General features: G+C 38.7%; 4 protein-coding genes across 9 annotated transcripts; 2 read left to right on the forward strand and 2 right to left on the reverse strand.

Annotated features, from left to right (window-relative positions):
• Window positions 1-54,381: 54,381 nt before the first annotated feature.
• On the reverse strand, window positions 54,382-63,181 carry FAM217B (family with sequence similarity 217 member B). Of its 4 annotated transcripts, none has more exons than XM_054081128.1 (5): window positions 63,049-63,181; window positions 61,787-61,990; window positions 60,568-60,676; window positions 60,392-60,477; window positions 54,382-60,012 (listed from the first exon to the last, which is right to left on the reverse strand). In XM_054081128.1, exons 2-5 carry the CDS (start codon window positions 61,879-61,881, stop codon window positions 58,830-58,832), a joined length of 1,473 nt encoding a protein of 490 aa, XP_053937103.1. In that variant the 5' UTR covers window positions 61,882-61,990; window positions 63,049-63,181; the 3' UTR covers window positions 54,382-58,829. The 4 variants fall into 4 exon arrangements, with proteins under 4 accessions (XP_053937103.1, XP_053937104.1, XP_053937106.1 ...); XM_054081129.1 differs by having other exon boundaries at window positions 63,045-63,114; XM_054081131.1 differs by lacking the exon at window positions 63,049-63,181 and adding an exon at window positions 62,927-63,014 and having other exon boundaries at window positions 61,792-61,990.
• Window positions 63,182-63,643: 462 nt separating this feature from the next.
• On the forward strand, window positions 63,644-70,021 carry PPP1R3D (protein phosphatase 1 regulatory subunit 3D). The gene is made up of 2 exons (XM_054081132.1): window positions 63,644-68,269; window positions 69,874-70,021. The coding sequence occupies exon 1, from the start codon at window positions 63,943-63,945 to the stop codon at window positions 64,864-64,866; it is 924 nt and encodes a 307-aa protein (XP_053937107.1). The 5' UTR covers window positions 63,644-63,942; the 3' UTR covers window positions 64,867-68,269; window positions 69,874-70,021.
• A 925-nt stretch (window positions 70,022-70,946) lies between these two features.
• Window positions 70,947-100,877, forward strand: SYCP2 (synaptonemal complex protein 2). Its single transcript, XM_054081133.1, has 45 exons — window positions 70,947-71,507; window positions 72,200-72,340; window positions 72,575-72,703; window positions 73,627-73,731; window positions 74,313-74,337; window positions 75,277-75,362; window positions 76,170-76,258; window positions 76,785-76,819; window positions 77,420-77,562; window positions 77,643-77,695; window positions 78,215-78,260; window positions 78,485-78,580; window positions 79,062-79,122; window positions 79,670-79,818; window positions 80,670-80,744; window positions 81,156-81,311; window positions 81,907-82,006; window positions 83,138-83,256; window positions 84,001-84,096; window positions 84,228-84,300; window positions 84,404-84,461; window positions 85,175-85,311; window positions 85,654-85,751; window positions 86,226-86,344; window positions 87,126-87,156; window positions 87,755-87,819; window positions 87,915-87,972; window positions 88,650-88,705; window positions 89,231-89,279; window positions 89,398-89,572; window positions 89,936-90,003; window positions 91,641-91,820; window positions 92,750-92,936; window positions 93,374-93,627; window positions 93,745-93,915; window positions 94,325-94,415; window positions 94,972-95,133; window positions 95,464-95,591; window positions 96,189-96,283; window positions 96,372-96,471; window positions 97,236-97,294; window positions 97,642-97,720; window positions 98,174-98,230; window positions 98,570-98,673; window positions 99,429-100,877. The coding sequence occupies exons 1-44, from the start codon at window positions 71,484-71,486 to the stop codon at window positions 98,639-98,641; spliced, it is 4,350 nt and encodes a 1,449-aa protein (XP_053937108.1). The 5' UTR covers window positions 70,947-71,483; the 3' UTR covers window positions 98,642-98,673; window positions 99,429-100,877.
• A 223-nt stretch (window positions 100,878-101,100) lies between these two features.
• Window positions 101,101-210,022, reverse strand: PHACTR3 (phosphatase and actin regulator 3). Of its 3 annotated transcripts, none has more exons than XM_054081124.1 (13): window positions 209,755-210,022; window positions 151,644-151,805; window positions 149,135-149,212; window positions 144,806-144,988; window positions 139,882-140,085; window positions 135,786-136,050; window positions 134,593-134,840; window positions 129,540-129,693; window positions 109,357-109,412; window positions 105,145-105,206; window positions 104,143-104,283; window positions 103,485-103,561; window positions 101,101-101,640 (listed from the first exon to the last, which is right to left on the reverse strand). In XM_054081124.1, the coding sequence occupies exons 1-13, from the start codon at window positions 209,861-209,863 to the stop codon at window positions 101,625-101,627; spliced, it is 1,755 nt and encodes a 584-aa protein (XP_053937099.1). In that variant the 5' UTR covers window positions 209,864-210,022; the 3' UTR covers window positions 101,101-101,624. The 3 variants fall into 3 exon arrangements, with proteins under 3 accessions (XP_053937099.1, XP_053937101.1, XP_053937100.1); XM_054081126.1 differs by lacking the exon at window positions 209,755-210,022 and adding an exon at window positions 177,725-177,889 and having other exon boundaries at window positions 101,106-101,640; XM_054081125.1 differs by having other exon boundaries at window positions 101,108-101,640; window positions 135,786-136,047; window positions 209,755-210,017.
• Window positions 210,023-258,184: the final 48,162 nt, after the last annotated feature.

Consider the following 258,184-nt stretch of genomic DNA (forward strand, 5'->3'; position numbering starts at 1 on the left):
TTCCTACTCTATTATACAGAGGGAAAATTAACCTGTTGCATCAGCATCAAAGATACAATGCTAACTCTAATACTGGTGGATGTGTGGGATGCATACAGAATCCAACAAACAGGAAGAATTAAAAACAAAAAAGGAAAAAAAATTCACAGATTTAATTTATTGTGTAAAAGCAGGACATGCTTCTACTGATTATTATACTGCAATATTTATATTCATATTGAGATATATATTTAACATATTTGAGACATTTTTTCCCAGCTGTTTTTTATTCTGTTTTAAACAGCCCCTCCTCAGCTGCTTCCAAATGTTTGTCTTGAGCTCACGGCATAATACTGTTCAGTCAGCAAGTATCTCCTGTTTATTGCCAGAGGAATGAGCATTTTTAAATGTAGACAGCACTTTCATCTTGCATATTCTTTGTTGTCACTTTGTAAAACTAGAATACCTGTGGTTTCAATTTGCACCAGATACGTTGCTTCATTGAACTGAACAATGTAATATGTGTAATAATTTCAGATGTATTCTGCTTTTTCCCAATTTCCCCCAAAATTATCTTTCTCATGCTAATGGTTGCGTCTCCGTTAGCCTTTCTGTTCAGAGCAGCAGTGCAGTTTGTAAGAGACTTCTTCCACTGTCCCTACTTTCCACCTGTTGGCTCAGTTGCAGAGTGGTATTGGTAAATCCAAACTAGATTGTGTCCTGAGAAGAATAAACCAGAAGCTCTGCTGCTGAGGTAGACCGCATGCAGCCCAGCAGTCAGTGAGGATGCTAAATCCGAAGCAGCACTTGCTCCTTTAGGCAGCTTCAGTCTAAGTGCATGGTGGGAGGGATCCAAAAGATCGGGCTAAATTCAGTCCAAAGTAAAACCCCAAACTATACAGAGTTTCAACAAATGAGCCTTAACATTGACTGTTTCATTCTGCTGATGCTTTTGTTTTGCATGCAATTATTTGTTGTGTAGAGAGAAACCTTGTAAGCAAATAATTTTTAGTGCTAGAGGAGAAGGGATAGAGAGTTACTACAGGAAACACAGATAAACAGTTTGATCTGCACTGAAAAAATACGTCATCTTGCCTTGTATGTAACTCACTGTTAAAGACGGGTTGATCTCTGATTCTAGGCGGACAAGGGGGAGCGAGCGACTTTTTCTTTTCAGTTGAGATGCAAATGTTAGTCACGTGTGTTGTAATGTATAAAGCTATGTAATGATATAAAATTGGACCATAAAATTTGCTATATTTTTTCTTTCCTCATGTATTTCCTTTAACCTGAGTTATGCAGTTTACTGTAGAGCATACATTTTCTTGGGAAAAATGACACAAAGTAGATCAGCAGGCTTATGTTTAAGACTCCTTGTTAAATAGCAAATATTTGTGACTGATGTTCTGCCTCTGAAATAAGTGCTTTATTTTCTCAAACTAAAGAATAGTACATTTTGCTGTCAAAGTGCATTGTGCACAAGAGGCTTCTGTTTGCTAAAAAAAGCAAAAAATAAGGCAGATTCTTACATATCTAGAATTAATTTCAGTAACCAGAAATCTGATCTATATTTTCCCCAAAAGCAGGAATACTTGTTCATTTGCCACACAGTAATGCTATATGCACAAACATCCAGTAAAACACACTATCTTTCATTTGAATTACTTTTCTACCTCTTCTTGTTAAATAGTCTTACAGGTGTGCACACATTTAATTAATATTTGGCTGCTACAAGGCAATGAGAAAATATTTCAATTATGATCTACTTTGAATAAGGTATACTCAAAACTTTTATGATTTGAATTTATATTGGCTTTATAGACTATGTTTTTAAATGCTTAATCTTCTATGAGGATACATATGTTTCCATTTTTTTTTAAGAGTGGTTCTGGTGTTTGAATTTCCTTGATCTTTTTTTAAACATTTTGTATTGATCTAACAAGTATTTAAGTGATTTACAGTAATTAGAGGAACAAATGCACAGCCATGATGTAAGAAATGTTGCATAAACATCCAGTATATTACAACAGACTGGCAATTTCGTACTGTTATTATCAGCATAATATTTTCTTCACATAAATGAACGTATGCAACTTTTATTATATAATGTATTTTAAGACATTTTATTACGTAATATTTTCCTTGGTATTAGGCTTTGGACTTGGACTTAAGATAGCTTTAAAAACTTCTCGTTCAAATATTTGCTCTTATCTCTAATATTGGAATGGACGTTCAAACTCAATCAAACTAGTATTTTTAGGGATCTTTTTTTTATATTATGGTAACATTAATCCAAGATTATAGCCTTGCTGTGCTAAAGTCGAGTTATAGTAAGAAACACAACAGCATCACACGATTTAAATAGTCACAAGGAATGGAGGGCAGCTGCCTGCATTCATGGGTAGAAGGTCAGTAACTGCTGAGCCCAGAGCAAATTTAAGCTCTCCTGAGTCTAAGACCAGAGCTTTCTTAAATATTTCATGCTGCTGCTAGGTTGTTTTTTTTTCTAATTTCTACTTTGTCACTCCTAACTAAAGATGAAAGCATAGAAGTCACAACATTGCTATCCTTTCTGCCCAGCTGTAATCAAAAGTACTGGATATGTCACAAGGAAACAGAGTTTCACAGGGCGTTGCCAGCTTGGGGTTGTGAACAAGAGTAGTTCAGACAACACCGATGATTTCTGAGATGCAGCTCAACATTTTCTTACTCGTGTGAACAGGGCAATAGCTCCAAACCTGCAGGGGTTTCCCTATTGTGCCTACAGAAAAAGGAATGGTAGCAAGACAGAAAATGAAACAATTACAGTATTGAGCCCAAGTAACATCTTTAATATTATACTTGAATGTTGATATGCTATCCTTAATTGGGGTCTGGGATTTGTTTTAATATCACAAGATCACTGAAAATTCTTGGGATGTACAGGAAGATTATTTCAGAAGAAGGTGAGATGAGATTTTACTGCAGTTATATTAAACTGATTGGACACTTCAGAGTGGATACGCTCAATCCAGTATAGGAATGTTTTTTCTCGGTTTGACATATTTCATTAGAGAAACCAATCAACCAGAAGTCATTTTTTCCACTGGAAAAAGGAAGAAAAGACAATTGCCATACACATATAGTCATACATATGATAGTGTCTAATCTCTCCAAAACAGAGGATATTAGTTTATCACTTGAATAAATATTTTAAAGAACATTTGCAAATTGCTATTCCTGGGAAGTTATTGCAAATAAAACACTAGGTATCAGTTTGTATAATTAAGTGGAGGGTTTGTATCTCTAGAACATTCTCTAAAACAGTTCAGGAAACAGAGACTTACACTCAGATCTATCAGATTTGATCTTAATCCTCAGATCTTAGTATTAGGATTCACTGATCATACTGTGTGACCGGGCCGTTAAGAATATAGTGCGTACTTGGGGGTGCTTTAAAATAGTTGTACCGAAGTACAGACTGTATCAGCTATCTTACTCTTTCCCAGAAATTTTTCTTTCATTCTTTTCAGCCACAAAAGACCACAGATTACTGAGCAAGCTGACACTCTATCAGATGCAATCCATTTTGCTGTAGCTGTTTGCTTGTCAGATTTATTTGTAGCAGTATCTCATACCAGACAACTCCTACAACTGCGGTTTCTTACAGGGACGTTTCAAGAGAGCATGATGAATCTTCATGGCAATTTATATGGATCCACATGCTGGGTATTTGCACAGTATTAGAGGCATAGTAGTTCTTCATGGGAGTACCTTTTAAGAGCAAAACTTGTGTAGAGTTTTACTGAAGGATTAGGGTTTTTTTCTGTCTATTGGCTATTTGTAATACGGCTTCTTATCATAAAGGTAGGAAATCCCGAATTTATTCTCAAATAGACTGGAATTATTTCAGGTTTCTACATTTGAAACATGATTTATTAGTAAAGGAGATATCATATGTTAAAATTGGTACAAATATCAGTTTTCAGCAGAACATACTCAGAATCTCCAGTGTTGAACACTGTTGAAAATCTCAGCCAAAGTATTTGCTGCTGAAACACTTGCAGGCTGCATTTGAGGAATAGCCTACTTAGAAATTGTTTCCAGTGGAATGTCCAGTGTTTCATCTTTCACCAGAGCTAATGAAGAATGCTTTATATACCTTTGTTCATCTTAAGAATTTTATCTTTACTACTGTTTTTTAGATGTGAATAGAGTTGAGTACATGAAGTACATTAGATTTTGGTTCTCACTCGAATTGTTATCTCAGAAATTATAGGCTTTGCCTTTCCAAGTCTACACTGTACCCGCACTCACTGAGAGCTCGGCTTCACTGCAGGGAAGCTGTGCCTCTGCCGTGTACGTCTGTACGCTGTTTAGACTGCTGACCACATTCATGATCGTAGTTAGCATGAAAAGTGAAGCAAACACTTCAACGCTTGTGTTCTTTTGATTCCTAGTTCCAAAATCACCTGAAACTATGAAGTGTGCAATTTTTCCATACCATGCAAAGCGTTTCTGTCTCGCAATCCTCTCAATCAGCTGAAATACCAGAAGGATGGTACTTGATGGCAACTTTGATAAGAGTAATTACCCTGCTAAGTGACACCATGCTGACTGAACTGTACTGCTTTTGTAGCTACACCACAATATTCTGCAAAGCGTAGGTATGTTCATAGTCCTACTGGAATCAGATGAGACTTTGTGAGTTCCTGCACAAGACAGTGGTTTTAACTGCATACAGCAATTTATAACAAAACATCATTAGTTCAGCAATGAGAGGCTACTTTCAGTTGAAACATACAGCACCTGTCCTGACCTCTGCCTCCCTGTTCCTGGATCACTGGGACTGAGCGACACAAGCTGTGCCCAAATCTATAAGGGTCAGTCAATTCTGACGAGAGTTGTCCAGCTAATTTATCAATGGTTCTTTGCCAAATTATGACAATACAGAAAATTTTGTCCTATTTTTTCTCCTACCAAATACCATCTTCACCTAAATCCTGAGTACAAAGAGTGCTGGAAATTATTCACATCTATTATATGCAATGCCTTCTAAGTAAGTAGTCTCTAGACAGGGACTTGCAATGTCATTTTTACTCTGCCCAGCAATTCTACAAAGAGGTATGATGCAAGAAGGAAACTAGATTAATCAAAACAATTTCCAAGTAAAATGGGAGTAGGAAATAATTATGAATAATATTAGTAGCAACATATACTGTTAGCATGAACTAGGAGGACCTGCACTTTGTGGTTTATGTACTTTGCATTTTGTCCTGGATATAAATGGGGCAAACTGAGTAACCTGTTGTGCCATCATGGTTTTCTTATTGGACCTGGACTCAACTTATAAAACTTCCCTATTGCTTTTCGTTTGTAAAAAAAAATAAAAAGCGGTGCTATTCTTCATGGACTTGAGTATGCACTTTGTTGAATTCCATGGAAACCACATTGAGAACAGCTGAAATGCTGGGGCTCATACTTGATAACTTGTGCCTGCAGACTAGAATGGTGTCCGATCAAAGCAGTCAGGGGTTTGCCCATGACGGGTTCTCAGAGAGTTATTGTCTGAAACTTTACATTTACAGGCTACCTTACCACATTTTAATGAAGGCTGTGTTTTTAACACTTTCAAAATTCTGAGACATTAAGGAGAGGGAAAAAATTACATGGTCATTACAGTCCATTGGTTTTCACTCTGATGTCATTCTTTATAAGACTGTGAAAAATTTTGTTCTTCAAGTAGCAGTCTGTGGGTGGTATAAAAATAATGCAGTTTAAGCACTTCAGTGGATTGCTGAGGTACCCAAAGGTACGTGCATCCAGGGCTGAGAATGCAGGAGCAATTCTGACCTTTCTACCTGGAATTGAGTATTTCTTCAATAATGGATTTTCCCCCTACTGTTCAGTTTGGGTTTTTTATAATAAAGGGAATTCTTTGGTCACAATGGCAAGCATTAGTTGCTATAGAAATTAATAACTGTTTACAGGTGTGATATTGAATTGTGCTTGCTTCCTAGGACTATCAAGTTGGTTGTATTTATCTGTTATGGACAAAATGGCTTACAGCATTGAGGGGAATAGGGGATATATAGGTTAGAGGGGACAGAATGCCTTGAAGCTATTAATCTGCCTTTGTCTTTAAAAGTAACATATTTTCAGCTGCAGTGTCTTACACAATTAATTATGAAACTCCAGGTACAAGCTCTCCTAAAATGCAAGCATCGCATTCATTGATCTGTGTATACGAAGGAAAGAGCACAAAGCTTTCTAATGTATATGTTTGTGTGTGTTCCCTGTTCCACCCAGAAGCAGAGTATGTGGGCACCGTTGTTCATGGCACACAGGACTGTGGTTTGTACAGGACCGTGTGCCTCTCTACACTTCTGAGAGGATACATTGTTCAGAAAGAACTTGTATTATTTCAAAATTTGTTAAAATGGAAACATATCTTCTCCTTGGTATTCAAAACATATTGAATAACATGTCAGGGTTACATTTTAGAACTTGACAATCTGTTTCAGAGGCTTCGGGAGTCCACATTTGAATCTGCAGTGCAGTTGCTTTCCAGTATGAACACAAGATAAGGGGCACAGATGAATCACCTGTTACTTCTATCTGCCAAAAACCACAGATTGCTTTCCTATACCTGCCTACTCCATGATGTATTTCTGTACAAATTTGAACTTTTCATACAATTTTTCTGAGTTGTTTGGGCAGAAAAACCTATTGCTTGGTTGGCAGTGCCATCACTTTTAAAACACTACGGATGTTTAATGTGCTAGATGTGTGCTAAAAATTTAAAAACCAATCAAATCTAATTCTAGCATATTGATTTTACAAGCAAAAGTTTAATGTGACAAAATTTTGAATTAATCTCTTTACTCCACGGGATGTATTTTTTTTTAAATAGTATGAAGCTGAGGATCTGGTCCTGCAGAGCAGTTAATCAGGTATTGAATTATTGTACACCGAGTTGTAACAAAGAGCTGTATCAGTCTATAAATGTCCCATTAAATTGTATTTAGGGAAAAAGTAAGCACGTGTGAGCAAGAAAAAGTGTGTACTCCAAGGATTTCAATACTCTTAACAGGTTTATATGCTTGACTTGGCTGTACAAGGTCACCTCATCACTGAATTGCTTTCTAAATATAAGCCTACATTGGTACATTTTATTGAAAGAAAGTTGTTGAAATAACTGTACCTGTTCAGACAGCTCGGCAGAGTGGAGACAGTCGAGCTGATCAATTCATGCCCACAATACATCTCTTCTACTTGGGAAACGAACTCAGTTTTATCAAGGTAACTAACGGACAAGCCGCAAGGTCAGATGTTGCTTTCCAGACAAGCAGGCAAAAGCAAGATCTCACAAGATCTGCTCTGGTTGTTTGCTATGTCACTTTTATTCACACAAGCCGAGAGGCAGAGGTCTGGTTTTGATTTTTCCTCTTTCTGAGAAATTATCTTGGCCTGGGGACTTCCCCCACCATTTCGATTGTTCACTATTTTCTAACTGTCATGTTTCCTTAGCCTTATTTATTAATCTGCCTGTTCCTTCCATGAAGGACTTCAGAGAACAAGCTGGGTGTAAGAGCAAGGCACTCTATGAGAATATTTCCATATTACCTGAATTAGAGCTCACTCTAACTCAGTGCTGTACCCAACTGTACCCAACAGCCTACCTTGTACCCAACCCAGCCTACCTTCCAACTTTGGAAAAATGGGCAGCTCACAGAATCTAAACTTAAGTTTGGGATTCATCAGGTTTAAGAACTGAAATTTTAAATTTGTTTGTTTTCCATCTTGTTCTGTCAGCCACTAAACAACACCACCAGAGTGGGAAGTTTAAGCTCCTGATGTTCCTCAGTGTCTCAGTTCGGTGTGCTCAGTCAGTATTGCTCCCAGAATGTAACACTTGCATGTGTGGGAGTGGACATGTATAAAAATAAAATGTAATCTCTAAAGCAGTAGAAAAAATGTAACTACAGTCTTGGTATTTAATTTCATCTTTCTAAGTTAGTTTTTTCTTATAAAAATTTAACTTAAGGTAATTATATGAAGCAATTCCTGTTCCAAAGAGCAAAATGCCATAATTTGTTACATAGTCAAATATAATCTTTTCCTTTTTTTCTTAGTTTAAGTACACCAACAAAGTTATCTGAGTTTGACAGGAAAAAAGGTGAGGGGATTTTGATCTTTAGGAGAAACTTAACATTAAAAATACTGTAACATGACAGTCGATGCATAGTTTAATTTGCTTTTCCCTCTCCAGTCAGGACTTTTCCATTAGCAAATTACCAGTAATGCACAGAAATGCAACAGTGCCATCTCTAGGACAGACTCAACATCCCCTTCATTGTAGAATACGTCGAGGAACTTCAGTAAAAGATGATGGAGGATACATGTGAATTCACCCTTAGACTTTTACAGAAAAGTAAGATGAATGCAAAAAAAAGGCTCATGTGATTTTTTTCCCCACTTGTTCTGAAGTCTGATGAAAGTGCTCAAAGTTTCATCTGCACTTAGCTTCCCCGACCTCTTAGTCTTCGTGAGCCCTTTGCGTTCCCTAGGTGTTTTCAATCAGTAAGAACAGATCTGCCGTTTTCAGAGCAAATCCTTCCAAGTGTTTCAGAATGCAGCCATGGATAACAGTGAGAGGGAAGCCCAGGCTTATTTTTCACATTCAGATACAGCTAAAACACTACAAATATTGTTGGACTGACATAATTATACATCTTTTCCATCCCAACTCTGTTTTTTCATGGTTTCATGAGATTTTCCACACCAGCATTTTTGCTTGTTTGGTTAGAAAAGCAAAATATCTGCGTCACGCCAAAGTATTTGATCAATGCTGTTTGACATATTTCAGTTCATTTTTTTGGTAGTATATTTTTAGTTTTTCTTGCTGTTTGGTAAACTGTCTCATCAAAAATAAATCTAATTTTTAAAAATAAAATTCAGGGTTATGCTATGATAATTTTTTATTAAGTATATGTTTTCAAAGAACTATAATTTGGAAATCGATATATGAAAAATATTCATTACAGAAAATAAAAACCCTAACTCTACACTCCTTTATCATTCAGTGGATGGAAATATCTGCACTAATTCTCTGTTAGATTCAAATTTTTTGTTTGATTCAGTGTTCACATAATCCTAGAACTTCTGACACAGATTTATGAAAAAATCTGATGATAATTATCTATGTAAGCCCTCAAGTATGCTGTTGAAATGCCCCGTAGTATGCTTCATTTAGAAATGGTGTGGATTTCTGATTCTGGGCAGCCACTCTCTTTAAATTCAATTGCCATGGTACTAAAGAGCACATTTGCTGTGGAAGCTACAAGAGTGTAGGACGCTTACAGGCTCACCTGCATTGCACATTAAAAAGGCTCACTTGCCTGAAAATACAAATGCTATATACAGGCCAAAAAAGATAAGAATTAGTATCTAGGAGACGTTTCCCACAGAGAAGGCAGATGATGCAATTAACCTCTCTTTTAATGTATTCAGGAAGAAAAAAACTTTGAGTAAATTTTATTTGAGAAAGGCAACTTCTTACTTTCTTCTGTGTTTGAAGAAGTTGCTCCTGGCGTCTTTACAGATAGAATATTGTACCAAATCATCAGCTCTTCTGGAATGTCTCTTTTTTTTACCTGCTCTAATCTACATACGAGAATAATATGTGTTCATTACTGTACATCATATTGTTTTTATTTCAAGCAAGGGCATGAGAGGAAGATTAGTGAAAAGAATGTTGTCTCAGTGACTGTATAGAAAGGTTTGGTAGTGAGTCAGTAGAATAAGAGTCAAGAGGTGGGACCAAACATCTATTTCGTGCGTTCTCTTAAGGTGCAAAATATTTTAACAAACAGTAATCTCTAAGTGTCATATAAGGCATCTTGCTGTAGTATTAATATATACTAAAAGATGCTTCTGGATCACGACCATTTTCCTTCAAGTCTTGCCAAAGCAACATTTGCTGTTTCTCCTGTTTATAGAAAAATTTGCTAATTTGTTTGAAGAATAAATATTTCAAAAAATTAAATACATTTCCTATATAATATGTGGTGGTTTTAAGCCTTTCTACAAAACTTGGAAAATTTGAGAGCCAAAAGCCTTCCTGTTTAAAATTGGTTACTACCATAGTCTGTCTGCCTTCATTTTAAGCACTTTTTTTTTTTTTTAAAAACAAAAGATCTTGATCATCTCAGCTCTCCAGTCCATCCTACTTGGTTAAACAGGACACTCTACAAGCATATGGAATGTTCTTGTAGCCTTTCTTTACTTGCAATTAAGAAAAATATTTGTTTCTGCTTCATTTAACTTTCTCCTGCCCTAAGAAAACTACTGTTTTCTCCTCAAAAGCTTCCATTTCTCCTCCTTGCTTTTATCAGCATTCTCTTCAGTGAACAGACATTTTATTTTCCACCATCCAGTGGACCACAGAAGACTACTTTAGGCTATGTTTATTATCTTTTATGTAGAGCAGTGAAGGTTATTGGATCAGAGAGTTAATTCATCTCTATGACACCACCCATGTTCCATCCCTATCTCACCACCAAGAGATGCCCCATATTGACTCATCTCTTGTTTAAAAACAAAATAAATGAAATAAAAGGCAGAAAAATACAGTATTTAATATTTTCTCTTCTCTTCTCTCTGATTATAAGGGGAGGGAAGAGCTTTTGCTGCCCTCTTCCCTTTCTGAGCAACACCAGCAGAATCTGGGTTCTCATCTTTTCTTCACTTTTCCCCTCTGCCCTTTAATTCAGTATTATTTTTCTAAACAGAGTCATGATTTCTGGTATACAGACTTATGACTACAACTATGTGTGATAGCTCGAGACTATCCAGATACATTGTGTTTTATGCCTTTAGCCAAGCCTTAATACAGATCCTGTAGTTTATCGTGGACGTAGAGAACTTGGAGGACTTAAGGCCATTAGAAAAGGACAATGCTGATTTCCTCAGTCTGAAGGATTGCGTTAATATTTTCTGCCAGTAACAGATTAAAATGTTGATAACACAGAAGTGTAGCATGAGCTCAATAAAACAGAATTATTCTGTACTGCCTTAATATATTAGAATCCCTGCTAACTACCAGTTTAATGTTACTCAGGCTATGTGCTGATGAGACTTCTTCACAAAATGGATGGGTTAATTGTTCTTTCTAATTGTTTTATTTCCAAACTGGAATTCGTTCCAGATCTTACCACTCTTTTATGACATTTTCTATGTTCCCAGACATGTGAAGCTGACCAACATGTGTCTTTGGTAGTCTCACTGTTGTTCTCTCTCTATAATCTAGTATCTTTCTAAGATGACAGTTCTGTTTCTACTGTGACACTTTGTCCATGTATTAAAAATGTTTTTGCACAACATCTGTCCCTTTATTTTTCCTTCATCTTCTACTCCAAACTGTCTAAGCGCTCATTTGTCCCTTGGTTACCTATTGTATTTTCATATGCATCACAATGATTAGTGAGGCATACAGGGGATAAACAGTCAAGTTGTATCTGAAGAAAACATTTCTATGTGTTATTGACAGCAAAATGTTGTTTGGACAGCTCTCCAAATACTTACATGCGTGCTTAATTGCCATGCGAATTTTGTTTTTAATGTCAGTTGACACCAGTGAAGCTGTTCGGGATAATGAAGTCACATGAGATTACAGGTTAGGAGATAATGAAATAATAGGTTCCATGGCTATGCAGAGGGATTCAGGCAACGAGGTCTGCACAGTCTGCCCCTTCTCCTTGCCTGGAGCCTTACTAAAGTGTCAAGATTTCCCATCTCTCAAACCGTGTGAAACCATAGTATTGGACCACCTTGACTGGACATAAATATCTTTGCAAGTATTTGGGGGACAGATTGGTGGATGTTTTCCCTGGAACAGCTGCAATGGCTGGACTAACGAACAATCACTTTTAGATAATTTTGACATCCATATAACCTTAAATCCTCAGGAAAAACAGGCAGTGATGGTGATGTGTCTGTATGGCATCTGTGGGCTGATCTTTTAAATGTGTATTTTCATTATCTTCCTCTTTTATGACGGCTTTGAGGAATTAGTTTGAAGGATGGTGTACCCATTCAAGGAATTAAATAGTGCCATGTGATGCTTAACTAAAAGTTAATTGTAAATGTGAAGTAAAACACAGAGGAAATTTGGTGAACTGTGTTCAAATCTCAACAAAGTGAGGCATCTGTGTGATATTTTCAGTCCAATAGTTGCGTAGTCTATGTAGGGCTTATTACATTTTTATATCCCCTCACTCTCCTCTACACATCAATTCCCGCTCTTTTAAGTCCTTAAATTTTTTTTCAATATCAGGATGTTTTGCTGACATGATGCTGATACTTTTAGGTGAAATTCTTATATTCTATTAGTAATTAGAAATTGTAAAAGAAATACATGTAAATCATTGCTAAGAAGGCTATAACGATGCATCCTGCTGGCATGGATGATTGCAAAACTGAACTCTTGTTTCTCCTTGTCTTGCATAAAACACATCCTTTGTTTCCACTATAATATTTTATATTGACATGTATCTACAAGCTAACAGTGGTTTCCAAGTACTAAACAATTTAATCTACGCTGCACGGTGAAATTCCCTTCCGAGAGTCATCCCAATTCTGTGAAAAAAACACTATCCTATTCCATTTTACCCAACCCTTCGTCCATCAGTACAAAACTAATACAGAGTGAGTGTAAAACTGTTATGCATCCTAATAACATTGATTTAGATGTGATTTCTAATAAAGAAAAAAACCACATTAGAACAATGAACAAGACGGTATTTGGCTTTCTGAGCATGCTGTAATCATCCTCGTTAAATCATATGCAGTGCACATACAATGCAGTGCTCAGTTTTACATAGAATGCTCTGCTTGTAAGTCAATATGTTGAACACTGGGTCATAAAACTCCCCAAAAGGCAACAAGCACATCTAAATCATCTCCCTGTTCTTAGTCTGGCTAATATAATTTACAACACTTTGTACAATCTGTGCGGATTAGGAAGAGGAATCTTCATAATTATATAGGCTTGCTGTTATTTAAATATTTACCAACATTAAACACCAAAGGGGCCGTGCAAATGATCCAGGGATTCATATTGTTCTAAGTTAATATCCGTTGTACAATATTATGCAAATTATGTAAACTTTATTTTGTTGCTTCTGCTCTGAGCAGTGTATCCCAAGGCAGCTATTCACTAAGTTGAAACAGATAAAGTTTTAATAATAAATAGTGATGATGAATAAGTCAGAAAGTTTGTGCAATGCTAATGTACTTGTTGGCCCCAGGGTAGTTTATTAGATAAACAAGTAATATTTTAAAAGTTGCTTGCACATAAGTGGCTTTTGTTTTCCAGGAAATGTGTGTATGATAAATGATTTTGAAACATTAAGAGGTATTCACTTTCAATTTGCCACAACTTTCCTGAGTCTTGAAATTTAAACAGCAAAATCCTGCATTTATTTTCTTTTATCAAAATGGCAATCGCACGAGAAATTAAGCTTGGCTATAGGATGAGGGATAAACTCATTCTGTTCTTTAATGCTGAATTCTTAAACTGAGAAATAGAGTTGCAACTCTTTTCATTAGTATTCAGGGCATTTTCAGGACTTAGGATCAGAGGATCTTAGAGAGAGTAAAAATTAGACCAAATAGTCCGAGGAATAGAGGACTCCCAGTATGCCCATGTTCTGCTTTTGGCCACTTGACAGTATGGGCCCATGGTAGATCAGCTGAAAGGCATTTGTATGATTGGGAAAGAAGCCCTACTAAATTAAAAAGGAATGAAGCATGAACAAGCTTATTTCGCCAGCATATTGTAGTGAAAAAACAGCCAAATGTATTAACAACTCTTTCTACTCTGTGCAGCGTATTCCTGACCCATATAGGGCTCTCTTTTTTCTAAAGTACATTTTGAGCATCTGCATTTCTAGTTCTGTTGAAAATCCCCAAGATAATACATCAGATGTTAATAAACACAAATCACCATCGTTTGGATCTTCACTGATTTTTTTTAATGTAAATAACAAAACAATTTTATATCCTTGTACAGAAAGAACAGATGGTGCACTGGTGAGAAGAGTCTCTCATTACATTTTCTTGCGTTTTGCAGCAGCGGTCTATGGTCTGTCTCGTTACTGCTGGACTGCTGTGAATCAGCCGTGGAAACATTTATGACATGGGACACGGCTGCAAGAGTTTTATGGAAAAAGTCTGTGTTTCTTTCTGCATTTGCTGTCTTACTTGACAGCATCAGTCACAAATTCCCTTAGTTTCTGGCTGACTGGATTCTGAATTGCTACAAAGTTATCAGGAATGTAAAGTCTACAAAATGAGTCAGAAAAAAAATGGATAGGAATTAGATTTAATGGTTGGAATTTGGCACTACAGGAAAGATTTCCATTTCTGTCTCTGCCACTTTCTTACTAGAGAATTCATTTGAGTGCTAGTGGGTTCAAAGAGTTGTGGGGTACTTTTTAAGAAATACGTAATAAAAATCACATTTTAATTGTGAAGAAAATTCTTTTAGCCACATAGACGAGAAGTAACATAGAGAAAGCGGCCTTTTGGCAGTGCATCAGCACATCTGTACTCAAATCTATTTTAGAATGAGGTATAAAAATGTTCAAAAAATAAGGGAGAAACATGGATCAAGTTTTTAAAACTCAAAAACGGTTAGAACTTTGTGGAAGTTAAGTATAGTTTTTGGAATAGTGAAAAGGACAGAGAAAACTCTAACTATCTAATTCCCCACGTTATTTTGATCTTTGAGATATTTGGCTCATGCATGTACAGAATGCAACATGCAGCCTGCTCTTCAGCTCCAGGAAGCCTCTTTCCTCTTTCACTCACATCCCTATTCTGCACTGAAGTGAAGTTCCTGGTGTCCAGATTCTTGTGGTAGAGAGAAAGTGACATTTGACTAAAAATTTAGGCATAAGATTTCTATTGAAGTAGTTTGGGGTTTTTCTAAAAACAGTTGAGGAACTTCATGTGAGGCCTTCTTTCTTATCACCTCAATGCTCATCAAGTGTCTTTTTTCTGTTTGAATTTTCCACATTAGTGGTTGTTGCTATGATACATCAAGCCTGCTGGTAGCAGCACACAACACGAATCATTTCATGGGCAGGAGATCCCATGACAAAGACTTATCAGAGCGGGAAATTAGAAAGATGCTGTTCCTGGAAGACATTAGCGTAAGAAAGCTCCTAAATATAATTTTAAAAAATTTACTTGTAGAAGAAAATAGAAACTTTTTCTTTAAAAAAGTCCGGCAAAAATACATCCAACTTGTTGTACTTTTAATATCAGTTGTGGAAACCACCCTTCACCACACTTGCACAGTAGATGAGCATCAAGAATGTCTTTCGAAAATGTTACATACCCGAACTCATTTTAGTTCAGACATCCTGGAAGTAAAGTATCTTCTCTGATGAAAATTGAAACTAATTATGATCTTCCCCTTACATTCTTTCAACATCATTCTTTGTTTGTAAAGGCGAATCACTTTCATTCATTCATCATCTACACCCTCCTAACTGCATTAAAATAGTCACAGTCCTTTATTTCCAGAGTGAAAGGTTCGTTGGTTTGCAAATTTGTGCAGAACTGCTGAGCATGCTAACTTCTGTTTTATATTTGAGAAAAATATGTTCTTTGGGAGATAAGGAACCAGATCCTCACCAGATTTGTGCCAAAATAACTGTTTGGCATGGGTGGAAAACAAATGGAGGGGATAAAATGCCTTGACTGATACAGTGAGAACAAGAGTAGTTTTAATGACATTAAAATGGGATTGAAATGGTTAAGCAAACTGAATAATGACTTTTAAGGTTACTTAATAGGTGGCCATTAATAACACCTTAATGGCTATAGACTAAACTAAATCTTCACCTCAGAATCATAATGTTTTCTAAAAATGCTTGCAGATATTATAATATGGACTCAATACTTGATTTCTAGCTTATGACCTTGATCATCTTCTTGTTAAATCACTGGTAACACTGTGTACGTTGAAGTCATCCAGCATCACAGTTCTAGGAAGCACGTTGGTTGGTTATATCTAGCAAGGAGTTGACGTATTTCTAAATTAAACCATGGTTTAGGAAGGTTGTAATTTTACCATCTTATAATACGATTATGTAAAGCAAATGCATGTCCATGCTTACATAGGCTAATATGTCCAAGCCCAGTGTGTTTATAGACACAAGATAAACATTACAAAGAACTACAAAGAGAGTTCTTTTCCAGAGCACTCCTGTAACAGCCAATTAATCCCACTTTCTTCCTGCTGACAACAAAGCTTTTCTTTTTCCTTTTTTATTTTTTTTTTTTAATATATACTGTTCTGGTCTCTCTGCGACCTCAGTGGTAGGAGGCTATTTAGACAAATTATCTCAGTGCCAGTTTGCACGAAGCTGCTGAACTCCACCAAGAAGAAAGGTAATTTACAATCTTCCTCAGAGGATTTACTCAGCATTCTAGTGAAAGCAGATAAGATTTGGGATTAGAATTCACGTTGTTTTCACTAGTGAGATGCGCTCTTGTAATAGCTGATAAAATGTCAGTTATGCTGTATTAAGTGTAGTATATAAATTGAATCAATCCCATACATAATTGCTCCCTTCTTTCAAATGAAAAGAAACATGTACAACCCTCAACACCCTGATGCGTGCCTTAAGGCTCTGTTTTAACAGCTTGCATGTAATTTGCATTTTGCAAGCATCAGCTATGACAATTTTTGCATTTGGCAATACCATAAGACAAATACGCTGCAAAAAGAAGATTCAAGATAAATTAGCACATCTTACCAATGACGCAGCAATAAAACCTGCATTATGTCACTAACCTACATACAGCACAAAATTGTAAAGGAATCTTTTTCAGCTACTCTCAAGATAGATTCTCAGCTTACTGGCCAAATTCTTGTTTCCTAGCGTTTCTACATATAATGCAAAGAAGCAGTATCAGACTCTGTAACTGAATGACTACCAGATTTCAATGCACAAAACAAGCATAGACCTATTTTATGATCTTTATAGTTTTAATTATTACAACTGCCTTCATAGAGTCCAGAAGATACTTAATCCATGTATCGCCCCATTCTTGTTGTCCTGCCCAGAACAGGCAGTGGGTAACAAAGTAGTGTTCAGAACTCAGCTTTTTACTCAGCCTGGTAACCCATCTCTCTGGTCTTGCTCTTAAACCGTGACTTTTATCTGAGCTAGGGGCTTAACTTTTGCATTTGTGAAAAAAAAAGAAAAACACCCAAAACAACACTCAGAGAAAGCGTGCAGCTCCATAATAGTAATTTATTTGGTGGCTAAAGAACTACTGAAGCTTTCACTGACATTTTTCTCTTACTTAATGTAAACATCAAATATAGATAAATGGGTCCTTGCAAGGAGTTCTTGTGTGTTATCCATGCAATATTTTCTGCAGCTAAACTTAATTGTGTCCACTAGCTTTTACAATGCTGGTGTTTATCAGTGGCAGCAGCATCTCATGGCCCATTTTATTCATCCAGACTGAGTAGTAACTTTGGGATTCAGTTCTGCATTCAAAGTTAATAAAGACATCTCCACTGGTTTCAGCATATACTGGATAAAATATTGGTTGCATAGCACTTAAGAATGTTTCATTACAGTTTCTTATCTTCAAATTATTCTATTTCTTAAAAAGACCTGGGTTTTTTCTCCCCTTGGGAAGTACTGTGATTTATTCCTCTTCCAGTATTCATTTTTCTGCTATCATGTTTCGCATGAAAACAACAGTCCTGGTACTCGTAAAGTGCTCTTGCAGTAGCTCTAGAAAAGCCCAGAAGGGCCTGATGGATAAATCCACTACCAATAGATCATCCATGAGTAGGTTAAAATGAAAATTAGTTCATTACAAAATTATAATCTTATGGTGAAGCAACATCCTTTTCTGCACAACAAACTTACAGCATATGTCTAATGTGGAAAATGCAGCCCACAGACAATCGCTTGCAGAAATCTGTGTTGCATATTAAACAACCAGAACTGCCTCCTTCTGGGCTATGTGTAAATAAATGATCACAGTATTAGGCTTCAAACAATCTGACTTTAGAGAAGAGAAAATAAAGGCAGTGTGATGCTGACACACAAACCTTACAAAAGGCTTTTGGCTCAACTCAGATGCAGCCTTTTTACTACTGAACCAAAATAACTCAAAAAAATCGCTAGTGAAGCGCTGTTCCCTGGTGGTGACAGCAAGAGTCTTGGGGTTCTGTGAACAAGGGAATTTTCTTTGGTTCAGCTGCCAAAATGAAGAGAAAAATAAATTCTGCTTGGATTGACCCTAAATCAAACTTTTTATTCAACACAGAATATTGAAAAAATTAATTTTTATGTTTCTTCAACACTACTTGGGTCCAAATTTTCAGTGCTTTAGTGTCTGATTCCAGAGCCAACAATGTGGCAAGACACTGGCAAGTGGGCAAAAGGGGAGATAAGCATCATGTCAATAGGATGGAGCAGCACTGCAGGTTAATATATTATTGTTATTTTCTGTAGTTTATTATTATTTTTATCTTTTGAAAATGAGGATGCTTTGTATTTGGAAATTATAGCAGTTTATCTATAACAGCTTACTAATGCTGCTGTATTGATCCTGGGCCTCAACTGATACTGTGCTTTAACTCACCAGCCACTGCCCTGTTGTAGTTGCCAAAAGTGCTGCTCTTTGTATACTCAGAGCTATGCACACTTTAATATCACCTGGAGATGTCAATGTTAGTTGGTGTGGAAGAGAGGACTGCAATCAAGATATCGATTGATTTACTGTATAATTTTGAAACCAATTCTGAATAAACCTTACTGAGTTCATTATCTTAGGTACAAACTATGACAAGAGTATCAAATATGTTTAGATGTGATTGATTTCCAAAAAGCCCTCTGTAATCATACCAGGTAACCCATTAAATGGCAAAGTGTTTTCTAAGGGTGTCTAAATAGCAGGTAGGATGGCATTAGCAGGATATCTCCACTTACCGAAATAGCTTCGTGATACAAAATTTGCTCCCAGACACTTTCTTTTAACCAGATTATCAGAAATTTTGTGGCCTTTTGTGTAGATTGTGAAAATGACAATAACTGTAATCACCTCTGTCAGAGGATTACAGGTCCACAAGACCATATTCTCATTTTTATGATACTGAAACAAAGCAGCATTCAAGACAGAAAGTCCAGAAGAGGGAGGTTAAAGTGGCACTGGTTTGAGGCCAGCAAGGGAGTGCTTTGATTGATCACATACACGTTGCAGCTTCTACCCGCAAGGCTCTTATGTCCCCAGTAGAGAGAAAACCTCTTTATCCTTCAAAGTCTTACCCTTCTGAAAAAGTGAGTCTGTAGGGAAAACTCTATCTTCTTGTTTGAGGAACTCTGAATCTAGCTGAAAGGCAAAACTTGTATGTCCTTCCTTTTTAATGCCAGGTTTAAGAGAATACTAAATGGAAAAGGCAAATCTCCGAGCCAGCAAATAGTGAAAACTGGATTATCAAGATGGCTTGGTTTGATGCAAGTAATAAAAATGACAGTTGAGAATGCCTTGCTGTTCGTTGCCTTGCAGTGTTTGCCTAATAATATTTGTATATTTTTAGAATTGTGAATTAATAACAAACCTATTATGTAATTTTACAGTGTGGATCTTCCTTTCTATCTCCCTTCCTCCCTCACTCCTTACTGACTCTCTTACAGTCCTGGTATCTTCCAAGACACTCCTCCTCCCTCTGCATCAAAAAAGGATCCCCAATACTGTTTCCAAACTTCACAGGGCACACCCTATTGCATACGTAGACAATTCATATCAGTTTACATACATCATCTTCATGTTCTTATGAACTTGATAAATGCACATTTACTGCTTGCTGGGAAACACTACCACAGTGATTTTCACCTTTTTTAAGAGCATCTCAAAAACCTATTAAACCAGAATGCTCTCTCGCTGCTACCAAAAGGCTCTTTTCCTGCTGTGACATTCATTCTCACACCTTTCTGCTCAGTGCGTCCTATGGGGTTTGTCGCTGCTTCACCTGCAGTGATATGCAGGCGTTGCCCCTTCAGTGTTGCTGTGCTGGGAAGCAAGCATGAAGGTGAGAAGTTTCATGTGTAGTACTGCGTATTTGTGGGGTTGATACAAAGAAAGTGACAAAATCTTGCCAATATTTGTCTATTTTGGCAGAGAGGGAAGGCTTCTCGAGCTGTAAGAGCTGAATAGATCAAAAGATTGGCAATTGTTTCAGTACAGATATGTCAATAAGAGGACACTATAAAATTCCTTTTAGGGTCATCTGCAATCTGGTGGTTTGCATAGGAGATAAGATTCTGGAGGGCTCATCTGTGGTCTTAAAGGGGAATCTTCATTTGTCCAAGGAGTAAGCGACACTGATCACTTACGTAAATATTGCATATTGTTGTCTTTAATTAACCCTGAATAATACTTAAAAATTATCTCCTAAACTAAACACTGCTAATTCCCAACATGATATTCTTCCTCACTTCCTCACTCACGTTCGCCTTCCTCTTTTGCAGAGAGAAACAAGTAAATAAAGAAAAATACAGCACTTCGTTGAGACTAATAATTATACTTCTTTGGCTTATTCCAGATCCTTACACAAAGGAAAAGACTTCTTAGAAGTGATATATAAGCCAAACCCTTTTTCTTCTTTTACGAGGCTTCATTTAAGCTAAACTAGAACTAAATGTAACGTAGAAAAACAAATTAATATAATATGCATTCGAGAACAGAAATAGAAGCTGAAAATTTAGGCCGGAGTCTGAGTTTGTAAACCACCAACCATCTTTTTTTTGCACAGTAGCATGTGTGATAATGCTGTAGTTCTTGAAAAGGTTCCTACCTTTCCTACACAGCTCAAATTGTTCAACAACATCTCATCAAAATGTTTGCCCCATCTGTGAATCTCTTCCAGTTTCCTTGAAACCCAAATATTAATTTTCCCTTCCCAGACTGCAACATCCACAGCAGGAACTGAGCATCAGTGATTCCAAATCTCTACGTTTTCTACTAAGCTGGTATAAATTTTTGTATGGTGGCCTTTCCATGTCATAAATATTAAATGTTAATGTGTAAGCTCCATATGGAAGACTCTTCATTCTCAAATTCTCAGCTCTGTTTCCTCACATAACAGCAATAGCTGAGATCATTAAATTAGAAGACTTTTATTTAGGAACACTGAGAATGTAACCTAGAGTAGGCAACATATGCAAAAAAATGAAGGAGTAATGTTTTATTGACCAATTTTTCTTTATTGCAGCTTATCTATAAAAAAAGAGAGAAGATAAAATCATTACAGTAGTAAAACAACTGCTATACCAAGTACACTGCTGAAACAAAATTTACTTTACTTTTCTTGCTTGCTTAAAGTATAATAAGGAAAACATGCATGTAAAACATTTCCTACTAACTTCTGCAGTATTTCTTACTGTAGTATCGTGCTTTCCATTTCTTATGGTCTTATTTGACACTAATTATTCCCCTTAGAATGCTCTATTATGCTCAGTTTTCTTTGCATGTATATGTGCTTGCACGTGTGAAAGAGATGTACAGTCTGTTGTTCACTGTAGATTTTACTCAAATTCAGCAGCACCAATTTATAATCACTCACATTTACAGAATGCCTTTCATTCTGGGTGATCCAAATGTGCTTTTCAGACTTTTATATAAAGAAATGTAGAACGCAGCCAGCCTCATGTGGATTGTGGTACTATTTGATAGCACCCTGCAGCATTACACGTGTGGTTTCAAACTGAAAATGACTATCCAGTAGCAATGTTCTTGGATATTTGTAGGATGGATATAGGGCCTCATAATTTCCAAGATAATGCCTTTCTAGTAGAAGTACTAATAAGTCTTTAGTGGTGATGGCACTGAAGGTGTGACTTCACAGCAAAGACTGAACTCCTTCAACTCACTGCCAAGAAAAGCAGAAAACTCATTCTAGCAGAGAACTGCTAGAATGGCTTGGGTTTGTTGTCAGTCTGCCGGGAAGAGTACTTGCAGCAAAGTCTCCTTTTTAGCATCTCCTTCAGGAATTGGATGGTCACATTCCTGTCTGAAAATCACCAGAATATCTTCCTACAGCACACTGGTCTTTTCCTCATGACACCCCAGCAGACAGATTGATTTTGCTCATCTTTGGTTATAAAATCTTCTGTAAATGCATAGTGAGTGCTGAGACACAGCTACAATGGAACCACACGGTACAAATTTTTTGAGTTAAAGTCCAGTTCACTACTTATGATCTGGATATCCCACTCCAAAAAACTGCTAGTGCAGAACTCCACTGTCAGGGTGGCTGGGGAGTGGAAGGAACACACTCTATGGCCTTATGAAGAAGCAATATTTATGGTATTTATTTTCCTTTGGAAAGGAAGATGAGCAAACTGTCACTTTGATGTAGATTTATTGTTTATCTTTGTAAAAATTGAGTTCTGCTGAAGTTATTATTTGAAATGCCTGATTTTCTAACAGCCATATCTAGCTGACAGATTTTGTAAACTCTCCCTAAGACATGAGGAGGATTCACATGAGTATTCACATGAGGAGGCAGAGCTATGGAAATTAATTGAGATATTAAGAAGAGTAGTGGCAAAAAAGGACTTTTCTCAGCTCAAAAAGGCTGAGAACTGATCATATTCTGAACATCAACAGCATTTTTTGTTGTTTTGGGAAGGAGCTCAGGAGATATTAAAAGCAATTTCATTTCCTCACTCTTTTATGAAACTACCGTGTCTAGAACTCTAGAGGACTTCTTTCAAAATATTTGAACATTTCTTATACACAAGCATGTAAATAATTCTTTTGAAGACAATGGGGCTAAATACAGGCATGTGTTAGATGTGGTAACTGCTTAGTTGTGGAATCTAGCCCTACCTGTCTTTTTTATTTTCATTTAGTTCTCATCTATTATCAGTTATATTTAGAAGCAGAATTGATGCATTCCTATTGTTTTAAGTCATTCTCTTTACTGTCACAGAAATAAAAGCAAATAGAAAGCAACCTCTGCTGACTTTCCAGTGGATAGATTACAAGTGGTTCACACTGTTTGTTCTAAATATTTTCTGTAATTCCCTGGACCAGCTGTTAGTTTTAACATACATCACAATTCCATTAAGCATGACACGTAACTGTTACAAACCACAGTGCACCCATCAAGCTGATGTTTACCTGAAGGCCTTTGAATAGATTTTGTCAAGATCAAAAGTAATTACTTTGTAAAGTTCATTTCCCACTCCGCATCTCTTTTCTGCTGAATAAATATTGCAAGAGGATGAAATATGGACGGGTCGTTTACATCCATCACTTTTAAATATTAGTGATAGGCTTATACAGCTCATTGTTGTGTAAAAATCATTTGGATATATTATTCCAAGCTGAATAACAGAGTATTTCAGATAAAGAACTAAATGAAGGCTCTCTTTGTCATCTTTTATTGAATAAGGCAAAGGGAAGGGACTGTCTATTAATTTTACAGCTAGTATATCTTCCCTCTAAATAGCCATACCTTGTAAATATTTTTGTTAACAAATATTATTAAAGCGCATATCTGATTCAAACATCTATTATGCCATATTAAAGTAAATATACTAAATTACCTACAAGGATACGTAATAATGCATCATTTATTCAAGTAAGACACAGTTTAAAATTGCATCTACTTTCCATTTAAAGACGACCTGGGAATGTAGCTTTCCTCCAATTTTTTTTTGGATGATTTCATTCTAGAAAGCACATAAAGGCATCAATGAGCAGTTGCCAGCATGGTTTTCTCCACACCGTGCTGTGGAAAAGCAGAGAGAGAGAGAAACGAGAAAGTTTAATGCCAGCCATATTTATCCATTATTTTGGAGTTTAATATCATTCCTGGAAAAGTGTCTCAAGAGGAGTCTGTACTTCCAATCACAGAACTGTCAGAAATTATATGTTAGAAAAACTTTCTCACCAAACACCAAACAAAATATGGCTTTATTGTGCTTTGTTTTGTTTCCTCTAGCTACTCTCATTCCAATAAACTTGGAGTTACTTTATTTCCTTCCATGGAGCGGTATTTATGTGTATTTGTAAAAGAAGTCAGGCAGTGGTGGCACGATTTGACACGATTGGCTTCTAGGAATTGCCATAAGTATCATGATACTACAGTGAAGTCTTATAAAGGGACTTGATAAATACCAATACAGTTTCCATCCTCAGAATGTGTTAATAATTCACACAACTGCATATCCAGCATTTATGTTCTAAATCATTTACTAACATTAACCAGAGAAGTCAGGGATGGGGCGTTCAAGGCCAGGTTGGACAAGCAACCTGATCCAGAGGGACGTGTCCCTGCCCATGGCAGGAGGGTTGGAACTGGGTGATCCTTAAGGTCCCTTCCAAACCAAACCATTCTATGATTCTATGGCTAAGTCACCACTAGAGCTAGGAAAACCTTGGCCTTTGTGTGCCACTCTCAACATACCAGCTACAGTTAGCAGATAGGTCCGTATTAAGTGGAAAAATTATTACTCTCAAATAATGTATTTTGGATAGGGAAGCTCAAGATTTACACACAAATCTATGTGTGTTTTGCTGTAGCTCTTCCCGAAAGCAGGGAAAAGAATAACATTCTGGAAAAAGATGTCACATGAAGTGACCTGAGGGTCATTGGAGTCCATTCTGCTGATTCAAAGGAAAATAACCTGTATCACGGCTACTTCAATTTCTAGAGCTAAAGCAGTAATGAACACAGTGACATGGTTTAAAGGTTCGCATCTATATCTGCTTTTTTTTTTAATGCAGGTTTCCAACATGATGTTGAAATTTTATTTTCAATTTAATTGAGATTCAGAAGAACATATCACAGCAAAACTGATTCTGAAGTGTTTGTAGTAGGTTGTCCTTTTTTTTTCTTTCCCCTCAATTTTGACAATAATGTCTAAATTAAAAATAAAAATGCCATTGGGTGAGGACCAGGAGGATATTTTATGCATGAACTTGCTTCATAAACAGTTTCAGAGAGATTTTCAAAAACCCCAAACGGTGGAGGAGGGTTTTGCGATGTTCTGTCTTATAACAAAAGGTTCATCCATAACATTTGTTAATCTAGGTTGGTGTGACAAATTCAAAGTGTTTGAAACTCTCTCAGGACAGTTCTTTAAAGTGTGTTTTGCTCTCTTTTTCATTAAAGAACTAGGCTCATGTTTGAAGATGAATCCTCAGCTGGAAAGTTGCTTTTAGTTTTAAATGGAGAATTGACAGATTTTTTTCAATCAGGTTTTGGCTGCAATCCATCCTTGTCTATCAACCTTTCCAGAACTCCAGTTTCCTCCTCTCTTATCCTTTTCTTTTTGAAGACAAGGGTTTTAAATTGAATAAATAACATGTGACATTCTGCAAAAGGTAGACTAATGTAAATTTTACAGCAAAGGGAGAGAATTTTTAAATCGGAGAGTGAACAGTGCTGAGGAGCGGTCTGTTACAGCTGTCTGTGCTTTCAGAGCCTAAATATCCTTGGAGGAGTTAGGACTCTTGCCATGATTGATATCCGTATCCAGAAATACAGTTTTGTCTGCATAAATATTATTTAGCAATTTTGGGAATGCTTTCAACAAGGCCAGGGATTGACTGGAACATTGAATTTACCCATTCCCATTAAGTGCTCTGCTTGGAGAAAGTAAACACCACATGCACACTTTTTAATGAGTTGGGCAGGAGCCAAAAGAAATTGTAGTCTTCAGCGGACCTCCAGCTCAAAGTAGGTTGGAAGTGGTAGGTTGCGGTAAGACTTTCCAAGAAACTAGATTCTGGGTAACAACAAATTCCAAATGCATAGGAATTCAGATCAAACTCTAAATTAAAGGTCTTAGTCTGTCATTTGTTACGACTAACCGTGTGGACACAACAGCTATTAAACTGCTTAGAGAATTTGAGCCCTTCTTCAGTGAATTCTTTATCCTTCATTGTTTTTCTGTGTCATATAGAGTAAGCACTTTTACAGAAACTAAGAGCGACACAAAGCTAAAACTGCTAACTCTGTAGATTTCTCTCCTTTATTATTAAACAATTCTGAAGCTTCTCGGATAGTGCAGTTTTGGCTGAACCTCATTCAGACAGTTCTTTGCTACAGTTGCCTCACTGCCTGTATATTCATCTATTACCTGTTTTGTTTTCTGCTGACATACTCATCTGTCCAGCCTGAAGTAAAATGGTTTATCTTTAGTCATTACATGAATTCTTATGGCAATAACATTCAGAGGAGCCTTTTACTGGGGAGTAAACTGTGGATTAAAATGTCACAGAATTTTATTAGACAGTCTAAACTTAATTGCAGATAAGTTGATGCACTCATAAAAGATGATGCAATGTTTCTATTAACTCCAACATATGGTAACTATTCATGGGAGGACAGCAAACAGAGTTATCACTAAATGTTACTTTACAATGATCAAATTAAGTAGCTGATTTATTTTTTTTAAATAGAAACATCTAATGTATTCATTACCAGTGAGATTTTACCTAGGACTAGAAGTATTGAGAGAAGACATTGTTTGTATAAAACTGTGATAGCGTTTTGATTATTCCTGCCGAGTCACTGGGTTATTTAGAATATTTTCCCATGATCTGTGATGGACATGGGTAAAGAGCTCTCTTTCCCTAAAGAGCTGCAAGACTTACTTAACACAAAGATCTTTCAGCCTCAGTAATAAGCTACAGTGGATACAAATAGAGGTAGCTACTTTAGCATTTCTTCTCTTAGTCAATATTCAGTACTATTATACTGATGATCCTTGAAAACTGGATATTCTATTTAGCATGAAATGGCCTCTGCTTGTTAGAATGGTAAGTTGGACTGAGTGCCATGTCTTTGCTTCTGCTCTCCACAGTGAATGATACTTGTAGGTAGAAAATATTGCAGATCATAGTTTATGAATTTGTCTTTACTGTCCCTTAGAAATTTTAGTGATAAGCCTTAACAATTAAATGACCTGTATTATTTACATTGCAAACTTTATTCCAACTTGTTCTCATGCTGAAGAGTTCTGTGCTATCCTACTTTGCCTTGATGTACAATTTAAATGTGCCATGGTGACAGGTTAACTTTAAAGCTGTTCCAAGTTAATCACATGCTGCTAGAGACCATTGCACACAGACAAGTCCTATGTTAGCAGTTCTAGCAAAGCATAGACAATTATATTTTGTGTTTGCCTCAGCTAAGATATCGACTCAATAAAGAGTGAGAACTAAAGCCAGCTCCAAATGCTGCAATCAGTAGATGGTTAAGCAATTTGGGGGGGGGAGGGGGTTCATTGCTGAATATCAAGATTGTTTCTTAAGAAATTTAAAGCCAATAAAGACTTCTCTAAGTTATAGTTGTTCTACAGAAAGTGTAGTATGTAAGGAAGGACTGGAAAGGATCCAGGGAGCTTGTTTTCACATCAGAGATCCTTTATAGGATATAAAATCATACTGAAAGGGCAATGTGCCCTGGAGGATCAAACACCATGGTGTGAGTTCATCTCTGACTCTGTGATTAGTTTGACACTGCATAATATTTACATAGCCACCTCTTTAGGAGTTCTGATTAAAGCTCTCAAATTATATCATAAATGTATTCAGCAGAGACAAATATCCCCAGCCTGAACAGATTTTGACCATGACACTCTTCCAGTTTTCTCTTTGCTTACCCAAGTAGCTAAAGGACATTTTTTAAAGGTTTAATGGATCACACCAGCAATGTCACTATGGAAACATAATCTTTTAGAGACTGCTACTTTAACTGAGAATCATCTTCCCTCACCAAGGCAGAATTTACAAGTCTTGGCTGGAAATTCTCTATGCAGCGTTAATAAGAAGAGCAGCACAAGCTCCAGAAATTGGACACCAGTGGAAAAGAGTACTGAAGAACGTTGTTACTAGCTGACTTCCCAAGTCAGTTTAAAAAACCCTCAAAAAGTAGGGGGGTTTGTTACAAAACAAGTTCAAAGGCAAAAAAAATTTACAAGTTAATGAATGGTGTTGGAAGAACTTTAGTATACTGGGGAAGCGTTTTTATCTTGCCTTATTCTTACCCTATTCCTCGACTGCCTGTTATTGTTCACTGTAAGAACACAGAGCTACCTGGGCTCTGGACAGGCAGAGTTTGCACTGAAGAATCCTTTGCAATTGCAGTTCTCAGACTGGGGAGCAGTTGTTTCTAGAGCTTTGAGGTACTTTCAGCAATGTTTACCATCCTTTCTTTGACTCATCCATTTTGCCCATCTCTTCGTTGTGAATCGGATATTTTCTAGCTAGAGTTTAAACGTAGCCGTATATCCCAGTTGTGCATATGGGTGTGATGATCAAAGTGCAATGTAATGTATTTGAATGCTTCAGGTAAGTGAATGTTTAGGAGGAGAAGATGAGTTAGAGCCTTGAGATCCCAGTGGTTTATGTAGCTCCACCAACAGACCATGTTCTGTCTCAACTACCTCACCTATAAAATGAAGCATCTTTCTTGTTGAGTTTTTAGAGAGCTATGCAGTTTTTATGTCCTATTGCTCTTTTCTTCACTTCTGTTATCTTGTTTTCTTGTATTTTAAAAGCAGAAACATTAGACCCATGCTACTCAAATGCCTACAGCTTTTGAAGGGTCCTTCACTTGCTAGTGATAATAAAAAGTGAATAGTGGATATTGCAATCAAGACTGTTTTATCTTGACAAGGTTGCTGTGATAGGTGAGTTAATAGAAAATAAGTAGAGCAGATGTAGTAGTAAATTACCATCCTGACAGGTTTGACATACCTCCACCCATGTACTGAAGATGAGTTGAGAGATGTGTGTATGATTAACGTTGCTTAAATGGATGATATCTGAACTAGCATATTCTGCTGTAAGCACTTGGAAGTTTCTATATTTTGTGGTAATACTTAGCAATTAAATTGCACTTCACATCTTCAAATTACTCAGAACATGAGAGACTATGTTCCATTAAAAAACAGTGATAGATTGTCCATACACAGGAGACAAAGAAACTACGCAATGGTGATGAGATGCTAGAAAGTCACTGCTGTCCAATATTTTTATAATAAGGTATTTTTGATAGCGAGGATTGTTACACAAGGGCTGTCTGGCTGAGAACTTGAATGTGCTGTAGGAAGAGCTGCTTATTCTTTTGAGGTCTAGTTTCTGCAAACACTTAGGTATGTGCCTAGCTTAACTTTAAGCAGAAGACTACTCCCATTTGATTTCCACAAATATGAACACGAATCAGGGAGAGAAAGAAAAATGGTTTTATTCTTTCCTTGATACGTGCACTGAATGTGACACCTGTAAGCAGCCAATGTGCCCTAACAGAGATGTATAGTATGTTAATATTGTTTCCTTTCACATTAAATTTCTTTGTTGTCTTTTTTGTGCAAAGTGTGTATTTTTTAACCACTTCTTTGTACAGTCTCATTCAGTGTCTGGATTAATGAAAACAGTACTGTCAGGCTTTGTAGCAGCGATGTCTTGGTGAGGAGAAACTATATTTTGATAAATTTAAATGGAAACAAATGGCAAACTGATAGACCAGGGAGGAGACAGTGAGATGAAGAGGTAAAAACAGAAGGGAATTCAGACACATTATCTACCCTCAGACTATCTTTGTCTTATTTAGTGGTGTGTACCTAGCTGAACAATAACGAACAATGTGATGCTATTTGCTTAAAATGGGGCTATATTGTGCAATGCCCTGCAGTGCACCCACACAAACAGAGGGAATCTGGCTGACTGTGCAGTATCAACGTGAGGCAGGCTGGACACAAAGTGCTGTCAAAGGTACAAAGTCAGCTGACAGGCACAATAGATAATTTCTCCTTTTTCAGTTTCTTTTACAGTGGGTATTGTTTGTAAGCATAACAGAAATCATTTTTGAAAGAAGTGCAGTTTTAATCATTTCTGTTTCTGTTGAAATATTTCCTAGTGGCAAGCATCATTTCAAAGAATATCATGTGATATTAACCCTGAACAGATGAATCAATAGACAAATCTTGGGTGATTCTAAATATTTGCTAAGAATCCACAACTCAGTGCACACAGTAACGCTGCAGGAGCTTAGCACTTCATTGTGTTTGAGATCAACCGCTTTTAATCCAGACCTATTTCTGACACAGTTTTAATAGAATCAGTTACTCTGACAGATGAATGCGTTGCATTCTTTTTTCTTTACCATTGTTTCCTATTTTTTCTTCAAAGAAATTTTTTTCTTTTGGATTTACAGAAGAGGAACTGAAGTCCTTTGATCTTTACAATGTAGGTACTATTTATACCAGAGACGGTGAAACTGCTTTTGTCTAATTATTTTTGACGTCTTGCAAAAATTTGCAAAATTCTTCACAGGGATTAAAAAGATCCACAGAGCTCAATCTCTCTATGACAAAGAAACAGTGTTCTCAAAAGGCAGAACAATTGTTTGTTTGTTTTCTCTTAGAGAGATCCTAGACGCTTATCTTCCAACATGGCACATTTCATCTGAGATAGCAAATGAATGTATCCCATTTTTAGAACAGCAATAACTTTCCATAAATAGAACTCTTCCTTACAACATCTAAACAAAACAGTGCTAAAAATGAAGTGCATTTGGAGAACATTGATTCCACCCTTTTATGTTTTACTTCAGCTCAGTAGAAATTGTTCTTTGCAGAAGCTCTCACTTTAGGTTGCAGTATCTTTGAGCTTCTGTTATGTTACTTACTAGAACAAGAACAATGTTTGTGAGAACAGCATTGATGCATTCCTCTCCATTGGCTTACAGAACTTCATTTATTTATGCAAAATTAGTTCCATGTGAGTAATTACACTTCCACTTTGAAAGAATAGCCAGGGCTACCGACTCTTCTATGACTGAGACTCAGAATTCTGTTTCTGTTTTTTTTTAATCCCAGTCCCATAAATCAAATGAGTGGGGTGTTTATCAGCTTTCACAGGAAAAAAAATAAATCTGATTTTCACAGTTTTGGAGTCTTGAGAATATGGTCCATATGGTCAAAAAATATGAAGAAGAAGTTAATTTTTTAAAGCTCATTATTTTTTCTTCCTCATGGAAGGACGAGGGAGGAGGTTTGGAGAGCAGAGGGGAGATCTCAGATATGTAGTCTCAGTCAGGAAACACTCCCAAAGCCAGGTAATGTTACCTGCTGATGCTATCTCAGTTAAGAGAAGTTCAATATATTGATTTGGAGACTTCCGAATACTTTCCCAGTGAAAATGCATAATTTCTTCTTTCAGCTAGTCTTATTTCTCCACTGAATCTTCTGAGAGTTTGTGTGCGCTTATAAAAGTGTTTCCCACTTTTCGCCAAAGTTGTACTTTTCAAACTACTGTACAAAATTTGGGGAAATTGAGTCGTAAGTGGCTTTGCAATGCAGAGTAGATATTTTGCTACTGTCCTTAAAATTTCTGTGCTTTGTACATGGAATTGAGAGAAATACTCCAAAATTAAGATACCTAAGTTGTTTAGTAATACAGACATACAGACTTTATTTCCTTAGTAAATCTTTTCAGTTTCTTGGAGAAGTTGTATTTCTTGGGCATGACATGAGTCATACAGTGTGAGCGCCGCGGTAAATTCTAGGTGATCTATTAAGAATGTCACACCATGTTCTTCATTTCATGTCCTTTCCAAGGTGAACAGAAGTGTCATCAGCAAGTGGTTTGTGAAGGTGTCTGTGAGCATTGGCAGGTAAATAATTTTTTTAAACCAAAGTTAACAGTCCATGTAATCATGTGCATCAATCTGACTTCTGTAGAGGCAGCTGTTCTGCTTAGTCTGCTCTGGTAAGAAGTCCAAAATGTGCAAGACAAATGAGAGCACAAGGCTGGCAAAGGAGCAGAGTGAGAGCATCCAGTGAAGCAGGAAGGAGCTATTATAAACCCTAAAAGTGTGAGAGGCAGAGGGGCTACGCCAGATCCCTGCAAAAGGAATGAAAGATATTGGGGCCCATGGATCTGTATGTGGCTGTTTATATAATTCTGTGACTGTTGGAAGAGCTACAGTGCTCCTTTCAGAGAGGAAAAAATAGCAAAATATCCAAGATGCCAATACTGTGTACGAGCAATCTATCTATCATGCAAATACCTTTCAACCATCTGATGTCTGCATCAGCTGGTTAATCTGGATCTGCATAGGTGATTGCTTAATGGCAGTTGTGCAACTAGAGCCAAATCCTGCAGAGCAATCTCATCTATTTTGAAGGGTTCCTTTAGGCCCTGACTAACTTTGTTCATGTAAGTCATTAAAGGGGAATATTCCTCAGCATTATGGGTCAATTCTGCTGCTTTGAAAAGTCTGGTGCAAACTACACATCAGACCCTGAGATTCCTGTGAAGGTGAGACATACGAGTAGCATACATCCAGGCAAGACCTGTCCATGAAAAGGTAGATAAATAAATCCCATGTCACATCGTTCTAAGAAAGACCAGCTTGAAGAAACATGCATCACTGTTATAAGAGGTTCCTTCAGCAACCGGCAGAGTGCTCAATGTTGTATTCTGTGATCAAATAGGTTCTAATGGCAGCCTATGGTGACGGATAGGTTTATTGGGTCTTGCACTGCCTTTTTATAATCAATTGTATTAAAAAATATATAATTTCATGTCTTCTCCTGAACGTCAATACAATACACTAAAGACAATTCGTATTTAATTAAGGCCCTTCTGTTCCACTTGTAAGCCACCTTTCAGCAGTGTAGTCCTCCTGTTATGAAGTCTAGTATTCAAGGAGACCACTAGCCCCTCATGTCCTTTTGGTGGATTTAGATATCTCCCACACCTTCCACTAACATTATAAGTGAGGACTTGAAACTCTTTGTGTTGCTTTGTGAATTCATTCCTCTGTATTTCAAATGACGTTTTACTGCATTGCCTCCAGCAGAACCGCAGCACTTCCATCTCCTCTTGCAGCCAATCGAGCTACACTTTGTGTGGTTTTCACAAGTGACTGATGGCCCAGTGCTGTCACTCTAAGGATGTATTACTCACTCAGGGTATTTACATCTTGAGCTGGACTGACAAGAAGATGAAAAGGAGGCTTGGTTGCTTGGCCAGCTTTTGTTTTATAATTTAAAAGAGCTTTCATATTCATGCATTGCATCCATGTTCCAGAGTGTCTCTATTTCATTCAGGATCTGAAAAAATTTATATCTCCCAGATCTCACATTGTCTTTAAAATACTGTGTAATAATCACAATCAGGACACTGATAAAGAACAACTGAAAAGCTATTTCTTACTAAGCATTTGTAGTTCAAAATTATGTAATTCAATAGTAGAATAAACTAGGCTTATGGAAAATATAAGACAAATTAGTTTTGCCACTTTGATTGTGAGCCGTCAGGGTCAACTATATCACTAGATTTCAAATGTTAGTAACATTTTCCACAGTTGTTTCTACTTTCTGCTTGGAAGACAGATACCTAAAACCAGTCTAGATTCATGCTCTGTGAAGTCCCAGTGACTCTAGCTAGCATTTGCAGAATCTGCCGCTTCTAAACTGTCAAGAGCCCAGAGATCAGTACACCCATTTTGAAAGGCATTAGTTTCATTTTAAGAATCAGTGAGGAAAAACTTCTACTGAGTCATTACTTGTACTGCAGTCGTACTCCAAGGTTCTGCTAGTGCTGACTCCAATACGCCAGATGAGCTGTGAGTACATAGGAAAACGGGATCCATGAAAAGAAAAGGCTGAGGTAAATAAAACAACTAAACTTTTCACTTTGTGGTATGTTATATCAGCAACTCGCACATTTTTGTACACATGCCCCCAAAGTCTCCCTGGCATAGACTGTACAATTGCGGAGAGCAGCAGACGGCACCCAGCAGGTGTCTGCATGAAATGCTGCTCCTGAAGAGAGTTCCAAAAGCAATTGCACTGCCTTTACCTTTGATCTTTCCCCCAACAGAAAGCATGTTGTGGTTTTGGTTTGTTTTATTTTTTTCCCCCCTCTCTTACAATCTCATCCTCAGCCACAAATGCATTTTACAGAATTTCTGCCCTTCGTGTTTTTCAGCTACCGCAGGGTATTTGAACTCTGACTGGCAAGGTTAAATAGTCTATTTCATTGTCGATACACCAATTATTTACAGGAATCTTTCATTCTTTGAGTCACATTGCGTGGCTCTGACTACTAATGCAAGACCACAAATGCCTCCTGAACTTCCTGTTCCCGAGTAGCACAGCTAACATTAATTTAAGCCCTAAGAAATTAGGTAGCCACTTGGAATTTAGAAATTTTATCTAATAAATTGCTACAGATGCTGTGCCAAGTCATTGGCTGACCAATACTCATATGAAGTTCTTACTAACAAAAATAAACATACATTCTTGTGTACTGAAAATCTCCAAGTACTTACGTAAAAACATATGTCTCGTGGTACGCTTCAGGTGAGCCATCTGTCCTGCTACCTTGTTAGCAAATACAAAGATGCAATATCTGCTGCAAGACGTTTACCATCTGAAGTGAATAAAGAAATTATGGTGGTAATGCAGAAGGAAATCTTGTCCGCATAGAAGGAAAATCAGGTTGCCAGTACTGGAGAATAATGACATTTCTGCTGCATCGTAGATCTCTTCCCACAGCCAGAGAGAACTGCCTGCCCATGTTTCTATAATGAACTGGGAGAGAATAACAGGGATCAAGACTAGTATTTAGATTTATATTTATAATGAGGCGGTATGGGGGTTCTCAAAGTCTTGCTCTTGATGATGGTATTATTTTACTTTGTTTCTGTGTATTCTTATTCGTCATAGAAATGAAGACTCCATTCTTTGATTGAAACAACTAGATTTTAAGAGGTACTGTCTTGGCCAATTTTCAGCAGCTGCTGTAATTGTCAGAGGCATCTGGATAGCATCTTTCTAATAGGAAGGGAAAATGTAGTCCATACAGGGATAAATGAAGAAATAAGCGGTCCATCAGAAGGTTTTCTAATAAGAACTGAACCATGGTATGAAAAATGTGACAGCACCCAGGATGGAAAGGAAGGTAACATGTTCCAGATGACAGAGCATGCAAATAAGTCTCTCACGCTTTTAGGAACCACAGTCATTCTCATTTTTTAATCCAAAAAGCATGGTCACATCATTTCCTTCCATGGGAAAGAGCTGATTTGATAACACGAGCTTGTGCTACTGCTCAGGGTTACCAATTCACATAAGCATTTCCTTCCCCTCTTGTTCAGCCCTCATACCTTGCCCTTTCCCTATCAGCAGGGAGTGCAGGTCGCTTTACAAGTCCCTTCACCTTTCCTGAAGACTGCCCGGTAAGCTGTGGTCTGCGGCTCCTCTTTCACCCAATTAGTGCCTCTCTGCAGCACCTTCTGTCAGTCATCGTCGTGCCAGTGGTGTTGCTCCCAGCAATGCCAGTTCAACAAAGAAGAGACAAACAGTCTAATGGTTGCCAGCAGCTGAAGTGAGGCTGAGGCAGAACTGTTTCAAGTATTTTAGACATTTCTGCAATATTGACATACAAGAGAAGAAATCACTGTACATGTATAACAATGGCACAACGACATGTGAGTTCAGCTCTTTAGTACCAGCAGTAGTTCATTGCTATTTGCAGCAGCAGGGATGTTCACTAATTGAATGGAAAGCTTCAGGATTTGCCCATGTATCCTCTCCTATTTGGAAGCCAGAGTCGATCAAGCGTACTTCCATTGCCCTTTCACAACTCCTCCCGCTCAGCAGGAACAGAGCTATGTACGAGGAGTCACACCACCAGTCTGTCCCACAGGGGCTGCAGGCCCCGATCTCTGCCACCATGTCCTTAAAAAAAAAGAAGAGCAACATCTGTTTTACAATTACAAGACAGAAAAATGATCATTCTTGGAAGCAAAGAAAAGTAAATGAGTCTCTGAACAAACCCACCTGCAAACACTAGTAAGTGCTTCACACAAGTTCTTGTTCCAAGCAGCCTCTGGGCTGTGTGATGTGTCGTGAAAGAGATGTTACCCCTCCATTCCTGCCTTTCTGCAGCTCTACTGCACTATTTAAGTTGTCAATTGACAGCTGCAGCACAAACTTCTGAATTCATTTTCTCAGAAGTGTCTTATGAGAAAAAAGTGTCTCCTACCTTACCAAGACTGACTTTGACTCACTAACCTGATATTTAAGGGCTGACACATTCATTTCTTCCTACATTGTTTAGAATTTCCTCATCAGAGGCTCCTTAACTAGAACAAAAATTTTGAAGATAGAGTGGTGGTGTCATACATTACTTGCTGTTTAGCATTTCATCTTCAGGCATGCAAATTTCCTGCAGATCTGGGTATGCACAATAAAAACACAGAAAATAATTGAGTTGCTGCTCACAAAAACTCATTCAAATAAAAGAAAATTCCTGTTGCCACTTTCGTGTCCTATCAACAATTTCGGATTCCTAGCATTTATTTAACCTGTGTTACTGTACTAGCAGGATGAAGTCCACTATCAATGAAAAAAAAAATTGTTGCACTAAAAGACATCAAAAAGACATCTTTTTTCTGGGATACTATATTTCCTTTAAGCCCTTTGTGCTGGTCTTGCAGATTGCAGGTAACCAGCAGTTTGTGTACTTATTATCTCATCCATTCTCCTCTTCAGATTCAGTGGCAACATATCTGAAAAGTATTGTCATCCTCATCTCTCCTTCAGTCTTCTCGTTTCAGCAAACCAGCCCAGGTGTTCTGTTCATGTCTACTGCCTTTTTTGTACTTCCCCTCTATGTTCTCTTCATTTTATCAACAGCTTTCCCAAAGTGTGAATTTCAGATCCAGAGGTAATGTACTTCAGCCAAAGCATTAATGCTGGCTGCAAATAAATAATTGCTACCTGTATTTTTAAAAAATTCTATATATTTTATATTGTTCTCTACGAACATGGTCCAATTGACTGCCACATAATTTATGGTCCACTAACTCCCACTCTTCTGGATTATGATGCCCGTTAGATACTTTACTGACTATAATACTTATCAATTATTTGATTGGATTTCATTTTATCTTTATCTTTTATCTGATTGGTCAATCACTGATGGAAAATCTCAGCCTCGATCTGCAAAGCTGTATGATATTTAATATCTCACATCATCAAGTTTCCTAAGGGGAGGAAATGGGTACTGTAATGCTGCACCTGACATCAAAGACTTTGAATTAGCCTTCCAGACCTCTTAATGATTTCCTATTAGGATAATACTTAAAACAAAGAAAAGTTTAAATATTAAATGCTAATAGAAAGTGCCGCTTATTTGGTGGAATGTGGCTCGTTGACCTGGTTAATTTTATATCAACATCAATATATGTGGGATTTTTAGGCATCATTACATACCGTGTTCCTGTTGATGCTTCTCCACTTATTGCTGTGGTAATACATTTGACACAATGGACATATATAATGCTGACATTTCTATGACATACATACACAATAAAAGGTTTTTCAATTTCATTATTTTGACAGGCATATTCCATTAATACATCCACAACAAGCATTTCTATTACTTCAGAGTCTAAGAGAAGAGGATTATTAAAAATTACAGACAATACCCTTATACGTACACTTGATCTCTCCAAATTCACTTTACAATTACTGTCAACATCAATAACGTCAAACAATATAATCAGATTTCTATAAAACATCAGAACTTGGGTATTCACCAAAGAGGAATTCTTTCCCCACCTAACAACGCAATTGGTTATTTTTTCAGTCACATAAAGATGCTCCCAAATGCCTTTGGAGAAGACAAATGCTGTATGATATCTAGGTTGTAACTGCTTCTTCTCATCCCATTCTCTGTGCTGTAACTTTGGTCCACCTTTCCATTTCAAAAAACATGTCATAAATAATGAGACGAATAGGTCTTCCAGTGCCACGGGAGCTTTTCTTTAGGAGAGAAGAGAGCTCAGAAAATCCATGTCCCTTCTTGTTCAGCTGTTGCAGGCTGAGTGTGAGTAGCCAGGAGCACAAGGCTATCAGCCAGTGGGGAAATTAATGAAGAGTTTATTGAGAGCTCATTGTTTTGCATTAATGGTTTACTCCTCCATATAAGACACAAAATCATTTATATGGGCAAATAATATAGCAGGTATTTTTTTCTAGGTTTAGTAGGAATTTCAAAGAATGCTTATTGTACTGTTATTATGCTTTGTATTTACAGTGCATGAAAAACATTCTCATCATTGACAAACATGCTGCATGTCCAGCTGCTCTAATGGCATTCATAAACACGGTTAAAGCTAGTAGAATTCAGCTCTTACTAATTTTGATACATGGAGCAATTGAATTCTTTTGAAAATCTAAATTATCACTAAGACATTCTGGGAAAAAAAATTATTGCTCTTAAATCATGCTATACCTACCAGTTTAATCTGGTTTCATGATACTAACTTTTCGATGCCAGTATCAGCTCTCATTCTGACCAGCCCTACATGCAACATTTATAAAACTGGCTTCCATCACATTCTCATACCAGGCCTATCAGTTAACCTATCAAACAAAATACAATTTAGATTTTCCCTGAGGTTCATGGAAAGTCAAGCTAGATGTGAGCAAGTGGAGTTTGGTACTGATCTTTGATATGGTTTTCCGACAATTCTAAGAGTTGTCAGGCAAAGACTACTAAGATACAGAGGTGTTTGTAGCTTAAATCGAAAGTTGTTCAAACCGGGAAGTGACACTGCTAAATGTTGTCTCTACAGGTTTCCAACAGTGTGTTGGTAAGTAATGATTTTTTAACAGCATCCACTTTATATTGAACAAAGGACTCATCCTTTTAGATTCTACATTTATTGCAAGTATCTCTGACAGGGTAGACATGTAACAGAGAATGACTCTAACGTTTGAGCAATAATACAACATCAAGAGCATATATGTTTAATAAGTTTAACATGAATGATAACCCCTAATCCCAGCACAGTCAGGACTTCAATCAGTTACTCTGATTCCTCTTAATTCACAGTTTGTAAACCATAAAATATATACATCAGATAGATGCATATAGATACAGATTGAAAGGGTGACTGCACACGTTGACAGGACACTAATTAAATTGATCCAGTTAGTGATTACCTATTCCGAACTGTTAGTTTTGCAAGTGATAGGATAGGCTGCCTTCTTTTTTCTAGTTAAAGAGGCATAGGTATTGTCTATCTCCTTAAGATGGTGACTGCCACCTACTGTACACTCACTGCTGGAGAACTGCTGGGAATTTATAACATAACACGAGTACACCCGAACAAGGAGAATGCTCTGCAGTAATAGAAGATGCTTCTTCATCAGAGCCAATGTCTTAGTTCTAATCTAGAATATGTAAGTCATGTCATAGAATAGATAGGAAACAGACTGAAAATTGTATGCAAGTATATGGAAATTCTGTAAGTAATGGTTATTCCATCGTCTGTCCTACATGGACATGCAGGTTTTTAATAAATAAGGGTGAAGTTGACAGTGTACATGTTTAGAAAGGTAAAACATGGTTATATTTCCGATAATTGTGCCAGTGAACCAAAGCAGGACAAAGACATTATAAGGCACCTGTCAAAAATTCCTTACCAGTTATACTTCATGGGTAATTCTCAGAAAATGTGCTTTGTGGGGGTACAACGAGCCCTTGAGTGACTGTGTGAAGACAAATACTTGGAGAATACTGTTAGGAGAAGATGGATTTAATAATATATTTAAGATTCTGTAGTATGCCAGACAGAGCTATCATTTTGCATTCTTAGAAATGGCACTGTTGTCTCAGGAAAAATACTGAGAGATTTAATTGACAAACTGTTACCAAAGAGGTGGTACAAATGCACAGTTTTGCATGCAGTTCATTTTTCACAGCAAAATGGCATCTCCATGCCAAAGGAGATAGGTATGAATTCTCTGATGGGTGGGACAGGACAAAGTGATTCTGACCAAAAGGCAGAAATACTGAAGTTTGGCTAAAATAAAAATTAATTCCAGAAAGGAACTCTAGTCAGTCCTTTGTCCTTTGAATTTCATTCCAGTGGGAGATTAGGAACTGAAAATGTACTTCAAATGACTACACAAAAAACTTTGTAACTGTTCTACAAGAGGAATTTGCCCATAAGCAAAAAAAATATAGGTTTGCATACTTTGTTTAGAGCCTGAGCCAATGATATTAGAATTAATAATATTATTTTTCTTGTTTCGGAGAGCTTTAGTTCAGATAGTTGGCATTAAAAAAAGAAAAAACCATGAAATTAAGAAGTAAAACCAGTTCAAGGTCAAAGGATTTTACAAGTGATGAGCTAACACAATAAAGCTATGTATGTTTAATACATATTGATCAGCATCTTATGAACAAAGGATTTAGGGTGGATCCATACTTTATTGCAAACCTTTCTTTCAATCTAATAGATTTTTGTGTTTATTGGCCAGATTTGTAATTTAAGGGAAGGATTTATAAGAGGAGCCTAAAGGATGTAAGCACTCAGCTGTTCATGAAGTTCAGCGGCATTTGAGTGTCTGACTCCCTCGGGCTCTATTATGAATTCTAACCGTAACTTATTGACAATAGTCTTTGGTTGCCCTTTACAATAACAGAGTATTTGTTTTGTAGCCATAACAATAACCTAGTGTGCCTTCCAGGGACTGTTTTGTGGTTAAATTCAGGATAATTGACACAGTTTACCTCAGTGGAAAATTCAGCTTTATGTACGTGAGAATGCTGACTTTACTACAGATTTACAATCACAAGTTACTGCCTGCAAGATGTCGTCTGCTCCAGCTTCTCACAGCCTAAACCCTTCCCTCTAGTTCACTCCCTGACTACTTATATCCGAGCAGACCTTCAGCCCAGAAATGTTTCCTCAGCATCTAACATGGGTGTGATCCAAGGCCTCACAGACTTTATTTCTAACTCCCTTTCCCCAGAGACTGATCTGATTCCAGAAAACACCTTAGTCCGTTATCTCACCACTGCTGCCCAGCAATAAAAGTCTGAAGTATGAGTTAGGTCATAAAACCAAGAGCTAGGGAAGGGTCTGCTTTGTCTTGTGGTCTTTATAGGTAGATTCTGCAAGAGTAAATTCTAATTGAGGTCTGTAGAAAGGAGCAAACAGGGCTTAGAGAAATGTTCTGCTGTCCTGATAGCTGGCCTGGCCAAAGGCAGGGACAAGTGCCTGTTTCGCAGTTCTTCATGTTAGAGAAAGGATATTAAACTTTACAGCTGTCATGGCATAACATTCCTTGACTATGAAAATGTCTGCTAAAAAGTGCGAAGAGACAGAGAGGAAATTGAAAGTCTTTGCAATAGGGACAAAATAAGGATGGTGGTAGCTATTATGGGAATATTTAATAAGGTCTCTGAGTTGCTCTAGCAGCTCAACATATCCTTTTGACACAATGCCTATAAACTGTGATTACTGCTTGACTGAGGGTGTGAGGAGGGAAATTCTAAGACAAAGTTAATTTACATCTTAAAAGAGTTTCCTCTTCAAAAACACACCATGGTAGCAAAGTTTCAGTATTGTAATGATTAATGTCACCACACTGTACTGACTCTACTGCCTCATAATTAAATAGAAGATACTCAGTTCTACAGCACTTGAATATGATAATGGTTTATGTATTAACTCATTCACCTTGCAATTTTTAGACCTATTTTTCATTTTTAGAGGCACATAATGCTGGAATGTATACAATAGCACAGACTCTGAGAGCAGTCTCTGCCTATTCATGGGGGAAGGAGAGACACTGTTGCTATTGGCTTTACATGAGCTTTCCTGATAAACCGAAATCAAAACTTGGCAGTACATTTCTTGAGCACTTTCTAAGTATTCTGATCTAAGTAAGCAACTAAGCCCTTAATTCCCAGAATATGGTTCTAAGAATTTTCCATGACCAAGGTGACAGCTGAAAAGGAAAACTGGCAACTATGCTGTTCCTTTCATTGTGACTTGCTAGGATTTATTGTAGGGATTGCCATCATCTGGTAAAACAGAGAAAACACTTAACCTCCTGATAAAACATACCTTCCGCTCTGCCCCAGTAATCCGGAAAGTGCAAAGCCCTTAGTCTGCTTGCTGAGTGCTAGACAAAATTCCTAACAATGACGTTTCTCTGCCACGTTAAAACCACCTACATCAAAAAATCTTGGGATTTTAAACCAGTGGGTGCATGTGGGTTTGTGGGTTTTGCCTCTTTCTGTCAATGTCTCACTCTGTGATATTTGCCAAGAATTTTACATGAACTATTCAAATGCCTGAAGTTAACCACTGAAGTTCAACAAGATACTGCAATAAATCTCACTTTTCAATAGGTGTTGAATTCCCACACTCTCCATTCAAGCCAAGCACATGATTGTTTCACCCTCATCATGGTTTTGTTAACAAATATGCAGCATCTTCAGAGCAGGGTGTCAGTTTTTGCTCCTCATTTCTGATATAATTATCTTCTCTACATGAAAGAATAGACTATAGATAACACTATCTTTAGCTTAAGAAAATGCATAACCTGATGAATATTTATTTAAAATTAAAAATATCATGCATGCCTTGCTTTCATTTGGCTAATAAACCTGAATATTGCAAAAATCCTGAAGACAGTGTTTATTCAGCACATCAGCACAGCATCAGTTAGGGAGAAGTTCTTGGTTTTGTTAAGGATACTTGGACGCTTCTTATACTGTCCTGTCAAAACACTTCATAGTGTTTGGAAATATTTCTTTGAGACAGGAAGGACTGTTCCCATCTCACAGCTGGAGATAGGTAGTGCACAGATTTATGGCTTTTAATATCCATTAATTCCAGTAGAGGTAGATAATGAATACTTCGTTAAAACCTCGCTGCAAATAACTTATCCAGAGTCACAGAGGAATCTCATGAAGCATGATTTTCAGAGTTGCAGATAAGCAATCAACCTGTAGGGACACTTAGCTTCCCGAGTTTCCATTCACGCTGAGTGTACTTTATTTTGAGTACTGTGACCAGGTGTATACAGCAGTATTAGCTTAGGTTTTCAGCTCAGACTCAAGCCAAAACTTCCCCATTATCCACCACACCAAGAAATGTATGGGGCCCCCTCTTCACTTGCTTTATTTGATCACACTGTCTTTACTAGAGTCATTCTTGATTTTCCCTAACGTAACAGAAAGACGGATTGGGCACTGGAGTGAGAAATTCTTTCCACTGTAGATGGAAATAGGAATTCACTTGTCACTGCTGCTTTCAAATGAATTTCTAAATGAAAATACTTTATACTGTCAGTACCATAACATGGAGATGACAGGTTCTGTTGGTTTTCCATCAGTTATGGCCTGTGTCAGCAGCATTTCAGGAGCCAAAATACACTGTAGTTTCTACACTAAAAGCCATTTCTTTATGTGGACTTTTTGCTAGAAACAAATGTGAGTGCTAGTGCTAGTGTTGGTGTTTTGTAATACATTTGTTATTCCTTTTTTCATATAAAAATTCATAACATGTTCTTTGGAAGATGGTTTGGTACAGTTTCCGCAATCATCATCTATTCTTTTCTATATCTCTTCTAAACTTAGTACAAACACCATCTACCTATTTAATTGAATTGTTCTAAGCAGCATTCTTCGCAACATGACAAGCTTAACTGGACTACATTTTTGTTGTTTTATGATAGTCCTGGCCACAGCTGATGTTTCTTAGGCTAAATATTTGAAAACAAAAACATGGATATATTTAGATGTAAAATTCCTGTCTCTGGATATGTAGAAGGTATTTTGGACAGGAGGCAAACATTACAGGATAAAAAATATCTTTTCACAGATATCCTGCAAACCATGTTGGAAAAAAATTCAAAAGCACAAATAGTATTTCTGTGTCTAACTCTTAGCGCTTTTATTTTGGAAGCATCTTAGAGTCATTATTAGGGACTGAAATGTCTTGTTTCAGGCTCTGCCAAGGAATGAAAGACAGCACCTGCCCACACAATGTTTAGTCTGAGATTCATTGAGATCTGATGGATATCAGGAAGAATGGCCCAGTGGTGGTCTACAGTTCTGAAAGAAAAAGGTAAGTTTAATATTTTTTACTCTTATTTCTTTCTAATCATAGACATTTTGCCTCTATCAATTCCTTGGAATTAATTCAGAACTTAGGAATGTAATGCTTGCCTTCCTAGCTGTTTACAAATCTCCCTAACTGAACTATTGTGTCTCTGAGCTGATTTGCTAAGACTCTACCAACCCAGACCATGGCCTTTCAGAAGGGGAGACTTCACCTACGATATTCTGTGGCACTTTGCAAATGTGTAGAAAAAAATATGTGAATGCAGAGTCTATCAAGATCACTTTCAGCAACTGCATAATCAGGATTTGACCCAAAATCCAAGCAGGGTTGCTTGTTAATTGCATTTCTCTATGGTTTCTCTTCTCGGTAATAACCTTAGTGTGACACATAGCAGATTTTGAGTTAGCAGATGTCATACTAATCCCAAATACACTTACATTGTCAAGTACTAAGCTCTGATGCCAACAGGTGTCTCCAGGAGCTGTGATTTAGGCATTTAAAAACAATGAAGGAAGGGAGGGAGGGAAAGTGATCCCCACTAATTTCTGTTTCATCTTTGAACTATCAATTGCCACAGTGCGCAGAGCACCTTTTCTGTTTATGGGGTTTATAGGTTTGAATGCTCAAAAGAATATATTGGAATATGTGAACTGCTGATGTGGAAAGTTACGTATTGAAGGCCAGTTGCAAGCATAAATCCTCTATTTGTGCTTCAAGTGTTCATTTGCTGGTGTAAATGAATCCTCCCGTATGGCCTATACTTTTGGAAATTGTTTGAATAAAATCCTTTATGAAAGCAAATAGAATGAAATGAGCTACACAGAGTAAAATAGAGATAAAAAACCCACACCAATATCCCTCTTATCAGTCATTGTTGCTGTCTCTTCATCAAAAGCAACAGTGAAAAAATAGGACGATTTCTATATAATGAACATCTCCTAATGCCAGAAAATATTATAAATATCTGCTTAAGGTATTAGCCTCCTCGGATTCTTTTTTTCTCAGTAATGTTGTATAGCTATTAAGTGCTTTCCCTGAATGATGCTGATGAAGAAAGAGCTATTTCTTAAGAAAAAAACCTCCTCTCTACTGACCATATCAAAATACACATTTTTTATATGTAGATTTGTTTTGAAATAGGGTATTAGTATGACTTCTTTAGTTTTACCTTGGTACTGCAAGGTCGATAATAGCCTGCTTATGCCATCTTCTGGATAATTACAGAACTGCCTTTACGTGGGAAAAGCTTCCAGGAAACATTAATAATTAGCAGTGCCTTGAAATAATGTGCTAATTGAATCCCTGAAGTAATTCTCTTTACTATTGTATAGAATTTAGAACAAACCAAAACCTACTGAATTATTAATAACGTATCATATTCAGCTATTATGAATAATCAGTAGACTGTACAAAAAGATCTTCACAAGTGTGGTCGCAACAATATTGATATATTTAGTGAAGTTATGTTTATAAGAAAAAATATTTTTTATACTGATATTTTAAAAATGATAGCCCCATTTTCTCAAAATATAGGGTTTTCATCTCTTGAAGGTAAGTAGAAAGAAAGAACAGATATTAGTCATGTTACTGGAGCTAACTGTGCTGTGTGACACTGTTACTATTCTGATGCAAGTGGTAGAAGAAACTGCAAACGGAAGCTTCTGGAAATTTTAACTTTGGTCTTCTGTTTATTCACTTAATCACTCTTGCCAAATCTCACATTGGGTAATTGCATCTGTCTAGAGGACAGGGGAAAAGGCTGAAGGGCCTCCTCCACTGTCTTCTGTAGCCTCAATTTGCTTTATTTTCTACACTATAGAATGGTTATTTTGCAAATTGAGGTTTACTGCAGCATCCTCAACAGAAGAGAGAAGAAAATAGTCAGAGCAGAAAAATATAGAGATTTATCCTTCAGAGTAAAATAAGATTTGTGAATTTGAGTTTCAGTTTGCAGTTCATAGGGTAACTGGAAATAGCAGAGTCCTACCACAATTTTTAAGCAAAACAATGTGAGCATCTGAAATATTAAATATTCCATTTTTTCAAGTGCTTTGAGTTTCTTGAGAAATGTGCCAGTCCCTAAGACCTGCTTTTAGGCTAGAGCTAAGTAATTGCAGCAGACATTGCCAATTGTGTTGTTCTAACCGTCAAGAAAGTGTCTTGGTCAGATCCAGCGTGCCCTGTTCCACTAACAGGGATAGCACAGGAGGGTAGAGGTTTCCCTTTTAAAGACTTCTCATCACTCTTGGAAAGTGTGAAATAATGGGAGAGTGGAGAGCAGAAATGGTGCAGCATCTGCTTGCCTGTGCTTTGCATAGGACTTCCCTCACTTTTCCCCAATAGCCAGCTTTCCCATCCAAATACATTTACAGGCTAACACAGAAAGCCGCATTGGGATGGCTTAATTCTCTCCTTATTCTCTGTCTTCAGCATCAGCACTTGTTAAGAAAGAAAAAGCCCATTTTCCATTTCTCTCAAGGTGATAGTGGCATTTGAACTGCGCTGAGAACCTTTGCCACTACCACAAACACCACAATGCCGGTTCCCTGCTTGCTCTCAGAAAACCTGGAGAAAAGTCCCCAGCTTGGCCTATTTTTTTTTTTTAAACACTAATCCAACACTCAGTTACTAAGTATTTAATTATTAGGACTGTGAAATACAACAACACCTAAGGCATTAATAGAAGGCATTAATTATAGCCCACTCAGCATGGGGTTTACCCTTTGCTTATAAAATCCGTTGTCATTTATTTGTCCTTTAAATGACTTCTTGCAATACCTTAATCAGGACAAATGGATCCTTCAGAAGGGAGAAATGACCCCAGACTGGCACAGAAAGATTTGATTAAAAGTTATGCTCCTTCTGTGGCAGCCTGAAGATCCCGGGGGATCTGCCATTGCTCAGCAGAGTGGAGGAAACAGCAGACGGGGGAAATGCTTTCTGTCTGAGAAGAAAAGGTTTTGTTGCTAACACGCTGACATCCGCTCTCTGTAGGACCGTCCTATGATCTGTCTCTCTTGTTTCCTTCAAAACTCTGCGTCAGAAGTTTTGTTCCAGTGCCATTAATTTCCCCTTTACTGATTGTGTGCCATTTGCTTTTAAGTAACATTTTTATAAATGAGGCAAAACAAAGACAGAGATGAAGATTGTGCGGAGATAAACATTTGTGCTGCTGGGCCCCCCACTGCCCCCGGCACAGCAGGGACCAGGAGTAATGGGGATTCACAGGCATCGTGATTAGACCTCTCACTGAGAACAGGTAATTGAAACACTACAGCCCATCACCAGCATTTACAAAACAGCAAGCCATGAAGGTACTTAGTTTAAAGCAGACCTTGAACAAACCAGAGACTTCACGCTCTCCCTCTGCCATTATGTATGAGCAAAGCCTAAGCTAGGGCCATGGGTACCATATACCCGTGTTGGTGCAGATGGCGCTCCTCTGGCACCAGCCCTGGTGCTGCCCCTTGAGCAACGGCTATTTCTGTGCAGTTCTGCGGGCTATACATGAGCTGTCTGCCTGGTTTGGGAGCGGGAAGAGGCACTAGGCACAAGCGGAGAAACCTTGGGAAGAATTAAGTCAAGTTGCCTTGACTACAGGTCTTGCCCCTCAGCCTATGTTTGCTGCAAAGCACTGACGGAGAAGGGGTGTGTGTCAGACAGGGATCTTGCACCAACCTTCATGTGAACGTTTGAAACCTCCCTCGGTGACTGGGAGTCTGTTGGTTCACTGTCACCCTCAGTGGAGACAGGGTAACAGCAAAGCCTGAATGGGAGATCACAGTAGCGTACAGGGTGTTGTATGGCGCTAGTAAACATGCTGCATCCAGACCTCTTTGTCACCTGATGTAGATCTCAGCCTCCCATGGTTAACAGCCATTTACTGCCTGGTGTCCCGCAACAGTGCCTTTCAGAGTGTAATTGATGAAAATAAGTGAAGTAGGTAAGAACTGCTCTGATCTATGCCTCATTCTCACTACTTAGTAATCTAAATAAACCTTTTTGATTGTAGTAATTTAGTAGTAGAGATATACCTCATTGGCCTGGGCTTCCCTTCTGCTGAACTCCAAGTTACTTGTGTCTCAAGCAGATGTTTCTTATTTTTAAGACAATGGGAGATTAATAAATTAATTTAGGTTTCCTTCAGCCCCATTTGAGAAGAAATGCAAACTCAAAACTTATGTACAGAAGGAGAAAGAGGTAATTGTCATGTGGAGCTCAGACACAGACCTGCAATGCTAGACTTTCATGATCCTCTGTTGAGTTTTGCTCTTGTCCAGACACCCCAGTAGAAGTATTACAGATTGCCTGTCTGCATTTTTGCAGCAAGTATCGTAAGAGCTCTCAGCATTTTGAGTGGTTATTTAGGTGCTTGTAGCACGCTTTGTCATTCCTACATAAACTACTCATCCCTATTAAAAGGTACATAGTGACCTTTAAAATAATAGAACAATCATTCAAATGAGCTGAACACCTCGTTATGCACTTACATGGTATATAGAGTTATCATAGTTAGATAAAAAGATCGACGAACAAAGTGACTTAACAGGAGTCCAAGCATTGCCTCACCAAATTAGTGATTGCAAGTGCTTAGAAAAAGGAGGAATATATTTTGTCCAGGTAATTGCATAAATGACAGGACTTAACAGAAACTATGAACATGATGATACATCAATTATTATAGTGCCAAAGGGGGATTCTGAAAAATCTAGATCCATTCTGTTAGTCTGGGTTTTACTATGGGACCTGATTTATGATTTCTGGGCATCAGTCCCTTATCTGTAAAACAAAGGGTTTAATTATTTATTACCTTCATCACTGTTTGTCCCATGATTGTAAGCACTGAAGATTTTGTACTGTTTTGATATGACCATATCAGAGTGCATATTCCTTAGGTCTGATAAAAAGGAATGGTGTAAAAAGCTGCTGCAGAGCAGCACACGGAGCACAATGGCTAAGTGCCGCTCCTCAGTTCGCTGCAAGCACTCTGTGTCGCTGCGGTCAACCCAGGAGTTCTTTCAGCCTTAATTTCTGCTCTTAAAGTGTAATGTTTACTTCACAATGATGCTGGCAAGTTGTCTTGACTTAGTGTGTATAAGTCTTCTAAATCCTTGAAGACAATGAAATAAAGAATGGGTGCATTGCATGCAACAGTAAGAAACTGCAGTGAACATTCTTGGATGCTGAACAGTTCCCTTTTTTCCATGCAAGAGAGAGAATTTTTTCTGGCAGTAGCAACTAGGGGGCTGATCACATCCAATGGTTTAGTGTTTGGGAGCATGGTGTGCCTTAGAACCAATGCAAGTTTACATGACCAATAAACACACAGAATACTTTCATTATTAATTTTAATCTCTCATAATATTCAGAAGAAACACCAAACCCAGCACAATTCTAATCTTACTAATATGGTTACAGTTCGCAGTAAAAAGTCATCCTGGTTATTAGCAGGGCTGCTAAATCACTGGCCTGATTTGAAGTCTTCCATCTGGAATTAAAAGTTAAGGACAGCTTATCAGCATAGTGTTTTATTCTGTAAACTGATCCTGCTGCTGGCATTTAAGAAAACTTAGCTGCTTGCCACTGAGCCAAATGCTTTTATCACACCTAACTGAAGTTTCCAACCTGGAATTATTAGTTAATAACATCTCAGCAAAAGCATAATTTATTGTTTAAGTAAACTGAAACAGAAGAACAGCCCCTTAGATACCAGATTTATTGCTTGTCTTAGGCAAATGATTTTTTTTTTGTAGTAGTAGAACAGAAGTAAAATCCATGACTAATTCCATCCCTTATTGCCTGTATAACTTACATAGGGGCAGAATACTATCTTCTGAGTTATTCTTTCCTTATTCATGTACTGTAACACCAACAGGCATCACGCTGTAACTGAGCATAGGCCAATTGCACACCTTCAGATAGATAAAACCCACAAAATTTGAAAGTAACATATCCATAGTATCCATATAGGGAAATTTGATACCATCCTTTCTTTATCACATCATCTGTTTTATCAATGGTGCTTGAGGAAACACATTAATTTCTTCATCATGGCCACCTGTAGCTAATTTAAAGAAGTTAGTTATTTAAATGAAAAGAATAACCATAACTTGTCCTCTGTCAACAAATTCTTAGCATTTAAAGCAGTATTTACAGTAGTGTAATAATACTAACAGCCACCAGATGCCAGCATAAGCAAATAAGTGCCTGTTTTATGCTAAAAGGCAAATAAGGTGCAGATCTCTCAGGTCATTATGTGTTACAGTCACACAAAGAATAGAAAAGCACTTTCTCTTAGATGTTGCAATGTCATATAGAAACAAAAGATCTGATGATCAAGTCAGATCCACATGGAACTGTACTGAAGTTAATCTTGGATTTAAAGAGACTGCTGATTACTGGAGAAAGGACTATATTGCTGGTCTAACTGGTAACTGTCTTCTCTGTTCAAAACTGTCTTACTTCCATATGGAATTTTAACAGGAATTCCTAGCCTAGCTGACATCCTAGCAGCTTTCCAGTTTTGCAAGCCTTTTTTCCTTTTCATTCAAAGCAGCTTGACAAAGGAGGAATTCAACATTCATTCCTTACCTGACCCAGTATTCTGTCCATTGTCTGTATGATTTAATCAAGGTATCTTTACTTGGAACATCTCATAGCTTGCATACAGGCTGCCCTGGAAGAGAGGCATATTATTTCAGGTTTGACCAGCATAAAGTCACCTACTAACATTTTTTTCAGCTACAAATATATCCAACTATCTTTCTCTCTGTTACATCAATTTCTCTTGGCTGTCTTCTCCAGTTACATTGCAGCTTTTTCTCTTCAGGGGCTGTTTCTTTTTATGAGTACATACTCCACAATGGCCATGGACTCACCAAGTGCAGGCATTCTTCATAATCTCCAGTAATCAAATGTTTCTTCCTTTAAATTGATTAGATTCCTTTTCATTAACAGCCCCAAATATGACGTCAGAACTTCATAATCTCTACTTATACAGGTAATCATAGCTCCTAATTACAGTCTTAAAGATTGTGGAAACGGGTTCTTACATACATAAAAAGACGTTTCTACATTTTCTTCATCTGCTGTGAGACAGATTGTTCTTAGAGTCTCTTGGTGATCCCTACACACTTATGAACATAGCACATGGCAGTCGCCTACTGATGTAGACCAGAATTTCTCTCAGGCATTCCTTACAATACATGTAGACATCTGTAGGAGAATACAGCACAAAAATCAACAGAACAAACTGAAAAGTCTTCAACCCCCCAAAGGTACATCATAAGTCATAAAAATACTCATAAATCCTGCTCATGCTTTTACAATATGTTAAGTAGAAAATGGTCACGAGCAAATTTTTGATAGATATAAGAATGGTGGCTCCATTTCACTTCTACCCAAAACCAAATAAAATCCTGTGCATAGCAATTCAGATAGTGTGGTAAGAATTTTGGAAGAAATTACATGTCCAAATATTTAGAACAATAACTAACAAAAAGAAGTGCCAGTCTCAATCTAATAGGTGTCAGAAAAAAAAACAAGTTGTAAGCAGTGTTTTAAAAGTAAAAGTAGAATTTCCAGCCAGTGACACATTTTCTAAGACAACTACACTGTCTTATTCTTTCCACTGTTATTAGTTGCATTCTTGGGATTACCAGACTCTGTGGTATAAAAAAGGGCATTAACACAAGGAAAGAGGCAGTTACCTCGGCAATCACTTCGTTTCCAGCCTCCATGGACACAGGTGGTAGAGCAGCATGATCTGTTACATCCAGCTGAGCCTGCATACAGGGAGAGGAATGGTACTAATAAGAAGCTGAATTAGGCTGTGAAGGATCACACTTTTTTGCAGACTATTCCCTTTTTCACTTTCATTTACTTCCTCGTTGCAAACACCAGTACGTGCAGTGTAACAAGAGATGATGTGCCTCCTCATCTGTTGGATTCATCAGTAGGATGAGGCACCTGGGAAGGTCCTGCTGATACTGAACAGTGATAGGAGTGATAATAGTCTGTCACCAGAGTAGTATTATCCAGTCCATGCAGAACACCACTTCCCAGATACGCTTAGCAGCAAGAAGCTTTATTTTGCTCAATAACAAAACCACAGGGAATGTAATAAAAGAGATGACTGGCATCAGATTCAGCCATACAACACTGGTAGCGTAATGGGAATATATGCTTCGGCATTTCCTTGAGACAAAGACGCTCTGCTCTCTTCATTATAGTTGATTAAAGTCTGTTCACCCTCTTGAGGTAGAACAATGGCTTTGCTTTTAGATCCCAGCACATAAAACTGGCAAAGCAGAATACTGCAAACTGTTGAAACAAGAAAGGGAACGGTGAAACGGGCATTGTGAATAGAACTGTACAAATCAATACAGTGGGCTGGTGAGGTACCCAGCCCAGTTCCAAAGAAGCTAATTCAGAAACCTCCAGCAATGTCGCTGTGCAGACGTAACGCTTGGCTGGGAGTGGTTTGCCCACTTTAGAGAACCAAGCTGTTATCTCCACAGAGCACCGCATTGAGCAGGTATCTAGATCACTCACAGGTAGCCAGAGGAATGGTGGTCAGACAGGCTATTACTTTTTACTTCTGATAATAGATCAGCCGTTCATCTCTTCAGCAGTAACAAACTTGAGCTGTTACAGAAGAAGCAGCTCTGTAACAAGCCCTTAGTGAGTAGTGTAACCCTATGGAAGAAATTCATTACTTCCACTTAGCCAGTATATCTTTTTATATATATATATATATATATATATATATAGTTTTACTTTTTCCTAGGTTATATACTTTTATTTATTGTTGTTCATACAATAGCATTCCATGCATCTGTTATCTTCCCTTTTTCACTTCTGTATATACACTGTCATCACCTTTTCACATCCCAATTATGAGCGCAGATGGGGTTTTGTGACTCATTCCTTCAAACATCTCTAGCAGCATTTAAATAACGAAACAGAGCTCTTCCTGCATAAACTTGGATAAAGGTCAGGCCTTACCCCATAATCTTTTTTTGAAGAAACAAAATATTTATGAAATTGCCACAGTTATAAGCTTGCCAAGCAATGGGGGGGTCCCAAGTAATGCCTTGGAGCTATTCTGTAAAGCTGTTGTATAACCCGGGGAAAACCTCTGTGATGTTAGAACAGCAATCAAGGCTTTAACTTTGCTCTTGCGCATAGGATTTATTAGCTTTGTTCCAGGTTCAGCTCAGCTGGACCTCCCAAACCAACTGTTTTCTCCTTTGTGTATGTATAGCCACTTCTAATTATGTTGGAAGCTTTAATTGTGTATTTTACGGCTCCCACTCTCCTCCATGTTCACCAGTTGCACAACACTAGAAGGAACAAAAGAGTTCGGGCCCACCAACCCCACAGAACTGCTTGTGGGAATTCCACTGAATTACTGCAAGGAATCATTAACCCAGCAGAGGCACCACTAGCCACCAGTCCACTCTACCAGGCGTGAACGCCCTGGATTCCCCAGCAAGAGGAGCAGAGGACCTGACTCCTGGACACCCTCTCCCAGGAGAGCAGAGCCCGGTCCCTGGGAACAGAGGAGCCACTGCTTCTCAGTGGCACCAGGTGAGGACAAATGATGCCCTTCTCGTGGAGCCCTCATCCCTGCAGGGAAGATGTATAGCGCCCGTGCCCCTGCACGTACCTGTAGGAGAAGCACCAGCATGGCGAGTAGCTCCACGAGCTGCCGAGTAGAACACAGCCAGCGCATCCCAGGGCTGGCTGCGGCGAGAGCTCCTGCACCCTGGGTGGCTGCACTTGAGTTTGTTGTTCCTTGGAAGGGTATACAAGAGCTTATTTCAGCTGAAGTTCTTTTCACTAAGTAGTTTCAGGTGCAGTTTCAGACTACACAAATAGTAAAACAAAGGCTTTTTAGCAATAGAAAAGGTCTTTTTTTTCCTTTTGAGTCCCTATTCCTTCACTTTCCTCTTGATTAGTCTGAGGTGAACATACGAACATGCACGAAGTTAAACATACTTATCCATGTACGTTATCAACACGAGAACATGGTTCTCTACAGGAACCTACCCGCATGTTTGCTGTTCTTTGGATCATGTTGTAGGTGTCCTGGAGATTCTAACAGAGAATGGGAAACTCATTGATTAAGTGCATTTTTTTTAAAAAGGTATGCATACGGTGAAGTTAAGTTTTTCTTGTTATTTTCACCTATTGTGATGCTTTAACACAGCCATTACTGAAGTGACTGCCAAGTAGAATAGACAGAACCATAAAGCTTCAACTACGTAGCTTGACCACCAGCTGCAATATAGCTGAGATAGAACTGAGAAGTTCTATCATACACTGATGCCAAGACAGTTTCTAAAAGAAAAAAAATCAGAGGTGCCATCTTGTGGATGATGAAAAAAAATACAACTAAGTAACAAATGAGCAGTATCTCACTTTTAATATAGTAAATATACAGTAACTTTGAATTACAAGATCACTTTCCAATGAAATTACTAGCAAAAATATCCACAACAGTTCAAATAAATAAGAACATATGATTACTAACAACAAAAGCTGGGCTGCAAATTCTCAACCGAGTTCCAGTCTTTCCAGATAGAGTAGTCTATTTAATTATTTTTCAGAAGAAAACCCACTTATGCCCATGGAAGCAACAAAGGCTCAATACCTTAAAAATAAGGCAGAAACAAGTACAATATAGGCAATGTCATACTGTAGAGATTTCAACTACAATATCAGCTCCAAAAAAGGTGTCATATCTGACTGAAATAACTGTCAAAATATCTCAAACTTCTAACAAGGTCCTTTAAATAGCAAATACAAGATAAAAGTTACCTCAAACAACAATAAATGGAGTACAGAAAGGACAGAAGCAATAATGGGATTATGGCATAATTAAGCAGTCTGGAGTCAAACAAGACAGTTCAGTCCAGTGAAATAAATATAAGCACCCCCTGCAGCATTACCCTCCTCTGCCATCATCTGTGCAAAGGGGAGCAGCAAAAAGAGGGCACTGGCAGCACACAGGTGACAGCCTGGGAGCCACCATCGCAGCATCCTGGGACAGGCGTCAGCGGGAGAAGAGAGCTCCCTGCTGCTGGCAACCCGTGTACTCTGAACTCAACTTTCTTAGAAAGAACACTGCTGAGCCTTTTTGCCTCTCTGAGCAGCATTACCCTGATGACCCTGAATATGTACCAGCAAACACCATCTCTCATTTGGAAAGAAAAATACAGTCCAGCCTTAAAAAGTGGCCACCCCATGATTTAGGATACTGGACTAGCAGGAGGGATTGACTGGAATCTCTCTTGCACGGCTCCTCCGCTAGAGGTAGGTGAGCCCCTTCTCCAAGAACGGTACGCATTGCTCACACAACGATACCCACTCTTAGGAGCACAAATCCTGATTAACTGCAGGAGCTTGGGATCTGTCCTGCTAACAGCCTGAGGAGCTGCAGGCAAGTTGCACAAACTCTGGAACTGCTGTCTATCACTGAGAGCTGCCACCAGGTGGGGGGCGTGCAGGGGTGTAAAACTTAAACCGATCGCAGTATTTCACTGCAGAGATGCAAGTAATGGGGAAAAAAGCAACATGTCACGAGCAAAACAATATTGTTTTAAAACTCTTCATGTTACACATTAAAAAACACCGTAACAGCATTACTAGTTCATACTAGTATAACTGAAGTAGAATCTGGCTATTCATTTAAAATGCAACCTGAGTGGATTTGTTTTGTAGGTAGTACTGCAGAACATTAAAACTTTAAATTATCTAGGAAAAAAAAAATGATCTCTCTATTTAAATATCTCGTATCACAGTAAACTTGTTCTTCAAGAACCATTGCCAGCGCTAGGCCTAGGCATACATAGTGAAAAAATAAATATTGCTAAACATAGTGAAAAAATATCAATAGCCACACAAACACTGTGCTGTGGATTTTTTCATTCGAAACTGAATAAATTTAATGAAATACACTTTTCTGCTATATTCAGAAATGCTTCTGAAGACAATATCCGTCAATACAAAATGAAGGAAACACAAACCATAGTCCTCTTCACAAAAGAGGCTCTTTTTATCTGTAGGCCCAGAACAGGTTCAAGTTAAAACGGAAGGAAAAGTGCTGCAGGATAAAATCTAACCCTTGCAGGTCTGCACATGCTGAGAAATGGTCGTTGAGGCAAACACAGAAGACTCTTGATAAGTTTCAGATCAATGAACAAAAATTAAGACTTGTGTGATTATCGTGCAAGACAATCTTGGCCAGATCACAGCCAGAGCTTAATGATGAACAAGTATTCAGACTTATTTTAAGCAGTATCACCACCTCTTCCTGCTTAGCTTCTTAGTCTCCAACATCAGGTTCACTTCCATTAGATCACAAGCACTACATTAAAACGAGATTTTCCAAGGTCTGAGAGGAAAAACATTTCTCAATGCCAATCACTCTTGCTCTGGTCAAAGCTGACTGAAACACTATTTATTTATTCTTTAAGAAGTAACCATGCAAAATGTGCCTATATCTACATGCCCTCCTTGGAACCTAGGAAAGCATCAATATAGAGCAATATTTCAGAGGAAAATTTAGCATACACTAATATTCAGTGCTATAATAACATGCCAAATTAATTACTGCACCTAACAGAATTTGTTTAAAAAAAAAATGCTATTCTGCTTATTGACTTGATCCTGCTCACGTTGGGTTTTGGTGCTTTTGATAGTGCACTACAACAGTGTACTAAAATCATGCACTAAAGCAGTGCTTATTGGCAAAAGCAGTTCTACTAACTTTCGCTGCTGTTAAAGTGGATCAGGAAAACTCGACTAGCGAATGCCTGTAGAATTTGGCCAGAGCTTGAAGTTCTAGCACTGGATGCAAAACTCTTCACCCAAAAAGAAGCTGAAATATATGATGAGTCTGCAACAAAACAAAAGGATGAAACTGCAACAATATAATGTGCTGGTCGTCTGCAGTTGCTGGTGTTGAATGCCATCCTCTAAGTTTCACCACACCTCTGACACAACCAATTTATTTGACCTTTGAGCATGTCAGATTAAGTTCCACTTTAATTGCATAGAGCTGAATGTACATGCAACTACAATTCATTTTAACTGTAACCTCATAAATACTGAATATGGAAATATAATACTTTACATTACATTTGTTCTCTTTATCAATTTAAAACTTCACATTTGGTCTCCAGTAGACTAGGAAAAAAACACTAAAAATATTTCTTAGACTATTCCTGAGCAATGATTTTATGTACTGTAAAATACTCTAGTTTATTACTACATTTATTAATATTCTCACATATTCAAACTACATGTAAATCCATGCTTTGAAATTTTACAAAGCAGAAGATCTGGTAGGCACAATGAAAGAATAGAAACAGCTGAGCATCTTAAAACCAAGACGAGACCAGCAAGAGAAGTGCAATTGAGCTATATACATAATTTACTCTTTAGTATTTGCTACTTTTTCATTTTCTGTCACAATGTGAAGGACTCGCTTGTCTATCAGAGCTCAGCTCACTTCTCACTAACAGTTTCCTGCGACTGGTGGCTGAGGATTAAGTTAATGGTACTCAGTTATGTTGTTTTAAAAGGAAAGTACTAAACATTCACTAGAATTTCATCTTAACAAGACGGTATTCCCAGCTGCTGTCAGTGATGTGAAATAGTAAAAGCTAAACAGACACTGTATACTCACTGAACTCTCCTTCATATTCTCTTGTATCTCACAGACACAAGAGAAAACAGAGGGGCTGAGGGCAGGACCTGATCCTGGTTGTACTATTTCTCTATAGGGTATTTCCCCATCTTACTTTGCTAAACCTTGAAACAAGCAGCCAAGCTAACCGAAGTAGACTGGACAACGGGATAAATAATAGTCATCTCGGGTGACTGAAAAATAGATATCTTCTTTAACAAAATATATCTTTCCTCCAACTTACAACAGCCTTTAAATTAATCCCTAAGAGTCTGTTGGTATGTTTTGAGGGGCTACCAGTTCTGAAAATTAGGCTACAGAGTCTCTAGTAACAACATAAATTTGCATTATTCATAAATACCCATGTGCAATTTGAAATTTGGTCATTTCCTCTACACGGCAAAATGCATCAAGGCTTACAAAACGAACATTAGGGAAAGCTGTCTGTAAACACAGTGAAGATTTCTGGGTATAAAAATACACATTCTATTTTCTTAATCTGTCACTATTGCAGCTTCCCACTCCCTGCTAATTTTTTGCCTGAAAAAGAACCCTTTCTGCATTAAAATATTTCAGAACATTATCTCCATTCTTCTTAAAAAAAATCCCAACTAATTCATATAAAAAAAATCCAATTCATCATCTTCTATGAAGAATCAGTTTGACTTTGCATAGATAAGCATGCTCCATTACTTTACAAAAACAGTCGAGCCCTATCCCATCAGAAAACACCACTATCAAACCTGTCTCACAAAATAGCATATCCGTTCAGGACAACCAGCATGGATTCTCTCCTCTCAAATACACCAAGGTAAGCATAAGAAACACCACAAACTTCAACGGACCTCAGATGGTGCAAAGAGGACATTAGATATTTCTCTACACTTTCATACTCTGCTGTTGTTATCTTCATTGAACAACTGTAAATAATTTCGAGGAAAGACCAATGGAAGACGCTTGCCTTCAGGGATAAGATTTCCTGCTGGCTTTGCTGGCTTAAGATCAAATGTATTGAAATGAACAGTGCTGACTTAGAACCATGCATCAAGAACATATTTTCTCAGGATCTTCCTATGAAGAAAACATTACCCTTCTGCATTGGCCAAACACTTTCTAGCAGTCAAGAAGCATCAACAGTTATTAAAGAATTTTTCTTCACTTAAATTTGCGTGTTGTTTGCTTTGTGCCATTTGTTATTTTCCTGTCCCCTGTTGGAATTTTAGAAGGAACATAATTGTTGGCATTGCAATTTTTCTTTGGATTTGTACATGCATACGCTTTTAAGCCTTTGACAGGAGCAGCTGAGCCATGAAATGCTGGAGTTTGCTTAGGGGGTCTGATATTACCAACACTTGGAATTTTAGAACTGTTCTCAGAGGGCGGTGTAATGAGAAGCTGTTGCTTTGCAGTAGGCTTTTTTTTCATTTCACTCCTGACTTCACCAGATTGTCTCTGAGAAGACAGCGCACAGCTCATTCTCTCAGAAAATTTCAAGTGACCCAGATGAGAATGTAACTGGCGACTTTCTTCACAGTACAAATCTCCCCTGTGACCTGAATAGCTTCTGGGCAGCTTTGTAACGCTTTCTTGGGGAACTATCTGCTTGTTAGGCAAAGGGCTGAGCAATGCTTTAGCTTTGCCAGGGCTTTTTAGGGTACGGATGGAGCCAGGAGCAGTCTGTGGCCTGGCTTTGGCCGCTTTTCCTTTCTCGTTCTGTACAGTCTGCATTTGCAGCCATTCCAGCTGCAAAAGGCGATCAATATATTTCTCAAGAAATCCTGTAGGCTTTGGTCGAAATTCAGCTTTGCCCTCCACATTGACAAAGAAAGCCAGTTGCTTTAAGTCCCATGAGTTGAAAGGGGGTGGGAGGAAGTCTGGGTAGTAATATTCTGATTCCTTAAAACCCATATCATGTTCCAAACAAACCGGATCAATTTCTTCAGCTCTGAGAATGAGTTCTGGTGGCGTGCAGGGAGATGGGGGAATGGGAATCCTTTCCGAATCAGAGAGATCACTGGCACTATCATCCTCAGCATCTTCTTTAATAATTTGTACTGATTCAAAATCAAGGAACATTTCATTTACAGATGCTTCTTGCCATTTAGAAGAGCACGGACTGGCTTCAGCAATATGTTCTTCATGATTCTTTTCCAACTGTTCTTTTTTACTGCAATAAAAATGTTGCATTGGGACATCTTTAACCCTACAGAAACTACTTTGTGTGCTGCCCTTTATGCTAGGAGGGCTCCTTTGCAGAAAAGATTCATTCTGCCTTCTTTCTGGGAGACTCCTCTTTGGTCCTTGTGCTCTGTGCAGTGATGTGCAAACACTTGTGATCCTAAAGAAAAAGAAAGATCATATCTTGTTAGAATGATTAATGCATTTGGAACAATAGTTTACAAAGGTCTTGCTACCTCCTTTGAGGACAAGGATCTACATAAATGAAGCTAAACTTAGTATGGAAACTTAGAAACAAGATAAAATTATTTTTTTTCTGGCAGAGATGATACTATCTATTACTGATTTTTTTGTTTTATTTGTCAGAAAACTCACTAAGTTTCCATATTGATGACTTAAGCTTTTTTGTCCTCACAAATGCTGAATTCTGGGACCTGTTAAGTCAAAGGCAAAACAGAGAAGCCATGATTTTGTTGCAAGCATTTTATATATCAGTTTGAAACATCTACCAGAAGCAGACAATCTTAACACAACGTTACTTTTTTGATTGAGTATTGTCATCAGGCTGGTTTCTTCCCTTCTTAAAAATACTTGGTTGGTTACCATCTTGAGTGTCACAGGAAGTCTGAAAAGACACGAGAGTATGTGATGTTATTAGGAAGCTGACGTAAACTATATGCCTTTTTTCTGTAAACAACAACAAAAATGAATTTACCCTTTCAATGTGACTTGACACATTTTTGCCTAATCTTCCAGGAGATTTCGCATGAGAAATTGGTTTATTTAGTCCTTTGGTGCTTGGATGGCTTTTTCCATTGCTGTAACTAGCAAGGATTAAACAGAATATCACATATAAATATCCACATATATACAATAACCAGAATGATGAATTGCATACCTTGAATACAAAAAAGAGATAAAGTTGATTGCGACTATTCTTAGATTTAAAAGTTCATCAGAATTATGCCATGGTCACTTTTTCTTATACTACTAATGCAAATGTGAATACATACATAATAGATCTTGTCCCTTATATAGAATCCCCTATCAGAAGATTCCAAAGTTACTTTGGGGTTAATTGTAAATCTTAGAGACAACATATGTAACTATTAACTTCTGTGGTACCTGATACATGGTCCTACTGCAATTTAACAAAACTAATTATAAACTACAATATTAAGGCCACTGGAAGCTAAATCTTGCTTGCCTTTCTCATTTGCATACTCCCAATAAAATTTAAAAGGTTATTGCCATGAACTTGAGGAGTGAAAGTGAGCAAGGAGCATACAGTCTACTCTGATATTAACACAAACTAATTCACAACAAAGGCACAAACAAAATTAATCATTTCATGATTGTGGAAATATCAGTAGACGAAAAACTCATACACAAGTAAAAGGAATGGCATTACTAATATGGACGGCACGCACAACTAAAAGATATATTTCCTCAATTAAATCAGATATGTTTCTGTGAAAGCACACAGAATTTTTAAATCAGTGTATCCTGTAAGAAGTATAAAACAGTGTTTGTTCAAACAACAAGAAATATTACTGATTTTAAAAAGAAAAGCTTTAAAACATCATTTTAGAACAGAAATAAGCAAACTGTGCCCTCTTGATCTAATCTAGTTTGACTGCAGTTCAGTTAATTTGTCAGGCTGTATGTATTGTTCACTATAAGCACATTTTGTCTTAAAAAACATGATTTCACCAGTTGAAGAGCTTGAAAAAAAGAAAGAAAATCAGTCTTATGCCTCCAGCACTGATGCAGTCACGTCTGCCCCTTTTTTGACCAGCACAATCATACAATCATTTCTGCTTCTGTGGATCAGAGGAGAGGATGAGAATCTGAGCAGTACAGCCACACATTTATTAACTCATCTACAGTACGCAGAGATTATTGTAACCAGAGAGAGAAAATAAGTTCCTTACTTTACCATTCCTTTGTGGTTTTCATTGATCCGGCTTTCCTTTTTCTGTGTCTCCTTATGCAGTAATAAGGGATATTCTTGAATGCCTGGTCCCATTATTACTCTCTCCAAGGGGTACGGGCACCTTTGTTTTCACATGATCTTCAAAGGCGTCCACTCTTTGAGTCTGTAAGACGCAGAGTATCAAATGCAAACATCACCGGTCCTAGAGACACAGTAAACAAACACCATGTGATTATTCTTAAAGTGGTAAGAAAAACCTAACCAGCTACCGGCTCAGCAGGTTAGAAGACCTTCATGTATTGACCAGAGCCCAGTAACAGTCAAACGGTGGTGGGCGTTTCTGCTCCTAATTTAACACAAACAGATGATCAACCACCCATGTTCTTCACATGCTGTGTTGTCCTTTTTGTGCCAGAAAACGCGCTTGTCCTATACTCATATATGCAAATTTTCTATTAAACGCTTACATTTTGTTCTTCTTCCAAACCAAATCTCTCAGCACTCTGAAGTTCCTGCTAAAAATACTCCATCTGCAGCACTCTTTTATTTTCCAGAAACTGCATCCCCGTATCAGGATGCTGATACGATTTGCAAAGGACAGACGACAGGCACCAAAATCGCTCTCTTCACCTACCCGTAGGTTTGCTGCAGCACTATTTATACATTCACATCCCTACCCATATTTATCCAGTCCCATTCCTTAAACACCCCCTCTTCTCCATCCCTGAGGGTCACTGGAGAGGATGTTTGCCCACTCCTGGTGCCTCTCAGTTCCCAGCAGACCTTCTGGCGCTAGAACCGTGCACCCTGCACCCCAGATCCTGCATCCTGGATCCTGCACCCCGCATCCCACATCCCAGGCCCTGCATCCCGCATACCAGATCCGCATCCCAGATCCCGCATTCCAGATTCCGCATCCCGGATCCTGCATCCCGCATCCCACATCCCAGATCCCAGATCCCACATCCCACATCCCAGATCCTGCATCCCGCATCCCAGATCCCGCATCCCGGATCCCACATCCCAGATCTCACATCCCAGATCCTGCATCCCGCATCCCGGATCCCGCACTCCGCATCCCGCCGGGGCCGCCCCCCCCGTGCCAGGTGGCTGCAGGCTGTGCCCTCCCGGGACGCACCAGCCCTTCCCGCTGGGAACTACCCCCCGCGCTGCGATGCGCGAGGACCGCGAATGGACGCGCCGCCCCCGCGCAGGTTCCTCCCTCCCGCTCTGCCTCCCAGCCCCCCGCCCGGTACCTGCCTTCGCCTCGGCCGCTCCGGGGAACGCAGAGGGAGCCCGGGGCGATGCGGGGTGCGCAGGCGCTCGGGGCGGGCGGAGCAGCCCCCGCGCAGCCGCGCTCGGTTGGCCCGGTGCGGGGCGGAGGGCGGGCCGGGCGCCCGATGTGGGCTGTGCGTTCGCCGGACGCGGCTGCCCCGAGCCCCAGCCGCAGCCCCGAGCTTGCCACCCCGCCCGACAGCTCCAGTCCCGGCAGCAGCCCCGGCTCCGTCCCCTCCAGCCTCGGCAGCAGCCCCGGCTCCGTCCCCTCCAGCCTCGGCAGCAGCTCCGTGCAGCCCGACAGCCTCCAAGCCTTGCCCGAGTCGCCCAGCATCCAGTGCGACAGCCTGGAGTGTCCCTGCTGCGGCGGGAGCTCGGAGTCGCCCAGCGTCTGCGAGGACAGCCTGCAGCCTCCGCTCGCCCCGTGTAGGAGCCGGGGAGGCTTCGGGGAACGCCGCTGCAACCCGCTGGCGTCCAGCGAGCTCTGCGACAGCCTGGAGTCCCGTGGGGTCCAGCACGACAGCCTCCAGTCGGTCTCCAGCCTGCGCGAGAGCTTGAGGTCCTCCAGCATCACGGGGGACAGCCTGGAGTCCCTGGCCAGCCTGAGCAGCGGCTCCGCCAGCCGGCACAGCGGCCTCGAGTTCGCCACCAGCTGAGTGCCTTTACCTTCCCCATGCAAAGCGATAGCCTCTGGTTCGCTTCCAGCTACTGCGAGAGCTTCCAGGTTTCTGCCCCTCGTTCAGCGGGCTACGTTGTTCCGGTTGATTTTTGATGCACTCAGCGCAATAACCTCAACTCCTCTCCGTGGCTGCCGTTCCACAGTTACATATTTCAGAGAGGTATTATTTCCCGCCGTGTTAACGCTGGTTTAGGTTAAGGATGGAGATCCGTGGTCCTCGGAGGAATCCCAGCTATCTCTCTGATCTCTATCAGAACATGCTGCGTGCTGAAGAAGCCCCGCGACGAGGGCAGCGGCAGCCCCCAGCAGTCCATACGAGAAGCAGCACGACCCTCTGGAGCAGTGCCCCAGCCAAGGGGGGGGCTCAGGCAAATAAGCTTCAGAGCAGCAGTTCCTCCAGCTGTGATCCAGCGTTACGGCCTATCATACGCCGCAGAGCCAGGTCATTGCCTACATCCCCTGAAAGAAGGAAGCGGGCAGCGGTGCAGTGTCAAGTTCCTGGATGCCAGAGTCGTATGAACAGGGTGAGATTTGCTGATGCTTTGGGCTTGGAGCTCACTGAAGTGAAAGTCTTCCAGACTGGGGAGGATCCATCTATCCCCTTGCATGTCCTTTCCAGGCTTTCCATAAACTCAGACCTCTGGTACAGCAGCTCAGACTTGGAGTTTACCATGCAGTGCTTGATCCCTGACTTCCAGCAGCCTGCGGACTGTATGGATTTCTCTTCGCGGCTTCAGGAGCAGCAGGTGTGTCTTGAACGAGTGACCAGTTCAGATCTGGGGCTCAGTGGCACCATCCAGGTTCGCAATGTGGCTTTTGAGAAGCGGGTATCTGTGCGATACACCTTCAACCAGTGGAAAAGCCTCCATGAAGTGTGTGCTCATTGGCACAGTAGCATCCCTGAGAAAAATGGGCAGGATCAGATCGATGTTTTCACTTTCTTTCTCCCTGTGCCTCCTTTTCTGCTTCATCTGTCCTCAGTGGTCCAATTTGCAGCAAGGTATCAAGTCAACGGCCAGGAGTATTGGGATAACAACAGAGGTAAAAACTACAGTCTCACCTGCCGGACTCATCCCATTAAGATGCCTAGAGAATGTGAGGAGAGCTGGATCCACTTCATCTGAACAAAAGAAGTGGATGCAGAGCAGCTTGTCAGTAATTTCCGTGGCACTCCAGGCCTTGGCCCAGCTCCCTGGCTCCTATGGCAACAGGTTCCTTTCTCAAACCTGCCAAACCTGGCAGTGTGTTCCAGGGCAGGGAAGCAGCCAATGACCTGTACAAACTGTTCTAAACTTCTCAGAAAGTAAAAAAGGGCCAAAATGTGCATTGAGTTACATTGATTAAAAGCCCGGGTTGTTTCTTGTAATGTATGAATTGGTGCAGAATGTTTCCAGGGGATGCTGTTGGGCTACCAGAGGACAAAACAAGACACTTCATGTTGCTAGTAATATTCTAGGTTGCACAGAAGATTTCTAATGGATCTATTTTACCATTTTATAATGTCTGTTTTCTTAATGGGCAATGGGACTTTTATGGTTTTGTTTCTAATTTTGTTTTTATTATCTCACTGAGTCTGGGCACTGTTCCATTTATGCATAATTTGGATGGCAGACACTGTAGGGGACTACTTGGATTTCTATAAATATGTTATTAAGACCGCAACCATTTTAAATATTTCCATTAATATTTGGTTGAAAATTAAATGTTAGTATGAGCAAAGCATACATGAAAATGTCCCATCAGCCCCTCTGTTTCCCTTAAAAAAAAAAAAGGTGCCTTTTGTTATCTCTGGTGTTTGCTATAGGCAGCAGGAATAATTGTTATCGAAGTTTGTGTAAGAGAATTCTACTTGTGAAGCGCTCATCTTCGCAAGTGATGCGCAAGCAGGCTTTTTCTCTAGGTAGTGGTATAGGAATTGTCCTTTCCTTGGGCACCTCTTTCTACTAAGGGAAACAAGCAGTTTTGCATTTGTGTTGCAATTACAGTTGAAGATGTCAAAGCACTATAGGAATAATAATGGTCTTGCACTGTTACTTGTTAGTGTGGTTTAACGTTGGTAACAGCCATAAATCTATTAAGTAATAGCTTGTCCATGATTTTCTTCTTACATATTCATAACTGCATGTAATGTTCAGCATGCGATGTTCAGCATAGACTTTCAAAACTGGCTGATTGAATGTATTAGAAGAGCTGCTTCTTAGGTCTATACTATGAAAATTAGGACGCTTAATTCAGGTATCTTATTTTGGATTGCTGCTTAATTCACCAAAATCACAAGTTGTTTTTAAAATCACTGTTGTAAGCAACTCACGACCAATTATATATTAGTCCAAAAGTCTCCTGGGTAATTCTGGAAGTACAGAAACCCCAAGGAAATTCACCTGTCTGGCAACTTACTGTTACTACTTTGTTGTGATACCTGTACAACAAAGCTAGACTTTCAAGTGAAGAAGCTGCCTGGTTCCACTAGTCTTGGGCTTTCAAAAGAACCGAAGTCATGAATGATGACTTTATGAGCTGCCAAGAACCTCTTGCAGAGTACTGAGAAAACGCAATCCTATTTGAAACCGTTGAGAACTGACTGTGTTGTCTGCTTTAACTTTGTATTTGAGCACTATGAGGTTGAATATTTAAGTTGAAATTTGTTTTGAAGGAGTAGGAGGTTGAGGTGCAATTGCCAACTAGAGAGAGGAAGGTGCTGCCTGCTTTCAATCCACCTGCATTATTGTCTGTATCTGGGTTAGAGAAGTGACCATTCCCAATCTGGCAACAGCTCGTCTCCTATAAGAATCAGTGCAGGGAGTTGGAAGTCTAGTCTTCCTCAAATGGCGTGAATAGAGCTCTGTAAGAAGGGGCACCATCTAATGGTAAGGTTTTTTGCCTCCTATGGCGGGCTTCATATGGCTAAATAACATATGACAATAATATATCTGATCTAGTCAGCCTGTACTCTTCAGAGCCAATGAATGGTATGACAAACCACGTCTCCTCTGCTGAGTGCAGAGAGATCATTGCAGGGCTGGTTTTGCCATACTGAAATTCCCAGCATTGGTGCAGATTGTGCCAAATTATGCCAGAGTCTATAGATGTTGAGTTAGATGAGCTGAAACCCACCTTCAGTGACTGCAGCAGAATCTTTCTTGACGTGAATTGCAATATGAAACTTGCTCACTTAAGGAGTTCATTAGAGCTTATCCAGTATTGTTGAAGGCCATAGAAGCAGCATTTTATTTTATTTTATTTAGCAGTGCTGAATAAAAGGTGGTTTTCAAGAACTGTTTCCCTCTCCTTTTCCCCCTTTCAAATTACTGTGTTTCTTCCATCAGCAAACCCACTAGATCGCCTCTTACCACAACATTAAAAATCCCTCTTATGAGACTAGCATTTGACACCAGTTTACTGTGGATGTTGCTGGAGCCCAGTGCAATCCTTGGCTTACTGGCAGAAGGATGTTGTTGCCATCCCCTAGGAGGAGCTCTTTCATGTGCTAGCAAAGGTCAGATCTGAGTGTTACTGCAGGCAGGGACAGATGATTTAAAGCTCAGGCTGTCAGTTAAAGGTTAATGTCATATGTACCACAGTGTCAGTGAGAAATCAATGTCTCAGCAATATGAGTGTGGCTTGTATTGTCTTCTTTCCACAACCTCTCAGGGTGTTTGCATGTGCAAAGCCTTGAACGCTGAAGTATTATTCCAAGTTTGCCTTTTCTCTCTTTGCTTGTCTTGCACTGCTGGAGAACTGATAGTAGCTGCTACTAAATTAGTTGTCTGGCCCGGCTGACTGCGAGCAGAGCAGCCCTACCTTGTAACAGAATGATCTCTGCATTAGGCTGTTCAACATTCGCAGAGTACTGGCACCTGTCACATGGAAGATGAAATATGCACTTACGTTTTCCTGTCACATTCACTAGTGAACATCTAAAGGATTAAGCCATTAAGTAGTGGTAAAATGAACCCGTCGGGAAAGTAAACTTCTAACCACCTTTAAAAATTCTCAGGACAACTTGACTTGCATGGCATTCAAATTAAGCACTTCCTTTATAATGAGGATTTTGTAAAAGTGTATTCTTCATAAGTGTTATTGCCGTATAATGCACTTTTAAAAACCTTTATTTATTGGTCATACAATAAATTAATGTCCAATAGTCCACTATTTCAAGTTTGTTTCAACGTGTTTTTTTAAAGAAACATATGGAAGTCATGTAAATTCGTGTAAAAAAAGGGGTGTCTTTCCTGATTTGATGTCTTGTCCAGAGCAAAGTACATTACACAGTATATCAATGAAGCATTGATATGAAGCACATATGCTAGACAAAAGATCATTTTGTTTTAGTGCAGAGCTGTATCATTGCAAAGCTCTTAATTCATTTTTAATACAATAATAAAACTATGGCTATTATATTACAAAAGATTGTAATAAATGCTTTTCACAATTGTATGTTGTTTTTATACTCCTGTTAACAGTTAGAACTCACGAGGCAGCATCATACTGAGTTGTCACAGAACAACGTACACGGGGAACTTACAGGTACTTTGTTATTTTTACATTTTGTTTCAAATGTATAGTTTCTTCATGTCTATCATAGAAGTAAAAAAAATTCCAACTTGTAGTAGTAGCAATCTGCTAATAGTCAGTGGTAACCACAGGACTTAATTTAGGGTCTCAGTAGTGCTCAATACAATGTTATATGTACTTTACAGCATTGCGTGGTAAACACACAGACCAGCAAGTCTAAGTGATTTGTCATTTTCAACATGAGTCTAATGTTAGTACTGGCTTCTTTCCTATTTTGACTTTCACTTTATGATCTCAGATCTGCAACTATTTCAGCTGACACTTGATATTAAAACTGTTGGCATCGATGCTGTTGACCCTTCTCAGCTCTGCATATAAGAGTTGCTATTCCAAACATTGATTCTATTGACCAATGCAATGTTTTCCAGTACCTGTTATGAAGGTATTTCTGCTGCTGTAGTGAAGAAAGGGTCCCTGTACATAGTGCCACCCTACCCTAAAGACAGTTTTTCTTTCTTTGAATACTTTTTTAGTGTAGTTGCCATATCTGTGGTGCACATTAACTTCACTGATTGTTCAACTATTTAATGCATAACTTGATGAAGATTCTGCTTTGTGTTGACCTCCCTTCTGCTAAGCCAAACAAAACATACGGTAGAGAATGAGAAGTGAACACACAGTAGTCTTCCAGTCACATCTTCTTACGATCTCAGATCTGCAACTATTTCAGCTGACACTTGATATCAAAACTGTTGGCATTAACACTGCTGAGCCTTCTCAGCACTCTACACAAGGTAGCCGCCCAGTCACGTCGGCATAGCTTGTGCAAGAGGGAAAGGATATGATCCTCCCACGCTCTAGCTGGCTTTTCTTCTGCTACAGAACCCACAAGAAGGTTTTCTTTGCAGGATTTGAATATCTGTGGATGGTGTAAACCTGTGTATGTGCTAATGTGACTGGTGAGGGAAAGCATCAAATGCCAATATTACCTTTTCTTACTTCTGCTTCATATGATGAAAGTAGAATTCAGTCTTATGGATGTTCCAGGTTCCTCATGCAGTTCTATCCCTAGTAGGTTTCTGAGTAAAGTTGTGCTTTCTACAGATCTGCTTCAGATCATCCACTGTCTCTAACAAAGTACCCCACTGGCGGATGGGACAGGGGCTAATAATGCTGCAGTGAATCCCTGTGGCCAAACACACCTGCTGCACAGATTCCACTCCTACGGGATCGACTGCTGTGGGGAGACGCTCCAGTCAGAACCAGGGGTTTGGTTTTAGCAGAAGGGCGGTCAGCAGAAAGCAGAATTTTCATCAAATTATGCATTCAGGGCTGGAATAATCAGGGAAGTTATTTGCACAACAGCTATAGCAACTACACTAAAAAAAAAAAAAAAAAAAAAGAAGAAAAATTAGAGGAAATTAAAACTGCCTTTAGGGTGGGGTGGCACCATGTACAGGGACCCTTTCTTAAGAGAACCACCCGTCATCTTCTTGAATCACAGTGACACCTGGTGGTATTCCAAATACTTGCTGTACAGCTTTTTTTGCCTTTTATAGCATTGTTTTCTTCATTTTAGAAAGCCAGTGGTGTTATTTTATTTCCACTCGCCGCAGGTGTGTCTGCTGTGAAAGGCGATTCTTCTGGATGCTCCACTACTGCTGCTCACTCGAGGCACGAACGGAGCTGCTGATGCTCCACTGGAATACGAGATCCACGCTCTGTTTTATCACCTGTTTTTGCGATAACAGTGACAGATACATCAGTGTCGCACCTGCGGGAACTGTTGGGTTTAATTTAAACACAGCTGCTGCTCCCCCCAACTCCCGAAGGGGCTCTGGCACCGCCCTCTCCCCGCCCAACCCCGACACCGCCTCGGCAAAGCCGCGCCCCCTCCTGACTGGGCGAGACCCTCCCGGGTGGCGGCAAAGCCCTCCTGCCTCCCCGCAAGGCCGACGGCAATTGGTCCGCGTGCCGCGCTCGCCGTCGGTGATTGGCTGATGCGTAGAGGCGCGGGCAGTGATTGGCTGATGTGTAGAGGTGCGGGCAGTGATTGGGTGGCACGTAGGAGGCGGGCGGTGATTGGCCGGCGCGTACGGTACGCGCAGTGATTGGCCAGCAGGAAGTGGCGGTCTTTCCCTCGTGCGGCAGTGAGGTGAGGCCGCCATGTTGGGAAGGGCCGCTCTTCCTCCCCGCCGCTGAGGTGGCGGGGTGTTCTCCTGTGAGGAACAAGGCTCTCGAGGGAGATGCCTGCGACTAGGGCTGTTTCGAGGGCGGAGGGCTCGCTCCCTCATCGAGAAGGAGGCACTTGGAAGAGGGTTCTGTGCTCTGACTAGGGAGGAGACAGGGCTGTGAGGCGTCAGCAAAGGCTGCAGCGTAGGCCATTGCTTTCTTGTATTGGAAAAAGAGTAATAAAACCCCCACCCTGCCCTTGGTGTCTCAATTGCTGAGGAGTACAGAAGTGACTGTGCTGTGTGCTCAGTTCTGCAAAAATCATTCCCTGTTTTTAATCATTATTTCCCTTTGTTTTACCTAATTCTATGTAATTTCTGGGAAGGGGAAGACCAGTGCTGTGCATGGTGGATTGGCCGATGTAGATCAGTTTGTACAAAGTGTGGAAATGTTTATTTTAAAAAAAAAAAAATTCTCAAATTTTTTTGTTTGCTTTTGAGGATTAAGACAATGTTTTCAGAAAACTGATTTCAATATCTTACTTCTTGGTGGTAACTGTCATCTTCTGAGACCATTGCTGTATGTGTAATTAAGAAGGCTTTTTTCCTGTGTGCATTTACCACGTTTCTTAGATGATTTAATTTACTATTTTATAATTGAGGCCCTTCTGGAGTTCTGTAGACTTACCTAAATAATCTGGTGTTGATGGCATAATTGTCTATTTTCATGCACTTTTCTTTCTGAGAAATGCTGAGAGTTCACTGCAGCACCTTCTGTGCCTCCAATGCTGAAGCTGATGGTTCCTTTTGCTTTTTTAATTTCAGCAATTCTCTATCCATCTAAGGATGTTTCCTTATTTCCTCAGTTAGTTCAATTTCTTAAATATTAATTCTTAAATACTGTTTATACTAGTGAGAGATTTGGGAATTTGTAATTATATTGACTGATTACTGATGCCTTTGCAAAACCTATTTGAAGTCTATGTCAGTGAATTGTGTTTTGGTCAAGTGATGATTGTTCCCTTCTTATGCAGCTGAGTAGATGAATTGCAAAAATGGCAGCCAGGAAGGAGATGCAGGTATGTGCTGGTGGACCAAGGTATTAGAATTGAATGTTTTAATTACTAGCTTAAAGAACTCCTTCTGGTATTTAATTACAAATAAAGTTTGCAGTGTGTCAAAGAATTCGGTGGAAAGAAATGTTCCTTTGACATAGGTTAGTGCTAAGTAGCTGGATAGAAAGCAAGAGTAAGTGGAAATTATTACCGATGAAAATAAATCATACACATTTGACACACATTAATCAGTTGGGATGGTACTTAAGGAGAAAATGTTGAAATCTGGTTATAATTGACTTAGAAAGAATAGAGTGGCAAAATAGCTGAGGAAGGCAGTAGTCTTCAAGGATATCAATATATCTTTTAAAGTCAGCGATAGATAACATAGAAATGCAAAATATTAAATGTACTAATGGAAGGATATTAGCATAATCAGCATTTATGTAAGCATTTATTTGCAATTTGAGCGAAGAGAAAACAGTTAAGGAAAATGGGCAAATAATGAAAAATTCAGTGACTAAGTATTTGTATTATTAATATATTAGATATCGTGTTCTGTACTTCACATTTTACATGTAATGATTTTGTGATTCAGAATATTTGCTTAGACTGCATCATATGATTGTGTAAAACCTATGTTAAATCTTTTTGGAACAGTATCAGTGTTAAGCATACAGTAGTACAGTTAATGTGATTTCTTATATTTTTGACAGCTTGAAAAGTTAATTGATGAAGCTTCAAGAAAAAAAGATTTCCAATTATTAGAACAATTTCTGGTGACAGAAGATGATGAAAATATCTCTCACAAATGCAGCAAACAGTTTGTCAACAAATTAGACAAGCTTCTGTGTCAGGTAATGTACTTATTTAATCAGAATCATCTGCACTGTTATTGTAATAGACTGAAAAAGATTTTTTTGGTTTATAGAAGCAGTTGGTTTGAAAAACTAAAATAAAATTTAAGAATGAAATCTCTTACTTTAAGCTGCAATTGAGGTGGCTTTTGAGAACACAAAGATATCTAATTAATTAAATGCAGGTTCTTCTAGAACTGTACACTAAAGTTGATGTTATAATTTCAATTTCAGGAACTTGGCAAACAAGAAGTCAAAAGCGTTTCCACTTTACTAAATTCTATTCAGAAATGTGGGGAAAAAATCAGCATAGCAGGAGAAGATGGGCTCCCAGCAATGATAAAATACGGTCTTATTGGAAGGATAAGTAAAATCATAAAGCATACTTGAAAAAAAAAAGAATAAAGCATTCATAAGTAATGCTTTAGTGCTGAACAGCTTAGTGTTTGATTTGGTCCTTGGTGGTTCCTGAATTAAGAATTACTCGTAACTTTGCAACAAACGTTCAGTTATAAACGTTCTTTGACAAGTGGCTCCCTTTAAAGTGATGCTGCTCTACCACAGTGAAGGTTTTGCAAATTATGCATGCAGCAGTTACAACAACATGATATCTTTTTATATGAGCTTGTTACATAGTTTTTTTTGAGTAGGAATTGGAATTTCCTGGTGCAATGTTTTTGTTAGTATTAGTAAAAGCAATATTGTCCCTGTTCTTTCAACAGGTCATGGTGTTTTTCTGATTATTTTGTATTGTTTCAACCAGCATGTTAAATGCCTTAATAATTTTTAACTCAGTGTAGTTTATATACTGCAAAACAGACACCGTTTTGTTATTGCTTTCGCCAGAGATTTCACTGAAGAAAATTAATGGCAATGTCAGATGAGTGTTACTCTTATTGCCTTCTCAAGTAATTTATTTAAAGATAATGTGGTGATAACTTCTTGCTTATGTTCATACCTACAAATACAGTTTTTCATTCAGCCATTATCCGTTTTCAGCTCTTTTTTCTGTGATGGCAGTTGTAGAAGTAGAATTCTAGCTTTTGTATTGGAAACTCAAGCTACAGGAATTGCTTACGTTAGCTTAAAATCAGCTACATTGCTTTAGTGTGAGTGAAAATTTCAGTTTGGGCCTAAAATATGTTCAGCAGAGTGGCACATTGTTGCTATTGTTTTAATCTTTGTGTAATTTATATATTTTTTCTTAAGCACAATACAAACTGTTGTCCTTTGTCATGCTATTAAAATAAATTTACTCTTTTTTTTTTTTCTTTTTTCCCCTTTACATGGTTAATTGGTTTGAAAAGGTAAAAGGAATTTTTATCCTCAGAGGAAATGAGAAGAATGAAATGCTTACAAATCTGGCTGAAGATTTCTTCAACATCTTGCTGGTAAAAATGTATTTTTAATAAAATACATTTTGTGTATTTGTCAAAATAGTTATTACTGGCTTAGCAACAAAAAGACTTTCAAATGTATTTCATTTCATATCCTCGAGTTAATGTTGCAGTGATTTCTGAAATACATTATCAATATTTTTTGATAGTTTGCCTGTATTCATACTTGTTTTCTGTTCATTATCAGCGTAATGAAATACATTTTAGGAGGTTTTAAAATTCTAAGTTTCCAATGAACAAAAAAGTCATCTTGATCTAATTTTGATTACATGAACTAATGGAATGCTAATCCCAGGACTCTAAGTTTATAAGATCTGTGAGTTTTCTTTCTGTTCCTACAATTTTTTTGTCATTGGGGAAATAATTTCCATAAATTTAACTGACATGTAGGTTTTAGGGAACCATGTTTGGTATTAGAAGAAGTCTCTTATGTTCCTCATTGAAGAGGAAGTAATTTTAAAGTCTTAAATGCTTTTTGATTACTTGCTTTAGGTACATATTACCTGTATTTTAACGCTGTAATGTTTACAGTATCTAAATGATGAGATTTGGTTTATTTTGTTTTTTTATTGTAGGCTATATGTGATAGCAGACCTGAAGGTGAGTTTAAAAAGGAGTACATTGGTTATGATAGCGTTCTTAAAGAGACATTGTAAAGTTATCAGTGTTAAAATAACTCCTATTACTTCTAGAGACATCTTAAGGCAAAGTAGTTATGAGAAAAAACATTTGATATGAGGGTGGTATGAAGTTTCTTGATCTACTGTAGATGTGCTACCAGATCTATATGGCTAATAAATTTGTAATGGAAAAGGGCTTATCCTCAAGACAGCTGTTCTGTGCAGGAAGGAGCACCTTTCTTATGCATGTGAAAAAAAGCTTGAATGTCAGCTGTAACTTTGTTTACTTTGAGGTTTCTCTACTGACAAATTTCCTTGTAACTTGCCAATATCAGTAATAACAAAACAGGATAGTCTAGCCTCCTCACAGATAGCAACTGAACTTTTTCCTAAAAAGAACATTGTTTCCAAGCTACTGTCATAGCTCAGCACAGCACAGTAGTCCTTTAATGACCTTGTTATCACGAATATCACGCTACTCTTACCTTTCAGCTCAGCACTAGGTAGAAAGTCACTGCAGACCATTATGCTGGATGATCAAAAGGAAAGATTCATTTCCTTGTCCCTGGGAAGATAAATTCTGGGATCTGAATTATATCTCAGAAAGCAATGTTTTACAGTGGGTCCAATTATAGTTTTAAAATGATCATCTTGTACCCGGAGGACTTCTGTAGTCATGCATAACAATAGAAACATCACAAAAAGATGTATTTGCTATAAATTAACTGCTATAAAGTAACTGTTCCGTCTTGCATTTAACCATGAAGCCAAGAATGTTTATTTTTAAAAATCAGTAGTTCTATACAGAAAGAAAGGAACACTGCAGTTTATTTCTAAATAAAATGAACCTTTTTCCAAATGCGGATGAGGGGTCAGCCTAATACACTTTTGGTAACTTTGTTGTTTTCGTGTTCATTAGGTAAAATGCAAATACTAGAAAACTTTGTTCTGAGAACATGCACCCTCATCGCTGATTCAAGAATTAATATTTATGTTCAGCAGGAGGTAAACATTCTTCTTTCTAAGTTTTCTGGCTAGTGGTTTAACAGACTCTGTGAAGATAGTAATTTAACTGTACAGATGGTACAAAGAAAAGAGGATATTCTAGTGCTCTAGTACCAGAAGGATGATTTAATGTTTCTCCGTGAATGTTTGTTGTTGACATGTTGGTTTTTTTTCTCAGATTACTGACCTATAATTTTGTTTTGTATAGTAAATTACAAAGTAGTGGTATGAAGGTTCTGGTAGGAAAGTTGTATATCAGCGTAAGAAATAATATGCTGTGTCATAACTGCTACTAATAGGTTTAAGATTATTGGTTGTAAATTCCTTAGATGTTAGCAGGAGATTTGTATACCTTCCATTATACTGCAAATTTCTCCTATTTATTTTAGCAACTTTGGGTTGTTGGGTTTTTTTAAATTCTTTTTATAAAAATTTCTTCTGCAAAGGCTACATTGCCAAAGGAAAGCCTTTTTAATGCAAATTTAAGGTACACTTTAGGTCAGCTATCAGCTGCAGACAGAATTCTAGCTTTGAATGTTTTTACTCAGTGTTTAAATCTGCAAATAAGAAACATCACGCTTTAACAACTGATGTTCACATTAAAGCTAATGTAGTTTATAGAGATTGAGGTAGTTATATCAATGTAAGAACCATTTAAGAGGCAGGTAGAACTCATTGTGTTTTCTTAATTTGCAATTATTTAAGCATGTTATTTTCTTCCTTGGCATGAAATATGTTTCAAAGGCTCACAATAAAAATAACTTAACTTCTGTATGTAGTCCTACTCCCTTTTTCTACTCTTCTTAGGTAATAAGGAAACTTAATTTGATGCTTAACAATATACCTCGAGATGCCAGGAAGAAGATATTTTCTACAAAGGATATGTTGGTTGTCATGTAAGTAATCTTCAGTGTGATTTTTGTGTCATTACATCATTTGTATAGCTGGAAAACCAAGTTTTACTAAGGTCCATTATAATGCGTGCAGTTTGTTTGCTGTTTAACTTGTTTTTGCTTTTAGTATTGTGTTGCCAGTGGTAGTGGCTGTAGACAGGTATTCACATAGGTTATTCTCCATTACAAGCCTAAATTTACTTCTTAGCTGATCTCAGTTAGGGTTCTCCTCATCTTAGTGTGTAAAGCGCAGTGAAATAGTCCCTGGAAGGATAAGCTAGTCATGTCGGGATTTTTTTTTACAGCATTTCAAAAAATAGACTAAAAATTATATATATTGGGTGATTTGTTACCCCAGTAGTACTTTCAGATGTCTGTCCTTAGCATAACCAGCTTACATCTTTGAAGTCTGGTAGTTCAGTGGAATTGGCGTTTCATCTCATACATTAAAAGCTTTTAATTAAATAAACTTTTCTTCTATGCTTTTTGTTGCTGTCATATTTTGATGAAATTTTACTTTTTTTGGCAGGAGTAACATGGGGAGGAGAATTTTAGATGCTGGAGGTGAGCATGACACTTGAAAATTGTGCTTCTTAAAAAGTGCATGCAGGCTAAAAAAACTGCAGAGAAGGCATTTAGAAGCTGTAGAGTGTTGTGATTGCAGTCCTCTGAAAAGTACAAATATGCATGAAAACAATTTGCAAACAGGAAAATTTCTGATGTACGCAGTTTATTCTTTGAACTTTTCGGTCCTTCTCTAGTAAGTTTTAAAATAGCAAAAGCTCATAAGGAAGTCTGTCTTAGAAGACAGTAAACTGCTAGTGTTGTCTAGTAGTACTACAAATTCTCACAGGGATCACTTTGGGACCCAGCAATTTCCCAGTTTAGTCAGGGGAAAGCTGAAAACTTCCTCTCCCGTATGCCTAATATTGCTCTGATGTTCCTTGAAAGTTGGGTTGAAACTTCATTTTGAAACTTGAGTTATTTAGTCATCCTTATTCTCCTAGTTCTTTATCTATATATTCTTTATCCCGATGTATTTGGGTATAATGTGATATGTAATATGAAACGTTCAGCACTGGTTATGTTTCCTGCAGAGTAATGTTTTTCTCACATCAGTAGTATCTTTAAAACTGCTATTCCTGTAAATGTATTGTGCTGTAGACTATGACCTGCAAGTAGCTATTACTGAAGCCTTATGCAGAATGATACCAGAGAAACAAAGAGGAGAACTGGCATGTGAGTGGTTTTCCATGGAGTTTGTGTCCAGTGCATTTAAAGGAATAAAAGATTCCGAGTTTGAAACAGTAAGTCAGTCATGAAAAATATTTCCAGGGAAGTAAGTTTTTGGTTTACAGCGCTTTAAGAAATTTCTGTGTCTTAATAGGATTGCAGAAAATTTCTTAACCAAGTGAATGGCATGCTTGGAGACAAAAGAAGGTAAAACTGAAATATTTTTAAACATATTATTTTCATTTTTTGGATTTTATGCCGATTTGTTAGAAGTAACCTCTGTATCACAGAACCTGCTTTTAGAAACTCTGAGATAAAATCATACAAGCAAATAAGACTAATATAGCTGTGGTATTAAGTCAAGGAAACACGCAGAGTTAAGATATTTTAAAAATATTGCGAGCTTCTTTTTTATCTATATAATCATGTGCTCTGCATGCTACTTTTATATGTCTTGGTAGCAGAGAATTGCCTGGTATGTCTTTATATCAGGTGGGTATTCAGTTTGGATACCATTCCACTACTTTAATTATGAGGGTATATAAAATTTCACGTTATCCTCTCTGGGGAAGAGGTACAGTCCAAGTGACTGCTCTTTTGGTTGCTGTGATTTCTTAATCTCTAAAGCATGCAAGCTTTGTGTGCAACAGTCTAGTTGTTGTGTTAAGGTGTGCAAAATTATATACAGCATTTTAGAATACTTGACAAAATATCCTTTTCTTATAGGGTTTTTACATATCCGTGTTTATCAGCTGCTCTTGATAAATGCGAGGTAGGTCACAGGCTTAATCACATATCCACAGATTTGTCATTTATGCAGCTAAAGAAATTTCACTGCCTTCTAAAGAAAAAATAAGAATCAAGTTTGAAAACAATTTATGTCAGTGTACAGATGTGCACGTATTTAAAGTTTGTCAGGCTATAACACCAAACCCGTTAGCTGGTATAAATCTTTGCTGTCACATCTTACTCTCTTATCGTATTTTTTTCTTTTAGCTACAGATACCATTGGATGAAAATCTTGAAGAGTTTTGGATTGATTTCAATGTTGGCAGCAGCAGTATATCTTTCTACGTGGCAGCAGATGATGCAGTAAGCTATATTTTGTGTGTCATACTATTACTAGATCGTTCTGAGGCAGTACATGCACATTCTTTCAAGTGTATCAAAGTTGCTTCCCCCCATCAATGTATGGAAGTTGTGTATGTCTGTAGTGCGGAGTGTACACTCTAGATTTGGTGTACATATTTCAATCAAACAATTTCAAAGTAATGACTTTCTAACACTGATTGTGAACAGGTTAAGATATGCACACGTGAACAAAAAGCCATTTACAAAATCAAAGTTAAAATTATGGTAGATGACTCAGCTGTTCAGATCAATATCTCTACCAAAGCTCTTCTGAAACCTTGTTTATTGTTATCAATGGAGCGTATGTTCATTGTCACTCCTTGTAACTGAGGAATTAAAAAGTAGAAAATTTGTCCTTGCTGAATAACTTTCTGATCACTGCACTTCATTTAATTGTAATATAGTGCTTTCCTAGCTTTAAAAATACGTATTTTTCATAAAGGATCATCAGTGGGAAACAGTCATTATACCAGAAGAAGCAGTGGACTTGTACAGCCTTGAAGGTATCGGCACTCTGAAATGTGACCTTTTGTTACGTGCTAACTTGGATTTTCAAATTGATAAATCCTGACTGTGGTACTGACTCAATTCTCAGCAAAGCAGAACTCCCATTTAAAATATTATAGGTACTGTCAGGAATAAAATTGCACTGCAGTCACATTTGCATTTTAGGCATGCAGGTATGAGTTTCTAAAAATAATTTTAAAATAATGTTTTATAGTTATTTCAATGCAAAATAAGGCACAAGGCAATGATATTTAGTAATGTTCCTTTTAATGTAGTTACAGTAGTTTTGTAAATATAGTTTGGCTGCAGCTATAGTAAATAAACTTCAAAGAAAATTCTATACGATAATTTACAGAATAAGTATTTCTGAAAGACTGAATCTTCAATTGTTTGACATAAAATTTATTGTAGGTTAGACTGAATGAAAGAAAATGTAGATCTTATTTATATTTTTCAGTTCAGCTATTGTTTCCTGTGCATCCAAACATCATATGTGATGTTAAATGGTAATGAAACTACTTTTCAAATTTTGTTTTTGTCCAGAAAAAGATTCAAAGAAATTGTTAACAATAGATCTAAAAAGCCCAATGAATGTGGGTAATAGAGAAGGAAAGACATTTTCTTTATATTTTGATTCTATTTTGGACGTCAAAGATGTAACCACAAAGATTTATGGTTTTAGTAAATGTAAGGTAAGATTTAAACACCTTTTTGAATATTTTTTATTGATTCAAACTAAATGTTTCATTGGTGTAGAAATGTCAATACAGCTGTGATTATTGGTGTCTGTTTATTCCTGGAGTTTCTCATTACATTGCTGCTACAGAACAACATTTCTCCCACAGCGTGTTATGCTTGGCCTGAAATTGCAGGAGGGGAGGCTTAGGTGCCTAATAAATATTAATTCACCAGGAAATATTAATTCACCAAAAGGGTTGTCAGGGATTGGAAGAGGGAAGTGGTTGATTTTTTTTAATTTTTTTTTTAATTCCTGGAGGGATTTAAAAGATGTGTAGATGTTGTGCCTAAGGACTTGGTTTAGTGGTGAAATTGGCAGTGTTGGGTTAATGGTTGGACTTGATGATCTTAAAGGTCTTCTCAGACCTGCTTCTATGACTCTTAAGATTCAAAATGTACTGTTAACAAAATTAACTGGCTGCAAAGGGACCACTATAGCTTAATGTCAAGTTTTGCATATGTAATTTTCCATACCATGATTTGGAAGCTTACAAATATGAAAATCTTTCAGAAATGATTCCTTAGCAATCCCATGTTGCAGTATGCTTACCATTCTTATGAATTTACCTATTTACCAAAATATTTTAGCAAGCCGTAAGTTATTCCTTACTGCTTGCAACAAACTGCTTTGCCTTGAACATGGAGCAATTCATGAGGAACGGAGCTGCTATGAGACAATAACTGTTTTCCCCTATAACCTGATTTCAGTCACTTGTGATCTCAAGCTTAAATATTTTCTTTCTCTTTCTTGTTTAAAAAAAGAAAAATGAGGGCAGTTTTACATAGATGGTTACTCACTTTATAGGGCTTTAGTAAGAAGCAGACTGCATCAATTGCCAAAACAACTGTACATGTCATCTTTGATGAAAGCGGATCACAGGTATTTTACTTCAGCAAGCTGAGATGGTTGTTTTCTTGGGTTTTGTATTTAGTCTGGTTATTACCTAAAGTATGATCATTCACAATAAAACCAAATACTTCTAAATGCCACTAAGTAAAGATAACTCTAAAACCATTTAAGTGTTTTATAGTAAGTATGTATTGTATACTTGGGAGATATTAATATCATAGAATACTTCAGAAAAATATATGCAGGGGAAGTTAGATTAGATGCTTTTCAAACTCTTTTAAACTTTTCAAAAGTATATGAACTCTGAAGTTTTATCAAAATCTACGGTGAGGGATGCCTTACTTAGGGTAAAAAAATTACTCTGTGTGTTTGTATAAATATTAAACATAATAAAGTACAAATATTGTACAAAAAAACCTAAAAATCCAAAATATTATATAGGTTCTAATACCAGAAAGTCAGTTGTCACCATGTTTGGAAGACAAATGTGAAGAAGAGGAGAAAGTCAGTAAGTACAGAACCCAGCAATTTCCTGGAACTTCGAGGGCTCTGAATAAACGTAACAGTCAAGAAAAACACAGAGGTAGTTCCTCTGCGGTGAGTAGCATTATCAAAACAGAAGTGTGTATCAAAAATACAAGTCAATGTACATATTTATCATATTTTATGACATAAAGTTAGAGCCCAGTTAATTAAGCCTGGTGTTTCTTTTGCCCCACTCTACGGTTGTAACTCTATTATGATTGTATTAGGGCTAACTACAGATATGCTCAGCGTGTGGGAAACCGTGTCTTCATTGTGCAACAGGCATGCAGTGCATGGACTATTAGTGGTAGTCTTATAAACCTGTTCCTGAGGCTCTGCTGGTTTATAGCTTATGTGATAGCTTTACGGAAAATCCTGTGAATCATCTTGGTTACTTTGTTAACAAGGAACTGGATTTGTCCATGCTTTGTGGAATTAGTTTAGAAAACAACAATCACTGATCTTAGTTGAAAAACATTAGTTTTAAGTATTGTATAATTTTATTATTTTGGTTAGCCTGCTCTTAAAATGGAGCTGTATAAAATCACATTACATTGTGTGCAGCAACAAAGATTGCCATTTCAATAAGAGAAAGTATCAAAGGAGTCTGGGAAATAGATTTTTCTAAAACTTGTATATTACGGTCAATTTTTTTCTCTTCCTAAAGATAACTGCATCTTGTAAAAGGAAAGTGTCTGAAGCATCTGTGCTTATTCCTGCAACTACAAGATTTTCCACAAGGAGTCCACTGGTATTTGTTAACACATGTAAGTTTAGAAGTACTTTCAGAGTAAAAATATGCTATAGATTCTTTGAAATACAGGCATGAACTGTGATCTTTTGCACAGCTGGGAATGAAAAGTAGACCTTATAAAATCTCCCTAGCAGGGGGTTTAAACTTGAAAATTTTAAACTAGGTCCAAAGGTGCAATGCAGGATAGAAGCTGCTGCTGAAGGCCACCTATGGTTTACTGATGCTGGTTGTGGTGGAACAAGCTGAGCAGTCAGCAGTTTATTAGAAGAGACCTAATTCATAGGTGTTTCATCTCTCTTGGTTATCTCTCTTGGTTATAAGAGCATCTTATGCTCTTGGTTTTAAGCATTCTCAGGAGTTAATTCTTTTATAGCAGTTGCAGTGGAGAATCAGCTTTCTTTAATGTGTACATCTTATCACTTCATTTTGCACTTATCTAGAAACTGCATGTGTTTCTTCAAGGGGCAGTTGATTTTGTGGCTACTGAGCAAGGCAGGATCCACTGAAAGTTTGAGTCACAGGTCCAGTACTACTGATGCTTAGGTTAAAGCGCTTCTTACAGAGAAAAGATTAAGGAAGATACTTAGTACTTTCTACAAGGGAGAAATTTGTAAAACCAAGACCAGTAAAGGCTAAAGAAACAAGTAGAACAGCATAACAAATGTAATTTTCTTGCTTTAACTGTCTCAAGTGCCTCAGTATCCTTCGCTATCTATGTCCAAGTATCATGTAACAATTAAGAGTGACAGAGACTAGAAAAGAAAGTATTCTCAGATTAGGATGGAACGAGACAGAAAGCTTCTGTAACTTTTATTATTTGGAACTTAACCACATAGTCTGTTCCAGCAAAAATATATCAGAGTAAAATCTTCAAATATGTGACCAACTGTTTTCTACTAGAGCCAGGCTGTAAAAAGGATGGCTCAACTCCAGGCATCCACAGTCTGTGGACTCAACCTCCACATAACTTAACTGAAATCGGTGGAATTGTAGAAGAGGTGTAATCAGATATGTCAATGCTAGCCAATTATTTTTAAAGTTTGTGGAATAAATGTGATTGTGGGCAAAACTCTGATGTCACAAGCAGCACAATAATGATAACAAGAGATCATAGAATTCTAACATATCTCTGGTTTGTTTTCAGCCACTCCTGGTAAAGGACGATTTAAATTACCTTTGGAAATGATTAGCTCTGCTGAAAGGTCTAACAGTAGTGCAGTAAATGGGACCAGAACAAAGAATTTCTATCAAGAACCTAATGGAGTATGCATATAATCTGTAACTAAGTCTTTTACTTAGAATAACATTAATCTCTATTTTAATCTATTTATTATTCATACTGTAAAGGTACGAGTTTTGCAGTCAGCAACTTAGTTTTAGAAGATAGTGTGCTTTACTTTATTGCATGTTTTCTTGTTTTCTGGATTTCAGGTTTAATGTCTCTGAAGTCAAACTGAACTCTTAAAAATTAGCCAAAATTTATATTCACTCATCGGTTCTAACCCCACAGTTAACTTGCTTTTACTAGAACCACAATTCTCTTGTGTATAATATAAGAACAGTGCAGAGAATCTCAAATTGATTATGCAACGCTGAAAACTCTTGAAAACACAAAATACATTCACCTGTAGTTTCTTCAAGTGATAGTATTTGTAGCATTGGTTTCAATGCATTCTTGATTGGGCATTTACTGAAATCAAACAAAGCCAATGCATAGGTGTCACTGAACTGCTTTAGAGTATGTGCATTTTTGCTTCTATTCCAGTTGGACAAAGACTTCAAAATAACATTTTTATTTTCTTTCTGGTTCTAAATGCCTTTCTGGGTCAGATTCAGGTCAAATATCAGACTTGGATTCTGAAGCTTTTTTTGATATAGCCATGCTTTAGAAAAAGGCTTCAACGTGTAGAATGTGTAGGTTAGAATATTTCAAGTGTTACTTTCTAGAAGTTTACTACTTCTGCTTTTATGTATTGTAATTTTAGTGTTACTTATTATGTCTTTTAGAGTGGGCAAAAATGTACAGTAGACAATGGATTTTGTGAAATGGAACAGAAAATCAAGAAGTCAAATATCAGAAATGAGGCAAAATTGCCTGGACAGGTACTGGGATCAGCATTTCTATGACATGAAAAAAGAATTTCGTATTTTATTAGAGAAAATACAAGTTTGTGAGGTTATACTGTTTATAATCCTATGCTAATGTTTTCATTTTGGGTGTTATCCCACTGTAGCAAGTAAGTGCTGAAGAAGTTTTAGAAATGATGCAAGAGGCAGAAAATGGGGCCACACAAAAGCAAGCCTTAGGCAAGTATTTTACAAGTGTTGATAGTCCTTACATTTGAAATTATTTTAATTTTGTCCATTTCTTTTGTAATAATAATTGATACCAAATTAATGTCTCGTTTAGATGAAGCGCTAGATATTGTTCCTGATTCTCAGCCAGCAGGGAGAAGCAGCAAACCTTTGTAAGTATTGAAGAAGAATACCAAATCACTGTTGTCACTTTTTGTGGGGAGTATGTTCAAGCATTGCCAGAATGGAAATTTTGTTACGTAGTTTCAGAAAATGCCAGAATTTAATTGTCTTGCCTTCCCTGAGAGTAGCATTGAGAACTGTTGGCTTTATAAGTCAGGCCACTTTTATGAAGTCATTTTTTTTTTCATTCTGAAATTCATGGCACCAAACCAGTGCTCTCATATGTGTTTGCTAAAGCTAGTTCATGAACAATACTGTTATCTTCATCAAAGACTTTAAATTGGTGAATCTGTTTATGAAAATAGTACTCATTAGCAAGATCAGGAGTTTAAGTAGGCTTTAGTAACAACAAGGAGAGTCATTCTTTCAGATGACATCAGAAGGTAAAATACAAATGACATGGGTTTACATAAGTGAACTGTGACATAAAAAGCAGTAGACTTGACAGTTATCTTGGTTGAAGATTTAATGAGTGCATAGGATATTATTGCCTTTTTGAAGCTGACATAAAAATATATGTTGTTTTTGAAGGTTTGCTGTTTTACAGTGCGTAGGTTAATTGAACAGTGGTAGCAGGCTTAGGTACCAAATGCATTGATATTTGCAAGATATCAGTATTTTTCTACTACTTGATGCATGTTTATTATAATTAAGAATCACTTTCTGCGATTCACTGATAATAAGATTATATTATCTTTCTTAGGTTGCCTGGAGTTCTGGAGTGTTCTCTTGATAAAACTAATACACACAAAAAAAGAGCGTGCTCTGTTCCTAAGAAGAATATAACAACTGGTGACAGGCAAAAGCTAAATCTATCGTTGGCACATACATCCCATCCAGGTTATGTTCACACTTTGTTAGTGTTAAAAATGCTTCAGGTTAATTTCTAGCCTACAGCTGTGCTCCCCCTGGGATATTAGTTTGGATTGTTAGTGAAAGAACTGTGAAACAATGCTTTTTGGCTTGATTTTTTTTTTTTTTGAAGTATATCTCCAGAAAAATGAAGAAGTAAAAGAAGAGAAGAAAACAAAAAAACCCGAAATTGATACAATGAGAGAACAAAACTGCAAAAAACTTAGTGGACAGTCAGAGTGTTGATAATTTGGAACTGAAACTGTTAAGTACAGAAGGGAAAAAATATTTAAACTGCTACTGAAACATTATTTAAAACATTTCTTTCAGCTAGAGTGTCCAAAACATCTTTACATACTGATCTTACAAAAGAGGAACGTGATGTTCTTTGTAGAAAAGAGACTGCAAATTCAAAACAATCTGAGACGGTGAGAGTTTCTTACCTTCATTTCTTTTACTTGCAATTAAGACATCTGTCAAATTTTCACATTTTGTCTTTTTCCGCTAGTCAAATTTTCACTAATACCAAGTGAATTAAATGTCAGCTTCACTGTTTACTTTTTCAGTGTGAGCTGTTTAGGATTTGTTTACTCTGAATTTCTTTTTAAAAATCATCTTTTAGAAAAATATTTCCTGAACAAGCACCGACTTGCACTTAAGTCACTTTCGAATGTTATAGTACACAAAACCACAACATTTAAAAGAAAATATCTGCTAAACTGATGATTTATTACTCACTATTTGGGCAATGCAAGGGAAAATGTTTTTCAAAGGAATGTGACTTAGTATGTTTAGAAGGCATTTAATGAAGTTTAGATGCTTGCTGGGGACCTGTTCTTTTTGCGGCTTTGCTCCTGTGTTGAATGGGTTTAAAGTTGAGTATTAAACTTTCTGTTTTATAGAAAACAAATTCTAATGAAGTGACAGATGCAACAAAATCACTGATTAGTAAAATTAGTGACAGATATAAAATAAAGACTGATGAGAAAATCAAAACAAGAGACTCCTTGTGTTTTAACAGGTAGGGTGTGAGGTACTTACACTTGTGCTTGTTCTTTGTGTGCATGTGGCTTTGGGATCTACTCCTCTGTCTACAGTTGTTACGCATCCTGCTTCATCTGAATTTTCCACTTCTGATAAACCCTATTATAATGAAGAGCTGGAGAATCGTAGTCAAATAGTTACAGAAGTCGAAATAAATACAAAGGCTGTTACAAACTCTGTTCAGTGGTCTCTCAGTCATTGACTCGCAGCACATCTTGTCGACAGAATTTAACTGGGATAGCTCATGGGCACCACAAGTGCTGGGTATCTCTGTCCTGTTATCATAGTTTGGGGGTCATACTTTAATTCAGTCATCAATTTAATGATTATTTAAAGTTCCTAGTACTCCCTGGCAGTTGACTGTTAGAGAGTTTATATTTGACAGTTTTTTAAATAAGAAAATTAGTCTTACCTTGCTGAAACTGATGCTTGGAGATACACTTTACATATAATTACATGCTCAGTATTGTAGGTTCTAATTGTGTGACAAAGGACTGGAATAGTGAGGCTATGTCATCTTTTCAGCCTTTTGGATAGGGACTTGGAAGACACGCAGAACCTGCAGTATAGCTGTGTGACCTGGAAGGAAATTTCTAGAGCACAAAAATGAAAGGGGCTGATCTATTTTAATCCACTTGGTTTTCCATTTAAATGCCTCAATAAATTTGTTGTGGTTGATAACAGTTTTATTTATATAAGCAGTGTTCTAATGCATATGTTCTAATTAACATTTAACAAAATTTATCCTTATTTTTTAGGCCACATTTAGATAAATCCTATGTCTCTAAGGTAATATGTTATTGCTTTTGTTTGACATTTTTTTCATACCAGATGTATGTATATATATGGTGGTAGCAAAAGTTCACAGATATCACCGAATGTTAAATATCCGTAGATATTAATGCTTATTATGTGCTAACTATACATACTTAAAATAGTTTTTATGTATTTGCTTCTGGGGAGTAATATTCTTACAGGCGACTATCAGCCAGTGAAACCCAAATTAATATATATAAAATTTATATATTATATAATTGAATCTGTCCTTTTGAACATGGCAATACAAAATAGTTAGGATAAAAATATTGTAGTATATGAGATTATTAAATTCTTAAATGGTAAATAGCCAGGACACAGAAATTAGTTAGAGGAGTGTGGATGTGGTGTGATTCTGAGGTTTTGTTGATAGCCTCAGAAGATAAATTCTAAAAGATTTAGTTTCAGCTAGTTCTTGTCCCCTTTTGCCATGTTGTTCTGTTGCTAATCAAGTGGAAGTCGGAGCAGCTGCTAAGTTTTCCCTATGTTCATGAGTAAGAAAATGCTTTTTGACGGTGTGTATGAATGCGTAGTCTAAATTTGACTGATTTAATTTTTTACATACGTACAGGAAGAAGTTCAGGATAAAAGCCTGAAAACTACTACTTTTCTTAATATAACTGCTGGTCATATTATGTAAGTAGTTATTTAAATTTCTGATTACCCTTGTCTGACATTGTGAAACCTTCATTAATTCAATCACAAAACTGATCTGTGTCTCTGTTTGACAGGGATGATGTCTACAACTTTAACATCAGTGGTTTTGATGAGCCTACAATAAAGCTTGGAGTAAGAATATAACTAAAACTGATATGTTATGAATAGAATGTAAAGGAGTTCAGTCAACTTAAATACTATCTAGTTAAAGTTAACATCTAGTTAACATCTAAAAATTCAATTATATCACTGAACAAAGTAGGGAAATAAGCTTGTTGTGTAAATACTTCGATCACTTTCAAATCTATAGAGATATACACTATCCTAAGGTTCTGGCCACTTAAAGCTAAAGCCAATGTTTTCTGCAATTAAGAATAAAACAGATTTTTAGGAGTATAATTATTTTTAAATTATCCTGTTATCCTGAAAGCATTATTGCCATCCTTCCAGTCACTGTTGTGAAAACATCTTTACCCAGGTGTCTGGAAAAAAAAGAAAATCCAGCCAAGATAAGAACAAAAGCCAGCAAAAGATGGTATTGCTTCTTACTGCTCAGAGAAGCCTGCTGAACAGAAATTGTATGGAAACTAACGTATTAGGCTTAGATATTGAAAGCTTCAGTCAGTTCCAGTTTGTCTTCAATTAACAGCTCTGTTCTTAAATAATCTCTAAGATAGAAATTAATAAGTTAAATGATGAGTATAGCAAATGAGAAAAAAGCCCTTAGCTGATACTGCCTGTTTAATTTTGAATAAATTGTATAAAAAATGAAAAACTTCATTTGTTTCTTATTTATTTACTTTTTTTAGATGAAAGAATTGCATGGTACTGAACCAAGTGTTCATATAGATCCAAACAAAAAAGGGTAGGGAATGTTACATTGTGTCCTAGTCTGCTAATTGTTATCAAGAATAGTACTGTCTGCATTCTTCAGTGTTCATTATGAAAATCCAGAAAATGTGTGCATGACAGTATCTTAACTGTGTTGTTTTTTCAAGCAAGAAGCGTAGCTGCTGGTCTCCTAGACTGTTTCATTACTGTTCTTTGGGATGCTGATAAAAAGGAAAGAATGTACTTAACGACGAAAGTAACTATAGTGTTCTCTTCATGGAACATTATGGGGATAAAAACTCGCCAGTAGTGTGGGGTATTTTTTTGTTAATGATCAGCTTGCAGAGACACGCTGTTACTGTGTGTTCTTAGTGATCTTTAGCAAATAAGCACGTCTTTTAGGGTTTGAGGTAAACAGATATTTCCAGAATGTACATGCAAACAAATGTAGATACGTTTGTTTGACTCCTTAATCTACAGATCACATGAATAATAGGAAGCTTTAGAACAAGTATTTTTAAATGTACTGTTTAAAGTATTTTTTATTTTTCTCGTGAAGGAGCGCAGATGACAGTAAAACTAGTGCTGAAGTGAAAGGAAAAAAAAAAGTAAGGCTCAGATTTTTGTGGATCAGTATCAGTGTCTTCTTGCCTTTAAATAACAATTATGTAAATAAAAGGTATATTGAAGTAAATCAGTAACTTAAGGAATTTCTTGTTTTTGTAGACTAGAAACAATCAAAACAAGAAGCATCTCTTTAGTGACACAGACACAGAATACAGATGTGATGACAGCAAGACAGACATTAGTTGGCTACAAGAATCAAATAGAAAATCTAAACCCCAGTTAATTGATTACAGTAGAAATAAAACCTTAGGGAAACCAATAAGCACAGACAAAAGTAAGAAACTTTTTTTCGTATTTCTTAAGACTGCTGCAGTGTTTGTCCGTAGATAATAACTGTTGTGTTCCAAAGACAGTTTTTGCTGTCTTATTTCCAAGCATAAGGAATTTTCTAATTATTTATAAGGGTTAGTTTCCAAAAAGTCTGTATTTTAATGTGGGAAATTATTGGAGGATGAGACAGGTGGAGGTTGTTGTCAACAAAAAAAACCTTTAGCTTTTCAACATAATGTGCTGAAAGCAGCTTACTGAATCTTAAACTTTGCAGGCATAAAAGTGATTCCATGATTTTAGAGCTAATGCTCCAATGTCAAACATTTGAATATTTTGCTGATTTTTCTAACTTTGTATGTTATAACAGCAGATCTGTTCCCTGAACCTGCTCACCATGTGGATAAACCTAAAGGCAAAAATGCAAGTAAGAAAAAGGTAAATGTAAATTTGCTTCTAGTCTTGTAATACACATTCCATATGTATTAACTCACTACGGAAACTGTTTTAAAATAATTTTTCTTTAATATGTGCCATTTGTTCATGTTTATTTCAAGATAATTTGTTAAATGCAGTTTATTCTTTTCAGGTACTATATTGTTTTTATATAGTATTTTGCTAGTATTTCAGACATAATTCTAACTCATAGTACTATTGCTATACATTGATGCTTTTATAAGTTTTGTTACTTAAAATCACTGATTGTGTCTCTACTGCTTTACAGCCATCTATTCCATTGTATATGCCATTAGCTTTTCGGCAAAGGTTCTTATGGGTCTGATGTGCTTAATTGAATTTTAATCCATTTGGGATTATAATTTCTTTAAATGAATATATGTAACACAGTGGAACTGCAAACCCAAAAGTGTTATAGATGTTAAGAAAGGATAATAATTATCAAGTATTGTAAGTTTATAAAACTTTATTAAAGTTGGGGATATAACAAATTAGAAATTATTATGGATGTGTTAATTGGAGGTGCTTGTAGGTGTTTGCAACCTACAGTTTAAAAATCAAAACCACCAAAAACTCCCCAAACCTTCCCCTATCTCCTCTAGTCTACTCTTTGATCTCTCAGACTGTACAATAATTATTCAAATCTGTTTAACATTAGTAGCTTAGAGCTATATAAATACACTTAATGTAAATCACGCATATGAAAATGTGATCAACATACATGGGTATTGAGGGTGACGCTTAGTCTGTGTAAACCAAAACTTAATAGGTCTTCAGTTGCCTGATGTTGAATCTGTCTACTTACTAAAATACCTTCTTTTTTAGCAGCCAGATTCCCCAAATCTGCCCAAGCAAGTTCAAAATGCCTTCTTTGAGTAGGTAGAGTTCCAGTACTCCATAGACTTAGATGGAAAGCATCTGAAGCCCAGGAATTCACTAATAGATTTGACCCTAGCAAATGAAAAGGCTAGTAAAGCATTACGTTTTGCATAGAGCATTTTTCAAGAAAGTAGACGACAAGAATCTTGCTCTCTCCTGGTCTGAGAGGCATTGCACTTACATTTCACATCCCTTCTAATGTCAGGTCGCTGGGGTGCTTTTAGTGAGAATGTGCTTTGCTCTGAACACTGGCTGCTGTGTAGAAAGTGGTAATTCTTATAGTGGTATATTCTTGTCAAGGGGGACGAGTAGAAAGGAAGACTAGTCTAGTAATTAAGGTAAGCAGTTCAAAGGTGGTGACCAACAATACCGGTTCCTGGTCACTGTGCAGGCTTTAGGTTTTGTTCTATTTGAAACCAGTTACGGTCTAATTTAAATGTGTACGTATTTCAGAGAGCAAGCTTTGGAAATGTACTTCAGCTTTGCTGTAGTTCAGAAACAGCATTTGTTTTGCTTCTTCGCTTTTTTGACTCATACATTCCTGACTTACTGTACTCTATCTACAGTGAAAATAAACTTCCCAAAATGCTTAGTAGATTGATGATTGGAGTCTCTGAGCTTTGGTAAAGTTAAACTTCTTTAGTTGTTTTGAAATAATGGATTTCAAGTAATTAAAGCAAGTTACCTGCCATTTATTCTTACGTCTGATATACGTTGAAGATGTTTTTATTCTTCCAAAGATAAATGAATGTAAAAAACAGAATTCAAGAACTGATGAAATGATAGAACAAACCACCAGGCAAAAGCGACCTCGAAGAGCAGCATTAGCAAAAAATTACAAAGAGCCGTCCAGTTCTGAGTCAGAGTGTGAAACGAGAGCTTCAGCATGCACCTCTAGGGAGGTGAAATCAAAAATAAAGGTATACAGTTGTGCTTTATTCTTAAACATCCACTTCTGACATATTTTTCAAATAAGCTAAGGTCTGCTTTGTACTTTTACTCCTGAATTTTAAGTGCCCAACATGAGCAAGCTGAAATGAATTTCATTTTTTTTTCCTAATAGTGCCCTTTTTTTAATCATGAGAAGATCAGTTAATAATTAACAAGATCAGTTATAATGAATATCTTAAAAAATATCAGGGAGTAAATGTTTTCTTCTTGACTTTCAGTAAAAAATAGATGATTTTTCACAAATTTTAGAACTGTGATACCCATGTGGAAAAATTCTTTATGTAAAATAGTGTTCTCTTTGGCCAATAAGAAAATACGTCCTAAATAATGTTCTTGGTCAGAATAGTATTCCAATTTCTATATGTGCAATTTATTCTGCTGCAAAAAAAATATTGTATCCTTTATTTTAAAAACTTAATGAATTGTCTTGAAAATGTCAATAGGAGGTTTTAGTGAGCCCAATTTTGTTCTTGTAGATAATGTGATTTTGATGATGCTATGCCTATCCTGTGTACAATAAAAAATGCTGACTTAATAAAGAGGATATGTCAATCCATTTGCTGAATATTCAAACAGGATTTTTAATAACAAGCAATGAAGTTGGGTGCTAAAATGTTCTCTTTATTTTAGCATATTTCCATGTATGTGGATAGGTCTGTAAACTTCACTGATTAAATCCTGAACTATTGGTAGTTACCTCCATTAGTTGTGAAGGTCATAAGAACAGAAATTGCTACCTGCTACTTTTTATGAATTTAAATACTTCTATTGATGTACCTTTTTGGACCTTCCATTTGTTCAACTGTACATACAGATAATCTGCTCTTTACCTGCATATATCTATACACACTTCTGTATTTTTACAACTAATTTATATATAAAATTTGTATTTTAATAGAAACACACAAATGCGAAAAACAAGGATGATAATCCACAAAAGGAACTCCAGAATACTTTATCTACGAAGTCAAAGACAGTAGCTGCCTTTGTACATAAAGCATTTATTGTATCAAAGAATTCTGCCAAACAAAATGAAATTGAAATACTTTCACCTGGGAGTCCTGCATCTCTTGAGAAAATGAGATGTAGGTATCTTGACTTTTAATTGATAGCAATACCGTATCAAAAGGTGGAGGTTAAATGAGGATTGTCGTAGTAGTACAAGTTTACATTTATTGTCTGCTCTTAAAATAAGAGTTCTGGATAGTCAGTGTATACCACGTAACTCAAGGAGATGTGTTAATATATCAGTAACACTTTTATAGTAGATACAGTTATTTCATATAGGTATAATAGAGAAGTGCAATACAGAAGTGTTAGAATAAATCTGATTTGCACTAAAATGGTGTGAAGAGTGCAAAAAGTGCAAGTGCAGCAAGTCATTAGCTAACACTTAAAAGGAAAATTCCACACCTCTGAGGCTTGCAAATACCTAGAGGTGGAACAGTTAGCAATATTAGGCTTTAACTTACCTTTTTTAACTTTCATTCCTCATGTTGATGGTTAAATAACTCTTTTCTAGGTGCTGAAAGAATATCAGAAGGAGATGTTACTCAAGAGCATAGTTATAGTGAAATTCGATCACCAGATCTTCAGGAGTCAACACCAGAAAAAAATGAAATGTTAAACTTTGAGGCAGCAATCTGTCCCGACAATTACTGTTCACCAAAAAAGAATATTGAAAGTACATGTCTAAATCAGTCCCCTGAGATGACTGGTAAAAAGTTAACATTTGGAAATAAAAGGTCCTCACCAGTTTTATCTGAAGTATCTTTGGTAAGAATATTGAAGTTGTTCTACAGTTACTGTAACTGAAGTTGTTCCATTCAACTGCCAACTGTTTTATGCTTTTCTAAGTTACCTTTCAATAATGATTTTTTTGTTAATGTGTAGCTCAGCTTAACAACATACAAAACTGTGAGTGGAAAACATGCAAAGGGATCTGGATCTGAAGCATGTGATAATAATGAACATTCAAGTTTTAGACGTTGCCTTACAGACACACCTTCTATGAAAGGAAAAGTAGACAAAATCACTAAACCTATCATCAAAAATAAAGACAAGGTATGTTAGTAAATCCTTTACTCTTCAGAAGAGAGCTGCAGTTTTTCATCTGTTTTATCTCCTTTACAGATGGTGAAGTTTAAGGGAAATAAATCTTTCTTAATATTAAACACTATATACCAGGTTTATTTGTGTTCTCTTGGGGAATACCACTAGTTAATTTTTGGATATTTTGAGATATGGAAAGTGTTGTTTCCCAACAAGATCAGTTATAATGAATATCTTAAAAAATATCAAGGAATAAATGTTTTCTTGAGTTTCATTAAAAAATAAATTACTTTTCACAAATTATAGAATTATGACATCCACATGGAAAAATTCTTTAACAAAGTGTTCTCGTGGATTTCTGATTGAGACTTCTAAAAGCACTTTAATTTGGAAGGTAATAAATCAGAGACTTTTCTTTTAGGATTGTGTATCACCGTCTCCATTGTCTGTTTCCAGTGGAAGTAAAGCACAGTCTTGGAGTGAGGAACCTTGTGGCCCCATACGTGAGCCAGGTACCAACATTTATTTTAAAGCAAAAGACTTTCTATGTTTCTTTGTAAAGGTCAAGAAAAGTGTTTATTTGACATAAAAATGCTGCCCAGGTTTACTAATCTTATTTTCTTTTGTATATTTTTCCATTTTTATTCTTTTTCTCATTTTTCCTGCTGTTTTACTACCCTCGAAAACCCCAAAACTGGGCTCCAAAATGCAGTTACTGTAAAGAGTTAGCTGTGCTCTTCAGAAAGAGTTAGAAGCATTCCTGCTGATACTGGAGAAAAAGTGAGGATAGTGGTATCATCAGGAAAAGAGGGCTTAGGGTGAATCTCTTTAATGAGCAAAGTCTTGTGTGGTTCAGAGTTTCATTGAAATATGGTTATTCATTTATATCAAGTTCTCTTATGTACTGTGTCCTCCGTAAAGATAATGCTTATTAATTTTTATTGGCTGCAAAGCCAAGGCATGTACTCCTAGAGGTTGGACCAAAGGATCAATAAACTCTTCTATATCATCCCATGTCATTGTTCTAAATAATTCTAAAATTAAGCATTGTTTTCGTGTTTATCACAGGACCAATTATGCAGACAGTTCTCAAACGAACGTACCACAGTGATACAGAAAGCAATTCTGATGATGCAGAAGCAAGCAAAAGGGAGGAAAAGAAAGGAAACAGAAGAATAAAGTTACAGCCTAGAAAATTATTTAAAACAGATGATGCTGTTAATTACAGAGGTTGGTTATGGAGAGAGTTGACTATAGTTGTGCAAAAGTTTAAAATAACATAACAAATTAAAAGTTTTAACAAGAAAAGATAATAACCATTAAAAATAATTTTACATGTTTGGTTTTTTAAAATGAAAAATAAAGAAATGCTAATTGTTGATAGGCTTTATCCATTTAAAAAGTCAGAAAATTGGTATGAAAATAGAAACTGGTCTCAGCAATCTAATAGATGAAATTAATCTATGTATAACAAAAGCTGTTCTGGGCCCTGTGAAAGCTTTAGATAGGATGATTTTTTTATACTGAATTGTGACATTATCCTTTTTTACTTCTCTTCAGTGTCTGAAAGCATATCTGCTGTATCTGTAAATGAAACATCTTTTTTGGATGGCGACATCTGGGAACCTGGTTGTTCAACTATCAGTATGTGTCAGAAGCTCCAGAAAGAATTTACTAGGAAAATTGAGGCAAGACATTTCATATACAGTATTAGTTGTTTCTGTGGGTACCTGTGCATATCAATGGTAGCTTGTCTGACACCATAGAATTTGCTTCAAAGGGCGTGAAAGTAGCTATGTGCGTAGAACTTCAAGAAATGATGGAGTTCAGGTTTCCATTTATACCTCTCCTTGGTATACTTAACTCTCCAGTAATTTTCTTTCCCAGGTCTGGTTTTATTTTCATCCTGTCTGTTGTTTCGAAACAAGCTTGTCTATCTAAAGTAGTTAGCTTACTACTGTGCTTGATTTTTCTCAAATTATCTAACCTGTGAATGAAATTTATTTTGCAAAAAGGAAAACATGTGCCTGAATAATACATTTGTTCATCTAGGATAGCTGTAAGCACACGTCATTCATTCCACGTGCTCTTTATTTTGAGGAAATATATTGGTCAAGTGATGTATTTCTAATTAAGTTAGGTAGAATTTTATCAAAACCAATTTAGAACAGGGGGGTTTGCTCAGTATGATCTGTGATAATAAGCAGTCGCAGTACTAAACATGCTACAGGTGTGTTTTTCTAAAGTGAGAATAATCTGAATTTAATGTTAAAACACCCTCATAGAGTCGCTCTCAGAAAATGGATGATTTTACTAAGCAGACTTTAAGAGCTGCCCACGAGCGTATGACAGCAGTGAGTTACCAGCTTCATGAATGCAGGTGTGTAACAAAAGATTTTTATTTTTTTTAAAAACATTCTTAAAATACAGCGAATACCTTCTAAAAGTAATTAACTTTGTTTTGATAGGATCAGGCATCTGGACAAATTTCATTTTGCTCTCCTTGAGGAACTTGAGAATTTTGAAAAAGATTCGCAGTCCCTGAAAAACATGGAAAAAGAATTCTTGGTTTGTATTTTAATTTCTTGATTGTGGAGAAAAGTCAATTCAAATTGAATTTATATGTTATTCGTATCATCTTTAACTTTAGATCATTAATTGTGTTTTTAAAATCCTTTATAATTTTGCTTAAAGTTGGGTCAGATTTCAAGTAATTAATTTGAGGTTAGGCTTGGCTAATGCTATGCTCTTAGAATGTATGTTTTTCTTCCGAGAACAAAATAGTGCTACTATTTTTGATGGGCTGTTTACCCCACTTGATTAGCCTTTTGAACTTGATTTGTTGTGTGTTCTGTGATGAGCCAGTTCACATGATGGGTATGCTGCTTGCTGTAATGTAAAAATCAATATACAATTATTTATGTAAATAGAATATATTGGCTTTTTTCTTTTACTGTGAAGGCATGGCATATATTATAGTGTAGTATATTATATTACTGTTACATTCTCAAAGGTCTTTTCAAACCAAATGATTCTATGATTCTATATAGAAAGTCTGATTAAAATGTTATGCATATTCTTTCCTGTAATTATGGAAATTGTGTGATTTTAGGTGAAACTGGTTCATTGAAAATAAAATTCCTCGAGTGTCTCATGCTGCCGGCTAAGCTTTTTTTTTTCCCCCAAACTTCTGTTGTGACTGTGTAACCCCTACCTATTCTTTGCTGAGTCTGTGGTTGTGGGTTATTTTATTCATATTAGATGTAAGTCAGTTTGAGGTCAGAAAATATTAGTTCCTACTGATTACCATCTATTGATATTTTTCTTTCCAGACCTTTTGGAAGAAACATACACATACTTTTAGTACATACATGAAAAATGAGCAACAGAGGTTAGTAGGCTTCATGAGTCCTGGCATGAGATTTGTTCTGTTCATTTGAGGTATAGATTAGGTCAGCTGCTATTCTCTATGCAATTTTTGTCTTCCATAAAATAGAGATAGTAGATGAGATAAGAAAATGAGATTAAAATGTTACGTTATTACAGGAAAAATGTAATTATTCTCCATCTAAATTTCTCCACTTACCTGTGGGATTATTCCAGTACTAACAATGATTGTAATAGTTACCCATGCTTTTAAGTACAAGTAGACTACAAAAAATAGGATATATTTGTGATATGTGTTGAAAGTTCATACGCAGCAAAGTTGTTTGAACTGCCTTTTCTTTCTTTCTTTAGAATCCAGATTCTTAAAACTTCATTTGAAAAGAATATTAACTATACTGTTGACTATGAAGAACATATTTTTACTTCAGAGGTATGATGAACTTGTTTCTTTCTTGTTTTTAATATTTCTTCAATTTTACCAACAGATATCAGTATTGACTCTTTTTTTCCAAAGGAAGTCTTATTCTTCAGTATTGTATTAGTGCCACATAAGTATTTTTGTAGTTTTGTAGGGTTTTTCTTTATAGTTATGAAATATCCTTTAACATAACAGTATTCACTGGTTTAGATTTAACCCGTTAGAGGGTGTGTGCAGCTTTATGGAAAACTGCTGCAGGATTTATTCTGTATTCTGTGGCTTTGTTTACTGGTGTTAATCGTCCAAGAGAGAGCAAATTTAAAACACACATCTCTTCCCTTAGACAGGTATTTGCATGTGCATCTGCATCTCGTGGTTATAAACCATTTAGGGATGTAATTGTCCTCTTGCAAATGAGTTACCAATTTTGAGTAGAGAAAAGATGCATTTCATATCTTTTTGTAGATGCATCTGATGAAAGAAGACCTAAAAGGACTCCAAGAGAAACTTCTTAAAGAAATGGTAAATGAAATTATTGTGTCCTCATTTTCATTTATTAAGTATAGCTCTTTAAATGCTAAACTACTAAAATTGTAATTTCTAATCCACCATCAAAAATAAAATTAATTGGAATCCAAGTATAACTGACATGTTTTACTTTAAACCTTATCTGGGTGATAAAGCAGCAGGTAGATACGGATATACTGTTCTAGTTCTGAGTGTTAATATGTTGAATGTTGACATGGACAAGTATTATATTTGATATTTTAAAAGCAGCATATGATATGCACCAAAACTGCAATACTTTTAAAAAGAAAGGAGATTTTAAGTTACATGATAAATGTAATGCTTTTTGCACAGCAAGAAGAGGAACTGTGTAATGTTCGCAGAGGATTGCAGGCACTGTTTCCATCAGAAGAAAGAACTCTCTAGTAAAATCTTCAGGTACCTCCCTGAAATTCAAGGTGAATATAAACTCTCTTGTAATGTAAAATTTGACAACTCTTTTTTTTTTTACACTGAAAAAAAACTATTGTAATGAAAGCGTATTTTCCACTCATCCCATCTACGTATGCATACTTCATGCTTTTCTCATTCTTCTGAGCCTCTGATTTTTGCATTTGATAGGTTTTTGTGAGCCCGTGATCACTGCCATCTCCACTAGATGGACCTCGTGAGATATTAAACTTTTACTAGTCTAATTTAATTTCATCTGTATGTGAAAGAATATTTTTATCTTCAACTGTGTAAGATTTTTAAAAGTGTAATGAAAGGCCCAAATCCACTTCTTACAGTGAGTGAATATTGGGAAAACATTAGAACTGCTATTTTTAGTGATAACTCAAGGTATGATCAAATTTAACAACTGTAAAAATGTAAAGCTCTTCACAAGGGAGTGTTCCCATAGGCCAAGTTCAGCACAGGGAGACTGCTTTTGGCCCCAGGGGTTATTCAGAGCAGGCACCTAAATGAAGTGATACGAATTGTGTGCTACATACCTGTTTCTTTTTTGCATTGGTAAGAAATGGCACAAAAATAGCCTCCGTAAGCTAAACGTGCCTTCAGTGGATGGCATCCTAAGTTCCAGTGGCAACCGAGCGTAATACATGGCCCAGGCAATGCCTGCAGTCTCCAACCAACTTGACAGATTTACCCACCAGCTAGCTGACAGTGATCACATGGGGCTCTGAAATAGTCACAATTTTCTGTCTCTTACCAGACCAAAGCAGAAAAAAGGCTGGGATCCTTGTGAGGAACGGACAGCTGAGAAGATAGGGATGAAGCGAAGCCTATTGCTGCGTAACTGCAAGATGGTTAGGTCACATTAGCAATACAGCTCACAGGCATTGTTTGAAATTTAAAAAGCTGCTCTAAGTTACCCTTAAAATATTTTCCTGTATTATATTTTTCAGCATCATTTTAATGTGTTTTATGCAACATTTTTATTATCAGTGAAAGTATGCATCGGTGCTGAATAGGAGTGTTACCTTCATATATTATTAGCTAAGTTTGTAGTTAACAGTAGATAATCTACTGTTCTCAAACTAAAAATGGTTCTTCTGCTGAAGAAACTTTTCACTTCTTTCTGTTTACCCTTTTTGTATATTACACCTGTAGTATCATTATATTGTTGTTTAGAATTAATAGTATTTTATTATTAATAAAAATATTGGTAAATATAATTAACAGTATGTTAAAAGGCTAATTATAGCATTCTGTATTTCTGCAAAATGACAGCAAGTTATAAAATTGCAATAAGTAGAAAATAAAAATCTTTGGATCAAGTGATTGGGTAATTCAAGTTGTCAGCTGATGGTCGCGTAAGTCAAACATGAAGAAGTTGTACAAAATTACAGCTACCTAGCAAGCTTCATTGGTCCTGGATACCACATCTCTCACGATTCATCAGTTTCTTCTAGTGTTGCCTTTACTGACATATATTCTAAGTGTTGCACTGTGTGTTCTTACCTTCCATTCTTAAGTGTTAGTTCATCCAAAGAGTAGCACTGTATGTCTGTTTCTTCATCCCCACGCTGAGCAGCAGAAGATAACTGAGTTAGTTCATCCTCTCTTTGCATTGATTCTATTCACCACCAGCAGCAATTTAGCAGTAGGCTGTACAATTTTACATACCATGTATTATTATTTTTACGGTTCACAAAGATCATCTCAACAAAGCTACAGGATTTTAAGTGCCTTTTTCAAGTTTCTAACATTAAACAATTTCCTAATAGGGTTGCATTTAAGACTCTTGCACAGAAATTTTTGCCTAGCTAGTGTATGTGCTATTTTGCTGCTGTCTCATCGGGCATGCTTTCCAGTGATCGGTGTATTATTTTTTTCTAAGTTCTTCCTTCTAGTAGTATTTTGAGTAGAATTCTCTCATGCTTCTAGATATCGAGCATTACTAGAGTGTCTCGCTTTATATTTTTCTCAATCAGTTCGATTTGCTTGGTTATTAGCTTTTATTAACTTTCTTCTTCTAACTGTCAGGAAAACATTAAAATAATTTGTTTGCTAAACATCAAAGTCTATTGTTACCTTTCTACCAAAGATTGTCCAATTTAGTAGTTTTGAATGAGAACACAGTGAACTTCATTGTCATTCCTCAGAGGGCCAGAATGTCAGCTAGTGTAGAATGACAATGTTAAGCTGGATAGGATCTGGTCCAAAACATTGATATTCCACCATAAAGGGAAACCTTAGTTAAGATCATCCTTTTGAAGCCTCTGTGTTGATAAAGAAGTGATACGATCTAGTACATAATAATCATAATCTCTTCCCTTCCCAACTGTCCCTGGGAAAAAAAAGAGCTTTAGAAAGCGTTTTAATTTCCTGCAATAAGTAGTCATTTAATTAAAGAACAAAAGTAACAGGAATCAAAAATGCTTGCAGCTGTGATTCTGTTAGACATTATATAAAAAAGAATGAGATTATAATACATTAAATTAGTTTTTAGAACATGAACTTAAGTGTTTTACAAACTAATTGTGGTAAGTTCAAAATGTCTTGTCAACATAATACTGAATGACAGTGTGTCATGTCCATTTATGTCAGAGGCCTTGGAATGGTAAAGCCTGTACATGCACAACATCTCCTTTTCCAAGATAGACTGCAAAACAGTTTAAAAGAAGTGTTAAAGGAGAGTAGTAGGGTCTTTCAAGTAGCTTTACTTCAGTCTTTTTCAGCAAATCGTCCCACTCCACAGGCCATCACTCTTCTGACTTCAGAGCGAAGTGCATCTCTGGTGGTTCTTTCCGTAGGTAAGTGCTGCAGAAACTTCATCTGCAGAGTCCTTTCACATAAACATCAAGGTATCCTGGACTGAACTTTAGGGAAAGACTTATGTATTCCCTGATGTGTGTTCAGCAGCAATATCAAAAAGTAAAGACAGATTCTTCTCAGAAGAAAATTTCTATGGCCTGTGAAATCTAAGAGGAAAAAAAGAGACAGTTTTCAAACCACATCAAAATTAAAAAAAAATTATAAATAGTTTTTAAAAAATCTGTTAAGTTAATAAAACTTATGTTTTTTAAAAAACAGTATTTATTCTGATTAAAGGTTCAGTAACAGAATTGAAGAATATTAGTGATTTTAAGTTTCAATTTTTTACCAATTCGTTTCCACACATGCCATGACTGTAGTGCAGTGAGTCCTCAGGGCCCAGCCTAACCAGTCTGCAGTTATGTGGGAATGCAAGTGCAAATACAGGGGTGGAGATGATTTTGTTTTTTTATGTTACACCACAGTTTGTCGTCAGTAGAAATATTCCTTATTGTGCAGTGATCTTATTTGTAAGAGGTGAGCACTGTCGAGCTGATGCTTTGGAAAATATGAAGATGTACTGTTGGTTAAATGTACAGTAGTCTTAAGAGTCTGTCTGGAATAACTAGACTCTTGCTCTGTAGGCCTCTTCTTTTGGCTGAGATACCTAACTGAAGTCCCAATCACTTGGGACTAGCTTTAGCGCTAATTGTAAATTTTAAGCCTGTTTACTGCTAATATCCTGAACAAATTTCAAACTACATCACTCTAATCTACTTAAACTCCCCAGGTAGCTTCAATTAGGGCAGGTATGTCTCACTTTCAGACTTAAAATGCAGCCAGCCTTTTTTTATTTTTCCCTGTTTTTCATTCTATCAATGCAGGGACGTCTTGCCATAAACATTGAGTCTGAGTCCTGTAGTGTTAAAAGGGCCCTAACAATTGCATGAACAGTGTGGAATTGTTGATGAACGTTGCATTTACGGCTCAAGTGTATTTGCATAGACCATCCTTACATTGAATATCCAAGCCTCCGTTAAGCTGGAATTCATCCCAAGTTCAGAAATAAGTGTGGAAATAAGGGCTCAGGCACTGGTGAAGTGAGCACACCTGAGGATCCTCTCAGACACAGCCAGAGCACACTGTGCTCCCAGCAACTGACTTGCTCAAGAGACCTCATAGAAATTCTAGGAAATAACTGACAGCTGTTTCAGTCTTTAACTAACAAGGTCTTTTTGCAAGTAAGGATGGTTGTGGAAGCAGCCTCTCATGTTTTTTCCTGCTTAGAAAAGGGAAATGGATGTTCTCATGTTTGCTTAAACACAGGACCTGTCAGTGTTGGTGTATGAAGCAAACACTAGACTGACTAGGTTCACACTGGCCCAGCCACTCAGAGGGACAGGAGCCCAAACCAGTTCTTTCTCCTGATCTCTCCACTGGACTGGGAGGTTGCACTCCTTCCAATAGCAACTGGACTGACTCTCAAGCGATCCGTAAATCCACAGGCTGAATCCATTGAACAAACCTGAACAGAACAAATGCACTTCTTATGGGCGTTATGTATGTCTACTGCATGTACAATTTGTTATTTCTTAGAAGGGCAGTTGCAGTGTTTGTGACAATTAACTTGCACAAGCAAGTACATTTAATTCGAAAACCTTTGTCTAGTGGATTAAGCTGTCTACTTTTAAAAAAACAGGGTTTTTTTTTTCCAGTTATACACTGCATTTAATTTTTTGCCATAGCTTTTGAATCTTCAGTGCCAAGAATGTAAACTGAGTGATGATCTGGAGAAGGTCTCGGGCTTCTCACTGTGCACTAACCAAAGCAACAAAAAAAGCAGCAAAAGCCAGTTTCTGAACAGAAAGAAATACTTCCATTTTCTTCTAAAATAAAGCTTTCTTTGTATTTTTTTCTCTCATATCTAGCACATAAGAGCAAAATCTACAGATAGAGAACTCAAGTAGACTATTTTTAGCAAGCAATGGAAATAAATAGCTAGAAAACTGACCTTGTCAAATGTTTGCTTGATGCATGTACCTCCATTTCATTACTTTTGTATTCATTTAGCTCTTTCCGAATTGCTGCCTAGGAATTGAAAACAGAAGAAGGTTAACAAATAATTTAGTATTTATAAGCATTGTAAAATACCAGACTTGCAGAGCAGAACAGGAGTTTTCTAATGTAGAAATAACAGGTATTGGGCATAGCAAAGCACAGTGAGACAGTGTTTATGCTCATGAAAATGTGGGATCAAGGGACTGTTGACATTCATAGGGAACAGGAAAGGAGGTATTTGCATGTTTAGAAACATAGTGGCTGGTGCTTGCATGCTTGGGACTAAACTTCAAGTCTGAGGGTAAATACTGCATTGTCTGGAAATGTTTTTGAGTTGCAACCCTGAAACTTTAAGATAGATTGTATCCAACTTTTTTTTTTTTTCCAGTTAGTTGAAGGGCTGGGTAGAAGCCTGCATAGTGCTAAATAAACATTTTTAACAGTATTTTTAATGACACTCTACATTGGTTAGTGTGGTTTCAGTATGAAACAATAACAGTAACATTTAAAGAGATGAAGTGTCCCAGAGGTTAAATGTCTTTGCAGAATCTGATGTATCATTGCCAAAGCAAGTAGGAAGCAATAATATGTCATTTTAATTAAATCAGTACCTTATCTGCTGCTGATAGTCTTGTCCATGGTTTATCTGCTCGTCTGTCATAGTCCTGTGCTTTAGCCACTTCTACATAATCACTGAATCGAATCAGGATTTTTCTGTCTCTTAATTCATCAACTGTAGGTCTCTGGTTAAGCTGTGTTAAATAGTTTTGCAAAACAAAGCCAATGTTATTAACAAGCGTATCAATAAAACATGCAGCGTTTCCTTCTTCTCACCTTAGTGTGCATTTATGTACATGGAAAAAGAACCCCCAACCCTTGGAAATTCCAGGGAAATATTCAATCCTTCAGAGAAGCATTGGGAGAGTTATAATGGTTTAAATGCAGTCGTGGGCTACAGCACAGTGACTTTGTAGTGGACTAAAGAGGGAAATGTTTTAACCTAGATACTGATAAATTGTGTTTACGATATGTAAAGGAATCATAATGAATTTATGATGATCTGTGTATAATATCATACACTGTAGGGGGTTTCTGCTACAGTCAGCAGTAGACTACGTAAGGGCTTCAGGACGGGACCCATTGTAAGAATTTCAATTTTGTTTTAACAAGTTATCTGCGTATTTGGCTTTTAATTCCAGTAGGGGTTCCTAGGAACAGAACAGTAACAAGACCTAGTTCTGATTCTGAGAATACTGGAAATGCAAAGAGAAATCCATTGTGGGAGCACACCTGGTGCTCAGCAGGGAGTCATCTCTGCTGCTGATTGCTGCAAAGAATGGAATGGTCCTTCTTTAGCAATGTAGTTGCAAAATATGCATTGCACACATGGATATCCATTTTATTGATTTAAATTTTATATGTAAATATTCTACTAAGTCTCCTGTAGCTGAGGTAAGGTAGCTATTTTTATAGTGCATATTACAAGATACCACTGTGTACACCCTGCTGAGAAGGATATAAATTAAAGGAGGTTTTGTGTAATAATGACCTCTATGATGGGCTGATGTGGTAACTTTGCTAAATTTCTAATCGAAGGTATTGCAAGATTTTACCTTTCTTGTCAGTCTCTGCTTGATTTCCCTTCTTTCTTCCTGTTCTGTTTGATCATTTCGTTCTGTGGAGAATACATAAAAAGAAAATTACTTTCTTCATGAGGAGATCTGCTTTTTTTCCAAAGTTCCAGGCAATACAAATCAGGGCACAGAAGAGTTAGTAGCTGGTTCTTAGCTGTGTGTTTTTTCAGTCCATCTTTATTGGAACAGTTACATCTCTGTAAGGACTGGTGCCGATGCTAGTTTTTCCTGTGCTCTAACCTCCAGCTCCAAGGAGATATAATAAAATAATGGTGACCACACCAACTCTCCAATTCTATAAGATTTAGAAGGAAAATAAAAATATTCCATAGTTAATAATGCTTTTTTATTCTCCATATTGCTGGAGCCATTCATTGCTGTTAGATGCTGAAAAGATTTATTGCAGCAGCTCCAGGGAAAGTATGTTCTTTCTTGTATAACCTTATTCTCAGGCCATGTCTTCAGATGGTCACACTGCCACAGCATTTATCTGTGACGTGCATGCTTTTTCTCTGCTATTCAGGATTTGCCACTGACATTGGAACCTCTTTATCCTCACAGGGTTTTCTTTTGTAGCGTTCCATTCTAACCTAAGCCAGCTTGCTTTTGTGTGTTGTGCCTATTAGCATTCAAGCCGTGATAACTCCTACACACTGGGTCTAAAAATAGACTAGAGTGCTGTAACACTGTGTGAAATATATCCTTTGCCTTGGGAAACGACTTAATGGCGTTTCTATTTCTAGTACTATCTGTTACTAAACTAAGGCACGAGACCATGACCTGAGCAAAGCTGAAGACCTAGAGAAAAATGTTTAACCATTCTGGGATTCTCTGGATACGACTGTGAGGTTAATTATACCACTTGCATTAGGTATTTCTAGTGTTAAAGCACACACGTGATTTTTCAATATGCCTCAAAAAGACACCAGCACTGTAGATGAGTTTCCAGAATGATATTTTTAGTAATGAAGTATTCTTCTCCACTATTTTTATGCTCATTAGATTACAACTAAATGCAATCATAAATATCTATTTAAAATAACATAGTAGTGCATAGCCACAGCTGGCAATTGTAGAAGTGTAAATGAAATGAATCTACAATGCTATGATGTGCTATATTACAATTCGGTGGCCAGGCACACAAATTTAAAAGAGATGAGGTCAGCTAAAATTAGTGCTGCCACGGATGAGCAGCTATTTAAGTCTGCAAGGTTTAAAAAGAGAACAGACTTTAAAAAGTAAGGTGTATTCTAAGAGATAGACACACCTGCCAGAAGGTACTAGAATGCTTCATTCAGTTTTAATTCACCCCTTTGAGCAGAAATTCATATATATATATTTTTATTAAAATAAGAGAATTTTTTTATGCTGTAGTGCCTTTTTTAAGATATGACTCTGGTATGCACTGAGGGAATTCTTAAAGAGAAACAACAAATGCACATTTCTGATTAGAAGATGCTTTTCCAAATATACTATACGTCTACAGTGACCCATTTCTATGAGACATTCACTCGGGTTCAGTGCTTATTCTCAGCTTCAAGAAATAAAAGAAATAGTTACTTTAGAAAAAATAAACCAAGATTTAATACAAAATGGTAGCAAGGACATTATAAGTCTCAGGTGTTATTGCAGAGGCAAACCACAGAGATTTTCCCATCAACATCGCTCTGTCCACACTGAGATCCATTCATTAGTGAGGGCTGGTTTTATAAATCTCAGCAGAGCGACGCTCCCAATTATGAAGTGGCATGCGCAGAACAGTAATTCTTTTAATGTTCTGTGAGTTATTCAGGGAACTCTTAGTTGTGCGTGACACTACAACAATTCCTGATGTTAAGAATGAACGGGGGATTGTATCGTGTGATTTAGGAGATGCTGCCTTCTTGAATGTGAATGTCAGCTTTCTGTTGAATACAGGAAGAACACACGTGAACACCTGGGTTGTGATTTTAATTCCTATTCTTTTCATGCTTTGTGGTAAATCAGCAGTGTTTCTACAGTTATGGTAAAGGACTTTGAAGATGAGCTGTGAGAAGGTGTTGTCTTTAAGTTTGCTTTTTAAGTATTGCTTCTGTCTCAGAAACATCTCCCTAAGGGGGAAAAGAAGTCACTTTCTTTTAATCTTACCAAGATTTGTTTTAAAGTAACATAGTAGTTGCACTTAGGCACTTGCAATATGCTTCTAATTTTGACAGAGTTGTACAGATGTGAATTATTAGTTCTTAAAACAGCTTTAGGGGTAGTATTGCTTCCGTTAGCAGCACGTACTGTGAACATTAAAGAGGTTAGGAGACGTGCGGCTCAACTGCACAGACCCTTACAACCTGGAGGAGGTTGTAGTGATTCCACTGAAGGGCATTTACACTGCTACATCTTTGCACGTCAGATCCGGCCCAGGTGCATTTAAAGTCCATAAGAATGTTGATGTCCCTATTTATAAAAAGAGACTTTACTAGTTTCCACATTCACTCAAACCCAAGACTGGAGTAGTTTCTTTCTAGCCTTTTAAGATTGCAACTGACACAGCTAAGTGATGACCTGAGGTCTCTACAGGCCACCTAGCTCTTTATATAATGGAAGAGGTAAATAAAATAGAAGTGGTTCTGATCTCAGCTGAACCTGTATGAAGCCTGAGCAGCTGAACTGAAGGAAATAAATTTGCTCCATGCTGGGAGCTCTTTAAATGAGATACAAATCTAGACCAGTACGTTTAGCTGGCATTCAGGAAATATCTTTAATTCTCCTTTAGCTTCTTTCTGCCTTATCTCTCTCTAAGCTCATTATATGAATGTATTCAAAGTTTTTATTATTAAAGCTGGTCAGTTTAACCCAGATTAAAGATGTAACCCACACACTTCACAAAGTAAACATAAAGAAACTGATTTTTTTCAGTAGAGATCAGCTCTTCCTTAGTGAAGAAAAAACCCAGAGACACAGATTTTCAGAGATCTTAAGTACTGAAGTCTGGCCCCACATATTTCAGAATTTTGGGTGACTGCTCTTTCCTGCCTCTTGAGGTAGATGACAGGTGAAGTTAGGCCAAATTCATCCATTCCCATTTGCAAAGAAGGTGCTGTTTCTCATTTAGCTATGCTTATGTTACATACGTCTGATTTTACCGTGTGCAATGTATGCATTGGAACATACTGATAAATGGAAGTTGACTATGGAGCTATGGGTTAAAACCGAAATGAAATCCTCAATAACTTCAATGGCAAAGGTACAAGGTATTTTTCTATGAGCTACTAAGAATATTCTGAGACATTAGATTTTAGTAACTAAATGTAGATGACTTTCTTCCTAGCAAATTACAATCACATTAATAATTAAATAGGAATTAAATAGCATAGGCAGTATTGCTTGTATGACATAAATGTATGAGGCTTTATGGTTTATACATACTTTTCTTTCAACACTAAACAGACCATGAAAATAACAGAAGAAATATACTTGTCCTTCAAACAGATGGCCTCCCCTTTCTCCTGTCTGAGACCCATAATGGGGACAATTTCAAAGCTCTCTTTCACCTTTCCCCAACTTAGAGGATTCCCAGCACTTGCAAGGGAAGGGATTACATTCATCACTTGTTTGATCCTCAGGTCAGAATACCAATGTTTCTGCCTTGTGTTCATTTGAGAGATGTTGAGAACATTCCCCTGTGGCAGCACCTGTAACAGGAGTGTCCCTCCCATAACTAATATCTCAGAATAAGCTTTCTCTGACTCATCTTTGGGAAGTTCACTAATGATATAAACAAATGTACTTGCTAGGAGAATCACACCTCTGCAAGGACACTTTCTCCATTCCACTTCAGCTTTGGTGATATTCAGTGTAGGGTTTGCCATGACGGCCCACATCTTGAAAAACATTGATCTAATGCTCTCTGCAGTGTTTGACACTAAGGTTGTATTCACTCTTAGACATCCCTAACAGCGTAATCAGAATGAAAATTAATTAAAAGCCAAAATTTGAAAAAGTCTTTCTTTTCTGTACTAAATTGCATGCCTTTATCAAGTTGTAAATTTTGATTGCTGCAGTATTGAAACCTGGGACGTGAAAAACTGAAACTTCTAGGTACAGAAAATCATCTCAGTGAACGAAATCATCTATTTAGAAAGAATATGTTCTAGAAATGCAATCACTGTTTTCAACACACACATATAAAATACTTCAGAAAAAAAAAATACTCACGTTTAAGTATATTTCTTCTTTCTAGCTCCTCAACAGCAGGTCTTTGGCTGAGTCGCCTGCGGAAAAACACCAAAATCACATTTTGTACCATGCCTGTTCTTTAGAAAGTCTGCAATATTCTGAGTTCTGGTTGCTGCTTTCCTCAGGGAGGGGTCTACAGATTCCCTCTTCAGGACTCAGGAAGAAAAGAATACAAGAATCCTGGCACCAGACTGCTTTCTTATTTTCCCAAATGTCAGCAATGGAGATAGGAGTTCTCTAGTTTGCTCTGCTGTCAGTGAAACGCTTCCTCAGAACGTGCATCCTTTTCACCATACTTTCCAGACAGTCAGTTGAAAGCAGCTCTCCAACAGTTAAATTCACTTGTGAGGGGTAATTAAGGTGGTTATTGAATGAGTTTCACAGTGATCTTCTGTAGCTATCACGGCTTCTACATTTTAATCTTGCGTAGCAGCAGGCTTCCTTTTTTTGAGTAACACCAGTGGTGCATCCTCACAAAATGCAGACTTGCCAGAAATAAAGCTTTCCCGTGGTTTCCGACTACACAGCCAACAGACCAATCCAGCAGCTCTCCTGCCTGCTGAATAGAATTCGTGTGCTGCTCACAGCCTCATGCTGTCTGAACAGAGTGTCTTGTGCAGTTTTCACCTCCCCTTTTCGGTAGTGCTGCTTCAGGATTGAGTCTTCAAATCATATGATCAGTACCATAGTGATTTTATTCTGCATACTAAATGAGACTTCCCCACGAGACATTGCTAATATCTGCAGAGAATCTCAGGTAATTGAACCCCTCCCCTAGGCAGACACGCACACGTGCTGCATTTGTGAGCTTTCAAGTAATAATCCAGCAAGCAGATCAGAAAGAGTTTATGATGCTTTCTGGCCTGCATTCTGGCAACGTTAAGGATTCTCATCGTCTCCCCTCTGGCAGATATTGCCACGCCAGAGATGAAGTTACAGAGACAAAGAAATACTCAGAACAGGAACCACACTGCAAACCACTGCTGCAGTAGTTAGCCCTCCACTGTGAAGAGCAAATAGAGGAATGATTATAAAGTGATGCTATAACAAAATCTACATTTTATCAAATACTCAAGAGAGTAATTCTTGACAGACTGTAAATGAACCCGTAAAAGTACCCAATTCTAATTTCTTCCTGTTTTGTAAGCCTTACCAAATATATCTTTAAAATCAACTCTCTATTCATATGTTCATATATGTGCCCCAAATATGACTGCAATTCCTTGTCCTTTTTTATTTCCCTTGAGATCACTGGAAAACCTCTCACCTTTGGCAAGAGGAAGGCATCACAACTACTAGACCAGATTCACACCAACCGAAAACTTAGATGATGAGAACCTGTGCTTAGGAATATCTACAGCCTAACTTGTTTTTCGCACCTACCATTTCGATCACCTAAGGTTGTTCTCCCAGGCTGTGGATTTCTCTTTGGAATAGTAAGTCAGACACTGAAAAGGGAATAATGCTGAAATGACCTACTGAAGGCTTTAAACACGTACATTTAATTCCTGTTACCCTTGGGCTCCTCCCTCCTCTCTCATTTCCCTGTATGTCTCAGAAATTACACAACTCTGACCAGGTTTTGTTTGAAAGAGATTAGTGTGCATTTTATAATATAAATCATAGGAATGACTTACTCTGAGAGCTTATCTGCAAATGAAATGTCCACCCGACCTGCTGCTCACATGCCTCCCTCTCAAACCATTCCTAATTACAGCCTTTCCATGCGAGATTTATAGATTCTCCCAGAATCTGTACATTAAAGTTCAGAGGTCCTTTATAAAATGGGGGATTAAAGGCCTAACAGAAATGATTAAAGCAGTATGAGAATGCAGATGTATATGAATGCTCTGTATATATATATATATATATAGAGAGAGAGAGAGAGAGCTGTTATATGTATGATGGTTAATTACTTAAAACCCCGTTTCCTGTTTCCCTTTTGCTTTTGGTAAGTACATAATAAGTACACGGTACGTGCCCACAGATTTCTGTGTACACCCTCAGCTTTGCCCCCGACAGAAGGAAAAGGTGCAGATATACACAGTGTATATACACACCAGAGGGCATTGCACTTTTTTTTTCCCCTGAGTTTTTCAGAGATACTGACCACACTTCCAAGATTTTTGTCATAGTCACAAAACTAGTTGTGGGCTTTCCTTCAAAATACAATTCTAACAGGATTTTGGGGAGCTGGGGATAGAATGAAAACATCAAATGCAGTGGAAGTCACAATCAAAGAATGAGCAGTGGCAAAACTACTGACATTATTGCTCACCGAGGTGTAGGGACATCCTGTTTCTGTCTATTTTTTCCTCTTAAGGAGAAGCCTCTCTCTGCTTAGAAACCCTTCCATTTGCTTTCTTCGCTGTGAGAGCTGTGCTGCACGGTGGCTGCGCGCCGGGTGAAGGGGAAACAGCACCAGTCAGTGAAGGTGAGGGACTCCAGAGGCCCCCACCAAGGGCTGTTGATTGCAAGGAGGAGCAGCGGCGTGAGCCAAGTGCAGGAGGGCCGGCAGGGCCACACGCCTCTGCTGCGCTGGGTGAATCAGGACGTGAGAGGCCCTTTCTGCAGGAGGGTCTTATCTACCTCCAGAGAGGAGCGTGCCTGCTTGCAGAGTGCGCTGCTGTGCCCACTCATCTGCCATAGCAAGAAAATAGTTGCTGCTGTGGGTATTTAATGGGCTTGTCCCTCCCGAGTTGCTCAGCACTTTGGGAGGATGGAGGAGGGTGCTTCATGCCCCCACAGGGTTTGAAGCAGGTCCAGACACACTCTGTTTCCTCAGAAGGGGAGTCGCGGTCCCCCTTGGTCCCACCGACTTCCTCAAAACCCACCTGGACCCAAGCTCAGATCCAGATAATGACACACAGAGTTCTGGGAGCTCCTGGCATGGCAGCAGCTCCGTGTAGCGCAAGGGAAGCCACAGGTTATCCCTGTCAAAGATGCACATCCCACTTGAATGAAGCTTTTAAGTAAGAAACTGGTCCTGATGAGTTTGTGCCTCTGTTGGGCGAGCTGTTCTCTGTGCACCAGGGGGTTTCACATGCTCTCCTGAGCAACAAGTGCTCCATTTTGGATATTTATTTCATATTTTTCTCTGAAGCTGTTAAAATAAGAAACCCTGCCTTTGACAGAGCCAGAAAGCACCCTGTGGGCACTAAGCTTGGTGTGATTCCTCAGAAGGCCCCACAGAGAAGCAGCATCATGGCCTCAGGAACACCGCCACGCCTCAGGGACACCTGGCCTGGGAAGGGCAGCCAGCTCTCCTCACACCATTGTTGGGCAGTGCAGGCCAGGAAGAAGGGACTGAGACGAAGGCTCTAGAAAGGAGATGTTCAAATCCCTCACATTTAAGGCAAATGAATTCCAGCTGAATAACAATGACCAGCAGACTACATCGCAGCAGGAGAGCTGGTGTGTGATCCCAGAGGATGAAGCAGGCACCTGCTGTGAAGGAGCCCTTCTGAAGGCTAAAAGCTGAACCCCAGTGGACTGTGGATGGTTTCCACAAGCTTTGTATAAAGAGGATTTTGCATGGTAGAGCTGCAGGCCATTTGGAAGCAGAGTCCTGGCTCATTTCCTGTGGTGATCAGCAAATTCCCTGCACCTGAGTGTGGGCAGTTGCCGGGCTCCAGCCTGGGGATTGCCTGCACACAGCTTGGGTGCTAAAGGGCTCTGCAGCTCTGCTTGGAGAAACCGTTTGAAGGTCTGAGGTGGGCATGAGACTCGGCGTGGCTGCGACGCGGACGCAGATGTGGATGTGGACGGGTGAGTCCTGTGTTTCCAGTTTCTGTTGTTTTTTCACCCATGTAGGACTCCCCTCAGCGGGACAACAATCGGCTCTGTTAATGCAGCGCGGCGCTTCTGTTGTGTCACAGTAACGGCTTCTTTTCAGTTGATTTAAATTTTGATATCTATTCCTCGCTTTTGGGAAGAGCATCCAATTAATGCTGTTGTGTTCTCGGGCGATATTAAAAGGCTTGCATGGTTTTCCAGTGTCTGCGGAGGCAGGAGTGCTCCCCCTGAGCACCTCTGCAGGGACAGCCCTTCTTGGCAGAGCCTTGAAACTTTCTTGAAAACCGTTAAGTAATCTGCATACCAGTAGCACCTCTGTGCAGGTCCCCATGGTGTAAATGCACAGACTGTCATTGATATCGTCACAGTCTCGCGTTAAGAGTGTTTGCTTCAGGAATTTGTTTCCCTGTTAGCTTAAACTAAGGGATGCCAAGACCAGAAGTAAATGGAGCTGAACCCCCAGCACCTCGGCTGAGGTGACTGCAGCTGCCGCAGGGAAGCTGAGCAGAACTGGAGGCACCAATATTGCTTCTCTATAAATGTTTAGATACAGTTCAGACAGAGTTTGCTGTACATGCATCAGTGATGCTGCAAGTTTGGATAAAGACCAATACCTGGATATTTTCTTACGATGCTAAAGCAGTCATCCTAGTTTGGAGGGGAACAGGGACAAGGGGGATATGGACACAACACTACTCGGCAGCTGTTTCTTAAATTCAGAAAAATAGCAAAGTTTATGTGTTATTGTTCTGTGCAAAGTGTGCGTAACCCTTCAGGCACCAGGTGACCATCACCTGTTTGAAGTTTGGGAAGTGTTTGGGAGTATTCTCAGCCTACCTTTAAAATATTTTCTCTAGTAATTTGGACTCAGAAAGACAACTAGATAAACTTAGGTATTTCTATCTCTCAGAAGCCAAAGACTTTGTCTACTCTTATGTCCTCTGCAGTGTTACTCCTCAGGGTGAGAGGAGCAGCTCACTGTGGGTTAGCTCAGTCACCTGTGGTTCACCCTGAGAACACCCTGCATGTACAGCCATGTGCGCTCTTGCTCTCAACGTACCTGAGGTGCTGAGAGTCTGCACATGGCCTCAAGATATTTCTTTTCTCCATGCAATGTGCACATGGAAATCCTGTGGTGTCCATGAGTGCTCCACGCTGGCTCAGAGTGGGACAGTAAACCTGTGTGTGTCTGGCTGTTTCTTTTGATGTCCATGTGCGGTGAGGCAAAACAGGCTGCCCAGGGAGATAATGAGTACTGCCCCTGCCAACCCGTGGAGAAGTCTCTGTTGGCTGGTCTGGTGGAGTGGGCTGCAGCCCTCTGCCACAGGAGCCCAGTGTGAGGTCCTGCTAGCCTGTTTGACGCAGGCACAAGTGCAGACACTGGAGCTGGCTTCAAGGTAAAAACCACCAATTGCTCATCTCCTCTGGAGCAAGGTCACATGTTCCCGAGTACAATAACTCTCGCATGTGCCTGTGACTACTGATCAATAGGTCAATATTTACTTCACACTGTCAGATTGTCTCCTTTGCATTCAAGGAATTAATGTCTTGGGACCAGCATTACACCAAGGCTGATGGTATTGGACCATTACAGGCGGCTCTGAATCCTTAGCAGTCAGAGGATTTGTATGTCATTAGGACTCCAGGGTCTGCTATCAGATGGGCAATGCATCCATGCGTCCTACGAGCAGGAGACACTGCCAACTTCTTTGTCCTCATAGTTAATCTTAGCAGCATCTGCTTTGTCTGTTCTGGGAACTGCGTCTCAGCAAAGCCACAGGAAGCTGCAGGCTTGCAGGTACGGGCACAGAACAGCTGATGAGAAACAAATTTGAAACGGGTACAGCCCCCCATTATGTGTGTGGGGCTATGCTGGCTCCCCAGCTCCCCTCGCACGTCTGCAGTCTCAGCTGCCTGATAGACTCCAGCAAGCTTTCAGCAGCATCCCGTACAAACCAGCTTGTGTTCTTGTGGTGTTTCTTACCTGCCCCCAGGATGTGATCTTTTGATTCCCAAATATATTTTTGCATAGAGTCTGCTGCACAGTATCTGTGAGTATGATTGTCATGAAACTGAATTTCTTTTGGATTTGTAGCCTAAGCCAAAAGACATAGTTTGGAATCCTGTTTCTGCTCTTACTTAGTTAGATCCATGTGATTCTGATAATCTTCTACAAAGGGAGGGGTAGATCCGGTAGGCTTGGACACGTGCATGTGCCTGTGGGCTCCGGACTGACAAGTGAGCAATCAATCCGGCCTTCAGTAAGTGAGCTGGAGCCAGCAGCAATTGTATTGATTGTCTCTTCTGACAGGTGATTTTGCAGACAGAGCTGGGAGGGGGAGTGGGAAGTGGGGAGGATCCCTCTCACAAGAGCGCTTTGGTCCAGGCAAAGGAAGGAGAAATGGGAGTGCTCTGTGCTTTCTCCTCATATAAGCAGCTTGTGTCTGCTGCCCATCAGGAGGCAAAGACCCTGCCTCTTAAATTGGCATCTCTGCCACCAGAACATCATGTTCAATTCACAAAGAAGTTTATTTTCATCCTTCCTAAAAGTAGCTGTGAAGAGGATATGTGCCAGGGCTTTGAGTCACCCACGCGCTGCACTGTGGCAGTGCAGTACTGCTTGCAATGTACAATTATGGGTAGTAGTAAATCCTTGGTAGGAGGGACTTGCCTTTTACAGTCTGTACAAAATTAGAAGGCAGACACTGAGACACAAACTTGTTTTTACCCTGAGGTAATTCTGGAGCATGTGAAAAGTGGTAGCTGAGCGCTGTGCCACTGTTTCCCCTAACAGGTTAAGAGTAGCTGCTGCCATTCTCTGACAGCAGGAGGCTAAAGAGCTGTCGGTATGGTACATCCTGCAAACTGCATGCAAAAACTTTACTCTTTTAACATTGGCACACGTTTGTGTCTATATTCATTCATAAACTAGATTTTGCATCCAAATAAGAAAACTGCCTTTGGATGTCCAAAAGATCCTGGATAAATGCAGAGGCCATATCTGTCGCCTTAATTACATATCTTATTCATTTGTTTGGCCTTTAGTTCTGCCTGGATTTTCAAGGCTGCAAATCAGCAAGAGTGCGGTTAATTGCACTGTCGCTCATCTCCCAGGCAATTACAGTTGTCCATCATTATAATTTCCATGATATAAGCCCTGCGATGGGGTAGATTTCAGTAGGAATGAAAACTCCACACCTGCCCTGCGTGACCCTTGTGTCATAACCCACTGTCCCCGAACAACCTACATCCTTTTGACATCCTTTGCTATTGCATAGTGTTACTTAGTGATAAGCACCGTGTGGGCTGAAATACACCAACAGAGCCAGGATCTAATTACGTGAGAGGATTCAGATGGTGAAGGCTTTACAGTAAGCACTGTTTTCAACACCTCTGAAAGTCCCGCTGCATTTGACCTTTGGTTTCATGGTTTTCTCAGTGTGAGGAAGAAAGGCCAGGCGCAGCTGGAGAGCAGAGCCTGTCTCTGTTCAAAGGCCTGCTGCAAAGTTCAGTGAAGATGCCAAGCGTACCACCATCACCTTCAGGAGGCTTTTGCTTTCATACTTCTCTCAGTTTGCAGTTAAGGACTCTTGGAGGATGCTGTGGCATATTCCAGGACTGAGATAACATAAGGGTTTTCATCTTAAGTTCAGCTATTTGCTAATAGATGAGAACTTGCACGCCTACATTAGGGGGTAAACGTAATAATAGCTGATTATTTCAGAACAGGAGCTTTGTCCTCTCCCTTCCATCTGCACCCCCAGCCTGTGGTTTAACAGAGCTGCTAGATAGTGGATCTGTCTTGTTTGTAATAGATTTAGAGTAGTTAGTCATTAGAGTGACAAAACAACAACTGATTATTCACGCTCTGAGTTTGTAGTTTGAGTCTTTCTTTCGGTAGCAATGTCAGTGTGAGCAGCACTACCACTTGATCTTGCTTCTGCTTTGCCTTGCAGCAGGGCAAGGAATTGGTTTGGGGAATACAGTCAAGCTAAAAATAGCTCAGCAATGAAAACTGCTGAAAGAACATGCTCTTCAAATAACAGTACAAGTGGTGCAGACTCGCAGTGCAATTCCTCCACTGAGGGCTGATGAGAGCTCAAGGCTGTGTATTAAAATGTATGTTGAAGGGTCTTCCAACCCAAACCACATGGTGCTTATGATCTGGGTCGCACTGTGCAGGTCACTGAAAATGGTGAGTAATGTTTCTCTGCAAAAGCAATGGACTTTGTTCTATTTTTTTTTTTTTTTTTCTCTGAAGCAGGAGTAAAACTCTGGAGCCTCGTGTTCCCACACACATACAAAAGCAATGTTACATATCTCAGATTCGGGCAAATTGAGAATATTATGGGTTTGATGCTTAAAGACAAGCAAACAAAATGAATCATATAAATCCCAGGGTTTTAGGTTCTATCCAATTATGTATGTATTACAATCATTTATTTAAAATAAAGATATCTGCCACTGCTGAAGTGATACTAAAATCAGCTCTGATGGCAACTACTGGAGCAACAGCAGGGAGTCTGTCAATCACTAGTAGTCCAGAAGCAAGTCTTAGCCCAGTGGTGGGGAATGCCACTTCACTGAGACTTTCCACTACTCCTAGTTGAAGAGTTGTATACTCCTGAGTGCTTATGGAGTAGTGATATGTACAAAAAGGGAAAAAAGAAAGAAGAGAAAAAAGAAGTTATGTTTGAACTGCACTCTATAAACAGCGCCTAATACAGTGCTTGTACTTGATCTCCTCCGAGGAGACTGAGGCAGGGTTGCTAGACACCCTCGAGCCCTGTAAGAAATGAAGTGTCTGTAGGCTCGTGGCTCAACTTGCTGGGCAGCCAGGAATGCAATTCCAGCCACCACAGTCAGAGGGAACAGGGACAGGGGGACAGAAAGACATGTCAGTGTGAACTGTAGCACTAGCTACGTTTCAGAGTCCATCAGAGATACTGTACGAGGATGGAAGTGTCCCCAGATGTCCTGAATTCAGCTGGGATGCTCACTGTTGCATAGCGAGCATTAAGATCTTGCAGTACTGCCCACTTAACCTATAAACAGTTGCCCCTACCAACAGATGCCACTGTGATGTACAACTGTGGGATTTGGGTCACTGGAAGAAACCACAGCTGGATTTGAAGAGAGCAAAGGAATATTGGTATGCACGGCTTGTCAGCCTGCCTCTGCTGGCTATATGTAAATTCTCTTCCACCCCCGCATTTAATGCAAAATGATTTGAGAATGGCCATTCTTGCTATCAATATGAGCTGCTGAGAATTTCCCCCGTACAATATCGGCTCTAGAGAATACACTTCTTTCTTCCCTGTGACCTGTATTTATATATAAAGAACCCTTTGGCAATTTGTAGTCTGTGAACTGGCAAATAAACATCTGCAGGGACATTTGCCATTGCAAGGTGCTGCATAAAGCAACAGCAAGGATTTACCCCAGAGCTGGTGGTATCAAGCTGTGTGAGCCTATTAACCCAGCAGCTCCAAACCCGAACAGGAGTGGGTGTGCCGTTGCGCTTCACAAACTGGTTGTAATGTCAGGCTTTGTGCCAAGGGATAGCTTTCCTAATCACTGAAGTAAATCAAGGAAAATTAAGCGCTCTCTTGGCTTTGTGTAATCCCTAAAGAAAAAAACCCTAAATGATAGTGATTCCTAAAGTTGCAGTGTTTCTGGGATAGACAGTCCCTGCTGGGACCATATGTGTGACTGCACACCTGCTATCCAATTGCAGGAATCTCTCTGGGAACTCTCTCCTTGGCAACGCAAGTACTTTCTAGTTCTCTCTTGTCACTCACCCACACAGCATCTCCAACGGGATGGGATATCCCTGCCTTCAGATAGCATATCACCATCTGTTGTACTATTTTCTGTTTCTCCCATGCGTTCTATTGTTAGCCCAGCATTTTTCAGCACAGAGCTAGACCAGCAGCTTGCCTTCGTGCTGGCATTAACCAAAACTGGCCAGAGCCACATAGCCTTTGATCACAGCACGCTCCAAAGCCTGCTTCTTTACTGCTTTCTCATTTATTTTATTTTAATCTTTTGCTTTTTTCAAAATTTCTCTTGAGGTTATCTGTTGATTTTTTTTTTTTTTCAATGCGAAGAGTGTTCCTGCTATCAGTATGCAGAGGGAAATGAGAAATTCCATTGACAATTCAAAGATTGGCTCAAGGACTCTATAGGAGTACATGATCCCCCAGTCACAATGACAGGATTAATCATTTATATATAGTTATTTCACCGGCGGATCTCATAGCGCTCTGTGAAGTCAGGCTGTATAGTTATCTCTATTGTAGAGAACAGAAAAATGTGGCAAAGTGTCTTGTCTGGAAAAACAGACTTACAGACCTTCCAAGGATTTTATTCACTTCCCCTTGCAAATGATTTTTTAGTGACTCTGGTTTTCTTTCTTTTTAAACTGGGCTGTGTGAGGAGTAGGAGTCATCACTTGATACCACAAATGATGACACTGAGCGTTACAGACAGACTGGCTGACATGAAAATGCAGAGAGGACTTTAATTTAAAAATGTCATATCATCCCTGTATTCTATCTGCTCTTCCCCAAAGCTTTTGGGGACGCTCCTTAGTTCCATTCAGGATCCTGTGTTTAGTGTAAATCCAATTAGAGGCTGGTGGCAAACTTCAGTCAGCACAGAAAATTCTGAGCTTTTGAAATCTGGGTTCTTCAATTGAATGAAATGTAGGAATTTAATTATACAACCTTTCCTATTGACCTAAGCATTTAGTTTTGACCTTACTGCTATAATTTGTTGTGGTACAGCGTACGCTGTCTTCTACAGTGCAAGGCTGTGACAAAAACCTTTGTGAGGTCTTCGTGTTCTTGGGAAAGGATTCAAATTTACCACATCTGCGTCTCCTTAGAGCTGCTGCCTGGCTGCAAGGACAGGGGTGAGCTATGCAGAACAATGAACAGTGGCAGTGAATTCATCGAAGCTAGAACAGGCCTTGATTTCTGCAAAAGACCTCCATCGTACACTGTTTTTTTAGGCGTTTGTAGCACGGTATTTTTCCTTGCAGCTGATGCACAGCAAGTCACAGGTAGTGCTGCACTGGAGCACTGTGCTTCTGGTCCACCAGAAAGACCATGCTAACCCTGAGCTTCCTGCCCTCGTGGTCCTTGTAGAGCTAAGCCTGGTGTTTCCACACACCTGTGATTCTCCGTTATCTTTTCCCTTCATGTTGTAAACAGCCTACAAAAAAAAGATTTCTGTAAACTTAATTGCATGATGCCTATAAATATAACTTTCCTTGCCACATCAGTACTAGTTTGTTTAAGCTTTTTTTGAGAAGGAGGATTTTTCCCCTGTTAAGTGGTATTTAGAAGTACTGTAACCACTCCCTGATAATTATAGTAATAGGCTGCAGCACAGCCTGGCCAGAATGTGGCTTTTGCAGACACCCTCAGATTAGCCTGATCTCTTTGCAACAGACCGGCTGCTGTCTGGAGAGACTGTGAGAGTCTGTCTTGCTCTTATTTAAAAAAATAAAATATTTCTGAAATATTAATTAAGTATTCATTCACTCAGAATTTAATTTGCTTAATGAATACGATCATCTCAAGCAAATGACAATGGCTGTTCATTTGTGAGCTATGTAGTCTTGATTGTCAGGGCTTTTTTTCCAGTGGCGAGGCACTCGGTTTTTTATTCTGTTGCTTCTTTCTTGGCAAAGAAGTATTTGGTATAGTTTTAACAAAACAAAATGTCACCTCTTTGTGCACCAATGGACTAATTAGATTGAAGTAACCTTTTTCTAGTGGGATTTAAGACTTGGATTTTACCAACACACTGGTTCATCGAGCAGATGTGTTTCCTGCTTGCCTTGATACAGTCCTCTGCATAAATGCTCTTTCAAGAGGAGGAGATCCTCAGCCTCCAAAGGTGGTGTCTGTTTCTTTTTCATTTTGCTGGATAAATACTTGAGCATGGATAGATAAATCTGGGAGTTCTTTTTTATCTTTTGGGGTGTTACGTGCGACAGCCAATGAAAAAGATAGAAAATGGCAGTGCTTTCCAGGAAAAAAAAATCACTCTCCAGAGTCTGGAGAGATCAAGGAAGTGTGCTGGCCACTTGGACGATTTAACTGTCCTGAAAAACAGACACTGAAGGAAACTTGCAGTGCTCTGTTAGACCCAAGAAGTTCCCAAGTTACACAAATAAACCGGAAAACCCCACAAGACCCGATTATACAGCTGCAGCATGCCAGGTGGGCACAGGCAATGGAATAAAAAAGATTTACTTAGAACTACATTTTAATAATTGATATGACTGTACAATATTTATTAAGTAGTGCTTGACTAAAAACAATTCTGTTCTGACCTGCTTTCTCTCCTTCCCCCTTGTTTTCTAAATATTTATTTCCTTGATTTTTTTCACCCCTCTCACCTTCTCTAAGGTTATTTCACAAAAGTAGAAACTGTGCTAGACTGACCCAGTTTTTCTGTGTGAAAGCAGCAAGCCCGAGCCTCTGATTCCTGGGAGGAATTAAAATCTTGAATGAACCAGGCTACATGTTGTACTCGTAGCCGCAGGAGAAGGAAACTGTTGTAACTCTTAACAGTATTTGGAGGGCCAGCAACTGGTCTATGTTAATTGCAGTTTCCTTGGACCACATGTGGTGAGCCAGTTCTTGGAAAAGAATCCAAACCCATGCTGGAGTTCTTCAGGCGAAGGTGCAGACGACTCACTGACAGCAGTGCCCCATAAATCAGTGATAACACACTGCTATGATACAGCCACGTGCCCTCCACGTTTGGTGTGTGCAAATGTGACTGCAGAACAGTAAGAAAGCTTTGTCTCTTCTCCAAAGTAAAAGCCACAGTACAGATTTTGTGGGAGAAATGAATTCTATCCACTTAGGTATTCTGCAGGCAAGTCACAGATACAGTTATGGCAAAACTCATCTACATCCAGTTTGCATATAAATTTCATTAGGTTTAAAAGGAGAGTGGGGAGGAGAACCAACACAACACCAAAACTACTCTCTCTTTAGTTCTGATATTCTTTCAAGTGGTAAGTCTGTAATTGGGTACATTAAAACTGAAAAACGTGTAGCCAAACCTCCTCCTGGCTGAGATTTTGCTTATGCCAGTTCAGAGTCCATCCTATCTTGCTTCTGTTTCAACTACAGTGAAGTAAGTGCTTGGCTTTAAGTGCATAAAGCATTCTTCCAGAATTTCATGAACACGTTTAAAAGAAAAACACTAATCCTAAATAATCTCACAGCAACCATCCCCACAAATGGTGAGGGCTGCCACTGTGAACGTCTGAATCCCTGCTGAACCCCTGGCTTATCAGTCGCTCACAACTGCTACGGCACCTTGTTCTGGTCAGGCTTTTGTCATAAACAGCACAAATGGCCGTGACAATCAGAGCAGCTTACTCTAGTCCCTAATCGATTAAGCTCTATAAATTAAATTAAAGTAATTTCTTCTTGTAATTACTTGCGCTGCAGTTCCAAACTAGCTAAAGGACCAGAATCATAATCCAGTGTAAGGTGAAGCATTACAGAGCATTACTGGCTTTCTGCAGATTTCCATTTTGTTTTATGAGCGCTTGTCACTTTGCAGGTCTAAGGCCCAGATCTTCAGGAATTTGCAGATGCCTCATTTCTGAGAGAGGATCTGAGCCTGAACGCGTGCTGCTATTTGTAGGCGGTCTGGCAGGGCAGAACAAGTGCACTATTTTCTTCCCTTAGATGTTTTGTCCTTATTTAATTCCACTTGCTTTAGCAGTTTTCCTGCAAGTTTATTTACATAACTATGCTCCCTTGTAATACATTACAGCTTTCTGAACCCTGATTTTTTTTTTTCTAGTTTCACATGTGCCACTTATGCTCAAATACCTTTTCGAGGAATTGACTGTGTGTCCCAGAAAAGAGCCTGCATGTTCCTGTCTGTGTTTACACCTGCTGCTCTGCTCTTCCCTTCCCTGCGGTGCACTGACCTGCTGCCCTTGCTTTCACTGTGCCATGGAAAACATGTTTGATTATGAATTCCTGGTACTGGAGCCAGGGAAGTAGAACAGAGCAGTGCAAGGAGTTAGTGTCTTCCCAGAACACAATTTCTCATCAGCTGTGCCCTGCACATGTGAAACTTTTTTCTTGCCCTTTGCAATGACACTTCCCGTATTCACACAAAGTAAATACCCAACATTTTCAACAGGAGGCACATACTGAATCTTTAGTGATACAAACCTGCACCGAGAGCAGCTCTGACTCACGCGCTTGTTGTTCGCATCCAAAGCTAACACACACACACACTAAGTCCTCTCTGTTGCAGCCCTTTAGAAATGAATTAGCGTGTTCAAAGATCTTTAACTAAACATGCTGTGGACTGGTCTGAGACAGCAAATTGCTCTTTCCGGTTCAGCTGCAGATCATGGCTCTTGTCCAGAGCTGATAGGGTACTCCATAATTAATTGTGCATGCACTGTGCTTCATCACTGAAGCAAGCAAGCACCTCTGGTTAAAGAGCTTCTGTCCAGAGGGTCCCGTATAATTACACGCTCACAGTGGTTATATTTGTTACTTGCTGACCAGGGATTCACATTAGTGAAGTTCATTCTATTTCTGCAAGTGTATTACCTGAAAGGGAACAAAGGCTACCTTTTTCAAGAGCTCTTCAGTCCTTAAGAGAAAAGGACAGGACAGCCAAAGTATGGCATGTACAGACATAGTTGAACATCCTGTAATACACGTATTTGAGCTGCGCTACATCTCCCTTAGACCTGAAAAGCCCTGTAAACAGGAAGCTAAACTGACTCATTGCTTGGAGATGTTAACAAAACTTAAGCTTTCTCGCTTTCCTCCTAATTTTCATCCTCAAAGACTTTTTCAGAGTAACTCCTTCAGTAAACAAAACTCAGTCCCCTTGACTCTCAGGCCAGTGCTGTCTGTCACTGGGTACATAACAGGGTTTCCAACTGTGTGTCACTGCCTGACACCAAGGAAAGACATAGGGAATATTAATGGATATGGGATCCAGATATCTAAATCCTGGAGGCAGCTCCACAATATCTCAGCCATCACTTGCACCTCCCCTGTTCTTCCAGTCCTTCCCCAAAATATTTTTCTTTTCCGTAGCCTGACAAGCTGAGCCCATAATGGAAAAAGGGCAAAACAAAAAAAAAATATCCAAATCCTCATACAGCACCAGGTTTAAAAAGCACTTGGGGACAGTGCAAGCGGTTAATAAAATACTGCAGCTACATGCAAATCTCCAGCAAGCAACCTCCCAGACAATCCCTGCTGCCAGCATCTCATCTTGCTGTCTAGTGCAGAGCAAGGAGAACGGAGACTCCCTCGGCTTACACACACGCCCACAGAATTAAATTGGAGCTCTATATATAGCTCCTGCCTCAGGCGAGGAGCTGAGGCTTCCACAGACGCCCACCCGGCGCTTGCTGGGGATATTTTTAGCACCAGTGACAAGGTTACCTGGTGGATGATTCCTGCCACATAAGAAAGAAATGCATTAAATTGTACACAGCTAATTAGTGGTGACAGCTGATCCGTTCTTTGTGCCTGCCCCTGCCTTTCTGTCTCTGTGTCAAGTCTTCCCAGCCTTCTGAAATCAGGGCAGTTCCCTGAAATCTAGTTCAGTGAGTGGGAGTTTGAGCACAGTTGGAGCTTCATCAAAACCCCTCTCCAGGTGAATTTAAGCTAGCCTCTAAACTGTGCTCCGTTCAGTATCTGCTTAATTCTTTTCTGCATTAGGGCTACGAGTAGTTTGTACACCACCACCCAGCCCAATTTCCCACTGAATCTCTCGGTCTGGACGGTTGATTCCTTTCCGGTTAGCAATCTCCATGAGGAAGCGGCACTGGACATGCCTTTCTTGGGAAATGGAGCACAGATTTTCTTTTATCAATAGGGGAAATTTTCCTTTGTGATCGCTTGCTGTCGAACTGTCACGCTCTACGCTTTTAGGCTGCAAATCTGAAGTGCTGTGTGCTTGGTATTGTTCTGTCTCCTGCAGCACTGTGAACTTCACGCTCTGTTACATGAGGCTGAGGTACAAACCAGGGTCTAATCTGGGTGTGCATTTAGCTATGTCTGCAGTTTCTGGCCAAGTCAACTCACACAGGGCAGCACTAGAACTACAGAATTCCAGATGTGGTAAAGTACAGAATAAAGATACCTCCTTTTTAATTTCCATTGCCAAGAAGCCTTGCCCCAGCATGATCCACTTACCCACACCAAGATTTTCAGTGTGGTAAAGATCAGTTTTAGGTGTTGAAGCTATAGCTCCGCTCTGCATTCACAAAGCCATCGTTCTTCCCATCTGACTCCTATTATGCCCGCATTACTGTACCTGAATTCCTGTCTCCATAATCTTTTAAGTGTCGCTTAATGCATTGCGTCTACTTATGCAAATATTGAAGGCAGTGAAACAGAATATGAGGTTAAACTTACAAGTATAATCTGTTCCAGGAACTCATGTTTTCATTGAAACACTAAATAATACTGGAGCATCTTCAACTGTAGTTATACCAGGCATACTTGAGAAGTGCCAGCCACCCAGGCAGTTCAAACATTAATTTTCTAAACAATCAGATATCAAATTTAATTAAACAACCTTTTCCTCTGTCACCCTTCAGTCTAGCAACTATTTTACTTCCCCGAGTTTCAGCTTAAATCTCTTCTAGAACAAAGTAAGTCTGTAAGGCAGAAAGCAGCTATTGCAAATAATCGTACTTGCAAATGTCTCTTCTGCCTCTTGACACAAAGAGCTCTCAATTCACTGAATTCCATTGAGGCCTTATTATCTGCACTCCGAACACATAATAATGGGAGCTGAGACCTGTTGGGAGCCGTGTTGCCTAATGCACGGTAGAATATTGCAAGTACACACCATGGCCTGGGGCAGTCGGGATACATGAATTAGTAAAAGAAAACACTATTGGAAAGGGAAATCTGGGGAAAATGGAATACTGCCATTTTGGATAGAGGAGGAGGAGGGAGACGTGCATGTTTCCACAGCAACAAGTGGTAGAATAAATTGGCTAAGAGCACAAAATACAGGAAATGCACTTTTCAAAAGCAGCAATGCACGTAAATGAATACTTGAATGTAATCTTGTTGTTGTCAGTCAATAATAAATCTGAAGTCCGTGGACTAGCACTGCTGTAAAAGTAGAATCTGGTCCAATATATATAACAGAATTCCTCAATCTCTCTTTTAAGACAGAGCGAGTAGGGAAGTGAAGAAAAAAATAAGGATTTTAGCTTTGATTGATTGTATAAACGCTTATTAGCATGATAGCAGAGAGCTGGTTTTCTCAGCAGGTTCACAACTACTGTTGTAATGTATTACAAGAACCGTTTTAAAAAACACAGCAGTTTTGAGAAAACGTTATTCTTTCATCTCCACATTTGTGAAGTTACACAGACATTATTATTCAGTATATTTTGCACACTATATATATATTTTGCATATACTATATGCACAGCTTTTCTTCCTGAGTGCAGAGCTAGACTGTTAGCTGTGGGACTGAGGCAATTTGCTAAACAGCTATAGGCTTTCAAATGCCTACAAATGTGCTGAAAAACATGGATTTTGAAAACAACCGCCTATTTACTTGCCATTCTTATGCAAGCAACCATCGAATAACTACTCACTAATCTGCCTGTGCATTATTCCTGTGTGCTAAAGTACAAGTCTATAGCCTGACGGTACATGTGGATTCATAACAGAGCCATCAAGTCCAATGGCTGTTACCAAAATGCTACTACTGTATAGCAACAGCAGCAGCAGCAACATGCTCTTATCTGCATAGGTAGTAGCAAAATCATACAGAGAACATACATTTCCATTGCATCCCATTTTCTGGTCAGTGCTTCGCACTTAAATGCTTAGCAGTTCCTTAGCTATAAACTTCCAAATTGTCACAAAGACATTATGCTGCACAAGAACCAGTACAATAAATGGATTTAAAGACCTCAACATCCCTTGCAAGGTTTTTCACTCTGCCCAGTGTAGTTACTTTTCCACACTACTGCCAGGCTGTGCGCCGAGTGAGCGATCTGTGGTGGTCAGGGTCTCGTGGGGTGAGACCTAGACAGTCCTAGCATGCATCCACCACCTGAGCTTGTTTGCACGGTCATGTTCTATTCTGGTGGATGACTTAAGAGCTGAGCTCTGCCAGCACGCATATGTGCTGGAAGTTGTGTGGGAGATTGCTTCCAATCTGTTTTGCCATTCCTGACTATTCCAGCAATCTCTGCACCGTCTGTTCCCCAAGATGTCCTGAATCTTCCACGTTCCAGGAAGAAGAAGCTAAATGAAAGCCTGTCTTACAGCACTTGGAACAAAGATGGCTTTTAGCCATCCTTTAGACATTATCAATGAGACTAATAGCCTGCAGTACAGATTGCAGACCGTAGCAGACAGGATGGTGGCTTCCTTCTCTGCGTCTACCTATAGACAGTAATGTCCTAGCTTCTAGTAATGACCAGACCTTTTCTTCACCAGTCAAGCAGTTTCCTTTTTAGGTCTTTGTACTGACACCGGACTTCAGGGGTGCTTCCTTTAATATAATACTTTAGGCTCGTTATTAAGCAAGCAATAATAAATGGTAAATGAAAAGAAAGGCATAAAGATTGTAGTTACACCACCAGACACTGCAGTTCCTGTAGACCTTTGACGCTAAGAGAAGTCAGGCTGTATTGTAAAGAGATATAACTTAGGTATCTCAGCAATATGAGGTGGGGCTGGATGTGAGATAGTCTTTACACTCAGTGGATAGGCTGTGATGGTCCAACTTAGTTTTAGGGATGGAATAGGATGGAAACCATTGTTTTGTGTATTTTAGAGCCATAATATTAGGCTCCTAAGCTACAAAGACATTTCAGGAGCAACTGACTGGCCAAAATAATGGAATTAAAAATATCAAATTGCAGACTGAAATATTTCCCTAAAATGAATACACAGTGCTTGGAAGGTCAAGATGATCAAGGCCATTGTCAAGGTCCGTGACACTTTTCTTCCTAAGATGATAGGTATTGATGTGGCATATCTATGACTTCTCTGCCTATAACCCTTGGAACATAATGTAAACTCTAAATGTGATATTTTCTGCTCGTATGGGATGGACATGTGTTTGGTGATGGGGACTGTTGTCTGCTCTGTCTCATGCAGTCGCTGGCACAATGCACTATTCTGCTTTGAGTGTAAAGTGTTACCATGCTACAAAGAATAAACAACCATCACTGAGACTGGAGGAAGGTGTTTATTCCATCTCCAGCATTGCAGGGGTTTCACGAAGTGTAGCCAAAATCTCAGCTACATTCATTCAGGAGCTTCTTTCTTAGCTGACGGCTAGTGTGAGAATGGCAGTAACGTTTTCCTCCATAAACTCTGGCCCATTAGGACTCGTGCTCTGATCCATATGTCTGCTTCTCATTCCCTGTCCCCTGAGGTAACGTTTAATCAGATGCACACACATGAATGAATGAGCTAGCCTAAATATCAATAAATGTTTCTTTCAGGAGAGGCTTGAGATATTTAATATTTAATAAGCTTTGAAAATGAACTTCTGCTCATGTTTCTCAATTTGGTTCCAAGCATTTTGGTGGCAAGCAGTTCTCAGTGCCCCAGTGTGGGCAGGCGCAGCACAGATTATTTAACAATCCACTTTGTCTCATCTAAAATATTCATGTTTGCAGATATCCAAATGTAGCTTTTAAAAAAAAACATACACAAAAACCAAATGGTGCAGTCTGAGCCTCACGGTTACATTAAATCTTTGCTTTAGGCTACACGCCACAGTAATGCTACTTCTCTCGAAGCTCTACCCTGTTGCCCTGGTTACTGATCAAAAGCAGACCATCTCTGCCATCCCTGCAGCTGGACTTACCCAACCACCTTGCCCACATGAGGGCAATGCTGCCAAAGTTGCTTCTTTCTTAAAGCAGAAATACAGCCACCAACGTATACAACAGCTTTCTCTTGTTCAAGTAAATATGCAGCTATTACAATTGCTAGTGCTGACAAAGCAAAATCAGGTTAATAAATAATTCCATCATTATTTTTGTTAAAGTACTAGTCTTTCCGAAGGACCTCAAACTCTTGATTATGTCAGTGGAGCTGCAGATAGATTTGGCAGAATTTTGTCTCTCACATTGACCTCTGACTTGTTTTCTATTGAAATCAAGGGAATCTCTGCAGGAGGACTAAGATATTTTTTTTTAATGTGACTAATTAATAGTTGAAAATGTGCTATATTAGTATGTGTACGATTCACTGCAGGACATGGACTTGGGAGTGGGTAACAGTGACAGTACTCTGAGGACACCCCATTGTAAAGGGAGGTTCCTCCCAGTTCTTAGACAGACTTACTTGGAGAGTTTCATTTCAATTTGCTGCCGGATTTCCTGTCTTTCCTCATCTGTCCTTCTTGGGAAAATATTCCTGTCTTCCAGCTCCTGCTTACTTGGTCTGTTTCGTAGTTTTACTGCCAGCAGTTCTTTCTTGCATTTTCTTGGCAAAGTACCTGTGACGTGCATTGAAAATAAACTTATTACAAAGACAGCTCCTGGAGATGAAATGTGAACACATGAAGGGTGGGAAACCTGCAGAGTGACAGTGATCTGTATGTTCATGTGCTACGAGCAGTTGTGCACTGCAAGTAAGCAGCACTACAGTTGTGCAGAGGTCAGACACAAAACTGCTTACAAATGCAGAGGGATCGTATTCCTCTGTTATCTTTGTCATCCATTACAAGTAAGCACTGCTCTCAGGTGAAAATTATTTGCAGCTGAGACATGATTCATATCGCTACTTTAGAAGTCAAAGGCTGTGCGTTTTGCCTCAGTCCTTTGAGTGCCCCTATAGCCCAGAGCAATCCCTATTTCCTGAACCCTTCAGAGGCTCCTTTGCAGAAGGACTGCATTGCTCAGTTATGGGAGCAGCCAGGACACAAACACCTTCATCTCTGGGTGACCGGGCATAACCAGGAGTAGAGAATGGTAACGGAAACAACTGGAGTTGTTGCTAGGCATGTGTATATGTATGCACGCATGCACACAGGTATATAAAAAAACATATATACACACATTAATAATGTCATTCTCGTTTTCTGGCACTAAAAATGAGAAAGTCAGAATTATGATCAGACACCATGTGTAACCTACACTAAACGTAAGCCATTATGTATGTCTACATCCTGTCCAGTGTGACAGTGTGTCATAATGGAATTTCATTTAATGATACTGTTGACATTAGGCCTTTCCCTCTGAAGAGAGAAGGGGCAAATACTCCATGGAATAAAAGAAAAAGCCAGGTTTTATGATGATTTGCAGAATTCTGGCAACTGAATTGGGCATTCAAGCAATAAGAGACACAGATACTTACTGTGATTCCAAGTCCTGTTGTACTTATCATAAAAAATATAGTAACACATGTTTTCCATTGAACCAGACAACCTCAAACATTGCTGTTACAAAAGAACTGTTCACAGGAGAACATGTAGCAACTGTTTTGAGTAGGAGTCTACTGCTCTTTATTGTGCTGGATGTTGATCCCTGCTGCTGCCCCTCTGATGACATTAGAAATAGCCTTTCTCTCTTTCTAGAGGGAACTTTGTTTGAACTTGGGTGTTTCTATATCTCTGGCGTAACTTTTCAGATTTCAGCAGGCTAAACAAATGAAAAGTGGACTCCTGAGTTTATAAACCCATTTTGCCATGTGTTTGTAAAGGCATGCAATAAAATGGCTGTAAACTGAAACTCCTTACAAAGTAGAAAGGCATCTTTATTTTCAAATGCAGATGGAAAGTCTGAGGTGATGTCTATTGGATGAGAGGCAGATTGGTTTTGATGGGGGGGGAAGAAAAGTGCTATTAAGACCAGTGAGCGGCTGAGTCGTACTGGTAGGACTGCAGCAACCCTGTTATGGGGGGGTTGTAGGCAAGTAAATTTACACCAGATCCCTGCACACCCTTACTATGTGGTACTGGCTCCTCTGGTGTCCAGTCCAGGGCTTTGGCAGAGTCTGAAAATTCTGATTGCAGAGTAGCAGCAGACAGATGGGGTTTGGAGTACCGACAGGCTACACAGGAACTACAAATCTTTGTATTTAGTTTATTTTGGGAACGTGGTGTGTAATAGGAAGCTATTTTGTTTTGGTTCCTTTTTACTTTCAAGGTTTGTGTTTTGTTTTTTTTAATTTAATGATTCACCTTTCCTAGAAAAGGACACCTCATTTTTAAAGAAAATGACATTTAATTGGTATTTTTGTTTGGCATTTGAGATAAGATTAAAGTCTATTTTTAAAGGAAGCTCTGGAGGTTGGCAAGATAGTAAATCTTAAATAGATTCTCATTCCAAAATATTGGGGGGGTTATTTGCTGGGTTCTGTAAGCCTACATTATTAATATTATCATTATTTATTTTGAATTTCGTTATGCAGAGAGGAGGAGTCTGTGCCACATCCATAAATACATGTTGGGAAGACTGGGGCACAGAATAGTTACGGTCTCCCCGTGTGAGCAGGGACAAGTGTCTTGATCTAAAATTAAACTTTTTAGAAACCACAATCAGCTCAAAACCCCACTTAGAGTCTAAAAGCTGTGCCCTTGTTTAGCACCTCCCTCCTAATGCTTTCAAAGTCTGCTGCAAACATTAATTAAATTAAATCACACAGCCTCTGAAGTAGTAGGTATTCACTTAACAGATGGGTAAAGTTAAATGATTTGGCTGCTGCCGCACAGAGCCTTCTGCTAACTAAATATACAACTCCACCAGAAGCATTTGGCTCCTGAAGCCACAGGCTTAGGACTCTCTCAAGGATTTTCAAGTCTCCACCTCACTGGGACCGGGTGCAGAACGCGTGGCTGAAGTGCCTGATCTGTACAGCACAGGAACCAATGCAATTCCTCCTGGAAACAATGTGAAGCACGTTTGGGGCTGGCAACCCCCCGGAACATGTTCTCATTTTCATCTGGAATTTTTAAACAGGCAGTAAGAGGAATTTGGTCATGTCTGGAGGTTTCTGCAGAGACACTGCAGGTATCCATTAAGCCCAACATCTCCAGAGCATGACAGAAGTACTGCCCACATGCTGCCAACCTGCACAGTGCATGTGCAGGCAGTTCCGTGCATCCTGGGTGCACTGAAAGCAATGTATGTACGCACTGTACAGCACATGCGTACATCTCTGTCCAGAACTCTTTGAAGGAAATAAGGCAGCTCTACATGTGGAGTCAATACTTAATTTTTTTGGAGATGCATCCTGAACGATTATTGTTCCAATCATCAGCTAAGGTATGAGCATGCAGGACTATCCCTACTCCCTTCAGGCTGTTACAAAACTACTTGCCATAAAATACTACACCTGATCTTTGAATTGTGCAAGGACAAGGGCTAGAACCACAGTGATTATTTGCTCAGATAAGGTCAGGGCTCATTTTCTGCCGCCCCTCATTTCATTGAAGGCCAGCTGAAACCAATGCTCTGCAAGTAAAAGACTGGACCTTTATGCAAGAAGTCAGATTTCAAAGCTGATGTGAAGAATACTGGTTTAAGGTAGCTCAGTGTATGCCCAAGAGGTTTGTATTTCAAAGTGAGATGGAACAATGCAATGCTTTGCTGGAAACAAAGCAAATTGAAGCTGCTGTTCAGGGCCTTGATTGCTCCCAGGCTGCTCCGTCACACACTTAGGAAGAGTCTACTACTTTGTGAAATTAAAACTACAAATCATAGCTGAAAAATATCAACTTTAACCCAAATCCTGCTGTTGTATTAGAGCAGTGGAGAGCATGCAACCCACTCAGGATAAGCTGTGCTCACTTCATCCAGATGTCTGGATTTCTAAAAGGCTTATGCTATAGCCACTCCCATGGTCCATATGCACTGAGCACTGATTAATCTTTAGGGTATTTCACCAAATAAAAATGCAAGAGATCTGGATTAAGCTGATCTGCCAGGCTAAGGAGCCGTTCCTCATGCCTGACCAACTGGGATACTTCCTGGAAGATAATACCTGTATGGCAAAGTGAAAAGTGGGAGATGATGTTACTCCCTTCAGGAAGACATGCCAGGAAATACTGCGTAATTCATCTGTTTTCATCTTGACTGGCCCACAGATGGCCAGTTCTGTTATTCCACCTTCTGCAGGAACCCATATCTGATGTTTCAGAATTAATAAATAAATGAATTAAACAAAACCAGAGAACAAAGAGGAAATAAAGACCCAAACTAGTTTTTCCTACATCCATTTTCAGCACTGTAAGGCAAATTCCTTCCTGATCAGTATCTCAGTGGATAGTGAACTGGCAGAGTGAACTGCCTTATTTAAGTATTTTCTTCCTAAGGGTTATTTTTCTGATCAATAAGGCATGCTCAGTGCCGGTCTCCCTATGACCAAGCTATCTCAAGCAGGATCTTGGCTGTGCCTTGTTTCATGATTTATGGCAGCTCAGCTAGGTCAACAATAAATGCTTTGAAAATTCAGACCCTTTTCATGCTTGGTCTGCAGTTTCTTGTCAAAAGTTCTATTTTAATTCAGTTGAATCACAACATTTAATTTCCTGTATGTTTACTGTTCTTTTCTATCAAGCGAAAGGCATATCCCAAATCAGCACACTGATGGAAAGACCTTGCGCTAGTTATCAGTTGTGGGCTCCGTGCTAGTTATGTTACTTTATAAACTCATGCACAAGATTACTGTCTTGCCTTGTGTTTTTAGAGGTTTCAAAGTATGATTTATTGAGTGAGGTGCTAATGGAAAGGCAAGGTAGAATTCCTTACTTTTTCCAGGGTTATCTGAGACCTGTGCCAATCTCCCTGTAACCATGGGGTTGTTGCACTGATGCAGTGTTCTGCATCCCAGTGCCAATGGCAAAACTGGTGATGTGCTAAGGCAGCATGCTGACTGTGAATCAGCTTTGAATTAATGAATAGTTTTACCTCCTGACTTGCAAACCAGCCCAGATACTTTTAACTAGAAAGAATCTGGATCTTTTCAGGGAATTACTCTGGTGCTGTCCCTGTCTCTCTTGTTCCTCTCTGAATGAATGCTGGCACAAGCAGTGCCACCCAGTGTCAAGCCCAGAAATGCCTTGCTTATGTCCCAACCTACGCTGAGTAAATGGGCAGCAGTCGTATCCCCAGAGCTGCTGTCTCCTCTGGGGCTGTGGTTATACCACCCCACGCCAGGACGTTTGTGGTTTAAGCGGCTGTGTTGCCCAGCTTGCCATGCACCCATCCACAACAGCCTCCTTAGATATCAAATAGGTGAAACTTTACATGGCCCGGATTTTTGGTTTGCCCCTAAAATGTGCCCAAGCAGAGGAATTTATACCGCTCAGTGTTCTCTGTTGCATGCTGTCTTGTTTAGAGCGTTCCTTTAGGCCACAATAGTACATCTGTATGAAATAAGTGACTTTACTTACCAGAAATAATGGAGTCATTCAAAACCTCCTCATCTTGATAAAAAACAGTGTCTTCCTTGAGTTCTGAGTTCATGATCAAGTTTTCTTTGTTCTCATCCGACTCTTTAACTGAGTTCCGCTTATTTTCTGAATCACTGCTGTAACTCAGTGAGTTCTCCTTTTCTTTGTTGCGCTCAATGCTTGATGTTCTGGATGGACGAACATCCACTCTTTTTTTTGGAGAGCCTTTGCTTTCTCTTCCATGGAAGCTGTGGGTGGAAGGTGCACAGCCCAGTTTTCACAAAAGACTGTTATAGTGCCACATATGAGAATAAGCAGAAGCTCCTAAAGGGTAGGGCAGAGAGTTCAACATGGGACAGTATTCTCAAGACTGTGTTGAGAATGGCTAACGCAGATCTACTTTCCTGTCTGCCATAAACATAAGGTAGGGAAGCATAGTGACTGCTGTATTTCTTTGATATGTAGCCACATGCAATACTTCGCTGATTATAATAAAAACACACAGCACGCCTTTCTAATATAAAACATACATGGTATGAAATATTACCGTTCTGATATTTTATGATCATGACAAAGGTTTAATGCCCTGGTGATAATATAACGTGAATCTATTTCCTATGACAATAGCTGTTATAGAACTGAGAAATGTTACCGACTTAACCCCAAAGCTCTGTAATGGAAAAGGTTATCTCTGTCCTACTCTGATACACAGGAGGGCTTATAATGAAAATCAGACAAAGTACTCAATGTAGGCCCACACAATCATTTGTATTTGAAGTGGATACTGTATATGTTCATGTATAAGCCAAGAGGCATATGCCGAAATAGCAGCATTTCTCATATGTAGAGTACTGATATTTAGAGCAGGATTTGCCTTTGCTACTCTATCTTGGGACCTTGCGGGGAGATTTTCTTTGCAATAGGTCAAAGATTATCAAATCATTCTACCTGTTTGAAAACCTATTTCCATGCCACAGTAGCCTTCTTATAGAGGAAGAACATACTTTGAAGTATCTTTTAAATTAAGCACTTTAACCAAGGGTGGATGTTCAAGTAGTGACATCAAAAGGAAGGCAAACCCAAGCTGTACGAGTAGATAAAATGCTAATAACAGGGAAGGGGCATGTACCAGGAAAAATGATTTAGGGGGATGACTTTCCTCATAGACCATATAGCCAAGAGGCTGTAGGTACCTGTCCTGCCGGTGTTTGGTGGCCAGAGCCCTGTGGAGTTCTTCAATGACTCTGCTGGGAGGTAAAGGCAGGTGGACGGCAGCCAGATGAGGGGAACCAGTTGGTGTTGTTACCTGTCCTCTGACATAGGGATCTGAACTTTTCTGGCCAGAGGGATGGAAGAGGGCAGCTTGTCCTGAGATTTGGGAGGAACCAACAATGACATAGTTCTTCAGGATAGTGGAAGGAGGAGATTTCATGGCTGGGTCATCTATTTCGCTTCCTGCTGTCAAAACACAAGAGGGTAAGAGGTTGTGCTTCTTATTTTTTTTGCACACAGAGTCTGCACTGAAATTACCGTGTTGTGTTGAAGAGAGGAAAATGGTGATGTTTTGTTCTTGCTAGGAGGTGACTGGTTAAGCTCATTAACTGTCTGGATTCAAAAGGCTCATACTACGCAAATCTTTGATCTAGAAAAATGTATGCCTTCCCCATTTCCCTTCTTTCCCACAGTATCAGATTCTCCTTTTTCCAGCCCACCAACGTGTCCTTGATTGCCAGTATCGTTCCTTCTAACCACTGATGGCTTCTACTGCGGTGGCTTTCCAATCTAGCACTTTCTCCGCTGGCCTCTGGCAGACTTTATTAAAATTTATGCACTGTGGTTCTCAGGACAAAATGTACCAGTATCTATTATCTGTTCTTCCGTGATTGCTGCAAGCTTAGACCTCTGTCTATCATATGCCAGCTGAGGACTTGCCAAAATCATTATAATAGGAGGGTAATGTTCGCATAACAAAACTTGCCAAATGAAATCCAAATGAAAAATATGGTATTGAGCACTAAGAAGAGAAAAGAAAGGTGGGGCAATCTAATCTTCTTTTACTCCCACATTCAGATATATTTAATGCCATGTAAGCATTTACTGGAAATTCGACTTCGATATACTAGCACAAAACACAGTGGACATTTCCCTGGTTATAAATTTCATAGTTTCATACTTTAAGATAACCAAATATCTGGCCTGAGAAAGATGCTGATGAGGTTTTCTGTTCTGCAGTTCTCTTCCCCTTTCCTTTACATCTCCATCCCAAGCCTCTGGCATATTGCGTTGTTTACACCAGTAGCTCAGTCAGAGCGTAAAAATGCAATGCAAGTTCCTCATATTTCCTTTCTCTTGTTGCCACCTAGTGTTTTTAACAGGAATTTAAACTGACACAGCTTGCACAGCTTTTGTACAAAGTCATTTCCACAGATAGTTTGTACCTTTTTCACTTACTTTTGAGATAAATCCTTCAGTTCACAGCAGAGAAAAACCTTCTGCTCAGGTGTATCCTGAAATACCCATGTAAAAAAGGTAACTTAATAGAAAACTGGAGAGGATGAAAATAGGTTTGGTTATTAACTTCAGTTGTTAAATATTTCCTCTCAGACCCATCATCCTGCATAACGGTTGCCAGCTACACAGGTGCATGCCTTTTCTGAAACTCACTGATGGAAGTCTGCTACAGCTCCATAAGGGTAGGATTTCCACTGGAAACAACTGGGCGTCTAGAGAGCAGAATTACTGAGCACAATAACAAAAAGACAAGTGGGAAGGAGAGCTCCCCTAGCCATAACCAAAAATCATATTTTTTTTTTTTTTTTTTTTAGAGTGGCAACACTAAGCCTGGTCTCTTTTTCACATTTGTGGGGAGAGGAGGCATCCTTCAATGAAGAGAGTTGCATCCAAATTACAGTCTTCTCTCCTGTTCCAAGAAAGATTTCCCACCCACACCCTTTTTCATTTTTAAAAGGCATTTTTTGCATTTCTTTCCCTCAAAACCCAGAACCCTAAGCGACGGCCAGAGCTTCGTGCCTCCAGGCAATGGGAGTCAAGCTGGTTCAAAAGTGCCCTATTTAAAATCTGAAAATGTCTGAAAGCACAAGGGCGTTTCTTCAAGTGTCAAGGTGCCCAGTGTGCAGTGTCTTGGCAATGAGACACTTTCCCACCCCAGAGCTTCTCCTGTGCTGATCAGGATGGTTGCTGAGGCCAGGAGATAGCCAACCTCCGCTAAGCAAAGATTGGGTTTCGATACTCAAGGAGATTGTGATTATGTGCTGCTGTGGAGATGCACAGAGGACATTTGTGATCAATCACTGCCCATTGAATCATGGCCTAAGCAGATATAAAAAACAGCTCTTAAGTCACTTTATACCACTGCACAGTGAGTCAGGGTGTGTGTGTTTTCTCAGACCAAGAACCCCGGGTTCAGCTCAACCCTAAAGCAGGAAGGGAGGAGACTGTTTTATCTTTTTACCTGCTTGTTCTTGGAACAAGTCAAGGGCCAGTTTTGTCCTCATTGCAGCTTTAGCCAATATTAAGAGATGAAAGTTTCCTTAGATCACACCTTATTTGTCCTAATGATAGCTGTTCAGTGAATAATCTTGCAAAGTGATGTCTTGGCACCTTGCCCTGTTCCCCCTCCCTCTGATTAATTGGTGCTTGGCTTACTCCTCACTCTTCTGCTAGCAGCATCTCTAACACTGCTAAGGGGAGGAAAAATAAACACAAAAGATCTTTCCAACTTCTTCATATTCCTTTTCTTTCATAATTGCTCTTTGTTCCTCTTTGCCCATACATTTGTATTCCCTTTCACTCATTGAAAGTAGTCTTAACTTACCACTGCCTCCACATCCACGCAAAAATAAAGGTATAATCATTGTTGAAAAAAGGTCTATAATTTTTGGAGTTATTGAGAAAACTAAGAGTTGTTCTTTGTGGAAAATTAAGCTAGAATGAAATAACTCAAAATATTTTGGATGTTAGAAGAAAGATTTTAGTTAAGCAGCAAAATATCTAGACTCAAAATGCTGTCAAGGGCCTGTGGACGTGTAATCTTGTTACCATCTATGGGTCAGGTTTTCCAAATAGTCTACATCTCAGGCAGAGCATGGCCTTCTCATCAGCTGAGAAAAGTTAAAGGGTTGTCTGGTTGTGCCTCTTCATGTTGCAAGGTGGAAGGGGCAGGCTAGAGCCTGACTCATAGCAGAGAATGTGGAAGCAATTTGAACAGCAGCTCCCAAGAAGCATTATGATACCATTTGGAATCCAGCTCCCACTTCAATTCTTAAGCATGGACAAAATATGGCTATTTTCCATGACAAACAAATACTTGTAATTTTCCTCAAAAAGACTGAACCCTCCCATATTTTCTATGAATCCCAGTGGTCAGATCACAATGATCCTCTGATATTTTGTTTCCTGGGGACTTTGAAAACCCTATTCTTTCTGCCAGCAGATGAGTATGGATGCAAATCAGTGCTGAGATAATGGCTGTCATTTAAAAGTCTAAATATCCAACAGGTCTGACATTTAGATGTCAGGACTTGATTCTAATTTGCAATAAGGCCCTTTTAACTGTTTTTACCATATGTAGGGGCCCTAAAACTGGAACAAGCTAAAATCATATTCGCTTTAACACCTTTTCTGCAGTGCCAGAATGTTGGAAAATGTAACAACATTGGCAATACATTAGAAAATCAGGCCCAGGGGAACTGCTCTTGAAACACTCAATGAAGTCTGGCGAGGAGAATTGCTTTGTGAGCGCCAGGTGTATCACTTATGTGTGTTCTGTGTAACTAGATCAGATTTCATAGCTTGAGTCCAGACCTACCCTAGAGAGCAAACCCTTCAGACAGAAACCTCTACAGAACCTATTGACTTGAACTTGGGTTTGGCTGTTCTACTGTTATCCAGTGGGAGTCTAGGTAATGAAAACATTTAAATCTTCCTTGTGTTTTATGACATATCAATATTAGCATCTGATTCAGCAGATGCTTGCAGTCGGTTAGATTTGTTTTACATGTGTTTAGTGCAACCAACAATCCCTTGGGAGGTTCAGATAAATATATAAAGTACAAAGATCAGTGTGTTTTTATCGGGCAACCAGACCCCTCAGTTCATGGAAATCATTAGCATTCTGTTCACTCGGTATAACTAGCCTGATTCATAGCAGTTGGCAGCAATGAGCTTAAAAAAGGATGCAAGAAAAAAATTGTTAATATATATACAGTGCTGTGCAGGCAAACAACACATAAGGGATTGGAAAGTCTTTACTGACCAGTAGTGACTGACCTGTTATGCTCTTTGTGATTTTGGAGATTGCCTTAGGTGGTGGAGCTGGGAGCAGCGGAGGGCTGGGAAGCTGTGCTGGGTTTCTTTCTGTCTGATTCTGGGGGGAATCTGTGGGTTCAGATACAAGTAAGGCTTGTGGACTGTCTTCAGATGCTGGCAGGCTGGCATCTTCTAATTCTTCCGTGGGTGCTGAAGGTTTCTTGGCTAGCAGGAAGATGAGTAAAATTAATGGAACACGAAGTTAATAATAATGATAGGCCAGGGGACAATGCCAGGAACATTCAGAAGAACAGAACACATGGCACGCAGCTAGAAGCACTTCTTTTCCATAGTGAAAATAATTGTTTTGTGAAATAGACAGCCAGCCAAGGCAGGTAAAAAATAAAATGTATCACAATATTGAAAAAACGTTAGTTTTGATGTTCCTGAGAAAGCTGCTGAGATTCCCTGACTTCTGTAGAGCCTTTTGAAATTTCTCTTTATTTTATAATGAAGACATCAAGGCAAAGCAGCTTTTGAGAACTGCAATGAATCTTCTTGCAGCTCGCAGCAGCAGTGGCACAGTTACTGAGTACTTGCCTGTGCTAAAAGCACGCAGCCAGAGGGCAAAGAGTATCGAACCAGTAAGATTAGATGAAAGCCGACTTTCTAACTGTTTGTTGTACACATTTATTTTCACAACTTAATTTTTATCTTATTTTAATACATTACTTCAACTTTCACTCCAAGTCTTCACTTACTGTACCTGACTCCAGAACTCTTCAGCCTTTCCTGAGGTTAAAGTTGACAATCAAGAAAAACCTGCCATAAAAAAAAATATTCGCCAGTGGATCTCAGCAACTAGTGTGGAACAGAGAATGAGTGAAGTACTTAAGAAAAACTTCAATCCCCAAAGCCTTAATCTGAGATGGTGAAGCAGTGCTCATTTCAGGATTGTCTGCTGAAAGATGGCAAAAGCACTTAGCTCTTAAAGGTAGTGCAGGCTGAATCCCTGAGCAGTTCATCAGATTGACCTGGCTGTGATGAGGGCACAGGGGAATAGATCCAGAAAGGCATTAAGCTGGAACAGGACACAGGTGGAATTCCAATGAAGTAGTTCAAAATGAACATCCTTGAATCCTGCTCAGATACCAGCTGACTCTGGCAGTGCTTAAACTCACACAGTGCTTCACTGTTTGACTTTCACACTCTCTTACACGTCCTCATCTCTGCCTTGGCATACAGGGGGACTCACAGAGAGGCTTGAGCCGCATTGATCCAGGACCCCAGCCACGGCCAAGCTCTTTCCAACCTGCATTTCCAGCCACTACAGGCTCAGTAGTAGTCATAAGGGTTATTTTTCCTCCCCTAGCAGCTGAAGCATCCAGTTCAGCATCCAGTTCAGTTCTTAAGTCTCAGCACGAGAGAGATCCAAGCTGCTTGGGCTGGATAAGTGGCAAACCCCACTCCTTCTAGCTTTTGGACTGTCTAAGCAAACTACCTTTTCCTCTAACTCATTCTAAGGCATCTCCTAAAAATTCACAGCAGTGGGCACTCCCAGCTGCCGTGTCACAAATTTTCTCTTGGCTCAGTTTTATGTCTTGTTTGGAATACAAATTCTCTATATTAATGAACATTCAGCATCCTTGTGTTCAGAGTGCATGGGGAGGCACCAGAGCACTTAGGCAGTTGGAAAGAATGGCATTGGCAAGATAATAGCATTTAATTTGTTGACAAACATATTAATGACTATGCCTAGAAGAGGAGGAATTAGTATTTATCATTCAAAAAAGACAGGAAAGTAGAATAAATATGCATAATTAATAGGAATTCTTGTGAAATTTGGCTTGGTAGGAGAGCTGCTCTGTGTGATAGTTGCCTGAATTATAGAAGGAAATAATTCTCTTTTTAAATATACTTATAGCAAAATGCTTTGTTCCAGACTAACATCACTTTGTATTTTTGTACCTACTGCATAGAAGACAAAATGTGGAATAGAGGAAAAGTAAGTCACTAACAGGTTACATTACAGAAAGATCTAGAGCTTCAGCAGATGTTAGTAGTTTGGTAGGAAAATTAGTCAGACTTGAGGGCTTTTCCCTGAGTGAAGCGATACTCTCTTCTGGCAGTAACTTCACCGAAATCAGGAGACCTCCCCGCGGCATAAAGTGCTGTTTGCACAGATGCAGAGGAGCAGCCATAAATGAGACCTTTCCTATAGAGAAAGTGGATCCGAAACACACTCATCCTCCATCAAACAGATCTTCTGGTTTCTGAACTCCATCCAGTTCTGGCGTATTATCATTAAAACAAATAGGCATTGTGTGCTGTTGTCTAAAGAATGTCCATTCCATCTTCCCCGCAAAGAACTGTTGCTTCTATTTTTTTCTGTGGCTGTTTCTGGTCAAAACAGCACGTTTGACTCAGTCTGAAGGCAGACCTGAGTCTTGAGTACACAAACCTATTAACAGATTTCATACTGCAGAGTGAATATTATCCTGCTGAAAGTATTCCAAGTGCTCAGCACTAGACTCCTTGCCAGAGTAGCTAATTATTCATGGAGTGCCACTTGTCAAAATGCCATCTTACTACTAGGTAGAAATGCTTCCCTTAGGACTGCCCCCAAACCCACTGGTGAGGTTAGGTGGGAAAAACTGCCCTCTTTCTGCCTAGGCTGTTCTTTTCTGTGTATTAACTAAACATGAAGTCTACAACTATTTCATTTTGCTTCCTCCTCTTCCCCTCCCTGGCCCTCATCCCACACCCTCAAGATGAAATATGACATATTGGGTATACAGCAAATATATTCATTTTATTTCTATTCAAATATTCAGATGAATTTGTAGAAAGACACCTACTGTACTGAGGCTGGAGTGAGCCCAAGGACAAGCCCTACAATAAACTCACCATGATAATAAACTTAGCAATACACTCTGACAATTTTGAAGAGCTTTCTCACCCAATGAGTTCCTTAAGGTGGACTCACTAGAGACAGGAATGCTAGAATGCACAGACAGGGATAAATTAGCACATAAAGACTAGATCAACAATAATTATTTTAAAAGCTAGAGGCCACTGATGAAAGAGGTAGGAAGATTTCCAACAAATAGGAGTGGAGTCTTGCAGACCAGGGAGACAAGAGAAAGTAATCCTACTGTTATTTTTTTGGAACCTGTAAAAATGACATCTCAAAAACTGGAGGAAAAGAAACACAGAAGAGAGGAAAGGATGTGCCAGGGAAACAATAAAAGGAACTAGGATTAGACAAAAACAGAGAAGAAATCAGGATGATTTTGAAAACCCCAATACACAATTTTGAACACAGTGTAAGGTAAATTTTAGATCAGAGTACTGGGTTTTACAAAGCCATAAGGTTAAATACGTGACATATTTTTAGCGACATCTTTCCAGTATAGCCTGTCTCAATGATAAGAATTAGAAGATCAGAGAGAAATTTCCTTAGTGATATGGAATGAAATGATCTAGAAAAGAGTAATATTGCTATTAATAGCAGTGCCTGAAGGATTCGGGTCAAGATCTTGATTTGGTTGTTCTAAGAACAGGGAGATGAATGGGGTTTGCCTCAATTAATTTTTAGAGTGATACAAAACCAAACACAGCCAATAAAGGATAGAGTTTGAAGGGAAAGGAAAACAGCATTGAGGGCATGTATTAATAGAAGCCATCTATGTCCAATTCTCTATTTTGTCTCTATTTTAAGAGATGAAAAAAAAAAGAGAGGATAAATCTTTAGAAGCCCACATACAGTGCTTTGGGATATTTCTTGATAAAATAATACATTTAGTTGAAATGAAGAAGGTGATGGGTGAGCGAACGGTGGTGTTAGGCTTACAAAACCCATCCTTGTGATGAGCAAACAGAAGGACAGATACTTTTTGGGAGTCAGAACAGTTTCTGTTGTCAAAGTAATTAAGAGTGAAGTAGAGCTACAGATGGGCCAGAAGAGCAATATTATGTAAAAGCAAAACAGCACAAGGGAACAAAATTGCATGAGTCACGGGAATGGAAAGGACAGGAGGAAAAGGAAGTGGAAAAGGATAAAGCAAAGACATTGAAAAAGCTTCAGGGAATTATTTCCATTCTGGGCTGCTGAAGCAGGCTGAGGCCATAAGCCGGCAGCATTGCTCAGCAAACCGCAGCAGGTAGGGGTGGCCTTGGTGAAAGTGGCCAGCGGCTGGGACCCCGGAGAAAGAAGGACCAGAAGGCATAGGATGCAGAACAAAAGGCAACCAGGACAGATGGAGAAGGTGTAAAGATTGACCAGAGGGCAGATCTTCATCTGTAATCACTGCATGGCACTCCTCACAAACCAGGATAAAGCATTATTTCTGCAGCTTTGCATTTCTTGGTTGTCAGAAAGTGAATGGAAACCCTCCAGCTGCTTCCTTGTGCCTGGCTGCTCTGGTCCCAAGGAACTGCTGTCACAGATGAGCTCTGCTGGAGCACAGTCGCATGAAAGGAGCTTGGGCTAGTTTATCTGTGCTCCTGGTATTGAACTTCACTTGTATTTGCAACATGTTGAAGCACGATGATGATATGGACAGTGTAGGCTGTGTATTGACATTGTGCTCCCAAGCCAGGACAAACAATTTCAGGCTTGGCACGGAAGTTTAAAAAATGTTTTTAAGAGATGCTTGTTTCATCTTCACAGCAGTCACTGCTAATACCAAAGCGGCACCATGCCAGGATTGGATCGTCTCATGATCCTACTAATCCCATTATGCAGAGCTTTGTGTGGTCCCTCAGTTTGGTAGCAGTCTCAAAAATGACTGTTTTTAAGTACTGGTTGCCAACTTCGTATGGGCTGAGCCTAACAAAGTGCTCTGACCCTTTAATGCATTGACATATTTGACTCCACATAAAGCAGCTTTAGCAGAAATATTTAACATTTTATATTTGTTGAAAACATTTTATATCCAATTACCTGCATCTTCTTTCAGCTCATCCAAATGCAGCTCCTCAACGAGCGAGGTCACATTCGTTGTGGCTGCTATTGTACTCTCCTGCTGCACCTCTTCTGAGGCAAGTGCCTGGCACACAGGAGCTGGAGGGTCACTCTGTGTTGCTCTCGTGGCATCGTCACCGGTGCAGGCTTTGCCTTCTGTGTCTAGAACACCAAACCATTCAATCTTAACTAAACCGTGAGCAGTGAAAGCTGAAACACCCTGCTATGCTCTTGAGAATGGTGCCTCTGAAGGCTGCTAGTGCTCAGGCGACTGAGAGCTGTCTTAGAGCAGCACATGATTTCTAACAGTGCTGAGCATCTCTAATGCAAAACTCATAGTGACCAGCCCAGCTAGATGGTAATATGCACTCTGTGTTCTCAGAGGGGCACTTTTTTCTGGGGGCATCCAGAAACCCGAGCAAATGGCCCACTGTACTATGCAAGCACCTGCTCTGTGGGAGACAAGCACAAGCATGGGAAATTAGAGGTTCCTGGGAGGAGGCGATTCCTCGCACGAGCAGTGTTCATGATGTAGCACCTGCACAGGTTGATCTGACGTGCCTGAGTTGTGTCAGGCTCTGTGCACGACACACTGCCATCCTGCTGCCCCAGCAGTAACGCCAGACCTTACCAAAGACAAGGCTTCTAATATTCCTTACCAAGCTGTAGGTTTTGGGCATAGATTTAGTTACTCAGCTTTGAAAAGTGTGTCCTGTGTGATTGAGCTGATCAGAAATTCAAACCTCTCTTCATGCAGACCTAGAAACTGCTCCCTTTGCTTACTCTGAAAGATTTTTGTGCCAGTAAACCCTGCAGCTGTATGCATCTTGATGACTGAAGCTTTTCTAGTAATCTCCTATTCAGGCAAGACTCCTCAGAATACAAACTATCCTTTTACTTCATGACTCTCTCAGAATTTACAAGATCTACATCACTGCTGCAAATCAAAGCAACTACTTCCCGCTCCAGCCAGCGCTCCATGCTGATGGACATGTCTGATATCCACCCCTGACCTCCTACCTTGTATTTCTCAGCCCTAGACACTCCTTTCTGGAAGCTCCAGACAAGGCTACGGGTTTTTTTTTGCAATGATATCATGGCAACTTTCTTGAACATTGATTTAAAATAGCTAGCATTCCCAGTTACTCCTTTTTAATACTATTTTGACAATGGTATTTATTTATTGCCCTTTTGGGTAAGGGTATCAAATTTTGGCCCAGAGATGCTGCGGAAGGGATGCAGTATTTTTGTACGCTGAGCTCACTCAGTCTGCCTCATAATCACGTTTGGTGAAAAGTTACTGTTCTTAAAATAGCCCCTGCAGTAGCACAGTTGCTATGATACAGGGAAGGGGAGGGGGAAAAAGTTCATTCCTACATTTCGGCTCATTGTGAATGCAGCCTATACATAATCATCAGTGTATTAACAGCTGCCTGCATTATTTGAGAGGCAGCCCTCACCTCTCATTGCTGTAAGTACAGTTACACCTGGTCAGTTCTGTGCTCACAATGGGAAGAAATATCAGGGGAAGATCCCTAAATGTTTTCAAGGTAACTCTGCTTGGCACGTTCCCCACATCCTTTGGAAAGGCAAGATGCTGACAGCTCTGCCACAATGAAACTGCAGTCAGAGACACGAGTTCCTTCAGATCCCAGCCGATGGAAAGTGTAATGACTAATGAAGTAATGGCAAGCAGAAGACAACCCTGTTGAAGAATTTCTATCGAGGAGCATCTGAGACTCACAACGCTGATGTTCCTGGTCAGAAATCATCAGCTTATGCTTAGATCAAAGTGGGTCCCAACGCTGTGTTTTAGAGACAGTCCGGGGACAGGGGAAGCACAGACATTAGATCCACTGCTAAGGAAAGCAGCAAAAAGTCTTGTCTGTTGCAAAGTAATCAGAAGTAGTGAGGCTGTAATTTAGCTGGGAATGAATCCATCCCACTGTGTGTCGGACCCTGCACCCTGTAATCACTCACTGAGTGCAAGCTGTTTCCCTAGAGCAAAGCTGTGTTTGCCCTATGTAAGCAGAGCTGGCGAGGAGAAGACTGTGCAGGCTGTGCAGCTTTGTCTGATGGTGTGCCTGAGGGTTGGGGTTGTACGAGGAGAAAGGGTGACATAACCTGTTAGGATGACTCATCACCAAACCAAGGGCGGTGCAATTTCACCTTGGGCTGCTCGCAGATTGATGCATATTTGGCACTACCTTTGTGGTTTGGTCTGAGCCAAACAGTCCAGTTCAAAATGCTGCTTGACAGACCTTGTGCTATGAAACTGGAGTGTGACACAGCTATTGTAAAGGTATGAAGCAGACCCGGAGATTTCTCAGAGTACAGCTTCATCCCAGTTTGGGCTATTTAATGAAAGAGAGCAGGAATCGGATCTTTGAAAGCGGACTAGATACTGACGAAATAAAGGGATGTTAGGATTTACTGCTGTCTTGTAGCATGGTATTGCCGCTCTGACAATTGCAAATTACTCCATAAACGAGGAATTAGCCTTGAAACTGCTGCCACTTCAGCTCAGTCCAAGTAGGGCACTAATCATTTACTGAGAATTATTTGGGTCAACTTCTGATTCCAGTTAATAAGTTACTTCTCCTAATACTATAATAAAATAACCCAGGAGATTCACAACACCAAAGAAAAGTAACTCGCAGGCAGCTGCAGTGTCCTTCAAGTGACTGTCAGCCATCCTTTCCTTTCTGGGCAGCTGGGTGGTCCTGACAATTTGTTTGATGTTTATAGGAGCTCTATGGAACTTCCTTGCAGACAGCTAAGCAGTCTCTTTGCAGTTGCCTTTTTGAAAGCACAGCTTGTCATCACTTCTCATTGGCCTACACATATTTATTTAAACTATTTTAGTTTTGTTAAAATGATCTTGCAACTTAGCATCACCTATTTTCCTCCCAGCCAGTTCTTCACACGTACAAGAGCTTCATTGATTCATTATTAATTGTTATTACCTTCTAATGAACTCTACAGATAAAGTTTTATTTTACTGTGCTTTGGCAAAACTGTAGATAACTGTCTTTTCAAATTCATAGCTTATTGGGAACTTTGATACTCCTATCAGAAATGGGGTGTATTTTTCTATCCATGGTACTAACAGGCTAATAGGGCAACTAATTATCTAGAATTACGAGGAACACAAAGAGTTCAATGGACAGAATTAAAAATGAGCTTTCTAAAAGCTTCCATTTTAGAATAAACTGATGGTTTTGTAGGTTTTTTTTTTTTAACTTGGACATAACACCCATATTAAAATACATCTAATAAAATAATATGAAAATAGCTTTAGTGCAGTGAAAAAAAAATTCAGTTTAAAATGTTCTTTTTCTGATTCTTCAGTTGCTCGGTTACACTCCAGCATAGCATCACTGAGTATTGTCCCACAGGCTATTTATAGGCATGGCACTTGTTTTATACAAAGAAACTCAATTATTACTTTCAAAGAACATAATTTCTAGCTATCAGATTGGTCCAACTCCAAAGGCCAATCTTTCATCATGACAGTACTTTTTGCTGTCAAGTTTTCAAAGTAAAGATGGATTTTATTATCTCTGTTTAGGTGGAAATGGCAATTGGGATGTCGCCCATAACATGAGAAGCTCACTGGATCATGCAGAATAGTCACCCAGATCTCTTGTCTCCCTTGAGCATTTGTCAGGGCTTTGAAGTACGGATATACAGGACCACAGTCCTTTGTCTATGTTTCTGACACTTTACCGTCTTTCATTTAATGATTTCTGCTGCACCGGGTTTGTACTCCGGAAGCTTTAAAATGACATTACCAAATGCTTCGCTTTTCCATGTGAATGAAAAACAGGCAGAACGGTAATATGTTTTGTCACAATCTTGGTTTACTGGAAAGACAGCTGAAAACATCAGATTAGTATCATTTTATGAGATTTGGATTAATGGGTTGTACATGTTAGCTGAATGCATCTGCGTGTTTAAGTTTATATTTATACCAGTTTTAACTGACTTTCTTGGCAGTAGGATTTAGTTAGGTTTAGAGCAATTGCATAAACATACAGACCAGCTCAGATTGCACCACGTATAAATCAAATGAAGATGGAGTTGCATTCAAAATGGTAAAACTTCAAAAAAAAAAATAACCTACATGGATTGATTGCAGCAGGGAGGAATTTGAAGAAAGACATGCTTAATTCAGATAATGCAGTTTCCTCTCTGGATTGAAGGTTTTCCTTCTTAATTTGACTGTTAGGTGGCTTCTTCTGCAATTACATCTATTGTCCTGAAAAAGACTCTAATAAAAAAAGATGAAAAAAAAATCTTACTTACCTTGTTCCATCATCTCCAGAAGGCCTTTCTTAATGAGTTCATCCCGACCTTGCCGTGCTGCCATCTTCTTCTCCAGCACTGTGCAAAGCAGGAGCATAGCACAGCACCAGTTAACAACAGTGTATTCATATAATGGGAGTGAGAAAGATGCAATGTGGAAATCACTTATAGTCTCAACTACTGTGTGCTTGGAAAAAAATGCAAGGATTTTGGTTTGGGGAGTATGGACTGGTCAGCCTGTTTGTGCCCTTTCCTCTGTTAAAAGAGCTGTGAATTCACCCATACGCAGAGCTGTGAGTTATCATCAAACCTACTGTCTGATCACACTGTGTGTAGATTAATAGAGATATTAGAGCCTTCATACTGTTTAATACAGCACGTTGGAGCTATGTCCTTTCTTGTGATGCTCCACAGGATATCAGGGCAAGTGGAGGGAATTGAACCATCCTATCTTACGAAAAGGCAAGTGAGTTTGTCTCCATACTGATCTCCTGGGACATCCCGGGAGATCTAGCAAGAGCACGCAGTGCTGTGTGCTGGGCTCCTTCGCCGCAGAGACAGCTGCTCAAGGGGAGGCATTTTACATGCTGTAGCTTCCTCCTGTCACTTTCTATAACGTTACTGTGACCTATATAAACGTCACCCCAAATAAAAGGGGTGATGATAATTAGGGCCATCAGTGTAGTCTATTTTGGAGAAGGGACAGCCCACACAACACAGTCAGTGTCGAGCCTTGTGCTTCACTCTCAGATTTTGATCTTTTCTTCTAAATGTACTATATTGTATCATATAGGAAGTCAGCCTATTTGGACTCTTTCTGGCCTTAAACATAATTAATCTCTAACATGTGAAATCTCTGCATAAGGTTTAGATCAGGCCCCCATTAAAATTTCCTATGTAAACAAATTTCATCTAAGCTGAGCTTTCCTCTGTGCAGCATCATTCCCCAGCTAGACGTCCACAAGTCCTATGGGGCCGGATGGGATCCACCCAAGAGTATTGAAGGAACTGGCGGATGTCCTTTCCAAACCCCTATCCATCATCTTCCAGAGGTCCTGGCTGACTGGGGAAGTTCCACTAGACTGGAGGCTGGCTGATGTTGTGCCCATATACAAGAAGGGTTGCAGAGAGGATCCGGGGAACTACAGGCCTGTCAGTCTCACCTCAGTGCCAGGGAAAGTCATGGAACAGGTAATCTTGAGTGCTATCATAAAGCACACGCAAGAGAACCGGGTGATCAGGCCCAGTCAACATGGGTTTACAAAAGGCAGATCTTGCCAAACTAACCTGATCACCTTCTATGACAAAATCACTCAACTACTGGATGGGGGAAAGGCTGTGGATGTAGTCTTCTTGGACTTCAGTAAAGCCTTTGACACAGTTTCTCACAGCATTCTGCTGCAGAAACTGTCAGCCTCTGGCCTGGACAGGCGCACACTCTCCTGGGTTGAAAACTGGTTGGATGGCCGGGCCCAGAGAGTGGTGGTCAATGGAGTTAACTCCAGCTGGAGGCCAGTCACAAGTGGAGTTCCTCAGGGCTCAGTACTGGGTCCAGCTCTGTTCAATGTCTTTATCAATGACCTGGATGAAGGCATTGAGTGCACCCTCAGCAAGTTTGCAGATGACACTAAGCTGGGAGGAAGTGTCGACCTGCTGGAGGGTAGGGAGGCTCTGCAAAGGGATCTGAACAGGCTGGACTGCTGGGCCGAGACCAATGGGATGAGGTTTAACAAGACCAAATGCCGGGTCCTGCACTTGGGGCACAACAACCCTATGCAGCGCTACAGACTGGGGGAAGAATGGCTGGAGAGCTGCACGGAAGAGAAGGACCTGGGGGTGCTGGTTGACAGCCGACTGAACATGAGCCAGCAGTGTGCCCAGGTGGCCAAGAAGGCCAATGGCATCTTGGCTTGTATCAGAAATGGGGTCACCAGCAGGTCCAGGGAGGTTATTCTCCCTCTGTACTCGGCACTGGTGAGACCGCACCTCGAATACTGTGTTCAGTTCTGGGCCCCTCACCACAAGAAGGATGTTGAGGCTCTGGAGCGTGTCCAGAGAAGAGCAACGAAGCTGGTGAGGGGGCTGGAGAACAAGTCTTATGAGGAGCGGCTGAGAGAGCTGGGGTTGTTTAGCCTGGAGAAGAGGAGGCTGAGGGGAGACCTTATTACTCTCTACAACTACCTGAAAGGAGGTTGTGGAGAGGAGGGAGCTGGCCTCTTCTCCCAAGTGACAGGGGACAGGACTAGAGGGAATGGCCTGAAGCTCCGTCAGGGGAGGTTCAGGTTGGATATCAGAAAAAAATTCTTCACAGTAAGAGTCATTGGGTACTGGAACAGCTGCCCAGGGAGGGGGTCGAGTCGCCTTCCCTGGAGGTGTTTAAGGAACAGGTGGATGAAGTACTTAGGGACATGGTTTAGGGAGTGTTAGGAACGGTTGGACTCGATGATCCAGTGGGTCCTTTCCAACCTTGTGATTCTGTGATTCTGTGATTCCCTTGTTCTCATCCTACCTGCAGATGTCTGCTTTAGCTTCTCATTTTTCTTTTTCCGCCACTTCCATGGTTTGAAGATCCTGCCCAGTGTTGCCAGTTTGCTGTTCCTCCTCACTGGTGGAGTTCGAATCCCTGAGACCAAGTAGTCAGAACGCATTGCAGGGGACTGCTCCATCTCATCTGAGAGGGGAAGAGAGGAAAGCCACCTGGTAGATAAAATGCTTCAGCATAGATTTAAAAAGGGGAGTCAAACAGAGGCTCAGCAGCTAACAAACATTCAGTTAGTCACCGAGGTAAGGAGTGCAAGAGTTCAAAAGAAAGCGTCTGCATTGCTGGAGCCATCAGCCAGGCTGAGGGATGCCAGCCAGAGACATTCAACCTCCCTGTGCCAGTCCAGTGCTTTCTACCAGCTGCTCTCCTGACTCTGGTCTTGCACAGTACCTGTCTGGATGCCAGACAGTTCAGTACCTGTACTGCTGCCGTCCCGCATGGATTAATCAGGGCTATTAGGCCAATGGACAAGGATGTGCTGAATTTGTACACTCTATGCTTTATTCCATCACTTTCCTGCCTTAGTCCATGGCTGGTACTGAGCAAAGTAATGGTGTTACTCTCCATCCCAACGGCTGCGAGTACCCGCACTACAGCCCTCTGACATGCGGAGAGCTGAAAGCTCCCAACAGCTTTAATAGCAGCAGTAGAAATTTAACACATCTGTGAATCAGGCCCATGTGGCCTCCAGTTAATCACGTAAAATTAATGTTAATTTAGAAAAATTTAGACCTTTATAAAAAGCTGAGAGGAAGTGTGAGAAAGCTCAGGTCCCTTCTGAATTCCCAGCTTCCAGTTCTGTTCTCAGGCCACAGGATATTGCTGCCTGTTAAATGAACTCTTTTCACATAAGCTAACACAGAACACGCTGACTTGTGTGAGCTATTACAAATCTTTTATATAAGAATAGTTTGTTTTATATGTGCTACGTAAGTAAAATCGAAGACCTATTGTATAAATTTATTCCTTGAGGAAGCTAAGGGGAAAAGTCTTTCCCTTTTGTCCAGCCAAACCACAGGAATTCAGAGATAATGGTTCAGCTGGAAAAGCAATTTAGGTATTTTTAATATTTTGTCTTGAATATACACTGTAAGTTTTGCTTATAGACAAGCCTTACACAAAACAATACATACTGACTATTCAGAGTTCTGTGCTAGCCAGTGCCATGAAGGAATGTAGCCTAGTTCAATAAATGGGGTTATTGCTGTCTTCATTGAGATTTGTATTTGAGCACCAATACAGTTATTGTTAAAGGAGAAGCTGCCATCACTCATCAGAAGTTGCATGAATGACACTTTGTATTTTCTTTCAACTATCAGTTATGATTTAAGCAAACCATGTGGAGCTACAAATGTGTGCATTTTCAAGTAATTTCTCTCTAGAACAACATTTATCATAAGCTGCTTTATGACTGCAAGATGAAAACTATGCAGCATCTTCTAGGCTTTGTTTTTAAGTTAAGAGGGTGAATATGCGATTCAACTGCACGGAGGTGGGGATTTCCAAGTAAACAGGAAACAATTTTGGAAGATTATTAAACACAGCAGGGGAATGAACACATTCCTCCTCTTCCATTTAATTTTGAAAATACTGGTAATAGAAATGAATCATTCAGTGGAGACAAACTAAAAATTTAGCCACGTGAACTATCAGAACAGAGAAAAGGCTGTAACAATTTCACACGAACCATTGTACGTGCCCGGTGAATTTCTCTTTTTTACGTGCTGATTTTAGAGCATATTTTGTCTCATTCCGCAGAGTTTGTCTTGGAGTTTAATTTAGAAGGAGGGCACTAGCCTACAGACCATGGCTGGAGTGCGAAGGCATCCTGCTCCTTTCCTAATTGAGTATTCAAAAATGAGAAGCAGCCCAGAAATAACCTTTGAAGAAGTAGAACTGCTCTTGATTACAGAGATGGCAATGAGAATGGAAAAATGGCAGACTAGATCTGCTATTAATTTGCTATTATGATTACTTTAAAGCTGTAATAGAAGCCTCATAAAATAGCATTTGGCCATTTCTTGTGACACCCCTTGAGTGGGAATGGAAATTAGCTCAAGAGCTGTAGATATACTATAAATCACTATGTGTAGATAGACTATAAATCACACCCTTGTCCCTGGAAGATACAGTGGAGCAGGACAGCCTCAGCTCAGCTGTCCCTGGACCTTGCTAGTGAGACTGCGCTGCGGCTCAAACGCTTCCTACCATTCCAGGAATTTCTCTACCATGTAAGTGAAGATTAAATAAGAAGTTGATTTAAAGTAGAACCTTATCGAGTTACTGATCCTACTGCGTTTTATTCAGGATGTAGGTATCTGCAAAGTGATTTAGGCATCATCCACGTTTTGTTTAACATTTGTAGCATGAGATCATTTTACCTTTTTCGCCAGATAGCAGGGGATGTAGACAGAACCAGGAAGTCGTTCAAACCCAAACCTGTGTGTTTCTGGCAGTGTTTATTATCTCAGATATTACGCTAGGAAAGAGAATGGGGAGATAGAGCAAAGGCACTAAGCATTCCTGAAGTGCCCTGTAGTGGTGAGTGCTTCTGTAGTTCCTACCAGCCCTGTCAACTGGGCTTCTTCTACCCCCTCTGGTTGTGCAAATATAAGGATTTTATGGCTTAGACTTTGGTTACAGATGAACTACAGATAGAAATCAAATGTCAAAAAAAGGAAGAGGAGCTAAAACAAATGTTCTGGCGGAGGTTTTTGTGGGCTTTTTAGCTTTATTAATGCTTCTCTTATGGTACAGACAGTTCTTAAGCAAGTGGTTTTATCACCTGGTATATTCTTGCCATATGCAGTTCCTACACTGTGCATTTGGAGAGATGGACACAAATAAAAATAGATAAAGACACAGTAAGACAGATGTCCTGAAGTCATAAATAACAAGGAAATGGTATCACTGGCAAAAAGAATCACAAGAAAACCCTTGAAGCTCCTCATTTCCAGTCAGTTCATTTTTTCTTGGTTGTGGGTTGGCTGCTTGGGAGATAAGAAGTTGACAGCACAAAAAGCGGTTCCCACGTACAGCAATGAATACTGAAGGAGAAGGCGCGCCTAAATATCAGCCAGTTCCTGCAGCCAGCAAGCTGCCAAGTCTTGCCAACCCTCCAACCGCTCTGTGAAATATTCAGCACATTTTTTTAATCTGCAGTCAATATTTTAATTATGCTAACTGTTCTGTGGAATAATGCGGTTATTTCTCCCAGAGCCTGATAGCCTGGGGCCAGGCCATGTAATTACACAGAGGATGTCTGCAAAATATAAACAGTCAAGAGCCAAATCAAGACTCTCCAAATCAGAGGGGAGAAATAAGCAACAGCTTAACTAGCTGTGTAGCACAGAAGGATGAGGGACAGTCGTTCTACAGGGTCAAGCAAGCATAAGCTTAACCCACAGCACAGAAACCTTAACCCTACCCCACAAAGGGAGGCCAGGCTCTGCTTGGCCATCACTGCTGAGACAGACCAACTAACTCCACGCTGTCCCACAAAGAGATGGTTGTCAAGCCTGTGGGGCCAGAGCATATTTCTGTGACTCAAGCTTGTTGACTATTTATATAGAAATTACTTTCAAGTCCCTGCTGTACCCTAGTGAGGGCAAAGGCTCTTGTGCTGGAGCTCCAGATCCAAAACAAATCCCTTGTATATCACATAGTTGTCATCTCCTCTGCGTGTGTCAAAGGGATGGAAATGAATGTGGCTGTGCCCCTGCTGCTGATGCTGGGTGAGTGTTTCTTACAGTGCTAGCCGTGGTAATTTCTAGAATTCCTAAAAGTAGTCAATAGTGTGAATGGACTGCTGTCTGATACACCAAAATCAGATGAGGGGAGGGGTTCTGACCTGATGGGGATTGCTGCTCCAGGCTGCTGAATAAACCAAGCAACAGAGAATGAAACAAACCATAATATTCATTACATTTGGCTGCAGGGTCTGACCCCTCAGACAGTCTGAGCATCTGCAGCTTCTGTTTACATCAGCAGCAGTTGTGGTTAATCAGTGATTCTGGAAAATGCCCCATTGCTTTCTTCTTTAAAATACTACGGTGACATAAATAGATAGACTTTTCCTGTTAGTCCCTTCTCTATATGAATTGTACACAGATCATGTAGTTTCTCCGTGCATTAAAGATGTCAAATCCTGACTCTATCCCATCCAGGCTCCCACAGAAGTGGGGCAGGTTTGCTGGAAGCACTAAGTCTGAGTCCTGGATGAGTGATGGAAGACTGTCTTATGCCTGCACATAGCCTTTGCTTGTACAACAGATGTTTTCAGTGTTGAGACAATCACGTCTGGGTGATAACAGCGTTGTGAAACTGAGCATTGGGTTCAGTCAGCTGAGTTGGTCTTCTTGGGTTTTTTATATCGAGCCAAAGAGCCTGTAGTCGCTGCTTATAGCAGCTGCGGGCTGCACTCTGCAGGCTGATATGTGGTGGTTGGGAACATCAGAGATAAAAGAGCTGAGTTATACTGACCTTGCCACAGAGAGAGGCTGCAGGAGACTCAGGATGCCCCCTTGCAAATACACATATTGCAGCAAGAAGTTCATGGGAAGATGAAGGATCCTGAATTTTAATGTGCTGGGAATTTTGGTAACTTAAATTCATGGTAATGGAAGTCGTGCCTTGCTAAATCCTCTGTGTACACTGTTAGGAGAAGGACCACTGAAAAATCTGCAACCTGCAAGCAGTTTAAAAATAACACAGCAGACAAGAGCTGCAGGCAAATTTGTAAGGCAGGCGTGCTCTGTTTTCTGATGAATTGGATTGTAATGCAGCTCTGCATGTTCTCCCCTTCAGTGTCACCACATCTCTCTTTGCAACTCAGACACAGGGTTAAAAAGGGGGAAAAGGCTACCTTTTGTTGACTCCGGAGGGCAGAGGCAGTGAGTGCAAACAAAATGACCTTTTTGGCTTTTGGGATAGAGGTGCCTTTGCCACTACTAACTTTCAGTGCTGCCTAGAATTAGCACCTACCTCTAAAAGGATATTAAGGAGGATGTCACAGGGAGAGCTGAGCTTTTAAAGGGTTCGTGTCTTCCACTGGTCAGTCCCGAATCATGGAAGCCAGACATTTGTGAGGTTAGCCAAGAAAGCACCTCTCTAGAAAGGATGCCCTATCCAGATGGTACTTTTTGTCTAGTGAGAAAAACCTAGGAGAAGGAAGGCAGAAAGGTTGTTGTGGTTTTAGAGTAAGGACTATCCTGAGCTTTGGGAAAGAAAATTAATAGCAGGAACAAATGCTTTTTTCCCTAGTTTAGCATCCCAAGAAGAACTGATCACAATAACAGATCTGCAGTGTAGGGGTAAATTGTTTGAGTCTTGGAGCCTTTGAACGCTTCTGTTATGTTCTAGAGAAGCAGAACTCAATCGGAAGAGGGTTTTTTATTGCACTAGTTGGATGTTTCCTGTGATGGAGGGAGCTCTTCCTTGTTCTAAATATGTTTTCTGTCACCTGCATTTCTGCAGACATGCTCTCTTTCTTGACTCTCTTTGAAAGAAAACTGCAGTGGAATGTTCCAGTTTGAAGTTTCTATATCAGTTTTTTGAACACAGTAGTTTGATTTTTCCAATTTTCAATGACTGATAGAAATTAAAAATTAAAATCAGAAATGGGAAAAAAAGCTTTTGACAAACCTGAGATATATTTAATTTTTGAAGGACTTTACTTGTATTCGGAACTGTGAATGTTTCAATATTGTCTTGAGCTGATTTGGAAAAATTTGCACAGAATCCTTAGTAAAATAGAAAACTTGATTCCTAACAGTTCAGTTATTTAGAAAAGGCAACGTACTTGTACTACATTATTGAATGTAATCATAAGTTGATTTTGGAGGTACAGCTGCTGATGTGACATAGATTGTTGCTCTGACACATCATATTTGTTACACGAGAAAAATACTGAAACAAAATAGGGAAAATAACAGGATTGAAGTGCAAATTCAGACGGCTATCTATCAAAACTTTTGGGGTCTGTATGGTCAACAATGTAGGTAAAAAAGGTTTGAGTTCTTATCTCTCTTCTCTCTGCTCTCAAAACTGTAGTCCTTTATGTTCATGATTTCCCACCTTAGATCATCTCATCCAGTACTTTAATCCCAAAAGGAAGCAGATGGATAATGGGCCAGGTTCATCCACAAGACAACTACGTCATTCATTGAGTTACCTTGGGGGGAAAATCTGGCATAATAAATCTGTGCAGACTTCAGACTCGTGGCGATACAGAAAGGCAGAGTGAAAATATTAAGATAAATGGCAGAATGATAGAGGGGAATTGAGTCTTTTATAAGCACCATTCCCAAAACAGCTCTGGATTCAGCTTCCACCAGCTACAGACTGTCCTTAGGCTGTGTCCCCTTTCTTTCAGCCAGGTGGTATGAATCCCCATAAGGTTTTTATACTCCGCTACATGAAAATTCCTTCCTTTCTACCTTTCGTCTGATCTCCAGAGTCTGAGCTTCCATTTTCACTTCATACCCAAATGTTTGCCTCGTATCCTTGTTCTATAATTTCCACTGCTCTTTAGTATGATAAATTATGATTTAACATTTTTCTTTAATTGAAGGAGAAAAAGAAAAAACAACCCAAAACATAATTTGTGGATGATAGAAGCAGGCTGTGCTTGCCAAGGAAGTTTATTTCCATTCTGTCATGCTGAGCCTCCCTTCAAAGTATTTGGACTTTAAAACAAGCTTTAGCTGAAATGAACGGGGAAACAGATTACACTTATCAAAGGAAAGAGAGCAGGGAAGTGCCAACTCCAGCTAAATCTCTTAGATAAAAATACACTTTATATGCTTGAGATTTGTGATTCCTTCCAGAAAATGTTCCTTCGGAAAGTTGACATATCACCTAACAGCATTAGCACCATATGAGCCAAGGTGCAAAGAAATTAATCAGGAACCTTTCATTCTTTTGAATCCTTGTGTCAAGTCCCACTGGCACTTCCTGTGATTTGCAATGCTCAGTGTGACATTAGCAATTCATTAACAAAGTAAGTTGTTCAGTGTTTGCATAAAGGAACCCACAACATGCTTTACCTGGATAAGGAAGAATTAAATAACAGTAAGAAAATAAGACTAATGAAGGATTGCTCTATAATCACACTCAATTCAGTTACCCGAGCCTGTGCATTATCTTCTTTTGAGAGGGGAAATTTGACATTTACATGTCTCTTGCCCAGTGAGAGATTGCTCAGGCAGCAGACAGAGCAGCATCTCCTGAGAGTCACAAAAAATCTATTCAAATAAAGTCAAATGAGCAGTTCCTCTGCAGAGTGCCAAGAGCCAGGCTGTGCACTTAGCCTCATCCTCCCTGCATCTGCAAAGGGGTTTGTACTGCACAGGTGTGTTACAAATTCCCAAGACTGGGCAGTTTGTCCAAGCCTCTTGGAGAGATGCTGTTTTGCAGGACAAAGGGAAGCCAAGCCCAGGAAGTACAGAAAAGGCTTGAATCAGGCTTTCCATGCATTCATAGTAGTAAAGCTGTTGTCTGCACTGCAGGACCAGTGTTTCATCACCTGCAGTTGTTTAATTAGCTGTAGCCTTGCTGCAAACCTGTTGAAAGGATGGGGTTTTATAGCTTCTTCAGGGAGCCTGCAGACAGAAACACCCCCTGGGCTGTCTCCAAGACGCACCTTCAAATCCATTTCACTGCAGCTTATCGCAGCTAGCAGTTATATTTGGAGGGACACGTAACATCCAGGGAAGTCACCATCCTTGCTAACAGGGAGCTATGCGTTGCTTTTTTCTCGGATTCATGCCCCAGAACTGACCAGTTTAGTTTCTTCTGTTTATAGGAGCCTATGTCTGTCAGACATAAAATCAGCTTTTACTTTATATCCATCCCAACCTTAGATATAAGAAAAATAACCAAACCCTCATGTCCTATGTACTTTTATGCCCTTGTAATTTAATGCATAGTTTCCTTCTTCCCTCGAATGCACCACAGCTCTCTGTTGGTGCTCTGTTGCTGTTCCTTGCCACTACTGCAGATAGAAAACATTCTTTCTGTTTTGTGAAACATAAGAACGTCTGCCTTTTTTTTATTTTTTCCCTTTCTCACTCCTGCTGCTTTGCACTTCCACTTTCCTTACAGCCACTGGCAACAAACACACATTAGTCAACAGTCTCTGGTGCATACTCCAAGCCTGCTATACAGAATGGGACAGAGATTTGGAAGAGGAAATACTTAGACAACAATAATATGACATAAAGCAGAACAGCTATAGAGAAAGGTAGATAGAAAACAGGCACAGTGACTGAATTCAAATTTTGTCTAAAGGTTATGCATCCAATTTGGCTCCTTGTAAAACTGTTATAAAACTGCCAGTGAGTTCTGTGTTTGGTTGATATGTAAGTTGTGATTAAACTCTTCTTCGAAGGTCATAGCTCCTGAATGAATGGTTAAATATTTTCTAGAGATGTCTTGGTCTGCTGTACGTAACATCCTATAAATATGAGACATATGTAGGAAATACTTTGAGGAGAGCACTGAGGAGATCCTTTTGTCCCATTGTCTACTGGTATTTTCCAAAAAGGCAATTATACTAAATACCCCATAGTCTTCAAAAGATGGTACCAAAAACCCTCTGTTGTCCTCAGCATCCTTGAAAAGTCACACACATATATGCATACACACAGGGCAGAGGGTCAGATGTCTTCAAAGTCTCCATGGGCAGTGGCACTTCTCACCTGTTAAATCTTGTGTTCAAGTTAACGTTATCTGCTTCTTACCATGGCACTATCGCAGACTCAGATAAAGGCTTTAAAGCACTGATCTAACAAAACTGCAACATGCTTAACTGTAGAGAGCTGAGTAACTTTAAAAATTAATGAGTTGCCAGGAGGTCTATACTCTAAAAATTGAGATTCAGCTTCCAAATAGATAGGCACTGGTTAACAATCTTTGAAGTGCTAACAGAGCAATACGCCTTCTGAAATGAAATTCTTTACTGGTTGAGGGCCAAAAGAAATAACTGCTTATCAATTTAACTATAGTGATTATGACTGTTTGTCTGAAAAAAGACCACAATCTATTCCTAGTGGGAATAGCAGGATCTTCAAGACAAGGAATGAGCATGGAAAATACTCAAAATACGTAAAACTGTCTCCTCTGCAGCTCTTGGAATGATTCCATTGCATGTTGTTTTCTTCTTGCATTATAGGGCCTAGGAAAAATACTGAGTTGTAACCCTTGCCCTGTATAAGAAATAGAAGGGAGAAAATGTCCCACATGGCAACAATGAAATGAAAATTTTGGCCAGCAGCCTCTGTACATTAACCCTCTGTGTCAGCCAACAGCCAAGCAGGGGGAGCGATGAAAGCAACTGTTCTTCTTTTGCTAACGCAATACATTGGCTGTGCGTACATTAGCAAGTAACGCAGCCTCTTAGAAGTGGATCTGTGAACAAACAGCTCATGCTGAAGACACAATATCTTCCGGTGTGCAGTTCTAAGGTAGTCTGATCTTGGGACTCTTAACTTGACTGAAAATGAGCTCTTTCCTTACAAAGTGCAAAGGAAACAAGATTCTTTAAAACACAAATGACAACCAAACTAAACAACCATCCTTCCAAAAATGAACTAAGAATTCCTGTGTTTTATTTCCAGAGGAAGGATAAAGATTATTGTTTCTCTTACTAAACCATGAGACTCAAAAACCTCTAAAGGCACATGCAAATTCCTGTGAGTTGTTGGTATTGGAAGTCACCAACTTTCATTAAGAGTTTGGCTCTTAAATTTTTGGTAGGTAAAAATTCCCTTGTAATGCGTCTCAGCCCATATCAGAGCTTATCTGAAATGTCCGTTTATTACACTTGTCTGTTATACATCCCTGTGTGCAGAATGGCATACATCTTCCTAAAGCCCTTCAGCAAGACATTTTAGCATCAATGAAATTGCTATGCATAAATTAACAAAATACATACAATGTCAATTACAAACTTGCTAGAATGATGCCATGGTAGCGACAGAAAAGGCAAATTTACTCTAATGAACAGATGGATGAATTTCTTTTAGCTTCTTCTTTTCTAAGGTTTATAGTGCACTGAACTTAGTGGGGAAAGGGCTTTGCATTTAACTAGAATTCTACTGATTTCATTCATTGGAGTGAGGGAGTGAGTCTTTCTGCAGTTCAGTGCAAGTACTGAGTTTTGTATTCAATTTTGACTTCGTAATACATTCTTTCCGCCCAAACTAGACAATTGTTGCAAAAAACAAGTCAGAAAACGCATGATAATAATTTCTTGAAATGGTTACATTTGAAAGAAGGGGAGATAAATGTCTTAAATACCATTTTCATATTCATGTTCTTTTCAAGGAGAAACTTGGTGGGCTAGTTAGCCTGTACTGCTTATAACAACTGCAAATGTCACATAGTAAACCTTAACTATATGTTTGCAGACATTTACTGTCTCTAGGAATATCAGGCACAAGAGTGATGTTTAATGATTACAGTGCTTGCACCATCTCAGAAAGACCTACCTTAAACTGAAATAACCAGAGGAGGAAAGAAGTAGCATACAACCATATTCAAAGTAGGTACAAAGAATGCCACGAGCTAAACTAAAATGTAAATTATAACTGCTGAGTAATGGCTTTTTTAATCTTTTAAAAGTCTGCTGCCAGCATTTGCATTTAAAAGTCTATAGCAGCATTGGTAAAGGTTCTCTAAATCTCCCTTTCAGTGCCTGGAAGGTTTCCATAAGTGTCACCACGTGGCTAACGCGTGAGGCATTGTCCCGTTCACCCTGGATCAGCCTGCAGACCAAACAGGAGAGGCTGTAGCAGCTCAGAGTTGCAAAAGATTTTCCTACTAATAAATTTTCCCATAGCCTTGTCAAGGCAGCTTAGTGGTCGGGGCCAGCATAGTGGGTATGGAACGGCATAAATCTGCCTTGGTATAACAAACTCTCCTTGTACCGTGTTTCACTTACATACAAGTTACTGATCAAAATCCTGTTCTGTACCTTTTGTCTGAACAGGTATGATTGCCCCGGTTCTACATTTACTGACTTAATTTATAACATAATGGTATAAAAAACATATTGATGAGAGTCTACAATATGGAGAAGTGTCTAGGGAGCACCCGATTATACTTCTGTTGATCAGTGCTTGTGTAAAAGAACAAAAACTAACTACCTTTTTCAAAATTAACAACACGTCAGGAGGCTCTGGTTTTGTACAGACAGGTTTTGGTAATTTTACTGGCAACAGATTTTAAATTCACATTTATTTTCAGGACTAACAATCACAGATAATTCTTTACTCTCCAGCTCTTAATTTTTATTTGGGTCACGGTTTTTGAGAAGGAATCAGCTAATGAATGTTTTTTTAACATTTGCCTTTCATCAGCACGAATAGCTAGACCTTCTCCTATTTTACCTTCAGTGTTTTTTATTTCTTATTATTTTTTTATTCAAAATGGATAACTAGATCTGTGGCAAAACTTTCATTTTAAAGCCACTAAAGAATAAGAACTGAATTTCGATTTCAATGCATGACCTTTTTATTAAACAAGTAAATAATAATCTTGTTCATTTCAACCATATCCTGAGCCTGTTTTTCTAAGTCTCACAAAGCCCAAAGAGCATGGAAGGAAAAACAGCATGGAATATTTTTACCCTGTCTCACCTAAATTTATGTATTTTTTAGTTTTTCCAAGAGAAAGAGAAGTGGAACAGCTACTCCCTCTTCTCAGTTTCTTTTCAGGTTTCAAATTTTAACTGTGTTCTCAGCTGCCTGCATGAGTCATGGAGAGCTGGAAACAAGACCCCCCCACAATATTATAACTGCTTCCTCATGAGGAAGCCGATGTGTGTTTTGGGGTGTACCACTAAAAAGCCACAAAAATCTCCTGAAACCTTCTTTGTGCCAGGAAGGTACATGGGTCTCATCGAGGAAGTGACAAAGCTGATTCCTTATTAGTGCAATGGAAACTAAGATATTTAAAGGTTTTCATATCAGTCTGTCTTGAAATTTAAGCCATTGTTTTCCAGCATTTGCAGAGATTTCAGACTGCTGTTGACTTTGTGGATTGTTTCAAGTAATGACGGTATTGAATTTCACCATCTAGGCAGAATTTGGATTTGATTCTGTGATGTTCCAAGAAACTCTAAAATCCACAGGCTTTTATGAGAACTGGAAGAGTGTTTAGTGCTTGCCAGGCTGATCCACGCTATTCCAGACTAACGTCCATCATTGCCTGCTCCTTCCTAAGCAGCATAAATCTAGGTTTGAGTCTACCTCTAATATTATATTTAGAAGCAACAGGGGAAGCTCATGGCAGAAAACCATTCTTCCTTCTGAAATCCCATAACTTTATTTAGAATAAGCCAGATCCCTCACACGTGTGTCTCACGTCTAGACTAACCAGAGCATATTAAACCAGGTCAAGGATCTTGTGCAGTAAGAGAGGAAACAGAAAGAAAGGTCAACTTACTCAAGCATAAGCCAAATTCATTGGCAGGTCAAATGGATTCATACAGCAAATGTAACAGTAAAAAAATGTAGTGAAACACATTAACAGAGGAAATTAGTATCAAATGTCCCTGTCAGCTCTATTGCATTTATAGACACGTATTGTTATGCTTTATACTGCCCTGTTTCAATCACATTAACTTGAGCTTATCCGCCTCTAACACAGAGCTTCAGTCCTAAATTTTGAACATAAGGTCAGACAAGGATCCTGTCACACTGAAATTACATCTTCTCATCAAAGACTTTTCCTTTTTTCACTGGGCTACCCTTCCTCTTCTCTACACACATTCTGCTTTTACGTCGAACTGTTTTTCACCATCATTTCACCATTTGTACAGATCTGACTATTTGTCCTGCAGGCAGCCTTCTCTTCCTGCTCAGTACAGTTTACTGATCCTCGGGACAGTAACGGTCTGACTTTAATCAAGACGAAGCAGGAAAAGCCTTTCTTCTCAGAGAAAGCTTTTAGGCGTTACAAGTATTCAGGATTGGTTTACCACACTGGGTAATGAAGCAGAGCTAAAAATATCGTATGTTCCTTTGACATTGCCCATTCATTACAATAAATGACTGAAATTTCTATGACTGCAGAACAAAACGTGTTTTATGTTTTTGCTTTTAAGTGGAGCTGTGTATAAAGCTCTTTGCCACTTAGAATATTCTCTTAGTGTTTCACATAAGAGGATAACAAAGTTTATTTGGAAAATGCAGAGAAGCCTACGGCTTGTTTACCTCTCATTTTCTCAAATGAACGAGGAGAGATATTAGAATGTGAGATCATGGAAGTGTAACTGGCCAAATTTTCTTCATTATGAGAAAATATAGTGAGGAAATTTGTTGAGGCTGCCCTTTAGAACATCACCTCTTATTGGCAATTCACTGCACTGGCTAAGCAGAAGTCCTTTCAATCATCTTCAAGTCTCCTATACAATCTGTGTAAGTCTGTTTCAACAACTGAGATGAGATTATCAAAGCATGAGAAAGAACTGACATATAGGACCAGATTGTTTGGAAATGTTTATTTCAAGTCATTCCACATAGTCTCATTCACTAATTTTTGGTTTTTTGAACTCAGAGAGAGAAATTTTTTCTCCTGTAACTAAAACTCTGAAGGCGGACACTCTTGCCTGCAAAAGAACTTAGAGGATTTTTAAGAGTATCGAAAAAAAACATAAAAACCTCAACTAATTTCTTCCTTTCAAGTGCTGAAATTATCTAATGCTATTAATAGAAGATTCTTTCTCTATGGAAAATTCAATCTTCTATTTAAAGCTACTGGGGAAAAGCTTGAAAGAACACAAAATTATTATTCTGACATCTGGCTATCAGCGTAGCCTTCGGATGATGAGTTCAGATCGTAGCTCTAAAATCAATATGTTTATTTAGAAATAAGGCAGAATGATCAACGCAACACCCTTTCCCCATACAGTTGTACGCAGCGGTTGCATCCCTGCCAGGAGTCTACCCAGCTCATCCTTTAGTGCCGAGGGAAGCACATTTAAGTATACCCGACTGCCAGCACTGAAAACCACAAATTTTATCGTGCACAGAAATGGGCACAGCTAACGAAGCAGCGTAACTTCCCCCCACTGCTGACCAGCGAAGCCTGTCCCTGACCTAAATGGCCCGTGGTGAGCAGAGCAGGTGTTGGCCCGTCCCCGTGACTGTCCTGCTGAGGTATGAAATTGATACTGGCTGTGATGACATTTCGTATGGGCACAGGACTAGGAATTCCTGTCACAATTAATCAGCAAAGAGAATACCCCTCCAGGAGTTTCAAGAGGACATTTTATACCAAACAGCTCAACTCCTGCTTCCAGGCTTCACTTCTTTGACATGTGCTGGCGCTCAGTGATTTATTCTCATGCTGACCACACAGCCCAGGTGATATTCTAGCAATTTACTCAGGAGTTATGAGAACTGCACATCTTGTGCATTGCTGGTGGGATCACTCGGAGATCATGTTCGCAAAAACACATGGGTATGTCAACCAAAACATGTGACTCACAATAAAACTATCAAAACCAGAACAGCATGCTTACAGCTGAAAATAAAACATCTTATGATTTTGTCCTTTCTTTTGTTTAGTAAAGAAATGGAAACAAGAGTTTATTGGTATAATGTACAGCGAAGCACTGTGCTAGAGATCTCCGAGTAACCCAAACAAGCCAGTGTGCATCAATTTCACTACTGGATTTGTATAGGTGTGAGTTCTAAAAGGGAGAGCTAAGAAGCAGCCAGTCAGCAGGGTGCAGGACGGGAGGAGCTATGTATCGCCATCATCTGCACACGGCATTGAACTAGATACAGCAGCTCTGATTCCCTAACATAACTTCTCTCCCACAAGGTAAATAAGCGCTTAGAAGATACAGTTAAGAGCAAGTAGGCCTTGGTTTACAAAATAAACTACCATAGTCCCAAGGATTAAAAAGTGCAGATCTGGCAGAAATTCATTCTGCCATCCCAAATGCGTTCACAGAATGTTGATCGGTCAACTTCGTTCCTGCAAGTTTTTTGCTGGATCAGGTATCATTTCTCTGTGCCATTTGCACTTTATGCCATATCGAGCATTGTCTGTCTTCCCACAGTTGGCATCAATCTGGCATAAAACACCGAGCTGGCATAAACTCTGTATCACAGCTCTGGCTGATTTGACAGAAATATGATCATTTGCCCATGCTTGATCTGGATGAAACCTGTACCGCTGTTAAAAACAATCGTGCACAGATCTGGTGTTAACATCCACCTCTCGGAGGATGGCAGAGTCAGTCTGTGCCAGAAGGTGATACGAAACTAATGGAACGTTTCTGCCTGCTCTTCCAGCACAGAGATGAGTGGCAAGGAGCAAAATGAGACAACACATGGTGGTTTTAGCCTCTCTACATATCACTTCTTCCTAGTGACCTCAACTTTCGACAGCAGCTACATGCAACACAAACAGCAAGGAGAGTATTTTTGCAGGGCATAAGCCTACGCTGCTGCAGCTGCATCCAGGAAGGCTCCGCAGTGATGCAGAACAGCTCCATTTTCAGAGCAAAATATTTCCTCATGTTTGCTTTTCTTCGGTTTGGCTTTGGGCTTTTTGCTTGTGCACTACAAACGCATGCATGATTCACCCTTCCCAGATTCAGTAGATCTTCTATAGTGTTTCTCTATCTGCATAGTATGTCTGTGCAGTATATTTGTGTGCATGCAATATTAGACAGTATATTGCATAATAGCATAGAAAAAAATCAAGGTATCTGCTGGTAATATGGATTTGATTATAAAATACCTACTTCTCATGTAGATCAGAGCAAGAGAAGGCTTGTAAGCTTGATTTTAGGGTGGCATTGAGTACCTAAATACTCAATGAAAGTACCTAAATACTCAATGTACTCAAAGTACAGTGAAAGGATGGTGAACAGAGTTGAACTGCAGTCACCACTGAAGGGTTCTTTAGCTTTCCTCACCTCCCCTGGTATTATTTTCCTCTGATTTTTGTGTTTCCTGGGTTTGCTCTTTTTTTTCCCCCTCTGGAGTTGGCAGAAGGGCAAGGGGAGAAGGGCAGCAGTACTCAGTATTTAGTTATTAAAAGTGAAAAGCTTTGACAGATAAAAATCTCCCAAGCCAAAACTGGCAAAGCCAGCTGGAAAAAAACAAACCCAAATGTTCCTGTTAAAATTGCAAACTTTCCTTATTTGTTGAAAATGTTCCAGGGTGGCTGCAGGGTACACTGAGCCAGCCTAAAGGCAGTTTTAACCTACGTTTTGACCATTTAAGAAGGAAAACAACTCTCTTCCACCAAAATGCACTTTGGCACTTGGCAAATAAATTTTACCATGGCAAATGTAAACCCACCTGAGCCACACAAACTCCTCAGTAAAATGGTCCTCAGCATCTTTTTCTACAATCTAACCTGAATACTCTGTGGTCATTAAAAAGTGCTAAAACCCTATAGGAAATAGCTTAGCATCATCTATTAGTATCATGCTTTGCAATTGTTATGTTAATATAACCGCTGAGTCTTACATTATACATTTTTGTAAGTATATATGCGAGTGGTTTACAAAGGAAGAAGGCTAAAACACAGTGTGTAGTGTGACTTGTCACAGGTTGAACAAGTGCCGGAAAGAGAACCTTCACCTCTGAACATCGGGCCTTTTACCTTCTTTAACTAAGTCCTGTGCCCCAGCAAATTCTGACTGCAGTCACAGGCTGAGGAAGCTCCCCAGAGCTGCGCAGTGCCATGATAGACCTTACCTTGCTATGGGCACGAAAGAGTTCAGAAGCTGTGAGGTCAGTACTATACGAGTGAGTGCCAGCCAAAGGTACACAGATGGATAACGTCCCTGTTTTTCTTGAACAGACCTGCACGGTGCATAGAATGACTGCACTGGCAGTCACAGAAAAATATTTTCTGTGATTGTATTGTGGAGCTGCACATAAAATATGTGCATATTTAGACCTAATTTGAGATATAGTTACCACAGCTGTATGTATGACTCATAATGGCTGTATTCTTGGCCAGTCCTGACTACGTACATGTAACCACTCGGTTACACAAGCAAAACCAAGGACTGCCAATATACGCCTTTTTGCAGACTCATTTAATCATCTCTCTTTTGACATTGTGGCCTTAGACTCAGTGCAAACAGAAGGACAACTTCACAGTTCTAGCAGTTTGCAGAATGAGACTTTGCTATACAAGCATAATTTCTTGCCATGATTTTTCTCAAAATAGATTAATCTTCGTGGAAAAATGAGAGCAGAGGCTAATGAGGGTTAAGGCACAGATGAGATGGCACCAGTAGCTACTTCATACAAACACGGCAAAGTAATAGTTTCTAGCATGCCATTTAATAAAATCAAGCTCTATTAGGATGCACACATGCAGAGGAATTTATTTTGAAGTCAAATATCATGTTGCCTGTCTGTCTTCAGTGGAAATACATGACGTGGTCTATCTCATCTCACCTTCCACTTAATCACACTTTTAATGAGCAGAAACATCAAAAGTAAACAGTTCCTTTCTCCTTCACAAAAATACTAATTTTCTTTCTATGATATTTACTTTGAATAACCAGAGTTCATTTTTAGACCCCTGTTCAATATTTCATTCAAAGAACTTTACAAGCATCTTCCAAATGCTGTTTTGAAGCTTCAGCAATGTTCTTTTGCGCACTGAGAAGCAATGCAAATTTCATGGGACTTTCCCCTCTCTAAAACAGGGTTCTGTCTCTCAGGGCAGCGGGCGAGGGTTGTTTTTTGGTTTGCTTATGTAGCCAGCTCCATTCCCAGTTAAGAGAAAAGTGAGAGCTATGTCGATCAGAATACATTTGCAGTGTGGGTGATTTATATATTAGCCCCTCGCTTACAGATAGTCCCTAAAATCTAAATGTTATTCAGGAATGTGTTGCCTTGTATTATGAATTATGAATAACTGAATAATGAAATACTCTGAAAAAAAAAGTAGCTCAGTGGGAAAAGTGTCAATCTGTGTTTAGGTAGTTACGGAATGACAGAGGTATGTTTGCATCTTGACATATGTGCAAGTAACAGTAAATAGCGTTCATAACGGCATTTGGTAAGTTGCCACGCTATTGTATCCTTGGAAGAAAGTAATACGGAATGTCTTTTGCCATCAGTTGCCTTCTGAATGATCACAGGAATTAATATCCACAGTAAACATCTGTACTGCGGCCAAACCCAGTTTGTTCGCTTCAAACTCTTTAAAATCACAAGTCAGAGATCCAGAATCACAAGATTGATTTGACTGATGGTTGACTTTGTATTTTATATTGCCTTCAAGGACTCTCTAACCTCCTGGCTGCCTCCTCATTTCTTGTCTGTAGCAGGAAGATTGAAAGGACATTCGGCTTCTTATGCAAAACCTGAGTATTCTTTGCAACTTCCTGATCCCAGAATTTTAGAATCCCAAATTCCAAAATTTAGCACTGTAAAAATAACATTAGGGTCTGATACTTCAGTTTTCTGTGAGTGACAGCGCTTATTTCTTCTTGAAGAACATTAATAGATTTTGCAAATAGACAATAGAAATCAATTAATTTTGTGGCCCACATAGTTCTTCAGAAGAGCTTGGTAAAGTGAATCATCAAGGCTCAGTAACCCATGGTTTAATTTAAGTTACATGACTTTTAAGAAAATCTCAAGATTTTCTCAGGAAGGAGGGGAACTTTCTGTAGGAAGAATTAAAGAACAGGGGAGAGGTGGGGAAGTCAATCTGAAGGACTTGGGTGCACAAAATCTGGAAGAAGCTGGCACAAGGAACCTCAAGGGAAGATGGGATGGCAGTGACCCGTGCTTCATATCCTTTGTTTCATTTTTAAAGTAATACTTGGCAGCAAAGTTATAAATAAATAGATTAACCAGAAGGTTGAGATAGAGCTGTTTGCGCTAAACTACTAATAACTGTCAGATTAGTCACATGTGGCATTTTCCTCTTCAACCACTGCTCAGTGGGTGAAGCTGAGCACTTGTACAATTAACAAGTCAAGGGATATTTAAACATATCAGTACGTTCATCAGGATAAGTTACTACAATTTCATTATATTACTTCTGAAATTTACTCTGATTTTATATAGTAGGCCTATATATTCCCTGAAATACACTCCTCTGTGTATGTGGAGCATGAAAAATTAATTCCATTAACAGGTATTCTTTAACTAGGTCTCCAGAGTTCTGTGAGCCTGAATTATGCTGCACTTTCCAGTATCTTTTTAATTTTGCATGTTCTAGATAAAAAACGGTTTCCTTCAAAAATCATTGCCCTCTTCTCTATAATGGCAACAAGAGGGGAAGAGGATATTGAAAAGTTCCTCATCAGCATAAATAAATTAAAGCCCCACTTCATACAAGCCAAGAGTAACGAAGCTGCTATTAAATGTTTTAAGAGGAAGCTAGAGGCAGAGATGACCAAAATAAAGCTCCCCAGACTCAATATTTTAGTGATTCTCTCCTCACTTGTATTTTAAGTGTCAGATAATCTATTAAAACTGAAACATCTTTGAAGGTAGCACGGCTGGAGAAGGTACTGTGATAAAATGTATTTGCAAGATGGCAAATCACCTTTGCAGTGTTGTATTTGCAGGTCAAAATTCAGCTTTCTATTAATAAGACCAGTCTAGTCTTTCTAACACAACTGTCTCAACTGAGGCTCCTCCTCTCTTTGTGATCTCTTTCTGTGCTTGCCTGATGATGCCTCGTTTTGCAGGAATTTCGAAGGTTTGCAAAAATTTCACAGCAGTAATCCTGTTTCATCCACCAAGGGATATCTATGTATACTATTTATAAACTCATACAGTTCTACTTGCTGCATAATAGCAAATTCGTGTTCAATTAGATATTTTTGGGTTTTTTTCACTAACCAGCTTGCCTGCACAATTGTCAAAACTGTGCCCATGGGTTAGATTCACAACTTTATAGATGAACTGGACTGAGGCATCTGCTTGCACAGCTTCTTTGTAAATCTGGCACTGGACATATATGAGCAAATACCTTACAAACAGCCTTAGTGGATATAACAAAACACCATGTACACATCCATTGCAGAATGGAGAGAAAGAATTCCTCTGCTCTGGTCCCGACAGGAGCTGAGTGACACTGAGCAAACACAAGTAAGCGCAGGGCAAAAGCAAAGAGGTGCTTCCAGGAGCTGCTGTGGCACAAGGTACAGGGATTCTCTTTCTCAGGACTACTCAGTGGGTTTGCATTGCATAAGAGGCAGAAAGGAGGCTGTAAAACTTACTCTGACCTTTCAGCAGCTTCTAATCCTAGGAAATGCCAGCAGTAGAGCTCCCTTGACTTGCATGGCTCAACCGTGACTGGTGGGGAATGGCTGTGGTGAAGTCTCCATGAGCAAATATGGATATATCAAGAAAAAATGTTGCTAAGAGATACCTCACTTGTTTTTCAGTAAATCCATTTCAGAAAAGATTAATCTTCCTTCTAAAGCACCCAGTGTTGCCAGCCCAGGATTCTACCCCAAGTTTTACAGTATTTGTACTTCAGTGTGAGGTTTTTTCCAGACAATTTTCCATAAATTGGAAACTACTTGTATTCTTTGCCTCACATTTCATAAGGACTGTGTATGTGCATGGGCCAAAATATCCTAAATGTAGGAGTATTGCTGATTTTTTTTTCAGTGTAGCCCTGCCACTAACTTGTCTAGTGCTCTTAGGGAACCTGTTTCCCCCCCTCTGGGCTTCCTTTATCTTCTTTGAGTAAAAGGGATGTAAGTAATTTAATTTACTGTGAGAGGTATGTCTATCATTTGCAATGTCCATTGGATTCTTAAGATAATGGATGGATGTTTGTTTAACAGAGAGGACATTCCTGGCAATTGCTTTGGCAGGAGGATGCCTTCCCTGTGCTATTCAGTGCCACTTTAGGCAAAGAGAAATCTGGTAGCTTTACAGTCATGCAGTGCAAGTGAACAGGAAATAAGAAAGATGCACAGTCTCTAAGGTGATCCTGTTCCCCTCATTTGGGCAAACTGTCATTTTTTAATGCCAACCTTTCCCCTGCAGTATCTCCTTACCTTTCCCATTGCCATTCATGGTATTTTAGGACAGCTTTACCTTGAGTTATGGGCATATTATTTCACCTGGGTTTCAAACAGAGTATAATTTTATCAACTTAGAGGCATCTTGTAGGCATCTCATTTTTTGGACTGTCTATCTCAGAGTTTCCTTTTTTACCTAATCATGTTATTTTTACATAGTCCCTTTTCTAGAAATTAAGTACGCGTACGCTGGATGCCTCCAGTCCCCCCACAACTGCATTTTGGCTGCAACCCTCTTAAACCCTTTTGAACTGAGTCCTAAGGACCATTAAAGAAGACATTCATAATGGTATCTTTACTTGTGGGTTCTAAGATTAGCTGTTTGATGAAGCAGTCATTTACTATGCCCAAAATTATTTATCCCTATCCCTTGTCCTAAAGGCAGTGATCCAGGCTGTATGAAGGGAGTGGAAATCCTCTACTATTGCTACTTGCCTGCAATTTACAGCTTTTCCTTAAAATTTCAGCTCCTGAAATCTTGCAATGCCTTTTCATGAAAAACTACCATTTCCAGAGTCACATTTAAGTACACTCGACACAATTTTTCACTGAGATGGTTATGCAAACATTAACAACCTCTCTAAACAAGAAGAAACCACACAGGAGAAATGCCTCCTTAACCTGGTCCCTGAAGAGCCATTTGGAACAAATGGCTGTGCGCATAATACAGTTTTTTCTAATTAGCATCTTTGGCAATAAGCCACTTGGGTATATTTGATATGCTTTTATCTTAAGATCAAATTTACATTCTCTAATACGTAGCTCTGACATCTTCATTCTTGTTTTAGATCTCTGTCATAACATGATTATTGTGTGATCACAACTCACAGCAAACCAGCCCCTATTTGTAAACGGCTCAGGCTTATCTACAGCAATGGGCTCTGTAATTGTGCCAGATAAGGAGGGTTCTATTTTGTTAAATTTGCCTCCCAGAATTAAAAATATATTGTTTTAAAAGTTGCAGGGCAGGTGATTTTTGGAGCCACATAACAATTCAAAGCTATAAGCTGTAAAAACAACCAAGAAAATAATTGATAAATAAGGGTGACTTTCTGAAGAGACTGCGAATTAAATATTAAAAAAATATATTCGTCAATCTTTACAAGACAGACTGGGGCACAGATGTGAATGATTTTCCCAAAGTTTTCAAGAACTGGATATAGAACAGATACCTTCCTTACAGTATCCTAACCATAAAACTTTTTCCCACCACAGAGAACTAAGCACTTTCAAAAATAATTTTTCAAGGGCAGATTCACAATCAGTGTTATAAGTTGTTACATCACTTATGAAATCAGTTGATCTATTATTGATGTCAACTTAAGATCTGCCATAGGACTCTAATAAAAAATAACAAGTAATAAAAATAAGTGCATCAAACAAAAGTACTTCCGTAAACATGAGAAATAGTAACAGGTTTTCTTGTACCATGTAAAATTCCATAGTTTTCAATTTTTTAATGTTAAATTACAACCTTTTTTTCAATTCTTGGAGGCAATGAGAATATCTTCCCAGGTCACAGTAGGAACTATTGTCTAAATCAGATAAGTCATTCACCTAACTCCGTTAAAGCATTTTCACTATTAGTTTCCTTACCAGCTGCCTTTGTGAAAAGTGAGTCTTTATTCTGAAGTACAAAAAGGATGGAAAATGTTATACCATTGCAAAGTTACCTGTCACAGACATCGCTTTCGGAGATTAGAAATGGAAAAAGCAAACTGCAGTAATAAGGTAAAGCAACTGCTACAAATCAAATAGCAATCTAACTTGGTTCACCACAGGGGCCTTTGGGATTTTCATACCTTATGTGCTTAATCAGATTTCAGATGATATCCATTCATTAAGAAAACCGTTTCTATTTCCCTGGGTTATGACATTTCCTCCTCCAAACAGCTTTGTACTCCACTCTCTCCCTTTACCACAAGGGCTTGCTAAGTGTTTAGGTCAAAACCACAGAACAGAAAAGAAAAATACTAATGCAAAATCCGAAATCTTTCACCCACTCCCAGTTGAGATTTGTTCACCTCTAACACTATAAGGAGAATGAGAAAAAGTGTTCCAGTCACACAAGTTGTATTGGGCAATTGTCACTGTGACAGGACCATGCTGAAGTAATACCATGACGCTACCTATATAAGGGCTATTATAAATTAACTCCTTTGCAACCCCTAAAAAATACATAAATCACATTCTGTTAACTGAGGGTTGCTCTATAATTGCAAAATAGTATCAGATTTCCAGCAGAAACAAGAGGTTGGTGGTGGACGAAATATTTCCACACATTTGTGATCCATGAATTAATCAAGTATAATTTATCAACTCTTAATATAAATAATAGTATAGCGTTCATAGCACGCTCTGTGTATAATATTTGAAGTCTACAACATAGCCGCTATAGACTATTACAAGTATGAAGACTGGCACTACTAGGAATTGAATCCGTTGAATCTAGATTGACTCTGTTGGCTAACAATACAAATCCAATGGCAAAAAACATATTGTTCATTTAAAGAGAGATTAAAATATTTTATCTAGGTTTATCAACAATTTAAAGTGTTACCCATAAGAACGACAGAAAGTCTCCTTAACCTTTTAATGCATATAATTTAACTTTTTTTCTAAAGGATGCTCTTAACCTGGGTTATTTCAGTGCTACACTTCACAACATTGCCTCAGAATCTAAGTGGGCAAAAATGAAGGACAAGCAGCTGAGTGAAGGATGATGAACTACATATGGGAATGGAAACAAATAGCTAAAGGCAGGACAACTTCATCGCTGGCTTTGCTTTCAAAGTACATGTCTCAAAACTCTCTCCCAGGCTTAGATTTAAGAGAAGGAAAATTGTGCTTAGGAAGAGTGAACTGTAGGATTAGAAATACAGAAGAGAGAAAGATCTGGAGCCAAAATTTCAATAGAGACAAAGCTCAGCTGGAGAGACTTAAAGGGAAAGAAAAAAGTTAAACTCAAAACGCTCTGTCATCCAGAGCCTCAAATGAAACCCAAGATTTCAGACCACTGTTTCTCTATTGGAAAATACCAGATGGGTGTTGGTAAAGGTTTCACCATCACTCCTATCTGCTGGTTCAGTTCAGTTACACTGTTATTCCCTACAGATCTACTGGCTGAAGTACTGACAAAACAGTGATATTATCTGTGTGGCTGTGGTCTGGGGCTCTTTTTGTGTATATTCTGAAGGGTCTGGGGCTCTTTTTGTGTATATTCTGAAGTCTTTACTAGAACTCGTACACGCATGCTGTTGGCTATATAATGTAATATTCTACAATCACTCAGTGAGACACTGTCTGATGGTTTTGCTGCAGAAGTTGTGAGTGGGCCAGGGAACTGTGGGTAAAGGTAGATAGAGAAGGCCTTGGAGAACTGGATTCTCCCTCCTACCTCTGCCAGGAAAGAAATCACTCATTTAAACAGGGTGCTCATCTTGAAATCATGGTTGACATGCCAATTCCCAGGCAGGTAGAAAATGCTGCCTTATCCAATAGTTCTGAAAAAAACACAGTATATACATCTCAAGTGAGGCAGTCAAAATTAGTATTTTTAACTCTCCCTGATGCTCTGCACACTTCCCAACTATACAAGGTGGACACACCAGCCCCACACCACTTAGTGCTTTTTGGAGCTGGTACTGTAGTGACAGGCACTACAAAAAAAATCTTCTGAATGTATTAATACTTTTGCCTTCTTAGATTACTGGAGAAAAACGTGTGTGATCCTGCACTTAAAGGCACAAAGGCACATGCACAAAGAACCAAACAAACATAATTCTGGCATTTGTTAAGTTTTTAGTGCTTGCATTTAACATCTTAATAATGTGCTCTTAATATAGTGGCTTTCCGGTATATAACATGTAATTATCTGAAGCCACGTATGGGATGTTTTCTCAGTATCTGGAGAACATTTTGTTTTGTGCTTTAAATGTATCCTGAAGAATAATCATTATTTAACTAAAACATCTTTGGTTTTCTTATTGCTTCGCTTTTGTGTGGAGGCCACAGAACAGCTTTTCACATACCAGATGAATAATGTGTAGGAAGAGTGAGAGAGGAAGAGAATTGATGACTGTTTTTTAAATATGTGAATTTAGTTTCACCAGGCACTTTGCACATCCAAATTTATTAAAGAAAAAAAAATCTCCTTCAGGATACTGCAATCTGTTGTTTTATATATACTATTAGAAAAGTTCATCTTTTAGAGAATAAGTAGTAGGTAGCATAAAATCATTCTGCATCTTCAAACTATACAGCAAAATCCATACTGGACAATTGCTAGATTACTTGACCAGATTTAAAGGTTTAATAGAAAAAAACTTTCTTACACTGTTGGATTTTTTAGAGAAACTCTCTTTCTCATCAGCGCCAGGAGGTAAGAGACAAGCTATCCAATTCACAGATAAAGTAAAAAGCATAGTGACAGTTGCAGTGGGAAAAATTCCCTGTTCCCTTCCCCCCCTCAGCAGCTTCTCTGCAACATAACTGTAGACATAAATCCCTCTCCCTATCAAAAAGTATATATATCAATACTGAAATGAAGCATGCGTAACGGACAGTTATGCAATTAATCTGCCAGCACCATCACTGATTCCTAATTCTGGAGGAATACATTCATGGTTATAAAATGTATGGTTTTTGGAGCACAAAGTATGAAAGAAAAATCTTACTGTTTCAGCTAAAAGGCAGCCAGTGGAATTTTTTCTATATTCCTGATGATCACAGAAATAACACGTTCTTGCATGCTGTACCACAAGCAAAATATCATATAAGTCCTAATTCCTTAATGGTAAAAGGTAGCTGCATACCCTCAATACAGAATCTCAGAAATATTAAAAACATGTCCAAAGCTTTACTGTACATAATGTCCACTCACCTCAGTTAAAACTCCAAGTAAATACAATTGATCAGTTTAACAAAATAAGGCATCAGTAGCAGGAAGTAAGCATTTTTTCCATTTTCCTATTCGTTTCTTCTATTCCTTGCTACTTACCTCTGAGTGCTGCTGTTGCTCGGAGCACACAGAATGCAGCAGCTCAATCCAAGGAAGAAGACGGTTATTTCCTTCCACCCCCTGTTACTGTTCTCCCTTGAAAATCCTTCACCTTTTTCTTTTCAAGTTGCATAGGAAGACAAGGATGGACCCTTTGGGCTCTATCCAGGTCTGTTTATATTATGTAAAGCAGATGAATGCATTTCCTATTTTAACCACGAAAATCACGTCTTCACTGACAGGCGCCTGGATCATTAATAGTATACTGCATGCAACTGTGAAAACTCACGTAAGGCTCAGAATTGGGCTCAGGTTTCTAAATGAAGAGCCAGATGAAAATCTGCAAATCAACTTCTCATGTTGCAGAAGTTTCTCTTTTTGTCCCCTGTAAAAGAAGCTGTAAGTCATTGTTTAACCAATATGGATTTTTCATTGGAAATGCTGGAGGAGACCTCTAGACTTCGTTTAACACCAGAAATGAACACGCTGGAGATGTTTTGGTCACTAAAGTCCTTTAACCCCACTGTAACTTTCGGTTAGCTACCACATCAAACCTGTGATTCATTTCTCCCAAGGCAATTTTGTATTATAGCACTGTCAGCAAACAGCTTCAGCACTGTTTGAAAAGATTCCAGCTTAAATTACAGTAGTGAAAGCCTGTTCTGGGCTTTTCCCTTATCATTTTTTCTAGAATATTTAAATTCCATATTATTCTCCACCTCGTCCTAACCATACTTCCCAGAATGCAGGAAAACAGTCTTTCCTTCCTGCAATCCTAAATGCCTTCATTAGGGAGACCTAACACTGAAGTGTTTTGGAAAGGCAGATGCTCTAGGTTTAAAAGAAGCAAGAGAGGACTCTCAGTGAACAGCTGCGTTGCTCTCGGCTTCCAGGAAGCCATATCTCGGAATGGTTTTGTACATTATTTTGTTACTGGGAACATATTATTACCATCTAAATTTAAAAACACTGGTTTTCTTGCATGAAGGCAAAAGCAGACTTAAAACCACAATGACTGTTCTGTTCAAGTATTCTGCGGCGATGACGCAGAAAATAAGATCGAAGTGAAAAACAGTTCTTGTTTGAGAAGATCTTTGCTTGCAAGGTGTCTGTACAGAACCACAGGAAGAGGGATTCTTATACACTTTGAAATATAATCACTATTCACAGTTCTTTTTTCAAATCTCATTCTGCAGCTGCTTGAGCTCTTTGTTGATGGCTCTGAAAAGCTCTGAAGTAACTTGTCCCTACTATCAAGCAGTGTTATGTGATATCTGTTAGTAGATTGAAATGTTGGACACTACACCCATATTCCAAAGGTATTATTTATTTTAATTCAACAAACATACATAAAACAGGTATAGACTTTCAGTCATAAACAACAGACAGCCTGTTTCTTATTCCCTGAGGCATACTTTAATGAACAAGTCAAATGAAATACTCTTTCAATGACTATTAACATAATTAAGAATCTTTTAACTAATGTCAGTTACATAATTTAGGTCAAAAATTTTGTATACATATATAAAAAATACAGATATAGATATATGCTCTAGCTAAGGACTTCCTTGCATTTTCTGAGTATGACTTTTGCATTTCACAAGTATCTGATTCTCTCTAGAGGGAAAGCCAGCACAGAAATTTGAGAACTTTGCTTTTTGATAAATCTGGATTTTCTGATTGTTTTTATGTAATTACATCTGTAATGTGGCAAGACATTAAATACCGTAGAGAATTAAATGCAATGAGAAGTTAAAAAAATTTCTCTATTCTTCTGTCAGTATTTAGTAGAAGTTTGCTAGAGAGCATTATCCTGATACATCAATCAGTATCTGGCTATTAATCAGGAAGTATTAATTCAGTAAGTTCTTCCTATTATAATCTTTCAGGCATATGCTGCAAAGTTTAATCATCTTTCTGTCTTGTATCATAAAAGAAAGAAGGATATTGAGTCATCTTCTAAGTCTCCTCACCTTGTTGCTGGCAAGACTGCATTTTCTGAGATTCCTGAATTAGGGAATGCTAAAATTGTGTGGATAAATAAGGCTCTGATCAAAATACTCGATAGCCGGGAAAAGTAGGGAAAAGTGTAAGATAGAAGTCGAAGAAGGAAAAGGAAAAACATCCTCATATCTAAAAGTGTGCTTCCTTGCTTGTACTTAAGTACTTCACTAATTAAAAAAATAATTACTATCTCACCCGTCTGTGTACAGAATTCATCCCTTCCACTCACTGAAGCTCTGAAAAAAGATATGACAACCAAAGGCCCAACTTTAAAATATAAATAAAAAATATTAAGCATATATCTATTAAAAATTAAAGACTGACCCAGCAAAGTTCCCAAACACGTGCTTAAATTTAAGTATGTAGTCTTAACAAGGTTAATAGGATTCATCTGTCAGTGAGATGCCTTATGCGCCAAATGCTTCTTTGAGTTTTAAAACCACATTTGCTAAGCTTCTAAATACTTGAAATTTAGGCACACAAGTTTTAAAATCTGGCAAAAGCTGAAAAATAAAACAGATCTTTTCTGGTTAAGAAGTTTGTATAGAATCATAGAACCACTAGGACCCACTGGATCATCGAGTCCAACCATTCCTAACAATCCCCAAAAGCTTGGAATGGTTTAACTTCAGATTCAGATTTTCCATTTTCATAAACAGAAGAGGTTTCCTTCCTTAACAGGACTCAGACTTTAATCTTCCCTTTTTGCATGAGACTCAGAACTCTCATTTTTACACTTCCATATAGGAAGCACCTTTGGCAACTCACAATGCAGGAATAAATAATCTCTATAGTGAATTCATGCCTTTTTAAAATATCTCTTTAATAATCTGAACTCCCTTCATACACTTGGGTGTTCTTCATGTGCTGGAGAACCAAATTTTTCTAAGCCTTTATTAGCAAATATACTTCAAGTATGTGAAGACTGTAAAGCATCCTTAATGTTCCGTGTAAAATTGTGTGCGTGTGGCAACAGTTTTGGATATAGTATTCTACATTTAAGCTGTCAGTGTATTTCTCTGTTAGAAGTCATTCATTTATTTCTGAGAACATAGATCTTCATTTGATTACAGCTAAAATGTAATATATTCTTTGCTGGTACTAAATGGTGAACCCTTTCATTAAATCTGGGCAACATTCCATCTTCCATTGCTTTATTGTACAGTTTGTTTACAAGTCTTTCAATACAAAGAGATTAAATTGTCAAAGTTACCAGGTAATGACTTGAGCAATTGATGTAGCACAAACCTGGCATACAAAACCCTACATGGATACTGAAATTCTTGCTTCCTCTTTGAAAAAGGAGTGTATGGAGGCAAATTGGCTAGGCTACCTCTTGAAAATCCAAGGCTTTTCCCTTCTGATTCCTGTTCTTCAAGAAAAAATGGTCATGTAAAAATTTGTCTGTGTATCAGAGTGCTGAGTGCTAATTTTAGAATTCTTCAAATAGAATCACTAGACTCTTTGAAACCCTCACACTGAAGAAAAACTGGCATTTGAAGAATCTCTCTTCAACAGGGTTTAAAATTGGTGAAATTAGGACTATAAATCAGTCAGTATTTCTTAAATACTCATAAACTTTGTTTGGACTCAATTTTGAGACATTCTTCTATCAGATTTAATGAATGCCTCTAGAAGAAGCATATTCATGAAAACTGGAAATAACTACTCCTTAAATCAGAAACATTGAGATTAGATCTAGAAAGATGGTAGAATGAAACATTTATTCTCCTGTTATGATGAACCTGAAGAAATCCCTCATTTTGAAGCCTTTTTCATTTGAATACGCTTAACATGCTTGGAGTACTTTGTTACTACTTCAATAATTAAGATTTGTAACCTTTTCTGATTTGGAATTAATGTTGCGGTTAATAGAAAAAGAGAAAACAGATATTTCAGTAAATTCCTAGAAGTATCTTTAAAATATCCTAAAAAATACTTCCAAAAGCTACAAAATTCAGATACCACTATCCCTGTGTCTCTTGATCAGCCTTAAATAGGATATTTTTGTTTTTTAAATGTGGCAATAAGCAAGTTCCTTTTGTTTTCTTAATAAGGCTTTTTGTCGTTTTTTATTTTTATCATCTGTCATAAAAATTTGTTGTATGTGTAAGCAATTTAATGGTTCACTGAAAGGTGGTTATGCAACTGAATTGTATAAAATCCTGTCCAACCCAGAAATTACTGTAAGGGGGAAAGTGCAAAACGGTGAAAGGCTGAGAATTTAAGCATTTTTTCTGTTTGTATTTATAGAATTTATATGTGATTGCATATAGCTACTCTTGTTGTTATCTTTTGAGTGTAAGAGGGAAGAGAAGATTAGGTGCCTCATGTTGAGAGGTCAGGAATAGACAGCCACCGCCTATTTCCAGCACAGTCAAGACACTGGAGTCATAATTTAGCCCACAGGGAATATATAGTACCACATCTGTTCTACTCAGGTCTGAAATTACTATTTCAACAGTATACCCTTGTTAGCTCTATTTCATGGTTACTTGCTGAAACAGAAGCCACTCACTGTAATGCTGAACTATTACTAAAATCATTAAGTCTGGTCTTAACAGCATAGGCGAAGAATGATAAACGCAGTATTCCAACTGCACTGATGTCAGAACTCAAGGGCTTTCTATCAACACTCATTATAATCCCGTAAATGAATACAGTGGGTGGGAAAGTTGGAGAGGGGCACTTAACCAGGGATTACCAGGATAGGATGAAGGATAATGGTTTTAAGCTGAAAGAAGGGAGACTTAGACTTGATATTAGGAAGAATTTTTTTTTCTTGTGAGGGTGGGGAGGAACTGGCACAGGTTGTCCAGATAAGTCATGGCTGCCCCATCCCTGGAGGTGTTCCAGGCCAAGCTGGGTGGGGCTTTGAGCAGCCTGATCCAGTGGGAGGTGTCCCTGCCCATGGCAGAGGGGTTGGAACTGGATAATCTTTAAGGTCCCTTCCAACCAAACCATTCTATGAATCTATGAAATATTATCAATTGTTAATGATTATTAGCTACTGTGACAGTCTATGCAGCTATTCTGAGCATGAGGATCAGGGTAAAATTAATGCAAAGGGCAGATTCTGCCTGTATTAATCACATCACTGAATCATACATATTTCTGTTGACGATTGTTGTGAGCATTAACCTATGAATGAAAGCTGGATAATTTGACTCTAAACTGATTATACAGAAGTACTACTCCAAAAGAAGTGAAAGATCTAACATTGCATTTACTTCATTGGCACTGATTTCTGCAGGAATAAGAGCTCATCTTAGGGTATTTGACAGAATAAAGAAATGTTATCATACTATACACTTGTTTCTGCAATCACAAGATATAACTTCATAATTCAGTTTATTTTCCAAGCATTGCCTCCTTTGAGAAACTAGAAACTCTTCCTTGAACCTCTTCCTTTATATTGGACTAAATGATCTTCTATGATCCTTTTCACCTTATGATCCTATGATCTGTTTATCTAGCCCTGACAAATAAAATCCATGTCTACAACCATCAATTATTTACCTGTATTTTTACAGATGTCCCAAAAGAATGTCTTAGACCTCAGGCAGAAACACTAAAGCACGATACAAAACTCCATTTGACCAAAGCTGGAAAAGCTTAGAAGCTTATAAATTATCCACTATTCTAGATTGCTAAAGCAACTTTTGTAAAAGAAGAAATAGTAAGTCAGGTTCATTTTGGCTCAGCACAAAAAAATATAACACACAGAAGTGGAACAATTGTTGATTCTTGAGACAAATCTTTGTATTTGCAATTGAACTTGCTTGTTTGAGCACCAAATAAATCTCTGGTGGAAGCTTTACAGACATTACCTAATATCACACACAAAGTGTATGTCTCTTCTCGCCTGTTAAAATACGATCCTTGTAACTTCTAACATTCACCACCACAGAGCATATCACTTGAAACATGGATGACCATTTTTTCATCAGCCAACATAAAAGAAAGTGAAAAGAGCAATGTCAAAAAGCAGTAACACTTAATGGTAATTCAGTCCAAGATGTTCTCCTATTTCTTATATTATATAACCTTCACTTCACAGTCTCACTTGCTTTCCAACTGAAATCATGATGCTCTTTCAGGAGAATAATCAATGAGAAGGCAATTTGCACATTGTGTAGAAGTATGTATTTTGTTTGCAGTCAGTTCTGAAAATATGGACTTTTGTCCTCCATATACAGGAAACATCATTAAACAACTGAATAAAAGCACACGGTATAGTGCACAGGCCATAGCCTTGAAACCATATTTTCATTGCTCTGAGGACTAAAACTGGCTAATATTTTTATTCATATACAGAGATTCAAACCAACGTGTCATGAATTGTTGAATTTTTATCTAATGACGCTTTCAGGAACTGCTGGTTTGGGCGTCTCTTCATCAGCCTCTCTCAAAAATTGCTATAAGAAATTGAAACTGGCTCTACATTAATCAACTAAGAGTAGGACATACCAACATGATATATATCCTCATAGCAACACATCTCTCTCTAGCACTGGGCGTACCAGCACCATAGTACTGTGTACTGGAGATGCCCGTGCCAACGTTCAGCACCAAGGCCAGCTCAGGACTACACACAACTACTAAAAAAGGCCTTTGATTCATTAAAAAGTCAAAACTCCCATAAAAAATATAGAGCAATCTTGAATTAATAAAACACTTGTTGGAAATAAGCAATCCCGACAGAAACGATTTTATGAAAAACTATCTATAACCATAATTTTTACTCATTACCTATATTCTATGTGGAATGCAACACAAATGGTTAGATGTGAGACACAGTTTGTAACATTAGTTCCTCATAGTAATGCACAATGCAGTTATCTGTATGTGTGGTGGAAGAAAAGCCAGATGAATTGTGCATTGCACTTGCATCTATCTTTCTTTCAATTGCCTATGTACAAAATATGGGCTAAATCATGCCTTTAGGCACAGTCTTGAACAAAGATCATAAATTGCACAATCTCAGAAGACATGATATTGTAGTACAATTCCCTTTTTTGCTTCATGATAGGCCAGCCACAAATTAACTTTTCAGGAGCAGTCTATAGCATATCTGCAATGTCTCAGATGCACTCACTAACCAGGACACTGCATCGTTACAACAAAAGTTTTTATCTCTTTCTTCTTCTTGTCTACTGCTCAACTTCATCTTCCAGAGAAGATAGATGTCATAGGTAACAAAATGCATGTATGCCCGGCTGTATGCAGACAGAGGCAGGCATTCATTTTCACTCCCTTAAACAGATGTACGTAGTCTTTCACAAACCTAGAGATTAATTTGCTGTAGGTTTGGCTGAATTATATCTCCTTTGAGTGTGGACTTGAAACATGGAGATGCACTGGGTAGACTGAGATTAATCTATTCCTGACCTTAAATTGATCTAGATGCATGCAAAATGCTGACTGAGAAGGCCTGTATATACTTTATACATATAAAAAAGCAAATGCTGTACTACTGAATTTATTATGTATCAAGCCAAAGAGTGCTTTAATTTTTAGAGAACAAATTGTCATAGGTTCTGAACAAGACTTCGGCAATCCACCAGTGACAACAAAGCCACACTGACAATATAAAACTTTTTTAAAACTTCAAAGCCGGTTATTGTGTTGTGCTAGTAAACAATTCTGTTACATAGTCCAAAAACCAAGACTGCATTAAGGTTAGAAAATGTTCCCCTTTCAGTAGCCTCGAATATGTTGTATCACTAGAGAGGACATGGCAAGAATAGTGTACATGGGAAATCCCAAAACAAAGAGAAGAGTCAATATCTGTATATTTACTTAAGTAAACAGACAGATACAGTAGTACACACAAAGACATTTCAGTCTAAAAGTTGTCCTTTATGTGAATCTAAGGGCTTTCTTACATGGCAGTGATTACAAAATCTCATCCAAATTATCTAACTCTGTATGCTCGGAGTAGCTTAATTACACCATACTCAATTTGCATGAATACTCTCTCTTAGAATTAAAGTAATCTTAATTCAATTTGGGGTCATTTACTTTGGAAAAGAATAAAGCTAAATTAAATTGAGCTCACTTTAATTCTCAACATAGTGTCCACGTAGATTTTAATAGTTAATTAATCCACTGTATTTTCAGAAGCGTAACTGCATGGATTTTCATAATCCTTGTTTATATAAACAAGCTCTAAACACACTCTTATGTTATTTCAAGACTACTATTTTCTATTACACCCCATATGGGCTAATTTAACAGTCACTAGGAGGAGCCAATTATTAGTGGATTGTTCATAACTGAAACTGTACTTTCCATCACTGTGTATAAAACACAATTTTTTACATATTTTCTGAATTACAGTCCTTAATGTAGCTCTTCAGGCCTTCAAGTCTACTGATAACGAACAAAAGAAGCCAAATATGATTCTTTAGGAAAAAAGAGTATTTACTTAATTCCAGGTCTGAAGATGATATGCTTAAAGATGTTCCTTTGCAAAATAGCTTATAGCATAAGAAGTGGATTTTCTAGATAACAGATGCACTAAAACCACAATTTGAAACAATTTTTGGACTCTGTCCCAGAACAAATCAATCCTATGGATTCTGAAAACACTAAGACATCTAGAAATGGTAATTAATTTGATATTGTAATTTTGAAGTCAAAGAAAAAAACTCTGATTTATAGCTGTTAAGGCTCTAACTTAACAATTATCAACAATGTTTTTGCAAGTTTCACTGTTCCCAAACTTGTTGGGTCCCCTCTTTAGTTTCAATTTTTAAAACATTCTCCTATTCATGGGGTGAGAAACTTTATCTTTGGCTGCAACTCTGTTCAAATCACAGCTTGTTAGGCATGGTTCATGTTAACTGTGATTTTAGCTGGCAGGGCACTAGATTAGCTGTTGACATCAAGCCAACATTTAATTTTGTTTTCTTGAGTCATCTGTTGCCAGTTCCCATGACAACTGATCTTCCAGCCTTCAGATTTACTAGAGAGAACCATTAAAATGGCCAGGAGTACATATAGAAATTCTTTGAAGTAGATGGAAGTTCAAGTGTTTTCTTCAATGGAAATGACAAGATCTTTTCAGCTTTTACTTTAGTAACACGTGACTTCTGTTCATGAAAACACAGATGTTCTTGTATTAGAAAAATACAGTGAATGGTATTTTTTAACAAGAAATCTGTTTTAGTATCTTTCTACTATATCTACAGAATGAAGGTCTTTGTGTCTAAAATCACGTGATGCAGAGCACAGGCAAAAATATCTTTCTATTCGCACTTGCATAGCAGTAATGAAAGATTAAATTTAAAGATATGGATTTTTTTTATCTTCACTGGAGTTCCTGATCATTTTAATTTCATTTCACAAATGTGTGACTTAAAAGGAAGTATTTCAGGAAGACATCATTACTGCCCTAAGTCAACCCAGAGGTTGTAACAGATCAGAGGAAAAAGCCTATCAGAATGCTATAGGAGCTTCCTGAAGCAAAAATACCTTTGGCTAAAAATAGTAGTCAGTGTATTTACATTATATATATTTTATATACATACAACCCACATACCCACAGGTTATGGAAGCTTAAGGAAAAAAATAAATAGCATATTGGATCACAAGCATTCCTTTTTGGTAAAATGTCAATACACAGGGGTTATTTCTAAGACCATCTCACAGAGCTTCATAGGACTCAATACAGAAGTGGTTTCCAAAGTCTGAATTCCATATTGTTCTTATACACTGTGTTGGAAATATTGCAAAGCACTAAGCACCCCTAAATCCCTCTGAAATAAATGGAAGGACAAATATCATAGAAAACCACGCACAACTGGATACTCTGGAAAAAAACAACTGGAAAAAAAAACCAACAAGCTGTCTCTCTACCTCTTCATTAGGTAAACATTTGCCTCTAGTATAAGGGAAGAAAATAAGCACCTAGACAGCTTTGATATTCGTTGTAGATATTTTCCACTGCCCAGGAGCTTGTACTACCAAGCATCATTTACAGGAGGACGTCCTATTACGCCAGACCTCCACAGAAGGTATAGCAGGCATTGCAGTGCTTCAAACTCAGATGTGGACACAATATTCATGACTGCATTCTAAGAATTACTGGTCTGCAAATCCAATAGACTAGAAGGGTTTATGTACTCTATTCAGTTTATGTTTCATTATACACATTTACATGATTTTTCCAGGCTGGTTCTTCAACAGCCATTCAAGATTGCTTTCTGAAATGTGAGGGTACATAGGTCTATCATCTCAATTAAAATGGAGAACAAGGCAGTTAACTCTGAGAAGAAGCTACCTTGCTTCTCTTCTCCTCCTCTGCCCAGTAGAAGCAGTTGAAACATTTTGAAGTTAGTGGGAGTGTATGTGGGAGAAAGTGAAAGATAAGAAAAGAGAACACGCCAGTTCCTCAACTTGAGTTAACTATCCCAATTCCACGGAAGAAGCCATTTTGCAGCAGCTGAACATCTATCCCATTAGAAATCACAGTGGCCAAGCATGTTTGGTACCCATCATGCTGCATGTAACTAAGTGGCTTCCCCTTACAATAACTTTCTCCCATTTGAGTATAAAGCCAGTCTTTGCACTAGGCGGCTGTGGCTGGTAAAAGTTAACGTAAACTAATGACAAAATGAAGCACTGTGGCCAGGATGTGTGATTGCCATCTTTCAATACTACAATGGAGATTAAACAACTGCATACATTAAATCTGGCAGTATTTGCTGTAACGGTTCGGGCCGTGAATTCAGGCTCTGTGTGGTCGTCTTAGAATGCAGTTGGCTCATAATGTCATTGATGCAGACGCTGGCATACACTCGAAATGCTGTGTTTCATATTTTGCTTTAATCTTTAAATATATTTGAGTAGGTTTTTCTCTCTTCTAAAACAGCTCACATAATAGGTAGAACTAAAAATGATCTAATAGCTTCAATGCCTTAGAGCTACTGCCATGCATTAAATTCAAACTGTAACTATAAAAAGAAGTAAGGAGGACTTTCTAGTTCTCATTTTCAGCTATTTCTGTATTTTCTTGAGAAGGACAGAAATTGTTCATGTTTCAAGTCAGCATCAGTTAATTAAAATGCAATCTGGAAGTTATTACAGGTCATCTGGGGAAGTGAAGGCAAAAATCGGGGTGGGGGGGGTGTCTGGGTGAGAAGTCAATACGTTTAAGAAGGTTAGTAGTTACTAAGTAAGGTTATAGAGTGACCCAAATTTGTTTTACGGCCCTTCCTGTTTTAGTTAAATAAAATTATATCCATTACAGCTGAACAAATAATTCTTGATGATTAATATATTTACACCTTCTTTCATTCTTTCTATCTGCATATTCCCTTTGATTCCATTACAGTTTTCCTGGCACTAACATCAACCTGTACTTGCTAGATTATTTCTGCAGTGTTCAAAATGTGTGCTGTGTGAGTTCAGCAGCCAAATATGAGTGGCATTGCTCAAATCTAGTCCAGTATCTCATGTTAGTTCACTCTATGACTGAGTGCAACTCTTAATTAAGTTTATTTGCATGCATGCAAAACATATACTTGGTTATTCAAACCTTGCTTTGTATAGATGCTGCCCAATTTTGTTAAATGGGAGAGACCATGTTAACTTTTAGGAGAAATTAACCAAATAGATTGAGTCAGTTGAGTGTGTTCCCAGACTAACACAACCATTTGGTTCCTTGATTGTGAGAATTTAAATATGTTATGTATTTGGAAATGCTCTGAAATACGAATTTGTCATTTTAACAAACATGGATTTCTGTTAGGTTTTACTATTGAGACATCCCTGGAGACTTATTTTATGATGAACCATAACCATTATGAGTTTGGATGAGATGACAGAGGATGCACAATGTCCGTAGCTGGTCTGTCCATTAGAGCTTGCTTTGATTATGTCATCAGAGCCTTGCATCGTACTTTAAAGAGGTAGACTATGTTGCATCCTCTAAACATGTTCTAATGATTCAGGTATTTAATCAGACACTGATATATTTATTACGAACAAAAGGAACAGGACGATAGTAAGAAGTTCTTCAGACAGGCATAATTGATAGTGCATTTGGTAATCAATAGCTAATTAATAAAAAGAAAGCAGAATATAATGGATTTGTACTTTGTTTGTACACAAAAGGCATCATTAAAACTCTTCAACCATCATTAGTTCTGTCTCTTCTGCCGTGAGTGATTCTGCTCCCTTAAAAAAGTCTAGCAGCATTATCAAACTGCCAAACCATACGACTGATACAGCTAAAACTTTCTGGATTGTCCTCCTTTGTAAGCTGGCTCTCTGAGGGATCCTTTCCCATTTCTTTTCTTTCATTTCATGGTGAAATGGATTATGCAGATACCTCAAGATTAATCTCAGCAGAATTTTTCAAAAGTGAAGATATACGGAGAAAAACCCTTACCCTACCAAAGAGTCACATCAGCTGTCCCTTGGAGAACTTGACCTGGCTTAGTCTGGAAAGAAACCGGCACCTCTTAGGTGTGGAGAAACCAGGAGTAAGTGAAAGGAGAGAAGCTTAATGAGAGCTCCTGTGCTTCTGGTTCATTCAGGCAACCTGAGTGCAACTCAGACTAAAATTTGACACTTTGTAAATGGGAATAAGACAACTATGTTCTCTTCTACTTCTGAGAAGACAGTCATGTCCTAGACTCCAGAATAAGCACTCCCTGTCTTAACCAACGCACAATAACCTATCTTTACCAATTCAGAATCAGTCTGTTTGCCACATTTAAAACTGTTGTGACAAGATTAAAGAAAGTGACTGTTGAGGAACTGAAAACAGAACTTAAAGAGCAGGGATGGGGTAATCATTTAGTAGCATGACTTATTCAGTCTTAAAAAAAAAAGAAAAGAAAAAAAAGGAAAAGGAAAAGGAGAAGGAGACGGAGAGGGAGAGGGAAAGGGGAAGGGAAAGGGAAAGGGAAAGGGAAAGGGAAAGGGAAAGGGAAAGGGAAAGGGAAAGGGAAAGGGAAAGGGAAAGGGAAAGGATTCTGGCAAATTCTGGCCTCTGTGCTATCAACTCTTCAGTAAGTACGTTCTTCCACAAGTAGATTCCTAAGAAAGGCCTCAAAGATACATAAAAGGATTTTTCAAAGCTCAGTTATGAACTCATGATTCTAAAATTTGTATACTTGTAGTAAATAAGACAGTCCTCGATCTGCCACAAAACTAGACAAACACATAAGAATTCACCTTTGATTAAAAAAAAATAGAAAAAAACCCCACTATTCATCCAATCTGGTTAAGCAATCAATTACAATCGTTTGGTTGAAATATATTTCAGTGGTAATTGTGTGTTTAAGTGCTTTGAACATTTAGTATAATATATTGTACAAATGAAACAGCCATGACGACAATATATAAAAGAGTTCTTTTACATACAATGAAGAAAATTTGTAAAATCAGATGCTGAAATACACAAATCATTTGTATGCACAAAAATCCCGTGAGTGCATATGCAAACCACTTAATTATGCCTGTTAGTTATTGTAATTGCCATTAACATGTGCAATTACTTGCTCTGCATTTCTAGGTGAATGGTTAAATCAGCTACAATATTATGAATAGCTGAAAAATTCTGTTTCAGTTCCCAAGCCACTTCATTAAATCTCTTATTGTATAGTAAACAAAATGCGTATCATGAACCAACAAATTGTGAACTATATTTTTTCTTGGAGTGACTGTAGTATTCCCAGAGCACTGAGGGTCTGTTGTTTACAGAACAAGAATTCCACATGCAATTGCAGTGAAACTGTCCTTCCAGTCCAATCCCTCCCATCCAGGCTTAACACTATGACAATGGGTTACTCAGGCCCCTTCAAAACCTGGATGTTCTGTTAGGGCTGTTATATACATTTTTATGCTGGTTGTGGTCCGAATATTTGAGCACTTTCTGCATAAACTCATTAGCAATAACTTAGTTACTTACAGACATAATTGACCAGCTCTTCTCTATTTTTTGAGGAGCCAAGCTTTGGTTGAGGTTGGGTTTTATGGAGTCTTTTTCAGGAAAAGGAAGATAAGAATATTCTGGAGCTTGAACAGGTGCTACCACTCTAAATGTAATTTTTAGTGGGGAAAAAAAAAGGAAAATGAGGACGGTTATGTAATATTTCTTAAGGACTATCAGACTATAGTTGCCCAAGCAATTCTGCCAGACTGTTCCACAGTTAAATGCTCTTGAATCTAAAAGCTTTGTTCTTATCTCTTATGATGGCCAAATGGCTTCAACCTTGGCTTTGCATTCTGAATTGTTTTAGAGAAACAGCTCTTACAGTTTTACTTTATTGGCTGAAATTCTGTCCTAAATATAGCTGAAGTTTGAGCAAGCTCTTACATATGGATATCAGGGCCAAAGTTGGTGCTCTGACGTTGGCCTTTCCTAAGCTCCCTCAGACCAAGTTTGAGGACGTGACTGCATATGAGCCATGAAGAAAGAAAATGTGGGAAACACAGACTACGCTTTGGGTTGTGCTGTTCAACTAATAAGTTGACAGGAAAAGACAACAAAATATAAACATAAATGGGTGACAGATCCAATCCCATCATCACCTCTCCTTTTCCTACCTCCCCCACTCATTAAGACTCCAATTATTATTTTTTTTAGCAACAATGCTAAAAACTGAAAAATTAATAAAACCTGATAGCTCCCCTATCCTACTCTAGAGTTCAACCCTAGCTGCAGTGCAGAAAAATCTAGCTACATATTTTTTAAATTCAGATTCAAGCAACAACATCAGCAACAGCAAAACCCCAAACCCCTTCCTCTCCCATCAAGACCTGGACCACACGAAGACTGTAATTACCAGAATTATTGCTGAGGAGAGACCATACAGAATGCAATTATGCTATTAAGACAGGGTAATCAGAATAGCTTGCTTATTAGAAAAAAAATATATACTTGTCCTACACTATTATTTTCACTTAAATAAAACAGCCTTCTTTGGGGATACTACAGTTAAATTGTGAATATGCATATCAAATTGATTTTCAATGGATGTTTTTTATATAACAGCACAAATCCTGAGAGAGAATCACAATTTTGTGTCTATACATTTAAGTAGTGCGAATAATTTTGCGGTGATGCACTGGTTTAGATGTGCAACTGTGAGTCTCCATTATACTCAGTCAAACAAATTGATGGACAGTGATATGACGGACAGATGAATACTGATATGATGGACAGATGAACACAGATATGAAATGCCCATTGAAAACATATAGTTACATTTCAGAAAAAAATCCAAAAGGAATAAAGCAATTACAATTCAAACATCACTTTTGCTGGATTCTGATGTTGAAGCCACGTTGAATTCCCTGATTTGGAGAGAAATGGATAAGATTAAACAAATAAACTGTAATATTGGTGATCCCAAAGTTGCTGACAATTTATGAAAATGACCGTATGTGCATCTTTGGGAAACAACTGCTGTAAATAACCCATCTGTCATGCAAAATAATCCTAAATAACAACGTTGTCACCTTTAGTAGGCTTAGACGGCATTGGAATAGGCGAAGCCTTCTTCATATGTCAGAAGGATGGGTGGATGAGGTGCTGAGGGACATGGTTTAGGGATTGATAGGCGTGGTTGGACTCGATGATCCAGTAGGTCCTTTCCAACCTGGTGATTCTATGATTCTTAAGGCAGAGTGTGCTATGGGCAGAACACCAATGAAATAAAGCTGCTGCTTAAAAGCACTCCAGATACACTATTCTGGAATAGCTGCTTTGAAGTCATCCCTTCTGAAAGCTACTGAAATGGCAAGATGAGAGCAGGAACACTGGGCCTGTCAGGCGTGTCACAATGGTAAAATGTGTAAATGTGTAGAAAGAAATCTCAGTGCTGTTTCTGGAGGATACAAAACATCAGAGTTATCAATGATTTTATTTTGTGCATAGATGTACGTTACACGGGAGATATGGGAACAAAAAATTGATTTTAATGAGGTATATTTAAAAACTGCAAATAATAGTCACGATTTTAAAGTCAGGAACATGACTTGGATATTAATGAAGTGGTACGACTTCAGCATTTTAGTGGCCCCTCTGAAGATGGGAACACTGATTTGTGGTATCAAGTGACCACAGGATCTGACTTGGAAGCTTTAAGCCAGAAATACTGGATTCCCATTAGCCTTAGGAGAAATTTGGCAGATTTCAGCACATAGTATTTGTTAGTCTCAGGGGAATCCCCTAGTACCACTTTTTGGCCTCTTAAATACAACTTCCTTTAGCTGCAAGATCTGAGTGCGCTTGAAGTTTGGCCCTCTAGCACTCGCCCTCGCTCTGAGCTTATTAAGAGTCGGATAGGAGCTGGGAGACTCACAACTCTGACTCTGCAAGTTACCAGAGTAACTTGAGGCAGTTACCCAAACACTTTCATGACTCAATACCAACATCTGTAGAGCTGATACAGGCTCCTTGGAAAAGTCTTTGAGAGTTGTATAATAGAAGAGCAGGATTTATGTGGTAAAACAGCTTCCCAAAAGTTGCCAACCACAGCAATGTGGAGAAAGAAAGCAGCCACTTTCCACAGCTATATAGACCTTGCCTAGTAGCTCTTCTTTCAACAACTTATATACGCAATTACACATCAATTCGCCATCATTGCAGGTGCAAGCTGAGCAACAGCATGTGTATAAATGTGTGTGGGTGTGCAAACACTTCATTATGGTGATTTGTTAGCACAGGGAGTGAAGCTTTGTGTCCAATGAATGTGTAAATTAGGTGCTTCGCTTACTTAAACAGTTCACTTTGCCTCCTCTCAACAAACATCAGAAAAGAAAGTAGTTAGATAGTTTCATTCGCCATCAAAGTAGTAGCTTCCATCTAAAACCTAATCCTGCTTTCCTGTGTGGTGCTCAGATTTCTAACAATGAAGAGAAGTGAATCTTCAGGAATTAGTCATGTTGAGTGATATCTTAATCAAACGCATTATATGCTCTTACAGAGCATTAGAATAAGCGGTGTCAGATCGTGTGTTGTCATTTCTGGGACAGAAAACCAGGACTGTTAGCTAGCTTTAAATCATTTCTGGCATTAACGAGATTCTGACCAGAGGCTCTCTTTCATGTTCAGGATATGCACTGCATTATTTTCTATTATATCACAATACGTTGCAAAGGAACAGATAAGTTACCAAGACTAATCCTTTAAATCTTTCTTTCTTTACAATGTCAGACAAAATAAGACTATGCCATATTTCCGTAAGCTCTCTTGTATTATGAGAATATTATGATCTGTAACAACAACAAAATCCCTAAACTGCATGCATTCCCGTTGGCTCTGATACGCTCAGACTTGTCTCTTTCTGTCAGAAAAGATATTTCTAAGTCTGTATGATTTCATTTTAACAGACACTATCAGGCTAAAAATCTGTTAATTAACATAAAGTGTAGGGGGGGGAAGTTTTCTGGTGTTTAAAAATCAGTTTTTCTGAAGAGTCATGACGCAGTACCTGAGTTTCTCCTCTTTCTTCAAGAAACTACTTAAAATAAAAGTCATGTTTGAAGACCTAGGGTACTTACTTCTGCTTTTCTTCTACTTGGACATGTACATTTAGATTAACCTGTTCAAAAGTAGGTTTTGTTCTCAGACAACTTTACATCAGCCACTGAGATCTAAAAAAGATTCCTGCAAAGCTGTGATGGCAAATTGCAGGGGAATTTCTTCAGGGAGGATGGGAGGGGAATTTAAATTAAAAACTAATTAATTAAACCCACCAGAAGTAGCCTTCCATTTCTTTTAATAGAATGTGAGTGGGGGGAAGGAAAAAATTATATGTAAAGGTGTATTTTCCTTCTGAGAGATCTGTCCTTTCAGATAGAGTGAAAGCATCATTCCACATAGACCCATTCAAAAATCTAGGGCGTATGTCTCTCCTGATATTTTCATTATGTCTAAGCTTCTAAGAGCATATTCAGTAACTTAACTCTTTTTAAAAATCACTTCATTAGAGCAACCAACCAAACCATGACCTCAAACCGCATAAGCTCTTATCAGTGTGGGTTTTTTAGGGTGGTGTTAGGGTTTTTTTGTTGTTGTTTTTTAAAAAGTTACTGCAAGATACATCTAAAATGATACAGGCAAAGAAATGAGGAATAAATATTAAATTCCGGGATGGGAAGTGAAATGAATTTCCTGCAGATGCAGGACACGAGAGCTAATTATATAAAACATCATCTCCCAAATAAGATAGATAAATAATGCGCCATGTCATAGTCCAGGGTTTTTTGAAGAGATTGTTGGAATTAGAGACCTTTGGTGTGTTGGAATAAAACCTAAGCACATCATAGAAGTAGTGTTATGAGAGCAAGAGTGAGAAAAATTTAAACGGAACTGCAAGTTACTGAAAATACCTTCTTTTGGTTTTTGTTCCCAGTTGTGGGTTTTTTTCAGAATAAAGGGTTATTTAATCACTTTTGCCTCGTGTCACCCACAATAATTTTGGAGCTTACTAGCAACTTTCAACAAAGGGTATAGTTTGTGAAAAAAGACACTAGTGACCCTGTTAAGTATTGCCTGTAGGAAAGTCTCAGTGTGAGGTCAGTTTTGCTTATGCACCAAAGCATCCACACAAGAGAGACGCTACGAGTGCCCATAGGGAATAATTTTCAGTCAGACTGATACTTCGTTAGACAATACAGGATCCAATCTTAAGTCATAGGTCATAAATGAGACTTTTGACAGTTCAAGGTCAAATTGAGGGCTCAAAATGCTGAAACTATAGGGAAGCAGGCATTGCTGGTTTCTCTGTTGCTACAGTAGTAACACACACTCTATTTCCAGAAGAATAATTCCGGAGAAAGCCATCTGGAGCAGGAGTCTCCTGCATTTGCTAAGGCAAAAGAAAAGTGCTAGCTAACAAAATGAACTCAGAGTAGATGGCAGAAAAGTGAAAAAAAAAAAAAAGGTAGAAAAAACAGAATGAAAAGTAAAAACGTTGCAACAAGCTCTGCTCTTTCACAAGAGAATGTATGAAAGCACCAACTCAATCAGATGAAGGAATGCCAGTTTTCCAGATCTGCCTGTGTTGTCTTCAAAGATGCTTTCTTAGTCTGAAGAAGGGAAATACAGGGTGCATTGCCATTATGAGTCAGGGCCCCTGCTTAAAAGGTTTCCATCCACACACAATATTCCGGATATTTGAAGAACGCTTCTTTGTACTTTTACTTATTAAAATGACCTCTTTTACTTGGCTTCCTTTCAGTTTACGCTTCTGGTTGAATTACAGCAGAAAATGTACACCATAACACTAGGAAGTCTATTTGTTATCTATCTTGACAGCTGTTGTTCACATACCCTATGTTTGCATTAAGAAAATACGAATCTGATCATGTCATCTGTTAAGTTAACCACTATTGTGAGGTTTCAAGTAAACCAACCTCAGGCAATGCCTGATATTTGCTCCCATTACAGATCTAGCGGAGTCATGGTTTTAGTGAGGATGTAATGTTTTGTATCACGCCATTCAACTCTGAATTACTATCAGGAGTTTACATTCAAACAGTATGTTCTTCAGAACCTCTGTTTTGTTCCTAAGTGTAGGGGAGTCCTACATGACAGTAAGTTCACATATGTTCCTCACTTCCAGGAAGAAGTGCTAAGGTTTGCTAAGTTCTCTGGAGTGAAGTATCTCATATGTAGAATCTGAAGCAACATACTTTATCTCAGTTCTGACTTTTCCATTAATGTTCCGAGTCAAACAATAAATTAGGCATTTAAAACTCATCGCGAACAAGTGAAGAATTTGTATAAGGGAAAGACCAGGCTCCATTTTATTTTTTCTAGAGCTTTCTCTGCGTAGTATTCTGATACGAGTACTTACCCTCTGCTTCTAGGCACTGTAACATAGAGCAAAGCCAAATGAGCAACTGTTACGGAAGTAAACATTTTAGCTGAAGTTAAGCTGAACTGCTCTATCTGAAAATAGGATGCTTTTCTCCTCAATCCCAAAAAGCTGCTACCCAGATTGCACAGCTGCTATAATTAAAAAAAAATAATAATCTTCTGTCATAAATGCAGACCTTACAAAATTGTACAAGTCCCATCTGCAAAGCATAAAGTTCAGAGTAACCCAATTAATTTGGGTTAAATACGCTATCACGTGCTGTGAGCAACCCAGAAGGGACTGAAGATTGAGATAGTTGGAGAGGACGCAAGCATACAGAACCAAATTTGTCAAACATTCTCAACAACTGTGATTTCCAAGGCTTGTCTGTGCCACTTTTCTACCCTGGCATACTGTTGAGTGAGCGTGGTTTTAGCTTGTATTGTTATTTTCTCTCTACAGCTGGAACAGTTTGGGTTGGTCAAGATTTAAGGTTCTCAAATCTGCCTGTGACACTCTGTGACACGCTTATTCAAAATGCAGGGAATGAGTCATTGCAATGCTTGCAGTCACACCGCAATGCCTCATGCGGATGTTCAGCAGTGGCTGTTGTATAGCTGACCATCATGTGTGCTGGCTGAGAAGAAATCTTTCTCTTACCTATGTCCTTTCTCTGCTCCCTGACTACAGTTCTCAAATCCAGCTGAAATAATGTTGTGACACTAAGTATTGCGTGGAAGACTTTCCAGGCTCCAGTCCTAAACTTGCTGTCATCTTCCCCAGTTCTGCCCATCATACATAACTGAAAGCATTTTTAACTCTGGAGGCTGAGGTATTCTGGCTTAGACAGTCACTTTTTGCAGAGCAATTTCATCACATCTCTTACACAGCAAGATCTGGAAATGGGGAAGAGTGTGTAATTCTTCCACAGAATAGTAGCTATCTTTTCCATTGAGAATGTTTGCTCTATCTAAATATTTCACAAAGATTCATATCATTCATGACAAAAGAACTTAAAAGTACATGCAGGAGCCAAGAAACTCTCTTGGAGACTGATTTCTAGTAACCTTTTGCCTGAGCTGCTCCAAGCAAACAGGGCTGGTTCTGGATGCTGAGCAAACCTGCCCAAAGCATCAACACTTGTGTGTGTTATTAGAAGTCAGGCAGAGAAGACTGACCCTGAATCTTTCATTTGGTGTTCACATGTGCTCATTCAGCCACCCTTTGCTTCGCTTCCAGACGATCTCAAGCTCCAAGGCTAGGCAAATATGCTCTCCCCAAATAGCATCTTCTACTGGCCCTGTCAAGAACACTGTCCTAGACTGGATGGACCACAATTATGATCCAGTGCAGCATTTCTTCCGTTCTTATAAAGATAAAAAAAAACAAGCCTTAGCGCAGGCTGCTTAGTTAAGAGGGAATACACTGACTTCTGTGAGCAATTGAATGAAATGTGACAGACTTTCACAATAGATCAATATGGGCAAGGCAGAAGGAAGACTGCATGGCCTGAGGGATGTAGCAGCCCTTGGAAAAGGCTGAAGGCTTCACTGGTTTGATGCAGTGTGGTGATCTATGTCCAGTTACTGGTTATGCAGCAACAGAACAGTTTGAGAATGCTAAAAAAAAAAAAATAAAACAGAGTAAGGAAGCTAACACGTGAACTGTCCCTTCATTATACGCAGCAAACATTAAATGCTTTACGCATAAGGACATTCCTTTCTTTAGTTATAATCACAGGTCTGCATGCATCAACAATGTGTGATTAGGCATGGTTTAGGGATTGTTAGGAACGGTTGGACTCGATGATCCAGTGGGTCCTTTCCAACCTGGTGATTCTATGATTCTATGATTACAGGATATTGCTGTACTACAGAGGGCGTGGTAAGATACCCTTTGATTAAGATCGTCTCACTGAAATAAATATTCATGTAGATTCGAGCACGAAGCTATTGACCTGCGTCAAGTACTTACATGATGTGCTCTCTAGCATGTGTATAAGTTGTATAAGTATGTGTATTAGTATATATTAGACCATACATCAACTTGAATTTCAAACAAAAGCATGGGATTGAATGGGCATGAAAAATCCATTGTATTAGCATACAAACTAGCTACATTTAGAAGCAAAATGAAGGTATCAGATTTAGCTTTACTTACTCTTCGGTATTTATAGATCTGACCTGCTTAGAGAAGGCAAAGCAATCAATTCTATGTATTAAATTTTAAAAATACAAAGCCACAAATTTGGTTCAAAAATGCCATAGTGTTATAAATAAATAAATGGTGCAGCCCGTTCATTACAGCACGAAGTGGGCAGTCTTGAAACAGAGTTCCAAAACTAAAAACTGAAAGGTTAATGCTGTTACTTAACTACTCACAAAAATAAACAGTTAAGTTTCTAGATAAATATGACTCCAAGCATTACATAACTCATTACATCTTCAAACTGTGGTGTGAACATTGAGTCACTAATCATAAACCATCTTCATTCATAGCTAAAGTGTGAAGTTTTTTTATTGACAGACATATGAGTTTATCCTTATTTGAACAGAGTATCAACTCTTTGTGTGCACAAATTATTGTGTGCACATTAGGTCAGAGTATTTGTACTTAATGTATGCAATCAAATTGGGAGTTTACTTTTGTTTTAAAACAAAGTCTGTAACATCAAAAGAGAAAGATAAGCCAGGGTTTCAGTACGTAATAGACATGCTGATTGACTGAACCATGTCCATCCTGTCCAAGTGCCCATTCTGCCTAACTTCAGATGCTTGTTTACTGATCCCTTTTTTTTTCTTTTTTTTCTATAAATTCTGTCCCTACTAAAATCTGCCCAAAGCCGAGTGGGAAGATGTGGACGAACATATTTTCTGCCTTAACTTTGCTCTGTCAAGCTCCCAACTACCTCTACCCCTATAAAAAAACACAAAGGTAAACGAATTGCCAAGAGGAAGGAGAAATACAAAAAGGTAATTACAAATCCTTGTCCATCTTTCATCATAAGGCCCATGGTTTCTCTTCTTTTCCTATTAGGTAAAACAATATTCAGCACAAAGACTGAATTTGTGCTCTGAGTGAGAGATCAGACTTGCCTGTGATTGTAAATAAACTGTCCCAGTGTAACATAAGGCAGAGAGCAGAGTTTCAGAAATTTGTTTCCCCTTAATTCACCAAATTCCCATGTACTTGCCTAAAATGCTTTCTCCATTATTAGTAGTATGAAACACTGAAAGCCATAGAACAAAAAACTGCAGCTACATTTTAAAAATAAATAAAGATGAAATCAAAGTTATCCAACCCCAAAAAGGGAACAGATTTTCTTTTCTATGCAAAATATTTTTCCCCCATCCAGTTTTTCCCATGAGTCGACTAGCAGACTCTGAAACACCTAGATACATAAGCAGCATTTATCACAACAGCAGAAGTGTTGCATATGGTTTCTGTGGTTAGGATATGGGACTGAGCCTTACAAAATCCAGAGTCAACTTCCAGTGGTGCCACTGGCTTCCTATGGAAACTCAGAGAAGGCAATTAATTACAGCTTAATTCCCCGTATGTAAAATATAAGAAACACTTGGCTTTTTTCACCGCTTTTGGTCTTTTTCAATTAGATGGCACACTATTTAAAGTGGGAACAGTTTCTCTTTATACGCTTCACAGCAAGTGGCACAATCATGCATTATTTCAGATCTAGCCTATAGGTACTTTTCAGACTAGACATCTGTTTGGAGAATCTGAGCCGGAATCTTTTTTTGTGATCTGTGATAGTTCATTTATGATGCATGAAAACATCTGAAGAGTTAAGGAGGGAAACAGAAACACCCTTTGTAGAGAGCATACAAGAGACCTGTAATACTTCTCTGTGTGATGTATGAGATACTGCAACTCTGAAAAAGCCCTTTTTCACTCATACAGCTGGCTGTGATGATTGTGTCTGTAAGACCTAAGAATTTCTTAAATAAGATGCAGATGTGTTATTTAGATATTAACATAAAAATAATTTTTAAAAAATCATTCCTGCATTGTTTGCACAGCGTGCAATGTCATCCAGCTCTTAATGCCACAGTACAGTTGCTGCAGCCAACATGACTGTGTAGAAATAAATTGTGTAACCATGTTCTTTCTGGAGCATGAGAGAGGATTCCCAGGATTTAGGGGAAATATCATTATTTAAGTCATTCTAGAACTAAAAAATTAATTGTGATTCAACAAGGCACATTAGAAATTGTTAATTAGAAAACTAATGAAAAGCTTTTCACTGATATGTGATCCACTAGCTACTCTAACTCTGATATTCAAGTTTAGATCCAGTCCTTTATGTGTCCCACAGGTTTTGCTAGTAGAACTGAGTTTAAGAGAATCAACAAGCATCTGGAATATCAGAACAAAAGTGTGCTGGGTCTCAGTAATGTGGGAGCAGACTGCACATTTGCACTGTAACAGTCCCTTAGGCTTCTGCATTTCAAAGGTAGATTTTGTCCATTTTTTCTGCTCAGAAGGCGATGATTGTAAAGGTAGGAGGAAAACAGTACCCTCAGTTACTACTCAAGGATGCAGAAGTAACTTTAGGTACGAAAGAAGTTCATAAAACATCACCAGGTATTTCCAATAGAATGACCTCACTCTCATAAATCCAGTCTGGGTTATGATGGTGTATAATCAGTATTTCCACTTCTTGGAGAAAGGCTTAAGAATCTTTTCAGCAACATTCACACTACCTGCCAACATAGGATTTAGGAGAAGGAGAGAACTGTAAAACACTTTTTTCTCTCCGTTACAGGTCTCTATTTCATTTACAGAGCTCTAATATTTGGCTAAATACAAGTCTCCAAAACACTGGGAACAGTCAAACCTTGGAAAAGCCTAAAACCAGCCCTCAACATGAATAGCACATTTATTAACTGATTTCCTTTAAGTGCTGCAAAATTAGCATTAAAACATAACTTCACTGAGCTCTCTCTGGAATCCCAAAAAGTAAACTAAGTACTTTCAGTTTAAAGTAAACTAAGAGTTGCAGTACGTGAAATACCCGGGCAACCAGCAGAAAGCATGTTTTCTTAAGTATGCATCGTGTTGAGTAACATGCAACATAATACCCCATCATTGTCACAAATCTAAACATGTGCAGTACCACAAGAGTAGAAGAATCTACATCTAGTGAGCCTAGATCCGTGCAGCTTGCCCAAGTGCACTGTGCCCATTCTCCTCTCAAGAAATGGAGAGATTAATCTCCCCACCTGGAAAATGCTGGTGAGGAGCTGCCATGCGTATGAGGCGAGTCATGCACCAGCGGGGAGAGCTGCTGGGGTAGGAGGCGAGTATCTAATGCAGGACAGAGAAAAAAAATGGAGCTTGTGCTTCCAGTGAAGTTTCTCTGCATTACAGGGACTTGGGGTACAATTAGACCAGACCAGCAAGGGACTGGGGATTTGATGAGAAAGAAAAAGACCTTCCCCAAAGCCCAATGGCCCATTTGTTAAAGGATAACTAGCACTGTAGTAATTCATAATACAGTGATGATACTTCTGGTGCTATGTGATAAAAAGCACTAACTGTACATTCCCACAAATAATGTTCTGGGGAGCCTTATATGGCTGAAACTCAGATTCCAGTGTAAAAGGAAATAGGATATTAAGTTGGAATCTAAATTAATACCCTGCATGTCTCTAGCCTCTACTGAGTATTCCCGCATATACTCCCCATGGTATCTCACAAGGAACTAAATATATATGGAACAGCAAGTTTCTGCTGGGAGCCTTTTGGTTGGATTTGAACAGAAACATTGTGACTTTGAGTGAAGGAATTTAAAATATTACGAAGCTTCATATATATGAAAAATGGGGTTAAGTCATAAACTGGAGCAAAAGCACTGACTAGCTTATTTAATTTTGTTCCTAAACTAATAGTGTTGGGAAAGGATGTAGGAGACCTGGTACACTTTTTGTTCCAAAAGAAATACAGTGCAGGGCAAAAAAAGCTGTTAACACAACAGACTTGCAGAAAATGAAATAAAATCTTTCTGGTGAACAAAAAAACCAAAAAACATTTAATAGGTGGCCTGGTTCAAGTGTTGGTATTAAATTTGAAAATCTATGCAACAACTAAAGACATAACAGATAAGCCAACAAGTCTCTGATTTAAGTTACAGTGATATGAATGACTGCAAAATTATGAGAGCACCAGCCAGTTGATGTGCAGGGCATTCAAGAGCATCTTTTTCTGTCCTGGCGCACAGTCTATCTATTTTCTTGCAACTTAAGCACATGTTTTAAGTTAAATTCATGGTTACAAGATTTTCTGATTTATGTGCCTGGAATGAATAGATTCGAAGCAAAAATGACTAGTACAGATTCAGAAAGCTGACACAAATCTACCTGCACTTCAATTGTACCCTTCTTTCTTTGCCTTCCCTTTGTTCTTTTTAAGCATCTGCCACCCAAACCTACTCTACTTTACTTTTAATGTGCTTTTGAGTTTTCAAACATCCCCTGCCAGTAGCTTCCAACATCATAAAGTTTACCAGTGTAGTGCCCTGATGGCTAACAGGGAAAAGCATAGTTTTCCAACTGCTAACAAGCCACCTAATGCTAGGCACAATACTCAAATTGGGTGAGCTTGTTGGAAGAACAAATATATCAGCAACAAGTGTTTAACTACAATCTTTAGCAGCATAGATCAACTCTGAATAGTTATGAGAAATCAGTGGTAGGCATATGAAAGGAGTGGGACAGGCTAGATTACCCCTTTAAAAAGGAGAAAAAAAGAAAAAAAAAGCCCTAGTATACTAGGCTCCTATAAATACTCCTATATTTGATATTTTATTGCATTATGACTTTCCTCAGAGACTACTTAGATGGCTGATGTCCTTATGTTGCCAGTGAGGCTCTGCTGGGTTACAGGTCATCCTTCAGCCCAAAGAGAGACAATATAAAAGGAACATATCATGCTTCCTCTACAAAACTTTTGAATTATGATAACTAGAAGCAGTGATGAAGGAGCTTTAAGTTTTATGCAGCTGTTATCTCCTTGAGTTAATTCAGTGCACAGTGCTGCTGATTACAAATGGTATCAATAGAAATAAAAAGAGAATAAGTGTCTGGCAGCGACGTAGTTTTACATCTCTGGCATGACTACTGTGAAGTAGCTTTAACTTGTCAGATCTTGAAGCACACCACAGTAAAGAGTGTAGAGGCTGAGAAGCCCCCTTCATCAGTCTTTAACAAGAGTGCTATGAAATTATGCTAATATAGCTGTTAACAAGAGCTAACAATACTGCTTGTACCACAAGAGCTCCTTGCCTTTGTACAGATGCCACACTGGAGGAGAAGACACACTGGATCATTGGCAAAGTCCACTGTAGAACTCAATAGTGCCAATCCTGAAAAAGCATCCTTTCATTGCATGGTTCCAGGGAGGAAAAGTAGCAGCATAGAGAGCAAAACATGACGGCATAAATGCACACTTATACAACTTAAAACAGATTATCTCAAAATTAAGGGGGGGGACAACATTTTCACACATTGTCATGGTTGTCTGTATCTCCTCAAATAATACAGAGTTTTGACATGTCGCGCTCTTCCACAGTCTGTGGAGCCCTATCTTCTATGACTACAAATCAAATGAGATTGACATCTTTCCTATGCCCTGTGACTGCTCGAAGGATATAATGAGAGCAATATTTTGGTTTCCTGCAACTGTCTCTCAAATAGATGGCAATGTTGAAATCTGTTCTGAATTTTACATCCCTGGCCACTTTAGACTTTTCTTTCTCTCTCGATCTGGAGAGATGGAGGAGGGGAAAGACAAAAGGGGAAGGAAAAAACTAGGATATCTGGAACTAATGAAATCCCTCTTTGCATCATGTTTTCTTAACTGAGGGCTGTCTGTTGCCATCCAAGTCAACTTCCATCACCTTTTAATATTTTAAATTAGAATTTAACTAGTATTTTATCATTTTTAATCTTTCTTAACTGCCTCAAAAATTTCTCCTTGACGTTATGGCAGGTTGTGGTATTTTCTAGAGCAGTCTTTCAGCGCAGAGCTAACCCCAGATCTACAAAAATCAATTAAGTTGTGTCTCTATACATAAAATCTGACACAACTGGATATTCTGGCCTTCTCCCAAACTCAGTGAAAACAAAGGGACTTTGAACAGTCATCTTAATGGCAGCAGGGGAGGATGCTACCAGTTTTAGAACTCTTACTTATGAGTATTTCCAAATGAAAGTTGTGTTCATTGTGACTCGTCTCCTGTGAATATGGAATTAAGTCATGGTACAGTAACAAAAATGAAATTCACTTTCCTAATGACACCACAGTATAGAGACAATCTATAGATAAGAAAGACATAAGTGTTTTGATGTGTGTTTATCAAATCCAAGACACATTCCTTGTGTGACAGCGTACTTAAATAAAGATTGAAACATGAAGTCCAGTGTTTGCTGTACTATAGTAATTATTAGTATATTGCTCAGTGGCCATAAACCACTTCACTTAAATCACAGGCTGAAATGCATTTTTTTGCCTTAAAGGAGAAAATAACTGATTCAGTTAAAACAAAGAAACACTCATTCCTTCTTGATTTTCTTATACTATTTCCAGTATTCCCTCTACACTGCTAGTAAGAACTATATGCACTGTTTAGATGCTGGGGAAAATTATCTATTTGTCAGTAGAGCCTGCACGGATACCTGAAGTCCATATTTTCTTCTCAGACCATGACTGTGAGGTCTTAATTGATCACTGTTAGAAGCTGCTGTTTAATTAAAGTTGCACGTGAAGGATCTAAATCAGTGAATTTGTATCTCTCTTTTAGAATAAGTAGCTATTAATTGTCTCTAGTCTAGTTTACTGACACCTTGTTTATCTTATTTACTGCAGGAATGTTTAATACAATCATAGTGGCACACGTTAATTTTTAAGCTTTTTACAATTCACTGTAGTCTGCAAAGATTACATCTGTTCTAGTAAATTAAGGCTATAAATGAGCTTTATAATGCTTTGTGAATGATTTGTAAAGAAAAGCACACTAGATAAGAAGGTTTATTGTGAAGCCCTGATTGTTCAAGGCTTGGAGTAATTGCAGCTTCTGCTGACATCAGTCAGGCTTCTAAGTGTCCAGAACTCAAAAATCAACGGCTATTTGAACCTTCAAGTTCCTTAACTATTCCATAATCTGGCTGGAAGAAGAGAAAGCCCTCTTTAAAAAATACCAAAAAAAACCAAACAGACACCCAAAACAAAACAAACTTCTCACGTGGGAAACTCCCTTTGAGACTTGACCTCAAGCAATAGTTCATAAAAAAAACCCTTGCAAATGAAAGCAATAAAAAGGTGAACTAACATTTGCCATCTGCAGTCTGTTCATCCCAAGTTCCGCAAATCTGATGATTACAGTACTCAGTATCAGCTAAAAAGAGATTATATGGTCCAGTGACAGAAGATTCTGAACCTGTGCAAGACAGAAAGTCTTGTAACCACACTGTGTACAGTCAATGCTACTGTTAAGCTGCTGCTTCAAGAGAGAAATTAAAATGAAGCATTGAATCAGAGCATTTTCTTAGGTAAATACATGAAAAGCTATATGGTGCCATCTCTACTTTCTCAGCTATGTCATGGCAATTTCCTTTACAAAGCTAGGCTGAAAAAAATACTGTAATTGTATAGGTCAAGGAGAGGAATATAAATTATGTCTTTAAACAAACCCACATGAACACCAGAAAAATCTTTAGAATGTAGGCTGGCTTCCTCTTTTACCACATTTTCTACCTCGATATACTTTCCTACAGCAGACAGTCAAATGAACTAGTGCAGAATAATCCTCGTCCACATCATGCATTCAAGAAAACACTGCAAAACAAGAGTGCATCTCCACTAGGAATATAGTATCATTCATATGCCATATAAAAGCAGGAATGTTTTTGTAGTGATCCTTCAGTTATGCCTATATTGTTTTATTGGCTTATTTGTCAGTATAATTTAAATGAATGACTTAAATGTTAGTGAAAAATAGTTTAGTTTTTAAAATAACAAAGAATCCTACATGTTCAAACTTACTTCTCTGCATGGTTTGTCTGCGAGCAAGGCTGGGATGTAAACACAAGCTCGATGTGTGTCATTTTGCACCTCTGAGACTTCCCTTTCACGTAAGAGTCTATAGATGGTTGGTATTACAATGACAACGATAAAAATATTTCCATACTAATAAAAGGAGATAAAATACAATTATGTCATCTAGCATACATAATTCTTATAGTAGTATAAATTGCATTTCAGGCTTTTGAGTAGCTGATTGTATGAAATTCCTCATAGGAAGTGATTACTAAATTTAAATAATATTTTACACTATAGTAAGTCATTTATGTTCATTTTATTATCATTTTGAAGCATACAGCCATTCAGTACTATTTATAAACAAATTTAAAACCCAAAAAGCTTACCACACGTGCTAACTCTACTACTAACTATATCTATCTGGACAAAAAACAGACGTATTTATCAGCTTTTGTTTCTCTCCAAGTATTGTGTGCATAACACAACATCATAAAAGACATCTTTTGTAGTGCATTTCTATAGCTTCTGCTATGCAATGTGACACTGTCTGATCTGATGAAGTCTGTTCTATGGGGAAAAACATGCTGCTTAGTATTGCTAGGGTTTTTTTCTCCATACAAAAGGCATAATAATGTTTAGATCTTTGTCTGTACGTCAGACATGTTGTGTACTTTCTTTGTTGTATATTTCACAAAGGTCAAAATAATTAATTAGCAGAAAATAATACAGAGGAATTAAACCTGAGATTGCATATGTCTTTCTTTCATTAGTCACTTCAGCTTCCAGAAATCAAATGGCAGAAACATACATTCCTCTTTCAGTCAAGATTGCCCCTTTGGGAGTGAGTCGAGCAGTTCATGTTAGAAGAGTCCTTTGTTCCCTTCACTTAGGGTATCAGAACAGTTGGCATCAGAGATAAATAATCTATTGTTTGCCTTAATTCAATTTGTATTTCAGTCCAGAGCAAGGTGCTCAGAATTGCTTGGTAAGAAAAATAAACAGAAGAACTTAAAATAGTTACAAATACTAATACCCTCTCTGGCTCAGAAGGAAGCAGAAGAGCAGGTTTATGAAAAAAAGCCTGGAATGTTTCATTTACTTAGTAATCTGAAAAAGGCTAGAACTAAATTTCAACGCAGAATTCCATACAGGGACTGTCTCTTCCAGGCTGAAGAGTGCCTGACCTAAACCCCAAACCCATTTCTAGGTATAGAATTCAGTGTAATGGGCAATGATGATCAACACCCCATTCATTGTCTTTACACTGATTTGGTTACTCCTCTTCTCATAAAGAAACCTTCCAGCTCTTGTATGACCATCTACTCAGATCAGCCGAGAGTAAACTGACTCTTAGCCTTTGCTTCCAGCTTCTTGTTGTGCCTTTCCGTGCGATCACATCACATCAAAGTGATTCAGTTAGCTGTTCCTATTTATTTTTTTTTTCCCAAGGGGTCATCATTGCTTTAGATTCTGACAATCTGAAATTACTGAGTCACAACCAACAGGTATTTAGAATTATTCCTCAAATCGAAATTCAGCTGAAACCATCATCAGCCGCGGTTAAAGACAACAATAACCTAAAGACAATACGCTGTTTATGTGCCAGTGCTTGGGCTCTGTCCCCCAGCAGCATCCTCTGCGCCTACACTTCATAAGGAGATTTCGCTTCTCCCTATTAAGTGAAAATTACCTTCTTGTGGGGAGAAAGCCTTTAATTATGACTCTGCTTCCCTCGTCTCCATGGTGATCCCAGGCAAACAGCTTGCTTTATTAGACCTTATTTCCCTCCCTCCCCCCGCCCCACGAAAGCGATCAATTAGCTCGGCGTGACCCTCGGTCCCGGCGCGGACGGACCGAGCGAGGCGAGAGGGACCCACCGGTGGCCCCGGGGCGTAGAGGGACCCAAAGGTGGCCCCGGGGCGAGGGGACCCGGCGCGGGGAAGAGGAGGAGCCCCTGGCGAGCCCCCCGCCCGCTGCCTTTGCGGACGAGCGCTGCGCTGGCAGAGCCGCGGGTAGCGCTCCCGGTCGGAGCCGAGCGGCCGCATCGTTTCAGCACTTCACCGCAGCAAACAGGCTCCCGGCGCCCTGCCCGGCCGTGGCAGGCGGGCGGGAGCGAAGATCGGCCGCCCCCCTCGCCGTTACCTGGGTGCTCCCCGGCGCCGGGTCCCGCGGGGTCGGTGAGGATGCTGGGGTCGCTCTGCGACCTGCCTCGCGGGAGAAAGCAGCCGGTCCCTTCTTCCGATGCAGCCATGAGGGGGAGGGCGGGTAGCTCAGAGGCGGGGGGAGGCGCTCATGGAGCCGGGGGGGGGACAATGGGGTGCGGCGGGGCGTCAGCCGGGCAGGACCAGCCGCGGCAGCATCTTCCCCGGGCTGCGGCGGGGGCTCAGCGAGCGGCTTCGGGCGCCTGGCGGGGGGGAGCCATGCCGCCGGGCGCCGTGGGGAAGAGCCTGCCCGGCCGCCCCCTCCCGGGACGCCCCCCCGAGCGCCGCTCCCGGAGTCGCCTCAAGCCGCCGCGCTGCTCAGCGCATCCGTTGGAAAACATTGGGATTCTCCCATGGTGCCCCGCGACCGGCCGCGTGACGTCACGGCGGGGGGGGGGGGGCGCCGCACCTGCACTGCACAAAGGCGGGGGGGGGGGGGGGGGGGGGGGGGGGGGCGCGCAGGTGTGAGGCGATCGGCGAGGATGCGGGGGGACCCCCATCGGGAGGAGCCCCGTGCCGCCTCTCAGCCTGGGGACGGTCCCGGGGCCAAGGAGAGGCACGGGGATCCCGGGAAACGCCGTGCTTCGGCGTGGACCGAAACGTTGGGCTCGGAATCAAACGCTGGGCTTGGGAATTTGTTCCAAGACAGCGGCTGGTTTGTTTATGGGATTTTCCTGCAATGAAAGGTGGCTGCGTGTCAGCAGAAGGGTTACTGTTCTGCACCCAAACTCCGGGCACTGTCTTCCTTGAGTTCTGACCTGTGAAAACTAGGGATGCTTTTTGATCACTGTCCTAGTAACGTCCTATGGAACGCTCCGTCAGGGCTTGTTCGGGTCGTGTGGGTTCTCCCTTCATGTGTTATAGTGGGGCAGTGTCGAGGAGCACGCGTTCAATATCACTTTTGCCATTGCATGGAACAAACATTACGGATGGACGTACCTACAAGCAGACTCTTAGGCTGACTCGGGAGCATCAGTTACAGGTGATGCTGACCGAGTTCCCATCATAAGACAGGTATAAATTGGCAAAATTTTAGAGGTGAAACTTTGTGTCAGAAAATTTTCCGTTAATGCAGTCATACATTCCTTGTTTTTACAGAAATACATGGGAAACATTTTGCATATCTTATATAAAGCAAATGTGTTTAGCCATTTCTGAGAGCAGGGCTAAGCTGCTGCGTCTAATGGTGAGTTTGAATATTGTCACGAGAACAGAAATTGAAGAAAAGCATTCCCATTCAGTGGGTACTATCCCTTCTTGCTGTGTATAAGGTAGATCCTAAGGAAAAAGTAGCATGTGGTAGTGTAATCTAAGCTGTGTCATAATGCAGTGGAATAAAATAAGGTAACAAGGGCATTCTGTGAGTTGGGGTTTTTGAGAGCTTAACATGGCTATCTTGACACATTTTCAGTGTCAGTTTTTGTCATTTCTTTTAAGCCTTGCCAGTCAAACAGCACACCATCATTCTAAAAAGACATCTAAATGAACAATTTTTATCATGCTATAAAATATTCCCAAGGGAACATACAAACAAATAAATCCAAAACACTGTTTAAGGGATGCTTTAAAGAGATCAGGATGCATTTTGTATTCCTTTTCCCCCTCAAGCCAAGCTTTTGAGTTGCCATGACTCAACTTTGAAAGGGAGTCATGAACTCTAACAATTGCTTATGACGGACTTTTTTTCTGTGCAAACAGATAGCACAATCTGACACAGGTACTGGGCCCAGTTTTCGAGTAAGAAATCTTCCCTTTATAGTGAAATAATAAACCAAGTCTGGTTTTAGTCCTAAAAAGAAAGGAAGCAGCAAGTCTTAAATGTTTTTTCTCTATCCAGATTTTTAGTCATGCTAGAAAACGCTGCTGGCTTCTAGTGAATTCTTTGAAAGTCTCTTTCTGCTAAGTGATATCTCTGCTTTCTGCAGTGAAGAATGATAAAGATTACTCGTATAAAACGTATAGTTGAAAAGTTCCATATCAAATTCAAGCATTTGTACAAGATTAAATGTATTAAAATACTTTCAACCCAAGAAAGAGTATCTCCAAGACAGCTTTAGTACCATATAGAAGCACACAAGATGAGACTGATGTATTTTTAATCAACTCACATATGGATTGCCTCTATAGAGGACACTTCATAGGCTTCCTTTGGATCCTAAAATATTGTCTAATAGAAACCAGCCGAACAAGGCTGGAGTCTGCCTTGCTATTTTAACTTTGTTAAAACATTTCATTTTCTCTCCTTCCTGCCAAACCAAGCATCAAGGGACTCAGTCTGGGAATAAATCCTAGGTGCATGCCAGCTGACAGAGCTGCCCTTAGGCCACCTTGCTATTTCCCAATGAATCATCATCAGGTTTAGGGGAGAGAATGCCAGAAAGAAAATAATTGTTTAATTATTTAAATCTTTGTTGCTAGATAATGTCTCTTGTGTCAAAAATATCGTTGTATATCTTTTGCATATAATGATGATGATGCATCTATTTGCATTTTTCATTTCCTTGCCTTAAAGCAGGCCCTTCGTTCCTTCAGGGGGCAAAGCTTTTGACAGGGAACATAAGTGTGAGACAAAGTCTTTTCTTCATGTTGAAGGACAAGTGCCAAAAAGAATGAAGACTTTTCACAGAAGTAAATAGAAGCTGATGGAGGCAACCAATATTTTGTAAATATACTGATTTGTAATTCTCTCTGAAATTGGAATGAAACTAAATCTGGTTCTAGCTGGTGGGTACTTGGCACTTGAAAAATTGCCCTTAAGTTTCACTTAGTACTTTATATAATTATCAAAATGTCACAAACAAAAATATTTGCAGGATCAGAATGACCATTAGTAGAAGCACGAGTCTTCTTTTATTTGGCTTATTTTCTTGCCATAGCAGTCATGTGGTAAAACAGTTTGCAAGTCTTTCCCAGCAAGAACGATGATCTGATCGGTTTATTTCTTTCTCAGAGGATTTCTAGCCTTGGTACTTACGATCAAAAGTTATGATGAGATTTTTCTACTTTAGTGGCAGATATTTCTGCAATTGGATTCTATTCAGTTGCAGAAAAATATTGCTTAAAATGAAATATCCACACCAGGAGGACAAAATAAAAAATGGATTTTATTTGGCTTGATGTATATTCCACAACCAAAGCAATGCATGTCCATTTGATAAGGCTTCTCTTGGCAAATTTTTTTAAATGCCATTATATAAGGGGTATGCATGATTTGAATAATTTGCTTTCTGTTTGATAGACAGCTGAACTCCCATTTCATGATCTAGTTATAGAAAGAGAAATCCTAACTTCTGTTAGAAAGGAATAATTCTCTGAGGAGGAAGAAAAGAGGTGAGTCATGTCAGTGCTGTTTCTCTCGAATCAGCAGAATATTAAACAACCTCATTTTCATTAATCTGAAGCCTATATGTGATTTCTGAGCATCACTCATCGTTTTTTCTGTGCTGTTATTTAGAAAAATGAGTTCGGGATACATTTGGATTGACACTATCAGCTTTCGTGTTATAATTGTTTTGATGACCAAGGGACAAATAGCCTTGCTCAGAGCAGTTTTGTTAGCAGCAGTAACGGAAAGCATTTGTTCTGTTGCTTGTGAGTCTTAACCTAGTTTTTTAGATTTTATGGCAGCATGTTGTAGTTCAGTATGCTTACAGTAACAATAAAGATGAGCATTCCCTTGCTCAAAATCCGTCTCTTGTCTCTACTCACTTTTTGTATTTTTTTTTCCCCATCAGATGCTTTCCTGGTAAAGAGGACATAGGGCCTATTTTGAGCCATTATTTGTCAAGAAGATAAATGCATGTCACTGAGAGGAGATTTAAGTATCATCCAGCAGTCACAATTTTGTAAGTACAGACACTTGAAAGATGTCTTCTTGAAAGCATGATGATGTAGTTGCTACTCTGGAAGGCAAATAAAAAAAATGAATACGCATAAGGGTGGTGTTTATTGGTGGCTTCACGTACACGTTCACATCTAACATCTCTGGTACTCAAGAGCTCTTCTAGGAATCACCCATCTGATTTTCATCTTTGCTTCCTCTAGTGGCTCTAGTGCTCGCTCTGTCATTTTATAATTGAAGGAACGGGAAAGCAAGAGGTAGGGAAAAATGTAAAGGGAGACGGTTCAGCTGCCTGCCTTCTCGACAAACAGCTCCACTCACAGAAGTCCTGGGTTGCAGCGCGGTGACAATGAGAAGGTGAACATCCTATCCGTGCCATGCCGAGGCCAACAGAGAGTAACAGGGATGTGAGTACTGTGCATTACAGTTGTGTATATGAAGCAAAGAAAAGGCAGTTGTGTGTGGAAGACAGCGGAGGGCCCTGCAGTGCTGTCAAAGCCAGCAAAGGTAGAGGCGATGTGCCATGTAAGTATTCTTGATGCCAATTTGAACTCTGAAGTGGTGAATCTGATTTTACTCTCCTTTTTTATTCCCCGTAGACTTTAATACGCCTGAGGGAAAAAAGGGTGTATAGAGAACTTCCATAGCAGATCCAAATCTTCCTTCTTTCTGCATTGCCTTTTAGGGAATGGATATGCTTGTATACAGATCCTTTTCTGTTTTACAGGCACAGTGTTGTTAAGAAGGCAATATAGCTGGAAGTTCCTCATTATTCCCACTTTCATCCACGGTCTTAGATATCCCAAACTATGAAAAACTGCAGATGTGAGAGATCTGAAAGCCATGTCCGGTGTAACTGAGACCCTGCAAGCTCTACTTACTAACATGGAAAAAAACCAGTGAAGTATTTCTGGTTAGATTTGTAACAGAAATGGTACAGGTTATAGACTTAGGATAACAGGAGTAGCTCAAGGAATCATAGAATCATGGAATGGTTTGGGTTGGAAGGGACATAAAAGCCCATCCAGTTCTAACCCCTCTGCCATGAGCGGGGGCACCTTCCACTGGATCAGGAAGCCTCATCCAACCTGGCCTTGAACACCTCCAGCCATGGGGCAGCTACAACTTTTCTGGGCAACCTGTGCCAGGGCCTCACCACCCTCACAGGAAAAAATTTCTTCCTAAGATCTCATCTAAATCTCCCCTCTTTCAGCTTAAAGCCGTTACTCCTTGTCCTGTTACTGCACTCCTTGATCAAGAGCCCTTCCAATAGAGGAGTATAGCGCAAGGGAGAGAAGTATATTTTAATCATTGCAGTGATGTTTGCTTTCTCCTTGCAAATGGTAAATTGCTTTAGAAAATAGACATTTTAATAACTATTTTGAGCACTTAAATTCCATTAGAAAATAAAATATGTAGGAAAAAGAAAATCCTTTGTTGTGCTTATGCTTTGCTGTTGGAAGTGTTTGTATTTTACTTAGCTCACATTTTCAGGGATAAGTTTATATAATTTGTACCCTTATCAGATATGTCCTTTTTATTATGTGTTGTATTTGGGCAGTACATTCGGATTCAGATCTTATCTTGCTGTTACCAAACCTGGAATAACTTTGATGTATAATTTTTTCAAGTTCATTCAAATAGCAAAGATCATTCAGTTGTCAGCAGAAGCGGAAAGAGAAAATTGGTGTTCTGTGCTAATTGGATGAGAGCTGAGAAATCTTTGATGTAGAGATGCAGGACAAAATTTGGATTCAGCTCATGTTAGGATAAGTTTCAACATTTACTTCAATGGGACTTTTATGTAATCGTGTATCAGTTTCATTTCTTGGGTAACACAGGAGTTTGGCTGGTATTTCACGCACTGACCATGATATGCAAAAAATTCTGCAGTTGGAGAGTTAAAACACTGCAAGGGCCGGGGTACATGAAAGTAGTGACAGAGCTTCCTTCAGTAGATCAGTTTGCAGTTCTTGGGGACCTGAAATCTGGGGAAGACCATAATAGTCAGGATTTATGAGCATCTCAGAGGAGAAGCAACCTGATATAGCTGGAAGCTAACTTGGGCTGATCTTCATGGGAGGGAAATAGGATGTCTAGAGCTGATCAGCAGCTGAAGATCAGAGAATGAAATATCAAATTGATTAAAACTCATACTAAGCAAGGACCAGGTGAACAGCACAGTATCTGTTTTGAGATTGAAGTTGTGTATTGCATGACTCTCCAGAAGTTCCAGTTCTCATACTTAGGGGCTGCATAGTGTAACAGAAAAGTTAGTGAGGCTGATTTAAGATAATTTAGCTTGCTGGCTTAGCTTCCCCAGACAGGAGCGCAGTGGCCACTCTCTGGGATGTGTTCTTACTTGTCCGAGTGCTTCCGTGAGTTACCTAGTTTTAGATGTGTCTGAGGTAGAGTAAACCTTCGGAGGGTTCCATCCATTCAATTTTCTGCTTGCCAATTCCTGAAGCAGGACTGCAAAGGGGAAGCAGAACAGTGACAAATAAATTCCAGAAATTTTTAGTTTATTTTAAGGAAAAATGGGACTGAATACCATTCCTACATAGTAAAATTGCTGCTTTCTAAAAGATAAAGTAAGGATTTATGTACTTGTTTGCACCCTCATTTAGGCAAAGTATGGATGTGCAGTAAGAATTATTGCCATGGAGGTTGTGTTTCTGCTCCTTTGCAGATGTATTCTTTCTGAGGAATCATTCTTCAGCAAAAAAAATGAGTGATTTTTTTTTTTTACATTTTAAAAATCTTTATTTTTGGACAGTTGTGTGTATTGCCATGACAGCAAGCAATCGTAAAACAATCTGCTTATCTACTGTATTGCAGTTTACTCTGCTGTTTCTCAGTGGCACAGATGCCATCTTGCTGCAAATTTTGGAAGGACAGGATTCTTAATTTAAAGACAACATATTTGATGGACAGAGATAGTGGTTATTTTTCTAGGGTCAGTTCTAATAGTAAACTTTTAACCTGAAAAGTTAGCCCAAGACAAATCCAGACAAATCTTCTGTTACCTGACTTTAAAGCTGGAGACTACGACATTATCATAAGCAAAGTCAGAACAATTTAATCATGGCAATTTTTGTAGTGTAAAATACCCTTTGCCAGCCTGTTTTCCAAACAGCAGTAGACCATAAACAGGTGAGCACTTTCAGACTCTGCAGCTTTGATCTCATGTATTTTGGAAACAAATCCTTTAACATCTTTATCCAACAATAAAATGCAGAATTTGCCTGTCATACTCTTCCAGTGAGGTCAAAATTCAGATTGTTGTTACAAAGCCCCTTTGTAGGCCAAGTTGCCACGTTGGAATAAAAGTGCAAGTAGGATTTTACAAACACAGTTTCTGATAAACTTATTAAAGGCCAAATTCTGAACTGAATTTTATAAGCATGTACAAGTTAGTTAATTAGTATTTTAAAGACTTCTTTCTTTATGTCCCTTCCAACCCAAACCATTCCATGATTCTATGATTCCTTGAGCTATTCCTGTTATCCTAAGTCTATAACCTGTACCATTTCTGTTACAAATCTAACCAGAAATACTTTGCTGTTTTTTTTCCATGTTAATAAGTAGAGCTTGCAGGGTCTCAGTTATGCCGGACATGGCTTTCAGACCTCCCACTATTAAATTACTGCATCTATTAAAACACAGGAGTATCAGATTTACATGACATGGTGACTTCGACCGTAACTTGGTTTGAGAAGTTTTACTTTGACCTGCTTGTTCTGTGCATTGTAGTTTGCCGTCATCGGTTGTGCCAATATGGTTGTAGAACTGTGGTATAAACTGAACAAATAAAAAGGTGGAGGTTAAAACCCAGTCTTCTTTTTTTACTGCTTCTTCTAGCCTGGCTTATGTCAGTGAGCAGATTTCCTGTGTGGTGAAATGAAGAGTTCCATCAGCACAACCGGCGGGGTTGAAAATTACAAGCTCAGCAGGGGTGTGTTGTGCCAGAATGTTTTATGGGGTTTTGTTGGTATCATGTAATTACACTGAAAGTGATGTTCTAACAAATCAGTCTCATCACTCACCAGCGAATTCAGGAAACACTCTGGAATGCTGTAGTGAGGAGTGGATTTAAGGAAGCATCACCGATGTATTTGAAGGGCATTGGGTATGGCTTTGAACTTGGACACAGCAAGGCCACCAACAGCCCCAGCTGCTTCCAGTGTTTCTTAGAAATCTTGCTAGTCATACGTAGGCATGTGTGTTGGAGGTACGTGTCCGTGCAGCTATGAGATTGTATAACCCACAGTATTTATAATTAGGTAATTATACCCTTGCTTAGTGAGCTAGAAAACTTGAGGGGGGGTCCTAGTTTCCCACCCCCTCACCCTCAGAAAAAATACAGTGGAAATCAGTCTAAATAGATCCATGAGGGAAGATGCCAGTGGGCTGGTTTGCTTCAAAAGCCATTCAGTAGTCATGAATTCTTTTAATATTTTGTCTTTCTCCCGTGTTTTTGTGGCTGTTACAAAAATTCTGTCTATTTATGCATTATGAACCAAAGCTGTCAAAATGAATCTTTTTCTCCATTTGTGAAGATGTTATATATGTGCATCTGAATGATACAGTATGTACTTCTTAAATTTTCATGAGGGCCTCCTACTGGATTTCCTGAATGGAAGACTAGCTGACAAGGTAAGGAAGTCAGGGTGTCTGTATTCTGCCCAGTGCAAATGTCATGCAATTATTGTTTAGAGAGAGATTTCCAATTCTGTAAAACATAGTTAATAGGACCAGGTTTGAGTGCATTTTATATTACTCTTGAGATTTAACCTGCATTTTCCTATCCAGTGCAATAAGGAGCTCTGCTTGAGACCATAAGGACCTTTATTTAATTGTAATTGGCAGCCTGCTATCCTTTGTGCTGTCAAGGAAATCATGGAGCTAATGGATGATACTGCAAACATTCAGTAGTGGTTTTACGCTCAGCAATTTGTGCTTTATTTGGCTGAATAAATATCTGACAGAGTTGAGAGGATACACTGATGAAGCATTATTATATAGAAGAAATTATTGGTGTGCCTACCAGGGAGCCATAGGAATTATGTAATTATTTTAAAGGGTAATTTTGCCATTTAGTCTTTATTTATTTATGCATCTGAAGTAACAAATATCAAAGTATCATTTATCTTTAGTAAGATATTTTACAACAGTGTCAACAGGCCAATGGTTATGGAAATCTGTCAGTTATTATGGGCAGAGGATAATAGTCTCCTGTCAGACTGTTGTATACCAGGACTTCAAGAGATCTTGAGAAAGTCCTTTTGACAGAAGCAATTCCATTGCATTAATATCCAGGAATTTCCCACACTATTACAGAGCTATATAGTTGTGATGATGGAGGTTGAGAAATACTGGCACGCTTAACCAAATTTTTACTTTTTCTGGGATTTTAAAGACTACTATCTAATATCTACGCACATTGGATTTTTCACACCTTTTAATTATTTTACAAAGCTTTCAGTGTAGTAAGAAATAAAGCATCATTTAAAAATAGCTGTAGAGAAAAGCTTTCTGAATGGTTAAGAAATAAGTTCTATATATTAGGAAGAAATCACACTGGAGTGCTCCTTGATTTTATTTTTTCCTTGGTCACGAGGTTAAGTTCAGCACTGGTGACACCAAAAGTCCTATGCTTTTATGTTTTAGAGTTGCACTAATCTAAAAATAATTCAGAGTGGGCTTAGTTAGGTTTTTTTTTTGAGTATGTCTCCCCAAACTCCCACTCTGACTTAGCAGTGAAATGGAATATGGATTAGTTGTCTGGGATGCTTCATATTTCAGTACTAAGGAAAAGTATAATTGACTTGGATGCTCTATTCTGACCTGTTGTACATTTTGCACTCAAGAAATATACCATGAAATACTTAGAGACACATATATTAGGCCATTCAGTTTTGAAAATTTGCCTAAATGTGTTTTTTAAAGCAATCTCTACATAAAGTAAAAATTCCAGTAAGCAATTTTGCCAGTTAGTTTTTGTCTTTCGGCAGGTTCCAGACAGCTGTGTTTATTGGCTGTATGCTGAGCTGAACTTCCTAAAGAGCGTCAGCCCAGTGAACCAGAACTCTGTATATGCATCACTTCTGTCTTCAGCCTCGCAGAACTCAGGATTTTCCCTGGGCTCTGCATTGTCTTCACATGGAGCTTCTGTTTGGGAATCTCAGGGAGAAGGCTGTGGCAGACGGGGCTACCTGTGTACAGGGTTGGATCCTCTTTGTCAGAAGGGTTGTTCTTTCAGTGAGTTGTGGTTAACTACAGAAGCAGCTGCGTATTTGGATTATTTTCCATGCTTTAAACCTGGGATTGCAACCTGCAGAGTTTTTTTTGACTGACAGCCACTAGAGAGCACTATGTGATTGCAGCTTCAAAGTAGGGTGTGGTAGCCAAATAGAGAAATAATATATGAAGTTAAATATGATTTTTTTTCACAGCATTTCTAAAGAATCCTTTTATGTTTTGCACAAAATAGAGCATATTAAGCAAAGATTTTAGCACCTCTGACATTTCATTTTATGCAATTATTACTCTTGGTAAGGACTTCTTACATCAACATTTAATTCTTGCTCGGTAGAGTTGCATGGGGATCTGTAATACAGCCAGGAAAAGACCGCTATAGCAATTAATGTATGGGCTGGTTTTGCCGTAAGACTGAATGATGATACTCTGATGTATGCTGTATAGGTAATCTTTGTGAATCTAGTTTCATTTTAGCTTAGTTCTTAGATAAACTTTTACCTCCAATCTTTATGATTCAGCAAGCTGTGAATTGAGTGGATCAATTTAAAATAAATAAGCAAGATCTAAGAAGTGGTGATTTAAAGGGAAAACGCTTGCATGAATGAATCTGCTTGTTTCTTTCTGATCCTAGTATTTCGTGCTTCATTGTCTGATAGACACTGTATTTTTGTAGATCTCATATTTCTTATTTTTCATATTCCCCCAGAAAAAAAAAATTGCATTATTCTTTTTTTTTTTTTTGAAGTGCCTGCGCCTTGAGGTGGGTTTTTTTCCCTCTCTTTCCATACTGCCTTCCAAAACCTGCTGTCAGAGATCTTGGTATGTTTATGCATTGTCCTTCTAAAGCTCTTCTGCGCTTTTTGAGAGGACTTTCTCATATAAGTCATTGGTGTCTTCCAGCTTATGGTATGAGCAGAAGGTGGAAAGCCTGTAGCTTAAAACTTGGCAGCGATCGTAGAAGAAAGCACATTCTCAGAAGATAAGGAACAGCCCAGAAGTCTAAAACTTTCGTCATCAGGTCCACAATTCTGTTTACAGGAAGTGATTAGCGCAGCTGTGGTCAGCAAAGGGATTGTTTCCTTACTTAATAAATTGATGCTGAGGGGCAGAGCCACTTATGATACTGAAGGGAAATTTTACTACTTCTGTCAGCGTTATTGAGTCAGAGCAGCTGTACGGGAGTAAACTGGATTCTGAAGAGATTAAATATCAGGGCCAGCTGTGTAATAGATCACATGGAGATGTGGAAGACCATCCCATGGTAATGGTATCACATAAGAACCTAAATAGACCAGACTGAAAAAAACCCTAACTTGAGTTGTAGATCCCCAACTTAGTTTGCCAGCCTGTTTATACCGGTGTTAAACTTGAAAACTTAACTAGCAGGTTTGGTTTGAAGTACTTGGTGACAAAGCCCCCATTGCTTCTATGTCAGTTGAACCAACCTATCAAAAAAAACCCTAAAAGACTACCACAAGTGTTCCTGTGTATTTGTTCTTTATTGTACTTGTTCTTCACCAGCTTCATAAGAGAGACTACACTTCTATTTACTTTTACAGTACGAGAATGCTTAGCTGGGACATCATTTTGCCATATGGGAAATGTTACTGGCTTTAAATTAAGCGATGAAATGTAAAACTTAAACAATTTGTCTAAGCAAGTTAGAAGAAAGAGCATTCAGCTTACAGTCTAAATGACTGAAGAAGTGTGAGCACTTTATTAAAATCCATGCCTTCTCATAGAAGTTAATAAACCTGCAAAGATTTGAGGGTCAAGCCTTCGGAAGGGACCTTTTATATATTCCCTGGTGACTGGAGCGTATACCTCGGTGACTGATTTGTACAACTGCATGAATTTCCATGCAAATTAAAAAAAAAATTGTATTTAACTCTTTTTCTTGTGGCTTGGCTTCAGCAGGTAGAAGTCAGTGTCTATACATTTTACGTTGCTGCTTTTTGGTTGAACCATTTTTATGTTCAGAAGTAGCTGAAAATACCAAAATTGTGATCTGTTTCAGAATTTATAATCAACAAATCTTTCTGACTCTTGAAATACATAGATGAGATTAATGGAGCTCTTTATTTTTTAAAGTGTGCAGACAAATATGTGAAGATCCATTAATGCAGAAAGGTTTAAAAAAAACCCTAAAATCTGGCCTTAATTTGCCAAGGAGGTAGCTCTCCAAATGATGTGTAATGGATTTTGTAGGTGACACTCTATCCCTCACAGAGCCAGAAAGGAAACAGTTTCCCATCCTCTGAAAAATGCTGCGTTAGAGGAAGAAAGGATGGTCAGTTTAAATATTTTTAATTGAATTTAAATTACTTTCTAATCTAAATTAAGCAAGGATAGGAGATAATTGCAGGATGCCATTCCTGTTGTTCAGAGAGCTACAGAAGTTGTGAGAAATGAACATCACTGCTAATTTAGGCTGCCTCGGGTCCTGACTCTGTTGGTAGTGATTCAGATATACAGGAGTTTCCAGAGAGATCACTGATACAAAAAAGTGCAAAGCTGCCTGGAAAGATATCATGAAAGCGAGTGCAACTTTGCACTGACTTCAGTGCATGTTGGCAGTCTGGGCTTTGATGTAAATGCTCCACTCAGTGCAACACAATCAAGAAAGTTTTGTCACTGAGAAAAGATGAGGAGATATTTCAAGCTGACTGACAGGAAGAAGAATATAACACTGTGAAGTATGAATGTCTAATAATATGTTATGTAATACATCCTTTGATGTCAAGTGTCAGGATTAGGAAAGTGTCAGCGTGCCAAATTTATGGACTAAAAAATTACTCCTATGGACCTTATTAGTTAATATAGGATCTCCTTCACATGGCATAATGCAAGTAAAGGCAAGTTATAAAATATCTACTCTTGTCTTTTTGCCAAACACTTTGAGGCAAAACCTTAACTGGGCTTAAAAAGTATGTTTATCTGTTTTTCCTTTAGGGCACTGGTGTTTTAAGCAGGTGTAAAATATATGGCTGTTCTGCTCAATACTGAGCTAACTTTTGTGGCCTAAGTTCACATTGACAGTAAGTCCAGTCTTCCCAGAATATTCTGTTGCAGAAATGATTATATTTTTCTGGGAAGGAGAACAATGCTCAAGACAGGGACATAGGGACAGTATGGTTTTGTCTGATCAATTGAATATGTCAGAGCTACTGGAAAATTTCTAATCTTATGAGACTTCTTTTAGCACAAAAAAAAAGTAGAATGAGTTTGCCCATGTAGTACATAAATATATGTGTACTTCTGTGCAGCTCTCTTACTAAGCAAAGTCTAATCTACAGATAAAGGTGTTCTGCGCCAGGAGGTGTGGGTCCCTTATGATCCCAGAAAGGCACTCGTCTGTTGTATCACTTAAAATGGTACTTATTAGAGCTATTGCTACAAGGAAAGAGTAGTACAGATAATCTTATGTCCCTTTAGATGCTTAGGAACCCCTAGTGGTGTAGTATCTATATACTGTGCTGAGCTGATCCATCGAAGAAGCTCTCCTGTTTTGGTCATTCAAGCCGTTACAGAATTTTCTTACAAGCAAACGACTCTAGTCATCATTTCTACTGCCAAATCAAAAGGATGCGTGCATGAGAACTTCTTGTTGCATTTTTAGATAAAGGCATGGCCATGCAGGCGGTGTAGTCATCAATGATAAGTGGGAGCTGCCTGCAGCCTCTGCTCTTACCGTCGGCTGGCTAAGTTTATCCTCGAGACAGGTCGTTGCTAAAACTCACAGGGTTGTGAGTTCAAAATTAAGACTCACGCATCTTTGCTTCATAGTGTTCTGTTGAACTAACTTATCTTACTTCTCACTAAGCACAAGCCATTCTTCTTGATTGATTCTGATAATAAAATTAGGTATTAGAAGCCCAGTAGGAGGCGAAATAATCACTGAGGCACTGTGAGAACGAGGGAGTCAACTTAACTGCCTGTATAGCACACCCTTTAGAAACTACAAAATGCCTCTTTCATGGTTATGACATAAGATTAGTAGCCAACGGGCAGCATTTGAGAAGAGCTTGAACTGCAAAACTGGCATGAGGAGTTAGAGAAAGCCAGTCTTGTGCTTCCTGTTGTAATGTTACATTGAATGGATGTTATGTCCAGGGAATGACTACAATCAGAAACATGAAGGAGTTTAAATTAAGAACTAAACGATACTGACTTTATAATGCTTATAAATTATGTTACTAAGACTTTCATAAAAACTAGCTCACTCGGTCAAATCACCAACACATTTCTTTTCACAACTTCTTCCTAGCTAGTTCCAATTCTAACCTTTACATTGCATCTCTACTGGCAGAAAAAAAAACAGATTCAGACAAGATATATGAAAGCAAACTATTTCCCTCAGCTTTAATTATTTTATAATATTTTTTTCCCCTAGAAGAGCACATGTTTGCTGAAGTAGATGTTTAAAGCAGCTGCTTCATCTCATTGAACTTTTTACAACTTGTTTGGGTAGGTTAAAGTCTAAAAGTTACAGTATAAAAAAAAAGTCAGTTCTTATTTTCCTGTTTTATCATCTGGTGCTTCTCTTTTACTTGATGCAATCAGGCAATATCTAGCAGCAAACTGGAAATTAATATTCTAGAACTCTCATTCCTTGCTTTGTATGAACTGGTTGGACATGTCCTGAAATAAACAAGTTAAACTAAAAGGCCAAGCAAAACCTCTACAAGAAACGTTACAGAAGATATCTGCCCACATCTTATGAAGGGGGGAAATATTAAAACTGGATAGTTGTCTACCCTTTTTGATGTGGAATTTTTAACTGAACACTAATGGTGTTTGGTGTTTCATATTTCATTAACATGCCGCCGATCAGTCCAGCTGTTTATACTGAGCTCTGTGGTATCTGTTATAATAGCACTTTCCTTATAAGTGTTGAACGCTTTTCATCTTCAAAGATAACAAAGATTATTTTCATAAAGCACTTGGGAAAATACTCTTTGGGACGGAGCTTGTCACTTGTAAGTGACTAATGGCTAAATTTACATTTACAGTACCTGGAAATAAGGGGACCTTGTGCTGTAAGTTAGACTTTCATATGCTGTCAGGCAGAGGGAACTGCATGAGGTGGACAGGAACGCAGAAGGAATAAAACTGTGCTTAGAACTTTGTGGCTCCATAGTTTCATACCTGGACTGTGGTTGGTCTCTTGAGAACTACCTGCTAGATTTTTCTGGCTGTAACCGAAGACAGTATTTTTGAGTGTATTCTTATCATCTGCCTGCATCTAACTATATCATGCTCTTTCAAAACATATCGGAAAACTGCAGAATGCCATTGGTATTGGACTGGTATTGGACTAAGGGCCTGATTTTGCCTCGAGCCAGCAATTAAAGACTGTTTATCAGTCTTTGAATTCATGGCACTAAGTGCAATGTCTAGTCAGAAAAGAGAAAAGGTTACACAGTTAAGAATTCAAATTATAGCAACTTTCGCATCTTAAAAAAAAGTTTTCATTGAAAAAGAGGGAAATTACATTTTTAAAGCTGTGCAATATGATAGTGAAAAATCTTGTTGATGGAAACAACTTATTTCTTCTGTAGAGTAGCCAAGCAGAAAATCTTCTAGAAAAGAACTCTAGATGTCCTGTAAGTATGCCAAAACTTACTCCAAAATATTAAAGGAAGTATTTGGAAACTGGATTGTGATTTTTGTGTCAGAGAAATACTTAGTTGACTGACGTAAGGAAACACTTGGTTTATCATGGATTAAAAATAGGTTTCTTTTATAATGCTAGTATATGATGTGGTTGGTGCAGTAAAAGGTGACAAACTTTCTGACTAGGTCTTTTCCAGTCCTCTGTGCGGTGAACATGGAGGTTTAAATGACTTGTGAAAAAAAATTCCAAGCAAAGTAGTAGCTGCGATTTCAGTATTGAGTTTTGTTTCCAATATGGTTGCCTGGGCCTGAATTCTGCAGCACAATTTTTTGCCATGTGAGGTGAAATATATTAAAGTTCACACTTTTCTCATGACCTAAGACAACTTATCATGACTTTGGGCCAAAATAGTCTATAGTACTTAGCTGTGTGATAAGTGCTAGTATAGACAATTACTCACGTGGCCTTTTCCATGACTTGATGATGAAGGAGTTTCATTTAAACCTACTTTTTGCAAAGCTAAATTGTTTACTTTAATACTCATCACCCTCCTTTTCCATATTTCCTGGTTCTTTTCTCCATCCAGCTGTTGAAGCTATTGGAAAAGAGATCAAATACCTCAAGAGCAGAAGTTTTTACGTCATGTATGTTATTTCCTTTTTATAAGAACCCTACTTAAAAATCTTTTTTGGCAGGAAGAGAATAATAGAGACGGGAAGCATCTGATAGCAACCGAACTGAAGGCCTACAAAAATTTTCTATCCATAACAAACGTTAAGTAAGGCAGATGCCGCACTAACTGCGTATCTGTACTGTCGGTGTGTCCATAAAGTATCTTTGGCATTTCAGTTTGTAGGTTTATATGGAAAAGATAATTTTAAAAATTATATATTCATTAGGATTCAATTAAGGATAATCAGGCATCTTCTAAAAATAGTTATTTCTGATTGCATTAAGATTTATATGACAAAATTCTCAGTCTTATGTGCATGAATTATGTTGACTAAGAGTAAAGTGATGCAAGTTTTACTGCCATCAGTTTTTTACACTGAATATTAAAGGTTTTTTATATCATTTGGAGCCTAGTTCTCCTACTGCTAAAATGCCAGGCTTGCTTGCGAAACTCTGTAGGCAAAACATCATGTATAGTATAGCCACACACATCCCACTAGTTAGCTCTTTCCGAGTCTTTATTGATACTTGCTTTATTTATATTCTCAGAGAGCATTTGTTGATTTGATGCTGCCATTTCATGGAATTGCTAGAGAAAATTTTAATGAAAGATGCTAGAAGTCATCCACATTTGTATCAAGAGGAGAGAACAGCTGGAATTCATTGCCCTTCAGTGTCAATAGCCTCGAACCTGGCATAGCTCTACAGCCTCTAGATCTGAGTGATAATACACAGTAGGACCAGTCGCATGTCTGCATTATTATTTTGCATATGTGTAAATGTAAGATAAAATGTAAAGTAAAGTAACGTGATAATGTTTGGGTACCACTAAAATTTATGGGCTGCATAGCCCCGCTAGAAGCATGTTACCTTTTCCTCCCCAGACGAAATAACCCATTTAAACTTCTAGCTTGTTATTTTTGCTACCTTTTCAAAGTCTGCTTAGTAAGGGAGGAAAACATGTTTTCAGTGAAGTAGAGCTGTTAATCAGCTCAAATTTCATGTTGTGCTTGACCACTGATTGCTTGGCCAAAAGGGGCATGCTTAACATCTCTCTGCCTGCTTGGCCCTTCCAGCTTTCTCTCTCTTCCCTACATTTTCCAGGGAGAAGAGGGTTCCTGAAGAGACCAGTGGTCAGAGCCTGGTCAGTGTTCTGTACTGATCCTAACTGGTTATTTTTTGCAGAAGAGAGAAGCCACAAAGCAGAAAATCAGTCAGTGGAAACTTCTAAGGTAGTGCTAAAAGCATAAATATTCCTTGATTGCCTGGCTTGCTCTTAAAGAAATGCAAATTTTCCGTGGGGCAGCTAACCTAAGGATCTTCCAGGAAACCCAGTTCCTGAAGTTTCCTTTCTCTCCGAATTTTTTTCATCTATATCCTATGTACAAAGTACATATCCTTCATGAACAGGACAGGCAAACAGTGGCCTTGTTGTTTGTGCTCATTCTAGTGCAGTAGCAGGAAAACAATTTCAGCTGTGCAGGCAAAACTCAATTTTGCAGTCTGAAACCTGAGGGCACAACTAATTACTCCTGGAGGGTGCGGTGGGCTTGGGTAGAGTATGTTGTGCTGCTGAAAGAAAAGAAAAAAAAAAAAAAAAAAGAAAAAGAATACATTTCTTTCTTTCTCCCTCCTGTGCGCAGTACGATCTGACCCTTCCCTCAGTGAAAAAGGTGCCATCCAGCAGGAATCGAGGACAAGAGAAGTGGTACACAGTCCCTTCCAAAGCCGGCTGTCTTAGGATATATTATTCCTATACTGACAGGCATTCCTGGCAAGAAGATTCTGTGTGTATTGTAAATGGTGAGCAACTGGCAAACAACAAGCAGAGAAACAAGTTGGGAGGGAGAGCTTTAGCTGGAGCCTGCCATGGCAAAGTCGCTTCTAATTCACAAGGCAGGGAGGGGGAAAACACGCAGTTCCTTAACAGTACAGTCTTACAGCGGGGATTCCACACCACGCTGGAAACTTTTCACAATATAAAGGGTTTGGGGTGTTTTTTGTGAATATAGAAGTATGAATGCCATCGTCTCATCTAAAGGCTTCATCAAATGGTAAAGATTTCGAAATCTTAAATTTAAGACAGGGTTAGAATTATTCGTTGCTGTGATTTTAACTGGAGATCCCACTGGTTTTTTAACTCCATTGAGAATGTGACCAGCTGTATTTCTCACTGCAATCAGCTCTCTGATTTGGTTCAAGTAGCACCTGGATCCAGCAATTAAGTAGTTATACCATCCCCCTGGGCACACGATCTAGGCAGAAAGGAAAAACAGGGGGAAGAAAGGAAGAAAGTATCTTGTAAAGTGAAGTTGAAAACAAGTTGAAAAGGAATTCTGGAAAGAGCTAGCTAAAAGCATAAGGCGAGCACGCTAACTGAGACGCTGCAATGGCTCTGCTGATGGAAGAGCCTGCGTGGAGTAGGGCTCTTCCTAGGATGGCCTGGTGTGCACCATCGAGAGTTCCTTCTTGCAGCAAAGCTTCAAGGTGAGTTTATGTGAGGGCTAACTAAACTGCACACACAGCCTGGAAAGGAATTTGTGGTATGGTATATTTTTTTTTAATATGCTTTAACTTCATTGTGGTTGATGCTTTTGCTCTCATCTTTTGATTATGTGCATGATTAAGCATCTAAATGCTTACTGTCTCTTTTTTTTGGGGGGGGAGGTTTGTTGCATTTTAAGTTTATATTTGTTTGGGTATGGTTTCTATTTGGACCAAATGAAAATTAATAATTATATGCTTGTAAATAATTCAGTTAGGATTTAAAACCAAAAAAAGGAGGCGTTTTCTTTGTGTTTCTAAGTTTCCAAGTCCTTTAAGAAACCTTATTTTCATATCATAAATTCTCAGTACTTTCTTGTAATCTGGAAGGTTTAATATGATAAAGCTGACTGCCTAGAAATGAGCCTACCTGTGCAGAAGCACAATTTGGCAGAATCACTCTTTTGTAGTTATTGTCAAAAAGATGTACTATTGTAGAAGTGTGAAACTGTGGTAATTTGTATTATATTTAGGAGAAAAATGGGTTGAACTATATAGTTTGGTTGTTTTAATCCAGCCCTGTTAGATTTGTTGCTGTCTATGTTTTCAAGTCTTTACTGCTATGACTGAAAGAGTAAAGGCAGTAGAAATCACAGCTAAGCCAGATCGCCTTTCTGGGGCAGCGAATAATTAAACCGACTGTGTCTCCTTAAAGTGCCTGGTTGCAACTAAACTCTGTCGTCAGTTCAGAATTATTTAAACCAATCCATTCTTTCTTGATTCTTCAGGTGTTCATCTTCACAAAAGCAAATGTTACTCTGTTTAGCTGGATTTCTTTATGACTAAGATGAAAGGCTGTTTAAAATTCGTTGTGTTTCTATTTTTCAAGGGTATTTTTAATATTACCTATTAAATATTAAAGAGGGCATGACACTTTTTAGTTTCAATAAAATGTCTTTTTTTTTTTTTTTTTAATTATTTGGCTCCTCTGAAAAGAAGTCTCATGGAAGAGGCTGTTTTGGAACATGGCTTTCGTACTTTTTGCATGAACAACGACGCTAGCTAATATTCTCAGCATTTTAAGTTAATAATGTCTATAGAATTTCACATTTTATAGTTCCTTCTGCTTTACAGTCAAGAGATTTGGGTTAGAAAGTGTCAACCTGACTGCAAAAGAAGGGATTCCACTCAAATATTCCAAGAAATCCTGAGCCAGTAATGTAATTTCTTATTTGTTTCGTTTGTGGACAACTTCCCTGTTTGGCAGATGGGGAGGAGGAGAGCACTCTTTTGGTATGCTACTGGAGAATTAAATTGCAACTTGTGCTGTTCATACACTTTGGAAGTAATTATTAGGTTTGAAAGAAATACATTAATTTGTTAAGTGTTTGGAAATGTCTCAAATATAATTGAGATATAAACAAGCAAGAGGTTATTGTTTTAGTCAGCGAGGCCATGGCGTTGCAGTTGATTTTGCAAACTCTTCAGATGACTTTCTGAGGAAGGCTGCTATTCATAATTTTTTAATTTGATTTTGCCTTAAAATAAAACTGGCATTCTAGATAATGTTTTGTAAATTGCTTTGGGCAAGATTATCAATTTGGTTACCACACTTATCTTAAGTAGGAATATTTTTAGAAGAAATGTTTATCGATGTTCTTCCTTCCCTTAGTGTCCTCTGATACATGTGGAATTTTCTCTCTCTCTATTTTTTTTCTTGAGTCATGTCTCTGCCTTGTTTCATAACACTTCCTTACTTGACTGGTGGTCTAGTTGTTCACAGTTCTCGTCTGTCTGTATCTGTTCTTAAAGCAAAATTCTCGCCGTGAAAAATTTTCTGTTTGAAGTGGGATGGCAGCATTCCATCCGAATGTCTGTTCTCTCTGTCCCAACATGGCTTGCCTCTGGCTGGAGTCTTGCATGTCTGCAGGGATCTTACTAATCCACTTTGGAAGAGAATGGAAATTATTTTATAAAGGTCTTAAGCCTTTTAAACTGATTTTGTTCCAAAATTAGGTTCCTTCCAAATTTAAATTCTTTTCTTGAAAGAAAATATTTTTGTTTCTCACTCTGATGAATTTTTGTTTGTATTTTTTTCCTATATCAAGATTAACAGTTAAATTATTAGTTAGTTTTTAATGAAACAAGATTTAATTTAATTTTTTTTGGCATAGTATGAGAATTAGGAGTAGGATTTTTTTTTTTTTTACCCCAATTGAAAAAGAGAGATGAGAAAAGTCAGTAACGTTTTTGTCTAGTTAAAATTTAGCAAAATTACAGCAAGCACTCAATTAATCCGTGTGGGTTATTTAACCTTGGTCTGGTTACCTAACCTTTTTTTTTTTTTCATTTCCATTTATTACCCAGTTATAAACTCGGAATGTTATTTGACTTTCTTCCAACCCAGTCTAAGCCTACTTTATTGTATCTGTTTTCAAAGCAGACAATTCCTCATATGTGTTCCAGCATAACTAAAATTTCTAGCCTTTTTCTAGTTGACTGAGAAACACACTTCTTTTTTCTGGCTATGAAAGCCTTATAGATAGGATCTTAACCCTGGAGAAAATTATTACAGATACTTCCTCCCAGGTATGGCTGTCACAGGTTCATCTGCTTTATCTTAGATATCAATGCCTTAGAGGATAAAAATGCATCAAAATAATTCTTGAGCTGTGAAATGACAGTGATCTGTATTGGCTAATGATCTGTTGCCAAATGTGTTGTATGTCTCTGTCCTTTTCCTTTCAATCGTGAAATACTAAACTGGTTTTATTTTGGGGCAAGTGTTGCACATTCTTATTTAAACGCACATAAATATCAGTACACTAAGTGGTATCTCCTTTTCATAATATCAATAATTCTTTTTTTCCAGAAGAACATTCCCTCTTTACTGTTAAGTGGAGATAGAAATATCTTTATTTACAGTAACTTTCTGTTCATTGGTCTTAATTACATTTTGAGAATAATTCCCATGAATCACTGAGATGAGCAAAGATGAGCCCAGCAGACTGTGCAGAGAGCAGAAGTGTTCAGACTTAAGTCTTAAGTCTGAACAAACACTTAAGTGTTTGTTCTTTCTTATTCCTTTCCCCGAGCAGGCAAGTCAAAGGGAGAAGGAATATTACATGCACAAGTTCTTGGGTTTTCTTCGCTGTAGTAACTGTATAGGGATTCCCATAATCAGGTACGACGCTGGAGTGAATTGTACCTCTGTTATCTCCTCTACACGAATGAGAGGGAAGTAGAGACTGAGCTGCTGAAAACAGAGCACTGAGATCCTGACCCTGCTGGGGTCAATATCGGAAGTTCGTGCTCATTTCGGTATGGCAGGTATTCCACCATGTCTCAGGGGAACACCTCACATGTTACATAGTGGTACATGGTTCTCTGTAGCCAAGCCTGGACACGTTGACTGTCCCCAATTAAAGATAATTTAAGCATCTGAGCCTAAAAGTTAGCCTGGAATGTGTATACCGTATACCCGTAATAAATCGATTGTAATGCTTAACATTTAGATATTTGCCAGGAGTTAAATTTGTTCTTAATCTCTGGATGAAATTATGTATTTTACCATTTTCCTGCAGTGTCATGATTTTGGGTGTTGGCCCTTTGAGAACAGACTGCAAATATTAAGGATTTTGTTTTCACAGGGATGAAAAAGAAATGCAGTGGGTTTCAGTTAAGGATGTATACTAGGTTATATAAAGGTAGGCCAGGAACACAATGGAAATATCATATTTGGGAAGCTCTTGCTGAGTTGGTGATCCCCGTGCTTTCAGTCACTTGTTCCTTTAGTTATCATCCAAAAAATACTGCTTGTTGCATGTTGACATACTTTATTGCTGTAACCTTGGTATGTGGGGAAGAACGACATTTCTTGTTGAACCGTTCACAAACAATTTTAACATTATTTATAATTAATTTAAATTCATCCTCCTAATTTTTCTCTTTGGTAGTGTCAGTAACACTTAGTATTGTCTATGTAATATAAACTTATTGAGATGAGCTATAATACACATCCAGCAGTAATAGAGCTATGTCATTTCCTTAATATTGCCCTGTTTACATTCTGTTTCAAAAAGACAAAGACAGTAACAGCCCTATTGTTCTGCTCTTGAATAATGTGTATTATATAGTACAGAAAGTTAGTATTTCATAACAGTGTGAAATTGTGCAGATGTCATCAAATGCAATAATTAAACCTCAGCAAAGTAGTTTAAACATGCTGTTACTGGTGTGACTAGTTAGTGCTGTGGATGTTGGGGAAGAGAGTTTGATTAGGGAGCCCTTAGGGCAACTAGGGATAAAAGACCAATGTCAGCAGCATCTTAACTAGCTGAGCAAAGTCTTTGTGCTCAACATGCTGCTGCTTGTGCTTTAATAACTAGGCATCACTCAATACTTTTCCTTTTGACAACCAAGTGTGCGTAAAGGTGATAAAAATGTGAACTGTGACCAACGTGCCTCAGCCACAATTTGGGAGGTTTCTTCCTCATGTTTTAAGAGACTGTTTATGCAATAAGAGTAAGATCGTGTGAGTTACAGAGTTATAGTATGAGCCTTTTGTGCAAGAACGTTGGTTTTATAAGAAATGGGTTGACACACATTCCCCTCTTGTAATGAGTATCCAAAAACAGTTATTCTAGAAAGCAAGGCAAAAACCTCAGAACATTAAAAACCCAAAGGGGGCAGAGACGATGTTTATCAGAATGTGACTTATCCTAAAATCGGTGACAACATAAGTCTGTGTGAAGAGAATATGTGTAAATACTGGGTGTGATTGTGGATTTTTGATAGAGGAGATGGACAAAGGTAATATTTGAACACTTGAAGATTCAAATTGATGCTGAATATCGGAGACTTGCTCTAAGAATTTCTCGACCATCAGTCCTTGATATGAAGGACTGAACTCGACTCTTTAAATACTTCTTTAATTTTAATTTTTATTTGGCACAGTATTCCAGAATGACCTTTCAAATCAAGTTTTCAATTATTATAAATTTGGCTAGAGAGTGTGAAAACAGAAATGGACACCCTCAAAACAAAACAAAAAAAATCTCGGAATTAAGTGGCTGCTGGGTAGAGTCTGATAAATTGAAGAATGATTGCTTCTAAATTGGCAAAGGAATTTATACGTTATGCCAGGTATTTGTATCTTCTCTCATGAGATCAGTTAAGATTAGGACTTTGGAAGATGAGAGCCCTAAATATGGATTGGAATATGGAGAGCAAGGCAGCTGGGAAGCTCAGAGGATTTCTGTTCCAGGTGGAAGGTGTTGTCTCTAACATACAAGTGAAGACTCACTGATGAGGGAGGTAGCAAACATCCAGCAGAACATAGCACCCGAAATGTGCAGAATTCGAAAACATGTTCAGGGTGACCACTGGGAAACTCCTCTAAGTCTCAAAAGAAAGCAGAGAAGACGCCACCAGCTGCTTTGTGACAGTAGGAGAAAACTTTCTGCATGTAAGTGACATTTGGATTTAGATTTGTAGTGTGTGAATGCGTCAGTGCTGCTTGTTTGGCAAATACCTGTGCCAGTAGAGTTCTCGCTGGAAATCTAGTTTGGTGAAAGCTGATGTGAAACTGCAAAGTTGTTCCTGTGAAGGAGTTGAAAACAAAGATATTTGTGATACAGCAAAACGGTGATCCTGAGTTGGTAGCTTGGAAATTTTTAAATCAAATAAGCGGGCTTTTATTTGAAAAGCACTGGCTTAGTGAAGAAGAGGAATGTACCTGTTTTGATCCACTTCCACTAACAGTCAGTCGTGTATCTGTCAGAAACTTGCTTGGTCATCTTGCAGGGTGATAAAAAATGCAGATCTGTGTATTTGTGACTTGTCGCCCAGAATACTGTAAATACTCTGTAATCCTGTTATCAAAGCTGGAATGGGAGTGCAAATAGCCTCATCTTAAGTGAAAGCTCATGGGACCTGCTGGGTCCCTGCCATGCGTTTCAAGGGCTGATAAGTTTGATTGGCCTGGCACCTTTGTGTTGAAATGGGGATGCTGGGATTTTGTGCTCCCTAATGGTGCTTGCCCTGACTTTAAGAGGATTTGGTAGAATGTCCTTATCTTTTCTGGAGCAGCTGAGGCTATTCTCAGAATTAGGACCAGCACATGTAGTTGCTTGGCGTTAGGGCAATTTGCTGTCTAGTTTTGAGTGGTTTGTTTTTTATTGTGGTGTTGTTTTTTTTTAAAAAAAAAAAGATATTTAAAATATCCGGACTTCTTTGAAACTATTTCTCATGGTGGATTTTTTTACTTGAAAATGGTGAGTGGAGTGGAATCAAGAGAGAGGTGTGTCCTTGGAAAGAGATTATGCTGCTAATTTCAGATTTCCTTCATAAGAAAGCTACAAATTTAACCAGCGTTCCTGGGTACTGAGATAATATTGTGGATCTAAAGATAATGAGGTTTCCTCAGGGCACCAAACAACTACTGCTGCTTTCTAGTGCCGCTTATTCTCAAGACAAAATAAGGGACAAAATTTGTATTTTGTAATAATGTAGGGACAAGTGCAAAAATATTGCTAAATATATCCTAGTAGAAATTGCTTTGTATTATGTTATGGTAGTGACCTAGTACGGTACTTGATGTGATAACTAATGCTTCACAAGAACAGTGTGTGAATCTACCTATTTTATTATGTTGTTTTCCAGCTGCTGCTTTCAACTTGAAGTTTAAAATCTCTCTTCAATCATCTGCGACGCTGCTCCTTTTTATAAAGTAGCAAAACACTATGAGCTATTCTTTTGATTAAATTTACTCATGGTATATGCATAGCTGGCAGGCTAATATCTAATCCTGTGATACTTAAATAAACATCTTTTCTTTCCATCAGTTTCTCATAAATCCTATACTTATTTTGTATATCCACAGGAGTCCTTTTGAACTTTGCATTTGTTATTGTTAAATGTAATTGCATGTTTTATTGGGGGCAATGATATCTTGGTAAATAAAGTTGGCTTAATTAATTTCATGCAACAGTCACGGGATCTAAATAAGCAAACAGCCAAGTTTTTTGAGTTCAAGTCCCATAGAACTGAAATACAGGAGGACAAACTTTATATCATGAAATTGAGCAACTGTTTTCCATTTATGTTGTTGTATACAACTGTATTATAGGTTGTTGATTCAATGACTTCTAGAAAAATCCAAGTACAAAAGTATTTTGACCTGTGAATTCCTGTGCAAATGTAATGTAATTACGTAGGTGTAATGCATTGTGGGTTTTTTCCTAGTTGTTTAGTTGGACATTTGTCTGTGTTATACTTCGGATTAGGTTGCTGGGTTTATATTTTGTTGGTTCATTCTTTTTTTCCTGTACAATAATACGTAATTCGGTATCTTCCCACAGTCCACGCTTCATTTGTGGTGGTTGTTAAGGATAAAATACAATTGTACAATAAACTAATTGTGATTTGATACAGAAATGCTGCTAAGAAAAAAATACAAACATCTACTGACCCCTTTAATCTCTCTTCTCTTTTAAGACTATCTAAGACAGGAGGAAAACAAAAAGCCAAATTGTCCTCGTGCCAGTTGCAATACAAGTTGACAAAATATTTAGACAGCTTGTTCCTAAGCAAATACATATGCTAGACAATCAGATGAACGTTTTGATGGAGCTGATAATGAACACAAATTAAGACCACAAATGGCTGAAAGCAGCCAAACGACTGTCCTGCCAAATGAGTTGCAGCACAACTGGAGTCAGTGGATTGCCTGGCATTTTTCCCCCCACAGAGCTTTCAGCGACTTGGGCTGGCTGCAGCCACTTGTTCGTTCTCTCCATATCAAAGTTTTCTGGGTGCATTTCCTACTGTTATTGCTCACAGCAAAGGAACTCTTCATGAATCCACCTTAATGTTGCTTTGCCTTTTAGAGCTTTTACAGTTGTCTTAGAAACTAAGTGAAGGATGCCCAATGCATTAATTGTAGTTATTCAGTTATACCTCGTACAAAAGCAAGTTACCAGAGGTACCGGCTGAAGGCCTGATTTGCATAATTTAATAAAACACACTTGAATTTAAACAAGTTGAAGCATTTTAGTTTTGCATTAATGGCAGAGCTACTTCTGATTTTGTCTCAATCCAATGGACAGAAGAATCTACCCCGTGGCTTCTTAACTGCAGCAGAATTGCAGAGTCCCTTCTGGAATGCCAAATAGCGTGCTGGGCCCTGGATGCAAAGGGAAGCAGCATTCTGGGTTTGTTTCTTGTATTTTTTTCAATGAGATCTCTTTGGAAGTCTATTTATTACCTTATCTATTAGGTTTTCGGCTGTGTTGTTGTTTGTCCATAAAAGCATTTCTTGTTTTAGTTGAAAACCTGTAATATTTCAGTAACAGAAACTTTGGCAACTAGAAATTTTCAGACTTTTTACTCCCTCAAAGTAACTTCTTCCTTTTGTAATATTTTTTATTTAGGGTAAAATATCAGAGTTCAAGAAGAATGCTTTTTCCTGTGTACTGGCACTTTCTTTAATACCTGTTTAAATAGAACATGACATAAATCTCTGCCCTTTAGTGAGAGGGATTATGGAGGCAGAAAGGTTAAAATATGTTAGTCACATGCGTATCTGTTGTCATAGTATGTTTACCACGTTACAAGTTTTAGAGTTCCTTATGTACTTCTTCAAGTATGGAATAGGATTTTGTGATGACTTTTGCTTCCATTAAATGCTTATTTCTCACTTTCTTTATATCATATAATTTTCTACGTTTTCAGGAATATTTCTAAAGTATTTGGAAGACTGTCCAGTATTACTATAATTAAATACAATGTCTTTGCTTGCTGCAAAGTCCAGCCACAACACTTCGATTTCTTCCACAATTTCTACTTCTTTTTCTTTAGACACTTGAGCAAAACTCACTACATTTGTTTTCTGCTCAGCATCACATATTTCTTTTCTGGAAGAGACTGACTTTTCTTTTGTTCAAGTATATTAGTGGTTATTGCAGTTTTCTGAACAATATATAACTTCCCAACCCTCAATACAGTTGTTTTCTTGTTAGTTTTTTTTTTTTAAAGATGCTTACTAAGATGAATGTTATGCATGTTTCTTGTAAATTAAATTGGTTCTGCCACTCAAACATAACAAGTAACAACTCTGAATTGGTTTAATTTTTAATTTTTCTTGCCCTGTGTTTCTTTTGGATTCGAATTCTTATTTTCTGTTACAGTTGTGTAACCTTCCATCCTCTGTAGCCATTCAGTTCTGATTTTTTTTCTTTCATGATGTTGCTAATGTTTAGTAACATTTGTATTAATTTGTATTAATACAGCTAGTGGCTTTTGCAGTAATAATCTTGCTTGTTCTCTTGTCTTATACTGCAGAGTGTAATTTAGGCTTTATTTCTGATAACTTAAATTTGGATATAACTGATAGTAGCTGGAAAAGTCATTTTACTTTCTTTCTCTAGTACATCTTCAGGCTTTTGTTGTGACCTTTTTCCTTTCTGCCCATCATTGATACCTCATACTTGGGAAGCGGAGAAAATAGGGTAATATTATTTTTGCACTTGGAATAGATAGCTTTAAAAGGTAAATTCATATTCTCTTTCTAAGTTGGAATGCAGTATTTATGACGTAGCTGAAGCTCATTAGAAATACTTGTTGCTTGTGACATTCACCTTCGTGGTTTGCAGCTCCACAACAAAAGCTGTTTCTCCTTATGGATTCTGGTTTTCTGCTATAGCATGAGAACTTTGTGGCATTTTGGGAGCATCTTGCACGGTTCTTAAATCTTCTAATATTTAGTCTAATCTTGTTTCAGATGTGAAGTTAATTGGGGTTGTATTTTCAGTGTTAAAGTGCAAGAGGGCTGCATTAAACTCAGAAGAAAATGAACTAGCTGCCTCTGGAAGCAAGCATTGCTTCGCTTCTAGGTCTCTCCTAGATGTTCTTTTTTCTGTGTCTGTTCGTCAGTGGGGTACTCCAGGCGAGTTCAGTTGAGCTCAGCTGCTCTTTGTCATTTTAATTATGGTAATCAAATGGCTGAACTCCTTGTGTGTGTTTGAGAAAAGGAAAAGTTTTAATATCCTGTTTAACCTTTCACTGTTTTTAATATTTCCATGAATGGAAGTTAAGGGAAGGCATCTGGTGTTTTTAGTCTCAGTAAATAATGGAACTTCTCTCTGACATGTTAATAATACTGAAGTCATGACTACTATAAAACTTGAGATATGATCTTGGGAACTCAGGTGTGCACAAGTAATGTTTCACTCCTTTGGAAATAAACTAAAATCCACAAGTGAAGTTTTACCTTTTGAGGCAAAAAAAGGCCAATATAAGCAACCCCTGCAGCAGTGTGTTTTTATTTTTTTCTTCTACAAACACCAGTTGGCATCAGGGTGGGTCACCCCATGCTGCACTCAGCATAGAGATCCAGTAAGATATGTGTAACAGAGTTTACAGTCTTTCTTCTACACTCCTGTCAAATTGAAAGTGATGCTAAAGTTAAATGAAAGTTTCCAATCAATAAAAAGTTTTAATGAAGGGGAACAAATACACTGGTAAAACAGGAGTATTTCTAGTAGGTTTAGTGTACTGATTCTTCATTTGCACATTTGTAATGGGGCTGAATCAATTGGCCCGATATTTAGCCCTGACTGATATTTGTCGTGGCACTTGAATTCTCTTGAGAAAATCTAGTTCAAACAATCCTTGTCACTAAAATCTCCTGGAGCAGGACAATAACTACATCAAACCATGTGTGCCTTAATTCAAAGGGTGCAGTCCTGTGAACAGTTATATTCATTCCTTCTTCTGAGAGCTGGTACTTAACTTTATGAGTGCACGCAGGTTATGGCCCCAAAGGTAATGAGGTTATTGGAAGCAACGTAGAAGAGAGTTGGTGTTAAGTTTGCAACACTGTCAGAACCTTAATCTTTTCTCCAGTTTAAATCTTAAAGTTCAAAACTTTCCAAAATACTACCAAGCTGAGAGCCAAATTGTGATTTGGTAAGCACATTTTCCTACATTTGTCGGTACTTTACAATATTAAGGATTCATATGTATATTTACAGTCTTGCAGCATTTACCAAAGACAATTATCTCTACTGTCTCTACTATCTGTAGTAAAGAGAAAAAGGACAAATCCAAAGTGGTCTTTGTTGCTGTAAATCATCAAATGAGGTCCAGCACTAATAACTGTGAAACTTCAAAGTGTTTTACAGATTTATTCCAGAGAATTCTGTAATTTAGATTAAATGGTATTTTGCTCAAGAAATATGATACTTGCTGGAGCGTAGCTGTCAAAAAGTGAAGTATGCGTGTACAGTTAAAATATCTATTATGTGTCCAGAAGATAATACCAGTGAAGAATGACTTTGGCTTACAAAGTGCTTGTGTTTACTGCCAAGAAAGATATTGGTGAAAGTAGTTCTAGGGATGCTAGATAAGAACTTGGGAAAGAATATTGGGGATTTTGACATGTATAAATACCATATGGATCAGCCCCTAAGTTGCAAGTTGTTGGAAGTTGGACTTGGGAGAGGGGGTATCGGTGTTCTTAATCTTCCATATGCATCCATATTTGGTTACAGCTGGAAATTAGTGCAGTCTGAACCAATATGACTGTTCTTATGCTCTTAAAAGAAAAAACTCTCCTTAAGAAAAAAAACTTTTTTAGAAAAAAAAAAAAACTTGAAAATTTAGTTTACAGGAGAAAAAAGTTGGCCTTTACGTAAAAGATAAATGCGAGTGACTCTCATGGGGAGTCTGAACCTTTTAAAGGAAACAGTTTCAAAAATAGTTTATATAGTACCTGAAATTGCTGTATTTTCTGAAAAAGGAGAATGTATGAGGAACACAGATGGTAATTTTCAAGGCAGACATTTGACTGAGCTATCAAAGATAAGCATCTCAGAAGATGCTTAATATCCTTTACTTCCCAAATTTGTGGAAAGTCATTGAATTAATGTCCTAGAGATTGCATTATGAATTCCATCAGTTTGGCTTTACTTTATGCAGAAACACTTTTGGAATCTGGAAGAAATTGTCCCACAGTATTGTACATGGCCTAAAGGCACTAAATAATGTTTCTTACCTGCAAACTGCCAATTCTGTATTTTATTTATGAAGTTGAGTCAGTATCAAGATTTCTGCTGCAATGAATCGAGAAACAAGTTCACACGCTCCCTTAATAAAAAACAGCACTTTAATGTGGGTGGAGTCTTGAAATAGATACTTCTCACTGTTTTGTCACTTCCCAGAACTACTAATATCTTGACTAGCTTGAAAATATTTTAAAGATTATATATAGGACCAATTTACACAACCTTGAGGCAGTATTAGGAGTCCTTGTCGTCATTTGAAGCCATCAAAGCATTTTTTGATGACAGCTGCAAACTAGTAAAATGCAATTCATTTTCCTTTGGAGAGACAAAGATGAATGATAGAAGTGAATCAGAGGAAGCAAAGCCAGGTTGGATGGGCCTTGGGCAGCCTGACTTAGTGGGGTGTCCCTGCCCATGGCAGGGGGTTGGAACGAGATGATCTTTAAGGTCCCTTCCAACCCAAACTATTCTATGATTCTATGAAGCGGAGATGATGCCAGAATTATATTGGGCTTAATACTGTGAGACCATCATAAAATGTGAGTTGGTTATTACCCTTTGTCTAGAACTGAGGACAGAGATCAAAGGAAGACCCCCTGCATCTACACAGAAAAGCCCGGAGGGGTTGCAGAGTATTATTAAGGTGAATCCTCTGGGGAGTAATGACATTGGAATTGCTTTAGCTGCGGTTTAAAGGTTAATGTTCTTGTGATGAATGGTATGACAGCATATAAATTGCAGTCTGCGCAGTTCTCGGTGTTGGACTTTTTATTGTCCAAATTGACCAACCAGTACTTTTTCAAAGTTTGTCTGTTGATGTGATGAAATGCAGAACTGTCTGGTTCGCTGTTGTCAGTGCTTGGGTCAGGTTGTAGGATGTGTTAAAAACAAACCAGAAAAACACCAACAAACCAACAAAAAAAAAACCCTACACAACAGAACTGTAACAAAAAGTGGGAAAATTATAATATCTTTCTAAACTTGCAATGGTAAGGTTTAGTTTCCTGGACTATGCATGGGGTAAAACTGTGTATTAAAGGGACGGCAGTTAAAGCTACTGAGCTTACTTTGTAAAACTCTCAATTTATTTGCTGAAGTTGTTTTCTAAGGGGATCTGGAAGGCTGCCTTATCAGTGATCTTAATTTTTCTCGCAGATCTCCAGTTCTGTGTAGCAGACCTCCTGCCTGTAGAATTAACTTTCCTTGTTCCGTCGCTTACCCAATTTGCAGCTCAAATCACAACGGGCTGAACATGAGCAGTGAATTGCTCTGAAAACAGTGGAATTGCTACAGTCTAATTTCTTGTAGAGTTTTACTCTGTTCCACTCTAACTGTATTAATGGCAGTACCCAGCTCCCCAGCCTCTCATAAGCAAATGCTCTTCACTTCAGTGACCGAAACCCCTCCTGTTTTCTCTGCTTACCCACAAAATATCCCCACTCGATCCACAACTCCTACTTCAGTTCCTGAACTAGCAAATGGGGAATAAGCAGTTACTGCTCTGGTTCGTTCCACGCTGCCTATATTATGACTGACCTACAGATACTGAAGTGTTCCTCTTTACACACAGACAGCACTGATTTCTGTCACCTGTGACCAGAAACAGGCTTCTGCACACCTCTAGAGAACTCTGATTTTTCTGTAGTGAAGTTGGCCAGAAAAATTATAGGTTGTGTCTGGGTAATATATAGAGACAGCATGCGGAGGCATTTTTTTTTCTTTTTTTGTTTTTAGGTTGGAGATAGGAAGATGTAAAGATAACGTACAAAGCACAATTTCCTCTTTAAGACTTAAAAAAAAAAAATTGCTTTAAAATTATTGGATTTTATAATAAGTTTTCTCTCAAAAGTGTGTATCTTCTTCCTGCAGTACAAGTGCTAGAAATTCCAGACATATCTGTCAATTCTGCAGTGTTAAAACCCAAATTATTATTATTTTTTTTAAGTCTTGCTCAGTGTGAAAGAATAGCATCAAGTTTATTTCATTCTTTTATATTTAGAACAGTAGTCGCTGCCAATGAGTTTCCTTTATTAAAAGCATCATGTCAGTGTTGTGAGGTGTTTGAGTTTAATATAATGTTTCATCATCAGTATTCCATCTCCTAGCTCTGACATTCGCTGCGCTGTTCTCTATTATGATGTGTTTATCCCCTTCTCAACGCACAGAAGGGAACGTCCCCGCTTTGCTTGGCCTGCCAGGAGGCTCACAATAACTGATGAGGCATCTGAGAGGTGACAGCAGCTTTGTGAAATGCATTTCACTCTTTACGTTCTGATCATTTTTTCCATCTGTGAAGTAAGAAAAGAGTCCCAGGAATAAACTGATAGGAATATTAACATTTAGCATCGATAACCTGAAGAATGAGATGTTTATTCATGTTTATATATCCTGTAGAACAGTAATCTGGAATAGTTTATCTACAAAGCTAAGCTAAAAGATTTTTATAGGCAGTTTATTTTTGCCTCAGCAGTTTATCTCATATGATGCAGAAAGTTTCCAATAGAATGTATGTGCTACTCTGTGCTGTTAAATTACTGTTACTTTCATGTCGCAGAATGAAGAAACATTTGTATGAACAGTGATTTTTTTGTCACAGTAGCCATTCAAATCTTACTTATTTCCTGTGCTACATACCAGTAATAACCCTTTGTGTTCTGCTTACCTAGCTGCAGCTACTTACTTCATGCAGAGAAAACACTGTTAGTTTAGGAACCAAAGTGTAATAAAAATAAACCTGTTAAACCGAGGACTTATTTGTGGACCAGTCTCAGCAAGTCATTGACCTGGAAAATGTAAACATTTTAAATGAACCAATGATAAAGGGCTCTGCTTTTAGGCAAAGCAAGAATTTATGTAGAATACAGAAGATTTGGAGGAAATATTTTATTATTACATGATAGTGTGTTGTTATCAGAACGTCAGCTTCGCTAACTTTCAGTTATGTAGAAGCCTGATACACTGATGGCTTCTGCTTTCACGTAGCACACTTCTGTACTTGTACACTGTGCCCTTCTGCTGTGAAAACTCATAGGAAAGAGTAGGAAATGGAAATCAATGTTTTGCAGATTTTCTATACATAACTTTAATCCTGTTGGTGCATGTTAGTGCAAAAGAGAAGTGGGAGAATGAAGCCAAGATACAATTTGCATTCCTGGTTTATGCAATAGCTCTGTCATCCTGGTTATCAGAAACTGAATATGCTTTTCCCTCCATGCCTAAATTATAAATAGACGGCTTGCATGTGGCCAAGAACCTCTGTATTTGTGCATCCTGGCAGAATCTGTTGTGCTGAAACGATGTTCTTATCTGTATATGGAACTGCAAGAACATCCTTCTTCTTTAAAAGACATTAAGCCAGTGCTTTAAAAATATAGTTTGCATCAGTTACATAAAGGAAAGGTTAAGAGGACAGTAATTCCTGTCCCTTTGAATCCTAACTGGGATGCACGCACTCACTGCTTTGTGACAGGGGAGTTCCCAGTCAGCATTCCACCCGCCTGAGGTTTTGGTTCACGTGTAATGCTACTGAAGGTGACCCCCCCAAAATCCATTGCTTCTAGGGACTTGGGCAGCCAGGTTGCCGGGCAAGCCTTTAGCTGAATGTCATGGTAGTTCTGTGCATTGAGTGTGTTGTGTTCTAGTCTACCTTATTTAATCCTCTGCAGGTCTTTTTTTCCCTTTGTGTAAGTATTAGGCTATCAACAGGATCTACTGGGATGTTCCACCACAAAGAGACAGAGTGAAGGCTCAGAGGAAAGGTGCTGTAGCACTTCTTATTCTTAAAACAGTTGAATACACTCTGTTCTGAAAGAGTTTTGGTGATTATTTACCTATAAAGCAGTATGCTTGGTCATTCTAAGTTCACATACAGCGAAAGGCTGTGTGTTTTAATTGGCTCTTATTAGATCTCTGAAATGTAAAAGCAACAATGTTATGATTGCATTTCAAGGATCTCTTGTGTATATATTTAAATCTAATCCATCTTTAGAAATCACAGAACCCTAGAAACATTTAGGCTGGAAGGGATTTGTGAAGGTTATCCAGGCCTTGAGATCCCTGCTCAAAGCAGGGCCGTTTTCTGAGTTAAATGAGGTTACTCAGGACCGTGTCCAGTCATGATTTGGAAATCTCTGAGGATGGAGATTCAAATCTCTCTGAGCAACTTGTTCCAGTGCTTAATCGGTTTCATTCTAATTTTTTTTTTCCATGTAACCAATCAAATTTTCCTTTATTTCCCTTTCACCATACACCTCTAACAAAAGAGCTTGGCTGCACTTGCCACCTACTTTAGGCAGTAAAGACTGCAGATTGCTCCTTAGCCTTCTGTTTGCCAGGCTGACTGAAACCCCTTCAATCAGCTCCTTTCCACGTCGTGTGCTCCGGTCCCCTGACTGTGTTAGTGGCCTCTGCTAGATTGTCTGGTTTGTTCATCTCTGTCTTGCAAGGAGTGTTCCAAGACTAGACACAGTATTCCAGATGCAGAGGCAGACTCTCATGTGCCAAATAGAGAGGAGCAATCATTTCCTTTGACTTGTTAGCTATGGGTTTACTTATGCAGTTAGCCTTTCCCACTGCGAAGGCTCACTGCTGACTCCTGTTCAGCTCATCTTGCGCCGGGACCGAAATATCCCTCTCTGCAGAGCTGCCACTTAGCCAGTCAGTTCCTAGCCTGTTCTTAACTTGTTCTTGTAGTTGAGACTCTGAAATACCTTCTTAGTTCCTTCTCAATGCTGTTGCCTCTTACCTACGTGATGGTCTGTCTCAGTACCTGCACATTTACTTGGCATGGTTCTTTTAATTTCAAGTCTCCAATTAATCAAAGTCATCCTTAAGCAGTTATGCCCTTTCTCAAATGTGAGCAAAGAGGTTGTTTCTGATTGGATGTGGAGTTTGTGGGGTTTTTTAGGGCAAAGGACACATGGATTAGTATGAGTTTAGGCGGGTTTTTTGTGCTATACTATGAATACAAAAGCACCAGTAATAATAGTAAAATAAAAGCAAATGTTATTAATATCCTATTAGCTTTCACAAATGAAAGCATAATCCTTTTACTGACAGATGGAGTCTAGACTATGTGCACTAAGTATTTTAAAAGTAGTTTGACATTTGAAGAGCAAATGAATCGAAAAATACACAAGTGAATCATCAAAAACCATGCAAAAAAATACACAAAAGCAATGAGCGCTTAGAGAATAATAATCTTTTCTGTGATTAATAGCTTTTCAGTCTGATAGACAACTAATGAATCTTCAATCCATCCTTACCAAATAATTAAAAGTACCCACCAATTAGTAGATATCTGTCCTATGTAGGTCTCAGGGTCTTATGTTGACAGATCAACATCCCCATGTTTGCTGGAATAACTGTTGTCTAGCAATGTGAAGTAACTTTCCCATGGTTATCCAGCAGACTGGTGTCAGACCAGTTCATTGTAACAGAGCTGGACAATGCAGAGTTTGAGCTTCTGCAGTACAACTAAATCATTCTGAAATGTACAGTACTGAGAAAGCATCAACTACATTACAGTCTAACTAGATTAAATTCCTAAGTGTTAACTGCATTCACTCTTCATCTAATTAGAAATGAACATAAATGAATGTGTCTGAAGCAATTACATCCTAATGTAAAAACTGTCAAAATGCCATGAAAAAAATACTGATTTTAAATATAAGCCAGCAGATCTGAAGGAGCTGAAAAGTGGATGAAACCCTCTGTCCATGTTTTTCCCTATTTAGAAAAAACCAAAACCCAAACCACACCACAAAACAACCCCCCTCGCATATTTCCATCTACTCCCAAACTGCAGATCCAGTTCTCTGTCTGGTGAGAAGTTCAGTCTTCAGCAAAAATCCTTTGCTGATTTTGGACTGTGTTTATTTATGTTTGGTTTATATGTGTTTATCCTTGGAGTGAGCCCATTGGTAATGAGAATTCCAGGCTTTGTGAAACAAAACGCAAAGGAAGCATTTCATAACGGGAGAAAGCAAAGCCAGGAAGAGAAGGAGCTACTTGCATGCAATTTTGAGCGCCCCAGTACAGAGGCATTGAAAGCCTTTATGATCTTTAATGTATTTATTTTCTTTAGTGTTAAGCCCTCCATTCTGAGGTCATAAAGATGTGTATAAATGAAATGTGAATATTGAGGTTTTTGGGACACTTTACCAATATGGGCTTAGTACCCAAAAGGAGAAATTTGTTTGTATATTCATTAGCCAACATGAAATCCTTTCACTAAAATAATTTTGGTAAACTTCACGTATGTATTATGCATTTGTTACTGGTAAATCCTTTAGAATGAAAGATAACAATGAGAGTGAGTGAATAGACTTTATTTTCATATGGAAATTACTATATACTCATAGGTGCCAAGAATATTGTATTGCACAATTCCTACACCACTCAGCACATAAGCCGTTCAATTACTATGTTTGGTGAAGCAGCAATCTACCTTGGAAAAAAAAAAGAGATGGTATTAAATTTTGGCTTAATTTCAAATGTTTAATCTCCCTGAAAGCTATGTAAATTAATTTGTAGTAACTCCATATGCATCTTGCATAACATGTTTGTTTTTTGAAAAGTCTATAGCTAATTTTTTGTTTAAATTGTGAGCAGCAGCTCTGCTTTCGTAGCTTGTAGGAATATGCAGTGTTAACAATTTAGTTCTCTTTTCAGTCCTCATTGTAGGCAAACTCTGTGTCCGATGACCATTGCACACAATGATTTAGATCTAGGATGTGGCAGGGCTAAAAAACAAAATCCATTTAGAGATGGGGTTAGCAGCACTGTAATAAGGAAGAAAGCACCTAATTTGTGAGTTACTACTGAGGATAAGCTGTTGGAGATTTGGAGAGGCCAGCTGAGGTTCTAGATTTCCTTAATGTCTATAGGCAGCGGAGATGGGAGATCGGAGGGAAGGGGGTGTAGTTCTTAGTCCTGGCAGAAGCAGTTGGTTTTACAGTGGGGGAAGAGGCTGTTGGAGTGGGGGAGGCGCACACCCATGGGTTTCCTGTGGTTTCTAACAGGCACTACGCCAGTCAGGAGCAACTTCAGAATTAGTATCAACAACCTTTGTGTGTTACAGTGATTCATGGAATGGTGAATAATTAGGAAGGACAGGATAGTTATGCAAGTCTATTAGGTTCCCTAATAAACGTGCATCGAAGAATAAGTTATGAAGGCCACGTATGGAGAATGAAGGCTTGTATTCAGAGAAGCATTGTGGAGGATAAGGCTTAGACTGCTTGATGTTTTATGTACCTTTTGGTCTTAAAGACTGTGAATAAAAGGAAATTCATTAGCGAACATTCTTGTCTGTAACATTCATCTTTGCCTTAAGCTTTCAGGAGTCTTTAGTGTGTTATTTTTCAGAATTCTTGGAAACGCGTAGTAAGGATCAGTGGTGACCTTACAGTGAAAAAGTAAGCCATTACAGTCTGTAAAGCAGAGTAGAAAGTAAGTCTAAGCCAAAGAAGGTCTATCATTACCTATTATTATTGGCTTTCCGTTGTTGCAAGCTTAACTGAGAATGCTCAAAATACTTCTTGTTCCAGTATGTTTTCAAATTAATCCAAACCTTGATAATCAAGATGCTGGCTAGGGGAGCGATTTATTATGTTGTTCCTCTTTGCTTTTTACAATCTGAAGAATATTTCATATTAAAATCTACTTACAGGGCTGAAAAACTTTCAATATCAAGAAAAGGGTTCTGCTTTTTGAAGTTTGGAAAATACAGTTGTTGAGGGAGAGCTGAGAATTCAGAGAAGGTGTCTAGAGCTCCAAAGTATAAAGGCACACGCTCTACGCTGTTGTCTGTTAGATTTTATAATATTGTTTCCCATTCACTTTATATTGGCTTAATTTCAGGAGACTGAGAAAGCTCACTTTTCTCTGTCAATTCTGCCTGGGGACCAAATGATACAATAGAAAATCTCTCCTGCATTTATTAGGAGAATCCAACAAGAATGGACGTGCCCTTACTATTAAAGCAGTCGACTGTGTCTCAAGTAGCCTTGGTTTAATTTCAGTTTATGCTCCAAACAAGTAGATCACTTCATCTTTATGTGCCACAGTTCTTTAGATGTGAAACAAATACTCCCTGTTATTGCCTGTCTCTAGACTGCAGAAAGCAAAACAGGTCTCATATATGTAAAGTTCTTCCTGGAATGAAGCTTCAACCTCATCTGAGATAGCTGAGCAGCGATGGCACTAAAGGCCAAGTGAATGGTTAGCTATGGTGGCCCACGTAGCATGGGTTTGTAGGGGAAAAATTATGACCTTTCAATAGAGAGAGCTTAACAGTGCTTGTTGCCTGTGCACCCGCTGGGGGTTGTGATGCTGACGCGTTATGCTGTGCTTTGTGTGTTAGACTACATGATAAATATGTCATTTTGTATTAGAATTTTACTGTGCCAAAAATACAGCCTAGTCAGAAAACTGTGTGCTTCAAATCTGGCTTTGTAATCTTATTTATATTAACTTGTGCTCATGAGTAATCTCCCTGAAGTCAATGATATGAAGCCGGTCTTAATGAAATTATTTGTTGTTTATTTTGACTCATCTGGTAATTATGCTTTGCTATCCAATTCTTTTGAGACCCTTCAAGCAAAAGACTCAACAGAAACAAAATTCTTTGCTTCTGCACTGGAGCCAGCTCTAATGAAATGAGAAGTTCTTGTATCCTATTCTTAAAAGCATCATTCAATCTGGCAAGGAGCATTCAGATGGTATTATGAAGGCTGTGTTTATATTTCAGATTTTTAAATATAGATGGGACTATGTGTTAAAGCTATTTTTTATGAAAGACAATGATCTGATATTGTAATGAGTTGCATCTGCCGGTAAGCCTAAAAGAATCTTTGGTAAATTGAGTAATTACACACACAAAAACACAAGATTGTTAGGGAAACTAAGTTGTTATTAAAGTCTAGAAATAAAGCATGATAACATTTACATACAGTAAATACACAATATACATATAATATATTTTACTCTTGCTACTCAAGCAATAAAACAACTTAGAAAGAATTTAATCAATAGAAACATTCAGGAGGGCTGCAAAAATTGCAAATTTTGAACCATAAGTTTCCTTTTTCTAAAATTACTGCTTCATATTGTATAAGATTCACAAAGGGTTTAAATTAAGTTTACTTTCTGAGGCACTGCAAATTTTACACTGTTTTTGTTTCTTTCAAGGTAATGATCAGAAAAAATCCATCCATTTTTCCAGACTTGACTATTCATACTTATTTGTGCAAAGTATTTTCTCAATATGTTTTAAAAATTAAGGGCCAAACATTCTTTAAACATCTTTGTGACAGTAGGTAATGGTCTGTGTGGTCACTTTACTGTGTGGTTTGTTCATCCTGTTTAATATAAAATGCTTGTTGCTGATTAAACCTTAAATTAAGGGTGAAAAAAACCTAAGAACTTCGTAAGAGATTCTTCTCCCTCCCCCACCGCGAGGTATGGTCAGTGATATTAGCACAGTTCTAGGCTGGAGCTTTTCTGTTTGGGTTTTTTCTTTTTTTAACTTCTGTTGTGGAAGAATTATGAGAGGTTTGGTCAGCTCTTGTCTTGCAGACAAAGTAGTGCCTCTTGTTTGTGCTATTAATCTGTGGCATTTGGAGTACTTTATTTTTAAATAGTCTCAAACTGTGCAATAGCAGTCTCCTTTATTGCAGCCAATACAGAGAATTTAGTGTGTTTTTCACTCGAGTACTTTATATCAAAGGTCCAGAATGCTAATAAAAAGTAACTGACTTAAATTTATTTTTCTTTTTTTAATTTAAAAAAACAAAAAACTCAAAAAAAAACCCACAAAACCTATGTGCAGAGAAAAAGGTGCATCCAGGTAATTACCATACAATTAAGATATGACAGGTATCTCTCCCTGTTCCATGATCTGTTACTTTCTCAGTAGGATGACTCTGATAACTATCACATTGGGGTGAATCATGGAATGGTTTGGGTTGGAAGGGACCTTAAAGCCCATCCAGTTCCACCCCCTGCCATGGGCAGGGACACCTCCCACTGGAATCCGGTTGCTCCAAGCCCCATCCAACCTGGCCTTGAACCCCTCCAGGGATGGAGCAGCCACAGCTTCCCTGGGCAACCTGGGCCAGGGCCTCACCACCCTCATAGTGAAGAAATAATGCAGGTCTGAAGATCTTCTTTGAGAATCTCAAGGTGGAATTTTTGACTTATTGAATGGGAGCTTTTCTTGAAATGTTCCAATTCTGATGATTTGTCAGAAACCAAATCAAATAGTAAGTCAAACAGATGTTTACAAACAGTGCAGGTTGACACTAACATTTTTTTCCCCACTGAAAATTTGATTTTTCAGGTATGTAAAAGGTCTTATTTGAAGTTTCTAATTTTCTTTAAACGCTTGATTTTCTTTCCTGGTGGAAAACTATTACAAATGAAAACAAACAATCAGATTTTTACTCATGTTTAAGTTTTTTAATTGTAAGTCTTCTTTGAAGAGAAGTAATTTTCCAAGAGTCAGTAGAGAACCTTTGACTGAACCAGTAGTTTATCTGCCTTGGAGCCTAGATGGGCATTTACGATTTTATATGGCCTGTCGAGCAAGTTTAACAAAACAGTATGCTGGTTATAGCTCCTTTTTTTTTTTTCTGATCTTAAATATTTTATGCATGATGTATAATGGAGTCTGCTGATTAAATGCCTGTCTCAGATATAGTAGCAGTCACTTGCATTGTTTGTTTCTGTAATTACGTGGGTCATCTTAATTTAAAAATCTCTGTATATCTTTAGAAGAGGAGGAGGGGAAGATGATGAAGTCAAAGGACTAACAGTTTATATAGTGTGCTCAGAAATTAAATAAATAGAAACCCTAGATAAATCATTAATGACTATTAATGGAGATATTTTTATCGACCCATTTAAAATCTTATATCTAATAAACTGTGAATTAATTGTCTCAAAGGCACTTGGTTGACAGTGGCCATGTGCAAAATAGTTTCTGTGATGAATCTAATACAAACTATACCCATATGTATTGTTGTGTCAAAACCAACTGATTTCTGCTCCTGCTCCCTATTATTTCATCTTTCAGTATAGGTCGGTTCCCATATGGTGCAATCCTTCCACCCTCTTGCAGCTTAGAATCAGGGATATTTCCAGTTCAATTATTTCCTTTCTGACGTGATTCAGAATTATTGTGCCACTGAGTAAAATAAATGTCTGTGCACAGTAAAGAGGTTCTAGTGGAAATCTAGTAAAAATGTAGAGGTAAAAGTAGTTTTGGTAACCGCAGCCATTTCTAAGAACAGCCTCAACAACTTCACTGATTTTTAAAATGCCTCATTTCCTGCCCAGTGATTCCAGTGGAGGAAATGGAGCTCAAATGTTGTTTTGGTTTTGAGATTTTTTTCTTCCTCTGGAAATTTTTTAACACGTTTAACACATGTACTTTTATTCCCATTGGGATGCAATAAAAAGGGAACGATTACAAATCTCCTGTTTTTGCTACCAGTAGGATTTTTGTCCAGAAGCAGATATTATTAATTATGTATTGTGTTGGTGAAAATTCATTTTTATCGCAGAAGGCTTAAAGTCTTTTCCTTCCTTGGCTGTTAGATTTATAGGACTTCTTTTGGGTAAAATGTGCAGTGAATATCCAAGTAATTAATCTTCAGCCTGTAGTTGGGGTAAACCTCCCTACTCTAGTGGTATTTGAGAGTTCTTTTTTGGCTTTTTTTACAGAAGATTTTTTTTTTCCTTTTTGCCTTGCTTTTCCCTTTACTTCTATAACAGGATTAAACAAAAGTTTCTATGAAGCAAAAGATGGTGCAGTCTTGACATAGAATCATAGAATGGTATGGATTGGAATAGAACATGCAGGTCATTCAGTCCAACCCCCCTGCAGTGAGCGGGGACATCTTCAACCAGATCAGATTGCTCAGAGCCCCATCCAATCTGACCTTGAATGTCTCCACAGATGGAGCATCTACCACTTTTCTGGGCTGCCTGTGCCAGTGTTTAACCACCCTCAGCAAAAAAAACCCTTCTTCCTAATGCCTAGATGTGCGCATGTGATCAAGATGAAGTTAAACATTTAATGGAAAGCTCCATATGAGAACAAAACAGGCCTCAAGTAAACCCTTAGTCTAAATGTAGTTATCTATAGTCAGTATTACTGGTTGCTTATCTACAAGAAATTCTTTTGGTTGGTAACCATGTGTTTCCAAAACTTCACGGTACCACTAGTTATTATTAACTTTCCTGTTAATGATGTTTCTATTAATTGCATACGATTAGACTGAGAAATGTAGCTAGATTTCATCAATAGCGACTTCTCTTGCTCTGTTTTAAAAATATAACTGTTTTGTATTGAAATGAATTAATGAAATTGAAAATGAATTAATTTTAGAAGCTTCGGATTTTTCCATCTTGCTAGTTCTTGGTAAGTCTTGTTTCTTGGACAACATGTGTAACTTGAGGGTTTTATACTAAACTATGCTACAGTTGATGTCCCTACTGTATGTGTAGAAGAATTCACCACAGAGGCAGCGTGCAGAATGTTCTGTTCTCATATACCACTCGCTTCTCTGACTTGTTCCTGCAGCTCCAAACGGCTTCTGTGGGGACTGCATGCTCTGAAGCTAAAACTAGGGTTTCTTTATTCTTTCTTTATTCAGTGTAATTATCTCCTGAATTCTCAGCTGCCCATGCCCTGCCTTTACCTGCAGGTTTTGCAGCCAGGTGGCGCTGTTGGGCAGGCGGTGGTGGTGGAGGGGGCTCTGGTGGGTGAGTGTTGGGAAGGGATTGCAGGTTGGGAAGGGATTGCAGGTTGGGAAGGGATTGCAGGTTGTCCAGGTTGGTTACCTTGCTTAGATATAGTTTTCTTTAATAAGTAGAATATTTCTTGCCGCTCCATTACTGACAGCAGGGAGGAAGAGAAATCTCTTTTAGGTAGTAAAAGATGCTTGTAGTGATAGGATGAGGAGAAATGGATATAAACTGGAGAGGGGCAGATTTAGACTAGACATAAGGAGTAATTTCTTCAAGATGAGTGGTGAAACACTCACCCAGGTTGCCCAGAGTAGTGGTGGCTGCCCCATCCCTGGAGGTGTTCAAGACCAAGTTGGATGGAGCCTTGAGCAGCCTGATCTAGTGTGACCTGTCCCTGCCCATGGCAAGGGGGTTGGAACTGGATGATCTTTAAGGTCCCTTCCAACCCAAACTATTCTATAATTCTATATTTTATTCTTATTGACGTACTTATCTACTACTCTGCCTAGAACGGTCTCAAGTTTTATGAAAAAATGAGTTGTAAAGTTGCATAGCAGTCTCTGAATGGTTTCCTGAGCTTCCTCCTGCCCTGCCCGTGGTTCAGCCTGGCGCTGGTCTGTCAGCTGCTGAAGTTGGTAATGAAGAATTAGACAAAGCAGTGCGAGAGTTCACATGGCATAGTGGCTGCAGAGCTCTTCAGTTTGTAGTCATTACACAATACACGAGCTGCTTGTGGTACTGATACAATATGTAGAATATTTTGAAACTTCGCAAAGTGGAATATTTTGATTTAACCTAAAGTACAGTTCAGTTTCGTCTAAGCGGTTGTGGTTTTTTGAAAGTTAGAAAGAATGTCCCTCTGATGGCATGTTTTCTTTCTCTGATTGTATGTTTTCTTAGAAACAGTGTTTTCCAGACATTGTTTGATCTTTGAAGTTAATAATGTCTTGTGTTCAGTATGATCTGTGCTGAACAGATGTCTCTTCTGTAATCACCTCTGTTTGCAATCTTTCCTATCTTAAAGCCAAGGCCAAGCAGAGAGCTGGAGCCAGCCCCAAATTAACAAGAGTTTTGACTGTTGCAAAGTTTCACAACATTTAAATTAGACCTTGGAAAGTAATAGAATATGCATAAGATTGCTGGGAAAAATTATACATATGCATGTAAGTGGGAAATACGTTCTGTAGCTAGTCTTTATCTCATTGCACATGATTGATAGAGATCAATCCCGCATGTTGCCCAGGCCTGATAAAGGATGATTGCTTTCTTAAACTCCAAAACTAGTCATAGTTTTATTTGCCGATGTTTTCAGGATCAGTACTTTTTCATTCTTTTCTAGCACTACAGCATGACTTCCAGTTCAGCAAGGTCACCTTAGGTGTTTGCTGGAAATGGTGGAACTTCTCCGGTGAAAGCTAAACTTAATCTTTAGAAGCTGTCCTGAAGTGAGATGTAAATCCTGATCTAAAGCCCTGTGAAGTCATACGTTGATTTAATTGCGTTTGGCCTTGCACCTTAACCTTGTGTGCTTCAAAGAAATAACAAACTAGAAACCCCAAAAAACTTTTGAACACTTCTTTGTTTCAGTTTACCACCTATGGACGTTTCCATGCCTTGCCTCCCATGAATTTTTGCATACTGAAATACAGAGTTGTTGTAGCGTGTTCTAAAAGCTGAAGTGATAAAGCTCTGGTTCCATTTTGCATCTCTTAAAAGGTTTTCCTTCTCTTTTCTTTGAGTATCTCAACTTTTGAGCAATACTGATGACAAAAGTAAAACTGAGATAAATACTGCTGCAGGTGCACTTATATTTTCAGTCACACTTGACATCTGCCTCTGCACCTACTTGGCAAGCGGTAGCATTTTCAAGAGATACTGGTGGCTTACTATCCTGCTTTGTTTCAGAGCACTGGAGGTAATTGCTTGGTGTGATAGGCTTAACGTGTTTTAACTGCCTAAAGGGATGAGCTGACTCTAAAGAACTACAAAAATTACAAAACTCCGTAAGCAAACAGGGCTGGGCCCCAAGCGTGCATTTCAAAGAGGCTGTGTGACCTATGGGCTAGGGCTGGGGAGCAGCGTGGGAATTCCTCTATTACACAAATGGACAAAATTAGGAAGGCACTTTAGCACCCAAGGAGAATACCCAGAGGGTACCTATCTATTACAGATAGCATGTGTAATGTGTCATGAAAATATGGAACGAAACCAACTGGCTGCTTTCCTGGACACCTGGCAGCCAGGTATTGAGAAAGGTGGGCACTCCTTTAATGAATAATGTACTTCTGACACACGCAGACTACTACACACGCATCGTATGTTCGGTCAATGCCTGTGTCTTGCACACACGCGGTGTTCGTCCGGGTGCATACAATGCACGTGAGGCAAAGTCGCTCACTACTGGTAGGTTTTCTTTGCTGGGTGCCGCAGAGGCTGCTTCTCAGTGCTCTGTCCAGGGCACTCCGGCTTTGAAACGGCCACGTCCATTCCTCGCTGAAGTCCGTCAGAGTGAGAATAATAATATTTCAGGAAGGAATTGGGCCTGAAGAAAAGTAAACGAGAGGGGCTACCATTAAAATAAAGGGAGGAGGATTTAAAAATAAGTATCAAAATGCTCTGGAAATGCATTTCCCAGAGCGACAGTCTTTGTAAGTCAACGTTTCTGTGAGGCATGCCTAGTCTTCTCTAGGTAAATTTCTTGCAACTATGGGTTGCCAAAGGTATAACAGCAGGAATATTCCCAGCACTGGCACGATTTAGAGCATTTGCTTTCAAAGAAAGTATTTTATTCAGGTGCCAGAAATCTCCTGATCTGAGAGGAAGGAAAAAAGAAAGAGGTTGGGAGGAGTTTGGGCTCATAAGCCGTGACTATTTCGTTAGCGATGAAGCATTTTTCTTGAGAGATGACTTTTTAAATAAAAAAGAGAGAAAAAGTCAGAATCTAAATTCAAAAAAGATAATTCAATTAACAGGCTTGGCCAGAAGAAATCTGAATTAAAGATCTTAAGCATTTAGAAAGTCTTTTCCAGACCTGCCCCACCACAAAAAAAGGTATTTCCCCTAAAAGCCAGGTATGAGACCCAAGAATGGAGAAGCAACTGTTAGGACTTGGTTGGAATGATAGATAATTTCTTCACTTTTATAATTGGTATCATGACAATAGATAGAAACAAAGATGAAAAAAATTAAGGTTGATTTAGTTGCTAAATGCAACTAAACCAAATTTTCTTCCTCCTCTCTACCACTAAATCCTGCTGGAGGATTGCTTGGGCAATTTATCCAATTTCATATTCTTAAAACAAAATGATTTTGTGGATTCTCCAGTTTTTGGATCAAGGTCCAAGTGTTATAAAAAGTTCTGGTTAATCTTCTATAGATGCTACTACATTTCTGGTTAAGGTGAGGTGAGTCTATTTTAAGGCTTCTTGGAGATATTGATGAACTAATTGAGTTATCTAGCACTGATTCTGACTCATCACAGTTTTAATCGAATAACTTCTTTCTCCTTGCAACAGTATGCTAAGTATTAGCCTGCATTTTGTCCATCATTAATAAATATTCCCACAGCATAAAACCTATTTTGTTTAAATGCAAATAAGTCATTGCATTTCATTGTGTAACAAATTTCACCTTAGGTTATGTGTAGTCTTTGAAAGTGACTGTAATGCATTCCAAGCTTTTAATATTCCTGTCCAGTGTTTCTTTTTATTATTATACACTTTTTTGTTTGTCTGAAGTGGAAGAGATTATCTGTTCTCTACCGTAAGCCTTCAGAATATCCCACTACATAGAGGGTATGGGATTGAGCCCTATTTTTTCCACCGAATAAACAAACTTTAGAACAAAAGGCTTCACTATGTCGTTAGTCAGATTCTCTTACTTTCTTTGCACTGCTGCTAAGCTGAAATGGATAACATTACCTTCAGTAGCTGGAGAGAAGGTGGCGGGTTGAGAAGTAGCCAAAAGTATCAGAATTAAGAAAATAAGATGTGTGCAGTTAGCCAAGGAAATTATTTTCATGTAGCAGTGGGAAGAGCAGCTCTTGCAGAGAAACTACTCCCAAACTCTTGGCAAAAAAAAAAAAGGATTCTGAAAGCAGTAACAGAGCAGTTTCCAACAGCAATGTGACTCGGGATTCCTGTGAGGATGGAAGGTCTGTTGAAATGTGGTATCCTGATAAAAGGGCTTTTTGGTTTTGATCTCCCAATAAATTTAGTGATAACTTCTTGAGTGTTTGTTGAAGTCCATCTGTAAAAATAATTTAATTGAGATGAAGACTACGTTGCAGCAATCCTTTTTTCTTGTTGTATTGTAATTTTCTGACCCTAATTTCCTGCTTTCTCACTGGGTTTGAATTGGACCGGTTCATGAGAAAAGTCTTCCCCATAAGGCATGAATTCTGTGTTGGGGAGAATTCTTTGTATATGTTTATTCTGTGAATTGGAATAATAAACTATTATAATGCTGCTGTGGGTTTGAAAGCTACTCTGGCCAATGGCAGCAAGTCTGAAACTTATTTGATTATTATTAATTTTTCAGTTAATCTAACTGTGCAATTTGAGATAATCTATTAGATTCACTTCAGGTTTTTTTCTACAGCAAAAATGCAGACCTCTTCTTGTCCACTATAAGTGTTTTTCACAGGGTACTTTGTAATATCTAAATACATTTATGA

The sequence above is a fragment of the Cuculus canorus genome, chromosome 16, assembly GCF_017976375.1.
Source record: "Cuculus canorus isolate bCucCan1 chromosome 16, bCucCan1.pri, whole genome shotgun sequence".
Taxonomy (NCBI): Eukaryota; Metazoa; Chordata; class Aves; order Cuculiformes; family Cuculidae; genus Cuculus; species Cuculus canorus.

Bases quoted from the DNA above. Each gene is read 5' to 3' on its own strand.
- FAM217B (XM_054081128.1), bottom strand. From the start codon at position 61,881: ATGGGACCAGGCATTCAAGAATATCCCTTATTACTGCATAAGGAGACA. The intron at 60,677-61,786 runs GTAAGGAACTTA...AATCCTTGCTAG, and splicing joins AACCACAAAGGAATGGTAAA to TTACAGCAATGGAAAAAGCC. The intron at 60,013-60,391 runs GTAACGTTGTGT...CTTTTTCTTTAG, and splicing joins GACAATACTCAATCAAAAAA to GATCACAAGTGTTTGCACAT.
- PPP1R3D (XM_054081132.1), top strand. From the start codon at position 63,943: ATGGAGATCCGTGGTCCTCGGAGGAATCCCAGCTATCTCTCTGATCTC.
- SYCP2 (XM_054081133.1), top strand. From the start codon at position 71,484: ATGGCAGCCAGGAAGGAGATGCAG. The intron at 87,820-87,914 runs GTAAGTAGTTAT...TCTGTTTGACAG, and splicing joins ATAACTGCTGGTCATATTAT to GGATGATGTCTACAACTTTA. The intron at 97,295-97,641 runs GTTAGTAGGCTT...TTCTTTCTTTAG, and splicing joins ATGAAAAATGAGCAACAGAG to AATCCAGATTCTTAAAACTT.
- PHACTR3 (XM_054081124.1), bottom strand. From the start codon at position 209,863: ATGGCTGCATCGGAAGAAGGGACCGGCTGCTTTCTCCCGCGAGGCAGG. The intron at 134,841-135,785 runs GTACCTACAGCC...TTCCACCCACAG, and splicing joins ACCAAACACCGGCAGGACAG to CTTCCATGGAAGAGAAAGCA. The intron at 129,694-134,592 runs GTAAGTAAAGTC...TGCACGTCACAG, and splicing joins GAATGACTCCATTATTTCTG to GTACTTTGCCAAGAAAATGC.